General features: G+C 45.6%; 63 protein-coding genes and 2 non-coding genes across 65 annotated transcripts; 37 read left to right on the top strand and 28 right to left on the bottom strand.

Annotated features, from left to right (window-relative positions):
• Positions 1–50,105: 50,105 nt before the first annotated feature.
• On the top strand, positions 50,106–51,700 carry QC764_611865 (uncharacterized protein). The gene is made up of 5 exons (XM_062949663.1): positions 50,106–50,322; positions 50,380–50,484; positions 50,553–50,750; positions 50,807–51,176; positions 51,244–51,700. Exons 4-5 carry the CDS (start codon positions 50,814–50,816, stop codon positions 51,592–51,594), a joined length of 714 nt encoding a protein of 237 aa, XP_062797083.1. The 5' UTR covers positions 50,106–50,322; positions 50,380–50,484; positions 50,553–50,750; positions 50,807–50,813; the 3' UTR covers positions 51,595–51,700.
• A 67-nt stretch (positions 51,701–51,767) lies between these two features.
• QC764_611860 (uncharacterized protein) lies at positions 51,768–55,939 on the bottom strand. Its single transcript, XM_062949662.1, has 5 exons — positions 54,701–55,939; positions 53,431–54,617; positions 53,249–53,364; positions 52,951–53,182; positions 51,768–52,865 (listed from the first exon to the last, which is right to left on the bottom strand). The coding sequence occupies exons 1-5, from the start codon at positions 54,758–54,760 to the stop codon at positions 51,878–51,880; spliced, it is 2,583 nt and encodes an 860-aa protein (XP_062797082.1). The 5' UTR covers positions 54,761–55,939; the 3' UTR covers positions 51,768–51,877.
• On the top strand, positions 55,886–56,812 carry RSM19 (mitochondrial ribosomal small subunit component). Its single transcript, XM_062949661.1, has 4 exons — positions 55,886–56,128; positions 56,186–56,201; positions 56,301–56,480; positions 56,549–56,812. Exons 1-4 carry the CDS (start codon positions 56,086–56,088, stop codon positions 56,583–56,585), a joined length of 276 nt encoding a protein of 91 aa, XP_062797081.1. The 5' UTR covers positions 55,886–56,085; the 3' UTR covers positions 56,586–56,812.
• A 27-nt stretch (positions 56,813–56,839) lies between these two features.
• Positions 56,840–57,726, bottom strand: QC764_611840 (uncharacterized protein; the record flags this gene model as incomplete). Its single annotated transcript, XM_062949660.1, has 2 exons — positions 56,840–57,432; positions 57,496–57,726. 2 exons carry the CDS (start codon positions 57,724–57,726, stop codon positions 57,025–57,027), a joined length of 639 nt encoding a protein of 212 aa, XP_062797080.1. The 3' UTR covers positions 56,840–57,024.
• Positions 57,727–58,229: 503 nt separating this feature from the next.
• MRE11 (meiotic recombination) lies at positions 58,230–60,737 on the bottom strand (the record flags this gene model as incomplete). Its single annotated transcript, XM_062949659.1, has 3 exons — positions 60,537–60,737; positions 59,232–60,458; positions 58,230–59,179 (listed from the first exon to the last, which is right to left on the bottom strand). Exons 1-3 carry the CDS (start codon positions 60,550–60,552, stop codon positions 58,230–58,232), a joined length of 2,193 nt encoding a protein of 730 aa, XP_062797079.1. The 5' UTR covers positions 60,553–60,737.
• A 107-nt stretch (positions 60,738–60,844) lies between these two features.
• On the top strand, positions 60,845–63,168 carry QC764_611820 (uncharacterized protein). Its single transcript, XM_062949658.1, has 2 exons — positions 60,845–62,243; positions 62,306–63,168. The coding sequence occupies exons 1-2, from the start codon at positions 61,528–61,530 to the stop codon at positions 62,856–62,858; spliced, it is 1,269 nt and encodes a 422-aa protein (XP_062797078.1). The 5' UTR covers positions 60,845–61,527; the 3' UTR covers positions 62,859–63,168.
• An 832-nt stretch (positions 63,169–64,000) lies between these two features.
• QC764_611810 (uncharacterized protein) lies at positions 64,001–65,122 on the top strand (the record flags this gene model as incomplete). The annotated part of the gene is made up of 1 exon (XM_062949657.1): positions 64,001–65,122. The coding sequence occupies one exon, from the start codon at positions 64,001–64,003 to the stop codon at positions 65,120–65,122; it is 1,122 nt and encodes a 373-aa protein (XP_062797077.1).
• Positions 65,123–66,874: 1,752 nt separating this feature from the next.
• On the top strand, positions 66,875–67,941 carry PHO88 (phosphate transporter (Pho88); the record flags this gene model as incomplete). The annotated part of the gene is made up of 3 exons (XM_062949656.1): positions 66,875–67,213; positions 67,286–67,446; positions 67,547–67,941. The coding sequence occupies exons 1-3, from the start codon at positions 66,999–67,001 to the stop codon at positions 67,939–67,941; spliced, it is 771 nt and encodes a 256-aa protein (XP_062797076.1). The 5' UTR covers positions 66,875–66,998.
• A 596-nt stretch (positions 67,942–68,537) lies between these two features.
• On the top strand, positions 68,538–69,843 carry RAD14 (DNA repair protein rad14; the record flags this gene model as incomplete). Its single annotated transcript, XM_062949655.1, has 3 exons — positions 68,538–68,636; positions 68,715–69,339; positions 69,404–69,843. 3 exons carry the CDS (start codon positions 68,538–68,540, stop codon positions 69,841–69,843), a joined length of 1,164 nt encoding a protein of 387 aa, XP_062797075.1.
• Positions 69,844–70,276: 433 nt separating this feature from the next.
• On the top strand, positions 70,277–73,722 carry ADI1_1 (1,2-dihydroxy-3-keto-5-methylthiopentene dioxygenase; the record flags this gene model as incomplete). The annotated part of the gene is made up of 4 exons (XM_062949654.1): positions 70,277–70,370; positions 70,435–70,701; positions 70,769–72,664; positions 72,726–73,722. The coding sequence occupies 4 exons, from the start codon at positions 70,277–70,279 to the stop codon at positions 72,983–72,985; spliced, it is 2,517 nt and encodes an 838-aa protein (XP_062797074.1). The 3' UTR covers positions 72,986–73,722.
• An 805-nt stretch (positions 73,723–74,527) lies between these two features.
• On the bottom strand, positions 74,528–76,648 carry QC764_611760 (uncharacterized protein). The gene is made up of 3 exons (XM_062949653.1): positions 75,482–76,648; positions 74,833–75,424; positions 74,528–74,763 (listed from the first exon to the last, which is right to left on the bottom strand). The coding sequence occupies exons 1-3, from the start codon at positions 75,893–75,895 to the stop codon at positions 74,720–74,722; spliced, it is 1,050 nt and encodes a 349-aa protein (XP_062797073.1). The 5' UTR covers positions 75,896–76,648; the 3' UTR covers positions 74,528–74,719.
• Positions 76,649–77,522: 874 nt separating this feature from the next.
• QC764_611750 (uncharacterized protein) lies at positions 77,523–78,807 on the bottom strand (the record flags this gene model as incomplete). The annotated part of the gene is made up of 1 exon (XM_062949652.1): positions 77,523–78,807. Exon 1 carries the CDS (start codon positions 78,798–78,800, stop codon positions 77,523–77,525), a length of 1,278 nt encoding a protein of 425 aa, XP_062797072.1. The 5' UTR covers positions 78,801–78,807.
• Positions 78,808–79,009: 202 nt separating this feature from the next.
• PIN4 (Peptidyl-prolyl cis-trans isomerase pin4) lies at positions 79,010–84,416 on the bottom strand. Its single transcript, XM_062949651.1, has 4 exons — positions 82,534–84,416; positions 81,854–82,448; positions 80,963–81,790; positions 79,010–80,903 (listed from the first exon to the last, which is right to left on the bottom strand). Exons 1-4 carry the CDS (start codon positions 82,909–82,911, stop codon positions 80,848–80,850), a joined length of 1,857 nt encoding a protein of 618 aa, XP_062797071.1. The 5' UTR covers positions 82,912–84,416; the 3' UTR covers positions 79,010–80,847.
• A 527-nt stretch (positions 84,417–84,943) lies between these two features.
• On the top strand, positions 84,944–85,410 carry QC764_0088360 (uncharacterized protein; the record flags this gene model as incomplete). The annotated part of the gene is made up of 2 exons (XM_062940900.1): positions 84,944–85,008; positions 85,236–85,410. The coding sequence occupies 2 exons, from the start codon at positions 84,944–84,946 to the stop codon at positions 85,408–85,410; spliced, it is 240 nt and encodes a 79-aa protein (XP_062797070.1).
• A 225-nt stretch (positions 85,411–85,635) lies between these two features.
• QC764_0088350 (uncharacterized protein) lies at positions 85,636–86,193 on the bottom strand (the record flags this gene model as incomplete). Its single annotated transcript, XM_062940899.1, has 2 exons — positions 85,636–85,995; positions 86,171–86,193. The coding sequence occupies 2 exons, from the start codon at positions 86,191–86,193 to the stop codon at positions 85,722–85,724; spliced, it is 297 nt and encodes a 98-aa protein (XP_062797069.1). The 3' UTR covers positions 85,636–85,721.
• A 545-nt stretch (positions 86,194–86,738) lies between these two features.
• On the bottom strand, positions 86,739–88,992 carry HTZ1 (histone H2A.Z; the record flags this gene model as incomplete). Its single annotated transcript, XM_062949650.1, has 3 exons — positions 87,505–88,992; positions 87,005–87,136; positions 86,739–86,927 (listed from the first exon to the last, which is right to left on the bottom strand). The coding sequence occupies exons 1-3, from the start codon at positions 87,613–87,615 to the stop codon at positions 86,739–86,741; spliced, it is 432 nt and encodes a 143-aa protein (XP_062797068.1). The 5' UTR covers positions 87,616–88,992.
• QC764_611710 (uncharacterized protein) lies at positions 87,594–92,392 on the top strand. Its single transcript, XM_062949649.1, has 2 exons — positions 87,594–91,188; positions 91,245–92,392. The coding sequence occupies exons 1-2, from the start codon at positions 89,547–89,549 to the stop codon at positions 92,291–92,293; spliced, it is 2,691 nt and encodes an 896-aa protein (XP_062797067.1). The 5' UTR covers positions 87,594–89,546; the 3' UTR covers positions 92,294–92,392.
• Positions 92,393–92,493: 101 nt separating this feature from the next.
• QC764_611700 (uncharacterized protein) lies at positions 92,494–94,129 on the top strand. The gene is made up of 2 exons (XM_062949648.1): positions 92,494–93,769; positions 93,833–94,129. Exons 1-2 carry the CDS (start codon positions 92,724–92,726, stop codon positions 94,008–94,010), a joined length of 1,224 nt encoding a protein of 407 aa, XP_062797066.1. The 5' UTR covers positions 92,494–92,723; the 3' UTR covers positions 94,011–94,129.
• QC764_611690 (uncharacterized protein) lies at positions 94,066–98,758 on the bottom strand. The gene is made up of 4 exons (XM_062949647.1): positions 97,018–98,758; positions 95,067–96,956; positions 94,663–94,998; positions 94,066–94,612 (listed from the first exon to the last, which is right to left on the bottom strand). Exons 1-4 carry the CDS (start codon positions 98,103–98,105, stop codon positions 94,234–94,236), a joined length of 3,693 nt encoding a protein of 1,230 aa, XP_062797065.1. The 5' UTR covers positions 98,106–98,758; the 3' UTR covers positions 94,066–94,233.
• On the top strand, positions 98,429–101,003 carry QC764_611680 (uncharacterized protein). Its single transcript, XM_062949646.1, has 3 exons — positions 98,429–99,784; positions 99,847–100,007; positions 100,069–101,003. The coding sequence occupies exons 1-3, from the start codon at positions 99,309–99,311 to the stop codon at positions 100,635–100,637; spliced, it is 1,206 nt and encodes a 401-aa protein (XP_062797064.1). The 5' UTR covers positions 98,429–99,308; the 3' UTR covers positions 100,638–101,003.
• A 341-nt stretch (positions 101,004–101,344) lies between these two features.
• Positions 101,345–102,958, top strand: QC764_611670 (uncharacterized protein; the record flags this gene model as incomplete). Its single annotated transcript, XM_062949645.1, has 1 exon — positions 101,345–102,958. One exon carries the CDS (start codon positions 101,345–101,347, stop codon positions 102,956–102,958), a length of 1,614 nt encoding a protein of 537 aa, XP_062797063.1.
• Positions 102,959–103,251: 293 nt separating this feature from the next.
• QC764_611660 (uncharacterized protein) lies at positions 103,252–104,556 on the top strand. Its single transcript, XM_062949644.1, has 2 exons — positions 103,252–103,490; positions 103,549–104,556. Exons 1-2 carry the CDS (start codon positions 103,413–103,415, stop codon positions 104,416–104,418), a joined length of 948 nt encoding a protein of 315 aa, XP_062797062.1. The 5' UTR covers positions 103,252–103,412; the 3' UTR covers positions 104,419–104,556.
• On the bottom strand, positions 104,418–109,942 carry QC764_611650 (uncharacterized protein). The gene is made up of 3 exons (XM_062949643.1): positions 108,208–109,942; positions 107,244–108,141; positions 104,418–107,184 (listed from the first exon to the last, which is right to left on the bottom strand). The coding sequence occupies exons 1-3, from the start codon at positions 109,131–109,133 to the stop codon at positions 104,605–104,607; spliced, it is 4,404 nt and encodes a 1,467-aa protein (XP_062797061.1). The 5' UTR covers positions 109,134–109,942; the 3' UTR covers positions 104,418–104,604.
• QC764_611640 (uncharacterized protein) lies at positions 109,819–112,415 on the top strand. Its single transcript, XM_062949642.1, has 3 exons — positions 109,819–110,211; positions 110,296–111,147; positions 111,209–112,415. The coding sequence occupies exons 1-3, from the start codon at positions 110,170–110,172 to the stop codon at positions 112,250–112,252; spliced, it is 1,938 nt and encodes a 645-aa protein (XP_062797060.1). The 5' UTR covers positions 109,819–110,169; the 3' UTR covers positions 112,253–112,415.
• QC764_611630 (uncharacterized protein) lies at positions 112,406–114,261 on the bottom strand (the record flags this gene model as incomplete). Its single annotated transcript, XM_062949641.1, has 1 exon — positions 112,406–114,261. One exon carries the CDS (start codon positions 114,259–114,261, stop codon positions 112,489–112,491), a length of 1,773 nt encoding a protein of 590 aa, XP_062797059.1. The 3' UTR covers positions 112,406–112,488.
• Positions 114,262–115,510: 1,249 nt separating this feature from the next.
• On the top strand, positions 115,511–119,142 carry MUP1 (methionine permease). The gene is made up of 4 exons (XM_062949640.1): positions 115,511–115,872; positions 115,929–117,356; positions 117,426–117,771; positions 117,843–119,142. The coding sequence occupies exons 2-4, from the start codon at positions 117,263–117,265 to the stop codon at positions 118,996–118,998; spliced, it is 1,596 nt and encodes a 531-aa protein (XP_062797058.1). The 5' UTR covers positions 115,511–115,872; positions 115,929–117,262; the 3' UTR covers positions 118,999–119,142.
• Positions 119,143–119,286: 144 nt separating this feature from the next.
• On the bottom strand, positions 119,287–120,366 carry QC764_611610 (uncharacterized protein; the record flags this gene model as incomplete). The annotated part of the gene is made up of 1 exon (XM_062949639.1): positions 119,287–120,366. The coding sequence occupies one exon, from the start codon at positions 120,364–120,366 to the stop codon at positions 119,287–119,289; it is 1,080 nt and encodes a 359-aa protein (XP_062797057.1).
• A 414-nt stretch (positions 120,367–120,780) lies between these two features.
• On the top strand, positions 120,781–123,373 carry QC764_611600 (uncharacterized protein). Its single transcript, XM_062949638.1, has 3 exons — positions 120,781–121,684; positions 121,750–122,898; positions 122,974–123,373. Exons 1-3 carry the CDS (start codon positions 121,315–121,317, stop codon positions 123,255–123,257), a joined length of 1,803 nt encoding a protein of 600 aa, XP_062797056.1. The 5' UTR covers positions 120,781–121,314; the 3' UTR covers positions 123,258–123,373.
• QC764_611590 (uncharacterized protein) lies at positions 123,348–124,302 on the bottom strand (the record flags this gene model as incomplete). The annotated part of the gene is made up of 2 exons (XM_062949637.1): positions 123,348–123,688; positions 123,784–124,302. The coding sequence occupies 2 exons, from the start codon at positions 124,300–124,302 to the stop codon at positions 123,398–123,400; spliced, it is 810 nt and encodes a 269-aa protein (XP_062797055.1). The 3' UTR covers positions 123,348–123,397.
• Positions 124,303–124,944: 642 nt separating this feature from the next.
• QC764_611580 (uncharacterized protein) lies at positions 124,945–127,692 on the bottom strand. The gene is made up of 3 exons (XM_062949636.1): positions 126,761–127,692; positions 126,178–126,695; positions 124,945–126,114 (listed from the first exon to the last, which is right to left on the bottom strand). The coding sequence occupies exons 1-3, from the start codon at positions 127,365–127,367 to the stop codon at positions 125,161–125,163; spliced, it is 2,079 nt and encodes a 692-aa protein (XP_062797054.1). The 5' UTR covers positions 127,368–127,692; the 3' UTR covers positions 124,945–125,160.
• A 147-nt stretch (positions 127,693–127,839) lies between these two features.
• QC764_0088190 lies at positions 127,840–127,910 on the bottom strand. Its single transcript has one exon. It is a non-coding gene; the product is annotated as a tRNA-Gly (tRNA).
• A 76-nt stretch (positions 127,911–127,986) lies between these two features.
• QC764_611570 (uncharacterized protein) lies at positions 127,987–130,588 on the top strand. Its single transcript, XM_062949635.1, has 3 exons — positions 127,987–128,355; positions 128,427–128,573; positions 128,625–130,588. Exons 1-3 carry the CDS (start codon positions 128,276–128,278, stop codon positions 130,453–130,455), a joined length of 2,058 nt encoding a protein of 685 aa, XP_062797053.1. The 5' UTR covers positions 127,987–128,275; the 3' UTR covers positions 130,456–130,588.
• Positions 130,589–133,003: 2,415 nt separating this feature from the next.
• On the top strand, positions 133,004–134,662 carry QC764_611560 (uncharacterized protein; the record flags this gene model as incomplete). The annotated part of the gene is made up of 1 exon (XM_062949634.1): positions 133,004–134,662. One exon carries the CDS (start codon positions 133,004–133,006, stop codon positions 134,660–134,662), a length of 1,659 nt encoding a protein of 552 aa, XP_062797052.1.
• A 2,965-nt stretch (positions 134,663–137,627) lies between these two features.
• QC764_0088150 (uncharacterized protein) lies at positions 137,628–139,563 on the top strand. Its single transcript, XM_062940897.1, has 3 exons — positions 137,628–138,162; positions 138,226–138,628; positions 138,703–139,563. Exons 1-3 carry the CDS (start codon positions 137,715–137,717, stop codon positions 139,409–139,411), a joined length of 1,560 nt encoding a protein of 519 aa, XP_062797050.1. The 5' UTR covers positions 137,628–137,714; the 3' UTR covers positions 139,412–139,563.
• QC764_0088160 (uncharacterized protein) lies at positions 138,881–139,550 on the bottom strand (the record flags this gene model as incomplete). The annotated part of the gene is made up of 2 exons (XM_062940898.1): positions 138,881–139,457; positions 139,528–139,550. 2 exons carry the CDS (start codon positions 139,548–139,550, stop codon positions 139,280–139,282), a joined length of 201 nt encoding a protein of 66 aa, XP_062797051.1. The 3' UTR covers positions 138,881–139,279.
• Positions 139,564–139,665: 102 nt separating the features above from the next.
• On the bottom strand, positions 139,666–140,554 carry QC764_611520 (uncharacterized protein; the record flags this gene model as incomplete). The annotated part of the gene is made up of 2 exons (XM_062949633.1): positions 139,902–140,554; positions 139,666–139,841 (listed from the first exon to the last, which is right to left on the bottom strand). Exons 1-2 carry the CDS (start codon positions 140,029–140,031, stop codon positions 139,666–139,668), a joined length of 306 nt encoding a protein of 101 aa, XP_062797049.1. The 5' UTR covers positions 140,032–140,554.
• Positions 140,555–140,758: 204 nt separating this feature from the next.
• Positions 140,759–142,624, top strand: QC764_611510 (uncharacterized protein). The gene is made up of 2 exons (XM_062949632.1): positions 140,759–141,174; positions 141,264–142,624. Exons 1-2 carry the CDS (start codon positions 140,847–140,849, stop codon positions 142,595–142,597), a joined length of 1,662 nt encoding a protein of 553 aa, XP_062797048.1. The 5' UTR covers positions 140,759–140,846; the 3' UTR covers positions 142,598–142,624.
• Positions 142,625–143,248: 624 nt separating this feature from the next.
• Positions 143,249–144,530, top strand: QC764_611500 (uncharacterized protein). Its single transcript, XM_062949631.1, has 3 exons — positions 143,249–143,447; positions 143,531–143,703; positions 143,771–144,530. The coding sequence occupies exons 1-3, from the start codon at positions 143,278–143,280 to the stop codon at positions 144,439–144,441; spliced, it is 1,014 nt and encodes a 337-aa protein (XP_062797047.1). The 5' UTR covers positions 143,249–143,277; the 3' UTR covers positions 144,442–144,530.
• A 297-nt stretch (positions 144,531–144,827) lies between these two features.
• On the top strand, positions 144,828–147,401 carry QC764_611490 (uncharacterized protein; the record flags this gene model as incomplete). The annotated part of the gene is made up of 2 exons (XM_062949630.1): positions 144,828–145,846; positions 145,922–147,401. Exons 1-2 carry the CDS (start codon positions 145,314–145,316, stop codon positions 147,399–147,401), a joined length of 2,013 nt encoding a protein of 670 aa, XP_062797046.1. The 5' UTR covers positions 144,828–145,313.
• Positions 147,402–149,375: 1,974 nt separating this feature from the next.
• On the top strand, positions 149,376–151,195 carry QC764_0088100 (uncharacterized protein; the record flags this gene model as incomplete). Its single annotated transcript, XM_062940896.1, has 4 exons — positions 149,376–149,954; positions 150,018–150,154; positions 150,217–150,804; positions 150,867–151,195. 4 exons carry the CDS (start codon positions 149,376–149,378, stop codon positions 150,922–150,924), a joined length of 1,362 nt encoding a protein of 453 aa, XP_062797045.1. The 3' UTR covers positions 150,925–151,195.
• A 4,538-nt stretch (positions 151,196–155,733) lies between these two features.
• QC764_611470 (uncharacterized protein) lies at positions 155,734–157,042 on the bottom strand. The gene is made up of 4 exons (XM_062949629.1): positions 156,886–157,042; positions 156,465–156,821; positions 156,210–156,408; positions 155,734–156,134 (listed from the first exon to the last, which is right to left on the bottom strand). The coding sequence occupies exons 1-4, from the start codon at positions 156,935–156,937 to the stop codon at positions 156,047–156,049; spliced, it is 696 nt and encodes a 231-aa protein (XP_062797044.1). The 5' UTR covers positions 156,938–157,042; the 3' UTR covers positions 155,734–156,046.
• A 1,863-nt stretch (positions 157,043–158,905) lies between these two features.
• Positions 158,906–160,014, top strand: QC764_611465 (uncharacterized protein). Its single transcript, XM_062949628.1, has 2 exons — positions 158,906–159,703; positions 159,760–160,014. The coding sequence occupies exons 1-2, from the start codon at positions 159,177–159,179 to the stop codon at positions 159,911–159,913; spliced, it is 681 nt and encodes a 226-aa protein (XP_062797043.1). The 5' UTR covers positions 158,906–159,176; the 3' UTR covers positions 159,914–160,014.
• A 204-nt stretch (positions 160,015–160,218) lies between these two features.
• Positions 160,219–161,930, bottom strand: QC764_611460 (uncharacterized protein). The gene is made up of 2 exons (XM_062949627.1): positions 161,025–161,930; positions 160,219–160,953 (listed from the first exon to the last, which is right to left on the bottom strand). Exons 1-2 carry the CDS (start codon positions 161,791–161,793, stop codon positions 160,445–160,447), a joined length of 1,278 nt encoding a protein of 425 aa, XP_062797042.1. The 5' UTR covers positions 161,794–161,930; the 3' UTR covers positions 160,219–160,444.
• Positions 161,931–162,573: 643 nt separating this feature from the next.
• On the bottom strand, positions 162,574–168,048 carry QC764_611450 (uncharacterized protein). The gene is made up of 2 exons (XM_062949626.1): positions 166,903–168,048; positions 162,574–166,723 (listed from the first exon to the last, which is right to left on the bottom strand). The coding sequence occupies exons 1-2, from the start codon at positions 167,054–167,056 to the stop codon at positions 163,530–163,532; spliced, it is 3,348 nt and encodes a 1,115-aa protein (XP_062797041.1). The 5' UTR covers positions 167,057–168,048; the 3' UTR covers positions 162,574–163,529.
• On the top strand, positions 167,839–169,998 carry LET1 (26S protease regulatory subunit 8). The gene is made up of 2 exons (XM_062949625.1): positions 167,839–168,761; positions 168,821–169,998. The coding sequence occupies exons 1-2, from the start codon at positions 168,527–168,529 to the stop codon at positions 169,753–169,755; spliced, it is 1,170 nt and encodes a 389-aa protein (XP_062797040.1). The 5' UTR covers positions 167,839–168,526; the 3' UTR covers positions 169,756–169,998.
• Positions 169,936–173,297, bottom strand: Ptp2 (phosphotyrosine-specific ptp2-like protein; the record flags this gene model as incomplete). The annotated part of the gene is made up of 2 exons (XM_062949624.1): positions 169,936–171,380; positions 171,438–173,297. The coding sequence occupies 2 exons, from the start codon at positions 173,295–173,297 to the stop codon at positions 170,124–170,126; spliced, it is 3,117 nt and encodes a 1,038-aa protein (XP_062797039.1). The 3' UTR covers positions 169,936–170,123.
• A 986-nt stretch (positions 173,298–174,283) lies between these two features.
• QC764_0088030 (uncharacterized protein) lies at positions 174,284–174,671 on the bottom strand (the record flags this gene model as incomplete). The annotated part of the gene is made up of 2 exons (XM_062940895.1): positions 174,586–174,671; positions 174,284–174,457 (listed from the first exon to the last, which is right to left on the bottom strand). Exon 2 carries the CDS (start codon positions 174,392–174,394, stop codon positions 174,284–174,286), a length of 111 nt encoding a protein of 36 aa, XP_062797038.1. The 5' UTR covers positions 174,395–174,457; positions 174,586–174,671.
• Positions 174,452–182,725, top strand: QC764_611410 (uncharacterized protein; the record flags this gene model as incomplete). The annotated part of the gene is made up of 2 exons (XM_062949622.1): positions 174,452–182,430; positions 182,498–182,725. The coding sequence occupies exons 1-2, from the start codon at positions 177,532–177,534 to the stop codon at positions 182,723–182,725; spliced, it is 5,127 nt and encodes a 1,708-aa protein (XP_062797036.1). The 5' UTR covers positions 174,452–177,531.
• On the bottom strand, positions 175,752–176,850 carry QC764_611420 (uncharacterized protein). The gene is made up of 2 exons (XM_062949623.1): positions 176,423–176,850; positions 175,752–176,338 (listed from the first exon to the last, which is right to left on the bottom strand). The coding sequence occupies exons 1-2, from the start codon at positions 176,437–176,439 to the stop codon at positions 175,891–175,893; spliced, it is 465 nt and encodes a 154-aa protein (XP_062797037.1). The 5' UTR covers positions 176,440–176,850; the 3' UTR covers positions 175,752–175,890.
• A 714-nt stretch (positions 182,726–183,439) lies between the features above and the next one.
• On the top strand, positions 183,440–185,290 carry QC764_611400 (uncharacterized protein; the record flags this gene model as incomplete). Its single annotated transcript, XM_062949621.1, has 3 exons — positions 183,440–183,690; positions 183,750–184,727; positions 184,792–185,290. 3 exons carry the CDS (start codon positions 183,440–183,442, stop codon positions 185,288–185,290), a joined length of 1,728 nt encoding a protein of 575 aa, XP_062797035.1.
• Positions 185,291–185,751: 461 nt separating this feature from the next.
• Positions 185,752–185,993, top strand: QC764_0087990 (uncharacterized protein; the record flags this gene model as incomplete). The annotated part of the gene is made up of 2 exons (XM_062940894.1): positions 185,752–185,824; positions 185,884–185,993. The coding sequence occupies 2 exons, from the start codon at positions 185,752–185,754 to the stop codon at positions 185,991–185,993; spliced, it is 183 nt and encodes a 60-aa protein (XP_062797034.1).
• A 410-nt stretch (positions 185,994–186,403) lies between these two features.
• On the top strand, positions 186,404–188,712 carry PTR2_5 (peptide transporter ptr2; the record flags this gene model as incomplete). Its single annotated transcript, XM_062949620.1, has 5 exons — positions 186,404–186,407; positions 186,475–187,056; positions 187,111–187,236; positions 187,297–187,373; positions 187,432–188,712. 5 exons carry the CDS (start codon positions 186,404–186,406, stop codon positions 188,446–188,448), a joined length of 1,806 nt encoding a protein of 601 aa, XP_062797033.1. The 3' UTR covers positions 188,449–188,712.
• Positions 188,713–188,919: 207 nt separating this feature from the next.
• QC764_611385 (uncharacterized protein) lies at positions 188,920–189,928 on the top strand (the record flags this gene model as incomplete). The annotated part of the gene is made up of 4 exons (XM_062949619.1): positions 188,920–189,238; positions 189,307–189,562; positions 189,586–189,710; positions 189,767–189,928. Exons 1-4 carry the CDS (start codon positions 189,065–189,067, stop codon positions 189,926–189,928), a joined length of 717 nt encoding a protein of 238 aa, XP_062797032.1. The 5' UTR covers positions 188,920–189,064.
• A 191-nt stretch (positions 189,929–190,119) lies between these two features.
• Positions 190,120–191,337, top strand: QC764_611380 (uncharacterized protein; the record flags this gene model as incomplete). The annotated part of the gene is made up of 3 exons (XM_062949618.1): positions 190,120–190,499; positions 190,573–190,938; positions 191,001–191,337. 3 exons carry the CDS (start codon positions 190,120–190,122, stop codon positions 191,335–191,337), a joined length of 1,083 nt encoding a protein of 360 aa, XP_062797031.1.
• Positions 191,338–193,226: 1,889 nt separating this feature from the next.
• On the top strand, positions 193,227–194,495 carry QC764_611370 (uncharacterized protein). The gene is made up of 4 exons (XM_062949617.1): positions 193,227–193,538; positions 193,597–193,744; positions 193,809–193,942; positions 194,007–194,495. Exons 1-4 carry the CDS (start codon positions 193,427–193,429, stop codon positions 194,288–194,290), a joined length of 678 nt encoding a protein of 225 aa, XP_062797030.1. The 5' UTR covers positions 193,227–193,426; the 3' UTR covers positions 194,291–194,495.
• A 62-nt stretch (positions 194,496–194,557) lies between these two features.
• Positions 194,558–196,770, bottom strand: QC764_611360 (uncharacterized protein; the record flags this gene model as incomplete). The annotated part of the gene is made up of 7 exons (XM_062949616.1): positions 194,558–194,938; positions 194,997–195,229; positions 195,282–195,360; positions 195,425–195,690; positions 195,751–196,342; positions 196,412–196,659; positions 196,722–196,770. The coding sequence occupies 7 exons, from the start codon at positions 196,768–196,770 to the stop codon at positions 194,693–194,695; spliced, it is 1,713 nt and encodes a 570-aa protein (XP_062797029.1). The 3' UTR covers positions 194,558–194,692.
• Positions 196,771–197,906: 1,136 nt separating this feature from the next.
• Positions 197,907–201,451, bottom strand: QC764_611350 (uncharacterized protein; the record flags this gene model as incomplete). The annotated part of the gene is made up of 2 exons (XM_062949615.1): positions 197,907–200,566; positions 200,623–201,451. The coding sequence occupies 2 exons, from the start codon at positions 201,449–201,451 to the stop codon at positions 197,907–197,909; spliced, it is 3,489 nt and encodes a 1,162-aa protein (XP_062797028.1).
• A 271-nt stretch (positions 201,452–201,722) lies between these two features.
• On the bottom strand, positions 201,723–204,089 carry QC764_611340 (uncharacterized protein; the record flags this gene model as incomplete). Its single annotated transcript, XM_062949614.1, has 2 exons — positions 203,082–204,089; positions 201,723–202,921 (listed from the first exon to the last, which is right to left on the bottom strand). Exons 1-2 carry the CDS (start codon positions 203,644–203,646, stop codon positions 201,723–201,725), a joined length of 1,764 nt encoding a protein of 587 aa, XP_062797027.1. The 5' UTR covers positions 203,647–204,089.
• QC764_611330 (uncharacterized protein) lies at positions 203,945–206,185 on the top strand. Its single transcript, XM_062949613.1, has 3 exons — positions 203,945–204,552; positions 204,608–205,431; positions 205,492–206,185. The coding sequence occupies exons 1-3, from the start codon at positions 204,394–204,396 to the stop codon at positions 206,078–206,080; spliced, it is 1,572 nt and encodes a 523-aa protein (XP_062797026.1). The 5' UTR covers positions 203,945–204,393; the 3' UTR covers positions 206,081–206,185.
• On the bottom strand, positions 206,144–207,206 carry QC764_611320 (uncharacterized protein). The gene is made up of 2 exons (XM_062949612.1): positions 206,530–207,206; positions 206,144–206,474 (listed from the first exon to the last, which is right to left on the bottom strand). Exons 1-2 carry the CDS (start codon positions 207,155–207,157, stop codon positions 206,191–206,193), a joined length of 912 nt encoding a protein of 303 aa, XP_062797025.1. The 5' UTR covers positions 207,158–207,206; the 3' UTR covers positions 206,144–206,190.
• Positions 207,207–210,923: 3,717 nt separating this feature from the next.
• Positions 210,924–211,928, top strand: QC764_611310 (uncharacterized protein; the record flags this gene model as incomplete). Its single annotated transcript, XM_062949611.1, has 1 exon — positions 210,924–211,928. One exon carries the CDS (start codon positions 210,924–210,926, stop codon positions 211,926–211,928), a length of 1,005 nt encoding a protein of 334 aa, XP_062797024.1.
• Positions 211,929–212,468: 540 nt separating this feature from the next.
• Positions 212,469–214,056, top strand: QC764_611300 (uncharacterized protein). The gene is made up of 2 exons (XM_062949610.1): positions 212,469–213,151; positions 213,205–214,056. Exons 1-2 carry the CDS (start codon positions 212,872–212,874, stop codon positions 213,924–213,926), a joined length of 1,002 nt encoding a protein of 333 aa, XP_062797023.1. The 5' UTR covers positions 212,469–212,871; the 3' UTR covers positions 213,927–214,056.
• Positions 214,057–214,361: 305 nt separating this feature from the next.
• Positions 214,362–215,567, top strand: QC764_0087870 (uncharacterized protein; the record flags this gene model as incomplete). The annotated part of the gene is made up of 2 exons (XM_062940893.1): positions 214,362–214,911; positions 214,983–215,567. The coding sequence occupies exons 1-2, from the start codon at positions 214,675–214,677 to the stop codon at positions 215,565–215,567; spliced, it is 822 nt and encodes a 273-aa protein (XP_062797022.1). The 5' UTR covers positions 214,362–214,674.
• Positions 215,568–215,607: 40 nt separating this feature from the next.
• QC764_0087860 (uncharacterized protein) lies at positions 215,608–217,477 on the top strand (the record flags this gene model as incomplete). The annotated part of the gene is made up of 4 exons (XM_062940892.1): positions 215,608–215,718; positions 215,788–215,987; positions 216,035–216,547; positions 216,621–217,477. The coding sequence occupies 4 exons, from the start codon at positions 215,608–215,610 to the stop codon at positions 217,330–217,332; spliced, it is 1,536 nt and encodes a 511-aa protein (XP_062797021.1). The 3' UTR covers positions 217,333–217,477.
• A 22,462-nt stretch (positions 217,478–239,939) lies between these two features.
• On the bottom strand, positions 239,940–240,010 carry QC764_0087850. The gene has a single exon. It is a non-coding gene; the product is annotated as a tRNA-OTHER (tRNA).
• Between the last annotated feature and the right edge of the window lie 2,629 nt (positions 240,011–242,639).

Raw genomic sequence — 242,639 nt, 5'->3', positions numbered from 1 at the left:
ACTGGTAAGTAAGATTAATACATAGGAAATAGCGGAAAATAAAAAGAAAAGTACGTTAAAATCACTAAATTTATAGTTTAATAAAAGTTAATTAAAACATTTAATTAATTAATTAAAATATCCGACTGTAAATAATTCGTAAGAACTAAAAGTAAATCTTAACTACTTAAATGAAATAAGTAGAGTTTCATTAGTAATACTTAAACTAACTAAAACCTACATCGGTAAAAATAATACCTAAATTTCTAGATATATATATAAATCTCAATACCGAAAAACTTCGATAAGAATCAAACCTATATCTCTAGTATAGTATTCGACGTATTACGTATTATACTATAAGAGTAGTAAGTACAAGGGAATTTAGGCCTAATCAATATTATACGCTTTATTACTATAAAAAAAGTTCGAAAATATATTACTTACGGGGAACTAAAAGTATATTTAGACTTAAAAAACCTCGACGGGAATGGAATCTATATTTTCGACGTAATAACTAGCGTATTTTATACTATACTGGAAAATTAAAAAATATTAAGGGACCTAAATATCAATAATATTATACGTTTTAATTACTTTAGGGAATAAAAGGTGTATTACCGGCAAAACCCTACGTAATCAAAAAAGGAAGGACCGGCTATATTAAAGTTCAAAGGAAGGGCGGAAAGATAATTAAAGCCTAAGGAGGGATCTAGGAAGGAAAAATTAAACGGGACGGTAATAAAGGATTCCGCTACGGAACGGTCCCGCGGAAAAAAGGAACGAATAAATTATTCTTCGCACTCAATTCTTTGTAGTTCTTCTACGCTATTAAAACTACCAAAAAAATATTAACTAGTGTATTAAATTAAAATTTCTTATATTTATATAAATAAGTAACTTTCGTCATTAAAGTAAATAATTAAATCTTTATTGTCTTTATATCGAAATTAAAAATAGTAATTTATTGTTACTATTTTATAAAGGCTAAAGGCGGATAAATTACCGACATCGTAAAAGGGCTAATTAGAGGAGATATAGGGAAAATAGTAAAAAAATTAAAGAAAAAAAGTTTATAAGGAAATAAACGGTATTAATAATACGTATAAAAATAATTATACTAATAACTTTATATAACGTAATATGAAGTAAAGTATCGCGATAAATAGCTTTAAAACAAGTAATATTTAAACGTTTAAAAACCCGGTCTAAAAATATATCAAAAAATAAAAAGGAAATTAACACTTTACCGTAATGAATAACGGAAAAAGAGATTGGGCCGTAGGGATTTCGGCTTAGAAACGGAATATTATATTATAATTCTAAAGAGCGGGATTACTAAAACTAGTGGAATTAAAACGATAAGTAGGCTTATAGAATAAGGAATATTACGGGCCGGGGGATTTTTAGGAGATAGATCCGTGGATTTAGAGGTTTAGAGCTCGATCTAAGGATCTGGAGACTAGAAAATAGATTCAGGAGATCTAGGGATTGAAAGATAAATCTAGGTACAGAAGTACCTAAAGGATTAAGGTCTAAATATACGGAGAAACTGGCTAGTGTAGATAGATAGTTCCGTAGTATATAATATAAGTCATAATCGTTGGTGTCTAGACTATTGTGATTGAGATAAGCTATTGGTATACACTATTTAGCTGTACCGAACTAGGATTGTTCAGAAGTGCCGTTAACTAGTATCTCTTTTAGAGGTTTTGGATATAGGTTCGTCACAGTATTCCTTTAACTAGTCCTCTCTTTTCGCCTCTCCCTTTAACTCTTTTAAATCCTCGCCTCTCCCAAAATAATTAATTATATACCTTTCCCGAGGTATTTATTAACCTTATGGTATAGTATATACTATAGCGGCTACTATATCAAAGACACGGGTTTGATTTCCGTTAAAATTTTAATACATTAGGATTTTTAACTTCTTAAGAATCCTAACGGAATTTTCTTTTCTTATATTAACTTTAGCCGGTTTAAATATTACAAATGAAATTTTTTTATTCAAGTAATTAAGGTTCCCTATTAATTATCAATAACTAAGTATTCTAATTAACTAAATAAATACTTTATTTTATCTTTATTAAACCATGAATTTAATATATTTTCTATACCGTACTCTTTCCCTTATCACTAGCTACTTCATATATATTAAACTTTATTCAGTATCAATATGTGTTTTAAAAATAAAATATAAAAAGTATATTAACGTAAATATATTACATTAATTGGTTTTAATTCAAATGCTATCTTTAGCATTTTCTTTTTAACCATAAATATGCCCACTCTTTTATAGCCCAGTTTCTTACCAAATTTCTTAATTCGTAAATTATATCTTAAAAAAATTCATACCCCTCCCTTTAAAGCGAGCTCATTCGAGATTTTTAACCTTATATTATTTCTATATTCTTTTCTCTATGAAGTTTTAATTTTTTCGAACTTATTATAAAGTATCAATCATTTATATACTTTACTTCTAGGCCTAAATACCTCTTCATTCAGTTCCTGGATAGGTCTAGTTGATGTCGAAATTTTATGAAAAAGAGTATAGCTTTAATCGTCTTTATTAATGATATATTATACTATAAATAATAGTTTCACGTAGTCATTTTACTTGAAATTAATATAATTTATAAGCATTGTTTTACGATTTAATTGGACCGTTCCGTTTAACAATATATTCAAAGGTAGTAGACCAAAAATACTTTACTTATTACCCTTAACTATATTAATAACGGGTTTTAAAACTTTAATATAAATTTACTATTATGGTCCGTAATAAACCGCTTAAGCTATATATATATATGTTACTATAAAATACTATAGTAGTTTATCCGCTAGTTACTTTACCGACTAACTTTCTATGTAGGGTAAAAAGTAAATTCATTTAGTAAACTTATCGATTACCTTTAACATACTAGTATACGTTAACTAATCATAATACTGCTTAATCTTTTCTATAGTTTATATAATACTTATATATCCTCCGACCTTTAACCTATAAACTTCTATTATTAGAGTATTTTAATTTTCTAACTTCATATATATTCGACTTTTATACTATAGTCTTCCCTAACTATTCTTTTAAATGCCTTACGGTTCTAATTTCTTTTAATAATATTACTTTATAATATTATTATTTAACTTCTTTAAAAACTTTTTAAAGTAACTTATTTATAATATACTACATAATATTCTATTTCTGGTTAAAATAAATATCTAAAAATACCTTTAGCGTTTCTTTAAATAATAATAGTAATTTTTTAAATATATTTTTCTAATAATCGGTTGGCCAGTTGGAGATATTTACCTAACGTTTTCCGAACCTCTTTCAAAGTTAATCTAAAAATTAAACTCCGAAAGAAACTTTAAGTATCATATTAATCGTACGTGAAGGATTTCGATAGTAATAAAGTATCGTGAGTTTTGACAATTTATGTAGACTTATATTTCACAATTACTATTATTGAAGTATAGTTTTTTTAATGTAGTAATAATAAAGAGTTTTTGATCGCAAATTAAGTAATTCAAACGTACTCCCTTTACTTTCTTCGAAAAGAAAGTTACCGAATATAGCTTTCCATCGTTATTTCGTTAATATAACTATTTACCGATCGTGTAATTTAAGATATTAGCTTCGACTTCGAAGGGTTAATTAAAGTTCAATAGTTTAAATACCGAGTCCTTTGAAATAGTGTCCTTTAACTCCTAAAAGCCTTACTTTTCTTTTTACTCCCACTGGAACTCAATATTTTTTTTAATTAAATACTTAGGTAATTAGAATTCTCATTACCCCCAAATAAAATCTCCGATAAAGATTTATGAACATTACAAATTCCTTGATATGCTTTTATAATTATGGTATCGATTAGTTTCTAATAACCGTAATTTTCTTGAATTCTATCCGACCCTTACTTAATAATATTAAATATCTTAATTATATTCATTTTATATATATCGCTTATATTTTTCCGGAATATATAAATAAACAGAAACGTTATTGAAATAGTATATTACTATTCATTAAGATACTTCCGGATTGTCCAGTTAGCGAAATAATAAAACATCGCGGGTATATTAATTAACCCGAATAGTATTACGAAATAGTTGAATGAATTTTAGGGTATACGAAATACTATTTTCTATTTATCCCGTGCTTTAATCTATAGATAAGCGTACTTAATATATATGCTTACATATACAAAATATTAGGCCATAATTAATTACCTCTATAAATTAAACATCAATTATAATGGGTAATTATATTCTACCATTTTGTGATTTAAATAACTGTGACGAACCCCTGTACCGAACCCCTGAAAGGGATACGGGTTGAAGCTAACTTCTGACAATTGGTTCGGTGCAGCTAAACAGTGCACAGCAAGATGTCTCAATGTCGACACTAATACTGTGAGTACAAGCTGTGATTGCATACTGCGGAACTGTCTATCTACACCAGCCAGTTCCTCCGTATATATAGACCTCAACTTCTAGGTACCTCCGTACCTAGATCTATCTTCTAATCCCTAGATCCTCTTATCCGTGTTATCTTCTGTCCCACAGGCCCCACTTATCTGTCGCTCCTGTTCTATTGGCCCGGGCGACCCCCCGCTTTTTTGAACCGTGACATTAACGCTAATTATATATAGTTATAAATTACTGTCCTTGTTCGGTGTAAAAAGATAGGGTATTTTATAAGCGATATAAACTCCATAAATTATTTTTTTTTTCAATTCTCGTTTACATACTTCCGTAGTTCTTTACCTTACTTATTGTTAGTATAATAAACTTTAAATAACCGTAATTTGACTCTTTCTTTTACCTTAAAGTTTTAGTTTAATGGCCCCCGATTCAAAAGTCCCTCTAATCAATTAACCGTAAAGGTTAAATACCTTTAATATTCTACCGGTATCGCTTTTCTCTCGCCTTTTTGTCACAGTTAAGCCAACAGGCAGGACGGACCGTGTGCGGGGCACAAGACGCACAGACAATCGCTAGTAGGACCAATCAGGGCAAGGCTACGCGATCATGGGCAACAGACTGGGAAGACACAGTAATCGCGGTAATACAACTAATAGGGAGTCATGGAGGATTATAGCGATCATTACGATCATTAAAAATAAGCGGAATAATCACTATAATCAGGGCTTAGCACGAGGTCTATATATATAGAGGAACTGGCTATATAGATAGATAGTTCCGTAGTATATAATTTAAGCTTATATTCACGGTATTTAGTATTTACATTAAGACATCTTATTATATATTGTTTAGCTATATCGAGCCACGATTATTTAGAAGTGCCTTCGACTAGTATCCCTTTTAGAGGTTCTAGATAGGGGTTCGTCACACGTTATATACTTACTTTAACTCTATTACGGATAAGTTAAAGGCATCTTTTTACTACCATAGCCGGACCTAAGAATATTTAGATAGGAGGCGTCCCGCCTAGCCTAGGCAGCGAGGGACCTTCCACCAGCACCAAACCTATACTTACTACTGCAAAACAGGTCGTTAAGCGCCTTAGGGAGCTTAAGGAAGAGGCTTAGCAGACCCGGGAGTAGATTATCGCTATCACGACCGTACCTAAATTAACCGTTAAGTTCCCGGCACCGGAGCGCTATAAAGGAGGAAAAGCAAAACTTAAAGGATTCTTAATCTAGTTTAAAACCTATTTTCGTTACTATCCAGATTAGTTTACTAACGAAGAGTTAAAGGTAATCTTCGCGGCTATTAAACTTAAAGATAGGGCTCTCGCGTAGTTTAAACCTATCCTCGATAACTATTACGAGTAAAAGCCGGAGGACTAAAAAAAAATTACCGTAGAATACTTCGAGAGCTATCGTATTTTTAAGATTAAGCTTAAGGAGGTATTTAGGGAGTATAATAAGGTAAGGTACGCGTAGGAGAGGCTCGCAAACCTATACTAGACGTACTTAATAATTAACTACGCGGCTCTATTTAAAATCGATAGCTTACGTAATACTATTAACGATAAAGGGTTAATATAGCTCTTTTATAATAGCCTTAAAGAAAAGGTAAAGGATAAGTTATATAAAGAGTTAAAGCCTAATACTATCGATAAGTATATCGCTATAGCTATTCGGATCGACGATCGGTAATTTTAACGGCGTACGGAGAAGAAAAGTAGTAGGGGTTACTACGGTAATAATAATAATAAAGGACACTTCGGTAATAACCGTCCTAACGATAAATAAAAGAGAAAATACTTTAGTATTAACTACTCCGGCACTATATACGTAGGACCGATAAAGGTCGACGCTATATAGTAATAAAGACTATAAGGCCGGGGCTAAGGTAGAAATAACCTTAAGTATTTTAATTACGGTAAAGTAAAATACTTTAAGAAGGACTGTAAGGTACCTAAACGGCTCGAATAAAAAAAAAAGGTCGTATTAACTACTATATTAAAAAGACCGAGGGTTATAAAGGTAGTAGCTATCGGGTACTAGTAAGGCGGAGCGGTAAGCTCCGAGGAAAACTCTAACTAACACGCTAGATAAAAAGATATAGAGTTCTAGGAAGTAAAAGAAGCCCTAGAAAGGCTAAAGGCGAAGTACGAGGAAGGAAATCTTTAGATATAAATATTATAGGATTAGCTAGTATAAATCGTTACGGAAATTACTACGGAGGTCGCTAAAGACGAGGGTCTTACGTAAGGACCTACTAAATAAATAATATTAAAAAAGTAATATAGTAAATACGGAATTACTATTTTATAGGATATATTATAGTCTATAAAGCTTTTATATAAAAGCTAGGAAGAGTACTAGAAAGGCAGGAAGGTCGCTAATATTAAAATCGCAAAGTTACTAAAGGATATATTAATACCTATATAGTATATACTCTATAAAGGAGATACGGTATAGCTTTATCTTAGGTATCCGGAGTATTAAAAAGTACCTTAGTTTTAGTATATTATATACGGATATATAAAGTACTACTAGAGTAAGTCGCTATACGGCTACTAGCTAGTACGTAAAGTAGGTAAGGAAGGTAAACTATAGTTAGTTAGGAGGACTATAGCCCGATAAGAAAAGGTTTAATAGGAGGACCTAAACGATTATGTTTTATAAAAGGTTTAGGACCTAATTAAATTAAAAGATAGTTTTTAAGTTATATAGATCGCACTAAGGTATGCAAGGTATTACGTTAAGTATGTAAACGGTTAGAATATAAACGATAACGTACGCTTATAGGAGAAAGTAATATTAAGATAGTGCCTAAGCCTAGACTGCGCTATATACTTACGAAAGAAGGTTAAGCGATATTATTAAATTAAGACGCCTAAAACTAAGTAGAAGAACTACTATCGAGTATAGATGCGAGAGAATATTAGAGATAGAAGATAGGAGGAAGTTAGGCGGGTATAGTTAAAAGACTTTATATTACTAAATAATCCGGGGCAGGAGGACGCTTTTAAACGATATAACTACTTGGGAAACGACTCGCGGCTTTTCGCGGAGGCCGTTAACCTTTAACGGACTACGAATAATATTTTCGAAGGTATTAGCGTAAAGCGAAGGTATAGGATAATGACCCGGCGCTCGTTAGCGAGGTCGTTACTGTATAGGGAAAAGGTAAGAAAAACAAATGCCTTTAAGTTACTATACGATAGAGGGATCTCCAGGCAATAGTATTAATAAACGGTAATACGGAAACGAATTTAATTTTACTATAGTTCGTATATTAAACCTGTATACTATAAAAGAAAAAAAAGGAATAGATAGTTATATAAAGTCTATTTTCTACGTAAAAGGTCTATAAAGAGATACTATCCCTAGATATTATAGTCGAAAGAAAAACGATATTAATTATATTCGATATTATAAATATAGGACCTTCGAAGGATATAATCTTAGGGCAATTATAGTATAAAGACTATAACCTAAATATCGATTAGAGGGATAGTAGCTACTTACGACTAAAAGAACCTTAGAAGTATCTAACTAACGATAAAAGATTAGGAGTACGTACGGAGCAGAGTATAGGATAAGCACCCTCCACGGCACTACCGTAAGGAGTATAGGAAGTAATAGTATATTCTATCGATATAGGCGGTAAAATCGAAGAAGTAGGGTTAACGACGTTAGTGAAGATATCGGAGGTTAATAAATACGCTTACTATAATAACGTAGAGAAAAGTAAGAAAAAAGCGGTACCGGTAAAATACCGAGGACACCTAGCCTTTACGGTTAAGTATTTAAAGGGGCTTTTAGAGCGAGGACCGTAGGACTATAAGATTAAATTAAAAGAAGGAACTAAGCTACGGCTATTTAAGGTCTACTATACTAACGATAAATAAAGTAAGGAGCTACGGAAGTACTTAAATAAAAACTTAAAGAAAGGATATATTAGGGAGTCTATATCGCTAGTAGGATACCCCGTATTTTTCGTACCGAAGAAAAACAGTAGCTTACGACTATATATAGATTACCGGTAACTAAATAACGAAACGGTAAAAAATAGTTATCCGCTACTATTAATATTTAAATTACGGAATTATTTAGTAAAGGCGCGATACTTTATACGCTTAAATATATTTATCGGATATACCTATATACGGATTAAAGAAAGAGACGAATAAAAAATAACGTTTCGTATACCCTATAATTATTTTAAGTATCTTGTAATACTATTTAGGTTAACTAATACGCTTATAACGTTTTAATCTCTCGTTAATTATACTATACGGAAATACCTCGATAAAATAGTAATATACTATCTTAATAATATTTTTATCTACTTACGTACTTTAAAGGAGTATAAGCGATATATACGAGAGATACTCGACGCGCTATATAGAGCCGGACTTTCCGTTAATAAAGAGAAAAGCGAGTTCTACGTATAGAAGATAATATATCTAGGATATCTAATATCGTTAGGTAAGGTTCGTATAAAACCGGGAAAAATTACGGTAGTAAAAGACTGGCTTACGCTATAATTATAAATATACGTTAGGGAATTTTTAAGGTTTATAAACTTTTATCGGATATTTATCCGGGGCTATATAGGTATTACGAGGCTACTTAACTATTTAATTAAGAAGGACGTGGAGTTCCGGTGAAGGTAAGAAGAGAAGTAGGCCTTCTAGGAGCTAAAAGAGGCTATTTTAAAGGACCCGGTGCTTAAACTATTAGACCCTAGTCGACTATTCGAGGTCGAGGTAGATATATTAGACTATACTATTGGTAGATAGCTAGGGTAACGAGACGATAACGGTAAGCTATACCCGGTAGCCTTCTTTTTAAAGAAACTTAATAAAGTACGTTAAAACTACCTAATTTACGATAAGGAACTATTCGTTATTATTAAAGCGTTCGAGGAATAAAGGCTATATTTTAACGGTATTAAGTATAAAATATAGGTCTATACGGACTATAAGAATCTACGGTACTTTATTACTACGAAGGTCCTTAACGCGCGGTAGATACGATAATTAGAATTTCTCTCGGAATTTAATTTCTAAATTAACTATAAAAAGGGTTCGAAGAACGCTAAGGTAGACATACTTAGCCGGCGAGCCGACTACTATAAAGATATACCTAAGAAGTTACTACTATTACTTAAGGAGGCGCTAAATAGTACCCTTAAGTATCTATTATAGCCGTAAATAAAGTATTATATAATATATCGCGAGAAAGCTACTTCCAGTAAATATTAAAGGAAGTTAGGTAACGATATTATAGAGTAATACTAGTAAAAAGAGCTAGAGCTATAGGGTATCTAGAAGGATAATTAGGGAAGACTATAATATAAAAACCGAGCGTACGTAAGGCCAGGTAATAGGACGGTACTAGTAATAAAGATTTACGTATTAAAGCTCGGAGGATATATAAATATCGCTAAAACTATAAAAAAGATTAAGTAGTACTTTAACTAACTAAAGATTAAAGACGACGTTAAAGAAACTATTTAGTTATACTATACGTATAAGAAAACGAAGGTTACGAGATATAAGCCCTATAGATTTCTAGAGCTACTACCGGTAGTAAAACGGCTATAGAGTTTAGTTATAATAAACTTTATTACTAAATTACTAAAGTCTAAAAATACGGTAACCGGCGTTAAATATAATAATATATTAACGGTAATCGATAAGCTTATTAAGTAAATATACTTCTTACTTTATAAAGAGACCTAGTCGGTAAAATAATTAGCGAATATAATACTACGGTATATTATATTAATATATATATAGCTAAAGGAGTTTATTATAGACTATAATACTAAGTTTATATTAAAGTTCTAAAAAACGTTAATAACGAGGTTAGGGGTAGTAAGTAAAGCGTCTTCGGCCTATTACCCTTAGACGGATAGTTAAACGGAACGGCTTAACCAAATCGTAAAATAGTACCTACGGAATTACATTAATTTCGAACAAAACGATTAGGTTAAACTATTATTTACGGCATAGCTAGTATATAATATATTACTAACTAAAATAATTAAAGCTATACCGTTCTTCGCGAACTTTGGCTATAAGGTAAACCTACGGTAGAGACTTACGGTTAAGGTACCTAGGGCTAGGGTTAAGGCAAATAAAATATATATACTCCACGGTAAGCTTAAATAAGAACTAAAGTTTATAAGGGAAAGAATACGGAAATACTATAATACTAAAAAGCTCGAGGGACCTCGCCTTAAAGGGAGGGATATAGTATTCCTTTCCATACGTAATTTACGTACTAAAAGACCTAGTAAGAAGCTAAACCATAAGAGAGTAGGCCCGTTTAAAGTTAAAAGGAAGATATCGGAGACGGTATTTAAACTAGAGCTACCCCGTACGATACGTCTACGGTTACACACTTTCCATATCTTACTTTTGGAGCCCGTACTATAGGTAAGTAAGGCCAATACATAGGTAATAGCGGAGGACGAAAAAGAAAAGTACGATATAAAAGAGATACTAAATTTACGGTTTAACAAAGGTAAATTAAAGTATTTAATTAATTAATTAAAATATCCGGCTATAAATAACTTGTAGGAACTACAGGTATACCTTAACTATCTAAATAAATAAAAGGAATTCCATTAATAATATCCGGACCGGCCAAAACTTAAGTAAGTAAAAAAACCCGGCCCTAGCCTATAACCAGATAACTATAAAATAGAACTAGGAGAATCTCGATAGGAATCGAACCTGCGCCTCCGATATAATAATTAACGTACTATATACTACACTATAAGGTTAGAAGGTATAAAGGGGACCAAATATAAATAGCATTACGCGCCTTAACTACCTTAGGAAGGGAAAGGCGCACTACTAACGGCATCCTACGCAGACAGGAAGGAAGGACTGGCCGTACCAAGATCGGCATTAAGGTCAGGAAATAACTAGTTAAGTAAAACGGAAGGCCAAGAGGAGGGGTCGGTACTAGGAGTAGTAATAATAGGAAGATCGAGCGTAAGTATTACCTCGCTAATAATAGCGGCACTCCGCTCCGAGAGATATCGTTTCTGCTAGCGAAGGCGGGATAAGCACGTAACGGCTTCTTACGCCTTACGCGTAGCCTCTTTAGCTTTACGGTAGGCGTTTAGGAGTCGTTTCTCGGTAACCAGCTCCTCTAAAAATAAACGACGATACTCGGTAACTAGGTACTCGACTAAATAAGGTTAAACGGAGTATCGAGAGAGAGACGGACTAACCGACTTATAGTAGTAGGAGTACCCGATACGTCGTAAGTACGGCCTCGACGCATACACTCGCCGTAACGGGAAGAACGCTCGTGAAGGCGATAAGTTAAGTTATAAATAGTACAGAACGAATAAAGTATAATAATAAAACCTTTAAGGTTAATAAAAGCGGCTAGGGCTAAGCGACGACGGTACTACGGACTAACGCGCGGGGAAGGGAGTTATAAAGACCTAGAAACTTTATAAGAGTTAAATATCGTAGCGATAGGGAAAAGAGGAGGACTTATAAGTAAATAAAAGTAAACGATAGGCGGTTATTTCAGGCCTCGGGTCGACGGAACGTCGACCTAAGAGGAGGGGTATTATATTATAGTTAAACTAATAGGTAGGACGGACCGTATACGGGGTATAAAACGCATAAACAATCGCTAGTAAGACTAATTAGGGTAAGGCTACGCGATTATAGGTAATAAACTGGGAAAATATAGTAATCGCGGTAATATAACTAATAGGGAGTTATAGAGGATTATAGCGATCATTACGATCATTAAAAATAAGCGGAATAATCACCATGATCAGGGCTTGGTACGAGGTCTATATATATGGAGGAACTGGCTATGTAGATAGATAGTTCCGCAGTATATAATTTAAGCTTATATTTACGGTATCTAGTGTTTACATTAAGACATTTTGTTGTGTACTGTTTAGCTGCACCGAGCTACGATTATTCAGAAGTACCTTCGACTAGTATCCCTTTCAGAGGTTCTGGATAGGGGTTCGTCACACTTTTTTAATATTATTATAATAACTATACTTATTAATCTCCCATATTCTTACTAATGTCGTTAATCTCATTTCTTTAATTTTACCGCCTATATTAATAAAGTATACTATTACTTTTTGGAATTTTACGGTAATATTGTAGAGGGTACTTATTCTACACTTTACTTTATACGTATTTCTAACCTTCTATCGTTAATTAAATACTTTCAAGGTTTCTTTAATCGTAGGTAATTACTACCTTTCTAATCGAAAATTAAACAAAAATTTCTATACTATAATTACTTTAGAATTATATTCTTTACAGGTTCTATATCTATAATAGTAAAAACCATTAACTAATTAAATAATGCTTTTAAATTAAGTAGTATTTTAAATTTTTGTTTTAAATACGTACATTAACTATGTTGTACCGCTAGCTTTTACCTTTATTATTTTAATATATAATACAGCCATATTTCTCCAAGTATGGTATTTATTTATTAAAACTTGTCACGGGTCGGGCCTGAAGCTGACGGACTGATGGATACTGGGTACGTGCGGGCCTCGTGGGGCATGCGGGACTCTGGGAGCGACAACAAGTAGTTAAAGCTTTGCCCCTGTTTAAAAGCCTTGCTTTGCAAGCACTGTTGGAATTTCCTCTTTTTCCTTCTTTAGCTTACAATTGAATCAATTAGTATGGTATAACTGCTGTTTTGCCCCAGAACTTACCTAAGCCGTAAAAAAAGTCCGTTAATTCTCTTATCCTTTTTTTTTTCTTTATATGAACTTTGAGCATTAATTATAATATAATTTTTATTTGATCTATCAAAAACCATTACATCCACACTTGTCACAGTTGAGCCAGCGGGCAAGTCAAACAGTACGAGCAGCCTGGGACGTGCTCAGCTAATCAATAGATTAGACAAGGGACAACTAATTAGAAGGTGATTAGGTTGTTAGATATAACTACTATAGTTACAGACAGAACTAATTAGGGCGCAGTCACAGCAATTGAGGTATAATTACATAATTACTAGTAGAGCCTGTTAGGATATATTTAGGGCAGTTTAAATACAATTAATCTTTAGGCGTAGAGTCTACATATACGGAGGAATTAAATAAAGATTAAATAATTATATAATATATCAGACAAATTATATTCGTTAATATTTAATCTATTATGCATAGAATAAAGTGTTATTACATACTATTTGGCCATACCAAATTTAGATTATTTCAAAGTACTTTCGATGAGTATTTCTTTTAAGGTTTTAAATAAAGGTTTGTGATAAGTTATATATTTACTTTCACTTTATTATGAAGAAGTTAAAAGTGATTTTGTTATCATTATAATTAAGAATACTAAAATAAAAGGCGTTTCAGCATTACAGTTTCTTACGGAAGACTCTGTTACGCTAGGTTTTACCTTCGAATACTTTATCGTATATATTAAAAAGCTGGAGGGCCGGACCTAACAAATCGAGCAATATATTATTACGATTTACCCGGGCTTTAAGCAGGTAATTGATTTCCTAATACCGGAACATTATAGCAACAATAAAGGAACGTTTCAATGATTGTTAATTCAACTTAAACCTTATTTATATTATTACTTAAAGATATTTAATATCAAAGAGGTTAAAGTATTATCTGTAATTCTTTAACTTAGCAGAAGAAGTGTTTATATCGTTCGAACTTATCCTAAATAATTACTCCGAGTTTTTAGTTTCAAATCCTAAAAATATTATTGCTAGATATTTCCGGAGTTACGGTAAGTTTAAAATTAAGTTTAAACAAAGATTCAAAAATTATGATAAAATAAAATATACGTAAAAGAAATTCGTAGGTTTACGTTAAATACGATTAGTAGCCGAAGACGCGGCTATAATTAAAGCCCACAATTTACGTAACGAAATTATTAATAAAAAGTTATAATACCTTTTTTATAACGTCCTTGAAAAGAAAAGTAATGAATCATTATATGAATAAATAAAACCTCATATTTTGGAGAAACATATCGCTATAGTTATATATATCGACGATAAATAATTTTAACGTTATATTAAAAAAAAGTACTGATTAGGATTATACGGTATAACCGTTTAACAATAAATGCAAAAGGTAATATCTAAATATTCATGATTTCAGTATTATTCCGTAGAACTTATAGGTCGATACTATATGATATTAAAAACTATAGAGCCGAAATTCAGGTAAAGATAACTCGAAATATTTTGAATATAGGAAAATAAAATACTTGAAAAGGACTATGAAGTCTTTGAGTAATTGAAATAAAAAGGTTACTATAATAATTATAATAAAAGTCATAAGGATTATAAAAATCGTACTTATTAATTACGGGGGAGGAAAAGTAACAGGTTTTGAAAAAAAAGTTTATTAGTCCGTATATAAGAAGAGTATTGGTTTTAAGAATTAAAGGAAGGTTTAAAACGGTTGAAGGCGAGACATTAAAAAGCAAATATATAATTCCGGAAATTATAAGAATAATTACTTTTCAACGGTTATACAAATTACAAACTGTATTAATCTTTATTACACGAAAAATCTATAAAGTCAATTAAATTCAAGGCGAGGTTATATAAATATAAAAATATAGTATTATAACGGACTTATAAAATGAAGAAGTTTATATTTAAAAATTTAGAAGAGAGTTTCTTAAAAAAATTATTATTATACAGCTTGTATATAAGCCTAATTAAATGCCTTTATATATATAGTATATACCTTTTTGAAAATGATACGGTATAGTTTTGCCTTAAATATCTACAATATTAAAAGCATTCTTTAGTTTAAATATGCTATATGTACGTATATAGAGTATTATTAACGTAAAATCTTTTATGGTTTTTAATTGGTACAATACACGGGTAGGAATGAAAACGTTGAACTATTTATTAAAACCATAATCAAATAGTATGAATAACAGCAGGAGTTTAACGATTATTTCTAATAGAAAATATAGGACCTAGTTGAGTTAATGGTAATTTTTAAACTATATGAATTATGTTTAAATATATAAACTATATTAAAATATCTGAATGATTATTTAAAATGTATAATGTTTTGAAAACACCGTGTAATCGAAAAAATTAAATATACACCAATGTATTGTAAGAATCTTATCTATATATTGTACTTACGGATAAAATCATATAGAATTATAATATATATATTAAACCGAGGCTAGAATAACAGTTAAAAAAAAGACCCAAAAAATAATCGGAAAAAATCACTATACTATATACAAAGGAAAGTAGAGAAACGTTTAACGGTAATACTTAGACGAATTTATATTATTAGCTAGTTTAAACTTTAATAATACTTAAAAAATAAGGTACGGTATTTTGGGGAAGCTGTTAACCTTTGCAATATTGTAGATAATACCAAAGTAAAAGTACAAAATAATAATTTTATATTGATTAGTAAAGTGTTTATTATATGAGGAAAAATAAGAAAGATAAATACGTTTAAATTCTAACCTGTTAAAATATTTCTTAGGCAGTAATACTAGTAAGTAATAATATAAAACCAACTTGATTTTGCTAGAATTCGTATATCAAAATAGAATATTGTACAGGAAAGAGAAAAATAAGTTATTATAAAAAGAGTATTTTAATGTAAATCTTCTCTGAGAAAATGTTACCTTTAAATAATACGCTCGAAGTGAAAATTATTTTCACTATATTCCATATTATAAATATAGAATTTTTAAAAAAGAAGTTAATTTTGAAATAATTATAATAAAAGAATTATAATTCAGATATTGATTGAAAGGATAGTAATTACCTACGATGAAAAGAATCTTAAAGTTCATAATTAATAATAAAGGTTTAAACATATATAAAATAAAGTATAGGATGAATACCCTTCGTAAAACTACAATAAAAAGTTGAAAGAAAGAAAGAAAACAGAAGCGGTACTGATAAAATACCGGAGATACTGAGCCTTTAAAATTAAGTATCTAGAAGAACTACTAAAATGAGAACTAGCGAATCATAAATTAAGTTAAAAGAAGGAGTTAAAGTATAGGTATTTGAAGGTTGTTGCTTTAACGATAAATAAAATAATGAATTATAGAAATATTTTAATAAATGCTTTTTTAAAAGAATATTCAAATAATTTATATTATTAACAAAGTATCCCGTTTTTTGCACTGAAAAAAAACAGTGATTTCCGATGATATATAATTTACCATTAGTTAAATAACGAAATAATAAAAAGTAGTTATTTACTACTTTTCACATTTAAACTACGGAATTAACTAACAAAATTATACTACTTTATATCTTTAAATATAGTATTCAGATATATCTATATATAGATTCAAGAAAAAAGTAAAGAAGAAATAGTGTTCGCATACTTTCCAGTTATTATAAATAGTTCGGAATATTATTTATTCTTATTAATATACTTACGATATTCAAATCTTTCTTCAACTATACTATTTGAAAGTACTTCAACAAAATAGTAATATATTATTTCGACGATGTTTTCATGTACTTGTATACCTCAGAAAAGCATAAGCGTTAAGTACGAAAAATATATAATATATTGTATATGACCAGACTTTTGGTAACTAAACATAAAAACGGGTTTTGTATCCAAAGATTTATATAGTTAGCATATTTAATATAATTAAATAAAGTTTATACAAAGTTGAAAAAGATTACAGCTATTAATAGTTAATTTATATAATAATTATGAATATATATATATATTAGAGAGCTTTTAAAGTTTATTAATTTCCTGTATCGGAGATACGTAGTACTATATACTTATATAATTGTTTGATTTTAAAAAGCTATCAAGTTTCAGTAGAGGTAAGAAAAAAATTAGGTATTCCAGGACCTAAAAGAAGCTATTGTAGAAGGACGTAATATTTGGATCATTAAACCCTAATCGACCGTTCAATGTCGAAATAAATATATTAAACAGTATAATTAAAAAATAGCTCAGTCAGAAAACGAGGACTTAAAGTTATATCCAGGAATTTCTTTTGTGGATGAAATTTAAAGGAGCTTGTTAATAAGTATACTAACTATAATAATATAGAGAAAAATAAAAAAAAGCAGTACCGGTAAAATATCGAGGATACCTAGTTTTTACGGCTAAATATTTAAAGGGATTTTTAGAGTAAGGACTGTAAGACTATAAAATTAAATTAAAAAAGAAGCTAAAATATAGTAATTTAAGGTTTACTATATTAATAATAAATACAAGAAAAAACTATAAAAATACTTAGAGAAGAACTTTTTAAACAAATGTATTAAAAAGTTTATATTACGAGTAAGGTACCCTATATTCTTTATACCTAAAATAATAGTAATTTATAATGATATATAAATTACTGCTAATTAAATAACGAAATGATAGAAAGTACTTACCCGCTACTATTAATATTTAAATTATAACGTTAATTAATTAGGGCGTAATATTTTATACCTTTAAATATCTTTATTCAATGTACTTTTATATTAATTAAAGAAAGGAATAAATAAAAAAATAGTATATTGTATACCATATAATTATTTTAAATATTTCGTAATACTATTTAGGTTAAATATTATACCTATAATATCTTAATTTTTTGTTAACTATAAGATCCGGAAGTAGTTTAATAAAATAGTAATATACCATCTCGATAATATTTTTATTTACTTGTATATTTTAAAGGATTATAAACGATACGTACGAAAGATATTTAACACGCTATATAGAGCTACACTTTTAATTAATACAAAGAAGAGCGAATTTTACGTATAGAAAAAACTATATTTAGGATATTTAATATTATTAAGAATGGTTTATATGGAATTTAAAAAAAATATAGTAATGAAAGACTAGCCTCTTCTATAATAATAATATATATTAGGGAATTTTTAAGATTTATAAATTTCTATTAAATATTTATCTGGGGTTACGTAAGTATCACGTAATCACTTATTTATGGAAATAGAAAAAATAGAAAGTCACGGTAGGGATAGGAAAAAGAGGAGGCCTTTTAGGAGCTAAAAAGGTATTTTCAAGGACCCGGTATTTAAATTATTAAATCTTAATCGATTATTCGATGTCGCAGTTACTATATTAAATTATACGATCGGTAAATAATTGAAATAGCGAAATTACGACGGAAAACTATATTTAATAGCCTTTTTTTTGGAATTAAGAAAGATATATTAAAGTTATTTAATTTATAATAAAATGCTATTTACTATTATCGAGGTATTTAAAAGAAAAAGGTTATATTTTAATAATATTAATAATAAAGTATAAATTTATACGGATTATATTGACCGATAATACTTAATTAATATAAAAGTCATTAATATACGATAAATATAATAATTCAAGTTTCTTTCGAAATCTAATTTCAAATCAACTATAAAAAATTTCGGATAACGTTAGGGTAAACGTATTTAATTAGCCATCGGACTACTATACGGATATACTTACAGAGTAATAATTACTATTTAAAGAGACGTTATATAGTACATTTAAGTACTTACTATAACTATAAATAAAGTATTATATAGTATATCGTAAATAAACTACTTTTAATAAATACTTAAGCAAATTGAATAACGATAGTATCAATTATTATTAATAAAAAAAGTTAAAGTTATTAAGTATCGAAAAAAATATTTAGGAAAGACTATAATATAAAAATCGAACGTACGTAAAACCAAGTAATAGGATAGTACTAGTAATAAAAACTTATAGATCGAAGGTCAAAAGGTATATAGGTATTATGAAAACTAGGGAAAATATTAAGTAATATCTTAATCAATTAATGATTAAGGAAGACGTGAAGAAGACTATTCAATTTTATTATCCGTACGAAAAAATAAAGCTTACAAAATATAAGTTTTACGGACTTTTAAAGTCATTACTAATAGCGGAATGATTATCGAATTTAATTATAATAAACTTTATTATTGAATTAGTAAAGTGTAAAATGTAATAACCGGCGTTAAGTACAGTAATATACTAACGGTAAAGGATAGATTTACGAAGTAAGTATACTTTTATTCTATAAAGCAGTTTGATCGGTAAAGTAATTAGCGAATATAGTATTACGGTATGTTATAATAATATATATATAGTTAAAGGAATTTACTACGGACCGCGATTTTAAACTTATATTAAAATTTAAATGAGCGTTAATAACGAAGCTAAAGGTAATAAATAAAGTATTTTCGGCCTATTTCCCATAAACGGATAGTTAAACGGGAATAGTTTAATTAAATTATAAAATAGTATTTACGAAATTATATTAATTTAGACTAACGTAATCAAATGAAACTATTATTTACGGTATAACTAATATATAATATATCGTTAATAAAGATAATGAACATTATATCGTTCTATATTAATTTTCAATATAAAGTAGACCTACGGTAAGGATTAAACGTAAAAGTACTTAAGGCTAAAGTTAAGGAAAAAAAATACATATACTTCATAATACACTTAAGGAAATATTAAAATTTGTAAGGGAAAGGATATACAAATATTATAATATTAAAAAGCTTAAGGGGCCTTGCTTTAAAAAGAGGAATATGATATTCTTTTCTATATATAATTTACGTACTAAAAAATCTAGTAAAAAGATAGATTATAAGAGAGTAAGCCTATTTAAGGTTAAAAGGAAAAAATCGAAAACGGTATTCGAATTAAAGTTACTTACTATAATATATTTATAATTATATAACTTGTGTATTTTACTTTTGGAACCTATATTATATAATGTATAAGTAAAGCTAATATATAGGAAGTAGCCGAAAACAAAAAAAGAAATACAATATAAACACAATATTAAGTTTACGGTATAATAAAAGTTAATTAAAATATTTAATCAATTTAATTAAGGTATTTAAATACAAATGATTTATAGGAGCTAAAAGTAGATCCTAATTACTTAAATAAGTAAATTTTTTTTTTAATAATAATGCCTAGACCGGGTAAAACTTAGGTAAGTAAAAAAGTTGAAATCTAAAAAAACCTATCGGGTTTTTCTAAATTTAAATAAGCTTAGCAAAAGTCGAACCTATACCTTCGATAGTAATTGATATACTATATATTATACTATAAAATAAATAGGTACGGATGAATTTGGACCTAACCAATATTATACGCCTCTACTACCGTGAAAAAAATTCAACAATATATTACTTACAAGGAAGTAAAAAAAACTATTTAAATTTACAAACGGTATTTATAAATTTAATATAAAACCTCGACGGGCATCGAACTTAGACTCTCGATATAGTAACCGACGTACCATATACTATACTATAAGGTTAAAAATATAAAGGGACTTAAATATAATTAGTATTATACGTTTTAATTACTTTAAAAAGTAAAAAGTATATTACTAACGGTATTTAACGCGGTTAAGAAGGAAGGAACGGCGGTATTAAAGTCTAAATGAAAGTCCGAAGGCTAATTAAGGCCCAAGGAGGGATTTAGGAAAGAGAAGTCGGATAGGACCATAGAGAAAGACTTTACTATAGGACGGTCCTGCAGGAAAATCAAACGAGTAAATTATTGGTTTTATTTAATTTTGTTTAATTCTTTTAAACTATTAAGACTACAAAAAACGGTATAAGCTATTTTATTAAGTTAAACCTTTTTTACTTACGAAGGTAAACGACCTTCGCTAGTAAAGTAAGTAACTTAACCTATTGTTTCTTTTATATTAAAGTTAAAACGGTTATACTAAATTATAATTTTATAAATGTTAATTAAAACAATATCAAAAAAATGATGAAGAAAATTAGGAAACAAAGTTTATAAAGTAATCAACGGCGTTCGTAATAAATATAAAAATTAATTATAGTAGTAAAGTTACGTAAAATAGCATTACGTAAAGTATTATAATAAATAGTTTTAGGATGAGTGACGTTTAAGCGTTTAGAAACCTAGTTAAAAATATAATAATAAATAAAGAGGAAGAGAAATACTTACTATAATTAATAACGGAAAAATAAATTAAGTCGTAGGGGTTTCGGCCTTGAGAAGGAGTATTATATTATAGTTTAGAAAAGTGGGGGGTCTCCCCGGCTAATAAAATAAAAGCGATAGATAAGTAGGGCATATAGAGTAGGAGCTAATACAGATAAAAGGATCTAGGGTTTAAAAGATAGATTTATAGATCTAGAGATTTAGAGCTAGAGTTAGGGATTTAGAGTCTGGAAGTTAGATCTAGGGGGATCTAGAGATTAGAAGATAGATCTAAGTACGGAGGTACATAAAGGTTAAGGCTTATATATACAGAGGAACTAGCTAGTCTAGATAGATGGTTCTATAGTATATAAGTATAGCTTATCTTTATAGTATTAGTATTTATATCAATATATCTTTCCATATACTATTTAGCTATACCCAATTAATTATGAGAAACTACCTTTAACCCGTATCCCTTTTAAAGGTTTTATATAAAGGTTCGTTATACACGTATACAGTCTAACTTACCCGTTAGCTTAACAGTAATAATAACTTATAAAAACCTATTATAAATTTTAATTACTTTAAAAGTAAAAAAAAAGCTTTACCGGCTATACTTTAATTAGCTAAGGAAGAAAAATTAATTACGTTAAACCCAAAAAAAAGGTTAAAAGGTTAATTATAGCCTAGGGTAAGGTCCGTAAAGGAGAAGTTGAAAGGAACTATACTGGAGGATTTCGCTACGAGAGGGGCTTATAGGGGCGTTAGCCGAACGGTAAATTCTCGCTCCATTTTTTTAAAGAGTTGACGTTAATATATAGTAAGTAATAGTAATAGAAAAAAACGCAATATATTAAAGGTTATTGGTTTTAATTCCAAAGTATTATAAAACTAAACTTTTCGAGAAAACAGGTTTAATCGTAGTAGTGTTTGACGCTTATATAAATATATTTTTAAATATAGTTAGGTATAGAAGCAAAAATTCAAAAAAGAGAAGTTATAGTAGAATATTAATTAGAAAAAAGTACATTTATTATTTTTAGAACTTAATTGGCGAGGCGTTAACTTAGAGAAGGGTATTATATTTTGTTTAAACTAACGGGTAGGTTAAATAGTATAAGCTGCGCGGGGTATATTTTTTTAATTGTTAAGTTAAATAAAAATAAATGAAATAGAAAAATAAAACTAATTATAATAAAAATAAAACTATTATAACTATAGGGAGAGTAGTTAGGGAATAATTGAAGTAGCTAGGGTATCATTATAATAATTATTAGTAGGGTTAGTTAACAAGTAATTATTATAGTTAAGCTAATAGGTAAGTTGAACGAATACGGGGAATAGGAGGTACTGGCCAATCGCTACGGGAACTAATAGGAGGTGGAGCGCCGGGGAGTGCTAGGAGCGCGGTGATGCAAGTAATCTTAAAGTAATAGGAGTAATCCAGGATCACTTTTAGTATCGTGATCCACGGTGATCTACTAATCTATATATACCGAGGAACTGGCTAGTATAGATAAATAGTTCTATAACATATAATTTAAGTTATAATCGTTAATATCTAAACTATTATAATTAAAATATATTATTTATTATATGCTATTTAACTATACCGATTTAAGGTTATTTAAAAGCATCTTTAACTAGTATCCTTCTTAGAAATTCTGAATATAGGTTCGATATACGTTATATACTTACTTTAACTCTATTATAAAAAAGTTAAAGGCGTTTTTTATTACTATAGTTAGAATTAAAAAAGGATTAAATAAAAGGTATCCCGCTTAGCTTAAGTAACGGAGGACTTTTTACTATAATTACTAAGTTTAGTATTATAACTATAAAATTATTTATTAAAACTATTAAAGTATTCGAGAATAAAGTTTAATAGACCCGGGGTTAAAATATTATTATAACGATTATACTTAAATCGATATTTAGGTTTTTAGTATCGGAGTACTATAGAGGAGCAAAAGTAAAGTTTACAGAGGTTTTACTTTAATTTGAAATACATTTTCGTTATTCTTTAAATTAATTCATAAACGAAGCTTTAAAAGTAGTTTTCGCGGTTATTAAGTTTAAAATAAGGCTTTTATATAGTTTAAATCTATCGTTAACTGTTTCTATAAAGGAAAAAAAGAAAATTAGGAGAAAGATTACGGTTTAATATTTTACAAACTATTATATTTTCGACACTAAATTTAAAAAATATTTAAAAAGTATAATAAAGTAAAGTACGTATAAAAGAGATTTATAAACTTATATTAAACGTATTTCATAACGGATTAAGCGGTTCTATTTAAAATTAATAGTCTATATAATATTAATAATAATACGGGGTTAATATAGGTTTTATATAACGGCTCCAAAAAAAAAACCGAGTTATATAAAGAAATAAAGTTTAATATTATTAATGAGTATACCGCTATAGTTATATATATCGATAATCGGTACTTTTAATATTAATTACTCTGGTACTATATACGTAAATCTAATAAAAGTCGATACTATATAGTAATAGAGGCCGTGAAGCCGGGGCTAAAGTAAAGGTAATTTTAAGTATTTTAATTATAGTAAAGATACTTTGAAAAGGATTCCTAAAAATATAAATAATTTAACTAAAAGAAAGAGATTACAGGAATTATTATATTAAAAAAACCGAAGGTTATAGAGATTGTAATTACCAAGTATTGAGAAAGCGAGTTTTAAGCTTTAAAGAAAACTATAATTAATATACCGAGATAAAAAAAAAAGTAAACTTTTAAAAACCACTAAAAATAATATAAAAGTTATAAGTAAATCATAGAAAGAGAGATCTTTAAATATAGAAGCTATAGAATAAATTAATATATATTACTATAGGAATAATTACACAAATTTTGAAAAAACAAGAACCCTATATAGTAAAAAAGACCAATTTAAGAAATAATATTAAAAGAGTAATATAAGTAATATAAAAAGATTGAAGTAAAATAAATATTATTATAGTTTTAAAAGTTTAAACATAAAAATTAAAAAGAATATTAAGAAAATAAAAAGATCGTTACTATTAGTATGACGAAGTAGTGGAAATACATAATTTTATTTATATAATATATGTTTTAGAAAGGAAATATAATATAATTCTATTAAAATGTCTGGAATATTAAATGGTACTTTTGTTTAAATTTATTATATATTAATATATTATATATTATGAAAGTAGATTACTATGTAATTTTTAGTCTATTTATAGAGTAAGTAAGCAAGAAAGTTATATTTAATTAAGAAAATAATAATGAAATAAAAAAGTTTTATAAAAATATAAACGATTATTTCTGGTAAAGAACTTAGGCCCTGATTAAACTCAAGGATAGTTTTAATATAATATAATTTATAGTTAAATAAATAAGGTATTATTTCAACTAATAATGGAAACAGGTAATAAAGATAGTATAATTTTATAAAGAGAAGTAATATTTACGAAATATTTAAGCCCGGACTACGTACTATATATATAAAGGCAAGTTGAATTATATTTTTAAATAAAAAAAGTAAGGAAAACGATTAAGTAGCGGAACCGCTATTAGGAATAGGTGTAATAAAACTTTAGAAAAGTTGGAGATGGGAAGTAGAGAGAAGTTAAACAGAAGTAATTAAAAAGAATCTATATAATTAAGAAATATAGATTAAAAAGAGACTTTTAAAGGATATAATCGCAATAACAGTATTTCACGGCCCTTCGCGGAGGCCAGTAGCCTCTAACGGATTATAAAAAGTATCGTTAAAAGTATTGACGTACGGCAAAGGTAAAAAATAATAACCCGATACTCTTTAGCGAGGTTACTATTATATAAAGAGAAGGTCAAAGAAAAATATTTGCTTTTAAAGTATACTATATTAAAAATATATTTAAATAGTAATATTAATAAACAAAAGTACCGAAAATAACTCAATTTCGTTATAATTTATATATTAAGTTAGAATATTATAAAAGAGATAAAACGAATAGATTATAATGTAAATACTATTTCCGACGTTAAAAGTCTATAAAAATATTACTTTTAAATATTTTATTTTAAGGAAAAATAAGTTTAATTATATTTAAGTAACCTTTGATAGTGGCCTTTAACAATTTCAATATGATACTTTACAATAACTGAATATGCCAGAGTTTAATATAAAAGCTAACAATTGAATTATGTTTAATTATCCATATATATAGTGATGACGGGGGTCTAAAGTAGCCGGGAATAGTGATATTATAAGCCTCTACGAAGATTATGAAAAATATATATTGTCCTATTTTATAAAATAATAATTAATATAATGAATTATCTAGATAGAATTAAAAACATGTCTACCTATAGAGATCTAGTTAATGAAGTCTCTATAAATAAAAGGCTCATTATAGTAGTTACCGTAAAAAATTCAAAATTGTAAAATTATTTTATATCAATTCTTTTTTATTATCTTTATTATCTTTTAGAATGGACTAGGTATGCTTTCCTCTATGATTCACATATTTTTATCATATTCCACCTTTCTTTTTAACTTTAAGTAAAACTACAAATTTTACATTTAATATGATTGTATTATTTACTTAAAGTTATGAAATTATATAATATAATTAATAAGTTTTTCAGTAGCTGTGAAATCTCTACAATTTTCTTTAGATTATTTTTTTATATTGCTAAATGAAAACCTAAATATATTGAAACTTTTAGGAGGCTAGTTAGCTTGTAGAGATTTAGTAAGCTAGGTTCCTATAAAAAGCGCCTTTTTATAAGGTAGGGTTTTGGAGTTATAAGTATTTTTATATTAATTTTTTTGCTTTTTGTAATAATTTCAATGAGCAGGTAATAACACTTTTTATTAATATTTTTTATATTATGTTAGTACTTATCTTTACTATGACCTCTTATTCGTAACACTTCTACAATTAATTAAAGTGCCCTATAAATATCTCATACCTTAATGTAATAACTCAAAACTTAACGTGATTGTTATGGATATTAATTCAAGATATAACTATCAAGTCTTTATTTTTTTGAAAATTCGTTTTTAGTTTTAAGTTTTCATTTATTTTAGCTGAGATAGTAAAGTTAAATTTTACAGAGATAATTATACTAAATTGAGTGATAGTTATTTATATTTTACTACAAAATTTAAAAGAGTATAGAGTAGGGAGTTAAGATATAAATATCAAATTTATTATTTTTAAAAACAAAGTTAGTTTTATTTTCAAGAAACACGCTTAATATTCAGTGTGTCTTTTAATATCGATTTAAAAGTATATTATGTGCCAATAATTTTTATCAAGGAAAAATATACTTTCCGTACCTTTGTAAAAGTGTTAGAAATGCTATTCTTACTGAAAGCTTTATTAACCATTTATCCCGAAATTTGGGTTTGAATTCTAATATAGTAAATAAAGTTGTAATCAAAGTACTTTTTTTATATCCGAAGATTTTTATATTTTTTTTCTTTTATCCTCAAATTGTTAAGATTTAAAATTATTTTACTCTATTACGAGAATTAAACCCTATTATTTTAACAATAGATGAAAATATTGGTTTCATTTTGTATATTATGGTTATAAATGAGTCTGTGTAAGCCCTCTTTTACAGTAGACTACTACTTCAATACTACAAGGTGTCACAGACTAACTATATAGCAAGACTGAGTGGGAACTGTAGCAGGCCGTGGTAGCCAATCAAGGAAAATGTAACGGCGGGGCTGCAGGGTGATGGGGCGCTTCACTTTTGGCGAAGGTAAGCCGGATCACCACCACTCACCAGTGAGCCGCGGTATGCCAAGTACGGAGGTACCTAGAGGATGGAGGTCTATATATACTAAGGAACTAGCTAGTATAGATAGATAGTTCCGTACTATATAATATTAAATATAATCGTTAGTATTTAGACTTTTATAATTAAGACGAGCTATTTATTATATACTATTTAGCCATACCGCACCAGGATTGTTTAAAAGTACCTTTAATTATCATCCCTTTAAAAGTTCTGGATAGGAGTTCGTTACATATTATATATTTACTTTAACTCTAATATAAATAAGTTAAAGCGTTTTTTTACGATTATAGTCGTACCTAAAAACATTTAGATAGGAAGCGTCCTACCTAGCCTCAATAGCAGAGGACCTTTTATTATAACCGTAAAATAGTTTGTTTAACGTATTAAGGAATTTGGGAGCGAGGTTTAATAGATCCGGGACTAAAGTATCGTTATAGCGACTATATTTATGTCGGTATTTAGGTTCCCGGTACCGGAGTATTATAAAAGAGGAAAGATAAGGCTTGAAACTTATTTTCGTCACCATTTAAATTAATTTATCAACAAAAAATCGAAGGTAATTTTTACAGTAAGTAGACTTAATGATAGGGCTTTTTGTAGTTCGAACCTATACTTAACGATTTCTATAAGGAAGAGGAGGAGGACTAAGACAAGAATACGGTTTAATACTTTAAAAGCTTTTATATTTTCGAAACTAAACTTATAGAAATATGTAAAAAGAAGTATAATAAAGTAAAGTATACGTAAGAGAGGCTCCTGGATCTTTATTAAACATATTTAATAGTAATCTGCGTAGTTTTATTTAAAATTAATAACTTATATAGTGTTATTAATAATAAAGATTAAAATAGGCTTTCATGAAAACTGTAAAAAAAAAAAAAAGTGAATTTTATAAAGCGTCGATGCTTAATACTATTAATAAGTATATCAGTGTAACTATACGGATCGATGATCGGAAATTTAGCGTTATAGGGAAAAAAGAGGTATGTTACGTAGAGATAAAGTAGAAAAGATTAATACTTTTAGATTATAGCGTACGAAAAAGGTATTTAGGTAGTAATATTAATAAATAAAGGTATGGAAACGAACCTGATTTTGAAATTAGTGTATATATTAAGCTATCATATTATAGAATAAAAAACAGAATAGATTATAATACAAGGGCTATTTCCGATATAAACAGTCTATAGAGAAATACTGTCTTTAGATATTATAGTCCAAGGGAAAATAACTCTACTTATATTCGGTATAAATATAGGACCCTCAAAAGATATAACCCTAAGGTAATTGTAGAATACGGATTATGATTTTATTATTAAATAGAAAGATAGTAGTTACTGATGATTTAAAACCCTTAAAAGTATTTATTTAACAATAGAAGATTGAAAGTATATACAAAGTGAAGTATAGGGGGTGAAATCGAAGAAAAAAGGTTAATAAGGCTAATAATAATATTAGAACTTAATAAGTATATTTTTTATAATAATATAGGAAAAGGTTTAAAAAATAGTACCGGTAAAATATAGAGGATATTTATCTTCTAAGTTAAGTATTTAAAGAGCCTTTTAAAGCGGAAACCGTAAAATCATAAAAGTTACACTATAGCTATCTAAAGTTTATTATACTAACGAGAAATAAAGTACGAAATTACTGAAGTATTTTTATAAGAATTTAAGACAATGATATATTAAAGACTTTAAATCGCTAGTAAAATACCCCGTATTCTTTATACCGAAGGAAAGACGGTAGTTTACGATTATGGATAGCTTATTATTAATTGAATAACGAAACGATGAAAGTTAATTACCCGTTACTATTAATATCTAGGTTATAGAGGTAGTTAATTAAAGCGAAATGCTTTATATATTGAAATACACCTATTAAATATACTTATTTAACGACTACGGAAGAAGATAAATACAAAATAGCGTTTTATATACCCTATGGCTATTTCGACTATTTTGTTATATTATTCAGATTAATCAGTACATTTATAGTATTCTGATTTTTTCTTGATTATATGATACGCAAGTACCCTAATAACATAATAATATTTTTCTTCACTTATATATTTCAAATGAATATAATCGATATAGATATAAGATAGTCGACGCGTTATACGAAACCGGACTCTTAATTAATAAAGAAAAAAGCGAGATTTAAATACCAAAAATAATATATCTAGTGTTATTAATATTATTAAGTAAAGTTCGGATAGAATCTAAAAAAACTACAGTAGGTAAAGACTGGCCCACGCTATAATTATAAATACACATTAGAGAATTTTTAAGGATTATAAACTTTTATGGTATACATATCCGAAGGTATATAGGAGTTATATAGTAATTTAATTATTCAATCAGAAAGATATAGAGTTTAAATAAAGGTAGCAAACAAAGTAGGCCTTTTAGATATTAGAGGAAGTTATTTGAAAAAACCCGGTATTTAAACTACTAGACCATAATTAACTATTAAAGGTCGAGGTTAATATATTAAATTATACGATCGGTAAATAATGAAATTAGCAAAATAACGATAGAAAATTATACCCTTTAAGTTTCTTTTCGAAAAACCTAGAGGAGGTACGTAAAGATTACTTAATATATAATAAAAGGTTATTCGCTATTATTCAAATATTTAAAAAATAAAGGCTATACTTTAATAATATAAATTATAAAAGCATATAATACTTCATAATCCGAAGGTCTTTAATATATAGTAAATATAATAATCAGATTTCTTTCAAAGTTTAATTTCTAAATTAATTGTAAAAAAGTTTGGAGAAAGTTAGGGTAAACGTATTTATTTCACGAGTTAACTACTATAAAAATATGTTTATAGAACTATTATTATTGATGAAAGAAAGTTTAAAAAGTATTTTTAAATATTCATTTTCTTGATAAATAAAGTATTACATAATATATTTTAATTAACTTACTTTTAATATATACTAAAAAAATCTAGGTAAGTATATTACAAAATAGTATGAATAGGAACAATTAAAGTTATAAGGTATTTAAAAAAGTAATGAGGAAAAACTATAATATAAGATTTAAATATATATAAAGCTAGGAAATAGGACGGTATTAATAATAGAAATCTTTAAGTCGAAGTACGGAAGATATATAGGTATTATAAAGATTATAAAAAAGATCAAATAGTACTTTAACAAACCGAAAATCAAAAAACGATATTCAAAAGGTTATTGAATAATATTATATATATAAAAAATTAAGATTTACAAAGTATATACTTATCGATTTAAACAATTATAAAGTTGAATTACAATTGATTTTATGGTTAAATTATGCAAACTAAAAAAATTAATAACTAGCGTTAAGTACGATAAGATATTAATAAAAATTAACAGGTTTACCAAATAAATAATTATTTTATTTCAAAAAGAGACCTGGTTAGTAAAGTCATGAGGGAATATAGTACTATAGTATATTATCGTAATATATGTATGTAACGAACCCCTATGCAGGACCTCTGGAAGGGATACTGGTTAAAGGCACTTCTGGACAATCCTGGTTCAGTACAGCTAAACAGTATAAAATAATGGCTTGTCCTAATCACAATAGCTCAGATACTAACGATTGTAACTAATAACTAATTACATACTATGGAACTATCTACTAACTATCTAGTTCCTTCGTATATATAACCCTAGTGGTTTCCTAGATTATTAACCTTTAATCATAATTTTATCCTGGATTATTAGTCCTAATTAATAATCCTATACTAAAATTATTGTCCCTTAATAATAATCCCAGCAAGCGAGGCTACTCTTATCCTAATTAATTCTATTAACGATTAACTATACGTACCGGACTTTGTATACGGTCCGGCTTACTTATTAACTTAACCGTAATATAATACCTCTCCTTTTAGATTAAAGTCTCGTCGACCTAAATTCTTAAATAACCGGTTATTTTCTATCCTTTCTATCCGTAAATATTCCCCCTTCTTTCCTCTTTTATTTCACAATGTTTCACCGTATAAATAAGTAAAGATATTTAAAAGCATTTAGCCGATAAAGCCTTATAAACATAATTTTCCGTAATTTAAATACAATACCTTTATTTTATTCCGCGTATATTTCCCGTAACCTTTCTTACGTCCTTTCCCCCTTTAATTTCTTACGCTACTGTAAATATATTTAACGCGCTTTTCCTTACTATAACGCCCTAGGCATTACTCCCCGTTAGTTATTCTACATTATTTTATAATATAATACCGTAAAGGCCGAACTGGGACGAACCGAGGAACTAGCGGAGGCTATTAACGCTAAAGTACGTTATCGTTACTAAAAAAAGGTTTAGCTAGAGAAGATATCGCGGGCCGTATTTTATAGTTTTGATAGCGTGGAAAAACTAAAGCGGGTTAAGCGTAAAGATTAGTTTACCTATTCCACTTCTTCTCGGGATCCTCCCGTAGCGGAATCGCCCGTTGTTATTCCTTCCGACTTCTCTTTCCTAGACCCCTCCTTAGGTTTCGACTAGCTTTCCGGCCTTCCTTTAGACCTTAATATGGCCGGTCCTTCCTTTCTAACCCTGCAGGGTATCACCGGTAGCGCGTCTTCTATTTCTTAAGGTAATTAAAACGCATATCACTAGTAATACTTAGATCCCCTTATACTTTCTAACCTTTCTAACCTTATAGTATAGTATATGGTACGTCGGTTACTATATCGAAGGTATGGGTTCGATTTCCGTCGAGGTTCTTCTATATTTAAGAAGACCTGATAGGTCTTTTTAAATTTAAATATAATTTCAGCTCGCCGCTACTAATATATTTTCGACCCTTTTTTTACAGTAGGAAAAACGTATAATATTAGTTAGGCCTAAATTCCTTCGTACTTACTAACTACGTAGTGTAGTATATAGTACGTCGATTATCATGTCGGAGGTATAGGTTCGACTCGTATTAAAGTTCTTTAGTATTTAGGTTTATAATATAGCTTTAAATCTAAGTACTGTTTTACTTATATTTTAGCTAGGTTAGGTATTACCGGTGGAACTCTTTTTACTAATTTAAGTAATTAAGATTTACCTTAAATTTCTACAAATTATTTATAGCCGAAAACTTTAATTAATTAAATGTTTTAATCAACTTTTATTAAACCGTAAATTTAGTATTGTTTTCTATCGTACTGCTCTTCTTTATCTTTTGCCACTTCCTATATATTAACTTGACTTACTAATAGTACGCGTTTTAAAATAAAATATTGAGAATACATAACCCTAAATATATTATACTAAGTAACTTTAATTTAAATACCTTTTCCGGTATCTTCCTTCTAACTTTAAATAGGCCTACTCTTCTATAGTCCAGCTTCTTACTAGGTCATTAAGGACGTAAATTATATTACAAAAGGAATATTATATCCTTCCTTTTAAAGTGTAATTCATCGGGCCTTTTAATATTATAATATTTTAATATTCTCTCGCTTATTGATTTTAGTTTTTTCTTAAACTTGCTATAATATATATATAATTTATCTACCTTAACCCTAGCCTTTAGTACCTCTACGTTTGGTCCCTACGTAGGTTTAATTTGTATTTAAAATTTATAAAAAAACGTTATAGCTTTAATCAGTTTTGTTAATAATATATTATATATGAAATATACTGTAAATAAGGATTCAATTTATTTATTTTATTCGACCTTAATATAATTCCGTAAATGCTCTTCTATAAATTAGTTAAGCCGTTCCGTTTAACTATTAATTTTAGGATAGTAAGGTAAAACACTTTACTTATTACCTCGAACCTCGTTATTAACACTTTCTAAAATTTCGATATAATTCAATATCGCGGTCCGTAAAAAATTCTTTTAGCTATATATATACTATTATAAGATATTACAATACTGTAGCCGTTAATCATTTTACCGACTGGGTCTTTTTATAAGGTAAAGAGTATAGTTATTTTATAAGTATATCGATTACTATTAATTTATTATTATACTTAACGCCGGTTATTATATTTTTTAATTTAAGTAGTTTATTTATAAAGTGTATTATAATTGAATTTTATAGTCGTCTCGCTACTAGTAATAACTGTAGAAGTCCGTAAGACTTATACTTTATAATTTTATCATTCCGTACGTATAATATAACTAAATAGTTTTTTCAACGTTATCCTTAATCTTTAGTTAATCCAAGTGCTGTTCTATTACCTAGCTTTACATACGTGTAATTTTACATTATAGTTTCCCTAACTACTTGTTTAGATATTTTATATCTTTAACTGTTTATATTAGTATTGCTGACTAATATTATTATTGACCCTTTCTAATACTTTTTTCAAAAGTAAATTAGTTATAATATATTTCATAATACTTTATTTACGGCTCAAATAAGTATTTAAAAGTACTATTTAGTATCTCCTTAAATAGTAGTAGTGACTCGTTAGGTGTATCCTTATATTAGTCGGCTCGCTAGTTAAATACGTTTGCACTAGCGTTTTCCGAACCCTTTTTATAGTTAATTTAGAATTAAATTCCGAGAGAAACTTTAACTATTACGTTTATTATATATTAAAGACCTTCGTAATAATAAAGTATTATAGATTTCAATAATCCGTATAAACCTATATTTCATAGTTAATACTACTAAAGTAAAACTTTTATTCCTCGACCGCTTCGATAATAAAAAATAACCTGTTATTATAAATTAAGTAATCTTAACGTATCCCTTTTCGTTTTTTCGAAAGGAAAGTTATTATGTATAACTTTTTATTATTATTTACTAACTTAATTATTTACAGATTGTATAATTTAATATATTAACTTCAATCTTAAATCATCGATTAACGTTTAATAATTCAAATACTAAATTTTTAAGGTCTTTACGGTAATACCGTGAAGGGTATTTATCCTATACCCTACTCTATACGTACTTCTAATCTCCTATCGTTAGTCAAATACTTTTAAAGTGCTTCTAGTTGTAGGTAGGCAGTTACTATCCCTTTAATCGATATTTAAATTATAAGTTTTATACTATAGTTATTATAAAATCAAATTTTTCGAAGGACCTATATTTATACCTATATTTATAATATCTAATATAATTGAAATTATTTTTCTTTTCATTATAATACTGAAAAATAGTATTTCTCCATCAACCTTCTACGTTAGAAATAGTCTTTATACAACGATTGTTTTTTTCTATAGTATTTTAGTTTGGTATACAAACTATAGCGAAATTAGGTTTTTTTTATACTTCCGTTTATTAATAGTACCGTTTAAATATCTTTTTAATACGCTATACGATATAAGATATTCGGAGTGATCGAAGGTATAGCACGACGAGCACTTCGTAGGCTATAATATACTAGCGGCAATCGGGGCTGTAGCGGGTTAAGTACTTTAGGGTCCCGAGGTTTATACATATGCAGCAATTAATTAAACTCGTCAATTGTTCCGTAGTATATAATTACAAGGTATTTTCATCAGTATTAGGACTTCTTTAATTAAGATAAGCTATTATTATATATTTTTAGCCTTACTAAATCAAGATTATGTTAAAGTGCCTTTGACTAATATTTCTTTCAAAGGGTCCGGATTGAAGTTCTTTATTCCTACTAATTACAAACTAAACTTTCATAAATATGAATTTACTTATTCAATTATAATTAGACAAACAATAACTTTTTAATCAAATAGAAGCAAACGGGTTTTTAGTAATATAGTTGATTTAACTTTTATGATCATCACGATATTAATTTTAAAAAATGTGACAAGAACCATCCATAATAGGAACTTTAGTTATTATAATATCAGAAAAAGAACTCATCATGAACTGTAGTTGTATTTAAACAAGGAAAAAGAAGAAAACAGAAAACGGAATGAATACCGTTATATCATAGTAAAAGAATAGAATTCATTATTTATCATACAAAACTGAAATAACCCTAGATGATGATGTTGTAAATGTTTAGAAAAGTAATATAAAATATTTTGCTGACATATAGAAAGCTTTTTGGAAGACTAAATTATATATTTTGAATGGGAGGAGTACAAATTTCATACAGTACTACTTTGATTTTAATATTCATGATTTATGTAAGACTTATTAGAAAGTTAAGTTATAATATACATACGATATAAAAAAAATATAATAAGATATATTTTAATATTAGCTCTATCTACTATACTAAAGAAAAAAGCTAAAGTGGAGAGAAAGAGCCTATGGCATTTCTTAAGCTTTTTTAAAAGAAATTTAAAATATCTATTCTTAATTTATTAAAAAGAAAAGATGTAATAAGAATTATGTAATCAATTTTACGAACATCAAGTAAGCTACCAAAGTGAAATTAAAAAGTTTTAAATAAAAACCTCTATTTTCCTTTATTTAAGAACATTAAATATGATGTTATTCATTGAAGCTTATAGTTTAATACTTTAATGCATGCTTTTTAAATGATATCAAAAAGATATAATTAATAATATATAAATAAAAATCAACTATTCCTATAATATTTGATTTTATTCTATAAGCTGGATTACTATTTACACAAAACAAAATCAAAGTAAAAACTAATAAATAATCAATAATGAATAATCTTTTGTTTTTTGAAAAGGAAAAATACCCAGGCATATGAAAAACAAAGGGAATAATAACCTTAAGTATGATTAAAGTAATAAAATTATGACTAATAAGGAAGGACTCAAACGAGCTTAAATTATCATATTATAAAGCTTTGCAAAAACCACATAAAAAACTACCAAAAGAAATATTATTAAATTAACATTGAACAAGTACGACATTAGCATAATACTATTGCTCACCAAATATTGAAAAACCCAGTACATATTCAAAAAGTAAATTAAGTGTGTTAATACTACACTATATTAAAAGTAGATTTCTTTCTATTATACTATAAAAACTTAATAGCTTAGAGAGTGTAAAAGTTATATTACTTCGGCTTTTGAAAGCTGAATTATTAGTAATTGTTAGGGAAGTTTCTATATTGAAAGTGGAATAGTAAAACATTTTGTCATCATAAATACTTATATACTACTTATTAGTGAGGAATCTGTTAAAATTTTAAATGATAAAATTTTTAGATTCCCTAGGATTTGTGGTTTTATATAACAAAAAATGAAGAATAATTTTAACATAATGTAGTAATTGGTACGCTGGAATTTTATTGTGTAAGATTAAATAAGAATAATTAATGAGTATTATACTCTTTCAATATTAATTTAAAGTTCATTATATTAGTTGGTCCTTGTATATAAGAAGAAATGGGCTTGTATATATCTTTTTAGGACTTATAATACTATTCAACATTATTTAGCCTTTTGTTTTTACGGTTGGTGTTGCTAGTTTAATAAGAGGTAAGGCTTTTAATTCCATCTCTTACATTATACTCCACTAATCTTTAAGAGAAGTATTTACTAAACATAATGGTTTTTATGGTAAAGATATTAACGATAACTTTTTTAATAAATAGATTAAAGTTAAATCATGAAGTAAAACTTTGGAGCTGTCAATATAGTTCTAGATCTTCTACAATAAGCATATGTTGCTATATATTTTTCTAACAGCTTTATTAAGAACTTCACTATAGTAAAATGACATTCATAAAAAGTAGTTACAACAGTATAATATTTTACTATATAAGAGACTAATATACTTTTCAATTTTTTTAAATGATGAATATGGTTTACAAAAGCAAATATATTATTGCAAAAGAATTTTCCTCTTGAGTATTAGCTCTACATTATTTAAATCTTTATAATTAAATCAAAATAAACCAGTACTTTCTTTGATTATACCTAGTAAGTAAACAAAGAAAAAAAATTTAATTATTTAAAATAATCAACATGTTAAATTCATCAAATTATTAAATGATTAAAATTATTAAAATTACTAATAATACATCGCTATGAACTAAATGAAGGCGGAATAAACTTCATTAGGAATTGTTTGAATCTAAATATTATTATTAACTGGTTTAATTTTTCAAAACATTTAACTTATGTGTATTATTTTTGGTTTGAAGGTTGCTTTGTTAGTACATATATAAACTTAGTCTTCAAGCATTTTAAAGAAAAATGCTAAAGAAATCTGATAGTCATAATATTTTACGATACTAACACCTATTATCACTTATTTCAACATTTCACAAATTATATATTAAAATATAATTAGATAATTATTTAAATAAGAATATGATAGTATAGGTAGATTCACCATACTTTGATATGTTACTATATCAATAGTATCAGAATATATCTCCCTATTCATCGGTATCCAGCTAACTGGGTCCCTTTAAATAGGAGGCCCTCTATAAAGCAGGCACTTTTTGAATTGATTCAGTTTTTTATTTTAATAGTGAGTGAAACTACAATTCGGTTTTGTTATGCTGGACTCCCGCGATTTTTGAAGAATAGTTTGTTATACAAGTCTTATAAAATACTGACAGTTATTTTCTATTTGTAATATTAATTCTTTTTGGAATATACAGATTTATAAGATCTTTCAAAAATAGAAAGGTTAATTTTGACTTTTTAATATTTACTAATAAATCTCAAAGAGTTAATCGTGATTCTAATCTTAACTATAAATTAGGCTTTCAAAACGTAACATTTTACATCCTTCCAAATTTTTAATAAAACTATAAGAGGCCTTACTAAAAATATATTTAAAGATATAAAGTTTTACAAGTTTGTAGAAACGCTTAATAGTTAAATCAGTTGTGTTCTTTTTTCTAAAAAACAAAAAAGTTAATTTGATTAGGGTATATTGTTTTTAAAAGAAACCGGAAGTCATAAATAGATAAAAACTTTGAAAATGTGAATTACATTTAGTTTTGTGAAATAAACAAAACTATAAGGCATCATATACTTTAGATATAATTTTGAATATCGTTAGGATTATTATGAATTTCTACTTGAAGGAATTTTGATTTTTTTTCAGGCAGGAGGTTGCATGATAAATATTAAAGTAGAGAAATTTAAAGGGAACAATTTTCCTACTTTAATTCTTAACTATTTTCTTACTTTCGATCAATTCTATTTTTTTGTATTAAATTTTTATTATTTCGGTATTATACTTTCCCGTTTTCTTTGAATAGAAGTATAAATTGTATAATTGTTTTAATTGCAAAGGTTATTCAGTTTGTAAGTATAACAGAAATAAGGATAGACTTCAACACAGTATGGTAGTTAAGATTTAAAACCTAACTTTATGGCAAATAAGAAGTTCTATTTAAAAATAGATAATGTTTTCTTGTTTTCCCCAAAAAAAACCGGGGTAGAACATAAGAGAAAGGAATAGTAGCCTTGCTCACTACTAGAATAATGAGACTACTATTTATAATGAAAAGCTAAAATAGCCGCCGAGAAGAATATTATAAGCCTTTAAGAGAACGAATCTAAAAAATTAGTTGTAGTACAAAGAAAGAATCAATGCAATAAATTGCTAAATCATTATTAAAACAAATAATTTTTATACACCATCATGTTCGATTGAATATTGGATAAAGTTTAATACCTACTATAGGATCAAATATAAAATTTCAAAGTCTCCAGATCCTAATCTTTCTCACATTATGTACTCATAATCAAACAATAAGTATTAAAATTGAAAATATATTTTATCCTTTTATTTTTAGTAAATCTAAATGAATAGTTTCCATATATTTTTCATTTTATATTATTAATAAAAAAGGGTTTTTTAAAGAAATTTATGCAAATGCAAAACTATTAAAGAACTTACAAATACTATTATATGATTTAAAATTTCCGAATACAATGAATGAATAACTTAGAAATAAAGTTTGTACTTTTAATTAAAGTGAAAAGAAACTATATAATATTAGAAATATATAAAGTCAGTAGGATGAGATATAGTTTGTTAATTAATCAAGGTAATTAGAATATTGGAGAGAATTTATTCAACAGTATTTTGTAACTTTGCATATCTATGCCTCAACCTTTATATAAAGGTTTACCACTTATAAGAAAGTTTGTACACCGAATTTAAATAATACTTTATTAAGTTTAAATTTAGTATATAGAAAGAACTCAAAGTGAATTTAGGTTTTTTTTTGTAACACAAGAATTAATTTTAGAAGCTTTAACATTTATATGTATAGAAAGAAATCCTTAGACAAACTTTTCTTTGGAGTATTTATAGAGTATTTAAATGCTATAATAACAATAGTATCTTTTTTCTAATATTTATAATACTATTTAATAATTTCAACATTCATAGTTATAAGCCTTAATATAATTTAAAATATTATATTTTGTTTTTCGTTGAAGTCTTTTAATTACTTATAGCTCATGGTGATTTAGATTTCTAATATGATACATTATAAAATCATGAATTTATCAGTTCTAATGTTAATTTCAAAAACCCATTTTGTTGAAGTTTATTAGCTGATCTGATATTGAAAAATAACGGTTTTACTAACTAGAACATAATTTTTCTTTTGAAAAGTTATGATGAAAGTCTTAAAATTATACACTTTAATCTATTTAATATTATATAGGTCACTAAATATCTCTATTGATAAATTTTATTTGTTTTTGTGACGGCATAGGACAGAGAGCACAGGACGGGTTCGAGGTGCAGGGAGGCGAGAGAGCAGGGAGGCTGCGGTCAAGGGTAGAGCAGGAGGAAGGTACAGGCTAAGCAGGGCAGGGCAAGGATATATTAGAGAACAAGACGGGCCACCCACAAACGTTCCTTTCTTTTATTCATCTTTATCTCACGATTACATTAGCTACAGGAATACAGTATTGGCCTTAACCTATTGCCACCTCAGCTTCGTGACGATTTTCATATCAAAGGCTATTTATGATAATTTAATAAATCTTATATAATATTCAATTGATCTTACTAGATGTAACTTAAAGTTTACAATATTTTACATAAAAAAAGGCATATTCAGTGTTCATGTTCTAATCATTTAAATTACATTAGTTGTATTTTGAAATTAAGGTCTTATCAGGAAGGAAATTATCACGGTTAAGCTAACAGGCAGGTCAGACCGTATGCGGGGCGCAATGCGCACGGCCAATCGCTAGTAGAACCAATCAGGACGGGAGTAGCTTTACCTGTGGAATCATTGACAAAAATCAATGATCCAGGAGACCACTAGGTCTATATATACGGAGGAACTGGCTGGTGTGGATAGATAGTTCCGCAGGATATAATTTATAATTGTATTTATAGTATTTTGTATTATTCAAGATATTTTATTATGTACTGTTTAGCTATACCGAACTATTATAGGAGAGGCCTTTAATTAATATTCCTTTTAGAGGTTCTATATAGGGGTTTGTTATAAGTTGTATACTCACTTTAACTCCATTACGGATAAATTAAAGGTATTAAGTTGATACTATAGCCGGGAACGTTAGTACTTAGGGGATTTCGACCTAACTTACTATCGACTAGCTTCTCGTTCGTGATTAAGAGCTTAAAGATAAGTTATACTTTTCTTACGATACCTTTACGTAAAAAAATGTTATACTCTATTAAGAAATTAGTACTTTACGTAAAGAAGGACAGTGTATTAAGCTCGAGGTATTTAACTGGTATGGAGGTATAAAGTGAGAGCTGGGGGTTTTTTATTTTAGCTTAAAGTATACTTTCGGTACTATTTTTTTTATTTCCCGGATAAGGAATTGAAAGTTATATGCTATACGTTATGCTTAGGCTTAACGATAAAGTATTTATTTAGTTCGAGCCGATTTTAGGAGATTATTTCGGTAATAAGTACGACGAGAAGAAGGATATTATTAAAAGTATTTATATTATATAAAGGTTTTAAAGAGAAGATTAAAGAGGTATTTAGAGAGTACGACGAAGGTAAGCGTGCCTAAGAGCGACTAGCTAACTTTAGGTAAATTAGATCTATTATTAACTACACTACGGTATTTAGGACAGATATATTCCGTACCGAGATTAATAATAAAGAATTAATATAATTGTTCTATAACGGGTTTAAAAGGGAAATTAAATATAAGTAATATTAATAGGAGCGACCGGAAATTATTAATAAATATATTATAATATATGGTCTGTATCGATAATTAATAATATTCATACAGTAAGGAACGTAAAGGTATACGCGTATAAAGACTTTATTATTTTAACGATAAGAGGAAGAGACGGCTTTATAGGACTTACGTTTTAGGGATTATTTATATAGGACCTATAAAAATAGATATTTATCAGCGATAAAGACCGTGAAGTTAGGGCTAGAGTAAAATATTTTTAAAACAATTATAAAGTACTTGAATAATCTAGGTAAAGGAAAAAATGATAATAGTTATTATATTAAAGGGACCGAGGGTTATAAAGGTTATAGTTATTAGGTATTAATAAAATAAAGTGCTAAATTTGGAGGAGATTCTTTATTAATACGCTAAAAAAAGGAAGTAGAGTTCTAAGAATTACTGGAAGTAGTGGAAAGGCTAAAGGCGAAGTACGAAAAAAAAGATCTTTACATATATATATTATAGAATTAAATAGTAAAAGTTACTATAGAAACTACAACGGAGGTCGCTAAAAATAAGAATTTTATATAATAGGAAGGACCTACTTAATAAATAATATTAAAAAAATATTATAATCGGTATAGAATCGTTATTATATATAGTTTAAGAGACCTAGGTATAAAAGATAGAAAGAATTTTAGAAGGATAAAAAGGTTATCAATATTAGAATCGTAGAATTACTAAAAGATATATCTATACTTATATAATATATACCCTATAAAAGAAATACGGTATAATTTTATCCTAAGTATTCAGTATATTAAAAAGTACTTTAGTTCTAATATATTATATATAAGTCCATAAAATACTATTAAAGTAAATCGCTATATAGCTATTAGCCGGTCCGTAAGGTAAGTAAGGAAAGTAAGTTATAATTAATTAGGAAAATAATAGTAGAGTAGAAAAAGTAAATAAGAGTTGAACAATTATTTATTATAGAAAGTAAGACATATAGTTTAATTAGGGAATCAATTTTAAGTAATTTAGTTTACGCCGAAAGAAGTAGGATATTACTTCGGGTATATAAACGAAAGGTATATAGTTGATAGCGAGGTTTTGGGGTAAAGAATAGTACTATAGTAGCACTTAGGCCTAGACTATATATTATATTTATAATAGAAAATTAGGTAATACTATTAAACTATTAATTTTAAAGCGTCGGCTAAATAACTAAAGTTGTATTAAAAATGTATTTAATAAAATCTTAGAAAAGTAAGAGACGAAAGTAAGAGACGAAAGATAGGAGGAAACTAGGCGGAGATAGTTAAAAGACTTTATATTACGAAATAATCTGGAATAGGAGAACGCTTTTAAATAATATAACCGCTTAAAAAATAACTTACGGGTTTTCGCGGGGGCCGGTAACGTTTAATAAATTACGAACGGTATTTTAAGAATATTAACGTAAAGTAAAGGTATAGAAGAACGACCCGATATTCGTGAACGAAAATACTGTTATATAGGGAAGAGATCAAAAAAGAATTTAATTTATAATATATTAAAAAGATTTTAAGGGGTAATATTAGAAGACGGAAGTAAGAAAATATATTTAATTTCGCTATAGTTTATATATTAAACTAAAAAACTATAGAAAAAAAAGAAGGAATATACTATTACACAAAGACTACTTCCGAGATAAAGAATTTATAGAAAAAAATATTATTTTTAAATACTATAGTTAAAAGAAAAATAATTTTAATTATATTTAATTTTAGAAATATAGGACCCTTAGAAGATGAAATTTTAAGGTAACTATAGTACAAAGGTTATAATTTGAGTATTAATTACAGGGATAGTAGCTACTTATAATTAAAAGAGTTTTAAAAGTATTTAATTAACGATAGGAGATTAGAAGTATACATAGAGTAAAGTGTAGAATAAGTATCTTTTACGGTATTACCGTAAGGAGCTTAAGAAGTAATAATACATTTTATTAATATAAGTAGTAAAATCGAAAGAGTAAGGTTAATAACGTTAGTAGAGATATTGGAGGTTAACAAATATAATTATTATAATAGTATAGAGAAAAGCGAAAAAAAGGCGGTACCAGTAGAATATCGAAGATACTTAATTCTTACGGTTAAATATTTAGAATGACTTTTAAAATAAGGACCATAGGACTATAAAATCAAGTTAAAAGAAGGAGCTAAACTCTTACTATTTAAGGTTTCCTATACTAATAAAAAGTAAAGTAAAGAGTAACGGAAATATTTAAATAAGAATTTAAAAACAAGATATATTAAAAAGTTTACATTGCTAATAAGATATTCTATATTCTTTATACCGAAAAAGGGCGGTAGTTTACGAGTATATATATAGATTCCTATTAATTAAATAACAAAACGGTAAAAAGTAATTACCCGTTACCATTAATATCTAAATTGCGGAATTCATTAGCTAAAGCGCGATATTTTACGTACTTAAATATATTTATCGAATATACCTATATACGGATTGAGGAGAGGAATAAATAAAGAAATAGCGTTTTCTATATTTTATCATTATATCAGATATTTCATAATACTATTTAAATTAAGTAATATACCCGCAACGTTTTAATCTCTTCTTAACTATATAATCCGAAAGTACCTCCATAAAATGTTAATATATTATTTTAATAATACTTTTATTTACTTATATATTTTAAAGAAATATAAGTAATATATGAAGAAAATACTCAACGCGCTATACGGAACTAAACTTTGAATTAATAAAGAGAAAAGCGAGTTCTATTCATAAAAGATAGTATATTGAAGAGATTTGATACTGCGAAGCGAAGTTCGTATAAAACTTAGGAAAATTACGGGAATTCAGGATTAGCTTACGCAATAATTATAAATATATATTAAAAGATTTCAAGGTTAATAAATTTCTGTCAAATATTTACTAAAAGGTATATAAATATCGCGTAGCTATTTGATTATTTAATTTAAAAAAAATATAAAGTTCTAATAGAGGTGGGAAAAAGAATAGGTCAGACTGTGTGCGGGGCGCAACACGCACAGCAAATCGCTAGTAGAACTAATCAGGACGGGAGTAGCCTCGCTTGTAGGATTATTGCTAAGGGGCAATGATCTAGCGCGGGATTATTGACGAGAATCAATGAACTAGGAGACTACCAGGTCTATATATACGGAGGAACTAGCTAGTGTGGATAGACAGTTCCGCAGTATGTAATCACAGCTTGCATTTACGGTATCTTGTGTTTACATTTGAGATATCTTATTGTGCACTGTTTAGCTGCACCGAACCAATTGTCAGAAGTTGCCCTCAACCCGTATCCCTTTCAGAAGTTCTGTACAGGGGTTCGTCACACCTACAAGTTAATATCGATAAATACGAATTTAATATTATTAAAATAAAGTATTTAGGATTAACTATTATGCCCGAAGGGATAAAGATAAATTTAAAGGAAGTCGAAGCTATTAAAATATAGTTACCTTTCAAAATAAAAAAGTAATTACAATACTTTCTCGAGTTCGTTAATTTCTACCGGCGGTTTACTTATAATTTCTCCGAAATAGCCAAAGGACTTTATAACCTTATTCAGAAGGATAGCACGTTTGATTAATAAAGCGTTTATAAAAAGTAGGTTCAAAGTATTGAAAAGGACGTTTTTTACTACCCCAGTTTTAAAAGTTCATACATAAAATAAACCAACGGTAATAGAAGTAAACGCTTCGGACTAAATAATAATGATATACTTTTATAAATAGATAATAGTAAGTAATTATATTCGGTCGTTTACCTTTCTTTAAAATATATTATAGAAGAATATAATTATAAGATTTATAGTAAGGAATTCTTCACGATTATTGAAGTATGCAAAAAGTAACGTTTTGAACTTGAAAAAATAAAAAAATAAATTAAAATAATATTACAGATTATCAAAAATCTATAAACGTTCATTATTATAAATTAATTATTATTAAGATAAAGAAAATAGTCGGAGTTACGTTTAAGGTTTCACTTTAGGATTATATATAGGCTAAGCGTAGCGAATATAAAGCTTAACGCTTTCAATAAAAAATTAAAGAATATATTAAACGGAGTTAATAATATCAAATCAAGGAATTATAACCGTTTGATAGTTAACCAGGCAGCTTTCCATTCAATTACTTTCTTATTATTAAAGGGGGAGAAAAAATATTTATAGGACTTTCGGATTTACGAGTTTAACTTAATCATTTATATTGATAACTTAATTAATACGAGTTACTAATCGTTATTATTTTTCTAAAACGTAACTATAGTATTAAGCGACATAAGGATAAAGGAATAACCTATAAAGTAGCTCCTCAAAAGGAGAAAAAGGTTAAAGATCTCGTTTATAGCCTATAAAGTAATTACCGATAAGATATATTACGGCGATAGGCTTCTTATTAACCCCGACAATAGTAAGCTATACCTATAACTTATTTCCTACGCCTATACCTCGGTCCCGGGTAAATACCGTGGTAAAATTAAAATAATAGATATAATAAATAGAAAATCCTATTAAAATGGTGTAATAATAATAATTAAGGCTTACTATAAAATCTACATGTTATATAATAAAACGAAGCTAATAGAAAAAGTATTAACTGGTTTTTGAAGCCCATCCCGCTATTATTAAGACCGTAAAGAAATCCTTCGGTATATTACGTAACGCTACTACCGCCGTACGTGGTGAAGGAGAAGGAGCTTAAATATATTATTATAGCTATATACCGTTTTATAGAAATAACGCACTTTATTTTAATAGAGAGCCTAAAAACTTTGGAGTTAATAAAAGGCTTAATTTTATAAAAAGGACTATCGCAACGCTTAGAAATTCCTTTACGACCCTTATTAACTTACTACTCAGTTATTAACAATTAAACTCAAAATTTAACAAGATTTATCATATCAATATATATGAAAAGAAATATAGATAGAGTCAACAGACTTTTAATATTTTGACTGTTACTAATTTTTAAAGTATAGTAATTAGTAAATAATATATAATTAATCTGATAATATCAAACAATAATAAAATATGAAAATTTTAATTGTATAGGCTAGTAATATAGAGAGTTAAGATGGTTTCTTCTTTTTATATATAAGGGAGTATATATGAAAGAAGATAATATTAGGTTAATATTTTAAAAAGTATAGTTAGGGATTAATAGGTTTTAATAGTGTTTCAGCAACGGGTAGTATATCGAATGATAAGCTGGATTACTTGCCTTTTATACAATGCAGACTTTTCTTTTGGGATTTCGCTCTCCTAATTGAATTCACGTATTTTACTTATACTATATATCACTGGCTTCTATTACTTACATATATATTGCCTATTAATAAATTTGAAACAACTATAAGAAACTATAAATATATCAAATGTAATACTTTATTATTAGCTCTATTTATTGTAGTAAAATAAAACCCAAAATTTAGAAATAGAACGTTTATCAGATTCTCATTAAATGTAATACTTTTTAGTACCTTTAAGAAAACAGTAAAAAATCCATTTTTTTCTCTATTAAAAACGAAATATAATAAATTATCACACTAATTATGAAAAGATATAATAATCTATTAAATGAAGATTAAAAGAAAACTAATTAATAGGGATTTATCTCTTATATTTTAAAATAATAGTAATAAAAGTAATAAATTAGTCTCTATTATTTAACTCTTTACTTTATAATCTCTTCATATTATCACCCAAGCATAGACATTAAAAAACACAATAAATATAAATTACCTTTATAATAGTTAGCTTTACCTTATAGACTAAATTTATATCTTTTTAAATAAAAAACCAAAATAGTTGAGAGTTTAAATTAAAATTATCATTCATGGCTTTACTTATAGAAATTTAACTAACTAGGCCCCTAAGAGTAGAGGACCTTTTTATAGAGGTCAAAGTAAAAAAGTCTAGGGTTATAGAATACTTATTTAGTAATTCTTTTAAATGTTTTGTTTACATCTAACCATTAATTATCAATACTGTTTCCTGCTAATCCTATATTTTTTGGTCTTACACATTTCCTTTTTACTCTAATTAGAAGTATAAATTCTATACTTCACTAACTAGTCCATTTTCTTACAAATTTTGAGTTATATCACAGTATCAACAAACCTTTTACTAATTTTAAAGTCCTTATAAGCTTTTTAAAGGTATACCTTCTATTTTATTATTAAATTTAAATTTTTTTAAAGACAAAAGACCAAAGTCTATTTGAACTATAAATACTTACTTAGTAACTATTAATAAATAACCTTTTATAAGATTAGGGTAATACAGCTTTTCAGTTTTATAGTATGATAGAAACAAAATTAGTTTTAAACGTAGTTTTACAGTCAAGGATGAACTTTTTTTAGTATTTAATAGAGAGTAATATTATATCAATGTAATTGAATAGTTTAATCTATTATTTAGTGTAGTATTGCATAGGAAAAACTTGTTTTATATATAAATTTATTGAAGGCCTACAATACTGCTATTTAAAGTTATTTAAGCTCATTCGTATTAGTGTCTATTTGTTGCTTTAATAGTTAGTAAGTTACTATTTCCTTCTTTAATATTATACCCTGGTACCTTCCTATTTCTTTTCCTAAATCATTATTTATTACAGATAATAGAAAAAAATTATGTATTAACTAGAATATAAAAAGTTTATGAAGTAGTTTAATTGCATATAAAAGAAAGAAAAATACTAAGGTGATATAAAAATAGTAAGTAGAGATATTGTTAATTTACCACTAAAAGTTACTAACAAAATACTTACAGGGCTAATATATGGATATATCTATAAATCTAAAAAAACCCTTGCCTTATATAAAAACCCCTTACCTATAAAAACCTAATTAATTAGGTCTTTATAAATAGAGAGGCCGAATTTTCATAAAATATTTATTAGAAGGTACTTAGTCGATACTACCAAATCTTATTACAGATTAAATGAAAAATTTGTATCTATACCATAGTAAAAAAATATAGGATATTTTAAACATTAAAATCATAATATCAGTAATATATTATTTACAAGGGAATACAAAAATAAAACATAAAGAGTGAATAGTAATATCTTCTCTTTTAAAATATTTGAAAGTATCTTATAGAAATTTTGATAATAAATTATAATAAAAGCCTAGTGATTTTCTTCTAACTCTACTAATATCTTATTATATAATGCAGTTCATAATCCACACTATTCAATGTATTAATTGTTTTTATAAAAGAATGCGTATTTTTACTTTGTTAAGTTTGACATCAATCATAAAGTAGATTATGAATTTTATTATAAATATTACTCATTAGAACGCATTTATTATAACTACAAATAGTAATAATTAAATTTTAATTTTATTAACGAAATTAGTCAATTAACCTAAAAATTAGATTCATTCTTTGATAGAAAAACCTATCTAGTCACTCTAATCATTTATTTATTTTCCTACATTCAAAAGAAAAATCTCAATTCAATAAATGTCTCCATAATTTGATTTAATGAGAAAAGCTTAATTTAGTAAATGTAAAAGCAGAAAAAGCAGATTTCAATATAAAATTCCCAAAAAATTTCTTCATAAATATAAGTTTAATATATTACTTAAACATTGAATTAACGAAAACAAAAGTATTTATATTAGTAGATACAAATAGAATAGAAATTTTAAATTTATTTTAAACTCCATGTAAAAATATTAAAATTACTAAGTATATATAATAATAACTAAATGTAGTTAAACTCACATTTCTAAAAGAGGATCCACTTATTATGTAATTGATAATTAAAAGTATAAATTTAGAAGTTTAAACTAGTTTAATTTGATAAAGGATGCTCATTCTATATTATCATAATTATTTTTATAAATTGTTATTAATAAAAAAGAATGAAAAATATAAAAGAAAATGTTAAAATACAGCTTTTGTTTGTGGATTTTACAGTGTATCTGAGCCCTGTATATTACAGGGCCTCAGAGGCAATACAATAGCTTGGATCAGCAGTGTTTAGGGACTACGGTTACCGGAACGGAAGCTCGGCCCCCGGAAGCAATCCGAGGTCCCGGAAAGCCGAGCGCTAAGGCCGCTGCCCTGCAGTGGTCAAACGGTAGCGGCAACGTGGCCTGTAACGTGGCCCCTAACCTTATATTTGGTTAGCGCATTTAGCGGGCGTTCGGGCCCGGGAAACGCGCGTTCAGACCCGGGAACGGAGTCACCCTCGGGGAGCAAGTAAAGGGCCGATGGCCTATAAGACCTCTGCCTCACACCCTATCCACTGTGGTATTTTTTAGTCTACAAGGTTCAATCAATATACTGGTTCACCACACTCATCAGTGCCTCACAAGCCTATGTTACAGTGATTCTCTTTTTATATATTACAGGGCGCCGCCCTGTAATCCTCCTTCCTTCAGTGCCACGGCAACTGTCGAATGCTGCAGTCAAAGTCTTCTTCGCTCTCAGTGTACTGCGCCGATAGCTATTTGAGCCTATATTTGCAGGCCTCAATAGCACCTATTTCAACAGAAAATAAAAAGCCTTTTTATTTTATTATTTTTTTTTTGGCTTTCATTATTACTTCATGTATTAAATATTGACTTTATGTACTTTATAGAATTAATATAAAGTTAAGGTTAATATAATAAAGTTATAGAAAGGATTTAAAAAAAGAAAAAAAAACCTATTAGTTATAAAAAAATTATTATTTATATAGCTAGTTTACTTAATAAGTTACTAAATTACATATAAGAGGACATATATAACACTGGGCTATATATCGCGCTATATATCTGTGTTGAAAATATAATATATAGCTCGAATGTCCTCTATATTAATTAAATGTCATTACTTCAATCGTTTAATTTGTCCGGTTATTCTGCTCCCTGTGTTAAACCGGCTAAATCCTAGTTACTGCAGTGCCTTCGCGGTAACCTGTCCTTTTTGTTTCGATGCTCTCTTCGACCTTTATATAGGGATAATGTATTCGGTAGATTATCTGTGGAATTGTATCCTGGTGAACACCGGCGCATGCCTCGGACAAGATGAAGAGCCTATATTGTTCATTCGCAGTATCATTGATCCTCGGAAGATCTTCTGCAGCATGGAGACATATTGAAGAGAGGCGATTGAGAGAAGTATTGGACTCCAGTGCATATACACTGGCCGCATGTGAGTCACTATTGCAGCCCCAGTGTGTATGTTCGATGTGCTGATTTTCTCTCTCAGTTATTCTCGTAAGTGCATCGCCTTTCTCTTTCCCCCGCCAAAACACCTGAATGCAAGTCCACCTATGCAAGCCCACTGACACTTCGTCCCCATGTAGCCTTCGCAGTAAGTTAGCTAACTAGTACTCTGGATCTGTTCAAATTGCTGTGCTGATGTCCAGTGGACTACGATAGGAAGGCTAGTCAAGATCTCGAAGAACAATGGCTTACCCTCCAGGAAACTGAAAAGGATGACGATAACATTGTTAGCTTCGATTGTGCCATACACAGAGAATTCTGTCAGCAACTCAACATACTTTCGTACCCAACCATCAGAATATATCACCGGGATGGCAGAATAGATCAGTACAGAGGTGAACACAAAGCTAGAGAGTACAGTTTAGACCCTTCCCCGTTCATGTTCATTTCTAATTCTGTTCATCCACCAGACTAGCCATGTTTCGGAATCGTGTCATCCGCCCTTTCTTCCTCGAGGCCGACGCTCAACTGCTAGAGCATTTTATCCTGTTGGATGACGTTGTCATAGTCATGCACCCTCTTGCCCAGTCTGACACCTGGAATATTTATGACCGCTTCACTGCCCTGGCAGCCAGGTATAGGGATCGGTTCACCTTTCTGGTAGGTCCATCTGTTACAGAGAGTCGTTCCACCGCCGTCATCTGCTACAACAATCTCGACGATGTGAAGCATGTGGCTACCGATACCCAGACCACTCAGGCCCTGGAGGACTTTGTCGTTTTGTGTGCGGAGCCCCTCATCCCCGAACTGACCATAATCAACAAGGCCGAATACATCTCGGTAAGCATCCTTGCCAGAATTCAAGTCACAGAACGACTAGACTCACCAGAAGGCCACATGCCCACAGACAGGGCAAAGCGTTCTCCACTATTTTGCCAGCACAGAGGCAGAAAAGGAGGCGTACAGGGCGGAAATACGGCCCTTGGCGAAGAAATACTCTGGCAAATTGAAGTTTATTATCAGGGACTTGAATGAATATTCTGATTTATTGGGTGGGAGCGGAGGAGCAACAGACTCGACAACGGCATTGGTACTCGAAAATTCCGCAGATGGTGCTTTGTATCCTCTTCCAGGGAGTGTCAAACTCATGGCAGATGATGTCGAGAGACATCTGATCGACATCAGCAGCGGCAAATTGCAACCCGAAAACAGAAGCCCTGGCAAGGAGCAACATGAATCAGGACATGACGAGCTTTGATACACACACATCAGCAAATTTGTTCATTTCCAGCAATCACCGCGAGCGGCGGGAAAAGAGACACGCATAATCAGCGCAGCTCTTGATATCTATTATAAAGATTCTGGTAACGTGGTGGTGTCATGCTGGTCAAATATAGGAACATGTAGCAAGCAGGGGAAACAACAAAAAGACTCCGCCAAAATGAAAGACTTGATTGAAAATAGGGGCCAGCCCTCTACATGCTATGTTGACGCCATCCATACTTGTTACCGGTCACCACTGCGCATGGCATATCCCCAGATCATGGCCCAGGTGCCTGTTGCAGAGATGTAGGTAGTTGGGCTGAAGACAGGTCACCGGTGGGTGATTTAGTAGACTCGACTTTTGGGACCGACATAGGACTCAACCCTCCACAAAATGTCGAAGCGCCCGGGACCACGCTGGCAACCGGGACCTTCTGAAGTCCAAGGCCGGTAAGTAGGATAGAAGTTCCGAATTCAACAGCTGGAAATGGCAGTGAAGCGGTGAGTGCAGCTAGGTTGAGCCTGACTTCGGCGACATCTCGAATGTTCCCCAACCCCCGGAGTAGGCGGGAAACCTCAGCGGCACCAAGATGGCGGGCGCTCATGGATGCTAACTGCAGTGAGCCGACGGTAACAAGATCCGAAGGCTGCGACGAAAACACGGGGAATAGGTCTGACTCTGTATCCGATGTCGATATCTCGTCCTGGTCAGGTGGCGTGCCAGAAAGAAAACTACAGCCACTCGGTCGCCTGCTCTGTTCGCTACTTGAAAATCCGGTGGAGATAGTCGAGACACCGGACGCCCGGCGGTGGGTAGTTTGGTTGGCCTGTCTGGTAGACGCTGGGGATACGGGCTCAGAGTCGGACGAACAAAATCCTGGACGCGGAGCTGATGCCTGAGGCAGTTGAGACCAACGGGTCCCTGGCTTGGAGGCGGCCTGTTTGGGTGACTGATATCCAGTAAGCGGAGACAAACTTGACGGAGAATCGGTGAGGCCTTGCTGACACAAAACCGGGCTGGCCGTCAACGTGAGTTCAAACAGGACGGCAGTGAAGACCATATACGGTAACAAGGGTGGCAGATATGCAATGAAGTTCCGGGCTTGGTAAGTGCCAGTGAGTGAAATGATGGCTTCTGAAGCTCGGTGACATAGGACACTGGGCCTGGCACCACCAGACAGTTTCGGGGTGGTGCCATCCACGAGGTTATTCGAGTTCGAGACAAAGGGCCGCATCAAATTCAGCATGCAGAAATGGTACCAAATCCTAGAAGCCATGACCAGCAGAGATTAGTATATACTTCAAGCCGACAACGGCAACGAAAGCCCGGGGGTGGAGAGTAAGGGCATACTGTGCGAGCAGTGTGTCCTGTGAGGGACTGGAGGCTGGCGCTAACGATTCTAGAAACTGGCGATATGAGCACACACATCTGTCGTATGCACTCTCGAGATCACTGGCGGTCATGGCTCGAGAGTAATTATAAGACAGAAAGGTGTGTGCTGTCTCCATGACCTCAAAGATAAACCTCGATGATGGCGGACAAAACCGCAACTCGGCAAAGAACTGCGTCTGGAGCGCGATGCCTACAGCAGCAACACATTAGCCAGCAAAACCTGGAAGCCGCGAAGAATGGATTGGGCACAACAAACCTCGCTCCACTCGTGTTTGGGGCGTATCCTCGTCAAGACTCGGGGAATTAGGCTGAAGTCGGATGAACAACGGCCCAACTTTTGGCTCGAGATCTCCCGTCAAGAGGCGAAGGAACCTGGCATATTAAGTTTCTTCAGGTTAGAGGGGATCCAAATGACAGCCGACCCAAAGGGTAACAGACCTCATGAGAGAAAATACACCACAGTATGCCAGTGCTCGCACTACTCTGAAATCCTCGTTTTCCTTCCCGTCCAGATCACGAGCTTCCAAGACAAGATGAACTGAGGCCCTTACCGACTCCCGGAGGAGGGTTTCGGCCTCTTCATCGTTCCCTTGGCTCATCTCCCCCAGAGCAAGGATGGCGAGAGCCTGTATGCTTGGGAGATTCACGTGGTTATCCTCAGCCGTTAGCAGCCTCTTTGCCTCACCCACAAAGGCGTCGCCGAAGCTGATCCTCGAAATGAGCTGAGATGTTGCGTTGAAGAGCCTACATGCTGTGCCGAGGATGGCATTCACAAGCGCTTCTGAGCAGTACCGCGCAGTGCCCTCTTCAAAATCATGAATGAAGTGCGCGTAAGATATCAATGACAAGCACGGAAAGAGTCCCGAGAAGAATCTCGAAAGGAGTCGCTGGACAAGATGCTTGTCGGATGTAACAGTAGTCCAGGTCCGAACAGGAGGCCCATAGGGGGTTAGATTCGGAACAAGACGACAAGCCGCGGGTCCAGCCATGTCCAGTGGGTGGTTCATGGTATGGGAGGAGTTGTCTGTGGGCGACAGGGACGGGCAAACAAAGGTCCCGTGTTTTTGCAATGATATACGATCTCCAGGAGCGACCAAGTCAGCGGAAAAACTTGGACGAGAAGCTCCCTCCATGGTGCTGGTGACGTGACATATGTTGGTACCGCCGTTTCCGACGTTGCCTGGCCCATTATTCGTAGTGAATGCATCAAGGACATCCGATCCTGCTTCTGGGAAGCCGCCGGTAGGCACACTCCCTATTCCAGGCATCGTTGGGTTGAATTGTGACTGGAAGGGTGTGGGTATAAAGTTGTTTAGCCCACTAGCAGGCGTACTCCCAAATAGACCCCGGTGAGTCTGTGAAGAATCCGGCAAACCTCTCAGTGAGCGAATCCATTCTGCAATGGCATCGGGGGATTCATCGGCGCGCATGCGGTCCTGAATTACTTCCCACTGGTCCGGCTTGTTGTCAACAAGTGCTTGGATAACAGCCTCGCCTTGCCGCTGCTCTGCCCTCAGCCTTTCAATTTCGGATCGCAGGTGGTCTTTGGTCCTCCATTTCTTATCCTCGTAGGAGCACTCCTCGCCCCTTGACCTGCATCGGCGACATGGTATCTGTCCATCACACTGATGGAAGTTTGTCAGTGATATTGTCGGCAGAGAGAGGTGTGGTTGGGACCTCGAAAATGGGGAAGGGGATGCTCTGTTACTTTGGTTCTCTTTTTGCGGCATACCAAACAAGCGTTTGGGGTGAGATGTTGCCTAGGCATCTTGTGACATGGGAACACAGAAAGCCGTAGATGATTGCTCGTTGTGGTGCCCCATGCTTTGTTGGCACAGAGATGCGCAATGATCGCCTCGGCGCTGGCAATCGGGCGAGGGGAGCACAAGATGAAATATATCGTTCAAGTTACGATCAACTGTACTCATTGAAGGACAACCCGCTGAGTCGGACCACAGGCCCATCGCAGCCCTGCTGCGCCGAAAGTGATAAGGCCGGGGTTGGAATTAGGAGGAGCCGAGCTGGGAACTGTTGTCAAAGGAAATCGCCAGCGGACTCTCGAAGACTGTTCGGCAGGAGATGTTATCAATATGGGACCAACTGGGGTTATCGAGCCCGGGCATGGACGACATGCGGGTACTGCAAGCCCAGTGACCTGCTTTGTTGTCGCGTACGGAGGTGAGCCTCCAAGAGACATGTCGAAACAGTCTCCCAACTGCCCCGCGGAAACCCTGCCGGTGGACATGATAGTTTGGTCACGGACATGGAGCTGATGACTGGCGTGCTTCGTCTCAGTTACGGTTGAGATGTTTGACCAGGAGTTCCCTACTGCAGCTCTGCTTGGGAGGTGAGGGGCTCGCTACCTCCTGGGATAGGTGACATGGAGTTTATTACCTCAATTGGCGAGATGCCCTTGAGTTGTCAGAAGCCAGAGCGAAGAGGTGGGAACCATGATGACTGATGACGACAGACAGCCGTACTGTGTACCACATATTGCTGCAACTTGGGCGTATATCCATGTCGTACCATTGGTTTGTTGGCCGAGTCTTCCTGGCAGGTTCATGCAATGAAGACCTCGACTCCTTCTCGGGAGATCAGCAAACTCGAGAGCTGAGTTGACTGATAGCTGGATGTGAAATCATCACGTGGCCGAAAGAGCCTTATTATAGCAGCCACAGATGAGCCTGGTTTGCCAAGGACGGATGAGTATGATAGTACTACCTACCTACCCAAGGTCTGTGGGTACCTTTATGATGGTGTGGTGACTGTTGCCGACGCTCACCAGAGAGTGCACAGATGATGGATCGTAGTTTGTGGGGATGAGGAGAAGAACCATGCTGTCAGTGCACCGGCTGTGCGAATTATTCCATCGCATCGAATGGCCAGGGACGAGGAACGTCAGCGTGAGCAGAGGAGACGAAAGGTGGTTGTGCTCAGGGAGGGCACGTGACCTGACAGACTGAGGCCCCACATTAACTTTTCGCGGCCAGGATTTCTGTCAACGGCGAGCACCTTGGTGGACAGCCAAACAGCCAACACGCAGGAGTGCTTGCTTCTTGTTGTCCCACCACACACTCCCACTGCCTGCCCAACATGCAGCCCACGAGGTGCCTGCTCAAGCGCTCGGTCTGGAAAGGTCAGTTGCAGCACTTGTTCTTGACGATGGACTGACTTGGCTTACTGACTGGTCTAGGCCCGCACATTGTCCCGTAAGGCCATCAAGTCCCCGTCCTCCCGCGGCCGTCCTCCCCCGGCCTAGTCGCTCACGAGAGGGCTGCTTCTCCCGACCGACAACTGACAAGCTCAAGACTCCCTATTGTACGGCCCGAGCCAGGACAAAAGATTGCCCCGATCCGGACCCAGGCCCGGTCGGCCACCATTCTCCCCAACTTCGTGGGGCTCAAGTTCCAGGTGCACAACGGCAAGGTCTACCATGACGTGACCATTACCGAGGAGATGGTGGGACATAAGCTCGGCGAGTTTTCAACGTACACAACATTCCGTCAAGAAAGCATGGGCACGGGAATGTGGGAGCTGACTATGTATTGGGCCATAGGACCCGAAAACCATTCATCTGGGGCAAGAAGAAATAGAAGATTGCGCTCCCGTTTGGGACGTGATGATACCCTGTACAACTGCTGTATCAATAGCACGGAGCGGCACCGTTTATGTCGCGGGCCAAGCAGAAGAACTGGCGAGCCAACATCCTGCTGGCATCATCGCCAAGGATTAACTTCGGCCTGGCCAAGTATATGAGGAAGAAGAAGGGTCAAGAGAACCGCAGAACCAAATAATAAACCTTTCGCTTGTAAGCAATCAACTACCAAGAAATAAGATGGCCGATCCCGTGGTCCTTTCCCATGGTAGATACAGGACTCCCTACCGAAAAAAAAAAAAAAACGCCTGGCCCTCCATTCTTGTTCCCAAACGCCTGTGTTGTGTGACCCGCTTATTGACTCGGTAAAAATTACTCCGTGTGCCCATGCCAACCGATGTGTCGCTTGCCCATTTCATGACTACACACCCCAGAGTCTAGCGGTAAAACTCACTTCTCTTGACATTCACCCCGAACTCGCCAACGGCCATGCCCAAGTCCTCCATGGTGAGCACCGTCCTGTTCTGCTGACTACCCTGTCCACCACCACCGTAGCCTGGCCTCTGGATGCCCAAAGGCCCGCCCCTACCCTGATCCTTGGCCCCAGGCTGATTTGCCGGCTGTCCTGGGATGGGGAAACCAGCTGCGGCGCCCAGGTTGCCCATGGGGTTGTTGGCACTGGTGTTGCTTGCGCGAATGCGGCTGTATTGATAAGCATCGGCAGCAATGTCGGCGATGAATTTCTGCGTGGCAAGCGCTAAGAGGCGGGCGAGCCTTTGGTCGGTCTGCGGTGGAGGCGGGAGGCCGGCTCGGGTCATGTAGTAGTTGGTCACTGCATCGGGAATCTGTGGTGAAGCAAAGTCAGACACAGGGAATGAATTGGACTCCGAAGGGGGTGGTATACGTACAATGGGAGCGTAGTCTTCCATTTTGTTCAAGAATTCCTTGAGCGAAGCATCTTTCCTCAATGGAGTCTTCGCCTCGAGGAGGGGCGGGACGACGGGCCCTCCCTCCACGGCTCCCACGGCAGCCTCGCCAGTCGCTGTCGCATTCGTAGGTGGTGGTTGCGTGCCGTTGGGCTGTGTGGATGCGGACGCACTCTGGTCGGGATTCTCGGTTGGTTGAGTGCCGGTCGCCATCTTCAATTGCTCTAGGTTATGATTGCGGGTTGTTCAGACGCCGCGACAGCAATGAATTGTCGAAAGTCTAAATGGATCTCCCGATTCGAAGCCCGCAGTGAAAGCGCGTGCGCCGGGCAAAAGCGCGATGGAGTGATTTGGGTACCGTGTATGCCGGTTGTACCGTACGTTACGTATGGGAAGAAAGAAAATGCTGGACAGCCCGATCGTCGTTGGGATGGGAGAGAGAGAGAGAGAGAGCTTGGGACTTGAGAAGGTGCATGGTTGCAAAGTACAGTGTTCAGCGGCAACCTCTCACAGTGCACCCGCACCGTGCCAGCCTCTTTGCTCCCCTCCAGCAGCACACTACACCCGCTAGGAGACAGGAGAGATGATATGGATATGTTGGCTACTCAGATAGCTGCCCAGACTATTGAATGCATTTGCCCTTTTTCTGTCTTTTCTTTACACTTGGTCATTTATTCATACAAAATCGGCATATCCTGCCCTAATTGCACCAGCCATCAGCGACGCTTGCCCCTCTTGCTCGTGGCGGGCATGGTCTCAAAGGCATCATCATCCTCTGAAATCTCATCGTCACTGATCTCGATCGCCTTTTGCGTCGCCCTGGCCGGTTTTTGGGACTGCGAGGCAAAGTTGAGTGTGGTTTGCCGAGTGCTTTTGGTAGCACCCCGTATAGCACGTGTCGAGGGTGGAGGTGGCTCAAAATCATCGTCCTCCATGATCACGTCTTCTTCTTCTTCGTCGCTGTCCTCGAAGGGGTTGCCCCTTTTTCGACCTCGTGCAGTTGCTTTGGCAGTCCTCGTCGTGGCTTTCTTCGCAGGCGCTGCCGCCTTCTTGGCCACTGCTGCTTTCTTGGCTGGTGTGGCAGCAGTCTTTCGGGCTCCTCTCGCTGCTCGCTTTGGCTCCGCCGCGACCGGTTCCTCCTCCAACATGTCCTCGTTCTCATCACTGAAGACAACGCCAGAGGTTGGGCGAGCACCGCCTCGGCTCTTGGAAGTTGCCTGTGGTGGAGATGCCACCAACTCTTCAAGCGCTTCCGGCTGGGCATGCCAGTGGCCATCCACATCGGAATCCCAGCCATTGGGCTTGGGCTTGAACCTCCTCTTGCGTTGTGCTTGCTTGTGCTGGCCGATGACAAAATTTTTCTCCATGACTTTCCTGTATTCCTCGATTTGTGCCTCCAAGTCGTCCGTCACCTTTTCGTCATCGAGCTGCAGCAGCCCCTTGACCTGCGTGGAGAGTGACTCGAGCAGAAACATCTCCACAGCATGCTTGTCATCTTTGTTGACGAACTGGTTGACAGCATCTCCAAAAGGAGCCTGTGGCAGAATCTTCAAAGACTGCTGGGCAAAGTATTCCTGCACAAGAGTGTCGACCTTGATGGTATCGACCGATTCCAGGGCTTCTGCAACGCCTTCTCGCAGCTCCTTTGAGTCGTTGGGAATTTTCCCTGCGCTTGGTTAGCTTCTTGCACGGCCGCTCTTCTTGTATCCTCCACTCACTTGTGACTGCTGTCTTTTTTCGGTAAAAGTACACGACGTCGTTCTGATTGGCCACCCTGCTGGCAAACCTGTTGGAGAAGCGCTGGGGGTTTTCCACGTCAAACTTGGAGCCTTCCGGAGCGGTATATTCCACTTTGAGTCGTATCAGGGGAAGAGGCGTCTCCTCATCCTCGGCAGCATCACCGCCGTGGGTGGACTCCCACAGGGCATTAGCTTGCTCAATCATCTCTTCAACAATTGTCATCAGGCGTTTGGTGACTTCTTGGCGGTTGTCCTGTTTCTTCTCGAGTCCCTTGAATCGTTTGTCTTCCGCCAGCACAACCTCCCTGGTGACGAATGGCCGGACCGTTTTCAGGGGAATTTTGTCTACCGTGAAACGCCTGTCGGTTATGTTGAGAATTGCAACCTGCTTTGTTACCGCCTCGCCCTCCACAAGAGAGGTGGCTATGGAGGAACCGGGTTGGATGACATGGAAATTGGTGATATCGTTCTTTATGGGATCCACCAAGCATTCGTGTTCGTGGCCCCAGATGACAAGGTCCAGAAACTCGGGCAGCATGTTCTCTGATACGTAGCTGGTTGGTGTGTGGGCGTAGTGGTTTTGATGAAGGGTCAGTAGGTTGAAGAAGTCGTTCCTCTGCTGGCCTGGCCGATAAAAGTGAACCTTGTTGTCTCGGAATGTCCTGTGCATCCGCTCATCACGAACATTGCTTAGCCCATAGAGGGCCAGTTTAGTCTCTCCCTTTCGCAGGAGAACCGGCTTGACGTGGATGTTGTCCGCCTCAGGCACACGGCCAAAGTAGTTGACGAGCCCGGCAGCCTGTAGAAGATCGAGCGAACAGTAGTGACCATCGCCACTGGGGTCGTCATGATTTCCATGGATAGAGAAGACTGGAATGGAGATGTTGATGTCGGGGTCCTGGTAGTTGACGCAGTCGGTTGATGCACCGAAAACCTCTTGCGGATCACTCAGAAACTCCAGCTCACAGGGCTTCATGCCCAGACAGTTTCTCCGCAGAGATTGTATGACTTGATACATGGATTTTCGAGATGGCTTGTTGTCATGGAAGAGGTCGCCGCCAAGAAGAACCATGTCAACGTCCTGGGCTTTCGCTATCTGCATGATCTCATCGAAGGTCCGCCAGCTATCATCTTTCCGGATTGGATCCCGCTCTGCATAGCCCACATGATTGTCGGTCGACACCAGTATGCGGATAATGTCCTCTTCTGTTGGAGGTGCGGTGGACTACTATTAGCACCGACTGGGCCTTGGGACAGGAGCAGAAAGAGACCATGGCGACCCACCTGGAGCTTGTGGCATTTCGAGAAACAGGCACTGCCAGCCAGACAAGGGGGCTTTAGAGATTGCAGGATAGAAAACACCGGGGAGAATTGGAGAGGATACTGGAAAAGTAGTGTGGTCCTGTTATTATCGTTGCTGCCGTTGTCGACGCGATAAAGATTTTGGGGTTCAGTGTCAAAGTCCAATGGAGCTTGAGGTTAGAGTCGCGCAAAGGAAAGCGGGAAACACGACCACCGCACGCGCAGTCACGAGCTCTGCTGCCCCACTATTGATGAGGTGGGGCTTGAAAGGTACAACGCACCTCTCCATCTTTCCAAACTGTGTGTTTGTATTGTCGACAGGGATGCAGACCAACTCTCTCCAAGCCATGATAGTATGCTCTTGGTTGAAGCCGAGTTTCTCAAAGGGATGATGGCAGATGCGCCAACTCGGAACTCTAGCACCCGTCATACCCGTCTATTTCAGCGCGTGGTCGAACAACCTTCTCTGACAGCTGTTCCCATCGTTGGTAGAGCCGCGAGAACTGTCTTCGCATCGGAATAACATCAAAGGGGCCCCCCTATTTCCCAGTGTAAGTAAACTCATCCTATGAAAAAGCACCACAACCGCCGACTTTCCCAACGATTACCCTCATTTTTTATACTCAGAATTTGGCCCCGTCTCGGCGCTCGCAGCTTTCATCCACTGCTCTCCTCCAACATGCCCCTCGCCATCACCTTCCCACTTCCTTTCCTGGATCTTTTGCTCACTGCGTCCCCTCGCCCCCCGCCCCTCGCTTCTTGCCCCTCCTTCCCTTCTTTTCTTCTTTTCATCCTCCACTGCTGTTTTTTCTTGGTGCCCTAATCCGCAGCGAAGGGCCTCTTCTCTTCTGCCATCTTTTTATTTCTCTCGTTCATCATCCACCGCCTTTCATCCAATCCACGCCTCCTCAAACCTCCTTTCCCTCCAGCTTCCTGGCGACGAGAGTAATACAACCCCCATCAGGCCGTCGCCATGATTCAAAATCGACCTCGTCGGGTTGTAGTTCAGCAGAAGCGACGTGTGCTGGGAGAGCTGGACTCAAACCATGACCTCTGTCTCTCTCGTCACGGTCCCATGAAGCGCCGCCCCATCGTCCTAGAGCAAGAGAACAAGCTTGCTGTTTTGACCGGAGTGCAACGTGGAATTCACGGCATGAATGAGGTGGTGGTATTGACTAACTATCAGGGCAGCTTACCCGCAGCCTCGGCCGAAGTTACCCAGGCCCCAGGTTACACTCACCAACAGCCCCAGTTTCTGTCTCCTGTCACCCCGTCTCGCCAGGAGCCACTTGCGGAAGCTGAGGAAGTCGGTATGGAGCACTACCGAACTCAAGACCACGAGGTGGCAGTTCAAGAGGCTCGGGGCCAGTTTGAAGAGGAGCTAGAGGATGGGCCAGAGGGAGATTTGGACCAAGATGAGCCGGCGCCGGAGGACGACGACCCCGACGCCTATGGCTATAGAGAGCCTCGCGATGACGACACCTACTACAGCGAGGAATACATGGATGAAGACGACTTTGACGACGGGCAGGAGCAGGACGGTTCCGACCAGCCTCAGGAACCCCCATTTGACCCCACTGCTCTCGGATTGAAGGAGATCAACAACCTTGCGCATTTTGGAGTCAGCAGCCACAAGCCCGGAAATGGAGTTACCGAGCTCTTGAGCGACGATACAGACAAGTACTGGCAGTAAGTGAAACGCCCTTCATCGAAGACTCTGTGTCGCCGGCGGTTGCTGACTGGTCTTGTAGATCGGACGGCCAACAGCCTCACCTTCTCACGATGCATTTTGTGCGCCGTGTTGAGATCCGTGCCATCCGGTTCTACGTGGATTATAGCCAAGACGAGTCTTATACGCCTACCAATATTGTCTTCTATGCCGGGACAAGCCCTCATGATCTGATTCAGTTTGCCGAGATGCCTCTGGTGAACCCCGTAGGTTGGCAAGACGTTCCCATCAGCGATGCTGGCGGCGGCTATGATGGACACTCGTTGTGTTGCTGGGTGGTGCAGATGCACGTCAAAGAAAACCACCAAAATGGCAAAGACACCCACATCCGTGGCATCAAGATTTACGGCCTGGATGAGAACTTGGTGGGGGGAGCGGCGCTAGAAGACCTGCCCCGGGAACCCACCATCAATCTTGCCTCACGCCCTTCCAACCGAGCCACACTGCAAAGCTTGACCGTGGACGAGGAAAAGACTCTCCAGGAGCTTCTTGATTCTTTTGACCAACATCCGCCTTCTGGGGATGGGAGCTTCTCAAACTTCCCCGACTTTATGCGGGAGCCCGAGATTCGCTGAAGGATTTGTTTGTTACCAACACCACCTGCTGCCTCTATTGCATTTAAGGAGGTACGTTGTATGAGTATTGGCGGCTGGAGGAGTTTTGCATGTATATGGCGTTTGGTGGTCGACAAAATTTAGGGTCATTGGGTTGTGCAAGCATGGATGCTAGATAAGGTACCCGGCTGGCGTGTGGCATGTCAGGTTTTTCTTGTGATGGATGAACGCAATGGCCCTGTCGGCGGTACTAATAGCCAATAACTGGAAATGGTATATATTCTTGAAGTCACTCTTGATAAGTATAGAAAGGACTCTGCATTTACCTGTCTCCGCTTCCGTTTGCACCGATGTGAAATAAACAGCAGGAGGACCGCCACACATTTCACTCGACTTTTGGACGACCATGCATCAACGACGGCCTGCAAAGCCTGAATGACTTCTGATCCATCTTTCGAGGCCTATTCTACATCCGGTCCCTAAGAATGGAACAGTTTCTTAGCAGCCATGGGGTTGTACTTCTGCGTCCCTGAGCCACCGCGCTGATAAGAACATCAATGTGGCCATAAATGGACACAGCCTGGGAGGCGTCGAATTGGGTCTCAGACAAGGAGGCGGTCGCGTCGAGGTCCAACAGCGCGACATTCTCAGACTGGCGATGCCCAATGCGTGAGATGGTGTTATGGCCCGTGGCGATGGCTTTGTCTTCTCTCGCGGCGATCTCTTGCACAAGAGCTCAACTGATGCCAGCAGTGCTGCCTGTAACAAGCCAAACCTGGGGGGTCATGTTGATGGTAATTAGGGACAGACTGAACAGTCTTTCCCTAATTGTGCTTGACACGCTGCCCAGCCTTGCATTGTGACCCTGCTCATCGTGGCCTAGTAATCAGCAAGCAAACGCCGAAAACATCACAAGCACAAGAAGAGGCGGACTTGGAGGAAACGACAACAGATATCTGGGGTTGAGGTTCTCACGATCCGGGTTTCTCGCACATAAGAAAAGCAAGCGGCCCATAAACCCTGTCCCCCCACTACCCCACCCCCGCTGCACAAGCAGGAAGTACACTTGCATTGGCTGTGTCATCATCCGTACCTCGATAGCAACCGCATGAGAGCTCTGTGAGCATCAGAGAGCCGTTACTCAAGGTAGAGCGTGCCAGGCTATGTCCTCTTCACCTGGCGAGCCCCCAGAGGCTGGTTACCAACCCATGCGTCCGCGAGTATCGGCTTCGGCCCGCGTCCTGACAGCTTTCTTCTCCCAAGCACTCACCTCGTTCAAAGCCACCTCCTCGAAGCTCGAAGTTATCTGCACAGCATCACGGCAACCTGTCGGTACAAGCCAGAAGGATGACCAACCTGCAATCCCAAGCCCTCTCCCCCCTCGGGCTAGACCACGCACCCTGATTATCCTCGATTCGTCCTTCAACCCTCCAACACGGGCTCACCTGCGGATGGCCACATCCGCTATTCTCTCCGAGGGCCGGCCACCAACAACCACGAACCACAACGTGGAAAATGCCGTGGATGTAGGCGGCAGAGCCGAGACAACTAGGCTGCTATTGTTGCTCTCAATCAACAACGCTGACAAAGCGCCCAAACCTGCCCCTTTTCATCAACGCCTTGGATTGATGTGGGCCTTTGCACAAGATGTCCAGGCTTGGCTACAGCAGCAAGCCAACACAGCAATCGATGTCGACATTGGGCTATCAACCTTGCCATTCTTCCACGAGAAGAGCGAGGCGATTGACCAGGTCGGGTTTTACCAACGGGGTGCACCAGAGGTCAAGATGGGGCAGGTCATGTTGGTGGGCTATGACACGTTGATACGGGTGTTCAATCCAAAGTATTACGGCCCGGTGGCGGCCCCTCCGCCTGGTACGCCGCTGGACACGAGTGTGCCGACAGCAGCGGAGAACAAGCAAGAGAAGCCCAGGACGCCTATGCAAAAGGCTCTTGGGCCATTGTTTCAAAGGGCGAGGCTGAGGGTGACGATGCGGACAGATGATGAGTGGGGTGGGAAGGACGAGCAGCTGAAGTATCTGCAAGACCTGGTACAGGATGATGACGGGGAAGAGGGGGGAGGTCATGGACTGGGAAGGATAAGCGGGAGCAAGGAATGGGCGGAGAGGATCGAGATGGTCGAGGGAAGAGAGGCGGGGACTGAGGTGGTCAGTAGTACCTATGCACGGGATGCTGCCAGGGAGGGCAACAGGGAGAGGTTGGATAAGATGGTTAGTGACGGAGTAAAGTGGTGGATTGAAGAGGAGGGCTTGTATCGGGAATAGATTGCTGAGATGCCTTGTCCAACAAAATTCAATGGTGCCATATTGAGCGTTGTCACGTACAAAAATTGGAAAACTCTTCTCCAGCGCGAGAAATTTTGGCGGTCTGAGTCGGCAAAACGATTTGCGGTCCATTCTGTCCCACTTGATGCCCGAATTTTTGCAGGGTGGAGAGAATGGTCTGTGCGAGCGAGTGCAAATTTGCATGCGTGCACTGGCCACCGGTAATGGGTATAAATTGAGTGCTCTCCTCCCTCCATTTCGATTTAGCTTTTTCTTTTTTTCTTCATGTCGACAATACTTCAGAGAATCATTTCTATAGTAGTCGTCCTCTTTTGTGTTCCCTAAAGGAGCCACAGATCCCACCCGGGTTGATGAACGATATCCTCGGCGCCCAACAGTGAGGAGCCTTTTTTTATACTCTCGACCTGCCTGCAAAGGTGGCGGTCGCTGGCCTTTGTGCTGCGGCTGTATAGAGAGTGGCGATGATCTGTACCCCGATTTCTCAAGGTCTTGCCTTCGGGCGCTTGGACGGGGTGGGTGTCGATGGAAGTCTGACCGGCCATATTTCTCTTTTTTCATTGTGCCCCTGGGCTTGCTCAGGACGCGAGGAAGAAAGTCGTGCTATTTATATGCATGTATTGATTGAATGTTGACGAGACAAATCATGCTTGGTGAGCGAGAATTATTGTCTACAGTGTTTACCACACATGCCAACCCCCTAACTTTTGTGGATCACTGAAAGGTATTGGAGCTGCGTAATCTTTCGGGAAAGATAGTTCATACCAGGAGAGGTTAAAGTTGTAGGTATGGTAGGTCGTCATGTCGTCGCGATTGGGTGGATAGGCAAAGGACTTTAAATATGTCGATTGATGCTGCCAAATAATCCGCGTGATACGGAGATTGAGCATTGAACGTTGCTGCTGGTTGAACGGAAGAATTGTATGTCTGAGGATGATTGGCATGGTGTATTCGGAAGGAATTCCACCGGCTGAGTTATGTATTCTCACGGCCCAGTTGGAATCTTAGGAATGGCAAAACTGACTTGCACACTACCTCTGGCTATCACGGGAAAGATCTGGCAGGTAGGCTATGTCGAACGTGCTGGAGGTGCTGTTAAGTGAAAATGGGAGGCAAACGAAGAGGTGGGATCACTGTGAAGGAGTGCTGTGGTAGAGGTAAGTGATATGGTCGACATTCTTGTAAGTAAACAAATACTCTCAAACGCCCATGCTATCCATCAGTAAAGCTAGTTGAGGTATCTGCCCGTCTGAGAAGGCGAGAGAGGCCTTTCAGAACCATCTCTGTGTTCCATAGCATATCCAAAGACGTGTTGAAGAGTTGCAGGTCGCCACATGCAGCTGTCATCAAACAGCTACCCCCATTGGCAAGGTGACATCGAGACTGCGCAGAAAAGAGGATTAACCATAACATGGTTGTGAACGACGACGTGGGTGTACACCGGTATGCAGAAAAGCTTAAGTGTTGTTGAGGTTGGCTCGTGGCGGAAGAATGGAGCGAGACAACGGTTGCTCTGCCGAAACCCAGAGCGTTGCAAGCGACATGTCCCCAGGGTCTGAGAGACACTGGAGTGGGTCTGGAGGTCACCACAGTGTGAAAGGCGGGAGGTTCTACTTGAAACTTGGCGAACTACGGAGGGTGTATTCTCAAGCTATCTATATACTGAATTTTCTATTCCGAGATGATTCGGGGGCCTTCCCCTGTCATGATTCCGTAGTTCGAGCTCGAGAGGGCAAAGAGAGGTAGCCATAAATGATCTGAAATACAAGAGAGATTTCCCCGAAGACTCTTGGTCGATGAAATGAATAATTAGGTATCTAGTTGGTTATCATTGCAAACACGCTCCTGGTCTTGTTGGATGCCAAGCTATGGGCTTTGGCAGTGGATCCGTGCGAGTGGCCACGGAGCTGAGACGGGTTTCTGGATTGGAGACATCAGAGAAATAAAATCTGGCCGGATCGCCTGTCCACGCTCACTTCCAAGCATCCATAACCGCTCGCTGGAACCGACAAACTTGCACCGCGCATCTCCATACGCAGTCACATCTGTCACAATGGGTCTCAGTCCACAAATGTAGGCACCGTCGCACCGGCGCCGGCCCTGCGCCCATTGTTTCGTTCTGCCAGCTAACCTGTTGCTTTCCAGCACCAACCTGATCATCATCCTCGGGATGATGCAGGTCGCCAAGAAGATTCCCTTCGAAGACGAGTCTGTTCTCAACCTCTGCCGCGCCGGCTACATTGCCAGCAACCTGATCATTCTGAGCATCTACCTCTACATCCAGAACACCATCAATAAGAAGAAGGGTGCGTCGCCCCGTCTTTCCCGTTCCTCCCCGTCCTCCCCGTTCTCTCCGTGTTGCGCCTCCGCGAGACCCAGACTAACATGCGTCCTTGTTTTCTACAGATCTTACCACGCTCAAGTATGTCGAACCCGCGCCAATGGGCTCCAGCGAGGAGGGCAAGCTCGTCACCACTACGGTCCAGGCCTACGACCTCGCCCAGCTCAAGAACTTGATGCGCTCCCAGATGATGGGTGTCCTGATGATGGGTGTGATGCACCTGTACTTCAAATACACCAATCCCCTCCTCATCCAGAGCATCATCCCTCTCAAGGGCGCCCTCGAGGCCAACCTCACCAAGATCCACGTCTGGGGCCAGCCCGCATCTGGTGATCTCAAGCGCCCATTCAAGCAGGCTGCCGGCTTCATGAGCGGTCTCCAGAACGGCTCCGCCCAGAGCGACAAGAAGGCTGTCGAGTCGGCCGAACGTGCCGGCCGTGGTGGCGCCAAGGAGGAGTAGAGTACTTTACAAAATGTATGGTCCTGGATGGATGGGTCCCGTTGGCTGCGCGCGCTTTGGCGGGGTTTTCTTGATAAGAAAGTTCCCTTGCGGGGGGCGCCTCGTTGTGATAGATTTTTTTGGGGGGAAATGGATGGCGGGTCGGCTGGATCAGCAATTATTAGCGGAGGGGGGCGTGGTGTTCTTGGTTTTGCTTTTCAATAATCAAGTGCGTTCGTCAATCGACTTTGCTCATGGTTGTTTCTACGGCTTTCTATGGATATTCTTTGTTCAGTGCATGGAGTGTCCCGTCTTCCTGTGTGTAAAAATTGTCGAGTAATTAATGGACCTGAAAGTATTTGGGGGTGGTGGCCAGTCCCCGTCCCGCGCAGCAACCTACGCGTCATAGCCATCCCGCCGATGGGAGTGGTCGGTGGCGGTCCTTGCGTCGCTTTGAGCATCCCCCAGCTTCCAGCTCAGGCAGGTTGCTCTCACCTCAACACGATGCTTCCATGATCAAGAGCAGACACCATTTCTCTACCTGCTATCAGATAACGACATGATCAATCGAAACAGCAACGGCTCCCGAAGAACACCAAACCACATTTTTGTTCGCCATGGATAAGCCAGCAACCCCACCAAGAGAGGCTGCGACAACCACAACCATCCCCAGACGGCCACAATCTCCACCAACACCTGAAATCACCCGTCGCATCGTAGGTTACTTCCATCTCCGCAATTCCGAGTGATATTAAGGTACCGCCATGGATGCTCACCTCGCGCGCTGATTGCAGGAAGAAAACCGCTTGCGCGCCAAAGCCATTCGTGAGCAGCGCGACGCCGAGCTCCGTGCCTCCGATGTACAACAGACAGATGGATCAACGACAACCGCCGCCCCGGCTGGGAAGAAACGGCCATACGGGTCGATATCGCGAGCCGAAGTGCCGGCCACAAACCGGGATGCGCGTACGAGTCCGGCCAAGGAAGGAGAGGGCCTGCAGCCAGTCTCGCGCAAATTTACGAAATATGTCGACTACAACTTTAGCGCCATGACAGATACAAAGGGCGGCTTCCTGAGCATCGAAGATGACCCTTGGAACAAGAGCATGTCTGCCGGCGTACCAGGCAAGCCCGAGGCGGAGCAGAAGCCGGCGAATATGACTGCTGCCGAGTGGGAAAGGCTGCAGCTGATCAAGAAACTGCAGAGAAACAAGTCGGGACCTTTCGAGCCCGGGCTGAGTGTGCTGGCAGATGAAAATACGAGAAAACGATGCAGGGAATGCAAGACTGTCGAGATCGACTTTGTCTGGGAAGAAGTGTTCGGGTGTGCTGTCTGCAACGGGTGCAAGCAAAAGTTTCCCGAAAGGTACAGCTTGTTAACCAAGACGGAGTGCAAAGAGGATTACTTGTTGACGGATCGTGAGTCCATCACAGGGGTGTCCTGATCATGGTGCTGTGCTGCTAACATGATGTTCCTGCGAAGCCGAGTTGAGAGATCCCGAGCTGCTACCGCACCTGTCCAAGCCAAATCCCCACAAGTCACACTGGCATGACATGATGCTGTTTCTACGATACCAGGTCGAGGAGTATGCCATCAACCAGAAATGGGGCTCAGCAGAGGCACTCGACGCCGAATTCGAGAAGCGAGAGCAAGATAAAAAAAGGAGGAAGGAGGCCAAGTTTAAAGAAAAGCTGTTGGACCTGAAGCGCAAGACCAGGACCGAGGCTTTCAGGAGGAACAATGCCAAAGGGGACAGCAACGGCTCGGGCTCGGGCCCTGGAAAAGCAGCCAGGTTTGGAGATGCGATTGGGGATCGAGGGAAACATGCCCATGAGTGGGGGAGGACCGTGGAGAATGCGGAGGGGATGACGGTCAAGACATGTTTGACTTGCGGCTCACAGGTGGAGGTAATGGAGTTTTGATGCCTGTACTCTCTCTCTCTATGTATGATAAGACATAAAGAACATGGGAGACATTGTCGAAATCAATAGTCCCACAAATGGAAGTTATACACATACAGCAGTTGCATAGCACAAAATAGCAGCCTCTGATTGGCCCAATCCCACGGCACCCTCGTGGAGCCATTCGAGCTCCCTCAGCGGGAGAGGCAAGTGGCCCGTGTGTCGTTGACTTCTGGCCAACCAACCAGCCAGCGACCATCGCACCGACTTGAAGCCAGCCAGGCACAGGCGACAAACAGTATCAGCAAGACAGAACCGATTCTTTGTACCGACTAGTGCTTTTGTTATATGGACAGCTAGCTAATTAATACCTCCATCTCTCTTCAACTCTCACCTCCACCGCTTCTTCGCCCGCAGTCACGGCATCTCGTGGTTCGCTCGCTCTGCTGCCACCATGGGCACCAATGGAGGGAGTGGCATGGGCGCGCACGAAGTCGGAGGCATGATGGGCTCTAACCACCCCCCTGCCACTGAGTACACACTGCAAGGTCCGCATGTCTTTCTCACCAACTCCCTCCTGATGTGGTGGTTGCTTGCTAACCGCTGCCGCAGGTGTTATGCGCTTTCTGCAGACCGAATGGCACCGACACGAACGCGATCGCAATGCCTGGGAAATCGAGAGGCAGGAGATGAAGAGCAGGATAGCTGGTCTCGAGGGCCAGGCCAGGAGAGCCGACGCGACCCAGAACACCTTGAAGAAATATGTTTCCATTTTGGAAAAGAAGGTCAAGCAGCAGTTGGCACAGTCAAAGGAGGGTGTCGACCCCTCACAGCCCAAACCTCTAGATCGGGCTGCTTTACTGAAGGAGAAGCTTGCTCGTAAGTCTATGGCACGTCTGCTGGCATCTTATTCTTGCGGAATGGCTGACACAGGCTGGCGATGCAGCTTCAGGTGACCCCACGGTGCCCAGCACGCTCGCAGCCGACCTCGCCGATGAAGAGAACCAGCGCAACGAGCTGAGGACCTTCCTTGACCAGTGTCAGGCTGAATTTACCTACCTCATGGTTACACCTGCTAATCCCATGCCGCCGAGAGACTCGCCCCCCCTTCCTGTGATGGAAGACTTGCGGGAAACCGATGCGTTTGGTCAGCAAGTTATGGACCCGGTTTACCAACAGCAGGGACTTTCACAACAGCAGCAACAGGCTCACGTTCGTGAGCTTCTGACCCACCAAGCTAGAAACGCGGCGCCTCTAGCCCACCGTGGTCAGGGCGCACCTGGTCCAAGCAACTATCCCGTCAAGCAATTTGATTTACAGTCTGCCCCCATGATGCGTACATCAAATGCCGAGCAGTCATCGGCCATGTATGGGAATGCTGGCGAATGGATTGGCCAGATACCTATCCACGCAAAGCCTCCGGCGGAATCGGGCCAGGAGCCGGCCTTGCAGCCCAAGCACCCCAATCGAGCGGAGGACAGAGGAGAGCCTTCCGAGAAGCGCGGCGGGCTCAAGTCAGACAGTTGGGATTTTAATGATAGCAACTTTCCCGATCCCACTGCCCCCAACGCGCCACCACCACCACTACAACAACAACAACAACAACAACAACAACAGCAGCAGCAGCCTCATCAGGCGTCTCCCAATCGACCGGATACCGATGTGTTTCCCGCCGCTGAAAACATCCCGAAATCCCCCAACCGCGGTGCTCTGTCTCATAGAAGAAAGAGTTCGAGCTCCATGGGCCGGAGGAGAAGTGCGGACCACGAGCTTTCGCTGAACTCTATGAGCCAGAAAACAGAAAACACCAACTTCAAGCTCAAGTTTGGACTGAGAGGCCACCTGGACACCGTTCGTACTGTGATCTTTTCTGGAGGCGGGAGTCCTGGCGAGCCCGAGATCTGCACCGCCGGAGACGACGGGACGATCAAGCGATTCCACATCCCGGATCGTCATCCGGGGCATCCCGGCGCTGGTGTCGGCGACCTCGACGTGACTGCCGATTTCACACACCGCGGTCACAGTAATGCTGTTCTCTCTCTGACATCGTGGTCACCATCGCCCAACTTCTCTACGGGCGGGCGTGCGCAAGGCGATGGATGGATCTTTTCGGGAGGTCAGGATGCCACCATCCGAGTGTGGGAAAGAGGACGTGTCGACCCCAAAGCCACTATGGATGCGCACGCGGATGCTGTCTGGGCCCTCTGCGTACTTCCCGCCAACCTTGGCTCCGTCTTTGGCCAAAACACTACCCATGGCTCACCGGACCGCATCCTCCTCGTCTCAGGCTCAGCTGATGGTACGGTCAAGCTGTGGGCAGTCAGTGCACCACCTCAGCTCACCTCACCGCAGCCCAGCACGGGACGGAGGGGTCCTGGCGGTCGCACACGAGGCAACTCGATGAGTTCCGGCTCCAGCTTCCCGAACTCGCCCCAGCCGACAACCGCCTCCAACTCCCCCTTCCACTACTCGCTGATACACTCCATCCCCCGTCCCGATGGCAAGGCCAGTCCAACCAAGATCACACCCCTGAGCTCCAACGGAGAGACATTTGTGGTGAGTTACTCGGATGCTGCCATCATCGTTTACGACACCCGGACTGGAGAGCCCACTGGGACCATGGCCAGTCTAGAAACCTATGATGGAACCATCGCTACCAGTGTCAACGCGGTGGTGGCCACGGTCGTTGGGCTTGATCAGCCCCAAGGCCTGGGCGAGGAGGAGAGCGGCGGCGGCGGCGGACCAACAGGAGGTGGGCGCGCTATGGCCGGATCGGGTGTGGAAGGTGTCATTATTTCAGGACACGAAGATTGCTATGTGAGATTCTTCGACGCCAATAGCGGTAAGTTTCACAACGGCCACCAGCGCCTTGGCCATTTTCCCTTGCTAACCCAGTCACCCAGGTCAATGCACCTACAATATGGTTGCCCATCCCGCTTCCATCTCCGGTCTCTCCCTCAGCCCCGACGGTCGGGAGTTAGTGAGCACCGGTCATGACGGCTCCCTGCGGTTCTGGTCCTTGGAAACACGTTCCTGCACACAAGAAATTACGAGCCATAGGGTGATGCGCGGTGAGGGTGTTTGTTCTGTTGTGTGGAGTCAGGACGGCCGCTGGGTTGTGAGTGGCGGCGGCGACGGTGTGGTCAAGGTGTTTGCGCGGTAGAACCAGCAGATGTACCGTCGCGGCCACGACCAGAGACTTTCGAGGTCAGAGGGTCGACACAATGCCACCGTCCACGCCCAATATAATGCGCTGGGAGTGACGGTGCCTCGCCACTCCCGTGATCTGCCTCCGCCATCCCCCAGACCACCAAGCTCAAGCCTCTTTGGCACGCCAGCCACCTCGTCATTTCGCCGCTTCTTGGATGGATCAGGCCCTTGATGTGAGGGATCAGTCGCTCTTTTGCTGTTACCATTGAGTGTTTTTGCTGGGGTTCACAGAAGATACCAGGAGTTTGGTTTAGTTCACGGCGAAAAAGGGCGTTGTTGTCTCGACAATGTGGCGGGTGTTCTCTCTTTTTTTCTTGTTTTCCTTTTCTTTTGCAAAGCATGAATAATTACTCAACCAAGCATTGAGAATAATTGGCTTGGAATATCTCTTAAGTTGGTAGAGAAGAAAGAAGAACAGCGAGGGTCACCCCCTAACAGTTAGCGGCAGCGGAGGCGCGTTGTAAACATTTACCACGATCATTGTACTCTGTTCTTCATGGAGATGCGATTGTACGATAAGCGACAGAAAAGGTGCATCGGCTGGTTTGTCTCTGGTCATGAAACGATGGGGTTAGTACAGAAGGAGAGAAATGCATTCCCCATTTCCCTCTAACCTATTGTTTACCCCTGCTGTAGATTTGAAGACACCATGGACGTTGCTGGGAGGTTTGGCGGCAAGCGTTGACAATGTGTGGGTCAAAGATATACCAAGTGAACATCCAGCTGGGCTACTGTGCTGCTATAGAAGGGAAACCTGTTTCTTTCTTATACATACATGCTTGAGCAGCACGTGGTTGCCACGTTTCATGACAGTGGATGGCATCACACCTGCACGCGTGCAACGTTGATTGAGGTAGGATCAAAACTTCACATTCCATTGCAAACCCCGGTATCTACCAATGTTTCCATTTCGGAGAGCAGAGTCAAGTCGGGTCAACATGAACTGGGGCGATCCTCGTTCATGGTTGGGGACTTTTACCGTTCTGGCTTGCGGGCAAAACTAATCGAGCAAATTTAGGCAAAAGACCTTGATGCCTGGCGTCTTGGGCCAGTGTCTGAAGAAAGGAGACAAGGAGCATCTCCTGACTGAAGCATGTGAAGACCTGACAAAGTCAAAGGAAATATAAGGGAGCTCAATGTCCATCGCTCGCAGAAATAGGTACCGAACCTCCCAGTTCAGCCTTTCCAGCTTAGGAAGGAAGACATCAGCACCGTGTTTATATAGATTAAACTGGTTGCTTGGCGCTTTTCGACCACGGCATCATGCTCGCCGCATGAACACAATGTGGGCAAAGCGAAGATTTGGGCTGTCCCCTGGTCCTGTCGACATTACTGGTGGGTCAAGCCACGACCAGCTACTGACTTGAAAAATTTAAATCGATGAACACACAGATATTCTGGAATGAGCCAGGCTCAAATTCCGGCGGTACATGTAATCAAACTACACACAATGGGGCACACCAGGGCAAGGAATGATTCACCACAAATTACAAGACGAGTGAGGAGGGGGAATAAAAGTAATACTATGTTTGTGTAAACTGATGCCGACTCCGCTCTGCTGGCGTGCTTAACCACCCAACCAGACCACTCTTTTCAAAACAATGATGAACATGTAGAGTTTTCAAACAAGTCCATGGTCTTGGTCCTGTTCTCTTGAACACTAGGAAATCGCTGTCATTGCGTGAGATTAAGCCTTGATGGCGACATCGCCCATCGGCATGGCCTTGAGCCCTGGTTGATGATATCATTAGCATTCATCTCTCTCAGACGTTTGTAAAGGGGTTGGGGATGAAAACTTACAGCCGTCGACGGGCTCGGGAGCCTGCTGCTTGATGTTGCAAGCGTTGTAAACCTCGGGAGGCTGGTAAGTAAGACCAGCAGCAGGGCAAGCACGGTTGAGGTTGCAGCCCTTGTCCATGGCACGCTGAAGAGTGTCGCCTTCCCAGCCGAAGACGTAGTCACCGTGAGCGGCAGATCCGCCGAGGTTCATGCTGTAGACAAAGGCAGGGCCCGAGGTGGGCCACATGTTCTTATCACTGAAGTTGGTCACGTTCCACATCAGCTCGTACATGAGCTGAGGAAGCTTGACGGGATGGCTGGATGGGCAGGCGCCGCCGCCAGTGGCACCAGAGCCCTGGCCGTAGGCGACGTGGGATTTGTGGTCGGGGGTGTCAAGGTTCTTGCCGTCCCAGCAGTGGGGGAAGATGATGGTCTGGCGGATCATCTTGCAGCGCGGCTCCTGAGGGATGCCGACGGTATCAGAGCCAGTGCAGGGAGCACCGCCGATGAAGTTGCCCTCGTTGGTCGATGTCCAGCAGCGATGGCAGATGTTGGCCTTGGAAACCTTGCTGTCCTCGGTGTTGGCCGCGTTACCGGCAAGCATGCGGAAGCCCTAGATGCCAGTCTTGTCAGTGATACAAATCCCTGGGCCCACGAGCACAGAACGTACAGGTCTGAAGGCGGTGGTCTTGCCGCTGGGAATATAGTAGATGTCGAGACCACCCTTGTTGATGAGCTGACCCTGGGGACCGCCGTTGCCGACTTGGGGAACGCGGTGATACGATCCGTTCTTGTGCTTGAAAAACATGACGGCCGTCCAGTAGTTGGACAGATCCTGGGGGAACGAGCAGGATGTGCAGGTCGATCTCTTGACCAAGTCATACTCGACTGGCTCCATGGTCAGGTTGAAGGAGTTACCACCAACGATCTGGTGAAGATGGGGAGTGTAGCGGACGCCGGGGTTGACGAGAGGATCGACACGGTCGACAACGAGCTGGGAGCAGGCGAACCGCAACATGTTCTGAGCGGCAACTCCGTTGGCCAGCAGCGCAAAGGCCGCGGTGAGGGTAGACCACGAATGCATATTGTCCCTTTGTTGATCCTTTGATCTGTCCCCCTTGTGTGCTGGTGTCTTGTCGTTGGGTGCAGGTGGCGGCTTGATCTCTTGCGAGGCTTCACCAGAGGAAGGTCTTACGCTCCTGGAGGAGAAAAAATGGAAAGTAGTATTCGTCGGTGACGAGAAAAGGAGAGGAGAGGCTCTCCAGCCAAAGCAGGGCCGGCTGGGACTCTTTTATTTCTGATTTCCAGCCATGTCTGTTTGCTTGCTTTGGGCACGATGGCGTCGATGGCCCCGTCTCGACCGGGTAGAGTCTCTTCGAACTCTTTCAGGCTCCCGGCAAGTACTAACTGCCGATACTACAGAACTTGTTCTATGTTCTCTGATCATTTGGGTATAATATGAGTGATTGGTGGAGAAAGATTCGAGCTGTTATTGGACCCCTTGCCGTATTCGTCCACAATTGCCGGAGCTCCGGAATTGATGTCTTGTTGTTTGTGAAGGCTCTGTATACAGCCGGGTAAAATCAGGTGCAGCCGCCCCCTTCTCCCACGTTGATTATCCAAGGTCACGCTGCTCACACGCAGCCGCCCTCGCTTGGTGTTGGGTACATTAAGAACCAGACAAGTGACGTATGGGAGGGCAGAACCAAACATTTCTAAATGGGGTTTGGGAATATAACGTGAAATACATCTGGGGTAAACATGGAGATGATAGGGAAAAGTGGGTGGGCACCATTTTCTGGGGTGCGGGGAAACTTGTCCATTCGTTCATTCTCTCGTCTGTTCTGGGCCGCTTCGGGCCTTCCTGGCGTCAAGTAATCAAACACATGGTATGTATATATGCCATGTGCTGCGGCGGGCGAGGCGGCAAGTCGCTGTCAACCGACAACCGAGCAGTCACACCCTTCCATGTTCTGCCCCACAAGCCACGTTCTCTTCCTTCCCTTAGTTTTATCCTTTGGGGGGTTTGTCTGGATGCCTGTGCTACTCAATCTTCGGTTTCTTCCGACCAGGCCATCCGGGAAAACCGAGGTGCAGGAGGATGGCAGGCCATCCGCGCATCGAAATTCTGGGCATTTAGCTGGTTCAACAGGAAAGAAAAGAAACTGCCGCTTTGTTCTCTGTGTTTTGTCTGTTGCCAATGGGGGGATATTAGTTACCCAGGCACTGCCACGGTACCAAGTTGTCAATTCTCGAGGGCAAACTCCACAGCCATCTAGACTTCTATGGAACCCCAGTGATATATGCAAATGAGCCCAAGCTGGGCATGACATTCATCCTCGAAGAAATGGATAGACCGCCACTGTTACTGCGGACCCAACGGCTGGTCGCTGGGTTCTGGGTCCCGAGTCGCTCTTTGCACAATGAGCTCGGTGCCCAAGTCTTTGAATTCCCCACGTGGCTTTTGATTTAATGTCTCACAGCTTGTCAGACTCACGTCCTAGTCTCGCCGGAAGACTGCCCGTGTAAGCGAGCAGTCAACACTTTCTCCCACGTGGCAAAGTTGCTACTGGAAGATTCGGGGACCAGTTCTAGTTCCATTTACTCTTGCTCATAAACTACTGAGTTATGATGACTGCCGATCAGATGACGAAATGTATGCAGATAGAATCATGAAGAAACGTTTGCCTGGAAACCAGCAGAAGCCAGCATCAGGTAGATCCGCTCACCGTGTTAAGATTTTCTCTTTCCCTCATGGCCTCTTTCACTGCTTCCAACACCAATTCATGAACCCTTTGTGGTGCCGCCAGGAAGCCGAAATTTTGGCCCAACAGCCTCCCCTGGGTCAAATCGATATCTTTCCCATCAACATCCGTAATTTTGCCACCAACCTCCTTAAAAAGAAGCATGGCACCCGCATGATCCCATATTTTTGCCTTTCTCTCTCTCTTTTTGTATACCCATATCGTGGTGTTTGCTAGGCCAAGCGCAAGGCACACCCATCGATTTACCCACCCGAGAAGGTCGTTCCCCGGAAAGTCCATGCCCAGTCTTTCAGCTACCCTTTCATGCATCGTGTCAACTCCCGAGTCTAGACTCTGCCAGCAGGTCACACTCTTCAGTTCCTCGATTGCCGTGACTTGGCCTGCATGTTGAGGGACCCGTCTCGGCTTTTCGTCGTCTGTCTTGTTGAACAATGGTTCGACGAAAACCCCATGGCCTTTGACACAGTATATCACTGCCCCTTTCCCTGTTTTGTCCACAGACGCGTCATTTATCACCGTTGCTTCCCCCATGGCTCCCAGCGTCCAGTCCAAGAGCGGACAAGCAACCACACTCATGACTTCCTCCCTGCCCCGCCAACCTTCCCCTTCTGCCAACAAGGCAATATTGATGGCATATTGCTGCCCCTTGAGGAATGTCTTGGTGCCATCAATGGGATCAAATACCCACGTCCTTCCTTTCCCCTCGCCTTTGCAGAGGTCAATGACATCACACACATGATTCTCGTCTCTTGCCTCCCAGCCTTTTGCGACTTTTAACACGGCCGCAACCTTTTGCAGCAGTCGAGGGTCTTTCCTTAGCTCGTCTGCCGATTCCTCACCCACTAGCCCATCGTCGGGGAATGCCTTACTGAGGGTGCCAGCCAGAAGGGCCTGAATGGCAAAGTCGGCCACAGTAACGGGGCTGAAGTCGCTTTTTGTTACCGAATCAACCTCGCTTTTCTGGTGAGTGAGAAGGAACCCAGATAAGACGGTCCGGCTGATCAAGGCAGCTTGGCGAGCTAGCCCAAGTGCGAGATTGAGTTCGTGGCGGAGTGGCGAATCCATTTTTTGAGCGAGCATGTGTGTGAGTGAGGATATGTCGTGACTCGAAAGAGGGGAATGTTTGCAAGACACCCCCTTATATGTGGGACCGACCCACTTTCCCAGACATAACACGAGGAACTGCATCAAAAAATAAGAAGGGCCTTGACCATGTCGAGACATATTGGTCTTTACCTTATGGTATATATTTGAAGTCAATCAACGAGTATTCTGCCTCCAAGGCCTCCTCCTACTAATGATTAAAAGCTCATTGCCAAGCTTTCAAGGCTACCGAATTTCAAGGCTTGTTAACCGTGACATGAGTGGCCCAACCTTCTTTGAACATCCCCTTGCTGAGTAGCTGGCAGTCCCTATATTTTGTTGAAAACCCCTTCACGTGATACCAATGTAGAGAGAAAAAGGAACAGCCAACCTCATATTAGGTGACTAGCCCGGTAATTGCCCGACGCCTGAATAATTGGAGAACTCACAACGGTCTATCTACACAAGGACTCCAACACCAAGAGTCAAGGTATCCGCATATTTGATGAGAATGATGGAAATAAGCCAAGCCGCCAATATCTCGCTCCCAGCAAATAGAAGTACTCATACTTCATAACCATGAACAGCATTCTTGCTTGTGATCCCGATCCTATTTTTTTTTGCCCCCATTTTCATGTCTCTTGGCTTGAACTGCGACAGCCAAATTCATTCGCGCCCCGGTCCCATCATCAACCGTTATCACCACCCATCATATCATGCCCAGAAAAGTTTGTCGCTGGTGGAAGGATGGTGTGATCATACAGCCCTTGAAGTGCGTTCTTGAATCGTCTTTCTCGCAGCAGCCCACCCAAACCAAAGACAAACACAAACCACAAGAAAAGAAACATCGAGGCAAAAGACATATATTAAAGTAGACCGAATAAGTCAAACCAACAGTAACAGGAACCCAAATGCAGCTTTGCTGAAATAACATGGACCAAGTCAAACTTTTGTTATTTTCAACGACAACCTGTAGAAGATTTGTGCGCCACCATCCCCCCACCGGCGCTCATCACCATCTGGTCACCACATCATGCTGACATATGCAATGTGGTGTCCATTGTCAGGGACACACCTATATGCATCAAGAAAGGGTAGAAAAAGGGGCGTGGATAGTCACACCTGAGTGTGCCGTCTATTAGATGAGTTCCTTTTGCTTTTTCGTATGCCATAGCACCGGTTTTGTGCTCTTCTTGGCGGGCCGCACATTGAGTCGAAACAAGTAGTCAAGTGCCCTGCCCACCAAGCAAAGGGGTGGTGTAGCTTTGCCGTAGCCATCTAGGACGTGACGTCGTAACAACCATAACATTCATAAAACAAGTGGTTGGTGGGGCAAACCCAGGACGCTTTGCGTCAGGGGAAAAGCCTTGGTGGGCGTCCAAGGAACCAAGGCAGCTCAAAGAAAAAGTGATCCTGGAATGCTGCCTTGCGGAGGTTTGCCTAATGCCAATCAAAAGATTGGCACAAAATTGGTCGCCCAGATGAGGTGTATAAAGTCTTCTCTGTATACCCAATTCGTTCATTTTCCCGTCTCTTTTCGTATTTCCATCGTCGTTCATTATCGGGAGAGCATAGCACAAAGGCTCGAAGGAGCGGCAACGTCGCCAATCATCATGGAGCTTGGGTACGAACCATGAACAGTTGAGGGAGGTCGAGGGAAAAAAAAAGAGGAAAACCAGAGTCTTGGAAGGGCGGAAGACGTGCTTCTGAAACAATATTACAAGGCGTATGCTCGGCGGAGGCAGCAAGGGCGAAGAAATGACTCTGTGCGGTTGTTGCGAGTGTATGTGTAGATGCGGATAGTTGTCTTTTTTTTTTTGTTTTGCTGTTTTGCTGTTTTGCTTTGGTGTGTTGCAGGTCGCAATGATGGCGCCCATCCGTCCGTATTCCAACAAATTATTTTAATCCAACAGCCGTGGCAGCTATTCAACCCACACGAACTTTGCTCAATCGATTTTTTCCAATGCCATCAGTAAAGGGGAGGCGAGGGTGGAAACACGAGAACTCTCTGACCAGCCTGAAGCGGCGGCCCAGGAAGAAAATGGGAAGGATAGCGAATGTGAGGTAATTGTTGGGCCTGCGGTCGGCTCTGCTGTGCGGGCAAGCCGGAGGGATACGACGCCCGGTTGGCTCGTTCCAGATCAGCACGCCGAACATACACACAACTGGCAGGTGCACGATTCCGCTCCTATTGGAACCTGGCCGCGGAAGTGGTTGCTGAACGCACCGCGGTATCTGAAGACTCTGCAATAAAAAGTTAGTCAATGTGGTGTTCAAAGAGCTGGCCAGCAAAGATCACGTACCGCTTCCCCGTTGCATGTGGCCATTGGCCCGGCCGCGGGCAGCAAAACCGGCCATGCCTTCACCCCAATCTCCATTTGGGCCCAGTGGCTGACGTTCGGGAATGCTGCGGGTGCTGGACCCGTTCATCACGGGCCGCTGGCTCCCGATGGCGCCAGGTGCGTCCCGAGGGCGCAGTCTGTTGCTGCCAAAGTTCTCGCTCAATGTCATGCCACTGAGGTCCGGGATCAACATGGAGGGATCATTGTTGGAGTTGGTACCCGGAGTCGTGGGTGTGGTCAATGAGCTGTTCTGACCGGCAAGATTGGCGCTGTACTCTCCGTACTGAGCTACACTGCCAGCTTGAGGAAACCCTGTCGAGGACAGGGAAGGGCTGGGCGTGTACGAACGCAGGTCGGCAAACGACTTGACACCGCGGAGCGCATTTAGTCCACCATCTGGGCTGTCCGGAAGCTCCAATGTCGGGCCATGACGGCTAGAGCGGCCCATGGTGGCATAGTGGCCTGGTCCACTGTTCCGAGTCTCAGCAAAGTCGATGGTAGCAGCACGGCTTAGACCACGGCGGTGGGCATCGGCCGACACACCCGGCAGGTTGTGCACGAGGGACGCAGGTGGCGCAGACTCTTTGAGAACGTGCAGCTGTCTCTGCGGCCCCTCGCCAACCGAGCGATGCTCCAACCCCATATTGTGCGCGAGAATGTGGACGGTTCGGCGCTGATGCGGTGTAATGGTAGAGGGGAAAACCAGGATTTCACGGTTGGGATCGTTGCGGAACAGGGTAAGCTCCGTGTAGAACTGCAGAGTGTCTGGATTGTTGAGGTCCACATCCCCTGCAATGGATGCTGGGTTAGCTGATGCCGAGAGCTTCATTGTTGATTTTGTCGTGGACTTACGCAGCGGCGAAGTGCGGGATCGGGTGCTGTGGGCGGCATTTAGAGAGTGCATCGAGGACTGGTGTTGCAGTGTTAGGGGCTGGTGCTGCTCCTCTAACTGGCCTCTCTTCTCCCGCTTCTCGCGTTCGATCCTCTCCCTTTCGTGCTCTGGCAGCATCTTCTTGTACTCCACTCTCAGCTTGCGGCCCTGAACCTCGTATCCGTTCAGCTGCTCAATGACAGTCTGTGTGTCGAGAGGGCTCTGGAAGTTGGCAAAGGCCAGTCCCCGGAAAATGCCGTTGTCAAAGTGGTAGTTGAAGGCATATGGCTGGGGTAGTCCCAGGTCCGACATGATGGATGTGAGCATTTCCTTGCGAACATTGAACGGGATGTTCTTGATGACAATGGCGGTCGGAATCAGGTCGCTAGACATGGACTTGGCATCGTGACGAGGGTCGTACATGCCATTCGCGAAGCCATGCCGCTCGGAGCCATAGCCATCACCACTAATCATCCCCATGCTCTGGTTGTTAAAGTTGGCCATGGCCGAATACTGTGTTGAAGGGGTGTTGAGGGCTTGACTCCCCAGACCTTGCTCGCCGCTCATGGTCCATTCCTGTGGAAACAAAAAAGCAAAGTCAGTAAAAAAGATCACAATATCTAGCTGCGCGTGCGGGATGTGGCTGATGAGTTGGACGAACCGTGGGCAGAGCTGCTCTGCGAGAGGCACTCGGCCGAAGCCTGCTGTCGCCCATTGCTCCGTTCACCGTGTTGGCACCGTTGTACGCCCATGCCTGGGCATTGCCAATATAGTTGTCGGTCGGGAAGCCTGGTGTTGGTGGTGCTCTGTGTTGTTGTTGCTGTTGTCTGAAAGAGTTGCTTTCGTAGGGGTTGAAGCGGTCCTCGGCAGGAAATAGAGAGGCAGACCCCTGGGTGAAGGAGTCTATCTGGTGGCGCTGCTGAGGTCGCATGGCGCTTGGGAGTCCGGAGACGGTGTTGAAGCCCGTCCTGGACGAGATGGGGGAGGACCGTGTTGGCTGCTGCGCATAGCCGCTGTAGTAGCCCGACTGTTCGCTCATTTTTGCCCGAAGACTAGCAATCGCGACAGTTAGCGCGAAGATCCAGCAAGACAGAAGCCAAGCTTGGGAAAAGGTGACGTTTGCGAGACAGCGGGATCGAGGCTCGGCCTCATGCGGCACACGATGGGAATGGGACGGCGTCGGGCTCTGACACTGCGAGTCGAGAGACCCAGCGTGGCTCGGGGCGGTCGATCGGATCGGTTCGCTCGACGGACGGTGCGAAGGGTGAAGAAGGGGATAGCCGAAGACCGAAAAGCCAAAAAGGCTGCAGAGTTTTGCAGGTGGAGTTTTTGGTGTGGTTTTGGGCGGTGATTTTGTGGTTCGCAATGACACGGGCGAGGTGATGGTAAAGACTCGATCGTCCGTCGGGACGATGGGAGGGGGGGGGGAAAAACTCGTGAAAAGCAAATCGCTCTCTCTCACCCACTTTCGTCTGGTCTCCCTCCCTCTCTCTCAAAAATCCCCACAGTGCGGCGGGCAGCAGCGGAATAGCGGACAGACAGCCAGACAGCAGCGAGCAGGGCTAGTTCAGAGACAGAGGCACCTAGAGAGGCAAAAGTGGAACAGAGACAGACGACAATAGACAGGGCAAGAAGACGGCGACAGCAGTGGAAGCGTAACTCGAAGAAAAAAGGGAACGGGAAAGGTCTATGTCATCACGTCGTCTGCTGGCGGTGGTAGTCGTAGGTTTCGCTGGGTTGACCAAACCGAAAAAAGATTGGAGAACGGCGGATTGGGTTGGAGGAGGAGATGGAGAGGCGACCCGAGATGGTGGCAGCTGCGCTTGTCAGAAAAGTCAACTCGGACGCTGTTGCTGGGGACCTCTTTTTCTGTGGCGGTTAATGCAGAAAACAGGCGATCCAGAGGGTGGGGAGGCAGTCGGCCACAAAATAGTCCCAAGAGGCTAAAAAGGGTGAAGAGACCAGGCCAGCGGGAGGGAGCGAGAATGGATACAATCGTCCCGCCTTTTTATGGCCCCACCACATCCAGCGTGCCAAGCGCAAGCTCGTCCCCATGGCTTGCACCTTCTTCATTTTCCCCCCTTCCAGGTTGGATTCATTCAGATTGTCTTCTCTTTCCCCCCCATGCCAGATGCCCATCTCTATCCACTCCCGTCGCCATTTTTTGTTGCTTCTTTCTCTCGTATAAGATGTGCGTTGCCGCCCTCCCCGCCGTCAAGTTCCAGGTTCTGCCGCCCGGCTCCTGAATGGATGGATGCTTCTGTCAGAGCGTCTTGTGGCCCTGCCATTGGCTCCCCAGTGCTCGTCATTGGATGCAAGGCAACAAAGCCCTTCCACTGGTCGAGAGCCTGTATGGGCGTGCCTCCTATCCTCGATGTTTTATGCCCGGGGCATCCATGGCCGTCACATGATGCCTCCCACGCCGACCGACTCCCTCCCGTCCTCTTTCTCCCCTGTGTGCCTGTCAACACTCAACAAGGGGGCTGATCTCGGAGCTGAACCCGGCAGAATAAAAGAACCCCTTTTCTCCTGATTCTAGCGCTGGCCGTTACTTGCGGGGCCGCTGGAGTCGTCATCTCGGAAGGGTCCCGCAGTGTTTGCTTGTGGGTATCGTCTACAGTGTATCCCGACGCTTGGATCTACTGTGCAAGCCGACGCCAGCTCTCCTAATCTCGCCAACACGACCCTGATGCCGACCACCGCCGACTGACACCTCTGGCCGTTGTGACCTCATCTCATCTCACCGTGACGTGGGTTCACTTTGCAAGCTGCCACCCTGTCAGGGACTGAGCCAGATGGCGGCCGAGAGGCCATCGTCACACACATGGTTGCAAGTAACCTTGTGTCTGCGACTGGCCATCCGAAAATAGCATTGTATTAGTGCCTGCCGCCGCTGTCAAAGACAAGTCCTAAGTGTTTTCTTGAAAGAAGTCTTTGACTCTTTGTTCTTTCAGCGCCGGGCATCTAGATTCTAACGTGGTGTAGGTAGTGGTGTCGATGCTCTGATACAGCTGGGCCAAGTGTCGACACAAAGAGGCCATGCAGTATTTTTGGAATCAGCCAAAACTAGAATGTTGTTGTCTCTGTTGTTCAAAGTCATGGCCATTTCTTTGATCCACGGCGTGTCAAGTAGCGGGTGCGGCTCCCGTTTTCAAACCAGAGCTGGAAACCAACCTAAGCCAGAACCTCACTTGTTACTTCCATTTTGTCTTGACACTGAAAAACTAATAGGCCTAGCATCTCTCCTGTCAAGCCCACGCCCACCGATTTCACGAACTAGTGCTTGTCTCAAATCAAAGACGATGATTGAAATGCTCCCAGCAATCCTCCCGCCCACCTCTCCTCGAATACCCTCACCACCAGTCACCAACTTCATCACTTCCCTTCCTCCCCCTCCAAGCCCCCAAAGATGGAAATGGCACTGTCACAACTGCGGCGCCAAGTACTGTATTGCCACCACTCGCCGCTGCCTGGCTTGCTCGCATTACTTCTGCACCACTCTCACCTCTCCCGTCGTCAAGCCCAACCCCAATTCTAAGCGCCCGAAGCAGCTTCAAAAGCGACGGGGCAACCGAACCTGTGCCTCCACGTTTGACTATTCTGGCTGGGCGCGTTACAGCTCCTGGCGTCGCCTGGCCTTGTCTTCTCCCTCGTCTTCAACTTCCTGCACACCGGCAAAGCTGGCGGCGGAATCTTATGTTACCTTTCAGCCCACCCCGCTGTCTTTTTTCTCCCCTGCCTCGGATGACGATGATGAAGACGGCGCTGAAATGGAAAAGGTACAGTGGTTCCCCATCAAGACATCTAGTCACAGGCAAAGGGTCGTCCTGGCCAAAGAACGCCTGTACGTCAACAAAAAGCACGACTGCTTCTTGCACTGCGACTACCCTTCCGAGTGCCGGCATATGATCTTTGAGGCTTATGAACAGGGAAGGGTAACGTTGACGAGACAACGAAAATGGTTACAGGTGGGAAGCTGTTGATCCGGGTCCCGAGCCCGAGAAGAAAGACACCGATACGGTAATGACATTGTTCTGAAAGCATCCAGCTCAAGACAGGCGAAGTAAGTGGCGATCTAGACCAGCCGAGACGGCTAACGGGAGCAGGGTACAATGCCATGATGCTGCTGTCGGAGTCAGCATAGCACAGCAACTAAAAGAGGATGGAATCACCTAAATGGTACAAATTACCTATATATTACCCTCCAGACGTCGTCAACCCTAGCATAAAGACACATGAGCAAAGAAATTTTGACCAATAACAGACATTCACATAGCAGTGACAAATGAAATACTGACAGGGGCGTAGTAAAAGCATCCATCTGGCACCACGTGGACCCCAGGGTCCTGGTTTCGCTACCTAAGATAACCTCTCCTCACCATTATCCTGCTCTGTATTGTTGTAGCATATCGAGGTGTTGCTCAAGCGCGCGCGCGCGCATGTGTGTATGCAGGACCAAAGGATCAGCACCGTTTCCCACTGGCATTTCCCTCTCCCTTCCCACCCGTCCTGTCATGGGTCAGGGCTCATCACTGTTCCCAGATAATGATGACAAACGAGGTTGGCTTGTGTGTCGTGGAAAGACCACTGGGAGACCTGCCTGTATTGCACAGTCTGCTGGCAGCCAGCCCTCTACCTCGGTCGCTAGTGTCCGCAGGCTTCCGACATTAAAGGAAAATAAAAATCCACCAGATATCAGTATCCCGGTGCAGCAAACAAATTAAACCCGCATCCCTCAAAATTGACACCACCCTATCATCGCACGTGCTGCTACAACGGCCGGTTCATCAGTTAAACGTATGTTGCACTTGTTTTGCAAATAGAGTGCCCAAAAGAAAATTTGCCGGATCCGAGAGGGACTTGTTTTTATGCCTCGGCGGCCTTGGCCTTCTTCTTCTGCTCCACCTTGAGCAGAAGGGCGCGGTTGATGTGTGGGAGAACACCACCGAAGGCGATGGTGGCACGAATCAGGGTATCGAGCTCTTCGTCACCACGGATCGCGAGCTGGAGATGGCGGGGAGTGATACGCTTGACCTTGAGATCCTTGGCAGCGTTCTAAATTCAAAGAGATAACAGTTAGCCCAGGCTCGAGGCGGACAGACGAGGAGGTGGGTTGAGATGGGACAACGTACTCCAGCAAGCTCGAGAACTTCGGCAGTCAAGTATTCCAGTACGGCAGTAACGTAGACAGCAGCCTTGGCGCCGACGCGCATCTTATTTTGGGTGTTTTGCTTCAAGAAGCGCTTCACACGGCCGCAGGGAAACTAAAGAATAGGGAGTTAGCATGCTGGCGTCAACTGCGAGGCGGGGGAACCCCCAAGAACAACAAAGAAATTGCCATAAGCATCAATGCAATGCGACAATGTCTGGCACCGGTTTTGATGGTAGACCTTGTGCCTGACCTGACAGCAGCGGGCAGGTAGGCGCAATGCATGCGCAGAGCACCACCGAGGTGGACAAGGTGGGCGCGACATTGGGCGATGGGGGAGGGCAAAAACAACAGCTAGGTCCGGAATGCGCGGCAGACGCGTGCTCATGATAGCTCACGGAGCAGGTCCCAATGCGGGCAGCGGGAGGGGGTCGACGACGAAATGGAAGAAAAAGAGGCCAGCTTCAGCGGGACGCGACATACCTGCAGACCGGCGCGTTGAGAATGGCTCTGCTGCTTCTTGGAACCCTCAATACCGGATGTCTTGCCACCAGAGCTCTTGCCGCCCGAGGACTTTCCTTTTCCGCCAGCCATGGTGATGATGAAGTGTTGTGATGTGCTGCGAGGCGCGGGGTGTGTGGTGTGCGGTGCAGATGGGTGGGCAAAAAAATAGGCGGTAGCGCTTTGATTGATGGGAGCTGTGTAATCGAAGAACAGGACAGGAATGGGAACAACAAGATCGTGGAGTTGGTGGATGGATTTGTTGTCGGGTGTTTTTCTCGCGACGGGTGTTGTTGACGAGTCGAAAAATCAAAAGCTCCCCCGGCCGTCGCTGATGATGCTTCTGATGTGTTGCTGGTTTGTTTGCTACCCCAGGTGCTGTAGCTGGCAGTGTTCAGCAGAAGCTCCCGCAAACTACAGCTACCAAGGTACCTAAGGTAATAAGCGAGCCTTGTGCACCTGACCCGCCCCTCCAGCCTTCTGTTTTGTGCACACCAGCTCTTTGTGCAAAGTTTGTTCCAGTGACTACCACCAGCTGCCAGCTGTCCGGCAGCTGACCGATCATTGAACGGCAAGTTCCGGGCATCTACCTCTTGGGAGGGGAAAAGGGGAAGCCTGTCTGCCTGTGCTGGACTGGCGAGAGAACAGCAGGGACTGCTCAAGACATTCCAGAGACACCACGGCATGAAATCTCCCGCGGTGTCCTACAGGTCGAGTCTGCAGAGAAGCGTTGGGTCGGGCTGGGTTGTGTGTCGCTCAGAGAACCTGGAGTATGTGTGCCTGGCTGTTTGCTAGCACTGGGCAGACACTCGCAAGGTTGACCGTTGAACCAACCATGCTGGTCAGTCAGGAGGGGTTAAAAAGACAAAGAGTCTCCAAGAAACATGTCAGGAGCACCATCTCGAGGTGTCTGCAACCTCTGCGAGGGTTGCGGCGGTGGTCGGAATGGCGGCTCAAACTTGGTCTGACTGTCGATTTGAGACGGGCATTGAAGACGTTGTGATGTGATGTCGTTGTTGATGGACCCACCATCCTACTTGCGCTCCAGCCACCTCCACGCCAAGAAAGCTGTGCACAGTCCCCGCCAGGCCGTGGCTGATCTCTGTGGTTGCCTCTTCCTTCTTGCCCCCTCACAGGTCCCTTCTGTTTGGTTTCATGATCGCTTCCTACTTCTGGACAGCTTGGTTATGCGACATTACGGGATGGGCCACATGGTACCTGACCATCGAGTTTGATGTTCCCCAAGTCAGCGCAACATGATGCTGGATTACCCGACCCGAGAAGGCTCACGTTGCGCCTACTTTTACACAGCAACAACGAATGCGGCCAAGGAGGTTTGTAAAGATCAGGACTAGTGTTCTTATCGGAAAATCAACAGCACTTGAGCAGCACCCTGAGAAAGGGCAATCACAACCAATCGACTGGGAGCAGACGACAACATGGCTGGAAACTTCAAGTCTGAGGTTGAAGTTCGGCAGACCCAATGCACCAGAGCCAATGATGCACCCCCCCGGCGGAGTTAAAAGGCACTGCCACGCTGCCATACATTCTGCCTTGATGGGTTGCACTCCCCCCTGTAGTTTGGGTCGAGGCTGGGCCGCAGAAACCCCCGGTCCCTTCCAAGCGGCTTCCCATACCCGCCAGCCAGTGCCTCTTCAGTTATTCCCATCTGTGGCGCATCAGCGGCAGCCCATGGAGGCCCGCCCCTGACCTCACCACGCTGGGTGCGAGCGGCATCCCACCACCGCCTTGCGCTTGCTGGATAGACAAGTTAAAATAGGAATAATGTCTGGGTTGTCGTTACGGGTTCCCCCCGTCGATGCCCGGGCAGACTGTGTGGTTGTGTTGCCAGATGCATATTAGCTGCAGCCGTGTCCTACCAGTTCCCAGTTCACACACAAACAACACAATCTGATATAGCACGACGACGTTGATTCCGACGAGGAAGCCCACATTCTACACCTGACCTATCGTTAACCAGACTCTACACTCCATAGGGCCCCGGCCCTTCACCTTTGCGTATAATGGAATCTTTCACCTCACCAGCAACACGAGCTGCAATCGCCACCCACGACGCATCTTCCGTCACAGCAGCAGCAATACCAGCACCAGCAAAGAATATCAGATCCGGTACAGATTCTTCAGTCAAGGAAACCCTCCCAGACCGGCCGCTTCGGGTAGGCTTTCAAGAGAATCAACCTATTCCCATTCGTACCATCAAGGACACCATCGCCGAGCGCCGTCAGCCGGAGAGGCGAGACTCATGTGAGAGGTTTCAGTTGAACTTCCAACAACGAAGGTCAAACACCGGCTGGTCTGTGGCCTCTGGATTAACTGCCGCTTCAACTGTCACCGACATCACCGAGCCCGAAAGTCCTGATGCCATTGACGAAGAAACGTTTGATGTTGAATCGGTGCTGGCATCATCACCTCCCTACCCTCACGGCTCTCCATCTCGCTCTATCGCTTGCTCTTCGTTACCGACAAAGCCTCTGGCTCCTATCGATACTGACAGATCCTCTTCATTTCGCCAACGCCAGCCAGTCAGTGACATTCCGCCATCACCTCGGAAAGTGCATTCAGATCGGCCACACCGGAGGAGTTCAGACTATATCACACATCCTCCACCTATCGAGAAACAAGCTGGATCGATTACGGATGACGCGACGAATCCAGACCTCAGGGCCGCTTGCGACATAGTTGGCAAGGAGGACGGCGATAACAACGAGCCGGCACAGCAACGGGATGAGTTATCTTCTGAAGCAGATGGAGGCAGTCCGTCCACATTGGACGGATTCCATTCCTCGGCAGATGAAAATACGCCAAATTCTCTGAGCGACGTAGAAGTGGACGACAACTCGGTGCAGAATTTCCTCGACAGAGCCCTCAAGCATGTATTTGGTGTCGAGCTCTGTGAACTGAGCCAAGGCACCGCGTCAGCGGCCTACCAATCGGTAAGTTACTGTCTCGACGAACTATCATATATTGTCCGGTCCGGTAGCCGGCATTTCGCCGACTCTGCCGTCCCGCCAGTGAACGAGGCAGCTCGCAGTCATGCAGGTTTCAACAGCACTCCTATCCAAGGCACGGCCGACACAACTGGCTATGGCGGCACATCAAGTGGCCAGAGCAGTCGTAAAAACCACAACAGGACGAAAAAAAGACTCAGTGGGGGCCTCGAAGGCGGAGAGGAAGAAAAAGACGGGGATGGCGACGAGGGAGATGATCGCCAGGGCGGTGGCGGTAAGCGACAAAGAATAACGGACCATGGTCACGGCCAAAACTTTAGCTGTCCGTTCCGCAAGAGAAACCCCATCAGATTCAACGTTCGAGACTTTCAGAGCTGCGCGGTACAGTCCTTCCCCGACATCCCTCAGCTCAAACGGCACATCAAGAACTTCCACCGACAAAACTCAATACCGCCGTTTATGTGTCCGCGATGCAAGGAGGACCTAGGAAGCCACCTGGACTTGGTCGCCCATTCGGCCGTAGAGATACATCTCATGTGTGAAGTACGGGATGTGCCATCAAGTCTGGAGCCCGAAGACGGCATCACGCCACAGGTGGAGGAGGTTCTCAATGGGAGAAAAGCAAACTCAAAGGTGGACTGTTGGGATACGCTCTGGGACGTGTTGTTTGGCACGGAGGAAGGGATCCCTGACCATAGTAAGCACCCACAACTACTCAATTTTGGTGTGATATAGTTACTAACGCCTGGTAAGATTTTGTGCCCCCTACAGAATTGGATGAGGTGCATGCCGAATTCAGGAAGCCGTCCTCCCGCGATGAACTCAGGCAGCGGCTTGCGACAGAGTTTCCTCTCCACGACCCAGACCTCCTGCTCAGCCTCTTCAACGAACACATCGACTCTGTTGTGGACACCTGCCGCTTACAGACAAGCCAACTCTCTGGGCGGCCAAGACGGACCCGCAACCAGGGCCCTCGACAGCCAACAGCAAGCCCTCAGCGGGCGAGAAGAGCTAGCCACACAGCACCTCTCCATTCGATTCAGAGCAGAGACACACTGGGGAGTAACGGCCAAAGCGGCGGGGCGTCCTCGACGCATGGCACCCCCATCAACAACGATTCGTCTTGGCCGAGTCCCAGCCAGCCGCCGTTGATGTCGTATGCGCCGTCACCGGGAGGCTATGGACAGGCCGTCAGTCCGGGAGGATTGAGTGACACCAATGTGGCATCCCTTCTCCCGGCACAAGTATCAAGGCGTCAGCTTGGTATCGCTGTGCCGGCTCCGACAGCGCGGCAGGTACAGCGGCCAACATTTGGCGCGCCGCTTCTGGGGACCTCCGGAGGAACAGATGGGAGTGCCTCCCACCATATGCGGGTGCCTTCGGGGGACTCGGGGATCAGCTTCGACACGGCTGCGGCAGCCGGCTATCTCTTGCGGCAGCAGCCGGGTGTCAATCTTGTCCCGAACCACTTTTTTGGCAGCACGAATCTTCCAGTGCGGCAGCAATTCCAACATGGCATCAGACGCGCAGGTGGTTTCCAGGGAGGCAGCGCAAACACACTTAGCCTTGATATGAACCAGGTGTATCAGCAGCAGCAGGGGCCATACCAGCATCACATGCAGCATGCGCATGCGCAACAGCTACAGCTACAGCCCCAGCAGCTGCAGATGCCGGGACAGGGGAAGTCGCCCATCAGCCCGCACTCGGCCATGACGGTGACAGCTTCATCGCCAGGAGGGTTCTTTGGAAGTTATGAGCTGGGGCCAGGTCAGACAAACCTGGGACAACAGTATCCGCATTAACAGTGATAGGAGTTTGGGAATAAGGTATTTGGATGTCATGTAGAAAATGTAGGAAATGCGGAGTAGAAAGGCCAATCCAAGAAGATCTCTGTACTTTTGCCACTTGCTTCTGTGTAACGTACGGGTGTCGGGGTGTTTGGTGTTTTGGTGTCAACCTGGGCTGGCAGGCTGTCTCAGTGGGCGGATATGCCAAGTGTTCAGCCCAAAGCCCCACCTGCCCCGTGGTCCCACTTTTCTGGCTTTCATTGATGTCCTGCCTCAGTGCCGCCCGCCTGCCTGCTTGCCTGATTTAACACCCCTCACTCATAAACAAAACATTCCATTTGTAGCGCCCTTTGGGGCCACCCATGAATCTTGATTCATTTTGGATTCTTTTGTTTTTGGGGGCATCTGGGAACGTCGAAGCACTCTCACACTTGCCCGAGACGGGATGGCCACAACAGCTACGTCTGATGTGGGGCCTGGAGCTGGAGCTCCCTTCTCATCCATCATCACGACGGTCCGACGCTCGCTGACGTCTCTCGCCAACAAGGGAAAACAGCACGCCAGAAAGCCCGAGGATGGACATGCTCAAATCACTCGTCTCATCGCCATCCAACCCAAACCAAACTCTCCCCCTCACCCTCCAGATAGTCAAGCATCGGCCGGCAAAGACAGTCATGAGAAACCTCCGCTCCACCTGCTGGCCCTGCCCACTGAGCTGCTGAACAACATTCTGCGCCATCTGAACTTTGTGTCTATCCTGGAGCTCCGAAAGACATGTCGCTTTTTCCACACCCTCGCTTCACCTCCCCAGCTGCGCATCCTCTTTGGCCGCGAGCAACTGACGACCCTCCTCCTTCAGCATTGCAAGACGTGCCTGGTGCATGACCCCTTCCGCTCTAACCTGCTCTCTTGTAGTCACGAGGATGAGGGGTGGCCTTTGGCATCCCAGTGCGTCGACTGCGCCTTGGTGGCCAACGATGAGAGATTAAAGATTGGGAAGAGGGTGAAATTGGGCACCGAGGACGTGGTTCAGATATGCCGTTGGTGTGGAAGACCGATACGGAATCACGAAGGCGTGGCCGGGCCTCCCGATCCAAACAGTCCAGGAACCAGGAGAGATGGCCGTCCTTTTCACAAGGGCAACTGTTATCGTAGCTACAACAACAGCCTCTTGTTTTTCTTCATACTGGGCTGGGTTCAACTAACCCTCGGCATCACGGGAGCCGGGCTGAGCTGGCGGTACTGGAGAGGGGCAGTCATGGTTTTTGCACCGTCCGTCGCGTCGTTTATGCTGCTGTGGATCGTCATGGGCTTCCTGTTTTTCCGAGGCAGCAGGAAGCGGGCATACCGATACACCCTCTTGTTGGAGCTTGCCATCTTGGGGTGCTGGATCCCGCCCGTTTACTACATCAGCATGCAGATCGTGAACCACCCAGAGAGGGACGTTGATGCGGCAATGCAGGCGGCGCTGGCCTTGTTTGGGTTGAACTTGTAAGTTTTGATCCCACCAACCCTGAAAACAGCTTGGTTTGCTAATGGTGAGTGACACTCCAGAGTGTTTCGATTATTCAACGTCATGGGCAATGTCGTGATTGTGTTTTCGACCCCAGATCTGACACCAAGAAAAAAGCCAAACGCTGGATTGTTCAAAAGAGCCATTTATAAGCTCATGCTGTGGTCGGTTGCGTGGACATACCCTCCAAGTGTGGAGCATAGGCTTTCATCTGAGTGATATGAAGCCAACGGATCGAAATGTTTTCATGACGAGCATGAATATGAAACCCCCATGGATGGGACAGCTATTTCTATAAGAATATAATTATGCTTCCGGCCTTTGAACCTATCACCCCATGAATTCTGTCCGACTTTAGATGATAATATCACGGTGCTGCTGAGTTGTTTTCCAAACTTGTATTTGAAAAGAACAGACTACCTACTTTAACTCGCGGAATATATCAAACTAAACAATCATTGCTCTCAAGGGCGTTGAGCTCTTGTAGCAACGCCGACACCGCCACAATCCGAAAGCTCACGATATCATCAGATGAGCCTCGGTGCCAGGCTTGCCTACCTCGAGGTTCCTTTACCACCAGTCCAGCGTGCACACACGCCAGACACAGCTCCAGGGCACCAGGCCCTTTGTGCATGGTCGTCATAACCAACTTGGACACACGCTCAAACTCGTCCTTCATCTTGATGGACCTGTCGCGTTGGCGGCGGCTTGCAGGCCCGGTCTTGCTGACAATAAATCCCGAAAACACTTCCGTCTCACGAAGGGGCTTGAATGGATAGTCGGAATAATTCACCATGATGTCGTACATGGCATCCTCATACCTGTAGAAATCAGTTAGCATATCATGTACGCAGGGAAGAAAAATACTGACGTATGGCGAACTCCATGCGCCTCGTCCAAGCGGTTCCGCCACATGCAGTTGACCTTTGAAGCCGCTGCCACGCGCTGTTCCAGGACCACCAGCATCTGGCGCCAGAATGCATTGTCATTGGGGCTCAAACGTGGCAGTTGTATGTCTTGGTGCCATATCTTTTCCTCGTCGACGGCATCGTATAATTGCCCTAGGATCTTGTCACTGCGGTAATAGCTATGACGCGGCCCATCCTGATCGGCCTCGTCGTCGTCATCATCCTCATCACCTCCCTGTTCATCAAGCAACTCAACATCTACTTTTTCTTGGACGAGCACTTGGGACCCTGCGGCAAGACTGAGATACACGTCAGCACAACCTGTTCATGTAGGCAGACATCGAGACAGTTTTGGTGATGCACGCACAAATGAGGTCGTCCTTGTTTGGGGGTTTTGGGAAGCTCGCGAAGATTGACCGCCCTCCCCGTCTTGGAAAAGTCCACGGCCTGGGAATGGAGTTCGGCCAGTTTAACGCAGTCGCTATCACGCGTGCCTTGCGGTGCGAGGTCTGCAAGTATCATGTGCCGTGTTGCGATCACCCCCAAGCAATCCTGGCTGATAAAGTCGACAAAGAAATCAATCATATCAGCTGCTTCCACCTTTCTGCTAAGCTCCACGATCGGTAGGCGTGGGTAGTCGGCTGGTGAAAATGACCTGACTTGGCTCACAATTGCCTCATCCCAGATTATGTTGTAGATATCCCCGTCGAGGTCTCCCCCCGAGAGCATGCTGGGCAGATCTCTGCCCCCCCGCTGGCTGAACACGACACAGTTGCGTAGCTCCAGGAGAGGATGGCCTTCGGGAGGGATGACGTGGTGGGCGAGCTGGATGTCGCCGGGGTGCAGTGCCGGGGATCTGGTTATTACAACCTTTTGACACTCTGGAGGCTCGTGGTACCGACCTTGCATGGTGTCAAAGCTCACATACACCTGGCCTTCCTGCAAAAAACCCGTCTCATCCATGACACCAAACAGAGTGATACCTTTGGGGACAGGGATGCGTGCCTTGTGTTTGATCAACTTGATCTCCTTCAGCAGGGCCATCTCCACCACACTGCGAAGAAACGGATCTTGGCGGTAGTCAACCCCCATGGCCTCGGTCTGCCGGAGGAGGTGTGGGAGACGAATGCTCTCCCCGATGTCCTTCATGGTCAGGAAGCTGGCCGTACTGGAAACGGTCCTCGTGATGGCACGTAGATGGTTGACTTCCTTTCTCTGCAGCTCCAAAAACCACCAGGGTGGTGCGTCCATATCTTCCAGTATCTTGATCATTTGGCAGTTCAGCATCATTGGTATTGGCTTGGAAGCCATGTCGCAGATGTCCAGGTTTGCTTCGTCGGGTGACTCGAACTTTTTCATGGACGGCCGGATACAGATCTGACTGCCCTCGAGCTCCGTGTCCAGAGAAAGCATTCCTTTGGCCCCGGCCCATCGGATCTGGAAACAGGTCGGCTTGCCCTTGGATTCAGGGATAGCATCATGGATTGCCTCTGCTGCCTGGGGTGAAAGCACCCCCACCCCGTCGGAAAACACCCTGCCATTTCTTTCCACATCCTGGATTTCGCTTGTTTGGACCCCATTGTCTACAAGGGACACGGAGTATGGCGTTTCAGTAAACGCTTGACCAATCCTAGCAGCACAGCGAGCCGGTGATCTAATGGGCGCAAAGTCGCCCAGCTGCTCGATGATGTGTTCGGGGATTTGCAATTTACCCTCGTGGTAGAACGGGGCTGAGAACCACAGTGAATGGGCTCTCAACGAAGAGTGGGAAAAGCCCAGAAACTTGTATTGCCTGCCGGCGACTGTAATTCCTTTGCATAGTATTGACTTGAACCGACTGTAAACAGTGTCAAGTGAGATGGTGGGGTTGAAGAGCAAATCCTCGCCGTTCTCATCGCAGAGTTGGACTCGGAAAAAGAAGTCGGCCTTGCCGTCAAATTTTCTGAGGATCCTATTTTTAGTCTCCAGCTCTGGCCCGTGGAGGGTTATACGCATGGGAGAGATTGAAACCCGACAGATGCGTGTCGAATTTTCATTGTCGTTGAACAGCTCCGCCCTCATGAGCTGGGCTTCGTGGACTTGTCTTTCTGCGACATCGAGGCTTTCCATGATCCCATCTACTTCGAACTGTCTTGGATTGCTCTCAGGTGCCGGGTAGTCGATCCAGTCGAAAAGCTTCCTGAAGGCGTCAATCGAGATGTTGGAACGGCCGAGAAGTTCTCTAGCCAGGGCCTGCACCGTTGTTGGATGAAGATAACTACAAGATGTCAGTCACTGCCTATGTGCACAACCGTATAGCCGGCGCCAGTTCCACACACCAGTTATAGACAAGAGCTTGGAGCAAAAATAAAATACCGAATGGCAAGTCATTACTTGTCGTGTACGAGTCAAGCTGGTTGTTGAGACGAGTCAGAGCTTCACTAAAGCGGCCCAGCCTCGGGAGGTCAGATGCATGATAGAATTTGATACCAGCTCGCGTGACCTGATAGGGCTCCTTCTCTGTAATGTTCCACATCTCTTTGTGAAAGTGTTCGCCGGCGCCATGTGTGCCAATGGATGCTGCGGTGATTTGGAAGTGATAGACGAGACAAAATGCGGAAATATTGCTGTGGCCATCGTCAATAGCAGTAAGTCGCTGTCGTGACTCGGGCTTTGCCTGTTGACGAGAAAATATATCTGCGAATATGCTAAAATCAAGATGAATAGAACCAAGGCCATCGAGCTCTATTACGTCTGACTTCTCAGGCGACCGTTTGGCTAGGATAATAGGTGGTCGTGACAGGGTAACAGACGCTCTGCCGCTCTCCGACCAGACCAGTTGAACGATGGCATTGCGTGGGATGCGGACATCGATGCCTCTATCTGTCAGTTTGAAGATGAGATGCCGCTTGGTAAAGCGAACCAAGCAGCCCTCCTGAGCATCCCACTCCGAAACAAACGAGAACCTTCCATCGACGAATGTGTGCAAGCCACAGCTTAGACATGAAGCCTGGAGCGGTTCTGACTTTGGCCGGGGCTGGACATGGGGCTTTGACTTGCGTCTCTGACGTTCGTCTATCGCATTCCTGATCACCTTCAATGTCGTTTGATCGGGTCCCTTGTTGCTCAACCGACAGCGAACAGCATGGCCCAGCATCGACAAGGGCTTTCCGTGAGGGCCATAGATTGATAGGAAGCGGTTCCCATCACTCGGCTCGAGAAATGTGATGTTGGCGTACCTTTTGTTACGTGTCTTTTCACAAAGGTAATCGACAATACCAAGGCTGTTGAGGATTGGTTCAATGAGGCGCTGAAATGACTTGAAAGTCAAATCCACGGGAATGTTTGGTATATGGATCTCCATTGCAATTGCTGGTTCACTGAGCAGATGAAAGATGAGAAGAAAGGGAGAAAATGAGAAATGCATTGAGCAGCAATGGCTTGCGACCTCGAACTTTTACACGGATAGCTGCTGCCCATGGCCCAATGACCTCGAGTTGTTTGCTTTCACTGGATGTCCAAGTGTGCAGCTCCTCCTCCCAGGCAACTGCATATGCACTGAGGCCGACAGCAGATGGTTTTGCTATCCCTTCGCCACGCCACAAACAAAAGAATGAAGACCAATATGATGGATAACGGCCCTGAAAGATAGTTAATGGGGCCAAATACACACAACATTATGCCTTTTAAAGTTGGATAAGAGAAATCCAAAGATACTTAATTGAGAGGGATCTAAAGATATCTAATCCAGAAAAGTTTCAAGGCGAGAGAAATTTGAAAATAGTCGAGAGGCATCTTCTTTACAGCAAGTATTTGGGGCTGTGCTTCCACGTAGACAAGAGATCGTGGAGTTCGGTTGTCTGTTTGAAGCAGTGGGCCAAAAGTGGTATTGTGCTGCTCTCATTGGCTCATGCAAGTCGGCGCTTTTTTTTGACATCCGCAGTGGAATTTTCTGTTGGTGTTGATAGTGACCTGGTCGTTCATCAGATGTTGACTGGTGATGGCATGCTTCTGACTGAGGTTATTCCCATTCCCACTGACGACTGCTGCCAAAGCATTGGCACATCCCAGCATGGCACAAAACACGCTATAAAACTGATCAACGAACCAGCAACTCGACCTCTCGATTACCACACCCTTCTGCTTTCCCTCTCCCTCGGCTCTTCCATTCAATCCCGATTCAGCATGAAGTCGTAATGGTTGCAATCATGGCCCGCAATAGTTGGGGCAAAGAGCCCACCCCTGATCTCCACCCCGCCTTTCCACCTACTCCAAACCCCGCCCTCGGTTTCTTCCACCCAGCCGGGCTGCCCTTCTCGCATGGGAAAGATGGGGGCTGTGGAAAGGCCAGCCAGTTAAACAAGCGCCACGGCCTGGCTGAATTGGATATGCCGGAAGCCATGCACGCGTTGTTGTATCATCCGCCTCCCCTACCCATCAACCCCAGTGGAGGTCACAGTCTGACCATATGAACCCCGCTCCCATCCACACTCATCTACCTTTCCCGCCCCTCCTTCACAGCCTCCTGGTTTCCCCTCCCTCTTCTCCTTCCCTCTCCTTTTGTGTTTTTTAGTGAACCCCGAAGCGTCCCAGGAACTACTTCTCAGCCAGCCCTCACAGACACAGTAACATGGCGCCTTTCCGTGCAGAACATATGGGCTCGCTCCTGCGGCCTCAGGAGCTCCTCGACGTGCGAGAGGCCATCCGCGAGAAGGGGCTCAGTGAGGAGCAGGCTGGCCTTCCTGCCGTCGAGGAGAAGGCGGTCGGGCATGTGGTCAAGCTTCAGCAAGACCTTGGCTTCAAGGCTGTCACGAGTGGTGAATACAACCGCACTAGGTTTTGGGGTCTCATGTGGGACGAGTTTGAGGGCACTATCCGTCTGCAGGACGCCGAGGCATCCATGTTCCGTCTCTATCACCCAGACGTCGTCAGCTTGATCGAGCGAGACCGCAAGGTCATGCCGGGAGACTCGGTCATTGCCGGCTCAAAGCTGTCTTACAACCCAGCAAAGTCGGTCTCTAACCTCCATGAGCTCCGCCTGGTCCAAAAGTTTGTGCCCGAGAGCGAGTGGGGCAACATCAAGCTCACAATGATCACTCCTGCCTGGTAAGTTTCTTTTGGGGTGCGTTGGTGTTACTAGGAAATGGACGACTGACAGACGTGTTCAGGTTCCACATGAGATATAAGCAAGGCCGAGCCTACACCAAAGAGGCGTACGCTAACGATGCCGAGTACTTTGATGACGTTGCAAAGGTGTACCAGGCCGAGCTTGGTGTTCTGTACAAGGCTGGCCTCAGAAATGTCCAGTTTGACGACCCTGGCCTTGCTTGTGAGTTTCCCTCCAGTCTTCGACACATGCCCAAAGACTAACAATGCTGGGATGTATGTAGACTTTTGCTCCGACAAGTTCCGTCAAGGATGGGAGGAGGACAAGGACAACATTGGCACGGTGGATGATCTTTTGGACGCTTACATCAAGCTCTACAACGACTCCATCAGCAAGCTCCCCGCTGACTTTCACACCGGTGTGCATCTCTGCCGAGGCAACTTTATTGGCGGCCGCCACTTTGCCGAGGGCGCCTATGATATCATTGCCCAGAAGTTGTTCACCGATCTCAAGGTCAACACTTTTTACCTCGAGTACGACACCGAACGTGCTGGCGGGTTTGAGCCTCTGAAGTACCTCCCCAAGGATCGACATGTGGTCATTGGTGCCATCAGCACCAAGCTGCGTGATCTGGAAGATAAGGAGGAAATCAAAAAGCGCATCTACAAGGCCGCCGACTTCGTGGCTGCAGGCAGTGGACAGACACGTGAGGAGGCTCTTAAGCGCATTGCCCTGAGCCCTCAGTGCGGCTTCAGTACCCATGAGACAGGCTACCCCCTCAGCGAGGAGGACGAGAAGAAGAAGTTGGCACTTGTTCGCCAGATTGCTGATGAGATTTGGGGAGAAGCGTAAGATGGTGCACGGCGTGTGCTTTTTTAACAGTGTACACAATGCAAGGGAAGGTGGGATCGAGCAGGCGTACTGACGGGGCCATTTTTGGTTTTTGAACTCACGGTTGAGCCAACTAGGTGCCTGGGTTGGTTCGAGGGCTTTGCATCTTCAACATTGGGGCAGCCGGGAATGGAAGCATAGGGCTGCGAGCATCGGGTTTGGCAAACAAAACACAATGGGGCAGACAAAAGCCCCGGTCGGTTGGTCAGTCGTGGATATCAACATCCATTGGGTCATATGATTGTAGTCTAGTGTATTCTGAGGTCATACAGAAGTAAGCGTAAAACAAAATGGCCATTTCTTATCATCAACCCCCTTTTCAAACCCTTTTCTTTTTTCCTCAAGGCACTTGGCCGTCAGTCATCCTGGAAGCTGCAGCCCCACCCACCCAAGTGCAAAAACAGCTGCAGCGGAAAAACGCTTTGCCTCAGTATTTTTTGGAACCCCGGGAACAAGAGCCGAGAGCAGCAAACTCCACTTTCTCTGTTCGCGTTCCGTTTTGACTGCCGAAACTGTGAGTGAGCGAGGATGTGATTGAGTCGGGTCAACGTCACGCTTGGCACATACTTTAAGCATTTGGTGACTGACATATATCGATCGTCCTTTTCAATTCAACTTTGCACCGTCAGCATCACCTCACTTGTTGTTCTGCATTTTCAACAGACAAAATGTCCAATCCCGGCCTCTTGTACGTCACCATGGAGCCTCGTCGCCACGACGAGGAGTTCCTCAACCAGTTCCATGAGTGGTACCAAAACGAGCACGGCCCGACCCGGCTCCGGCTGCCGCATATTTTCCCGAATGGTTTCCGCTACCGGGCCACCGACTCTCTGAAGCCCGAGTTCCTGGCCATTTACGACGTCACCGAAATGCGCCATTTGGAAACACCCGTCTACACGCAGCTGAGGGGGAACAGAACCAAGCGGGAAGGCGAGACCATTGGCCAAGTGGACGTCGACAGGAGATTTTTCGACCTGCTGGGAGAACAGGCCAAGGAGGGCTTCACCAAGATTGAGGACTTGAGCGATCGGGAGGCCGAGGGACAGGTCTTGATCGCCGTCGAGGTTGAAGTCAAGGGCGGGGAGCAAGGGGAGAAGGAGATCACCAAGTGGTACCAGGAGGAGCACATTCCCATGTTGAGCAAGATTCCGGGCTGGCTGAGGAGCAGGGTTTGCCGGACTCCCTCCTTGATCGAGGGAGGTGACAAGGTCAGAATTGTGACGCTGCATGAATATGAAAAGGTGAATGGGCTGGGAGGGGAGGAGCACAAGGCGTCCATGGACACCAAGTGGCGGACTGAGGTGTTTGACAAGTGGATCACGGCCAAGCACAGGCGGACGTATGAGCTGTTCTACGTGTTTGGACCGGGCCCAAGAGAACTGGAGACACTGAGCAAGCTCCCCGAGAGCAAGGGTTTCAAGTGGGAAGACGGCAAGATTGAGACGGTTCCTGGGAAGGATACGGCGGCTGTGAATGCCTATGTGTATGCCAAGGATGGGCTCACGATCCGCTACCGGTTGGAGGGCAACGTCTCGCCCAAGGCCCCCACCGTGGCATTCAGCAACTCTCTGTTGACGGACTACCACATGTGGGATGAGTTGGTGGCCATTCTGAAGGCTGCGCGTCCCGACTTGCGCATCCTGAGATATGACACCCGCGGCAGACATGAGATTCCCTTGCCTCCTGTTCCGGCGACGTTGGACATGCTTGCCGACGACCTTCAGACTCTTCTCAAGGGCCTCAGGATTGAAAAGCTGCATGCTTTGGTCGGCGTCTCTATGGGCGGTGCCACCACGCTCAAGTTTGCGCTCAAGTACCCCGAGCTGGTGGACAGGATCGTGGCCTGCGACTTCAACGTTGCCAGCTCTGATGCCAACACAGCTGCCTGGAAGGACCGCATTGTGGTGGCTGAGAAGAACATCCGGGACCTAGCCGGTGTGACGGTGGAGAGATGGTTCCATCCTCACACCATGACTGAGAAGCCCGAGATTGCCAAGTGGATGACTGACATGGTGGCGGGAAACAACGTCGAGGGCTTCAAGTACAGCTGCCAGGCACTCTGGGGCTACAACATGAGAGAGGAAATGAAGGGATGCAAGGTCAACACTCTCTTCGTTGTGGGCGATGGCGATGGCAAGGGCGCTCTGGTTAAGGCTATGGAGGGTTTCAAGGCCAATCTCGGCGAGATGGGGGCGGAGCTCAAGATTGTTCCCAACGCCGGGCATTTGCCCATGTCCGAGGCGGCGAGCGACTTCTGGGAGGCCATCAACGAATTTCTTTGAAACCGTCCGTGTCTACAAAAATAAGTAGCGATATAAAATAGATTTGTCGTCGGCGGCTCACAATGCTCACAATGCTCGCAATGCTCACAATGGGACTGATTGTTATCAATTCTTTTATCTGCGTCATCCTATATATAGATTGGAGCCTTCCTATTGGCTTGCCAGCTATAACCGCCTCCTTTGTCAAGCAGGCCTTTTCTGCAACAATGCGCAAAGGGGCGCACTACTTGATTGGCATCTACATTTACACCAGTCGGCCGCCGATCTGTTTCACCCAGCACGCATATAATAACCTTATTCTTGTTTTCACCTCCGCTCTTTTTCGCAAATTGCCACTCTTCGCAACTCTTGTGTATCCATCCTCTTTTTCTTTTTCCTTTTCCTTTTCTCCTCACCAACCCACAGAACGAAAAAGATAAAAAAAACAAACCGAAAAAAACCGCCGAAAAGCAAAATGGCGGCTTTTGCAGGCAGAAGTTGCAATGTCATTCCAGAAAGCATTGCAAGCGATGCCGGTGTAGCGGGAGCTGGTGTAAGTCGAGTCCAACTACCTGGCTGAATCAAATTAGCTAACAAAACGTGGGCCCCAGGTCTTGCTATCATCCACAATTACCGCCTTCCTTGTCATAGGCATGGCTGCAAGTCTCATTCTCCACGATGTTCGGTGGCCAAGAAAGTGTATCCGGAACCCCTCCATCGTCCGAAGAAAGCTGCTCTCGGGCTACTCTGATCAGCAGATTCTCGTGGGTATCGGCCTGCAGTCTGTCGGGTTGGTCAAGTCGTGGCAGCTTTCCCCGTATCACTTCTTCATCATCTGTATGCTCTCTCTTTTGTCTATGGCCACCCACAACGCCGCGCTGTTGTCTCTGGTAAACGACTTCAAGAGAGACTGGGTGCTCAGATGGATGAGACAGCTTTTGATGTTCCTCAACCTGCTCCTCTCCATCGTGTACGGCGTCTTTTTGCTGCAGGCCAAGATCAAAGATCTGCCGGATACCCTGCCCATCGCATGTGCTTGGACTCGCCCTTCTGATACGACTAGACTCGGCGGCCTGGACGTGGTGGCTACCGTGGTCGTGGTAGCCTTGAACTGCCTGATCTTTGGGCTTGCCACCTGGTATCTTCAGAGCAGGAGGCAAAAGTCACGCGCTTTTCGCGTGGTACAAGCCATGGGCATTGTTGCCATGGCAGGCATTGCTTTCGGGGCCACCACGCGGGCCTACCTCCTCTCCCAAGCGTTTGGCACACCAGATGTCCTGTTGTCTGATGAGGGGGAAAAGACGTGGAGCTTCGGCCAGCTGTTGGGCATGTTGATGTTGCTGCTGCCCGTCATTTCGATTATTGAAATCAAGAGGGGCGACGCTTCCATTGCGCCCCCCATGCCAGATGATGTCTACAGCTCGGGTGAGGATAGCCCAGAGAGGCTTGTGGGGAGGGAGCTTGCACCTATGAAGGCATAGTGATCAACAGGAACAGTATTGAAATTAATTATGTGAATGTCTGTCTATGCAAAATGTCTATCAAGGTATCAAAGTGGGTAAAGAAAAGAAAAGAAAAGAAAAGAAGAGTATGCAAAAAATGTACACGTTTTACCAAAAGCCCGTGAACAAGGCCAAAATAGGATAAAAGAAAACCAGTAGTGCTCTTCACTCAGCCTTCTTGCTGGTCTTTGTTCTCAGCTTCATCAAGCCATAGACCATAGCATACGAGCTGATAACAAAGATGACGACAATGCCGGCATCTCTCCAGCCGTAGCTGTACTCCATCAGGTTGATGGTGCGAAGGTAGTCGCTTCCAGACTTGAACTGGCAGACCTGGCACTCGGAAAGAGCATCGGGGTTTAACAAGTTCGCAGCCATGCCGTACCCCTTCTCAAGATAGGTGCTCAGGTAGTCGCCACAAGTGGTGCCGTTGGGAGGATCGAACCTGGCCAGCTCGTGAGGGTTGCAGTTGATGGGCCAGTCCCAGGCAGCAAAGACCAGCATGGACCCCATGAGGTAGTTGAAGGGGTTGAGGTAGTAGATCCAATACCTCCAAAAGACCTGGATCTGTGCGTAGGGGACCAAGACACCGCAGAAGGCGACTAAGATTCCAATGACGAAGGGGTTGGCGAGCGAGGCAAAGACGGCATTGGGGGCGTAGGCTGCGATGAACTGGCCCATGCCCGTGTAGACAAATTCGTACATGAGCATGACAAACAGCGTCGCGCCGGCACGCTTGGACGAGGTAGGGAAGCCGACTGTGTAGTACCAGCAGCAGTAATACAAGACGCCGCAAATCATGAGGTAAGGAATCTCAGACGTGATCAGACCCGTGACGAAGGCAATCCAAGAGTACATCTTGCTCTTCTTCTCGCGGGCCTCAAAGATGTTGCGGCGGTCGATGAAGAGCGGCTGCAGCTGGGCAATGACACCGGGAGCGACGAAGATGAACTGGAAGATGGTGAAAAGAATCATCTGCAAATCCGAAATGTCGTCGCCAATCATCCAGAAACTGAAGCCGTTGATAAGCGCGGCCGAGACGTGCAGCATGATCTTGTTGTTGACATAGTCTCGGTTGCGGTACAGGGAAATGTTCATGCGCTTCGTGACAACCTTGGTTTGCTCCAAAAGGGGCGTGGCAAACTCGCGGCCGTCGTCCACATAGCCAGCAGGCTTGGAAGCGGCCTCGGATATGATCTCATCAAGCTCCTTGACGACTGCGCTGTGTTCGGGAGACGAGAGCCAAACCTCATTCCAGTCACGGCCCTGGGAGAGATGGCCAGACACCACATCGATCATGTGCTCGGCAGGGTTGGCGTCCTTGGGGCAGGGGGCACCGTAGCGGGCGAAATAGTTCTTGACAGTAGCAGCGTTGTCGCCAATGTCACCAAAGTAGACCGTCTTTCCGCCGCGTTGCAACAGAAGCAATGTGTCGAACTGGGCAAAGAGCTGGGCCGAGGGCTGGTGAATCGTGACCAAGACGGCTTGACCAACGTCGGCGAGCTTGCGGAGGAAGCGGACCGTGTTGTAGGCAGACTGGCCATCGAGGCCCGAGGTGGGCTCATCCAAGAAGATCAAGATCGAGGGCTTGGCGACAAGTTCGACTCCGATAGTGACACGCTTGCGCTGTTCCACAGACAGACCCATGCCGACGCGGCCAATCAGGGTGTCAGCCAGGTCGTGCAGCTCGAGGAGGTCAATGATGGTGTCGACATAGCGCAACTTTTCCTCACGGGGGACCTCGCGAGGCTGCCGCAGAAGGGCGCTGAACTCGAGCGCCTCCCGGACGGTAGCATACGGCTCATGCACGTCAAGCTGCTCACAGTAGCCCGCATTTCTCTGGAAAGAGACAGGCAGCTCACGACCATCGACCATGATGCTTCCCTTGATAACACCTTCAGTCTTTCTCTGCGCAAGGACATCCAAGAGAGTGGTCTTGCCAGCACCAGAAGAGCCCATCAAGGCACCCAGCATGCCAGGCTTGACCCATCCTTGCACGTTGTCCAAGAGCTGGCGATCGCCGTCAAGGGTAGAAACAGTGTAACAGAGATCCTTCCATGTGAAGACCGAAGTGTTGCGAACAAGATCTACCTCCTGCTTTTGCATCTGCGCATCTGCGCCCTTGACGGCAAGTGTCTCGTCCGTCTCGCTGCCGCTGCCCGAGGAGAAGCCGCCCTTTTCGTCAACGGCCGCTTCTTCGTCGCCAGCCTTGTTCCTGCGAGCGCCATGAAGCCCAACCTTTGACTTTTCCCTGGGAATCAACAAGGAGGGCCCACCCTCAGACGCAGACTTCCAGTTGGTGGTGGCCAGAATCGTGATGGTGACGAACAAGGCCCAGAAAGCCCAGACAATTCCAAAGTTCCTCCAGATGTGGCCGCTTCCGTACTCCAAGGAGCTCAAGTAGTCATCGCCGAGAACGTAGCTGCGACCTGGCACGGCGCCGCCCACGCCAGCACATGCCTGCTGGCCAACCTCGAGGCCCATGTATCCAGGTCCAGTGGGAACGAGGTTTGGTCCGACGCAAGGAATGATTTGGCCCTTGAACTCGTTGGAGAGGAGAGCGTCAAAGGCGTAAGCCAGGGGGTTGATCCAGAAGATCCAGCCGAACCAGGGGTGCATCTTGGGCCGGATAATCATGTAGCCCGTGTACATGATGAGCAGCTTGACGGCCAAGCCCGAGATCTTGGAGGCGGCATCAAAGTTGGAAAACGCAGCACCAATCATGCGGAAGCAGGCGGTCATGCACTAGAAGAAATACCCCGTTAGCGAGGCAAAGGGAGAGACAGAAGCGGGAATAAACTCACCATGGTGGTAGCAAAGACAACAATCCAGTATGTGAACCAACCGCCGGCTGTCATGGTGAGCCCGACCATGAAGTACTGAACGATGGCAAAAATGAAAACCTGGAACAGCAGAACGGGAATGTCGGCAGTGACTTGAGCGATACAGAAGGCGGCGGGGTGGAAGTAGGCAAAGGCCTTGTGCTTCGCGAGCACGGGGCGGCCGTGGAAGGAATCGGTAACCTCAGACATGGAGAGCAAACAGTTGTGGAGAAGGGCGAAGAACAAGGCACCTCCCTTGAGGAAGATACCGGACGAGTTGTTGGGGGCGTTGTAGAAGAGAGAACCGGAGATCAGGGCTTGTGCCAGTGTCGAGCCCTGCTTGATGGCAATGGTGGCCTTGTCGCCCCAGAGGATCTGGTATTGCCGGATGATGCAGGCAAGGACTTGCTGAGGGAAGGAAACGGTCAAGGGGCTGTTGTTGGGGAGGTGGCTGTCCCTTTCAGCTGCGACGCCGCCCTGAAACAGCTTGGTCTTCTCCTTGGCCTCCTCTGTCTCTGGGTAGCTGTACTCGGCGATCATCTTCTGGTAGATGTTGGACTTTTCGTACTCGCTTCTCAGCTGGTCGGGGTTGCGGGGGAAGGTCTTTTCGTAGCCGGGGGCAATCAAGCGTTCAGTAGGGACCGTGACACCGGTGAGGTAGTCAGCAACATTGGCTCCGTCGCGGCACACGAAACCAAGCTGCTCCATGAACGGGCGAGCATCCTTCATGGGGCCGTAGTAGATCTCTTTTCCGGCGTCGAGGACCAGGACTTTGTCGAAGAGGTCGTAGATGCCGTTGCCTGCTTGGTACAATGTGACAATCGAGGCCAACCCGAGAACGTCAGTCAGGGCACGGATGGCCTTGGTGTAGTCCAGAGCTCTGTTGGTTGAACCTTGTGTCAGCTGATGACCCCAGGGCATATAAAATGCATCAGAGAAAACTCACGTGCTCGCGTCGAGACCCCTTGTGCTGTTGTCCCAGCAAAAGACACTGCCTCTTGTAGCCAACGTTTCAATGATGGACACTCTCTTTCGCTCCCCTCCGGAAACACCTCTGACGAACTCATTGCCGACCTTGGTGCCTCTGGTGTGGGTGATGCTCATGCTCTCCAGGAGAAACTCCATCATTTCCTGGCGGTACTCCTCCTTGGACTGCACGCCATCGGGCAGCTGGAAGGGGATCTTGAGACGAGTAGCAAAGTCCATGGTCTGCCCCACGGTGAGGGAGGGGAAGAAGAGCTCCTCCTCGGTGTTCATGACGATCTGGCCACGGTACTTTTCCGCTTCCGATGCGTCCATACTGCCATACTTGACATCTCCCTCCACGTTCTGATAGCCCTTCCTGTGGTTGGCAATCATTTTGAGCAAGGTCGTACACCCCGAGCCCGGACGGCCCAAAACCAGGAGCATCTCTCCTGGCTTGACGCAGCCATGAGTCTTATCTAGGATGGTCTTGAGGGGCGGCTTGTGGCGGGATTCCTGGATCTTCTTGGGGATGTTGAACTGGGAGATAACGTTCTCGTGGATGGCGGCGTCGGAGGAAATGGCGCTGACGGTGAGATCTTTCCAAGTGACACCAAGCTCTCTCAGGGGAAGGCCAGAGCGGCTGTCGCGTTCACGGATGGCCTCGACCTTGTGCTTGAGTTTCCATTCGTGGACGACTCCCGTGGGGTCGGGGTTGGAAGCTGGTGCCGTCTCCATGATGGCTTGCCGGCGAAGGGGTTGAGAGGGACCGGTACGATGGGATGGAGGACCAAGAGAGAATCGGAGCCAAGAAACGAGGCCCCCATGGCTATTTAATTGACTTTTTCTTTTCACCCATTTCCTCTCAGTCAGCTTCGGCCATCGGCATCGGCAGGGCGGCCAACCCATCACCGCGATGGTGGAGGAGTGTGGATGCTCACATCTCCACTCTGTTCCTGAATCACGAAGTTGGTGACGGCCTGATCCCGGTGTTGGTTTTGATGCCTTGACACGAGTGGACACTGCAACGCAAGCTCTCCAAGGATGGAACCACTTAGTCACAATGCGTAGAGTTGTCTGGGAAGTGTGCGCTGGAGCTGTGCCAATCTCAAAAATGGGGCACCTGAGCGGGTATACGAAAAGGTCATCGTCTTCCTTGGTCAACAAACGTTAGAGTCATCGAGAAGAGTGTCGATGTTACGTACATGGTGACTGTTCTGGAAACATGAAGATCGATCTCAACGAACGGGATGTGGATTGCCAATGGGCAGTAACAAATGCTCGGCATCGCGAGACGGGGGCAACGGTGCCATCGGGGGCCAAGGCGCCCACATCGAACGGGGTTCGGACGGTGAGTGCATTGCCTGCCGATGGTCTCGGGGGGTTATAAGACGGAGATAAGGCAATGATCAAGGCGCAGGCCGCGCAGAGGTCGAATCCCGGCCCCGGTGCTTTGAAATCTCGGGTGGTTCGGCAGAAAGTGAAGAAAGCTTCCACCAATGTTCCAGCAGGGCGGGGTTTGCCCTTGGCTGCTTGGCACGGCACATGCCGCTTCCGCGGGCACGGACGGTGTTTCTTTTTCTTGGGACGAGTTCGAGTTCGAAAGCAAGAGACAGCGGTGAGCGGTGAGTAGTGACATCGTTGAACCCAGCTCGCTGAGCTCGGTGCAAAAAGTCATCAGGAAACCAGAATGTTGGGCCCAGCTGAGGACTGACGAGTCTGAAACTCGGTTTCGATGGCAACTTTTTGACAGCTGCCATGTCGCGCGTCGCTTCCACTGATTGATTGACACACCCTGCGTCATCCTTCCCGCTGCCCGCTGCCCGCTGCCATTTCCTCCAGTTGCCACACCCGCATCAAACCCGACCGGGCGCTTTGTCAGCGGCCTCAAATCCCCGCGTCATCGCTCTCTGTCAAGGCCACTCTCCCGCTCCCGCTGCCGACTATGGGGCGCAAGCGGGCTTGCGATGCGTGTCACAAGAGAAAGGTGTGCAACCCAGAATCGGATTACATCCACGTTATCGTCCAGTTGCTGACTGTGTCCCGCTGGTCTCTTTTCCTGTTGCTGTAGATTCAGTGTGAACCCGCCCATCCCTCCTGTGACTGGTGTAAACACCATGACCTCGAATGCACCTTTGATCGTGAGATACGCCCGAGGAAGAGGGGCGTGTCCAAGAAGCCATCGAGCACAAGATTAAATAACAGGCCGACTCCTCACGCACCTGAAGAGACCCTGACCCACAAGCTGCAGCCGCTCGAGGCTCTGTTGATGGACCCTCTGACCGCTCCAGCGCCGCTGTCCTCTTCCACAAACACCTTCTCCCCGTGCCGAGATCCCGAGGGTCTGCCTCCACCGTCCCCCGTATCTGGCTCCCGGCCCTGTTTCGGCAAGCTGCACTTTGCCGGGTACCACCTTGGCGAGATCAGCTCGTACAACGGAGTTCCGCATTTCTCGACCACGGGCCGGGAGTGGATTCGCTCCCGTGCCGGCCAGGCCCCCGTATTTCCTGCCGTATGGGATGACGATGAAGTTGACCGCGGTGCGCCGCAGCTGGGCAAGGAGGATGTGCTGCCGCCCATCAAGGAGCCGCCGTCCCTGCCGGACAGGGCCGTGACCGATCGATACCTCGCCTTCTTTGGCACCTCTCACTTCAGGTTGGTGTTCCCTGTGTTGGACACTGTTCTGTTTGAGGAGACCATAGACACCGCCTACGGCCTGGGAAGCCCCGGTCCCCATGAGCTTCTTGTTGCCAAAACCTGTGTCTTTGCCTTTCTATGCATGGTGACCTTATTTGTGGGCTCCGAATCGCCGGTAGTGCCGCCAATAGAAGGAGACGTGATGGCTGCAAAGGCTCAGCATTTGCTCCCAGCCGCGCTGCGTCGCGATTTTACTCTGACTAGTTTGCAGACCATGATCATGTTGGTCAGTGTGTTCAAGCTCCCAATTCTGCTACGTGATTTCTCACCTGCTGACCGCTTACTAGACCATGTACCAGCTCTTTGCCGGCCGGGTTCAGTCCTCTCTCATATGTCTCTCCCTCGCCTGTCGCATCATGTTTATGCTGGGCGCACACACCATCGCCAACCCTTGGTCATCCTCTTCGCCGGCGTCGCGGGCACCAAAGCTTCTCCGCAAGCTCTTTTGGTTGACCTACAACTTTGACAAGGAGCTCTCTCTGCGTACTGGCCAGCCGCCTTGCATCCCAGACGAACATTGCGACCTGTCGCTGCCGCCCAACTATGCCCTGACTCAATACCTCGACCGGTATATGCAAGTCGACCACGATGATGAGACCATGATCCCAAGCTTGCCTGGCGACTTGAGGTTGACGCTCATCAAGTCAAAAACATGTCAGCTGCTCTACTCGGCCGAAGCCCTTCGCAAGACAGACGCCGAGCTGTTGCGGAATATACGAGAACTCGACGATGAGCTGGAAAAGTGGCGGCTCTCTGTCCCGCTCAAACACAGGCCCGCCCTTTCGATTTCCCGCCATGTGGGAGTCAACAAAGCGCTGAGTGAAGCCCACGACAGTGTTCGAACCATTGTCATCAATTTTGAGTATCATTACCTGGTAGCCACCATCCACCGCGCCACGGGAAGATGTCGGGCTTGGGGCGCTCATGGCGAGGTGGTGCCTGGTGAGGAGATGAAGGGTGTCAGCTCTAGTCTGGCTCTGAGTGTAGAAGCTAGCCGTTCTACGTTGCTCTACCTGAGGAGTGTGCTTCCCGTGCTGATGGCGCCAGAGGTATTCTGTATGATGCTGTTCTACCCCATGTCAGCAGTTCTCAACATCTTCTGCAGCGTCTTATTAAACCCCCTGGAGCCACAAGCGGAAGCTGATGTCGCATTGTTAGACTCGGCGCCTGAAATGATCAGGAATATGAGGATCAAGCAGGTTGCCAAAAATGAGATGCTGCAGCTCAAACTAGTTGAAGAGTTCATCACTGAACTGTCCAGGCTCAGCCGGTGTGCTATTGTCGAGGCGGCCAGAAGACATGGAGTTATGGATATCGACGGGGGAGGGTAAGAATCTTGAAGGATTGTCTAGGATGAAATACTCTTGCCTGCTTACTTCGTTCGGGGTTGTCATGACTTAGGTACCTAGCGACGGTGGAAGATCGGATAAAACGATATCCAATGAATTTTGACAACGCTGTCTCTATAGCTCTTTGCTGTGTATTTTGTTTTGCCTTTTGTTTCTTCTTTTGTACTGTTTTCAAGATCCATGAATCTTCCGGTTGGAGACAAATACCGTGACGCTTATCAATAATGCCTTTCAGTACTGGGACTCAACCAGTCAGGTATCGCGCAAGGATGCTCCTTGGCCCAGCTCTTGATGCGAGGTTTTATCCAGCCACTGGTGTAAACGAATCGCTCTTCTCCGCCCTCTTTCTTCACCACTGTCTCGGGATCCTTTGCTCGCCCCAGTGTGAGAAAGGGCATCAATACACACTTTCTGGCTTGTTTGCCATTCCAATGATACTGAAGACAGCTGGTCTTCTTTTCGCAGGCCTCGCGGCACTCCTCCACACTGTCAACGTATACATCACTGCCACGCGCCAGCCGATCCCAGTTTGTATTGTCCCAGTTGTTTCTCGAATCAGCCTCTTCAATCTCCGGCAGGAAGAAGCTCTCGAACAAGTCGGCGTACATCAACGGCCGACCCAGCTTCCTGTTTCCGTACTCCCATCTCCAAAGCCGGACCATCTCTTTTGGGCTTAGCTTGTGCATAGTCAAAAAGCTTTGACACCACAACCTCTGTGTGTATGGTAGTGAGTGTAGTGCATACGTGTTAAACGACGGAAAGAAGCCGCTGAGCCGTATCCCTACGAGCCAAAGCACCCAACCCAGAATGGCATCACCACACGGGTCTGTCCTCACAACGTTTATGTATTTCAGGAGAAACGGCTCTTCCGTCCACACCCCCGTTTCCCGCGACGAAGGTCTCTTCTCAAACAGGACCCTCATCGCGCCCCGCGAAAGCACATAACCCGGACCTCCGTTGGCAAACCAAGTCTCCTCATCTGTCTTGGGATCGCGACGGCCTGGAGAAGGGCTCCCCATGTACAGCGCCTTGTTGGGATCGAGCGTTGACAGGAACCGGAACACATTGTCCCACGAGACAAACGTGTCGCTCTCGTAAAAGAAATACCAGTCCTTGTTCTTTCTCTCGGTCCAGGCACGCTCTACCTGCGCCAGGAACTTGTACTTGTCCAACCTCCACCCGGTCCTTTTATTCTTCATCGTCGGATTGTTTTCGGCAGTCAGGTTCCCGGCTCGGAAGAGGTCGTGCATGGCTTCGTAGGCAGCAAAGTCGGGCTCTGGTTGGGCTTCGGGGGTGTCGTTGATCATCCTGTACCTCTGCGGAAGGTTGTGGAGGATGTCGACTGCCTGGTGCCCATTTGGCAGTGTCTCTGGGAGGTCTGAGAAAATGAGGAGCTCATCCGGGTGGAAGCAGGCGGATACGCTGTTGAGCTGGGCATTGATCATGTCGCGGTTTTCGCCATGGCCCATCTTCAAGACTGGTTGGATGTGTTCTCGGATGAGGTAGTGGGGGAAGGAAGCACACATGTCTTTGGTGGACAAGTTCTCGATTTGATCCGCAGGGAAAGACACGGGTGAAAAGCTGGTTGTTGTGTCGTGAGGGTAAAAGGGGGTCTCCCGTTCTCCACCATACTTTGCTCTGTGCAACAGCCCTGAGAGCCAGGATCGCTGGGCGTGCCGGTCATGCTGTTTGGTCCAAGCAAACAGAGCCACAGATAGGGTGAAGCTAAGAATAAGGATAGAAATGCGGGCAAGGCGTTTGTTGAGCTTGAGGCTGGAAGGGTGTGCAGCCACCGCCGCAGCACGCTTCAGTGAAAGCGTCTGCATGATCCGTATCTGCAGAGCACCATAGACAGGCAGCCAGAGCCTTTGTGCAAATTTTTGAGAGAATTCCTGGAAGACGACCTGATACTTTGTGCGTCCTGTCGCCAAGACCAAGGGGTTGATTTGAAGGATCACATCGAGAACACGATGACGCGGTTTGGGATGCATCAGGTTAGACCATACATGCAGTTTTGCGGCTCGGTCATACAATTAGTCCTGTTTAAGCAAATGCTATTGTGATTAGTTCAAGGCATGTTACATTGAACTCGGTCTGCTTGACTCGGCGTGCATGGCCGGCTCGCATTTGCCGGAGGGATGAGTCCTAGTGGACTTAAGCAGGATTAAATTTTGTCTAGACATTATGATACTTCCCAGGAAATAGCAGCAAGCTGGCTAAAGCCATTTGAGGAGTATCTGTTGTAACATTCTCATGAGTCACTCTGCGAGCAATGAATATGTTTTGGGGTGGTAATATTTTCGGCCGTTCGGAGTCCGAGGTTAGACAGTATCCTCTGGTGTTTGTTTGTTCCCGTTGGTCCACGGATCATTGCTCGCTTTCTACGGGGTTGATCCTCAATTTTGATACTAGTGGTACTTGTGTCCTGAGCCTGGTTTCAGGTTCCCATTGGGCCAAGAACATGGCTGTTCAACACCATACAGAGGTACCTTACCTTACCCACAGTTATTGCAGATAGGGTTTGAATCAAACATGAAATTGTTATGTGTACATAGAGCACCCCTGGACCAGGGATCTACATGTTCAAAATGTACTGGAGGTCTGTCATATGTCACATCTAACTCAGGTAGTAAATCTACCCTTGGGCCATACAGAGCAGGTAGGTATTGTTCTAGACCAACACACTGTTGAAAGCTCACACATGATACAATATACAGGCTCTGGCTGATTTTATCAGGGAAAAGACTCTAATAGAAGGAGCCGAGGTATCCTGCCCTCGGTCTTGCAGAAGTTCGACGAAGTCCTATCTGCTGCGCATGAAGTAATAGCTTGCGTGGTTTTCAGAGTTTGTTTTGTTCCACTAAATAATATACCTATAGAACAATTTCATGTCACATCCACTTGACAAGGCTTGATGTTGTAAACATTCAAACTCTCAGGGATTCAGGGTTAACGGACCCACAGCCTAATATCACCAGAGCTGCATAAACCATCCATGGTTCAAGCACCCAGGATGTGCCAGGACCCTTATCGAGAGTATGGAAGGTGCACATGATAACTGGGCCTACTTGGTGTAGTAGACGCCGTGCTGCAATGATACGGTACCTGGTTGCATCAACGGGAAAGCGCCATGATCTGCCCCCGCAACGGCAACTAAGTTACCTTAGTTTGAGTGTCTAATCCCCAAAGAGCAGCAAGTTATCCACACGAGGCCTTGGAGATGGGCGCGTAGTGGAGAGATTGCGTGATCACTCTCCGGCTGTCATCGATGTGTTCCTAAACTGACCCAATCTCAGGATGTCGTTCGCCAACCTGATGGAGTCAATTGGCGGCTCTGGGGATTTTGGACTGTCACAAACTGGCCCATTCCGCAATTGCGTCATCCGCTAGCATGCCGTCACTGCGAATGTCGGACATTGAGCTTCTTTCATGTCTGTCTATTAATGGAAGCCATCCCCTCCGAGGCCCGGCAGCAGTGACCTCGCACGAACCTGAGGTTGAAAACTGCACGCCACTGTGAAACCCTCATGGCGGCCTTTCGACACCTGGCCGATCAGGTGGTATCAGACTGCCTGGTCAGCCCTTGATCCAGCCCAGCTATGGTAAGCTGTGTTGCACCCTCAGACTTATAGATGTCTGCTGACTTTTCCACTACCAGCATGCTAAGATATCCGTTTTCAATTGAACATTCCATGACCGACCTCGACAGTCTACCACATTCAACCTGCCGACCAGTCCAGTTCCCACGATGCCGAGTGCCCTTTTATTGTCAGCTAAACGATAGCACGTCGTCCAAAGGCTATGGCTGCGGTTTGACAACTGCCGTCTGTTAGACATATCACATCAGCCTACTCGATCCGCAATCGCAGGCTCCTTACAACACCTGAGGATGAAGTGGAGTCTGAAGCGCGGCACTGGCATCCGAGATCGGGGACAAAACAACAATGGGGATTGATCATGGTACTCCCTTGTCAGCCGAGTCTGGAGTTGTCCACGGCGACGCCTCCGGGCCGTATACGGAGGGGAGGGTCTTCCCCAGAGTGGGCGGCGATTAGAGATGAAGACTAGCAGAGGATGCCGTCGCCTAACTGGAGATAGGGGATGTCAGGTTTCATGTTTGTCGATGAGGAGGTGTGAACTATCTCCACCGAGACCAGCGAACCTGACAGGCCACGGCCTGCATGAGTGGCATCTGACATTTATCGACATCGAAGGACTGATGGCACGACAAGGAGCAGGGACGATGGGCCGCGGCAAAGCGAGGACGTGTGGTCAGCAGAGGGCAAGCTGTCGACCTGCCTGTTTGGAGGGGGGCTAAAATGTCGCCATCGCCATTGTTCAATGGTCCAACAGACAGCCTCACCGAGCAGATGGCACAAAGTGGAGCTTGGATTGACGTGATGCGCGGCATGGCCAAAGAGACGGTGCAGAGACAAATTAAACTTCCCGTGGCCGGTGGCACGGTAGCACCCTCGGCCCGGCCAGACTTGCAGAAACCGGCCATCGAAAACATGGGTTTGAGCTCTTGGGCTGACCGTGCTTGTGTCCCGGGGGCGGCCGTTGGGAAGGAGGATAAAAATTTTTCGTGGTTGGTGCCATGACGCCAAATCACGACATCGCCGCCGCGGATACTATGACGTACAAGCAGGGTTGGAGCCAGTGAGAGCGGCATTGCACAGCAAAATGTGCCCACTCTGTGCGTTCCATATAGTCAGGGATCCGTCGACGTGGGATGCAGAACTGACTTGATCTCCTGCCTCTTTGGCTCTAGGTCTGTGGTGACGAGCGAGGCCCAGCATCGGTGGCGACAGGTCCATCCCTGTGAAGCCTTGCCGAGACACGGATCAGCCGCTGCCATCTGAAGTTCTGGGACATGGCCAGCAGAAATAGATAAAACCGATAGCTTCAACCAGACGAACTGCTGTTTTCTGGAACAACCACCCGCTCCGTCCAGCCTCCAAGCCCACCCGCCAATCACACAGGGCCAGCAGCATGTCCAAGTTCACGGGATCCGCCCCCGAGGGTGATAGCCATGACTTCAAGGAGCCGGGCACCCTCGCCAACTCCGAAGGGGGCAGTGAAGTGGGTATGTACATGATATTTGTCTCTTCTCTTTGATCCTGTTCGACGCAGCTAACATACATATGTGGTCCAGGTCAACTGCAGCGCGCCAGCGAAGCCAAACGCCAGATTGGCATCGTCTCTGCAGTCTTTCTGATCGTCAACCGGGTTATCGGCACTGGCATCTTTGCCACGCCCGGCTCCATCTTGAAGCTTTCCGGCAGTGTCGGTCTGTCGTTGTTCATCTGGGTTGCCGGCATGCTGATTGCCCTTGCCGGCACGGCTGTCTATCTCGAGTTCGGCACTGCCATCCCCAAGAACGGAGGCGAAAAGAACTACCTCGAATACGTTTTCCGCAAGCCAAAGTTCCTCACCACTGGCCTCTACACTGGCTACGTTGTTCTCCTTGGTTGGGCCAGCGGTAACTCGGTCGTCTTTGGGTATGTCCACCTCTCCCGCCTGGCAAGATGTGATGTGAGCACTTGAAACTGACTAACCTTCTCCTTCTCAGCGAGTACATTCTCCATGCTGCCGGCGTCGAAGTCGATCGGTGGAACCAGCGCGGCATCGGGTTGGCTTGCATCACCACCGCCTTCCTGATCCACGCCACCAGCGTCAAGTGGGGGATCCGCCTGCAAAACCTCCTCGGCACCATCAAGGTCATCATCATCCTCATCATCGTCGTTGCCGGCTGGGTCGCTCTCGCCGGCCATGTCAAGCTTCCTGAAGACGAGAAGCCCCACAACTTCAGGGATGCGTTTGAGGGCACCACTGGATCTGCCTATGGTGTTGTGACGGCCCTCTACAACGTCATCTGGAGTTACATCGGCTACAGCAACGCCAACTACGCCCTCTCCGAGACCAAGAACCCAGTCCGCACCCTCAAGATCGCCGCTCCTCTGGCCATCGGCGTCATCTCAGTCCTCTACATGTTTGTCAACATTGCCTACTTCGCCGCCGTCCCCAAGGACGAGATTCTCGCTGCCCAGCGCCTGGTGGCTGCTTCGCTCTTCAGAAATGTTTTTGGCGGTACTGCCGAGCGCGCCCTTTCCGTCTTTGTTGCCTTGTCTGCCTTTGGCAATGTTCTGTCTGTCATCTTTTCTCAGGGGCGTCTGGTTCAGGAGCTCGGCCGTGAGGGTATCCTTCCCTACTCCCGCTTCTGGGCCAGCAACAGACCTTTCAACGCCCCCACCGCGGGTCTGTTTGAGCACTGGGCCGTCTCGGTCATCATCATGCTTGCCCCTCCTCCCGGCGATGCCTACAACTTCATTCTCAACCTCATCTCGTACCCCTTGGCCATCATCAACACTTTTGTCGCTCTTGGCCTGATCTACCTCTACCTCAACCGGAAGGCGTGGAACTGGAACCCTCCTATCTCGGCCACCCTGCCCGTTGTCATCTTCTTTTTCCTCAGCAACATTTACCTTGTCATTGCGCCATTTGTACCCCCCGAGGATGGTCAGAACATCTACGACGAGTTGCCATACTGGCTTCACTGTGTTGTCGGCTTTGGCATCATTATTGCTGGTGGGGTGTACTGGGTCATCTGGGCCAAGATTTTGCCCAAAATTGGCGGCTATGAGCTCGACAGAGTGACGCTGTATGATGAAATCGACGGGTGGGAGCGCAGCGTGTTTGTCAAGAGACCCATAGACAAAACGCAATGATGAGAGGGGAAGCCGGCGGAAGAAACGGGTTTGAGTAATGACTGGTTTGGGTTTTCTGGTTTTGATTGTGATTAGTTTTAAAATTTTATACCCCTAGCGTTTTGGAGTGCCTAATGAAGAGCAGTCATACTGCTGTTGAGTCCTAATCTGGTTCATTTTATGCTTGGTGATAAGTTCTTGCAAGCTGGTAGGCAGTCTACCTATTCAGGCAGTGGCCTCTTTGACGTCTCCAACAATGGCAGATGCATCAACCCACAAAGCCGCTGAGCAGTGGTGGTGCTGGTTACTCTACCCGATCATAATGGATGGACAAAAGGTCCTCAAGTCTACCGCCGCGACCTTTCCCCCTTCTGTCAGACTTCCATTCAATGGCTTCGCCACCCCTCCCGATGTGACTACATACAGGATGTCTCTATCACGTTTCCCTCTCCCGAACGAGGCTGCTGTCGAGCCCGCCAATGTCAACTTGTCCAGTTCGCCGGCAACAACCACCGGACTCTTCCCCTGCACAAATGCCCACAGCCGATTGTCAGAAGAGGTTGTCCCAAATACAGTTGCCCCTTTTCCACCATGACTGGTAACTGCAAAATCATCCAGGAACGACACGTTCTCCGGTAAGCGGCCAACTAGCTGCGCATGGGCGCTGGGGTCTCGTGTGCCGTCTTTCCTGATCTTGACCCTGTAGACGGATCTTGAGTTGCTGTTGCTGAAATAGAGAAATCCACCATGCACTTTGATGCCGTTGATGCCAACTCTCTTGCGGGGGTCCGTCTCGTTTGAGGGAGCCCCCATCTCAAGAGTCTGTGCAGCGACGATGGACTTTCCTGTCAGAATGTCCAGGCGCCAGGCCAGACCGGCCAAAGAATCTGCAATCAACACGGAAGACGGGGAGCCGGGAAGGGTGGCAACGCCGTTAGGAAGCTTGACATCTTTGAGCTCGGCAATCTTCTTGATAATAGGATCGGTAGTTGTTGAGGGATTGTGGGCTGCGGAAGTGAAGTTGACGCTCCAAGCATGGAATGAAAGATTTGTCGTGCTGCCACCGACAAAGACGAACACGTCATGCAATGTTTCGGCGATGCCTGTCAAGCCTTCTACAGGGGGTTCTTTGGCAGAAAAGTCACGGAGTAGGCGGACCTGTGGAGCTGAGCTGGCAGGATTTACGATGGTGTAGAGAATGGGTTTCGGAAGGAGCTCGGTAATGAGGAGGTCACCATTCGACCAGACAGCGATGTTTTCTATCCATGTCGGATTGGGAAACTGGGTAACAATCCGCGTGGCGAGTGGTAGAGGTGCTGGTTTCTCGAGGCGGTGGCCAGAGATAAGGCGGACGCAAGCGCAAACAAGACCGAGATGGCGTAGCTTCATTGTGAATGACGGAAACTGAGACCACCTAGGTACTAAAAAAATTCATGGCCAGGGACTTTGGACTTGCGGTTGGACATTGATTCCATGATATCAAAACACAGACAGACTTCCTCAGAGGCTGTCGAGATTGATCCAGAGGCACAAGTCCTTCGGCGATGACTTAGTCTGACCGACAGCATCACCAACAACGGTTCAACGGCGGGAAGAGTGCAGCAACACAGGTGTGAAAGCGGCGCAGGTGCGGAAAGTGCGAGCCAGCCCCCGAACACGAGTCAGTTTGGGATTTTAGTCAAGGAGACAGAGGCAGAGTAGAAGTCTTTAGGAACTTTGCATGGAACGTGGTCTAGCCCCTCGGCCCCTGCCCTGCCTTGGCGCTAAGAATGCTTGACCTAAACAAGCCTTAGCCAAGGTCCCGAGCGAATGGAAGGGTTCCGGCTGGGCATGCGTCTTCCTTTTCCACCACCATTCGAGTGGCACGCCTCTTGAGAGGCGTCATGACCTGCGTTATTTCTTTCCTCAACCCTCAGTTTCTTCCGGTCATCCATCGGAGACCGGCGCCGATCTTCAGCCCCTAGCTGGCTCCCCTCGTTTCATTGGCCACATACCAGAGACCCTGCATCTTTCTTCTGCTACCTCGCATGTAACACAACCTCTGAAGTGGGTTTAGCCAGCATTTTGCGGGCCACTCCTAGCATTTCCCGTCTTCACGTGGGCATATGGAATACGCTGACTGGACGAGCAAGATGCATAGAAGAACGACAGAACTGAGAATGCCCTCGTTCTGTCACCACCTCATGGCGTTCAGTTTCGGTAAACAGATGAGGACAAGCCAGCCGAATGGACACTGATCACCTCAAAATGGAAGAGACAAAAGGCAGAGTTGCCGACCATGAACTCCGACAGACCTTCGCCAGGTAGTTCAAGCACTCTCAACAACCAACAGCCAACATGGCACTCGACCAGTTTACCTATGTTTTTGTCATTGGCACCTTCTTTGCCCTGTTGGATGCCTTCAACAACGGCGCCAACGACGTGGCAAATGCCTGGGCCACGTCCGTTAGTTCCCGTTCGATTTCCTATCGACAGGCCATGATCTTTGGCACCATTTTCGAGATGTTGGGCGCCATCACCGTCGGCGCCCGCACGGCCGAGACCATCAAGAACGGCATTATCCCCCACGCTGCCTTCCAAGACAATGCCGGCGTGCAGATGCTCGCCTTTACCTGCGCCCTGGCTGGCGCGTCGACCTGGGTCATGTGGTGCACCCGACACTCGGCTCATGTCTCCTCGACATACTCTTTGGTCTCCGCGGTTGCCGGTTAGTTTGCAGACTTTTCCCACAGAGTGAGCACGAACCGGTCATGCTAACAGGCTTGTCAACAGGTGTGGGCGTTGCGACAGTCGGCGCAAAACAGGTGCAATGGGGCTGGAACGACGGCAAGGGCCTGGGTGCCATCTTCTCTGGGCTCGTCATGGCACCCGCCATCTCAGCCGCCTTTGGGGCCACCATTTTCATGCTCATCAAGCTGGTAGTGCACCTGAGAAAGAACCCCGTTCCATGGGCTGTGTACTCGTCTCCCTTTTTCTTCCTGATTGCCGGCACCGTTTGCACGCTGTCCATTGTCTACAAGGGATCCCCGAATCTGGGCTTGAACAAGAAACCCGGCTGGTACGTCGCGGCCGTTACCATGGGTACAGGTGCCGGCGTTGGGATACTGGCGGCCATTTTCTTTGTGCCGTTTGTTGATGCCAAGGTGATCAAGAAGGATCATGGAGTCAAGTGGTGGATGTTCATCTACGGGCCTTTGCTGTTCAAGAGACCAGAAGTTGCCGTCATGGACAGAGCCAACGTTCCAAATTACGCCGTTGTCCAGGAGGACTCGGGCGATGAGGAACAGCCCCAGGCCCTTCCCTCCAAGTCCTCACCTACCCCAACGGAGAGCGGAAGCAACCCGGAGAAGAAGCTGGATCAGGACCCGGAGCTCGGGGAAGCCCCAGTTCAGTTGACGTACAAAGAGATCCAAGCCCAAGGGGAGCGGAAGCTACACGCCAAGTTGCTCAAGAAGAGGGGTCCCATGGGCTGGGCCATGCGCACCCTCCGCGACAACCCGATGGGACCAGGCCGGATATACGAGATTCACAACATCCGCATGTTCCTGAAACGCTTGCCGGCCATGGTTGTCTGTGGTCTATTGTATGGTCTTCACTACGACATCCATGCCGCTCAGTCGGGCATCGCAGGCACGCCCGAGGGTGAACGGATGGCCAGGGTGTACGCCGAGGCCAAGAAGTATCCAAACGAGGTTGAGCACACATATAGCTTTGTCCAGATTCTGACGGCTTGCACGGCTTCATTTGCTCATGGCGCCAACGACATTGGAAACTCGGTTGGCCCTTGGGCTGTTATCTACTCTGCCTGGTCGACTGGGAGTGCCGCTGCCAGCAAAGCCGAGGTGCCAATTTGGCAGCTGGCTGTCTTGTCAGCAACCATCTCTGTGGGCTTGTTGACATATGGCTACAATATCATGAAGGGTAAGTGCTCAGTCTTTTTCTTTTCTTCTCCCGGTCAGGGGTGAGGTTTCTGGTTGCTGACATGTGCTGTCATAGTCATGGGCAACAAGATCACATATCACTCCCCAAGCAGGGGCTGCTCCATGGAGATGGGAGCCGCCATCACAGTACTCGTGTTCAGCCAGTACTCGCTTCCTGTATCAACGTCAATGTGCATCACTGGTGCCACCGTCGGAGTCGGGCTCTGCAATGGTACCCTCAAGGCCGTGAACTTTCAGCGGGTCGGCTTGCTGATGCTCTCCTGGATTGCGACAATTCCTATCGCCGGCACTATCGGTGGTGTCCTGATGGGCTTGTTCTTGAATGCCCCTCACTTTTAAGAGGGTATGTGACAGCTTCCATGGTCAAGGTTAAGATATATGGCTGTTGTAATGTAGTACATGGGTAGATAAATAGACACTTGACAAATCTACCACCAGTTCGTTTATTTCTTCCCATTACGTGTACTTAAAACAGATATCTAACACTGCACTGGCAACGCTGGTCCACTCCCTGCCGTCTGTGCAAGCGCGACTTCTGCATTTCGCCTTCTCACGAGCCCAGGAAGCACCACTCCGCCCCCATACACCCATCTTGGCAACTCTTGTGCCAGGACAGTGTTGACATTTTCGCCCCTGTTGAGCCTTGCCACCAGAGTCGATGTTTGGGCAGCGCCACAGCCCATGTTGAAGGACCAGCTAATGAGGGCGCCGTACTGGTTCAGGTTGAGTGTGGCTCCTGTAATCATGGCTGTGATGCATTGCTCGAAACGCTGCAATTGTTTGAGTTAGGGGCTCTGTGACAAGCGATGGCCGGGATATCAAGGAAAAAAACATACCGCCATGTCGCTCGCCAAGAGCCTCTTACCATCAGCCTGGGAGAGCGGGATTGGATACGGCACCTCAGCGCAGCCAGCTTGCTGACAGAGGTGGCCATAGCCGACGGTTGGATTTCCAGTAGGATCGATGTCTGTCCTCTCATGTCAGAATGCTTGAAGATAACAGCCAAGGCAAACCAAGAAGACATACAAACATTGGGCTCAAAGCCTTCAAATTCGGCAATAAGATCCACCGTTGCCTGGTTAGACTTTGGAGCTGTGCAAGCCCCGCTGCATCTCCCTGTCACATAACCATTGACCCCCGTTTGCACATAGTAATCTGACACATAGCAGTTGCCATCTGCTGTTTTGTCCCAGATGGTGACGCCGTTGACGTTGGTACCTTCGGTCTGGCAGGTAATCGTGACATCTTGGCCCTGCGTGTATTGTTTCACGACCGAGTAGCTGGTGCCCGGCCCGGAACGACAGTTGACAACGTCGCCGGTGATGGGATACGCTGCTGTCAACGTCACTCCGGCAAAAAGCAAGGGGATGGTTGAGCCTTTCATTTTGACCCGACGAGTTGATGCTGGAAACCAAAACGAGGGTTTTGCTTTGGTGAAGAGGGAAGACGGGAAGTGCTCGGTGCTGGGTGCTGCCGGCGTGCCAGCAGGAGAGTTGTGTTGAGCGATGATGGGATATCTGCTACCTTTTATCGTCCTCGATCTATCTCCTACTATCGGGGCGACAATCAGCGGCCCCGCGGTTCCGGCCGTTGAACTGCCTACCCTAGATACAATACAGGCAGGTCATTTAGAGATTGATCATCGCCCTGCTCGTGTAACCCGTCCACACCTCAAGGCCAGTAAGACGGGGCAATAGCCGACCATGCTCCCGCGTCTATCTGGTCCTGCCGTTTGTAGGTAGGATATAATCGCCACCTTCCCGGCCTGTCTTTTACAGCCGTCCGATCGGCGTCTTGGCCTCAGCCCCGATTCTGAGCAAAGATTCCAGGTCTGGTGGGAGGGCTGCTTTGCAACAGCCGCATACTGATGCGACACTAGGCCATCACATTTTCTCACTTGCTTATCGTTGGGAAGGATGCCGTTCTGTGCCTATCTTTGTAGCACTGTAGTGTAATGAGAAGCTTTGTTGACGGGTGAGAGAATATGCCAAGGTGTTAGGCCAGTCTCTTGGCATGATCGACATCAAAAAGGCCAAATTTAGCAATGCAACAACGCAGCTTCCCCCGATAGATGATGCACTCCTAGGCACGCTGGGGTCCAAAGTTCAAATTGAACGCTGTACCTCTCATTATCATTATCCTGTCTGGGTATCATGTACGAATTCTGCATGCGCAACCTCATCCTTGCCATGTTCCAAGTAACTATCCAACGCCCCCCGATGAGAAACCAAGATAGCCGACTTTAGTCTTCTTCAAATGCCCCTGGCATCTTGAGTCTTTCAGTATCCTGTGCGCCTTTGCTCCCTCCACCCTGGGTGCTTTCGACTTCGGAGCTAAATCTCCCCACTTCTTCTTTTTCTTTCTTCCTCTTGGTTCGAGGAACCGACAGAGACCTAGCTCGTTTTTCTTTCTCGTGGCCCGTCTGCGTTCCCTCGTCCCCGGAAGTGTCTTTCCATGGCAATGCTAAACTCAGACTTTTCCTGGGTTTTTCTCCTGTCTCTTGTTCATGCTTCAGCTCCTCTTCCTGTTTTCTCTCCTTTTCCTTTTTCTTCTCGATCTTCTTGATCACCTCGCCCGTCATCTCCTGCCTCATTAACCTCTCCAAGACATCCTTCTTCCTCGTCCTGCGGTCACCAATGGTAATCAAGAGCCCGGCCGTGATATTTGTGACGATGGAACAGCATAGAATGGTCGTCGTGGCCGCCACAGGTCTCCGGTGGGAAGGAATGCCAAAAGTTACGGCGCCTAGAGAAATCTGTAACAAAGAATGCAAATCCAGCAACAGGACGATGGCAATAAGCAGTCGCAAAGGAAATGCGTGGTGGGTTTCCGTCTCGTGAGGTTTGAAAAACGTGTGTGACTTGGCGAGCTTTGACTGGTGATGAATCAGGCGTGCTTGCTGCTTTTCTGACAAGACTGGGACGAACTCGTCCTTGTCTTGTGTAATCTTTTCTGTCGAGCTTGATCGCTGTTGCGTTTGTTGTGCTTCGAGATCATCGTCTGCAATGCGGTGTTCTTCCGCAATGGGCAAATCGTTGTGATCCTTGAGCTCGGGCAACGCTAATCTTTCGCGGCGCCTCCATGTTTTTCGGTGATATCTGGCAACGAAAAACATGTGGTACGTGTCCTTGGCTCGGAAGGGTGCCATACCATCTCCAACGATTGCGAAAAGGGCCACGAGGACATAGTCGATAATCTAAGGTGTCTGTTAGAGAAACGCTCCAATCAGCCAGATGTGCAAGGCGGCATCGCAACTCACATCAATCGCATACAACTGCTTTTCCGAGTCCCCGACGTACACCCATCCGATCAAAAAGAGAACCCAGGCAAGCCCAAACAGTGTGATGAGAGTGGCGTAGAGTGTGATCAGGAACCCCAACGGTCGTCTAACATACTTTCCAAACGCCTTGAACCTCTGTTTGATCTTTGATCGTCGAGAATGCAGCATGTGCCTGACATAGTCGTTCAGCAACTTGACGTCCTCCTCCCTCCATCCCTGAAGCGAAGCATCGTTGGGCAGAATTGCGTATTGGGGTTCCGAGGTCAGGACAGATGAGAGGCTTGGTGAGCGAGGCCCTGCGTGTTCTCCTTGTTGTTCTCCCTGGACAGCGGCAGCAGCAGAGGCTATACTTTCCTTGGAAGGCGGGAAGGCACCAGGCATTGGTGGTAGTTGGGAGAGGTCATATGTCGGCCGTCGGTTCACCCACTTTCCCAGTGAAGGCAAGAAGAGCGAGTTTTGAATGTTGGTTATGGATGATAGAGTCGCCACCTCGGGGTCTTTGTGTTTGAACTATCAGATTATGTTTCTTAGAGAGGTCAGCCAGAGAGGAGGAAAAGCTCACCAATGACATCGAGAAAGTCGACAACCCTCGACTCATACACATCGTCGCCTGAGCCGCCAGATACTTGGTGCGGATTCAGCACAGTCTGTCTTCGTCTACCGAGGGCCCGGTGGAACCGCCCTGTATGTGGTGGCCCATCCTGCTGCGCATTGCTCTGGGAGGGGCTCTCGGGTACCGATGATAACGGGGGAACTGTTTCGATGGCCCTCGGCATGGATGGTCTCTGCGGTTCGGAGCTTGACCGTCGTCGACCACCACTCCTGCCCACATCCGTTGCATGGTCCTCTTCCCAATCGTGTGCTTGCGTCTGGGGCTCGTGGGTCATGGTCGGTGTAAGTCTGGATCCCAGGGCGGCCGGTCGCAGACGACGGAGTTGGATGGCTGATTGCTGACGGTCGAGAGGTCGGAAGGCAACGCTTCGTGCCGGTGCCGATGGGGGCCTGGCCGGGGCGACATGTTGAGGGGGTTGCTCTGTAATTGGGGTCAGAGGGGTAGCACCAGAGTCCTTTGTCGACTGTTGGGCTTCTGGAGCCGGGCTGGCGCCGTTGAAGTAACTGTTGACATGGGCGACGTTGGTGGTGGAGGGGGAGGGCCTGTCAGGTTGCATCTCGAGGGTTCGTTCGAGGTTCGCAAGGCGAAAACAATCCTACCTTGGGGGGAGGGTAGAGATGGTGTTGTTCATTATTAGAGTTGCATGTTCCTGAATCCTGTCGGTGTCACCCTCATATGTCCTGCAGTTCCAGTTCGTCCCATTTGGGAAGGGACAAAAACATGGAAACCCATGGGCGGCTCAGGGCTGGCATGTTTGACCATGACGTCACAAGTTGACGTGTGCCCTGAAAGCCATGTTTCGTACCGATCCGGGCCGTGCTCGGTAAGGCAGTGGTGCATAGGTAAATAGTGATGCCCAATCTATGGGTACTCGGTTATACCTAAACAAAGAGTGGAAACCCTCGTTGTAGAGGATGGATGAGCAACAAGCACGTACAGAGGAACCAGACACGAAATCCACATCCATGACGGTGGGATAATAGTAGAATGAGGGTTGTATTTTGAAACTCTGAGCGTCTTACATAAGAGCATCAGTGGTTTAGTGGTAAAATCCATCGTTGCCATCGATGGGCCCCGTGTTCGATTCACGGCTGATGCAATCAATTTTGCTTTTTTTTCTTCTTTCAGCCCACCTCTTGCCACAGCTTTTCGCAGCTGCTGTTAGCAAAATGCTTCAACCAAGCAACCAAGCAACCAAGTTATTCTTTGGACAGTAGACCAGGTGTTCAATATGCTGCCTAGCTGTGTAGGTAAGTAACATTATCAGCATGAACTAGACCATGCAACCAATCGGCCCTCGGCGGTTTCCAACCATGTGAGTCGGCGGTGAACAGAAGTGGGTGCAGTGCTTACCTGTACCTTGCCTTCACTTTCCCCCACCGTTTGTTCGTCCATCCCGCCCGACTCCGTTGCCCGATAGCTCCACCGGTCCCGCCACGGCGGTTTTCATCGTCTGGATGAACAATGAGGCTTCTGAGGACAGATACCTTGGAGCTTGTCGAGTTTGTGGGCCGCGTCCCGCCTTATGTTATCTTGTCGCACACGTAGGAATGAGCCTTTTTTCTTTAATACCGTAATGAGATGGCCGTGAGCTGATACAACTCAACTGTCCTAGCTGGGGTCCGGATGAGGTGACTTTCCAAGACCTCTCACAGCTGTCCAAGACAGCACTCCGCAAGAAGGCCGGATATGCCAAGATTGCAGGATGCTGTGCCCGCGCCATTCAGGACCAGTATGAATATGTATGGGTAGACACCTGCTGGTATGTCACTCTCCATTCATGCCTCAAACCCACTGTCTGATGAGCAACCAGCATCGACAAGACGAGCAGTGCCGAGCTGTCTGAAGCCATCAACTCCATGTACAGGTGGTATGCAGAGAGCGACATCTGTTACGCCTACATGGCTGACGTTGCGGCCGATGAGACCTCCCACCAGCTCTTCTCAGACACATCGTCAGCGTCGAGCTTGAGGAGGGATGTTGGGTCTCCGCCGCCCAAAGCCGCCTTCCGCACCATACCATCCATTCTGAGAGAGTACGACAAGCTGCCTAGGACTTTTGAGCACTCGAGATGGTTCACCCGGGGCTGGACGCTTCAAGAACTTATCGCTCCGCCATTGGTCGAATTCTACGATCATGATTGGCACGAGATTGGCACAAAATTCTCGTTGCGTAACATTATCGCCAAAGTCACGGGCATTCCCATCTTGGTCCTCGAGGGTGCTGATCCCTCAACGTGTCATGTTGCAGAGCGCATGTCGTGGGCTGCCAACAGACAAACTACGCGGATTGAAGATGCAGCATATTGCTTGCTAGGTATCTTTAAGGTTCATATGCCGCTGATCTACGGAGAGGGCCACCGTGCCTTCTATCGGCTCCAAAAAGAAATCATGAAGACGACCGAAGACTATACGATGCTTGCCTGGGGGCTGTCCAAGTATCTGAGCAACAAACACCACTGGAAGGGGGTCAAAGGGGATCCCCGTCGCCCCCTCGCCGATGGGCCGATTGATTTCGAGGAACACAATCGGAACCTGTGGACCTATGTCCGGTTGATTCCTGACAGTAATGTCAACTACGGAACGTCAAACCCAAGCTCGGCTGCCTTGATGGACGACACCCCGCCGCTGATTACGAGTCGTGGCCTTCGTGTCACACTTCTCCTTCGACCTGCAAGAAAAGCCTCTCACCAGCCTCAGGGCGGTCGCAATAGCACCACACCCGCCAACGCTGGCGAGTACCACGCTTACATCAACTGCAAAACCTCGCGCACCTCCAGTATCAACGACCCTTTGCTTCCTGTTTGTCTCGTGATCCGCCCAGAGCTCAAGCACTCCTGCTCCTCTTCCTCCAACGTCTACACAGGCTCCGATGACCCAGACAGCGCTTTTGTTCTCTTGGACAATCCGGCCGATCTGGCGCAGTTTTCCCGACAAACCATCTATCTTTCTACCGCTTCTCTGGACGACGCCCTCGGCAACCTCAACCACCGCATTTCCTCCTTGTCCAAGAATCTGTATATACTGGACAAGCCACCTGCCTTGCGACCTGGTGACAGCACGAAAGCAACCTGGAAGATCACATCTTGTCACTCCCACGCCGTCGGGTCTGGCCCTGGTCATGGACACTACGAAGTCCCCCGCAAATTTACTTCTGCCAGCCTGTTTCAACCCTTTGAGCTCCCTCCCTACAGCGTCAGGTTGTTTGCTTTTGAGCTACCCGCCTCCCAAACGTCAGATCAGACCGACAACGCCTTTGGCATCGTGATAGGCAACGGCTGGTGCGATGTGATTTCACTGAATGATGTGGAATTTCAGGCAAAGTGGGGTGTTCTGGTCAGAAATGGGAAGTGGAACGAGGTTAATGCCCTCAGATACATACAGTTTGCTTGCGGGGCTTGCCATCATCCCGGGCAAGGTGCCAATGCAACAGCCATTCCGCACTCTAACCATGCCACCGGTGCCAATGGACAAGGGCTGGAGGACGATCATCTCAACCTGAGCAGCAGGCGGCCCAAAGATAGGGTGGTCAAGAAGGTTGGCTTTGGCGGGCTGGAGGTGGCCGTGAAGTTGAAGAAAGTGAGAAGGGTGGATATCAACTCTGAGAGTGCCATCAGGATACAATGGAGTGCAGTTACGATCTGAGGACAGATATGCTGGGTTAAGAGGCTTGGAGGAACTACTGAATCTGTATTTGGCCATCAGAGAAATAGACTTTTCTCAATGTTTGTTACGTTGATTGCTCTTCGATGCCAACTCTACATGAACTTTAAAAGTGACTTGGACATGCATATACACCAGAGGCCAATTTGATTCCTGTAATGATGATTGCGCCTAAGATGCCTAGCCAGAGACCTTCGATTCTTGAGGATAACTGGTGGCACTTTGAGATTGTGCCAGGAAGTCCCCATTAAAGCAGCCACGGACTGATGTAATTGGAACGGATAGTATGTACGTGACAACCATCTGAAGTACAGATGACGAAGCAAGAAACCGTGAAGATGGTAGGAGCGTGCAGCTGCATAAGTACGTTTAAAGCTGAACGTTGCCCTGCCTTGCACCTGCCCAGAAAAACAGACGACAGTTTCATGCTAAGTCATGGGTGTTTTATGCTTGCTCTTGGGGGACAGGGAGCTGAGACAACCAAACTCGCACTGACGCTGGATTCTCAGGGGCTCTGGAAGAACTCGGCATGCAACGTCCCACTCCTGCCAAGACTGGCACCCCTGTTCATGCGAGCCTCCCCAACGGGGTGTCTTCGACTTGGCTTTCTGAAGATACGAAGCCACGGTGTTCTGTTGAATATTCACATGCTGGAGCTCACAGTGAGTTCGTCGACCTAAGCATCAAAGGCACCTAGGTGCGCGGAATAGTATCACATAACTTCACTCTGTTAAGATGTGTATTCATAGGTAGGTACCTAACAAGCTTGGTACTTAGTTAATCGAGTTGAGTTCGCTTCGGGTTTGGCACGCAAGTTGAAGTTCAAGGTGGGGTCAGCCTCCCGGTTCACAACAGCTCCGAGTCTCAAACAGCTCCATCAGAACAGTCAACCCCGGCTCTTACACACTGACCTCAAAAAGACTCTCATCGCATCTGTGTACACGATAGGACTTTGGGATGACAGATTACCTCATCGATCGGGTGTGTGTCTGAATGCGTGCTTCGTCCCAGGGGTTTGTGACCTCTCATTTGGAGACAGGACATGGAGCGGACTGGAGAGAGCGGAACTTAGGGAAGGGTACCTCATAGATATTTTGCAAGTGGTGCGTACCTAGCTGACAGGCCAAAAAGCAAGATGCACATAAACGAATACTACCACCGTCATCTTATCAAGGTCTGTTCATGATCTGAGGATCGCAGAAAGATCCCTACGGGTGCGTGATCACCACAACAACGCCGGGGACAGTGAGGGCTGAGCCCGGAAGAGAAAAGAAGCTGCTCTCCCAGTTCCAGGTCCGTCTTGTCGTCCCAAGCCGTCCAAGCCTTTTTTTGCAACAAAAGTGCGCAAAGCGAGTACTTGGCTGCAATGGGCAGCGGAGTCGTAAAAGAGAAGGAAACAAATTCTTGAAACAAGAAGCCGGAGTGTCGAGGTTCCAGGCTCCTCCAATGTCGCGTCCCCTGCGTCCGCTGCGACGTCAGACCTCTTGTGGGCACAGACAAGGCAAAAAGGGGTTTAGTGCGGGGGAGTCAACAGCCCCCGCTTGGCCAAGCGAGGGACCACGGCCGCTCTTCTTTGAACCTCCGTCTAAAAAATCCGAATTCTTGACAGCCGTTGACATCACGGCAAGTCCCGCACCCACCAAAGACGGGAGTGCAAGCATGGGCCGACCCAGAGGCCTCGATGATGTCGCTCCGGCAAACTATGGTTCGAGTTTTACATCTCTCGATCCCCAATATCATGATCAATGCTGGTGTCCCGTCGCCATCAGGACTCAAGAAGCAGCCCCCTTCCTTTTCATTGTAAATACAAGCCAGCAGTTATCAACAGCTGACTCTGGGCTACAAAAGCAAAAGTTTGTGTTGGACTAGTCTACCTTAGTGTACAAACTACAACATCTTGGCATGGATCTTGAGGAGCCTCAGGGGTCGTATCTCGATGCTGGGTGCTTCACACCCCTTGCAGACACCTCCTGGCTTCTTCCTGGCTTGGTCGTGGCATCGCTGCCTCCCAAGCCCCCGGGCACCGGGGGTCTGATGCCAAGTCGGGGCGAGGAAACATCACCACACCGGATTAAAACTACTTGGATCTCCTGGCTCACTGCTGCACGGATCGACCAGGTGTTTCCTTTCCTTCCCGTCCGTCCTCTTCCCTCTTCCCACCCTCCTCTCCTTCACCTCGACCTTTCCCTTTCTTTATTCCTTTCCTCTTCAACCATCGCCAAGCCCGTCCCCCTCATCCACAGTGCAAGCGTTGTTGCATGTGGTGAAGCGGTGTTGTTGTCATTCTTTTTTACTATTTTTCGATTCACCAACGGAGCAGGATACTCATCGACCATTTTACTATTACTTGATATTCTTTTACATACTCAACTGCTTCATTTTGTCAGAGCGCAAGCCGTTCACTTTATTTCTAACGACCGTCATCATTTTCATCGCATCATCACGATCCGAATCATCGGGAGCATAACACCAACCATTTGTGTATATTTTTAAGTTTTTTTTGACATCAGATATTGGAAGGAGGACAAAGATGGGCTTCTTCAACCCTCTGCGAGTGGCTCTGGCCCTTCTGGTCCCCCTCGCTGCCGCCGGGGCTCCCGCAGCAGTCCCCGAAGTGGTCACCGAGACCGTCGTTCACACACAAACAGTAAAAGAGACTGTTCATGTCACGGTACCAGTCGTTCACACAAGCACCGTCGTCTCTGTAACCCACGTCACCGTCCCGACGACAGTACATGTATCGGTGCCAGTACATGTCACAATCCCGACAACAGTTCACGTCACGGTACCCGTCACCCACACGACGACTTACACCTCAACACTCGTATCGCACGTCACTGTTCCCACCACGATAAGAGAGACGTCGACCGTTCATGTCACCCAGTCGGTTTCAGTCCACGTAACTCAGACCGTCCCCGTCCATGTCACCCAGACAGTTGCCGTCACCCACACCGCCACGAGCACTCTGGTTCACACCCGCACCGAAACGAAGGAGAAGGTTGTCACGGCGACGCAGGATAGGCCAGTCACGGTTCCGGTCACACGCACCGAGGTCAGCGAGAGGTTGGTTACCGTCACCAGCGTTCATGTCAGCGAGAGGCTGGTCACCCATACCTCGGTTGTCAGTGTTCCTGTCACCAAGGAGAAGCTTGTCAGCGTTCCCGTCACCCATGTTGTCAGTGTGCCGGTCACCAGAACCGAGACGAGAGCGGTGACAAGCACCCACACAGTGAGCGTGACTGTTCCGGTAACAAGGACCGAGACTCGGGCCGTTACCCAGGTTCTTAGCGTGCCAGTTACGCACACCAAGGTCAGCGAGAGGCTGGTGACGACAGTGCAGGTGAGCCAGAGGCTGGTCACATCTGTTATCACCCAGGTGGCCACCCACACCGTCAGTGTGCCTGTCACCCAGCTGGTAACCCGGACAGAGGTCAAGGAGAAGGTTGTCAGCGTGCCTGTCACCCAGGTCAGCGAGAGACTGGTCACTTCAGTGCAGGTCAGCGAGAGAGTCGTGACCAGCACCGCTGTCCAGAGCCATGTTGTCACCCAAACTGTCCCGGTTCATGTCACCCAGACCGTTCCGGTTCATGTCACCCAGACTGTGCCAGTTCATGTCACGGTCCCTGTCACCCGGGTCGAGACCCAAGTCAGAACAGAAGTCAGGGATAGAGTGGTTACTCAGACGTCTGTCCACCACCAGACCGTCATGCACACCGTCACCAGTACTCAAGTTCAGCATGTCACCGTCGTTCAACCTGTGGCGGCTCATCCCGTCACCACCACCAGGACGGTTCATGTCACGGTGAACCAACCCGTGGCGGCTCATCCAGTCACCACAACTCAGACCGTCCACGTGACAGTGACGCCTTCGGAGTGCGCAGGTCAGGAAACCGTGGCGCCCATCGCCCCACCGGCTCCTCACCCTCCTCCGGCCCAGGAGGCTCATCCCATGCCAGCACCGGCACCCGCGCACCCCGGTGTAGTCCCCGTGGTCATCATGCCTCCGGTGCACTCACCGATCCCGGTGGTGCACCCACCTGTTGTTGTCCACCCGCCACCAGCAACTACCTCGGCAGCGGCACCGGCACACACCATGACCCCAGTCATGGAGCATGAGCCAGCACACACCACGCCCACGGTGTACACAAGACCACAGAGAAAGGCGATGAGATTCAGGAGAGCAATGTAATTCGTCAGCAAGAGTAGCGGTTGGGCGACGGATGGCAATACCGTGGTGGAGTTTCGCTGGAAAGAATTGTTAGCGGCCGGGGCAATATTGAGGATGGACGAGGGCATCTGGCGAAACAAAATTGACTTATCTTCTTTGGCGTTTTCTTGTTTCCCTGCAAATGTCCTTGATAGCTCTCAAAGACCAAGGAAAAATGACATGAAGCGTCTTTGTTTTTTTCTGTTTAGTTTTTTATACATCCTTTTTGTTAGATTCTCTCTCATCACTTTCTTTGCCCGGCGACGGGCTCACTGGGCAGAGCAGGATACAGGACTGGGCACATACACTTTATTATTGCATTGCTGTTCTTGGGAATACCTACCTACCTGCCTATCTACCTGTCTATCTAGTCTCTATACCAATACCCTACAATGAAGAGGAACTGCCTATTTACACAGTTGACGCGTGTACTTGTTCCATATGTATTTATCTAGGTACTTTGTGATTCATTAACGTACGTTATCAGTGAGTGAGGCATATCAGTGAGTGGGGCACTTTCGACGCGACGCGACATCTTTGTACTCAACAACCACTTTTCTCTACCATCAAAGATGCCCTCTACTTCAAAAGAAAGCCAAATAATCTTGGCTCTCCAGGCTCTTCAAAATGACGAAAAGCTAAGTATACGGGCTGCGGCTAAGGCCTATAGAGTCTCCCAGGCAACGCTAGGGCGCCGACGCGCTGGCAAGCCTGCACGATGCGACACTACACCCAAGTCGAAAAAGCTCACTCAATTAGAAGAGGAGGCTATTGTCTAATACATTATTGAGCTATGTGCGCGAGCTTTTCCACTCAGATTGCGTGGTGTGGAAGATATGGCCAACCAACTGCTACGCGTACGCGATGCGCCCCCTGTCGGCAAGCTCTGGGTACATCGATTTGTTAAACGCCAGCCAGAGCTCCGTACGCGTTTTACGCGTAGATACGACTACCAGAGGGCCAAGTGCGAGGATCCAAAGGTTATTAGCGAGTGGTTCGCGCTTGTGCGGAACACTAAGGCCAAGTACGGTATTATAGATGACGATATCTATAACTTCGACGAGACTGGGTTTATGATGGGTATTATTTTCGCGGGTATGGTAGTTACGACCTCGGACGGCCTTAGTAAGGCGAAACTGGCCTAGCCTGGTAACCGCGAATGGGCAACGGTAATCCAGGGAGTCAATGCCCTCGGTTGGGCCATCCCTCCTTTTATTATCTTAGCCGCGCAGTACTACCTTGCCAACTGGTATACCGAGTGCAACCTACCGTCCACCTGGCGCATCGCAACCACCGATAATGGCTGGACTACCAATCCAGTAGGCCTAGATTGGATCAAGCACTTCGACTATTATACGGCGCCCCGGATAAAGGGCAAATACCGGTTGTTAATCCTCGACGGCCACGAGAGCCACCACTCGACCGAATTCGAGCGCTACTGCTAGCAGAACAACATCATTACGCTCTACATGCCTCCACATTCTTCACACTACCTCCAACCACTCAATGTCGGCTGCTTTGGGCCATTAAAGCAGGCGTACGGCCGCCAGATCGAGGACTTGATGCGTATGCATATCAACCACGTAAGCAAGCTCGAGTTCCTCTGTGCCTTCCGCGAGGCCTTCTTCGCCTCTATAACGGAGAAGAATATACAGGGTAGCTTTGCGGATGCTGGCCTTGTACCATACGATCCAGAGAGGGTACTTTCTAAGCTAGATATAAAGCTTCGTACGCCAACACCCCTATCCTCAAGGCCGGGCACGGCACTCCCTTGGCTCTCCCAAACACCACACAACCCTCGAGAAGCTACCTCACAGTCAGAGCTTATTAAAACTCGGATATCAAACTACCAGGGTAGCTCTCCAACATCTATGTTGGCTGCTGTGGATCGATTAGCTAAAGGTACGATGACTGTAATGCACGAGGTGGCTCTTCTACGTATGGAGCTCTCGGCACTGCGAAAGGCCAATGAGGCACTTAGTAAGAGACGGAGAGCCAAAAAAAAACACGTGTGAGGCTTGGAGGGTCACTTACCGTACAAGAGGCACAGGATCTACTGGATCAGAAGGCTGTGGGCGAGCAGGTAATCCAGGAAAATCGACAAAGTGGTGGTGGTACAGGGGGGTCTCGTACGAAGACTCAGTGCTGTGGTATATGCGGCAAGCCTGGCCATAATGCGCGCACTTGCCAGGAGGCTGAAGAAGCCTCAGATTCAGCTGTTTCTGATGTAATTATAGTCGGTTCCTAGTGTTGTGGTCTGGCAATTGAGGATAGTTGTAATAGAGTAGTAGAAGGTGCCTCACTTACTGATATGCCTCACTCACTGATAATGTACGTTACCTATACCACGGTACTAAGGACACTCATCATTGCTTCAACCGTGACAGTGATGCTGGCATTCAATGTTCTCAGAAAGAGATTCAATGACCATGAAGTGCACTTTACGGTCATTTTGTGGCTTCATTACGAATCTAGATTCTGAAAAAAATCCGTAGCCGAGAGAACTCCATGCTTTTAGCATGTCGCCACCTCGATTTATGCAGAGCAAGTTATGCAAGTTGTGCACGGGTTATCCAAGCTCCCGCTGTTTACGGCAGATGTTCATCCCGTGGTGGAGGCTAGAATCCTGGCTTGTGCGGCAGATGCGACTTTGGCGATCCAGTAACCCTCTTAGGCCAATGATTGCCGTTCTTTTGGACGGGAATCCCGGAGTAACCCACAGATTACGACGATACCATGAGATTTGTCGAGGAAGGGATGCAGGCGAACAGATCAATGTAGCAATGATTGTTCGCATGCAATATGCTCGTTCCAAAATAAGTAGGAAGCTGCCTTGTTCCATTCGGGTGCCGGATCACGATGTGAGTTGTGCAAAGACTTGCCATGTCTCCACCAGAATCATAAGTATTTGTGCTTTTTCTCAACAAGACTATATATATTTCATACAGAGCTCGACTGCTTTTCCCCGAGTTCTAGGTCTTTATCCTTTCCATCTGCCAAAACACCATCGGCTGCTGTTCTGGCAGCTTGAATTATGGCCATGATGGTTTCGCCAACTGACTTTCTCGACGCTCATTACTACCTTTACTTGTTTGTCCTCTTCACTGGTGCTTTCCTCCTTCGAGACACACTTCGAAATCGCCATCTATCCCGATTTCCTCACCTCAACCCCAAGCCTGTGACGGAGCTGACCAAAACTCGCATCCGCAAGGAGTTCTTCACCACATCCTACACCATCATTCGTCAGTGGTTCCGCACCAACCCCGACAAGGCAGTCCGGGTCACGGCAGATGTGGGCGATGTCATCATCTTGCCCGTCCGACTGGCCAATGAAATCAAAAACGACCCCCGGTTGAGCTTTGGAGGGTTTATTTACAACTCGTTCCACGCGAGCCTACCGGGGTTTGAAGGCTTCAGAGAGGGTGCCAGGGATTCGAGGATTGTGCAGGCAGTCATAGCGCGCGATCTGACAAAGCACCTGAGTAAGTGTATCGGATTTTTTTTTGGTATTGGGGTGGCAAGGACTGACTTGTGGTTACCTTCAGACAAGGTGACCGAGCCTCTGGCAGAAGAAACGAGACTCGCGCTTGATGAGCTACTACCCCATAAGATGGCGAGTGCAACATGGCAGCCCGTCGAGATTCGCGATACAATCCTACACCTCATTGCACGCATCTCCTCTCGCGTGTTTCTAGGCAGCGAGCTCTGCCGAAATGAAGACTGGCTCAAGGTCACACGCGACTACACAACCGATGCTATGCGCGCGGCTATTGAGTTACGTTTCGTCCCCAAGCCTGTGCGATTTCTGGCACACTGGTTTATGCCGTCTTGCCAAAAAGCAAGAGTGCATGTCCAGGAGGCAAGACGGATCATTGGGCCTGTTCTGGAAAAGAGAAGAGCACAAAAAATGGCCGGCAACGGCAATTTTGACGACGATGCTATTGAATGGTACGTTCTGCGATTGTCTTTGCTCTGTGAGAAGTCTTATGCTTATTAGAGTTAACTGGTGTGTACAACAATAGGTTCGAGCACGAGGCACAAGGCAAACCGTATGATCCTGTCATTGCGCAGCTTGTCATGAGCATGGCAGCCATCCATACCACGACCGATCTGACAATGCAGGTTTTGGCCGATTTGGTCCAGCATCCTGACATGATTGACCCTCTGCGCGAAGAGATCGAGTCGGCTCTTCGGGAGGGTGGCTGGACCAAGAACTCGCTTTACAACATGAAGCTTTTGGACAGCGTGATCAAAGAGAGCCAACGGATCAAGCCAATCGGCCTTGTCTCGATGCGTCGTGTGGCTACAGCGCCCCTCACCTTGTCAGACGGCACCTACATTCCCAAGGGTGCCACGATTGCCGTGTCAGCAGAGCGCATGTGGGATCCAGCTGCTTATCCTGGAGCTGACTCGTGGGATGGCAACCGGTTTCTGAAGATGCGATCTGTTCCAGGCAGCGAGCATGTTGCGCAGTTGGTTAGCACCAGCCCTGAGCACATGGGCTTTGGACACGGGCAGCATGCCTGTCCTGGGCGCTTTTTCGCGGGAAATGAAGTCAAGATTGCGCTTGTTCACTTGTTGCTGAGATATGACTGGCGACTACCCGAGGGAGCTGCAGCCCCAAAGCCAAGAACACTGGGCTTTGGTCTTGGGGTTGATCCGAGCCTGCGCTTGGAGTATCGGCCGAGAACCAGAAATCTGGGTGATCTGGGTGGCATTGAGGTTTGGTGAGATTGGCAGGAATCTGGAGAGACGGGGCGAGGTATCTTGGCTGGGCCTGGTGCGGCAGAGATTAGAGTCACTGAAAGGGAGTGTACGGATATGCATGTGTTGGTGTTGTACAGTACCTAGTCATAGGTAGAAAATTCATATTATTTGAGCCACCTTCCCTTTGCACAAAACCCAAAATGCCACAGGCTACCTATGCCTACTAAATTCAACCAGCGCCACTTCCAGTCCCTAAAAGCAAAACAATCTCGCATCCTCTATTTCCAGTTCAGAATGTTGTAGGGCGTTCTCCTCGGGTCGCCTTCCGTATCCACCAAGAGACTTCTCCGTCTCGATTCTTCCACAGCGGGGGTGTTCTTTTGGGCAAACATCTTGTCGATGGTGGATGACTCATGCTGCAGTTGGTTTTTGATGTAGCTGATTACGCCGTATACTATAAAACCAACCGGGTCAGCGAGCGTTCGGAAGGGAAATGATGCGAGATGGGAGCTACCTGATGCTGCCACCACGATGCCTGGAACAACAACATTGGCTGCTACTCCCTTGGGAACTGCTCTGGGGAGGGAAGAAGGATTGGGGAGGGCAGCGGCCGACAGGCGGGGAGTTGGACGAAAGGCGGGCATGTTTTAGTTGCTTGATGTAGGTAACTCGTCTTTGATTGTCTTTGAGCTTTGGTGATGCTGTGATGCTGTGATGCTGTGAGACCTAGGTACTGAATTGAGAGCGGGAGACAGAGGCTCTTAATTTATTTTCTGTTTGGCTCCCACTCCCACGAAATGTTGTCAGCTACATCGCCAAGATGGACTGAGAACAGCATCTCGTTCCAGGCATAAGTCCATGTTGGCACCAGACAAGTCCAAAGTGTGCTGATGATTCCAGCCTGTATGGTGTGGCACAAGACCAGATGGCACGATGGTGGTGCGACGACCCACTTTTTGTTGCACATGGGAGGAATCCAGCTGAAGGCCTCAAGAATGGAAGAAGGAAGGTCTGCCGTAAACACCCGAACAGTGGCTGTTATGGCGGCAGGGCCCGGGCGATGATCATGACTAGATCAAAAAGCCTTGCTTCTCTTATTAATTATGACCTCTGGGCCTTGACTACCTATCTACCTGATGTCTGGTTTGTTCCAAACGGTCGCCAGACAAAAGCCACCTGGGGCTTGGCGTTTGCCAGTGCGAGACACTTCTGGCAAGCAGCCAAGTCTGCCAAGATTGGCAATGGATAGGTTTTCGACGGCTGGACAGAGCTGGGCTGCCAAGATTGGTGTGGCAGGGCCGTGCACGGTGCACCGAGTAACTTGGCGTGTCGGGAAAACAGCGGGAAACGCTGCAGACGCATAGTAGCAAACTCAACTTGCCTCGTAATTTCATCATTTCATCGTGACTCCAAGCGTGACGCCGATTCTGCCACTGTACAGCAGCATTGTTAGTTAGCCATGGCACCCCAGGGCGGCGAGGAGGCCATGAACCCTAGGGCCATTCAGGCTCTGGAGACTCTGTGCCAACGCTACAGGCTCTCGCGCGCCGCGCTTCTCGCCGACTTCAACAACACGTCGTCGCAGGCCGTTTGGGGACAAATCAACTATTGGTCCCGGGAACGCCAGATTCTGGATTATGATGAAGCTAAGCGACTTCTCTATCTCGGCCACGCCCAGAACCCTTCGCGTGGCCTGCCTCGTGTTCCTTCCGACCCAAACCGCTGGATCCCCACCGACATTGAGGAGGCTGATGAGATTTACTGCCGAGAGGTCTTCAGCCGAGAAGGTAACACGACCCCTTGGCGTTTTGTTTTGTTTTTTTCCTTCTGAATCGCTTTTGAATCGACGCAGTTTCTAATAGATGAATACCTGAAGGGGTCAGGCCACGCTTACTTCCTGGCTTGGGTCGAGTTCGAAGCGCGCGCAACCGCCGCAAGAGCCCTAGCACAAGTCCCGTCATTCCTGGGCCTGGACCCGCTCAAGCCCAAGAGAGCGCCCAAGAGCATCGGCAGCTCCAGCAGTTTCAAAACATCCAACAGGAAGAAGACCCGTGGCAGGGGCAGCATCCCGACCAACAGCAAGATCAGGGCGATACCATCATTGCCGCTGCCGTCCCGCAACCGCCCAACCTGGACATTGACCCCGGCTTGCAGCACGTCACTTCAACCTTTCAGCTAACCCCTGAGACTGATGACGGCGTGCCCATGATGCCGAGTCGTCGCTCAACCCGCACCTCTGTCAGGAAAAGGCGCCATCATGATTCACCCCCACCCTCGGCCCCTAGCCATGTGCCGGCAGCCAATGACGAGATTTCTCCAGTCAATGATGATACACCGGCCACCCCGGCGGCAACAGTCGATGGTCAAACTAACGGACATACCAATGGCCAAAAGCCTGCTGTCTTCACCGACATGTCCGCTGCCCAACAGCTGTTGGCATTCCAGAACGGGGCCGAAGACTCAGACCTTGCTGCCGAGACTGATAGCGACCAAGCAGCCAGTCGAAAGCGCCGCCGTACTGATCAGGAAACACCCAACGCCAGCAGTGACGCCTACCAGCCCGTCAACACTGCCGCTCCCGTTGCCTACAAAGAAGACGAAGCCATCTCGTTCCTTGTTGATGCCACCAAATCCAGCTTTGTGCAGAAGCTCCATCAGTACCAGGATCTGATGGTTGCAATGGCTGGTCACCAGCAGCGCCTTGCCAAGATTGATCAGGCTCTGGGGAAAGTTACAAGTCAGCTTGAAGATGCCACCAAGTTCCTTGCCGAGCGCCGCGAGATGTTGGTCAACATTGAATCAAAGAGGCAAATGACGCAGGCAGGCCTGGAAGCTGCCGAGTTCAAGGTCTGGCAGGAAAACCACCCCGCCCTGGCCGCTCAGGTAATGGGACCTATGAAGCTCACCTTGGCTCAGCTAGCCGAGGATAAGAAGGAGATTGAGTACCAAATCAAAGATAAGACCATGGAGATGGAGCCCCTCCTCGAAGACAAAGAGGAAGGAGAGCAGGAAAGAAAGGTTGTGATTGTTGAGGCTGGATTTCCCCTCGCCTACCAGGACGGCGATATTGAAAATAGCCTAGATTGGCTGAAAAGAAAGATTGAGGATCTGAAAGCATACCTGTTTATTCTTGGCCTGGGTCCTTCCCGTGTAGGTGAACAGGTTCGGGAACATGGCGGGGTTGGTGTTGATGCGAGCGTCTACCTATAAAGACACCTTACTATGTGAAGTACTGGCCATGACGAACATGGCAAGAAGGATAGAAATTGCTGGATTGATATGGTCTTGTTGCTACCTGGTGCTTTGTTTATAACATAGCAAATAATCTTTGAAATATACTATAATATCAGACCACGTGGAAGGCACATGCTGGGCTGCAACAACGGGAGACGATGTTTGGGGGTAGTTTGTCCACTCTCAGCCCTTCCGTCGAGCCTGTCCCCGGATATAGGCCTGATTTCAACTCTAACACCTAGATAGGTACGCAAACTCCTGGCTTACTTTCACTTGGAAACGGGCTTTAAAGAAACACCGCTGCGGAACGTCAAAATCAAAATGTAGATCTCTTGGCGCAGCCCTTCAAGCCGGACCATTTACCGGGCTTGGTGTCGCATGAAGTCAAATTACCCGTTTAAGCCTCGAAGAATGTTCTAGTCGTTAATATATTCCACTGAAAGCAACATTCTCCAAGACAAACGTCACACATGGTAAATGAAGCGGGGGAAACAGACTATCAGACGTGTTGATGAGATGCAGATACCCCATGAACTTTGAGCGCTTGCCCCCGCACCCACCAACTCCCTTTAAGAAGGGGTGACTTTTCCCACATTGATCAAACAAGATTACAAGGATCCGTGACGTCTGAAGTCATAAGAAAGCGTCACACAGAGATGCGTACTGCACACTCCCTTGTATGGTTGGCCACAGCTGCCACAGTTGCCACCGCCGTCAGGATCAACAAGCCCCGTCTTCTGTCGAAAAGACAGATGAATTGGGAAGAGCAGGAAGAGGCAACATACGACGATGCCTGCAATATTGGTTATTGTTCTGTGTTCGGAGCGTGAGTATTAACCCCCACCATCAATCATCATCTGGACCTACCCACGGCCAAAGACGAGTCTGACAAGAATGGCACATGGACAGAACTATTGGCGGCTGGGGGGCTGAGCACAACTTTGTGAAGACAGTGGATGAGTTTACCGCTGCCATGGCAGGAACAGAAGTAGGCGTGGTTATTGTCGGTGCGGCTATTGAGGCAGAAGGCATCCAAGTTGCAGTAGGGTCCAGTAAGACCATTATCGGTGCTCCTGGAAGCTGTATGTTGTTTCACACACCAAGTTTTTTTGTCGCTCAGCACTGACACACCACACTTGCTGTTAACAGCTCTGAGCGGTATCAGCCTGCTGCTAAAGGACAGCCGCAACGTTATCATCCGTAACCTAGTCATCTCCAACACCAAGACCGATGCTATCACTATCCAGAACGGCCGCTCCATCTGGCTCGACCATCTAGACATCTCGGCTTCGGGTGGAAAGCTTCTAGGAATCACTAGCGGCAGTGACTACATCTCGGTGAGCCACAACAAATTCCACGGCTTCTCACACGCCTTCGATTCAGCCGTGGCAATCGGGCACCCAGACAGCAGCGCTCTTGAGGACAACGACAAATTCCACATAACATTTGCGAGAAACCACTTTGTGAACGTCACCAATGCCCTGTCGTTCCGATCCGGCACTGGGCATATCTTCAATTCGTTCTACGAGAAGCCACAGAGAGGTCTTGACATTGGAAGTGGTGGGAAGGTGCTGGTAGAGAAGAGTGTGTTTGACGGAATTGGGACTGGAAATGCAGTGTTTTCCTCTGACGGGAGAGGCTATGCTACCATTAAAGACGTCGTGGTTGTTGGCGCCTATGGGAGCTTCCCTCCCGAAGCCGACCTGAGCGAGGAAAATGTGGCATATCCGTATGACTGGTTCATCTACGAAACAGCCAAGGTCAAAGATGTAGCTAGTCGATGGGCAGGGCAGACGCTCAAGTTCATGTCTTGGGATTAGTAATGAGGTATCTAGGTACATCACTAGACACTGTTATGTGCGTGGCAAGGAATCAATAGTCCGTCTGTGAGGCGGCTTTTTAGCTACCAGCTTCCTGGATCCTTTCCGAGTCGCCGGATCCCACTGCCACGAGCGGGGAAACAGTCACACTATTGCCTTGATGGCTCCCCTTCTAGGTGTTAGATGGACCGTTGAAACCAACATCAAGGGACCACTGCAGACAACAGCACATGGTAGAGGCCTTGGCAAGGGCAAAAAGCAACCCAACTCGGAATGGACAGGGGCTGGCAGCCGTTTTCCTGCAGATGCCAAGACTCATCATGGTAAGATTAGTCTTTCCATCTCTTGTTTTTTTAATTTTATTTTTTATTTTTTACATCCTCATACTTAACGCGCCATGCCACAAGCCGACTCTGCTCTGACGTCGAGGAGGCATGTTGGGTTCTCTTGAGATCTTCTCTACACCAACGACACCCCCCTTCGGTAGCCAGAACACCCAATCGCGGGTCTGTTCCGACAAGTTGGCCGGAGCGGGGAAGTGCTGACATGCAGTGGTGTGCCTGGAATGTCCGGGGAAGGAAAGGCGTCCCCGCTCAACCACAGAAACCCCTGGTCCAGCGCAACATCGCGGCTTTGTTAGTGGGACGCAACAGCTAAAGGTGATCCAGGAGGCTGGAAATCGACCAGAGACAGGAAGGCGAGTCCCTTACCTTGGGATCATCTTGCGAAGAAGCCCCGACTAGTACCTGGTGGCTACAGAATCTATAAAGCATGAGAGAACCTCCTCTGTTGTTTCTTTTCACCGAATCATCAAGTCCAAAGAGCCACCAAAGTTTGGCCAGGTCTGACTAGACCTATCTTGACCTCCAACCATGTTACGCCTCACAACAACCATCCTCACCGGCTTGACCATCTTCGCCATCCCGGCCTTTGGTGGCGGCGGGGGTGGGCATGGTGGTTACACCAAACCAGAAGACAACGTCTACGATTATGTGATCGTTGGTTCTGGACCTGGAGGTGGTCCTCTGGCAACCAACCTCGCCAAGGCCGGCCACTCTGTGCTCTTGGTCGAAGCCGGCGATGACCAAAGCAACAACCCCACGTCCGAGATTGGGGCGCTATTCTTTTTGCCCTACCAGGATGCCTCTATGCGATGGGACTTCTTTGTACGCAATTACGCAAATGAGAGTCGCCTACTGCAGCACAACCATCGCGTGTACCGCAAAACCGATGGCACCTTTTATGTCGGCACGAGCCCCCCTGCGGGAGCGACTCTTTTGGGTATTCATTACCCCCGCGGTGGAACTCTTGGGGGAAGTTCTGCTGTCAACGCCATGTCATCCGTCTTGCCCAGTGACAGCGATTGGCAAATTATAGCCGATCTGACCGGTGATACAAGTTGGAAGTGAGTTCTCACCCCCTTATTTTTCTTCCCGCGGCAATCGGCAGAGAACTAATGTCACAACCCGTCTCTTCTCAGCCCTACCGCCATGCGATCCATCTTTGCTCGTATAGAGAACAACCACTATCTACCATCTGGCACTCCGGGTCATGGCTTCAACGGTTATTTTGACACAAGCATGAGCGATGAATCTGTTTGGGTGGGGCAAGACGACATGACCACGGTGATGGCTGAGGCTGCCGACGACCTCGGTCAAGATCCTCTGAATATTGTCGACCACCTGACAGCCGACGTCAACGCCCTTGACCCGGCCCGCGACCAGAGTGTGGGTGTATTTGGTTCTGCCGTTCACTGGGACGAGAATGCTCGTCGCTTCTCCTCTCGAGATCTTGTTCTGGAGACCGCCAGTGCCCTCACCGCTGCCGGCAAGAAGAAGTATCCGCTCTGGATTCAGCTCAACACTCTGGCGACCAAGGTGACCTTCAAAGATATCAATCACCCCCACCGCAAGCCCAAGGCAACAGGTATTGAGTACCTCCAAGGGCAGTCCGTCTATCGAGCAGATCCCAGGAACACAGCTTCCAACAATGGGACATGGGGCTGCGCTTTTGCCCGCAAGGAAGTCATTGTGTCCGGTGGCACCTTCAACTCACCCCAGCTCTTGAAGCTCTCGGGCATTGGTCCAGCAGAAGAGTTAGCTTCCTTTGGTATTCCTCTGGTGAAGAACCTCCCAGGTGTGGGCACCAACCTGCAAGACAACTACGAGGTTCCCATCGTCGGCCACGCGGCCAGCAATCTCACCACTCCGCCCCCCGACCCGGCCGACCCTGCTTGCTGGTTTGGAGCACCCGGGGACCCTTGTGTCACGCTCTGGCAAAGCCAGCAGGGACCGTACATGAAGGGGGCCACTCTCAACGCGGTCTTTAGGAAAAGCATTTCGCCGGCTTACAACGAGCGTGACATGTTTCTCGTCGGCGGGCTCTTCGCACTCAGAGGCTTTTGGCCACCCACTGATAGCATTGTGCCCGACCCGCCAAACATGTTTGGCTTCTCGACCGTCAAGATCGGACCCCAGTCGCGCGGCGGTAAAGTCCTCCTCACCAGCGCCGACCCCAGAGATGTGCCGAGCATCAACTTTCACTTGTTCGAAGAAGGTGACGCTGGCACGGCCATGGATCTGGCCGCTGAGTTGGACACTGTCAAGTTTGTGAGGAGATTATTTGCCTCTGTGCCAGCTCCTCTCGGGCCAATTTCTCCTGTTGAGCCGCCATGCTCCGGCGGAATGTCGGCCGACGGCACATGCGATGACGCCGCCGACATTGAGTGGCTCAAGAACCAGATTTTCGGACACCACCCGACAAGCACATGTGCTATCGGAGCTGACTCTGACCCCAACGCAGTGTTGGATAGCAAGTTCAGAGTGAGGGGCGTTCGCGGCTTGAGGGTGGTCGATGCCAGTGCTTTCCCCAGAGTACCAGGCCCGTTCCCGGTGCTGCCCACATTCATGCTCAGCGAGAAGGCTTCTGAGAGTGTGTTGGCTGATGCTCATACTTGGTGATGATAGCTATTGGGAATAATAACTCATACATGTTGTTTGATATATCATTGCAATGTATTCTGGTGCACTTGGCCAGGCCAGTGCTGACCTTGTCCGGGTTGAAAGATTGTACCTTCATGTTGGCCCATCTGCATCTGAAAATGTTGTAATTGTTCAAGGGAGTGGCAACACTGCACCCTGTTCTTCATTACAATATCTCCGGGTGATTTTGGTCATTCGTCAGACAACACTCCAAGCGTCACTTGAGCCTTTGGATCACCACAAACCCATTCCTTTTCCAATCAACCAAGCCCATCTGCATTCCGGATAACAGTCCGTCATTCCGAACTCTCTCAAGTCTTGTGTGTACTACCGGGAAATTGACTTCCCTTCCACTGTCGCTACCCATTTCTCAGAAGAAGCTTTCATTTGGAGAGATCGGGATGTGGTCACTGGTGGCTAAGCGACACCACATGACTGCCCTACGTGGAACACAATAGCGCAATATAGAGTTCTTTCGGAGCAGAGCTTGTTTTCTATTCATTTACGGCTTCATTAGGAACCCGCTTTGAAGAGCTCAGTTCGCCTTCAGGAGTCAAGACTTAGGTAGGAACGAGGACCCCACTAGCAGGTTAACCCAGAGCATATCTTGTTGAGGAGAAACAGGAACTGATACCGGCACGAAATAACCGCCCTCGCACAGTTCATTGCCTACCTACTGCAGGAACAAGATAAAATAATATGGGAGACTGTAGTCTGGCCGAACACGGCCGACCCACGAATCGGAGCGGGGGGCTCCGCTTTGCTCATTCTCCGGGCTAAATTCACGGGGCAAACACGGCCGCCAACCTCTATCGCCTATCTTTTCTTCTCACCTGGCAGCAGACGCCCGGTGATTGGCAACAAATGAGGCGAGAGTGTACAAGAAGTGTGCAGGGGTTCGTGGGCAAATAAGGCACTCCGGTACAGGCATCCGAAAGCTGATAATTAAGATCATACCAGCCGTATATAAAGCCAAGGTCTGGTGTTGTTGCAGTGGGCGGCCAGGCTTGCATCAACTGCCGCCCCCGCAACGGTCTCGGCGCCGGTTGAGACGGTGTCATGGAGTGGGCGAGGGCTACCAACGACGTCAAAAACACCAATGGGGTGTCCGATCGAAGTTGGCTCGGCACTTCAGTGAGGGGCCGATTTTAATTGCCGTTTATATTGGCTTTAGAGCAAAAGATGGCCGGCTCGGAACATGGCTGTGGGAAGGGACCTCTGGTTGGAGACGACGTTGCACTGCGGGGCCAAGTCTCCGTGTTCAGTTGCGATGCCTCCAAATGCTGGCCCAAACCGACCCGGGAAAAAGACTAGAGATCATCAGTGGGCGTGACGCCTGACGCCTGACGCCTACTACTACTACGTGCTGCACCAAGGAGGATCGCCCCCTTTTCTTTTCTTTCTTACTTTTGCCTGTAGTGGAGGTGCAATGATATTCGGGGGGCAGAGGGGCAGGGGGGCAGGGGGTTAGCAAGAACCCTGGCGGCAAGTAAACAACAATACATTACGCTCGCCACACCACACCACATCGTGTGCCTTCTCCATCTGCCTACCCCAGATCTCCACGGCAGTTAATCTATCTCGCTACCACCGCCAAGGCACCTCGCGGATTCTTCCTCTCGCAATGGACGATTAACCGTTGGCTGATCAATTAGATGGCATGGCACCGCAGAGGTTTGGATATGGGAATTCGGCTCACTCTTCCACGCAGCGACTCTTTGGATGGTTCACGTGGTGCCTGGAACCAAGTTTCCGAATCGGGAGGCTCCAGCACGGGAGTCGAGGTCGGGATCGTCACAGCCTGAGAACCCTCTCAGTCCGAATTCAGTCTCTCTTGACTGGACCCAGGAAAACATATAAACGACCTTTCGCGCTGTGCTACCGACGTCCTTCTTTCTTCTCGATCACGCAACACCAGCCCTTCTTCCATCTTTTCACCAAGAGTTGCCCACCATGATGATGAAGCAGTATCTTCAGTACCTGGCCGCAGGTTCCCTCATGACCGGCCTCGTCGCCGGTCAGGGCGTCGGCACCCAGCAGACCGAGACTCACCCCCGAATCACCTGGAAGAGGTGCACGGGCAAGGCCAATTGCACGACCGTCCAGGCTGAGGTCGTCATCGACTCCAACTGGCGCTGGATCCACACCTCAGGCGGCACCAACTGCTACGATGGCAACGCCTGGAACACAGCTGCCTGCAGCACCGCCACCGATTGCGCGTCAAAGTGCTTGATGGAGGGTGCCGGCAACTACCAGCAGACCTACGGTGCTTCCACCAGCGGTGACTCCCTCACTCTCAAGTTCGTCACCAAGCACGAGTATGGCACCAACGTCGGCTCTCGTTTCTACCTCATGAACGGTGCCTCCAAGTACCAGATGTTCACCCTCATGAACAACGAGTTCACCTTTGACGTCGACCTCTCCACGGTCGAGTGCGGTCTCAACTCGGCCCTGTACTTCGTCGCCATGGAGGAGGATGGTGGCATGCGCAGCTATCCCACCAACAAGGCTGGTGCCAAGTACGGTACTGGTGTAAGTTCTCCCACCCGCTGCCCTGCCTCCCAGCCACTGACATGATGGGGGGGGGGGAAACAGTACTGCGACGCCCAGTGCGCTCGTGATCTCAAGTTCGTCGGTGGCAAGGCCAACATTGAGGGCTGGCGCGAGTCGTCCAACGATGAGAACGCTGGTGTCGGTCCCTATGGCGGTTGCTGCGCCGAGATCGATGTCTGGTATGTCTAACCGACCCGGTCCATCTTGTTTTCAAGTCGACAAAAGCTAACACGCAGAATAGGGAGTCCAATGCCCACGCCTACGCCTTCACCCCCCACGCCTGCGAGAACAACAACTACCACGTTTGCGAGCGTGACACCTGCGGTGGTACCTACTCCGAGGACCGCTTCGCTGGTGGCTGCGACGCCAACGGCTGCGACTACAACCCCTACCGCATGGGCAACCCCGACTTCTACGGCAAGGGCAAGACCGTCGACACCACCAAGAAGTTCACCGTCGTCACCCGCTTCCAGGATGACAACCTTGAGCAATTCTTCGTCCAGAACGGCCAAAAGATCCTCGCTCCCGCTCCCACCTTTGACGGCATCCCAGCCAGCCCCAACCTCACCCCTGAGTTCTGCTCGACTCAGTTTGATGTCTTCACGGACCGCAACCGCTTCCGTGAGGTCGGTGACTTCCCCCAGCTCAACGCTGCCCTCCGCATCCCCATGGTCCTCGTCATGTCCATCTGGGCTGATCACTACGCCAACATGCTCTGGCTCGACTCCGTCTACCCCCCTGAGAAGGAGGGCGAGCCCGGTGCTGCCCGTGGCCCTTGCGCCCAAGACTCCGGTGTTCCCTCCGAGGTCAAGGCCAACTACCCCAACGCGTACGTCCCTCGCCTGCCTCTTGTGCTTCTCTGTGCAGTTCAGATGCTAACAAACACTACAGCAAGGTTGTCTGGTCCAACATCCGCTTCGGCCCCATCGGCTCCACCGTCAATGTGTAAGAAAACAGACTTTTGTCGCCAGGAAATAAAGCCCCCAATAAAAGGATGGCGGCGGCAGTGGTGGTCAAGGCAGTTGTCAAAAATACTCTTTTTGTTTGGCTGGTGCTTCTGCTGGATGTGCCGGAATTCCTTTCACTTTCAACGCACATAGTTACTTTTTTTCACCACCGACATAGCCCAAGAATGTATCTAGTTCCCCCCCATGCCCCGACTCCCTTAGCTTCACCATCATTGTCATGTAGAAGGTGAATGAATGATTATTACACCCGGAAAAGGCCTCCCAGATTGTTTGTGACGGCGACTGCCGATTTATCTGCTCCAGACGAACATACCTAGGGGCGCTTCTCGCCGCCCACTCGTTTGGTCATCTGAAGACAGGTAGGATCATCGGTTTTTAGAGGAGCAAAAATCTCGAATGAGTTGTGTCACCTCTGTCATTGTGGACTCGGACGGCTAGAGGTACTCCGGCATGTTTAGATAGTCAGTTTCGTTGAGGGTACAGGAAACATCAAGGATGTAGGGCGGCTCAATCGCATAGTTGAACTCGCCGCACACTACCCGTTAGACCCAGGGCACTCCTCCACATTATAGAACAGATATTCCTTGCTTGGCCACTCAAAACGAGGATACTTAGTAATTGACATCGTAAAAGTTCCCACAAACTTGCTCAGGCGTTCAGCTTCTTCGAAGTTGTCTGTCCGTGTAGTTGCCAGTCGTTGTCGCCATGCCGGTTGTGGCGGCTGTTGTCGTAACCGCAAAGGGATTGTAGAGCCTTGTTATTTTCTGTTTTCGCAGAAAAGTGTAATCTACAATGGTTTCGAGGGCATAAGCGAGTGTCATGTACGTGGGCTGGCCCGAGATAGCGCCTGTCGTGGTGATGGTGGCCATGCTTGGGGAGTCGTCGTCAGGCCGATGGATGGGCCTGCATAGGTGCACACTGATAATCTTCTCGATACAGGCTAGCAGTAGTCCTAGTATGTGACAGTCATTCACCTACCTAAGATTAAGATACTCATCTCACATAACGTACTTTATAAGCGAGTCGGTCATATAAGTGGGCCGGTCACTTTTAATCACCCTTCGAATACCATCCTCCATTATAATACAACGAAACTATCAACCAACTATAATAACATCAGAAACAGCTGAGTCTGAGGCATCTGCAGCCTCCTGGCAAGTGCGCGCGTTATGGCCAGGCTTGCCGCATACACTACAGCACTAAGTCTTCGTACGAGACCCCCCTGTACCACCACTACTTTGTCGATTTTCCTGGATTATCTGCTCGCCCACGGCCTTCTGATCCAATAGATCCTGTGCCTCTTGTATAGTAAGTGACCCTCCAAGCCTCACACGTATTCTTTTGGCTCTCCGGCGCTTGCTTAGTGCCTTATTGGCTTTACGGAGCGAAGAGACCTCTGTACGAAGAAGAGCTACCTGGTATATTATAGCCGTTATACCTTTAGTAAGCTGGTCCACTATAGCTAATATCGAAGTCGGGGAGCTATTTTAATAGTTAATAATACGAGTCTTAATAAACGTTAATTATAAGTTAGCTTCTCGAGGGTTATATAGTATTTAGGAGACCCAAATTTATATAGTACCGGGCCGTAAGTTTAAAGGTATTAGCGTATAAAACTTTATATTTAGCTTAAAAAGTACTTTCTTTAGATCGTACGGTATAAGGCTAGTACCTATAAAGCTACTTTATATATTCTTTTTTATTATAAAGGTAAAGAAGGCCTTGCGGAAGGTATATAGGAATTCGAGCTTATTTATATAGTTAATATATATATATATTAAGTCTTCGATCTAATAACCGTACGCTTATTTTAGCAGCCTAAAATAACTAATATTGAGTAACTCGAGGAGGTGGAAGGAATATAGAGGTATATAGAGTATAATAATATTATTTTATTAGTAATAATGCTTAAATTTGGTTAAGTAATAGTGTGACGAACCCCTATCCAGAACCTCTGAAAGGGATACTGGTCGAAGGCACTTCTGAATAATCGTGGCTCGGTGCAGCTAAACAGTGTACAATAAGATGTCTCAATGTAAACACTAGATACCGTGAATACAAGCTTGAATTGCATACTGCGGAACTGTCTATCTATACCGGCCAGTTCCTCCGTATATATAGACCTCAGGACCGTGAGGTGCTCGCCCTGCTACGGCCCCGATCACTCCTAGCATATTGCATCCTGCAAAGTGCTCGTCGTGCTATCCCCCTGATCACTCCTAGCACATTGCATCCTGCGAAGTGCTCGTCGTGCTATCCCTCTGATCACTCCTAGCACATTGCATCCTGCAGAGTGCTCATGAGCCTTGGCGCCATAGCACTTCTGCTTACCCCTGATTGGTCATCCCCTGACCTCCTTAACGATAGGTTAGGGGCGTCCTGCGCCCCACATGTGGCGCGGCCTGCTGTTGGGTTAACTGTGACAAATAGCTTTTGTAGCCATTAAGGATTAATAACCGGTATTTACCTTTTATACGAAATACTATATAATAATTAAAGTACTTAATTTAATTCAGGCCTATTAGATTAGTAGTTTAATTATTATCGGTAATTATAATACGCTAAGTAGACGGTAGATTATACTCGGTATATTAATTAATGTTGAAATAGGTGCTATTGAGGCCTGTAAATATAGGCTCAAATAGCTATCGGCGCAGTACACTGAGAGCGAAGAAGACTTTGACTGCAGCATTCGACAGTTGCCGTGGCACTGAAGGAAGGAGGATTACAGGGCGGCGCCCTGTAATATATAGAAGAGAATCACTGTAACATAGGCTTGTGAGGCACTGATGAGTGTAGTGAACCAGTATATTGATTGAACCTTATAGACTAAAAAATACCACAGTGGATAGGGTGTGAGGCAGAGGTCTTATAGGCCATCGGCCTCTTACTTGCTCCCCGAGGGTGATTCCGTTCCCGGGCCTGAACGCGCGTTTCCCGGGCCCGAACGCCCGCTAAGTGCGCTATCCAAATATAAGGTTACAGGCCACGTTGCCGCTACCGTTTGGCCACTGCAGGCCACGTTGCCGCTACCGTTTGGCCACTGCAGGCCACGTTGCCGCTACCGTTTGACCACTGCAGGGCACCGGCCTTAGCGCTCGGCTTCCCGGGACCTCGGATTGCTTCCGGAGGCCGAGCCTCCGCTCCGGTAACCGCAGTCCCTAAACACTGCTGATTCAAGCCATCGTTTTGCCTCTGAGGCCCTGTAATATACAGGGCTCAGATACACTGTAAAATCCACAAACAAAAGCTGTATTTTAACAAGATCTAAAGCATTTATCCATAAAGCTAATGCGGTAAGGTACTAACAGAACGCCCAAAAGGCCCAGGAAGCAAGAAAAAGGCGCAAGTTGAATAGAGAAGACTCGAATTCCAAGTTTGTGAGGCTCTGTGATCTGGAAGAGGCCCGTATTGAAGGGAGGGTGGTGGAGGAAGAAGTGGTAGCTAAGGAGGATGTGGAGCAGCCAGAGCCAGCCCAGCCTGTGCGGCGCAGCGCACGTCATCGGGTTCAAACCAGGCGCAAGAGAGAAGCAGATGCAATGTCTGACTCTGACAGTGATTAAGCTACATTTTGGTATAACTCCCATAGAAATTGACCCAATATTAGTCTTGTTGTGGCCAGTGTGAGCATTCAGGGGTAATCTCAACAAGGTTGTGTGGCTGGTGTGGTGGTGGTGGACCAGATCCACATGTGGTCCATTTCCTGGTCATCCAACCTACAACGTCTTGATTGGCGGCTTGAATCAACGTAAGACAAGGCTGCGTCTCCATGCTGGGAGTGCGAGTGGCGGTTGACGGAAGGACGGACAAGGCCGATGCTGAGTTCTCCGGCGAGGAAACAGCAATGGCTGCGGCGATTGTTGACCCATGAGCCAGGATTAGCAAAAGGACGCTCCTGAAGGGGATTGTAGCAGTTGACGAGTTTTTGGTGAGTTGCGTAGGTTCATTGACAGAAAAAGCCGCGGTGGACGTGCAACAACATGTCAACATCTGAAGAAGAGGGCGGTGGAATATATAGGAAAGTGCCTTGGGGCTTTCACACTGGCTGCTTAATTACTAGGCCCTTCGAAAGATGGAGTGTCCACATCATCTGACACGGTTGACAATGATGGAAATCAGGATATCAGGATATCGCGCCTTTGCTCCAACCCATATATCAAACTCCAGCGTTGAAAGTGGTCCACTGCTCCCCAACTCCAGAACTTTCACACTACCAAGGGGCCTTTGTCAAACTCCCAGTCTACACTTCAAGTTTTCTTTGAATTTGCAATGATTTTGTTCGTTTAGCTCAGCTGATTTGCTTTGAGCCGCTCAATCACCACCTTCGTTCCTTCCATCCTGAGCTACATAAGATAGGTACCTAATATAAACTGAAATACAGGCCCTGTCCTCCTACCTATCTATGGTTTAACGAGGGGCAACCACGAAAAAGTGCATGGATGTTGTCCACTTTCTCAACTTCAGCATTGACTTCTTTCATTTAAAACCATTTCTACTACCTGGCATACAAAGCAGTACTGCTGACTTATAGCCTTCACGCTTTTCCGTAATTTTCTCTCTACTTTTCAAGCCGTCAAACAGCTCAAGCAGCAACAGATCAACTCAGGCAAGCATAAACAACAACCTCTCTGCCTTTTGAATGAGGATTGACAACAATGAATGGTTTTCTCCCCGCTCGACCGCATGCATGATGCATGAGTTCTTTCACGTTTTGCCATGGGCCTTTACTGGGCCTTTATTGATACCCAAGGTGCAGTTTTCAACGGGCAGGCTAATGGATGGGCTCATACGATAGCAGCAACAACATAACAAGCAGTGTCCGACGCTTAGCCGTATGGTAGGTAGCCAAATGAGTCACTTGAAGAAGTTGAGAAAGTGCAACCACAAGTCTCTTGTCCCATCTCTTGTCTAGCCTGCCAGGTAAGCTTCACTTCATCCCATGCCTGTATGTCCTGCATGAATGGATACAGGTAAAAGGGAATGATCTTTCATCTTGAAAATCCAACCAGCCTAGCGAGCGACTTGGTATCGGATGTGGACTTGTCCCTCCCATTCATAGCCTCCATCGCCAACACAGATGTGCCCCAGAGCTGTCGACTCGACCTAACCCTGCCAGGGCGCAGGACCTGGAGCGCGATAGGCATCTGGCTGGAGGTTGTAGATATTCACCTGAATTCCAGGGTCGTTGGACCTGGGTGGAATGTTACAAGTTAGTCACTAGGTACATGGGCTCATGAGCTAGAGTTATGCAGGGTGGGTATCCCACCTATAGGCCCCAGGGAGGGAGACGGTTGGTCCTGGAGTTCCGTTTCCTCCGTTGGTAATGTTGATTTGTGAGCAGGAGATATAAAACTGTGCCTTGTTTGCTTGGCTAGCCATGTGCAAGGCAATCTGCTCTACTCGTAGGAGATATTCGCCGCTCGGGGTGTTGGCCGGAATGGCCGCGGGGTGAGTAGCATAGGTGTCTGGTTGCTGTCAACTCAAGTCCAAAATATGGCAGGATAGCGACATAGGTATGTACTCTGAGCAGGCCAGACAAGCTGTTTGTTGGCGTCATAGTAGGGCATGGTTGATGCAAACTTCCACCAAACGCTTCCGGAACCGTCCCAGGTCTTTGCTGATGAGCCTGCAGGGACGCGAGCGAGATAGTATTGGGTGGGGCCCGGGTGGTTGATTTGTTGAGTAGAAATGTAGTTCACCGAAGCGCCTGCGGGGACTGTGGCGATTTGGGGGGCTGTTGTGGAAGAGTAACACCTGATATCTCCGCTGGTGGGATTTTCAATGCCTGACTTGGACTGCGCGTTCTTAGTTTGACGGGTAAAGAGCCAGTCTCTGTCTTCCACGGTCTTGCCGTTGACGACGAGTCTAGGAAATGTGTCTTTGTAGGGAGCTGTGTCAGTCTTGCAGGCTAGTAGGCTGTATATCAGTGAACACAAACGTACAATGACCCTCAACAGCGACAATTGCGAGTAAGAATACGCTGAGAATCTTCATGTTGCCTTCCGTAAGAGAGTAGAATAATTCCAGATTGATGAAGGTGGTCTTCTTTGAAAAAATGGAAATCTTGCCAGTTTACTGGGAATCACGGGTGATAAATACCTGAATGTCTCATTCTCTGTCATGTGTGCTAGAAATCCACAAATCGGCAGCTTACCTCCGTGGAACTGCCTGTTACGGATCACCAAGCTTCTTGGGCTTCCAAGTTGGCCAGGTTTAGCCAGATTTAACTGGGTTGTAGGTGAACCCGGTAGTTGTATAAATTGAGAAAGACCACGAATATATTACATCCGGCTTTGGAGTTCGGCATTCCATTCGTCTGTTTCAGGTGTCGTGTAATCCGTTCACCCTGGCATAACACAACTTTGAAGCTGCAGGTTTGTCACTCGCGCTGCTATTTTCGATGAGAGGGCACCCGCCGCAACCAAAAATCACGTAGGTGAAAGCTTGTACTCTTTATCCGAACGGTTGAGTTGGTTCGCTTGGTGCTGCTTTTTCGCTCTATAAAAATAGACTGAACCACCTTTCCTTGTATATGTATTGACCTAACTATTCGATCATTCAAGGAGACTGACGCTTGACACTGCTCTACGGGATAACGATGACTGACGACAGGAATGTGAACTCTAGAGGAATACAGCGCATAAAGACGAGGAGCAGTGATTCCTTGTACTGCCACCTCTGGCTAATAAGATAGGTCGCTTCCAATAGCACAGGAAGGTTGTACTAGTCATTATGTTTCATAATGGTACATGATGATTTATACTTGACACTAAATTATACTTCATACTAAACAAAGCCTTCTTCTGTAAGTCGTAGAAGGTAGTTTACATCTGGCGGGTAGCCTGCTTATATTGCCCCAGGATGATAACGAGTCCATACCAACAGGGTGGGGAAACTCCAACTCTGAATTTCCATCTAAGCGCATCGCTTTCAATACGTAATCATGGGAGCCAATAGACTATTTACTGAACAGTACTGGGCACATATGAGTGGCTGATGCCTCCTCGCACCCTCCTTACCTTACCCTGAGATCTAGGAACCAGAACATCCCTGATATCTATGGGCTTCAGGTTGTCTCAGAAGTGATATTTGTATTTCTCCAACTATTAGTTAGGTGCACCTGGGCTCACCACGATCTCATGCCCGGTTCACACACACACTGGGATGCTACCTTACTCAGCAAGATGTTAACCATGGATGGAAAGCTATCTGGCAAGCTGTGCAACAATATATGAGGGAGGGTATTTGGAAAGATCAATGGATACATACTACAGATATGGTTTCAACTGAGGGCTGTGCACTAGCCATCCCGCCCTCGAAGCTGCCCTCTTTCAAGGGTTGCCTATCGCAGGTGCTCACTCCTTTTAACTTGAACTTTCCATGTTCTCAGTGAGGTGTGGACTACACCAGGTATCCACATCCATCAAGAGATAAGTGCAAGAAATACTTTTTTTATCATGCACGTGGACCTGGATTCAATTTATCCAGTCCATGGTTATAACGAGAGACTAAGCCCTCAATGGTCACAATATGTCGGGTGGAGGCTTAGTTTTAATATATTCTCACCTGAATGCGGGGACCCTTTGCTATTTGTGGCCATGATGTTTCCTTCACTGATGAATAAAGCTCTTCTTACCTGGTTGCGAGTGTTAGGTCCTGCATCCAAGGTTGCAGCAACCGGAACAAGGTGCTCCGGAAGCATGATGCCGCCACGGTAACACCCCAGCACAGACGAGCCTATTAACACTGAATCGGACAATTCTGTTGATGGTGCGGTCCCTGGTCCTCGGTACCAGTGTGCCCTTGCCCAGCAGTTGTATCTGCGCAGCCTCTTGGCCAGACCAGTGCACAACAGTGACAATATCGCAACGGTGATCGGCTCTGCCGCCTCCTCTCCTTACACTTAAGAACCACTGGGAACCATGTTTTGGACGATGGCTGGGGAGACCTCTTCACTTCAAACGGGGTTTAGTTTGTCTGTATGGCGGCAGCAAGTGACAGGGCCCGTGGGTGAATGAGGCCGAGCAAGACGCGGGAGACATGATGCCGAAAATAGCCAGAGCCAAACAAACATCGGCTCCCAAAACCTGAACATTTCAGGTGTTAGCCAAAATGTTTATTTATTGCCAGACTTGCGCCCTCTTTCCGATGTTCTTGCTTACACCTGCTCACCTTCTTTGACCGTGTAACTCGACATCCTCGGCATCTTCCCAGCATCTACGTATACGACAAGATGTTGACCAAAGCTCTGCTTCCTGCCCTTATCTTGGCAGCCACGGCTGCTGCTGGACCGGCCCATGTTGTTCATCGCCGTGCCCTCGAGATCATCTCGGCCCGTGAAGTACTTGCTGGAGAGGAGGACCCTGCGGTGGAGGACAGCACCGCAGAACCAGCTCCAACTCCCACCCCAAAGCCGATTCTCTCTAGAGATGGAGTGTGTTGGAATTCCATCCTTGACCTTGAATGGTCCATCTCGCAGCTTGAATACGAATCGTCTGTCGTCACAGTTTCCGGCAAAGAACCCGATGCATGGGCTTATCTCTCCTTCACCTTGAGCAACACCGCCACCACATACACCGCCGACTGCACCGCGGCCAGCAATACTAATTCTGATATCGGTTTCTTTGACGGCGAGCAAGAGTATCTGTGTTCTGTGGGTGAAGGCGCCCCAGAAGGATCTCAAGTTGCCTTCAGGTTCAATAAAGAAGCCGGTTCGCTGGCGATCCAGGAGGTTATCCCTTGCAGCGAAGGAGATATTTCGTACGTATTCCACCCCCCCCGGTAATTTTAGCCACATGTGAACTGATGATGCCTAGTGGGACGTTTATCACCCGGGGAACGACTCAAGTAACCCTCTCCTGCTCGGAGGCTGTCAGCGAGAATGAGGACTTCACCAACACCGAAGTCAACTGCGAGCCTGTAGATGCATCACTGTGGCCTTACCAGGTCGTAGGGTTAAACGAGGATTGAGCAGGGACTAGCATGGCGGGCGAGCCTTTTCATTCAGATAGAACATTCACGGGTCAAGTTTATATCTATGCTAAACATGACAAATGGAAAGTTTACCTGTCCCTTTTCAGTGACAACATGAAAACTGTAGACTTTAGTTCGTGACTTGAGTGTACGCGGTTGTGGTCTTATCCTGGGGCGCCTCTGGGTACTGAAACCAAAAGACCTCACTTTGAAAATACCTTGGCCAGAAAACCGCAGCCTTTCCCTTAGCATATGTGGACGTAACTGTATGCTTCCCCATACAGATCAAGATACACAAGTAATGGGCCATGAAAATCGACAAAGGTGATGCTTTAGTAACCACCCGTTATATCGAGATTAAAATTCAGAGTTGTGAAGCTATGAGTAGTTCGATGAGAAATGTCAACAGAAGAGACCGAGCTGTCCAGCGCTGAAACACCCACGTAAAAAAATATCTCTAGCTCATTACAGACTTACCCCCCCTGTCCATTCTGATCTCATTCTTATCAGGTTTCCATAATACGGCGGTCAAGATGCCAATGGCTTGATAGCAAATCCAATTCGGGGCGGGTTCGTCCCACTGAACACCACAAACGCAGCTTTCAGCGCGACATCGCCAAAGATATTGATCCCCAAACCCGAGCTGCTCTGTAAGCCGCCATAGCACGTCGTGGAAGTCGGGGAAATGCGTGTGTAGTTGATGTATGAAGCAGGAATGGTGAACCTGGCACCTTCAATGCCAAAAGTGAATGTGGGGAGCGTGCTGGAACAAGGGAAGACGTAGCCGCCGTAGTATTGGGAGTTTTGTGCTCCTTGGACTTGGCGGTAGTATGCCGTAACGATAGCTGTAGGGAGGTACAGCAATGTAGTACCGGTGTCACTGATTCCGCTGATTTGCGATGCCTGAAACGCCCCGGATCCAACAGAATACCCAGACAGCGAGTGAGTCCAGTACCCGGGCGACTGTTGAACAGCCGTGTAGGTGATGTTTCCGGCGTATTTCTTGCTGTCAATGAAACCAAAGTCGTAACTGCCGGCTGTGACACGTCATTTGTTACCAGGGGCTCTGGAGATATTGGCAAGAAGAGTGGAAGAAGAAAAACCTTACTGGCGTGATACTTGAGATCGGCTGTGAAAACCTCCTCATCAAGATTTGGTCGCGCGTTGTCGAAAAAGGTCAACTGGCTACTTGGCCGTACAGTGTTGAGGGCCGAAAAGCCCAGACCGACAAGCCCGTCGAGACTTTGCTCCTGGGTGAAACTGGAGGAGACCTCCAGGGCTGCTTGGACAGCTTGGCTCTTCACTTCAAGCCCGCCAATGGTGAAGTTGTCCGTGTATACAGTGCCACGAGAACCGGACCCATCTCCATATCTAATACTCCATGTGTGGCCGCTGAGGAGCTTGGATGTGCTCGACTTGGTGGGACTGTAAATCTCTTGGCCCCTGACCTGGTTGCTTGGTGTCAAGCTACTGAAAACCCACAGATCCGAGGATCCAGTGTCCAAGTCGAGCATGAGCGTCTGTGGGGGCGTTCCGATGGTGACGGGAGTGACATACGCAATGTCTACCTCGTTGATGGGTATGGCAGCCGCCGAGCCCGTGTCGCGTTTTATCCTTGCAAAAGCCTCCTCTTGTTCCTCGTCGATATGGGCGACTGCCTTCTTGATGTAATCAGGAGCTGGGACACCGTATTTGAGAAAGGTTCTGTATGTTGCCCTGGCCGGGTTGAAAGCTTTGTGGCCACGCGGATTGCGCACTTGCTTCAAGGTGACCCGTCCACCCCTTTGGTCAATCGTATCGATCCGAGGTGGCAGGGCAGAGCCAAGGCTGGTTGGCACCAAAAGGGAAGCGAGAAAGAGATCAGTAAGAGACACCATTTTGAAGGCGAGCTGAGGAAAACAGTTGATGAACAACAGGAAGGTTGGTTTCGGGGGAGGGACAGAGGGCTGTTCTTATCCCTCAGCTCAACTCTTCCCCGCTCTTGGTCTGATGAATACCAACACCCCTCTCCTGTAGGTAGCACGGAAGTTGCATTTATGGGAGTATGGAGTATGCAGTTGCAGCTTCTGTGTACGGGTAGCCGGGATTATTCTCTACCAAGCTGTATCACCAAGGAAGACATGATCGGAGTTGGCTACTGGCTTCATCTGTATTATCTTGTTCTATGTACCTACCAAGGCCTGCCTGGAAAGGACCACCGTGATGATTGTCTGACGGTTTCCCAATGATCAACAAACTCTCCACCAAGTGCCAGCGGTTTGAGAGGCAAAACAGTTTACCTGCGACGAGGTTTGTGCCGATCTTGGTCTATGTCCTTCTCTTTTGGTCGACTGGCATTGAGGACCAACTTCCGCATCAACTTCGCTGCCTTTGGGATGGGAATCTAAGTACCGAATACCCTCATATGATAACACCTCGACGAATAAGACGTCACCAGAGGTGATATCTCCAGGATATCAAGTCCCGCAATAGATCATCGGCATTTGTGGTTTAGCCAAATTTTGATCCGTTCTTTCCTCAGCCTATCGGAATGCAGCACTGGCCTTGCAGTCATATCGCCGGCTTTTGCAAGGAATTGCAGATCTCGTCCTTGCTATCGACGGCCACCACTGATAGAGTGTGCCCTGAGCCCTTCATTTACCTACAAGGTATTGAACGGGAGGAAGCCATAGATTTGTCCGCTAATGGCCCGCGGAGTGACTGACGGGACCAGATGATAGTTCTAGTGTTGAGAAGCGGTGATAGAGCAGCTATAAAGGAAAACCAAGAATAAAATCGATTAAATTATATCTCACCCTGTCGTTAACATTTTTGTGCCTCTGATTGAGCGCCCCTGTGGCACTTGGTTGTCAAAGTTGCCATTTCGCTTCGACTGGACACTCACCCTCCCCATCAATTATGAGGGCATAGCCAAACGGTATGCGGAGTGATATGGCCATTAATGTGATACCTATACCAAGCAGCATTGCAGCCAATCGTAGCTCTCGATTTTGACCCCAGATTGAATGAAACCATGGCACTTGATCAAAAGCCGTAGCTTGGCAAAAACGATCGAATGCTACAACGGATGTGGCTGAGCTTCCCAGTCCCCAACTGCCGGCCGACGGCAATGACTAGGAGAACACTGCATCGCAACGTTCCCACCAATGAAAAGCCATCCATCTCCGCGATGGTTATCATGCACCGGACACGAGTCTCTCGTGAATGTTATATTCGTAGGTAGTCACATTATTCTCTCCTCACTAGGTTAACTGCCGTACCTCCTCACTGATAAACCAGCCTGCCTCCTCCCCTTCCTGCATACACCATTTTGTTGTTGGACATGTCTTGTAATTCTCATGCCCGCCCGTCATTCTAAGTACAATCTTGCCGAACAATACACAACGCCCCAACTCCCCGCCCGGACGTCCTCATACCAGTGATAATGAGCATCAAGAAAAAGGAAATAAAAAAGAAACAAAAGGTAGACGCGGAACTGTATTTCAGAGGGAGGGTATTGTGAATAATCAAGGCTGTTGTGCTGTGATGCCCTCTGTTGTGAGGCCATGCTAGCATATGCAGTGTCAAAGATGAAATCCGATGCTGCGCGTCGAGAGCGGAGGGATACAGAACATCAAAAAGCCACACCAGACGTACTCCTTCCGACCGTCTTGTACTTGTAGCTCATCCACTGACCGTCACTACCCATTGTGTCGAACCGGCTGACAGTGCTCTGCGGGCTCTCAAAACTAGTTCCGTAGCCGCTAAAGTAGAAGCCGATGATCACCACCAGATAGCTGAGCAACAGGATGCTGCCCTTGAAGTAATTGCTCTTTCCTTCGCCGTACATGTAACTGAGCAAGAAGACGCACAGGATCACCGTCACCATGTCCCACTGCGGGAAAAGCAGACTGAAGGTGAACTTGGCGACATCCTCCATGGGAACGCCGACGGGAGGATAGAGGGCTGAAAACAAGACGAGTGCCGGAATCTGCAGGAGGCAGACCTGGAGGGCGTAGGCGGAACCAATCTCCATGGACAGGGCAATGTTGCCGTTCATGGCAAACGAAATGGCGTTCAGGAACTCAGTGGTGTTGGGCACAAGCGCAAAGAGCGTGATCCCGAGGAACTTTTCGTCAATCTCAAAATTTTCCAGAACAACATCCACTGTGTCGACCAAGATCTCGGCAACAATGGCGTAGAGAACCGTGGCAACCATCAAAATGACGGAACTCTTCAGACGGCTCCAGTTGGGCGCGTCATGACCGCCGTGGCCACCCGATCCCGCGCCAGACTCCCCGAGATCCTCGCCGATCGAGACTGTAGTGGGACGAGAGGCGCCCGAACGGCTTCCAGAAGCAGATCCATGACCAGCGGCCGAAACGGTAGAGGCATGATGAGACATCTGTCGGGGCCTCTGCACATTTCTTGCCGCCACTGTTGCCGCGGTGGCGGCAATCTCTGCCACCTGATGGACGAGGTTGTTATTCTCGGCATCACTGAATCCCGGGATATTCATGTTGGTACCCAGCGTTTCCGTTCCGTAGCTGGTGGATTTGGGAGGGACGACATGCGGAGTTCCATTGGCCTTACCTGCCGACAAGGTTGAGCTGTTGCGAGACTGCTCATCCAGCTTGGGGATATGCCCGACCTGACGCAGGGATTGACCGAGAATGCGCTTGTACAAATGGGAGTCGCGAATGTCGGCACCGCTGGCGTCGCCGACAGACATGGTGTGTGATGGCCGGGTTGTGCTATGGGCAGTGGGCTGATCCTCGTGCTTCTTCTCGTCCACGTCAGTGTTCCAGATGACGGCGGCGTGCGTGCGGAGCGTAAACCATAGGCCAATAGCGTATGACAAGAATAACATGCCCGCGGCAAGGTAGCAGTAGGGACGCACCGCCTGGAGATAGAAACGATCATTAATAGCAGGCGTCTGCGAAAAGTAACAACGGCGGCAGTCCCGAAGAGCACCGCCGCCCCGGTTAGGGTGGTCAAAGTTGGTGCAGTCCTGGCAGGTCAGTTCGTGGGTTCCGTAGATTTGGTAAAACAGAGTCGGGCCAAACGCGGCGATGACGGCAAAGAGGAGCATGGTCGATGTCACGCCGGCCGATCTCGAGTTGAAGCGCTGGGTTTTGCGCTTGATGGCTCCGCAACACATGGAAAGACCGGGGAGGAATAGGATGCCGGCAAAGATGCTGCCAACAATGCTGCCTTCTACGAGCTGAGCCTTGCCCTGGCGCAGAGCCACGCAGTAGAGAAAGACCTCGACAATGGTGGAGAAGAAGGCGTTGATGGCAGCACCAAGACCCATGGAGGACTGGGCCGAGATGGATGCGACAGCCTGGCCAATAAAGTAGGCAAGGGGAATGATGGACAGCAGGCCGGCAATGAACAAGAAGGCCGACGAGGTGAAGAAGTTGTGGACGCCCAGGGCCTGATGCAACACAAGCCAGTCCACAACGACAAAACCGACCACGGCCAAGAGGTTGATCAGAAAGATGTTCGTTCCGTCAATCGTGTATTTCCAATATTTGAGGCCGACAGCTCGATAGGTGCAGACCAGAATCGAAGACTGGAGACCAGCCGGTGCTCTGGCAGAGGCCATATCGGACTCGAAGGACAGTGCTAGTGGATGGCGGCGGAGATGCGAAAACAAGAGCATTGTGACCTTGCCCATGGGAATCCAAAACACCAAAAACCAGCAGATGGCCGACACGATGAACAGAGAGGGCGTGATCAGGAAGTAAAAGAAAAGGAAGAAGACGACACGACCGATGTTCCACTGACCACGGCCAAACAAGCGTCGCTTCATCCGTGGCAGATCAGAATCTGAACCTCGCCCACGGCCCCTCGACAAAAGGCTCTCCGTCTCGTCCGGTTCCGAATCAAGACTCCTGCGGGATCGGCCAATGATGGAGCGGTTACTGTCTGGGCCAAAGAAGAGCCGGCCATACTCGAGGTCGCCGCTTTGCCATTGCTCATACTCGCTGATGCTCCTGCCTTCGCCCAAGTCTTCCTCCAGGTAAGCCTCCTGCTGCTCCAGACGCACAAACTTGCCAAAGGGGTAAAACAAATACCCTGCCAGACCCCACAAGACACGGCCGTACTCCCGGCCGCTGGGGGCAGCAGCAAAGCAGAAGCAGATGACGGCGCCGACAAAGGCGAACAGAGCCATCCACCAACCAAAGGCGAGGGTCCATATGATGTTGAAGAACAGTAGCCAGCTGCTAACGTGCCCACCCGGCGACGAATGCACGTCTGCCTCGGCGTTCTTTTGCACCGAACGATCCTTCTTGTACAGAGCTGGTTTCCATAGCCTGATGCCAAACGGATGGGTTTGGTTAATCGCTTGTTGGCGGTCCTTGAGGGTGAAGCTTTCGGCGTCGCTGATTTCGCCGTCATCCTCGGCCGGAGTCTCGTCCGAAACCTGCTCGTCCAAACGCTGCTCACCGTTGTCGACCCCCGGCACCGTGCTGCCTTGTTCGTGCTGTTCTTCGGGCCAGTCGCTGGGGCCATCCTCGTCCCTGGAATGGACTCGCGAGAGCGACGGTGGAGCATGGGTGCGTCTCCGAACAGAGGCGGCATAGCTGTGCTGGCGCTCGACAGCATCCGCCTCGACCTCGGCGATACCGTCGTCAACCGAGTACACACCTCCTCGGTGCGGTGCCTGGGCTGTCGTCGATGTACGACGCGGCATGGCGGGTTTTCGTGGGCGTGTTCGCGGGCCTAGCAATGGCGAGCGTACGGTGACTGATGTGGTTCGACTGGACTGGCCCGGGTCTGTAAATGCGCCGCTGGCCAGGTTCGGGCTTTGCATGGTTGAGTCTGTGTATCGAGAGAAGAAAATACAAAAAGAGTCAGCAACATGTTCAAATCCCCAAAGCCAGCAATGGCGTGAGGGGATCCCAAGACGTCAACAAAGGTGGTCGGTCACCCGGGAATGCCAAGAACGTGGCCAGGCTGGTGGAGTTCTCAAGGGTTTCTTGACATCTGATTCTACCCACCTTCTGGCTTTCTCCGCACAGTATCCGTCGACTGGAAGCTCTCATCCATGCGATCGTCTTGACCAGTGATGGACTCGTACCGTGATGGGCGGCGGGTGTCTGTTGGGGATTGGTCGGTCGCCGAGGCGTCATCTTTCTGTGGGCTAGAATCCATGGTTATGTCTAGGTACTGCGTATCCGAGTGGTGACAAGCGAGAAAGCAAATTGTTGGAGGACGCCGCGGTCCTTGCTGATGCTGTGGTGCTGATCAATCTCGGCTCGAGGTGGCCGCTGAGAGACGGCGGACTTGAAGAGGTTGGGAAAAGGATGAGTCGACCAACGACAAGCGATTTCAGGCTTTGGTTTGCATGGCAGTTGCACAGAGCCGTCGCGGCAAGGACCTGGGACAGTATCTGGTGAAAAGGAGCAGGCGCGACAAAATTGAAGGAAGGATGGCGGCAGAGAGGCGCAGGTCGGCACGAGACGAAACACCGGCTGCGATAGCAGACAGCAGACGGGAGATAAGGAACCTGAGGGAAGCGACCAAAACACAAGGCAGCGTGGGAGAGTGCCCTGTCGCCCAACGCGCGGTTTTATTCCGTCACCTGCTTCCTGTCTATCATTATACACCACCCACCAGAGTGTAGTGAAACAGTGAAACATCACGGGAGTGCCCGCCAAACGCAGCAGCACGACGGGTGGAACTTGACCGAAGCTGCAATCCACTGCAGCGCGCGATGTGGGCGATGTGGGCGATGTAACCTCCAGCGCTGGCCAGCGACACAGCGTGCGGCGATGCCGAGTTTGGCGCCGTTTAGCGATTGGCAGCAAGCACCTCCAAATGGCAGACAACTGCCCGTCAAACCCGGGATGTGCCGCAGGCTCAGCCCTGGGACCATCACCGTGCCCGTGCCGCCGTAAACCGTTGCCAAAGTCTATATTTACATAGCTGTCTGTCGAACTCACTGACTTTCCTCCTCTGGTTCTCCGCCTCTCGTTCGGCAATGATCCGAGAAACGGCTTCAAAATAGGCACGAATATAGATTGGGGATCACTGCTAATGAGAACAACTCACACTGCTAACAATACTTCGCCATCCATGCTAGATAAGGTAAATTGTGTGAGCTCCAAATAGCCATCAATTATCTTATTTTGATTTCATAAGACCTACCCACAACACGATATCATGGACAATCCCTTGGCGGTGACATCACAGCCCCATCTCACAGTTAGGCTTACCTAATTGAAGCTCTGGCGGGATAGCCTAGCACCGATCCCCGACAAGCAAAGAAAGCCGCAGGTCACGTGCCATGGCCTCATCTGCTGGCAGCTGTGACAAGGCTTGGCACCAGGCGGTGGCAGCTCGGTGCCCAGGTGCGCATTGCGTTGACCTGAGCTGCCTTCGATGGCTGATTTCGCCAGTAGAGGCGGCCTGGGGCAACAGCTTCAACATTGAATTCCAACCGACGGCACACGAGCCACGACGAGCTATCTTATTTCTCACGCTCTACCCAAATTGTTCCAGTCCATCTTACAGGTCCATCTCTTCTTTCAACAATCTACCAATACCCGACCTTTGCATACCCGCCACAACAACCCATCGAGTCCCGCCTCCCCGCCAACGGTATCATAAACCGCTGTCACCATGGCGCTCGACAACTATTACCACAACAAGATTGAGTCGATGCAACTCGAGATCCTCAAGGGTCAAGCCGTTCTCCGTCGTCTCGAAGCCCAGCGCAATGACTACAATTCCCGGGTACGCCTGCTCAGAGAAGAGCTTGGTCTGCTACAACAACCGGGCTCGTATGTGGGCGAGGTCGTCAAGGTGATGGGCACCAAGAAGGTTCTGGTCAAGGTGCATCCCGAGGGAAAATACGGTAGGTCTCGGTCTTGCTGCTTTTCGCCGGGACCTACAACTGACACTTGTCGTGTGCAGTTGTTGACATTGCCGACTCGGTCGACATCACCAAACTCACACCTGGCAAGCGCGTAACCTTGCTGTCCGACTCCTACAAGCTCGAGAAGATGCTTCCTTCCTCGGTCGATCCCCTCGTATCTCTAATGATGGTCGAAAAGGTTCCCGATAGCACCTACGACATGATCGGCGGTCTCGACCAACAAATCAAGGAAATCAAGGAGGTCATCGAGCTCGGGCTCAAACATCCAGAGCTCTTTGAGTCTCTCGGCATTGCCCAACCAAAGGGTGTCCTCCTCTACGGCCCCCCTGGAACGGGAAAGACTCTTTTGGCTCGCGCGGTGGCCCATCACACAGACTGCAAGTTTATCCGTGTCTCCGGCTCTGAACTGGTTCAAAAGTACATTGGTGAGGGTTCGCGCATGGTCCGAGAGCTTTTCATCATGGCCCGTGAGCACGCTCCCTCCATCATCTTTATGGACGAAATCGACTCCATCGGCTCTTCCCGTGTCGAAGGGTCCTCGGGTGGCGACTCGGAAGTCCAGCGCACCATGTTGGAGCTCCTCAACCAGCTCGACGGTTTCGAGCCAACCAAGAACATCAAGGTGATTATGGCAACGAACCGTCTCGATATCCTAGACCCAGCCCTCCTGCGCCCGGGGCGCATCGACCGAAAGATCGAGTTCCCGCCCCCGAGCGTGGAAGCCAGAGCCGATATTCTGCGAATCCACAGCCGCAAAATGAACCTGACACGCGGGATCAACCTGACCAAGATTGCCGAGAAGATGAATGGCTGTTCAGGGGCCGAGTTGAAGGGCGTGTGTACCGAGGCGGGCATGTATGCCCTTCGCGAGAGGCGTGTGCATGTCACGCAGGAGGACTTTGAGCTGGCGACGGCCAAGATTCTGAACAAACACGACGACAAGGAGGTGTCTTTGGCCAAGCTGTGGCGTTAATTTTCAGTCTGGCGTTGGGGGAAACTGGAAAGAGCAGGCGCGGCTTTGCAAGATTGCATCCTGGGTTGTTTAGTGCTGCTACATGTACAATTAGACCAATTCAAGTATCCAGGTGTCACATCCACAAGGGCACGAATTCATTACTCGTCACAGTCTGTGATCCAACCATAGTCGAAGTCTTTTTCGTCTTATATTGTTCTAGTAAGCCGTAGTCTTCCGCCCAGTATGTAGGTATTCCACGCCGCCGAAGCTAAACTGCAGAACGCCACTGCCGGGGAAGAACATCAGCCTTCTCTAGCCTACGCTTCCAAGCAGAGCCTTGGACGGCTGTATATATATATTAACCACTTGGTGTCGACACCATTGAATCAAAAAGCCAAACTGCCACTCCTTCCTCTCGCTCGACCAAGCAGACCCCCCCCTGCGCCACCACCATCCTCCACCCTCCAGATCCACTCCAGCACTGTCTCGTAGCACAGCACAAACTGCCTCAAGCTCTGCACCATGCTCAATCTCTGCCCTCTGAAGTCCTCTACTGTCCGGGCAATAAGATCAACGCTGTCATCCTCCAGCCAGGCCGTGTCTATGCTCTCCTTGCCACTACTGAACCCAGGGAACCCGTTTGCTTGGGATGTGAAAGGCGACGGTGCTGCCGTTTGGCGTGGGAGAACGACAAAGCCTTCATCCATGGCCATTGTCACATCTCCGTCTGGATCCACCCTTGTGTCTCGGTCTTGCTGGAGCGCGAGACGCTTACCTCTGCCGTCGTCGTCATCATCGTCCCAGCCGTCTTGGGATGTCCGTTTGTTAGAACTGCACCGGTGAACGGTCGAGGATGACGCCTGCGCGGCCACAGAGTGCTGTTGTTGCTGCTGCCGCTGCCGCTTGAGCATGTCAATTACGCTGTCCACCGTACAAAAGGCTCCTGTTCGGCCACACCCGGCCGAGCAGTGAACTAGCATGGGACGACTTTTCTCGACAGGCTCAGGCGCGTCATAAGAGGTACGCTGAACAGTGGTGCTCAGGCTGTCTGGTCGGAGTGGGGGGGACGGGTCAAAGTAGCTGCCGCTGTCATGACGAGGTTGCGCCTGTGACGTCGTCACTGTAGGGTCGTTGGGGAGGGCGGCGCGTTGCATGACATTAGCTAATTCCACCAGCGCGAGCAAATGGCTTGGTTGGGCTGGTGCACCAAAGTCAGGCCATGAAGTGTAGTGAAGATGGGTAATCTCTCGAATGGGGGCGAAGGGTTCCATTGCATGGCTTAGAGCGAACTTTCGGATCGTGACGAAAGGAGTTTCGGCCGCCTGGGTGGTGCCATATTGGGATCCCGGTGTCTTGGAGTTCAGCGTGGTTGTGGTATTGGCACGTCGACGGCCTCCTTCAGGAATGGTGGAGGCGTGGTCGTTCGACTGGGTTGGAGCAGATTCATCGTTCGCGGCGGTCGATCCGGTCCGATGCTTGTCAATATCCAACGATATCTTTTTTTCGGACAGCAGACGAAGCCGGACAGGACCGAAGTCCCTGCCTTTCCAATAGGGGTGGCACTTGAGTTGACCCCCTTCCGATTCGGCAGTCAACATGACGATGACGCGTACATCATTGTCCCAGACCACCGACCAAAAGTCCTGTGGGAAGAGTTAGACCTGGCGGGACAAAGTAAATCAAAGGATTACTGGACATACCTCAAATGTCGCCGGCAGGGGTCCTTGGCTGGCGATATAACGCTTGTAACTCCGCTTGGCCTGGATGTGGCTGGCATTTACATAATCGCATGCTCCCTCTGGGCGGCCCTGAAGCTTCACACGTGCGTGTTCAAACGGCAAGATATCCTTGTACCGGTTCTTTCCACCCTGTTCAACCCCAGACAACCGCACCTGGGTCTCGGTCTGGGGACCGTGATTTTTCGAGCTCGCAAAGGCAGCATAGGCAAGCTTCATGCGGGACTGCTCTGTAAGCTCGATCCGCAGAAACTTGTCCGATACCCGCTTACCATGGTCGCTGATCTCGATGGCCTCCTGGAGCCAGCGCGGTAGCCTATTCTTATCAAGCCCTGTCGGAACCCCAACATCCATCTGGCCAACGCCATCAACAAGGTCTTGGTTTTGGCGGATGTTGCTGAAAAATGGATCTATCTTGTCGTTTGTGGTCGGCAGCATGACTCCGCCAATGACAGGCGGGACATTTGTCCGTGTACCATTCGTAGCAGAACCTGCGCCACCTAGTGACAGGCTGGGTGACATCATGTTTGATGAGCGATCGACCAAGTTTGGATACGCCAGGACAAAGGCGTTAAAGCCACCGCGTAGAATGCTCGTGGTTCCCGAATAGCCCTCGTTGGTGAACTTTTTGATCATGTTCAGAGCCGAGGTCGCGTCACGCTTGTCGGCGGACGCGGCATCGTACACAACCAGATGACTCGATGTCTGCCACTTGGCGAACTTGTCCTGGTCCCGGTCTGCCTGGAAAGTCTGTTGAAGCTTCTCGAGGTTGAAGGTTGCCCTCTTCAACAGCGTGGTTGGAATACACAGGTTCAGGGCGCCCTGGATCCTCGCTTGAGCATACTGGGGAGAAACTCTGATGTCTAGCAGCAGAAGGTCTTCCCCTTTGCTCTTATCCAGGAGTTGTTTGAGCGCCGCTGGTGGGATCATGTCAGGCTCGCCACATCCTTGTGTTGCCTGCTGACCGTCATGTGTCTGTTGGCTGAAAGTAGGCGAGGGCGTCTCAGTTTTGCGGCCGGGTCGACCGCTTGCTTCGGAGATGGATGAGTTGAGTTTCTCCCACTCCTGGCTCGGCGGCTTTGCAAGACCCAGAAAAAAAGGAGGATTTTTGAATCCCTTGATCCCAAGCCTCGACTCTGTCGAGAGGTGGGGCGCACCTTGATAACTGTCCTTTTCCACGGCTGGCTGGCAGGGGTTGTCCCCCGGCCCCCAGCTGCCGGACTCTGTTGGTAGTGATGGCCGCGGCAGCGGGTTTTCTGGCAAATTACTTCCATGGGTTTGTGATCGTGGTGGGCGAGGCCGTTGTTGAGCAGAAGGGGTTGATACTGTCGGAGCGAACGGGCCTCCACTTGTGATGTTGAAGTGTGTGGCGGAGAGGCTAAACCCGGAGCGCCCCCTGTTTGCGTCGATCTGTCGCCTGAAGGCCTCAAACTCTGGGTTGGCATCTAGCGGCAAGTGTTTTGGTATGGCAGCGGCAAAGGACTTGACCGAGGACGTTGGGGTGCTCCAGTTCTCGTGCGGCAGAAGCGCCGATTCTCGTGGGTCGGCACCAGAGTCCACGGCGAGACCAAAGTAATTTGGGCTCGGAGTACGAGCGTCCATAGCACCCCCTCGACCTGTACCGGGTGATGACTTGGGGGGATACTGTTGACCAACAGAATGGGGCGGGCGAGGCGAAGATAATGGGGTGCCGGTGCCCTTGTTGGAAAAGAAAGACTGGGAGTTGGTGCGGGAATGACCTGGTGCTTGTGTCGTCGACAAACTAGTCGTCGTCTTCATCGTGTAATACGCGGCCCGGTCGCTGGCTCTTGGTTCTGGAGGCATTGTATGATTTGTTCTCTGTGGCAGAACGTCGTGCGAGGATGTTGAGTGGTGGATGGTGATGATGTGTTGGTCCTCCAGGGAATTGCCAGTGACGCATTCCTGCTAGATGTACCAAAAAAAGAATCCTCAGCCTTGAAGCTTCATAACACGGCCGCCATCATGTCCAGTGACTTATTTTATGATCCGAACTTTAAAACCGTAGCACGTCCCGAAGGTCTGGCCGGGCCTTAGGCGATAGCCTCCACAACCTAACTGAGGCTGCTGGGCTGGGGTACGTTAGGCTCACGATGTTCGCGAAGGACGGACGACAAGCACCTGCTGGAGAGGTGGGGTTGGCGATGAAACGCCTGTATTGTTCCTGGATCCAGGTACGTGAAACGGACTGAGGTGGCTTATCCAGGATAGTTAAGAAGCAGCCGTGGTTGTTTTGGTGGTTGCAAGTGTGGGGTTCTGCCGAGTCGGGATGGCCTCTGGGCTGTCAATCTGTCAATCCTGGGCCGATTGAGAACAGTGCAACAGAAAGAAGAAGGGAAAGGAAACGAGAATTGGTTCGACGGATTTCTGTCCCGGGCTGGGCAAGGTGAAGGGGTCCTCGGCCAGCGGGCAACCTAGTGTGGACTAAAGGGGCGCATACGAGGGGGTGAGAGAAATGCGGTGAAATGGGCTGCGGTGTCTGAAATGCAGACGAATGCACGCTTGATGTCAGGATGGGCAGGGATGTGGCTTTTTCAACGACGGGATGGGGACTGATCAGCGGGCCCGAATTGGCAACTGGCAGTTCCTGACGTAGAGGAAGCCTTGAACAGCGATCTGAACCGTGGAGCTGAAGCATGTAGTGTACACTTTGTACAGTTGCGCTGGGCAACCCAAACATTCAGACTTTAAACTTACCCACAGGTTATGTTCGATGACGATGGGATACCAGAGGTGGCTGAAGGCGTCTTCGGGACGAAGGTCGTTGTTGGGTGGTGGGCAAGAAGGTGCTTCTAGAACGCGACGGGGGGGCTGGCGTGGTGTCTTGTGGATGGATGTTGAGGGGATGTTGATGCGTGTGGACGACTGTGGCGGTTTGTGTTGCTGTTCAACTTGTTGGCCATGAGCGTGGGCACTGGGGGTTCCTGGCGCGGCGGCGTGCAGGCTAAGAACGGTGTGGAGCCCTTCTTTGCGTCACTTTCAGCGCTGTCGTCATAGCCTGGTGGTGGTGGGTCCAAACGTTGTCCCGGGACTTGGGGGTTCCGTTTGGTGAGGAGACCCGGGGACGGGTCAAGAACAATGCCGAATACCTTACCTGACAAGGCAGAAAAAAAAAGAAAAAAAAGAGAGATGATTGAAAACAATCGAGGGTGAGGCAGACGCGACTGAGACCTAGCGAACATACACACAGCGAGCGCACTCAGTTCCCAACTTGCAAAATGAAATTCAGTTCATAGGGTTCGGGCTTTGGTGACGGTTTGGGATGAAACTGGGAAGCTGAAGTCGGATATGTGGACTTCCACGTTGCACGCTACGTACATGAATCGCAACCAGACCCAACGTCATAGGTAAAACCCACCAGTTGGCTAAGTATCTCATCTTGAGCGGTGGGGCTTTTTTCTTTCTCTTGCCTTCTGTTTTTCTTCCACCCCTTTTCGGTATGTTGTACAGTACCATGAGTATCAACTGTATCTGTCTTGCGGTGTCTGTACCGCCTGATTTGCTGTCTTACGACGGCCGACGGATATGGCAAGCAACAAAGACATCTTCAAAAGTCGACTATCGCAAGGGCGGAGGGGTTGATGACAGGGTGAACGGTGACGGAAGAGCAGTGAATGCACAAATGGCGCCATGTTTCCTCTTGGACGGGACCCTTTTTGCGGCTTCTGCAGCAGGACAGGCCCACCAAAGGCAGCTTGGCTGCCAATATCTGCCATGCTGTGTCCATGATCTGACATGCAAGCCCGGGTTCTAGACCCGAGAAGACCGTCTGATGCCGCCTGCATTCCTGCCTTGTGCCAGTCCGTCCCGGGCACATCACTCCGCCGTCACCAGGCGTGCCAGGAAATCCAGCTCATCGGTTAGCCCCGCCGTTTTGTCACCAGGCGCACCAGGCTTTCTTCATCGGTTTCAGGGTCCCACACCTCCCGGGAATGCCTCGTGTAAGTACATACATACACACCCAAGCCCGTCAAGTTCATTTCTTTCGGTATTGCTGTGTAAGATTTCCGGTTGCACCAGCAGTTCCCACGTTGGGAGGTTGAGCCCGGCTCCCCGGGTCCCTGGAGAAAAGCCACATCGGTTCGGAATGTTAGATCCGACATCTGATCTTCCATACAAGTCTCCGATCTGTCTGCCGGCACCTGAACCGAATTGCATGTGTAGCTGTACAGAATAATGTGACGATAAATGCCGTTGGGAGGGGGTCGTCTGTTATGTTTGTCGGTGCAGAGCCGCACCAAGAACACAAAATGCCATTAAACTCTATGTTTGTCCCACACAACGCCATGCCATGCATCATGGTACAGAGGTATACGCGCCAATACCGCAGCTTAATACAAAACCCAACCAATGTACAGATTCCCTCTAGATCACAACACTACAGGCCTCTCGGAAGGCCTCACAGTCGTATATGGAGATCCAAACAATCAATCTCCCATTCTCTCCTCCCTAGCAAACTCCTTAGCCACTCAAGCCCCAATCCCGTCCATTCCACCTTCGTCTGAGCGATCTTGTCCGCTGCCGCCGTGGCAAGAGCACCGGCAGTCGTATTCATCACGTCGGTAACGACATGTGTCGTCGAGCTTGGGCTCGCGGTAGCATCTGTCGTCGCGTTCCAGCCCGTGATGGTGGGCAGGTAAATGTAGCTTGCAGCCAGCCTTGGCTGGAACCAGTTGCTCGCAAAGTCAAAGAAGCAATGGTCAGACCAGTTGCACGATGTCAGGAAGAGTATGAAGAGCAGAATCGAGCAATAGACGCATGGGCGGTTGAGAAAGTAGGTGCAGAGGAAGAAGAGAAAGATGAAGACGGGCGATGCGCTGGTTGGTATAAAAAGGAGGGGCAGCCAACTGTTGATCGAGGCATTGTCAGCGCGCGGTTCTGTCGCTCTCCAGGAATTGGAGGCACGGTTGCAGAAAAGAGTCATCGCTTACCTGCGCAGACAAAACATGGTGATCGATTACCGAAGCGATGGGCACCTGTTGCTGCTGGCGTCGGGTCTGGGGAGAAGCAGGCAGAGGTTCCCGTCGTTGCGACAAAGTTTGGCGATGAAAAATACGATGATGGAAAATGTTGTCGTTGAGGAATTCGGCCGACACTGTTAATCCCAAGTCACCGAGTTGAACTACCGCGTTACTTATCGCGAGGAGGATTTGCGGCGAACAATGACATGATGGAGCTTTCGGTCCCGGGCGACGCAACGTCGAGGCAATCAGCGTCTTTGCCTCCCGCATTTTTGGAGATGCCGGGCTTGGCAAGGCTGCTTAAGTAATCACCGCCATCACGATTCAAGAGGCGCGGCTTGGCACTCCCAAGGTACTGTTGCAAAGACTGCATCCAATGTCAGAAAAAGCCTACCATAGTTGGACGACTACCCGGAACTCACACTACATTTGAGGGCACTGCTGTGATGACAGATATTGGGTATTTCAAACTTCAAGTTGGATATCAAACACCAGTGGTGATTAGGCCATAGGACGCCCTGCTTTTTTCTCTTGCAGCACAGTCGGGGCTGCTCATTGGACAGGCTCGGTGACACCACCTCCTACACGGTCCAGGTGCCCCGCGTGCGACACGTGTAGCTACAGCACGGGCCACGCACCTGCTCCCCAGCCTCTGCGACCCAGCAATATTTTTCGATACATTTTGGGCAACCTACGACGTCTCCCCAATCCCGTCAAGAATATCTCCTTCGCACCAATTCTGCAGCACTGCACCTGCTGCTGCTTGTCTCCTCTTTTTACCCTACCACCCCTCCCCCTCCTCATCCCCTTTGTCCCTCCGCGACCGCTGCCCCGTCGCGACCTGTCGGACCTCGCTCGGGCGCTTGGACGCTTTCGTCCGTCCTTCGATTTCGCTTTGGCGTTTGTGTTCTGTTCGTTCACCATCTGCCGTCGTCAGGGGGCCGTCATCGCAGCAACAGCAGTTGTTGACGACTACTATCTGTAGTCCAGCTATCTGAGCGACACCACTCTTCCGCATCCTGACGTAACTTGAGCCCGGCTTCGATAACCAAGGCCCCCCACCGCCGCGCCTTCTCGCCATGTCCAATTACGGGTTGCCTGGCGGCGGCAACGGTGCGCCCGATACCGATGCATCAAACAACTTCGAGTCGCTTCTCGCCCAGCTCCGACGGCAGTCCTCTCCTAGTCCCGGCCCATCACCCGGCCCTGGACCCGAACAATTCTCCCAGTTTGGTACCTACAGTCAGGGCGCAGCTAATCAGTCGTTTTACGGCCATCATTCCAATACCGACTCCCCCAACCTGCCGGGAGGCCATGCTCCCATTGATTCGCCTGCCTTCCTGCCCGAAGCTCCCACACCACCCGTCGGCTTTGGCGGCTCTCAGTTCCCCCCCGGCCTTATGAATCCCATCGGAGCAGGCCGTCATATTGGCGGTGGTGGTGCTGGCGGGGGCGGGGACGAGCGGACAGCACATTTGTTGAACCTCCTGAAGTTCAACAGCAGCGGTGGTCAAGGTGGTCCGCAAAGCATGCAGCAACCGGCTGCGGCTCGGGAGCCACCCATCAACTATGCTCCTGCGCATGTAGCGCCTCAGGTTATCCATGCCCCGGCCCCAGCTGCTGCCGACCCTACTGGCCTCCTTGCGGCCCTGATGAAGGGTCGTCTCGACGCCGAGTCCACCAAGCCCGAAGCCGCTTCGACATCTTCGTCGTGGAATCAGTCGGCCCCGCCCGCTGCGGGCACGCAGCAGTATCTTCTCAATCTGCTGAATCGGCCCAAGCCCAGCCAACATGATGCCGACACTCAAGAACCAAGCCTTTTGACCCCTCCCCCCGCCGAGGATGAGAGCTCCCATGGGGGTCGGTCTGCCGAGCCGACACTCGTTGGCACACTGGCATCGCGTTCCGAGTTCGAGTTCGATCATAAAAACGTCGAGTCTCCACACTCGCTTCATTCCCACCAGTCACACCAGTCGCATCCGTCGCATCAGACAGGTCATCAATCCGGTACCGCTGGGAATTATTCCAACCCTTTCGATGACCTTTCCAGCTCCTCTCCGGTACATCGCACCCCCAAGTCTTCCACCACTCCGGGAGCTTCGAGCACCGCCGGGACTAGTCATCCAGTGCCTACTAGTTCGGCCCCCGCTCCTGCTTCAGCTGCCGGACCCATCCCCGGGACTATTCAAATTCTGAAGAAACCTGACCAAGGGCTCCCTCGTCATCAGCAAAGACCCTTCAACGACCGCGGCTTGGCCAACAGCCCCGAGAGCGCCAGGCGTCAGCTGGAATATGCTCCGTCGCCTCTCTCCCATACCAGCGCCGCTGAGAAGTCAGACCATGTAGACGTCGCGTCTGTTGCCAACAGCGCCTCTGCCGCTCGGCCATCGGAGGTCAAGGAAAGTGTGTCGGATGCCGTCAACGGTCTGGCCGAGCAAGTTGACCGGGAAGCTCGGGAGGCTGTCGCTCGTGCTCAGCAAGAACAAGCCCAGGCTGGAACCGCCCAGGACTTTGACCATTTGCTGAATGATACCACCGAGGAGGAGTTTGCTCACTCTACCCAGAGCGGACCCCGGTCTCAGAACCAAGAGTTTGCCCATGATGATGGTCGAGGAGCTATCGAGTCGACCCTCACGAGCGAGCTCGCTAAGGACCTGTCTGACAACGTTGAGGATGGTTCTCATGCTGCCCAACAGCCTGTAGCCGACAGCTGGGAGAGCGCCGAGGCGGACGAGATTGTTGTGATTGAAGAGACCGCAGCTCCGGTCAAGGTGTACAACTTTCCCATGAAACCCTGGATCACCATCAATCTTCAAGAGACTGATGAGCCCCGGCCAGTGTTCCGTGAGGAAGCCATCCTTGACATTGCGCGGCTTAAGAAGGACTTTGATCAGATTGATCGCAACCTCGTGTCCGCCTCCGAGACCTACATGGCCTACGGCATGTCCAAAGCTGGCGGCCTTCGCGTGATCCGGCAAGAAGACGGCAAAGACGCCAAACTCTTCACCGACACAAAGGATCGCATCTTCAACGTTGCCATCTCCACCTCGCCCTCGACTGAGCATCCCAAGGAAGCCATCATTGGTACAGGCGTCAGTGGGACCGTTTACTGGGTCCAGCTCAAGAATGGAGAGCGTGATCATTTGGAAGATGCTCATCCTGAACAGTACGGCTTTGCTTTGCCCCCCATCTCGTCGCAAGAGGGCGGCGATATACCTGGTGGCGTCCTCAAGACCCGCGCCCGCACCTCGTCCATGCATCCGGACTTTTTTGCCGTCGGCCGTGGAAAATCCATCAACATCATCTGGCCCTCGTTCATCTTCGAAAACAACTTGTTCAAGAATGCCCACGACCGCGTGGTCGACACTGAAAAGCTTCTGAAGCAGTGCTCGCTCAAGATCAACACAGGCAAGGCTGGAAAGGACTTTACGTTCAGCCAGGATGACACTGTAGTTGTCTCGCTGGATAAGAGCGGGCGGGTCAAGTTCTGGGACGTCCGGGACCTCACGGCTGTTAAGGAAGGCTCAGAGCGTTCGAATCCCATTCCGGCACAAACCACGCTCGAGATCAAGGAGCCGCTCCTCACCCTGACGACCACTCCAGAGGGTGAAAAGGCCTGGCCTACCTCTGTGTTGCTGTTGGATAAGTACCGACCGTACCAGAAGCGTGTTGCCCTGCGCTACATGGTTGTGGGCATGAAGCAGAACCACACCCTCCAGCTGTGGGACCTCGCTCTCGGCAAGCCGGTGCAGGAGTTCAACTTCCCGCACAACAAGGAGTCAGACGCCGTCTGTAGCGTCATGTACCACGCCCCGTCCAGCATGATTGTGGTCGGCCACCCAACACGAAACTCCATCTACTTTCTTCATCTTTCGGCGCCTAAGTACACGCTCAAAAACCTGTCGCAAGTAGACTACATTCAGCGCCTCGTGGCCCAAGACTCGTCGATTCCTCAGCCAGAGTCTACTGCCGTCATTAGTGGTATCCGGGAGTATTCTTTTGCCAACAAGGGCGTGCTTCGCAGCCTGACCATGCTGGAGAACCCTGCTGCTACTGCCGACGGCGATGAGCCCACACTGTTTGAGCTCTATGCCATGCATTCCAAGGGCGTGACCTGCTTGTTTGTCAAGCAGGCCGAACTCGGCTGGACCAAGGACAATAAGGTTATTCTCTTGGCCGATGCCGTCGAGACAGGCCTGGTCACCATCTCCAAGCTTGTTGCGCCTCCTCCTCTCCAGCCCGCGGAAGCCTCTGCTCAAAGCAGCAACATCTTGAACGACGCCGCCACCGCTTCCCAGATTCGCATCGTCTCGCGTAATGCCAAGGAAGCACTGCAGAAGATGCCGTCTTCTCAGGGTGAGGAGAAGAAGGGGGCCGGCGTGTCGACGCCGCCCAAGTTTGAGCGAAAGGAGGAGAACGACACGCCAGCGCCGCAGCCTGAAAGGAACGAAAAGAAGGGAAGAAAGAAGAAGGCAGCTCAGCAGGCTCAAGCGCAGGCTGCTGCTGCTGCTGCTGCGTCTGCTACAGGTGCGACGGATCGCGACTACCCTGCTCCCAACGGCGCTGCCGAGCTCAACAGAGCTACCTTGCAAAAACTGGGAAAAGCTTCCCGTGGCAACAACGGCGACCAATCCTCCCTGCCCCCTTCGATCCCTCCTGCCGAGCCATCCTCAACGGCAGCCGCCATTTCCTCCGAGCACCTCGAATCCGTCGTCAACAAGATGGAATCCCGCATCGTCGCCAACATTTCTAGCCGCTTCGACACCGTCTTCAGCGACATTCTCAAGCAGATGCAGGAGATTCAGAAGAGGCGTGACGCCGAGTTTGCCAACAGCCAGTCTCATCTGTTGCAGATGGTGTCTGATGTTCTCAACGATAATACCGAGTCTGTGCTCCGTGCTTTGATCATTGAACAGATTGACAAGAACGTCATACCCTCCATTTGCGGCTCTGTCGACCGTTCCGTTGCCGAACAGTTGAGCAGCCAGACCAGCTCCCAGGTCAACGCCGTCCAACAGGAGTTGAAGAGAGCTCTGCCCATCTCGGTCAACCAGGCGCTGCAGCAGACCGACTTGATTAACACCATCTCCGACAAGGTCTCGTACAACGTCAATGCTCGGATCGATCAGCAAGTTGAGATCCAAATCACCAAAGCCTTCAACACGCTTGCACCCCAGCTGGCCAAAAACACAGCGCAGAGTCTTCATCAGCGCATCGTCGAGGATGTTCACAGGCACATTCACGAGGCCTTCGAGAGGCTCGAGAAACGCCGCCGCGACGAAGATGCCAAGCTTGATCGCCTGATTGCCCAGACCAAGGAGCTCTCCACCGCCGTTGCATCACTAGCAGCAGTTCAGTCTCAGGTATCCAAGGATTTCGGGACTTTGAGAGAACAGGTCCATCAGTCAAGTCAACAAAGCACCCCCATCAAGCAGGAATTAAACAGCCGTGGTCACCGTGATAGCTCGGACTTCTTCAGTCAAACTGCTTCGGATTACGGGTCACAGCATTTCCAGCACACGCAGCATCAACACCAGCTGCCTGTGTCACATGCCCGCACCCATCCGCAGGCACCTCAACCCGTAACACAGCGTCCACAGCAGCCTCATCAGCAGGCGCTCCAGCACCAGTTCAACAGTCCCAGCCAACAGTTGTACTCCCCCTCGGGCCGTGACGAGGAGCGTGAGGCCGCCGAGCTTAACAAGCTTCTCGAGACCATCCACAATCTGCTGCAGAACGATAATATCGATGCTGCCATGCTCAAGTGGCTCCACAGCGGTGACAAGGCCGAGGTGGTCTTCCAGCACATTATTTCTCGGCAGTCTCCGGGCATGCTGCGAAATCTAGCCCCTCTTCTGCTGCTTTCGATCGGCGCCAACCTTGTCAACGAATTCCACAGCAACACTCCCAAGCTCACGCAAAAGATTGACTTGCTCGAGTTTTTGCTGGCCGCTTTCGAGTCCAAGCTCGGCTCAATGGTATGTACTTCGTCTTTGATCGCGTCTGCTCTTGAGCATAGAGCCACGGCTAACCAGGTTGTTGTAGGATGAGCAAACCCGCGAGGTGACACCTCGAATCATGTCGCTTATGCGGAGCAAGTTCCAGTCGCTGCAGTCAGAGCTCATGGCCGTCAGTCCCCAAAGCCCCCAGCTGAACACGCTCGCGTCTATGGTCAAAATTGCCTCCCAAATTGTGGAACTGATGAAGCATGGCGCTGTTGCCGGGCCTGTGCCGAGCCACATCCAAGGGCATTACAATAACTCTGCTTACTGAATGCTGGTCTCGGGTGCCTCGTAGAGGGCCAATTTGGTGCAGGATCTTCTCAACAGTTTTGTGTCAGCGTTGCCTGGTCAAGGGTCGTTGACTGATACTTTTGCTCTTCTGCCGTTGTTTTTTCGTTGTTTGAGGTTTCTCATGTTGCGCATATCTTGGCCTGCTTGACCTGATCCACCCGGGCACGGTGTCTTTTTATTCCCTACCACATTGAAACTTTGTGGTTTTTTTCATAGCTTCATGTTTTGACTTGGGTCGGGTATGGGAAGCGGATTGATATGGATGGTCCCATAAGGTTTAGGTATTCGTGGGTAGCATTATCACGCAGCGGAATGTCTATTTTTGTAACTCGTGGCGAAGGAGCCGGTCACTTGAGAACCACATCTGCTTTCGGATGGTGTGTGAAATATGATCAACTAACGGTTGGTGTGGAGATGAAGCTATCGAGAAGCTGCATCGTTTGGGTAGTACGAACCCAGCCGCGGCAGGCAATTACAGGGGAAGACCAGTGAATCAATGGAGCCAAGATGTCGCCATGGGCCCTTGTGCTGCGGGGGTGATGTGTTGTTGGTGATTAGTGTGTGAGTTGATACAGAACAAGATGATGGACGGAGTGGCGGCTTCTGATAAAATGCGGGTCCTCCTCTTTTTCTTTTTTTTTCCTTGTGTTCCGGAAGTATTACCGTCATTTTTGGTTGTTTCGACAGTGTAGAGATGGGTGGTGGCAGTCTCACCTACTTCAAAAGCCTCGCAGGCTTGGCAGCAGCAGCAACGACCACTGCGACGATGGCCCCAACCGGAGCAGCAGCGGATTTCTTCAAGATGCCTCTCTGCGGCCGCAGTTTCCGGCTCGAGGAAGCGAGCATTGATGACATGCAAAAGGCGATGGGCAACGGAACCGTGACAGCCGTGCAGCTCGTCGAGTGTTATGCGCAAAGAGTACTGCAGACTGACGACTACATCAAGTGAGTATTACTGCCTGCCTCTTCCGGGTGATGGAGAAGTTGACGACTGCCGTATCTAGCTCGTTACTCGAATTCAACCCGGATGCTCTGGACATTGCAGCCAATCTTGACCGGGAGAGGAGGGCGGGAAAAGTCCGTGGGCCGATGCACGGCATTCCGTTTACCGTCAAGGAGAACATCGGAACCAAGGATAAGATGGAGACCACGGCCGGATCCTGGGCGCTTCTGGGCTCCCGAGTGCCGAGAGACGCGTTTGTGGTCAAGAAGCTGAGGGAAGCAGGAGGCGTGCTGCTGGGCAAGGCGACGCTCAGCGAGTGGGCGGATATGAGATCGAACAATTACAGCGAAGGCTACAGCGCACGGGGTGGACAGGCCCGGTCTCCTTACAACTTCACCGTCAACCCCGGCGGAAGCAGCAGTGGGAGCGCGATTGGGGTGGCAGCTAACGCGGTGGCAGTGTCTCTGGGAACGGAAACCGATGGCTCTGTCATCAATCCTGCCATGAGGAATTCGGTTGTCGGCTTCAAGCCCACCGTGGGACTGACTTCGAGAGCTGGAGTTGTTCCCGAGACGGAGCATCAAGACACGGTGGGCACATTTGGGCGCTCCGTGCGAGACGCCGTTTACACGCTTGACGCCATCTACGGGAAGGACCAACGAGACAACTACACACTTGCGCAGCAAAGTCCCAGGGGCGGTTACACGCAGTTTCTGACCAACAAGAGAGCTTTGAGGGGCGCGGCATTCGGACTGCCCTGGCAGTGTTTCTGGCGGCACGCTGACCCAGAGCAGCTGAGGCAGTTGACTGCGCTGCTCGATTTGATTACGGAGGCGGGTGCCACCATCATCAACGGGACCGAGATCACAGACTACGAGACCATTGTCAGTCCGGATTGGTGGGACTGGGACTGGGGCACGAGAAGAGGCTATCCGAACGAAAGCGAGTACACTGTTGTTGCTGTTGACTTTTATAACAACATCAATACATACCTCTCCGAATTGGATAACACTGACATCAGGTCGCTCGAGGATATTGTGTGAGTAATTTCCTTTTATTGCCAGCGGTGACCATGGTTCACAAGGGCTGACATGGATGCTCAGACAATACAATTACGACAACGATGGCACTGAAGGAGGAAACCCGTGGCCATTGGGAAATCCCGCCTTCTACTCTGGCCAAGATGGTTTCCTGGCTTCATTGGCGACCAAGGGCATCCAAGATGAGACATACTGGCAGGCTCTCGAATTCACACAGACAAAGACTCGCAAAGGCATAGACGATGCTCTGAACTACAAAGGCAAGAAGCTCAATGGTTTGTTGGTCCCACCCGCTGTTGGCCAGAGCTATCAGATTTCTGCTCAAGCTGGATATCCCATCATCACTCTGCCTGCCGGGATTCATTCGGCCACGGGAATGCCGTTCGGACTGGCCATTCTGCAGACGGCATGGGCTGAATCAGAGTTGGTCAAGTTTGGATCGGCCATTGAGGATTTGCAAAAGACCACGGCCGGGAACCAGTATAAACGGTCTCTTCCTACTTGGGAGGGCTACAAGAAGAAGCCGATTCCATTGTTAAATATCTACGAGGGATCGGATTGAGTTGAATTTATATACTTGCTTGTCTACCTACCCTGAGATGGTGACCGAATTGCTGGAAACATCGCCAAGCCGCTTGAGAACTTGGCTTCAACTGCCCAAGAGCTCGCTGACTTGGCAGTCAAACAAGCTTTGGGCTTGGCAGCCAGACGAACATTGCGCTTGGCGGCCACCTACAACGACATCTCATGAGCTTTGCGAGACTTCGAGCTGCTGACTTGCGACGAGAAAGACAGAAAAGTTGCCGCATGGAAAATAGCAGAATCTGGACCAGTCCAGCATGAGATGGAGAATCTCGGAAGGCTCGGAGTGACAAGGATCGTTCTCCAAACCCTTCGCAGCAGTTGAAAGGTTGAAAGTGGAGTAGGTATGTTCTTCATCCACTCCCATTCAGATCGGCCGAGGGAAACACTAGAAGCACAGGGGGGTGCTGCCGTTGACGGTAAGGTATACAGAAGTACAACATGATCAAAGTTCCGACCACATCTCCACGCGCGGCTGAAGTGCTGTTCCCCAGGTCCTGGCCGTACCTTACATGTATGTGCCTTATGCATGTTTCCCTCCTGTGTGACTGCGGGCTCATTCCACTCGCACAGATCTGGGGAAGGACCGATGGGGGAGAAGAAAAATGGACTCCACCTGCTTGCTCGGTCAGAGTTCCCATCATGGCAGGCAGGTAGGAACAACATTCCTTGCACAGAGATAAGGAAGCCATGGATGAGCAAGGAAGCATTGCTTTTCGCCGCTCTTGCCCTTGCATGCCCCAGCCTTCGCACAAATTCAGACGAGCATAAATCCGGGGCCAGCTGCTGTTTTCTCTGCCCACCGACTGCCCCCGTTACTGACAGTCAGTCACGTTTCGTCCGAACTTTAGTCGAACGCCCGTCCCGTCGGGAACCAAGGCACTCTCGCAGGCCTTAATCTTTGCTGCTTCCCTGAGTCGGGTCGCCCTAAGCACGCTCTACCCGCCATTAGCCTTGAGCGACGGTTCTGTTCCCATCTGTCAAGCTCACAGGACCCCCCCTCTCCCCCCTTCCCAAGCTTGCCTCTGCTCTGCTCTCTTTTCTCTTTGCACTCCTTCTCTTCGGTAGCTGGCAGAGACAGGCGACTGAAAGTATGGGTATGTGTAACAGATGTCATCGACGACCCTTCTCTGATGCGACCCACTAACCAGCCATACTCCCCAGCAACAAACGAGAAGCCTGAAAAGGCTGTCGCCATGACGGGTGAGACGAGCGACGTTGAGTCGGCTTCGCTGCCTTCGGTCGACCCCCGCACCATCACCGAAGACAACTACCTCGGCAGGCCCACTGAGGAAGACCTCGCCACCCTCCGCCGTGTCCCCGGTAACATCCCAGTCATCGCCTATCTGATCTGTGTTGTCGAGTTCTGCGAAAGAGCCTCTTACTACGGCGTCCAACCCCTCATCAGCAACTATGTCAACAGACCTATGCCACGAGGAGGCAATGGTTGGGGCGCCCCTCCCCGCGACAAGAATGACCAGCAGACGGCTGGTGCTCTGGGAATGGGCACCGTCGCCGCCAACGCTGTGACGCAGAGCTTCAGCATGTTGGCCTACGCCCTGCCAGTGGTGTTTGGTTGGATGGCCGATGCCAAGTTTGGCCGCTTCAAGCTGATCTGCTGGGGCGTGGCTGTGTTTGGTGTTGCCCATGCCCTCATGGTGGCTGCCGGCAGCAAAGACTTACTGTTGGCGGGGACATCCAAGGCTCCTTATTTTTTGTCTGTCTATATACTTGCCGTGGGTGCAGGTGAGTTGTTGCGGAATGGTCCCTGTTGGGCCACATGCTAACAGCACGGGATAGCCATGTTCAAGCCCAATGTTTCCCCACTCCTTCTCGATCAAGTAACAACTACCGTGCCCACCGTTATCACGCTGAGTAGTGGGGAGAGGGTGATCCAGGATCCCGAGTCGACGACGGAGCGCGTTAGTGAGTTTCTGCCCCTGCTCTGGCCGGCCTACTGATCCCACCTGACCCATGACTGAACAGTGCTCTGGTTTTACTTGATGATCAACATTGGCGGGTTTATGGGCGTTGCCACGTCGTATTCAGAAAAATATGTTGGTGTAAGTGTCTCGTCACTGTTCCAAATGTCTCACATCTAAGCTCACAATTTCAAACCAGTGGTGGCTTGCCTTTCTGATCCCGCTCATCCTCTACCTTCCCCTGCCATTCCTTCTCTGGTTCCTTTACAAGCGTTTGATCCTCCACCCCCCTGGTGGAAGCGACCTTCCCAATGTGTTCAGGATCCTCAGCATCTGCTTCCGCCGTGGTGGCTTTGCCAAATTCGGTCGGCATGGGTTCTGGGACCTCGCCAAACCATCCAACATTGCAGCTGCAGGCCTCGCCGAGAGCTACCCAACCCGCTGGAACGATGACTTCGTCGAAGACGTGCGCCGTACCTTTCAGGCCACAGGCATCTTTTGCTTCTTCCCCATCCAGTACATCAATGACAATGGCATTGGCGCGGCGGCCAGCTTCTTGTCAACTATGCTGGAGACAAACGGCGTCCCCAACGATGTTATTTCCAACTTCAACGCCTTGAGCATCATTTGCTTCGCGCCCATTCTCAACTACGGATTGTATCCGCTTCTGCGTAAGATGGGCATTCACTACGGCCCCATCGCCCGCATCACAACTGGCCTCTTGATGTCGAGTGTTGGTGGAGCTGGATACACCATCATCACCCACTACGCCTACAAGCAGTCACCATGCGGGGAATATGGGAGCAGCGACTGCACCATCGGGACTGGCGTGGCCCCCATCAGCATCTGGTGGATGGCCATTCCTTTTGCCATTGGAGGCATCTCAGAGCTGTTCGTCAACGTCCCCGCCTACGGCCTCGCGTACTCCCGTGCGCCTCCCAATATGCGCGGGCTTGTCTCTGCCCTCAACCTCTTCACCTCCGCGGTTGCGTACGCCATCGGTTTGGCATGCAGCAGCGTCATTCAAGATCCTCATCTGGTGTGGGACTTTGGCGGTCCAGCCATTACAGGTGGAATTTTGAGCGTGGTGTTTTACTTTTTGTTCAGGCATATCGATAGGGAGGAGTATGTGCTTAGCAAGAATAATGGGCCCACGAATGTGGAAGTGGAGGGGGTTGTCGCTGGTGCTGCACTCAAAGAAACCACTGAGAAGTAATGGAAGAGAGAGAGAGAGAGATAAGGAGTGAGAGGGGTGCTGGTTTCACTTTTAATGGGTGCAGTCGACATTATTTTTGACACCAGACTGGTGAATCATCATCGGTCACGCTGGCCAAAATCTTCGTTATCAGCATGGATTATGAGTCAAACGATATGAAGATAGGATATGAGAAAAGATGTTTTAATTGACAAGATTATGAATACCTACACCACTTCTGCTTGATCAGTGTGCCCAGAAATACCATGAAGCCGCGTATTGGATATCCCAATGTCGAGGCTGATACCGGTGGCTCCTGTTGTGAATTTGTAATTGCTGGTCGACGCTACCACAGAGGACTGTTGGGGATTGGGGGTGGGTAGCTCTTGCAAGAGAGATGAGCAGTGAGAGAAAACAAAGACAGGACATGTCTAGAGTCTGGATGATGGGGGCCCGAGGAAAGAGGCCTCGTGAGGGGAGCAACATTCAACAGTCGTAAGCAGGCTGTTATCTCACACCATCTGAAGTGAAAGAGCATGCTTGCGCTCGTAGATCTTGACGACACTGGACTAGGCTGTGGGGACGGCTCCTTTCGTCCGCAAGAGCTGTTTTGTTGAGGGCCTCGGGGAGCCCGTCGATGCCGGCTATAAGTAGCCCTTCCCTGGCCGCCATCAAAGTTGGATTGCCTCCTCATCACACAGCAACCAGAAACCTGACCTCACTATCAAGAACCATCGTAGCCACGACACCCGACACCACGATGTTGCCAAGCGTCGCCTTGGCTCTCTGCAGCTTGCTGGTATTCATCGGAGTAGGCTTTCAGATCCCCTGCGTACTATCGGTCTCATGCTAATCTGGAGATCTGGGGTCCCATAACAGATCGCCAGCGCCAGCCTTCCTGACACGTACACTGTTGTCGACGTCCAGTGGGACCTCCTTACCGACCTCAACAACCCCAACAGCGCCGCCGTCTCGGTCTTTGGCACGATTCAAGAAGCTGTGGCCCAGATGGAGGCCCAGTTCCCCGGTTGGAATGCCACTTTCCAGGCCCAGCAGCCGTCCTATAGCACCGTGTCCGATGGAACCGTCTCCGCAGCCGCTCTTTACGATCGGGACTACTATCTTTGCGGTGGCCGTGGGTGAAGACTGATTGGCTAGCGGTGAAGGACGGGATCGCGTGCCTGAGAAAGGTGACTACCGCTGCCCCCAAGAACGGCCCAGGACCCAACAACTGCGGTCGTGTCTCATGTGGATATAATGCAGCAATTTACTGGTGCAACGATGTAAGTTCTCAAGCTGCTCAACTTGTACGTTACCACTTGATTTAACTTATTTGCAGAATGACAAGGAGAAGGAGCTCGAGTCGTGGGGTTCCATTGCAGATGGCGCAGAGTATATTTACGGCGAATGCACCGTCGGTGCTGATATCAACAGGCTGGTTGCTTGGCAAATTTTCTACAAGAATAAGTGGAATGTCATTCTCACCAAGGAGTGGTGCTAGAAGATGAGGATGAGGCGAGAAGTGTAGCTCTGCTCATGGTACTGGGGACCTAAAACGGGCAAAATACCTAAGAACGACTACTGGTGTGGACGCTGATATTGTTTCTCATTTGAAGGCTGTGGTTTGTGGTATCACGCAGTTCTCGACTTAATGTTTAGTGATGTTTTGTTGCTGACTTGCACCGGTCTTTGATGTGCGAGGCGGTGTCGATGACGTTGTTACTCCTAATTGACGTCACAGCTACGCGAATCTGCTCCCCACTTCTCATCATCTGTAAAAGCGACAAGCATCATTCCCTTTTCATGCCAATTTCCATAATCTCCAACTCTCCAACAGTTCATCCAAAGGTAATATTTACATCTCTGCTAACACATCAATCTCTGGCAAACATGTCGGCCAAAGGCGGTGAATTTCAGCCCGTGAAGGAGGCACAGGCCCAGAACCTTCCAGGCCTCGACAAGAACATGAAGCCAGAAAGCGAATCCACCAAACTTGAGGGCAAGGACCAACTGCACGAATACAAGGGCTCGGGAAAGCTCAAAGGGAACAAGGCTTTCATTACGGGGGGAGAGTAGGTTCAGTTGTTCTGATGGTTTATTTCCAAGTATGCTCGCTGGATGGAAACTAACACAGACCACAAACAGCTCTGGAATCGGACGTTCAGTAGCGGTGCTGTTTGCCCGCGAAGGCTCAGATGTCACGATAGTCTATCTCCCCGAAGAGCAGGAGGACGCTGAAAAGACGAAAAAGCTCGTGGAAGCCGAGGGACAGCAGTGCTTGCTATTTCCGGGGGATCTGATGGACGCTGAGACGTGCCGCAAGGCTGTTCAGGTCCATGTTGACAAATTCGGCAAGATCCACGTGCTCGTCAACAATGCCTCGAAGCAAATCATGTGCCAGGATATCACCGACATTGACCTCGAGAATGTGGAGAGCACATTCCGGAGCAACATTCTGCAAATGTTTGCCATCACAAAGTATGCTGTGAAGCATATGGAGAAGGGCGGCTCGTAAGTCATTTTCGTGTCTATCTGGAATAGTTCAAGAGTGTGGCACTAATGTCGACACACAGAATCATCAACACCACATCGACCGTTGCCTTCCGTGGAACAGGTGCCATGGTCGATTACGCGGCAACAAAGGGGGCTATCGTGTCTTTTACTCGGTCACTCGCCAAACAGCTCATACCCAAGGGCATCAGGGTCAACTGCATCGCCCCGGGACCCGTTCACACCCCCTTGCAGCCAGCTTCACGACCAGCTGAGGACATGGAGGGTTTTGGAGAGAAGTATGCCTTGGGACGACCCGGTCAGCCCAGTGAGGTTGCACCCAGCTTTGTGTTTTTGGCTAGCAAGGATGCGGAGCTGTATTACGGCCAAGTGCTTCATCCGTACCCATTGGGGGATTAGTTGGGTTCGTCGCACTTGGTCTAGATAACCACCCAGTTCATATTTACATCACTGTCACCTCCACCTTTGCGCCGTGCAGTCCCGGACTATCATCCTTCACAGTCACTGTTCCTCGTCTTGGTGTTTCTGTGGCCTTAATGATTGCGAGTGCCGATCTAATGCTTTGCGCGCTTTGGAGGGAAAGGGGACAAAGCTATAAGGTTCCCCATGGCAACGACCTCTGCCCCTGTTCTTTCCAGGCGAACACAATGCATGCTGCTCTCACCTGTTGGAAGTACCCAACTGCGGGCATCGACCACGTTTGCAGTTATCAAAGCCAGATCCGCGCCGTATTCCATTATCGTAGCTCTGTCAACCTCCAAGCTCAACCCATATTTCTCGCCAACTCTCACCACCGTATTGTCAGCCGATTCCTTCTCGTCTTTCCGTGTCCAAACCCGGAGTTTTCCTGGCTGCTAGATCACGTCATCGTGTTGAACCCTGGAACCGATACTCGCCACAATCGTCGAACCCACTCCATACGAACTCTCCTGAGACATACGTGAGGGAAGGCCTCGTCTTGTTTGGCAAACACCTTGTCAGGGCACGTACAAAAGGGGGTTGTGTAGAGAGAGTACTCTGAGTTGCCTTTAAAGTCGCGCTACCGCCACCGTCTGGCTTGTTATCCTCATATGCTGGAGTGACCCGAATACCTTCGCCCTCACTGATAGTTGAAGGCCACACCAAGTGCTCCAGGGTCATGATGTTCATTCACATCCTGGATTCTGATACGCTCACCGTTTGCAAAGAAGCCGCGAAAGCAGACGCAACCCACAAGGAGGATCTTGGCTGCATCCGGTCTGATGTAGCCCATGTCATCCCGTATAAGACCTGCAGCCGCAATGCCTTGATTGAGCCGCTCCTTGATGTGATTCACGCACTCTAGAAGAACAGCACTGGCCGCGGCACGGCCTTGGGGGTATCCAGGCGTGTCGAAGAAGTCGCAGTGGGCTTCATGGCCCTAAGGCTCGTTCCCCAAGCTGAGGGGCATCTGGGTTGCCATAGCTCCAATCTTGCCCTGGAATGCCACCTGCAAACTGATCTAGAGCTGGAGTCTTCTGAAAAATACCTGGTAAGTTCCAGACACCACATCATCCCGACCAGCCAATGCGGCCCTGATAATTCTTTATGTTCACGATTACTGTTGAAAGCGCCGGTCGATGTACCAAACCTGAGAGAGGGTGTCGGGAGGGTTGAGAGAAAGACAGCAGCGTTAGGTTTGAGGTTACGGCTCAGTTCTAGTCTAGAGCGTCAGCAGCTAGAAATTATTTGCGAATCCCTTCCATTTGTACCTTTTGCAGTTGATTAGCTATAACGCTCAATCCCATCAACTGGGCCTTGCGTAGTTGACTTCGATGAGACCAAGGGCACGCATGGGCTTGGTTTCAAGGCTTAATTGGTCTCGTCAGTAACCAGCCGGTCCCGGATACCAGGGCCGTTTCCACCAGGAATAGACCGATCAGCAGTGATGTCATCTTCATTGCAGATGTAGCGAGCGCATCGAGGCCGTGGCCCGTTGGGCAGGAATGCGCACGATATGTTGGGAACCCATTGCCAGGCGGCCCAGGGTTGGATTCGGATTCTAGATGCGAGACTTCCGCTTCGGTTGCACTATGCATGCACCCCACAACCGCCTTTCAAGCCCCGTGATTGCAGTTGCAGGAAATTCGTGGAGCTCCAGGTAAGTGCCGTCGTCTTAAAGTAGATTGAGTCAATACTAAACCGCCTTGTCAGTGGTGCGGTTAGGGTGTAACGTTGATTTAGCCGGCCGGGACAAGACGGTACGCGGCTGCTTGAAGCCTTTCAACGGTCCAGCACGGGAGAGAATCCGGGAATGGACAGAAGAAAAAGCCTCCGCCAAGACGATTAGGTCTTGTCCCCGGACCACGGAAGCAAACCCAATCTGGGGTAGACAAGGCATATCGACACGACCCTGGCCTATAGCAGCAGCGTATAAAGGTATCTGAGGTCTCAGTCGAAGTTTGAAGATGGATTGAGACAGCCACACCTTTCGACCGTCACATCGATTCAGTTGTCATCATCATTCACAATGCTGGCTTCTCTCGCCCTCATTCTCAGCGCTGCGCTCAGCGCCACCGCCCACTACACTCTGCCTCGTGTTGGCAATGGCGCTGATTGGCAGCACGTCCGTCGCGCTGACAGTATGTTGTTTCATCCCTACTAGCCCGCATCTGGTTTTGCTGACTTTCTATTCAACAGACTGGCAGAATAACGGTTTCGTCGGCAGTGTGACCTCTCCACAAATCCGATGCTTCCAGAACTCGGTAGCTGGAGCTTCGCAAACCTACAACGTCAGCGCCGGCTCACAATTGACTTACTATGTCAACCCCAACGCCTACCACCCTGGGTGAGTTTGCGGCTGACGTGCCCCAAGCAACTCTATACGAGTAGCTGACTGACTTGCGTGATAGACCCATGCAATTCTACTTGGCCCGCGTGCCTGATGGACAGGACGTCACCAGGTGGGATGGATCCGGCGCTGTCTGGTTCAAGATCTACCATGAACAGCCCACATTTGGCCAACAGCTCGGCTGGCCCAGTTTGAGTAAGTCGAATTTTTGCTCTGCTGAGTTGCAATACTCAAGCCCAGCGCTAACCTTGCCTCCCAGACAAGGGATCATTCCCCGTCACCATCCCGCGTTGCATCCGCTCTGGTTACTACTTGCTCCGTGCTGAGCACATCGCCTTGCACTCTGCTTCCAGCCCCGGAGGCGCCCAGTTCTACATCTCCTGCGCCCAGATCGGAGTCACCGGTGGTGGTAATACTGAGCCCAGCAACAAGGTTTCCTTCCCCGGTGCCTACTCCGCCAGCGACCCCGGCATTCAGATCAACATCAACTGGCCTATCCCTACTTCCTACCGGAACCCTGGCCCTCCCGTCTTCCAGTGCTAAAGGATGAGCATTCTTGCTCAGGTTTCTGGCCCCTCATTACCCCTGACGCACGGACCAAGTGACGATTGCCATGCCGACCGCAACAGATCTCAACAGGGCTGGCTCCCGTCGTTTGTCTTTGGAAGAGAGAGATATGTGGAACTTCATTGTATATATCGATATTATTGTCACGTACATATCAATTTCTTCTTGTCCCGCACACAGCCTGTCAGTGCATGTGTGCTATACTGCTCCGTGGATGCGGCTGATCAAGAACTCAACAAAACATGACGTGCTCCAAATCAATGCTCTGTCAAATCAATTCTTTTAATTTACATAGCTACAAATCAGCCTTCCTGTAACCCTATACATTTGCCAACTAACTTTGGGGCTTACGGAGACGAATAGTCCCCCATACCTAACTTAGGCAGAAGAAAGCGCAAGAATCTTGGTGGCAGCGTGCTCCGAAACAATAACAATGGCAGCGGACGGGTTGGCGGTGATCATTCCGGGGAAGATGGAAGCATCAACGACAAAGATGTTGTCAGTCCCGTATACCTTGGTGTTCAAGTCCACCACGGACGTTCCGCCAGACCTCCCATCATCAGTGCCCATCTTGGCAGTCCCTATCCAATGGTTGGAACCTCGGCGTCCTGGAATTGCAGGGATCTTTGCCCTCATGTCAGCAAGCCAGAGCTCTGGACCGCGATCTGGAGGTGAGACGTACCGAGTTCACAAATTGCTCTGCCGAAACTCCTGGTCTCGGGGTAATCCACGTCAAATTAGCGACGTTGGCCAGAGACTTTTGGAGACTGATTAGACCCTCAACGACTGCCTGCTTGTCATGCTCTGTTCTGAGATATGGAGGAGTCGAGACAACCGTATTGAGTTGCCTAGTGATTGTCATTCTTCCTCGAGACGTTGACCCGGTTCCAAGATACTGGGTAACAGTCATGGAGGCTGTTTTGTTAGCACAGCTTTCCTCTTCTCACGGGCATTGGTTGCATCTTACTGTTGGTAAGCCCCTCTACTCGAGCCTGCCAGTGTAGGTGTCTATCAGTCCCGTCACCACCCTTGATGATTTCCCAAAACTACGTAGTGGCGCCATTTGTTAGCACTGGAATCAATTTAACTTGAGAATTCCACTTGACGTACGATGGGGCCAATATTTGGAGCTGCCTGAGCAAAGGGGCCAGTCCGGTTGGCCAAATATGTCTCGGCATCGCTGGCAATAGGCGATCGCCAAGCAGCGTAGTAATCGTAAAAAACAACATCAGGATGGGCGATCTCAATATCTGTCCCAACGTGGTCATTCAAGTTGTAACCCACCGGTAGGTTAATCCACTGCGCTGAATCAATCATCGTCGGTCCATCTGTTGAGTTCTTGACGATGTTCAGCTGGTCTGTTGGGCCAATGCCGCCTTCATAAAGCCAGGTTAGTACAGACATCTTCAACACGGCGGCAACAAACGGGGGCTTACTCCTAAACAACAACTTTGCAGAGCCAAAGGCTCCGGCCGCTGAGATGACACGTCCAGTGTTTGGTGTCAGGTTCACAACACCAGCATGTCCACCACGGTTGCACTCCACCTCGACTCCAGTGGCATGGCCGCCAGTGCGGATGATTCGCTTAGCAATCGTATTTGTCCACAGGGTAAACGTGTTCCTCCCGCTCGCGGTGACGAGATAGGTGGCCAAAGGCCCGCCCCTTTCACCACCGGAAAACATAAACGTGCTGTGTCCAATCGTGCGGTTCTTCTTCTCCGGGGTCTCATTGGGTACCACGTACTCCCACCCGGCCGCTCGAAGACTGCCCCCCAACACATCAAATCCCTGCGACAAGTATCGTTTACCATCCACTGAAGGGGTGATGGTTCCGGGTATTCTCGAGAACACGCGGTCGGTGGCGGCCGCGAGATCCTTGGTTTGCCATCCAGCAGGGAAGTTGGTGTCCCAGTCCTCCGGGTGCGGCTTCCACCACAACCCTGCGTTTACCGCCGTCCCACCCCCGAGAACGCAGCCCGCCATTTGATCTATGTCAGTACAGGAGACGCCCGTGGGGTCGGCCCAAATCTACAAAGTCATACACGTCAGCCTCGGAAGCCGAATAAGACTTCTCAGCGGAGTGAAGAGGTCTCTTACCTGATTGCAAAGCCCCGGAACGTCGAACCGTGTCAGGTTTGTGCCTTGGAGCCATGCGGGCTTCATTGTGCCACCCCATCGACCTGAAGACGGTGGCCCTTTCTCGATTAACAGCACCTTGTGTCCCGCTTCGCTAAGTCGGTCAGCCATGGGGATTCCACCGGCCCCGGATCCTACAATCACATAGTCGTAGGTGGTATCCGACGGTACGGTCGAACATGTTGTTTGCGCAGACCCTGACTGAAGCCCTATGATCCAGGTTAATACTGAACTAAGCTTCCGATACCAGCGTCTGGTGGCTTTTACTCACATAGTGAGGTCAGCGTTGCGGCAACTGCCAACCTGGAGTTGACAGGCATGATGATGGTGTATTCGACGGGTCCGTCGAATAGGCCACGAATGGATATGGGAGAGAGCGAATACTTCAGAACCTGATGGGAACCACATGGGGATCATGTCCTTAAATAGCTTGAAGCCTTACAGCCCTTGAGCGCCCCTGAAGTCTTTTTGGTCCCTAGGTACCTTTTAACTCATCCGTAAGGCCCGGGTCCACCCACCTATCAGAGAAATCAGTTATATTGGCAGTGAAACTAGGCCGCTATGTCCTGCAATGGACACGCCGTTCCCCACATTTGACCGTAAATCCAGATCTACAATCCGGAGAATTTCCATGTCGAGCATGAAGCTCATAGGAGTTTGTATTAGCCGGTACACCGACTAACACCTGGATCTCAGGACGGACTTGGTCCAAGAGCTTAACTGGTCCCCTCGGACCAATCTAACGGGGCGGGGAAGAAGGGACCCAGAGAATTGGGGATTATAGTATCATGACACCCTCGAATCTAACCTCGTGACGAGCATTGCTCTACTTCGGACATTCCGCTTGGTCAGGATACAGTGTTCGGGCATGCAGAAACCCCCCGTATCGGCTTTGTAACATCTGACTTGCTCCAGGAACGCAGCTTCCAAGCATATTATTCACCCTGCTTAGGTTCCATTCGCCCATGCTGTGTTTATCCTGAAGTTCCTCGGCTGAATCCTGAGACTAGGACGATCGGCAGACGGCGCTCTAGTTACGGATCAGCAAAGAAGGCGCAGCATTGGCACATGCTCTGTTTGTCTGATCACTCTTCAACGTGACGCGTGTGCTTGTTTTGTTGCTGTCCCGAAGGGTGGGGTAAAACGACTGCCGGGATATGGGGACTTCCCCAGCTTTCCCCAGACTTTGACGGTGCATCCGCCGCCAACCAGCTTGCATTCTCGGCTAATTATGTCGCAGCAGCTCGCTCGCCTTTGACACATGGCTTCTGGCGGCAGGTCCTCATCGCTGGGACCGGCAGTGAGCGAGGCAACTTGACGGGAGCGGGGCAAGGGATGAGGTAGGTAAATGTTGGTTGAGAAACAACGAACCCAGTTAGAAACTAGTCCACAACAGAAACACCATATAGGTCTTGATGTATTTTGCGTGCTTTACAGATTAAAATGTTCCCCGTTATCATAGGTTACGAGTCAGTGTTTTCTCGTAATGGAATGAAGGCCACAAACTGCTTCCCAATTCGACGTCGAACAGTCCCGTGCTGGACCCTGTCTTCACGCCTGCCTGACTAGGGGCAATCATTTCCAGATACCGCTGGACCTGTGTGTGGTTTCCATGTTGAGCCAGTTCGTGCAGACTCCAGTAGCCATGTTTCTTGGCCAGACTGACGTCCAAAAAGCCAATATTGGGATGGCTTCTCACAATCAAACGATGACCGGCCATTACGTCCAACTGTGCTCCGGTTTCACAAAGAAACCTAACACAGCCCAGAAATCCATTCGAAGTTGCAATATGAAGAGGGGACAGTCTTGCGGACTCTGAGAAGATGTCTAGTCTTTCTGTGTGTTTGTTAAGCAATCGAAGAATTTCCTCTTTGCCACTCAATGCAGCAAAGTGAGCAGGCGTCATGTGGGACTCTGTTGTCGCAGCTGTTGGATTCGCTCCGGCCCTGAGAAGTATGTCAACCACCTCGACATGGCCGCCGCGACAGGCTGCGTGTAATGGTGTTCTTCCAAGCGTATCAGGTTCATCGATGGGGACTCCGTCTTTGTGTTGAAGAAATTCCTCGACTGCCTTCAAAGCCCCGGCGGCGGCAGCGTGCCACAACGGAGTTCTGCCAACACAATCTTGGTAAGCCGATGGTCGGGGAAAATATTCAGAGTTGTCCAAGAAGGCCTTCACTGCGTGAATATTGTCCATTGCGGCAGCGCGGTGGAGTGCGGTCTCATGAAACGTATTGATTGGCAGTGTAAGCTGGTTTGGCATAACACGATGAAGCTCCTCGGCATCCATCTCCTCAAGGCTGGCAGCTATTGGGGACAGGCTGAGTATCTCCAACTCGGGTAGACCCATGTCTCCTAGACGGTCGTTTTTGGGCTTTCCCGATAGCTTTAGATCGGGTAAAAGCCGATTCAGGATCCTCGCGGTTTCAGATCCTCTGATGTAGGCAGCGATCAAACGGGCCGGCGACTCTGCTTGCCCAAACTGTTCATTCTCGAACCACTGGGGTCGTTTGTCTTCGAGAACGTCGAGAAGGTGCTCCACGATTAGGGAATGGGAAGTAAGTGCTGCTAAATGAACGGCTGACAGTCCAAGCCCTGTAGTACTGCTAGGATCTGCCCCATGTGCAGTGAGCAACTTGACAATAGCGAGATGTCCAAGTGCTGAGGCCCAGTGGATGACTCTAAAGTCCCGGAAGATTTCATGCCATGGTTCCAGCTCACTTTGATCTCGTTTTTGTATGGAGGTCTTGATGTCGACTAGCACACTGCTCAGCGGACTGGTAAGCAGCTGCCTCGCCGCTTGGTCTTCATTTTTAATGCAAGCCTGGATCAACAATGTGGTGAAATAGCTTTCAAACGGGTTGATCACAGTAGAGGCTTCAATCATGACACCCGTTCTGATTGCTGTAGCAAGGACTTCAGAAAATGTTTCGTAGACGGGGCCTTGCTCAAGAGGTTCTGGGTTGGCTTTGGATTGCGGACAAGAACGTGTTCGAATTGGCGGAGGGTGTGATAAAGCGGTTGATGTTCCCGTGTTGAACCCAGGGCTATTAATTCCAAGACTCCATTGCCACGTGTCTTGCACCGTGCTTCTTGAGGCTACATCGAGTAATAATGCTGCCGATACTGAATTTGTGGTTCCAGTGGCGCCGATTTCGGTCCCCTGGACTTCAAGAATAGAACGGAAACTCGTAACGCTGTCCATTTCATAGACATTGGAGACAGTCAAGGAGAAGTAGGAGCGGTTTCGTGTGTGGACAGTCTCAACTACCGCCTGCACGCCGTCTTGGATGTATTGAGCGAACCCACGGGTCAGCTGCCGGTCAACCGCCTCAATAGGGGGGTCGGATTCGTGAGTGTTTAGTTTGTTGGATAAGTTCCGGAAATGACACCAACAGTCCCACGAAATAGACGAACCCAGCTGCAGCTTTGAGCGAATACCCACCCTCACCTCTATCACCAAGGGCTCATTGTCTTGTTCAGCAGTGGTGGTCTTGACCCGATACTTGAACTTGGCCAGGGCAGTATCTCGAATCGTGGTGTCGTTCCGGCTTGAAGTCGCGAGGCCCAGAGTCCGGGTGGCTGCGATCCAGCGCGATGGGGGCCAGACATCAATTAGTCGGCAGCGGTCGGACGGGTCCTCAGAAACGACAATGTCGGGAACTCTAATGACCGGAGACTGGTTTACGTAGATGTATTGATTCTCCCCTCCATCCGTCTGCCAGTGGTCTGCAGATACCCAGACAACTTTTGAAGGGAACAGCCGTGCAAATTGGTCACCACCGAGAGCTATCAGGCGTATGGCTGGGTTCCGAGAGGAAGTTGTTCCATCTTGCTCAATGTGTTTGCGAGGATAACAATCCAGGATGGCGTTGAATTCGTGATGTGAATTGTGGCGTGTCGATTCTGTAGCTCGTTCGAGATAGAACTCCACGTGGAGGCCCGCGTTTGTCATTGTCGAGGGGGAACTTGGGCGAGAAACATCAAAGGGCAGAGGCCTAATGTCCCCAAAACTGGCAAAGTGAACCGGCTTAGATGCCAACAGGCCTGAGAGATGATTTTGAAGGACATCGGCCTCATCACATTGCCAACAGAAAATTGACTGGTCATTGGTTACTGGATGAGGCATTAGCATCATGCCAAAATACCCGAGGAGGAGAGCGCGGCAGTACCTTTGATGATCTCCTCTTGTAACCGCATGAAAGCACGGCCACCCTCACCATAAAGCAAGGGCATATTGACATTGAACAGACCCATCAGACAATATGCCATGTCTTCTGTTCGAGTCGTGCGTCGTTTTGCTGCCCACTTCATCTTGCCGGCAACGCTGATGCTGTCCAAATCCAGATGGCCTGAGAGAACATCAAGGTCAACCCCCGTAATCTGGCTGACAATTGTTGCAAAATCTAGAGGCTCATTATAGGCCGAAGGCTTGTTTAATGGGACATCCCTGAGTTTGGTGCCGAGGACATTCCAGTTTCGGGAATAAAAGGTGACGTTTGCAGGTGCAATCAGCTCTTGCAATGTCCACCCTCTCGTGAACCATCGACTATGTCGAACTGATCGTATCGTGTTTCGAATTCTGGCAGCCGTGCGCTGTTCTCCAGTAGCTTCCAAGAACAGTTCAGGATCCTCGTCATAGCTGTCATCGACATCGTTGAGGAATGCATAGCATATTGTTGCATTTTGGTACCATCTATACATGGAGTTGATGGCTTCCGAGAGCTCGGCACTCGATGTCTTGTCGATGCAGCAGGTATCGATCCAAATGTAGTCGATACCAGATGACTTCGCGATTCTAGCTGCATCACGTATCTTGGCGAAGCCTGGCTTTTTGATTACAGGATGGTTGTCCGGCTGACTGGCGGAGTGGAGGTCATGGATATCGTGGAAGCTCACTTCGTTGCCTTCGGCACCCCATGTATGAGACAAGATGGCATAGCGTGGTATTGTGCCTTGTTTGTTAACGAGACGTAGCGAGTGTGTCTCAAGCAATCTCATCTTTTGATGAAGGTTTTAGGTACACATCAAACCACGTTCAAGAGAAATGTGTGATGACACTTTGAGGGGCGGGGCGCTTCTCATTTGCGTGCTATTTGGTCCAATCCCATCCTGTTGTACCGGCACACATCCACGTGACGTGGTTGATCATTTGTATAACATTGCTGATCTAAGCTGTGTAAACAGCTACGGCAGTAGCCCCGTGACTACCTACCTGGCTGGCTTGGGTACCTATGAGACGCCGAAAACAATTGAATTGCAAGTCAGGTGTTCAGACAATCAAACACTGCTCTCGCCTACTCTTCATGGCAGCCAACCAATTCCACCCGCTGAGATCCTCCAGGCCGGCCATCTCCATGGCATCTCTGGCTTCCCAGATTTCCCTCATCATTTCGATGGCGGTACGTATGTAACCCCAAGGACAAATCCAAGGGTTCTTTGCCCAAACCGATTCGAGCCTTTCAACATACCAGACCCGCTGAGAGGCCTCGGTGGTTTGCGCGCCCGCCAGGAACACAGGCCAGACGATACCCTTGAGAAGTACGTGATCGAGTGGCACCTCGGCTATATACCCACGCAGCTCCAGGACCAGGGGCTCTAGGGACACCAAACCCAGTGGTTTGAGAGCGTCTGGCACACAAAGTAAAATGTACAGACATGCCGCCGCGCGATGTGCCCTTGCCAAACTCACTCGCACAGATAAATCATCTTGCTCCAACGACAGCCCCTGGATCGCATAGACCCAGTCCACGACGTCGAACTTTTTGGCGCGGCCCAAGAGCTCCAGCGCTCGCTTCACCTTTTCCTCTGGTGCGCTCAGATGATCATGAAACAGTCTGCTGGTGGCCAGGATGGTCTCCAGCATGACTGGTGGGCAACAGTGATAGCTATGGGCCTCGGCCCGGCTGAGCACGGAAAAGAGATCCGAGTGTTCCATCGAGTCAGCCCACGTTGTGTCAACGCCGCTTATGGTCGTCCCAAGAATCCGATATGTCAAGCAATCCGCCGCGATGGCGTCGACCAGCCTCATCAGGCTGTCGTCTATTATCACCCTGTTCTCGGCCCCGCCAGTGGCGACCTGCTTCTGAATCGACGTCATGAGCGTGCTAGCTGCCTCGATGTGAGCCTGCCAGCTCCCCTTGCCGTTGTCGATCAAGTCCAGGTTGACGAAGAAGACTATCGCTGCCAAGATCATGGCCTGGCTTGTGGGTGTAACTTCATTACCGGCACTTGCTACGGCTCTCGTGAGTGCCGATACGGCTTTTCCCTTAGCCACGAGGGCGTCAACCAGTTCTGGCCCTCCTGGGCGGCGGTTGTGGTAATTTTGCAGTGTGGCCAGGTGCATAGCCCCCGTGGCCACGATAATGGACTGCAGGTAATCAAACCGGCCAGCAAGAGGAATCATGGCGCGGAAGGGGTTGCGGGATTGCTGGTCGATCGAGACCAGATCACGGCAGACGGCATTGGAGACTGACACAGTACGTTAGCATCGGTGATGAAAATAACTATGGGATGAGGGGGCGTTGTATTGGTTGGCTACCGCCTTGGCTTGCAGAGAGATTGTGGGGGTGAAGCATGGTGATAAGGCAAGTGGCTCAAGAGGGGAAAGGGCATGAAGATAAATACCTACAGTGGTGGATATAATGTTTTGATTTCCGGTCCAGGGAGCTGTGAAAAGGATCCAGTAGGGAGGGGTGAACCAGAGTGTACCTATATGTTCCTTCCTCCTCATCCTTCATAGCCTGAACCTCGCGGTTGATGGCCATGAGCTCAGCACGGCTGAGGGGTTTGGTTTGATAGTCACACTCCGATGTAGATGACGCCGGTGACACCGATGATACCAGGGGCGATACCAAGGGCGACAGCAACGGGGATACTGAAGAAGATATCAATGGGGAATCTGAAGGCGGTACTGTTGAGATGGACGAGCATAATGTTGGTGATGGCAAACTTGGTGTTCGACTCTTCAAGGGCTCTTTCTTTGGCTTTGGCAACGCGAGGCGGCCCCGGACAGCTGGAGCATTCGCCCATCGGAAGAAGGTTCCATAGCCAAGACACTCTTCGCCGTTGATTGAGCACTTGTGACAGGAGGGGACAGATTTGTCACACCGAAGTCGGCGGCGGCGACAGTTATGGCAGGCCTTTTGTGGTGCTGCTGCTCCTGTCGAAGGGGGTGTCTTCTTGGGTTCAGGCATCGAGGGACCTCCAGTCCTGTCCCAGTCGGGATGATGTGTCAACGATGTTCCTCGTGCCTTGTTGGTCTGCCCTGTGCGGTCGTATCGTCGACTTGGAACAGTCTTCAAGAGAGACGAGAAGTGACGTTGAAGACAGGATCGCCACCCAATCGGCCGTCAGGGGTTCGGCAGCTTCCGCGGGAGCGCAAAGAAGGGCGCTAGGCTGAAAGAGGTAGCAAAATGGCAAGCGGTGCTCCACTTTTAAGGCGTTATGGCTCCGTGACATGCACTTGACCGCGCGCGAACAAAGAAGCTTAAATGTGAAATGGACAGAAGCCAGACGAAGAAAACCAAGAAAACTCACTTCCAAGATGGGAACCACAGAAGCACATCTCACATTCACAACCGCAACCCGTCTTCCCTCCGATTTCGTTGTCGTCCCGCGGCCAGGTTGCCCCCCCGCCCCACAGCGCCCCCGTGGATAGTGGAGACAGAGCATGGGTGCGCTAAGCCCGGAAAGGGACCAATTCGACAACCTGTGCAGTCTTTTGCACTGCAGTCCCTGTGACTAGTCTACTTAAAGTCACGTCGATGATGTTGAACTTTTAGCTACTGTTTTGGTCTGCTAGCGTCAAAAATGCCTATCGTTTACTGTCGTCAACAAGCCTGGAAAGGCTGAGGTTTATTATATCGTGAAGGGTTTCCTTGCTCATCGTGCTTGCTCGCCAACCTCATCGCCTCATTCCTTCTTCGACCTGTCTGACATCCATGTCACCGTCAACGAAGAAGGGCGACATCGAGTCGCCCTCGGGTGCCGAGTCTGAGACTGATCTCGAACTGCTCGGCCGTCAAAGACCAGATGTCTTCTCCAGCACTTTTACCGAGGTTATGTTTTGTACTTCACTTCTGATATCCATGTTCATGGCGGTTTGTCTTTTCAAGCTCTTCCTCGTCTTAGATACCCAACTAATGTCATCAGCAGGAGTTCTTCATCTCAGGCTTCAACATCATCCTTCCCTCGGTTTCCATCTCGCTCGAAATTCCAAAAACCTCACAGGTGTGGCCCGCCAGCGTCTTCTCCCTCGTCACTGGCGCCTTTCTACTGCCCTTTGGCAGGATAGCCGACATTTATGGCGCCTACTGGGTTTTCAGCATCGGAATGGTCTGGTTCTCAGCTTGGTCTCTCATCTCTGGCTTCAGCACGAATTACATTATGCTTATTGTCACCAGAGCTCTGGGTGGGTTTGGACCAGCGGCCTTCTTACCGACGGGGATCATGTTGCTGGGGAAGCTATACCGTCCGGGTCCGAGAAAGAACTTGGTGTTTGCGCTTTACAGCGCCTTTGCGCCCATTGGCTTCTTTTTGGGCATCATCACGGGCGGCTTGACGATCGAGTACCTCAGTTGGAGGTGGTACTTTTACATCGGCTCCATTATCCTGTTCATCTCTTCAGCTGTTGCGTTTGTGACCATTCCAAAAGACATGGAGCAAACGAGAAGGGAAAATGCCCATATCAAAATGGACTGGTGGGGCATTGTTACGATTGCGCCGGGCTTGGTCTTGACTACATTCGCCCTGACAGACGGAGCTCACGCACCTAACGGATGGAAGAGTCCGTACATCATCGTGACTTTCATTCTTGGCGTATTGCTTCTGGGCGCCGCGGTCTATATTGAAGGTTGGGTAGCAGAACAGCCGCTGCTCCCGTTCGATCTCTTTCAACCAAAGTACATGGTCCGGCTCACTGTCGCGCTGTTCTTTGCCTATGGCATTTTCGGGGTTTTCCTATTTTACGCCAGTTTCCAGTAAGTTGCTCAACCCTCATCTTGTACTATGAAAAACGGCGGGACTAATCCTTTCAACAGAATCAGCGAGTGGATGGGACAAACAGCACTCATCACAGCCATTTGGTTCGCCCCAATGGCTGGTGGTGGTATCGTATTGGCCACAATCGGTGGGTTTACCCTTCATCTGTTGCCTGGTAAGCTACTCTTGATCATTTCTGCGCTTGGAAGCCTGGCCTGCGTGCTTCTGTTCGCGCTTATGCCACAAGATGCCAACTTTTGGGCATGGGTCTTTCCTGCCATGCTCGGCTCGACCATTGGCATAGACATCACCTTCATCGTCAGCAACGTCTTCATCACCACCAATGTTGCAAGGCATAGGCAGGGTTTGGCAGGGGCTCTCATCAACAGCCTCTTGTTTTTGGGCATCAGCTTCTTCCTCGGTATTTCGGATCTTGCTGTTTCCGAAGAGACCAAGAGGGGTGGCACAACCGGACATCAAGTCGCCTTTTGGTTTGCTACTGCTTGTGCTGTGGTTGTTCTGCTCTTGTTTGCCACCATCAAGGTCGGCAAGGCTGAGTCCGATTTGACGTTAGAAGAAAGGGCGGAGTTAGAAAGGCAGGCCAAAAACCAAGCCAGCCGGTCCGCAGTGACCGAGGAGAAGGCCTAGTGGTGACACGATATGACACCTAGTTGCTTAGAATTGCGAGCTAGAATGGCTTACTAATTTAGACTGGATAGACACCGCATAGAATAACTTCAACTATAACCTTCTAATATTTACAATTCATCTCTCACTATCCCTTCTTCAAGCTCTTTCTTCTTCTTTTGTCTCTCCTCTCTTTGCTGCTTTCTGTCATTCCTCTTGATAGTTCGGTGTAGTCTCTCCCACATTAGACGCGAGCGTTTTCCGTCTTCGCTCTCAGTCACCGCCATGGCTTCAATGGTAAACTCCATATCCCGCTTGCCATTCTCACGATGCGGTTTGGTGTGGTCAGTTACCCAAGCAATGACGCAGTGGTCTATGGCCTGGTGCTTATATTTGGGTAGATTGTTGAGCTCGCCTGCGGGTTTGTTAGCTTTTGAACTCTCCCAACTCATCAAGGAAGAGTAACTTACGCTCACAAGCCCCACTCCCCCCTGCCACCCACAGTGGTAAAATTTCATAGATTGCACCCCCTGGAAAGACCAAAATCTTATCCTCCAATTTGATGTCTTTCACATCAGGGGCATGGCCACCTTGTGGAACAGGTGTAGGAGTGGGTTTTACTGTGCCAATGATCCTCTGCCCATGCTCTTGCGGCTTCTCGAACACGCCAAACCACCACTTCTTCTTGTTGGGTTTCTCAGTCTCTTCGTCCCTCTGCTGCTGCTCGATCCACTCCCGAACTTCAAGTGGGACATCTTTGTATTCCATCACCACAATCTCCCGGTTTTCTCCTTTGTGATCGACACCATCCCAGCTTCCCATGAACTCTTTTGTGTGATCCATAAAGTCCTCGATTGCGTGGCGCCATGGGGATAGCCCTGTGGGAGGGTCTTCAGGTAAATCGGAAAGCTTGTACATCTTGGCGCGGAAAGTCTTTTTGGCCTTGCAATGTACCTCGAACCCTCCTGGATCGGTGCCATCGTCGGGAAAGGGGCGGGACCATTTGAATGAAGGAACTACGCCATGCTCGTAGATGTCCCAGTTGATGCCGGCTAGAGCTGGGACAAAGAAGGAAAGATAAAGTGGCAAAGACCTCATTCTGCGAGTTTGCAGGCAAGCGCTTGGTGAGAGTCGAGGAGAGCACAGCAGAACTTGGGGACTCCAAAGTTGCCATTGGTATGTGAGGAGACAAGGTTTCCTTTTAATTCTGAACGCTTCATCAAGACCCCCCATCGAGATCCTCGGCAGGTCTCGTTGTTGGTGTTCTGGCATTTTGATACAGGCTAATTACCGGGGGTTAGCAGCACCACCCAAACCCTCCAAATTCCCAAGTTTCAGCGGACTTTTTAATTTACATCAATACTGTCTAACAGAACAATTAACACGTGTCCTGTTAACGGGCTCGGGACATGGACTCGGAAAGACACGATGCGGAATGATGCAGTAACGTTGGGAAATGGAAGTCGCAAGACCATCTGCCGATTGCTTGGCGAATATTTGTAACCTTCTCGAACATTCCCTGTTCTGGATTACAAGCCTGAACATTTGTGGGGATTCGTTCATTATTTGTTGAAGTTATATTTTTGAATCTTTTCTTGCACTCTGTGTAGAGAACGTAAGATTGCCAGGTCAACTGTGATGTTGCTCCTTGCCCCTTATCACCTTGTACGACATAAGGCTCTCTGTTACTGGCCGCCGCCAACTTCAAGCTTAACAAGCTTAACGGACCGGCATGTTTGGGACGGTGTAAGCACTCAAAAAGTAATCCAGCTGATCAACTTTGCCCGACAATTGGCATAAATAAATGCATTGAGCATAACAGTACTGCTATTCAAAGTGCCGAGCAATCTTTTACTCGCCCTTGAAGGCTTCCATACAGGAATATCACGTATTATATACCTCAAGACCATGCTCCAATGACTACCTACTATGGGGGTGGGTTTGCTCCAACGCCGCGTTGACATTTCCAGCATACATTAAATTATACCTTGGAGCCTTGAAGTCTGAGTGATGTCAGCTACAGGTGGTCAAGAACTTTTGAGGGGGGTATTGGGGCTATAAAGTTGCCCAGCAACATTCTGTTGGCGACAGATGTTATCCCAGATTGAGTCAATCCCACGTATTTATTTACGATAATTTTGCTATCTCGCCAGTTGAGAGATAATTTTGTCAGTAGGAGACAGACACGGATTATCAACCGATCAGAGAGTACATGCATGATTCGAACGATCACTTGTCGGTTCATAAGTGATCATGCTGACCACACATGCACTATTCACTGGACCCAGGGCATTTCACAAAACCCATATAATCCTATTTAAACCTATATGTTGTTCCATGAGATCTCACCGCTCTTGCTACCAATAATACAGGGCTTGGAAGGCATGCGATCAACATCCAAAACTGTGTAAACAATTCCTGGCCATCACACAAGCCAAGGCGCAATCGCCTTATCTCTGCCATCGGTCAATGAATTCAAGCAAGGTTCCTACGGGCTAGTAGTTACCAAGACTGCTGTGCAGCTATAGCGCGACCGGATTGAGAAGAGAATAAGGTAATTCTGTTAGTATCATGAAATCCAGATCCGTTTTTCCTTGCCATCTTGACCATGACCAACTGGCTCCCAGGCACACCATAGACAAAATAGCTGGGACTGTAAAAGTAAACCAACGCATAGGTACCCATTATATTCTGGACCACGCCTTGGAAAATAGCTACCAGGCCTCAAAATATAGGTAGTCACTTGGCCTTAAAGAATAGTTGATTAGTCGATAAACATACCCGTAGACAGAACGCTGATTCTTTACATGGAACGGTAGATATTGTAACACCAGTCATTCTGTCTAGAGCGTGCCGGGATACGTGTAGTGCCAGCATTGGAGATTTGCATCAACAAGAGAGTTCGCAGGCCAGCTAGCACTGTGTGTACTGCAACCCTTTCCCATTGCGTTTTCCTCCTTGTATGCATATGCAACAGGCATGTATGAATGGGTTAAATGGGCACACTGTGCAGAATGTAGACTAGTTCATGGAGCATTATGCATTATCATGTCCTCACGCTCCTGATGAGGAAACCCGAGGAGCCATCAAGAGTCATGGACTGCAGTAGCAGCCGTTGTTCCATGGCACCTTTTGCAAAGATGATGCTGCAAGGAACTCGACATTGGGCCAAGAAAAGAAAAAAAGGACCAGTGGCTGGGGTAGCATTCAACCAAGGACCGCGCGGCTTTCCACGTTTTTATCCGCGTGAGGTTCTAGGTTGTCTTCATGTACTCTGTACGGAGGATAATGTACCTACGTCAAGGTACCCAAGTATGTATGCACTTAGCGGCAATGAGCACTGGACTCAGACTTCACGAACGAGGGTTCTGGATACGACAGCAGGGGGCGGGCCGTCCGATGGTGTGATGTTCTCGTTCTGGACACCATGGAGAGGAGGAAGATTGACGATCGCCCCCAGTTCGACTTTGCTGTGGTACTCCGCTGGTGGAGGGAACCTTGGGTTCGAGAGTGGGGGTTTGGTTTAGATTGCCCTGAATTTGGGGGGTCAGGGGAAGCCGGAAGCCTTCCGTAGGGCCGAGCCGCATCTACGAACTCTACCTACCTACAGAGTACCTTAGTAATTTGAATATATTCATTCTCTTATTAGGGTGGAATTCTACCCATTTCCAACAAAGGGTCCGTTGACTAGGGAAGAGGAATTTTTACCTACACAAGGGCATCGAGCAACGTGTGGTTGTCGAGATTGGACCCCTGCTTCGCTTCGAAACGCGGATGGTTCTTCAGGGGCCCGTCTCCACAGATATGGGGCAACAACGGTTAAGACATGCAAGTGATGCCCAGAGGGGCTAGGAAACGTGGAGCGGTGTACAAGGAAGAGATCATCATGCTGGTTGGTGTTAAGCTATTGCCTTCGAGTCAACGAAATAAAACACCATCTGCGGCATCATCAGCATGTGCTACAGTGTCAATACTCCGTAAGTAAACTTAGATGGCGCCATCTGATGGAGCCCGACAACAGGCCGGAAAATTGAACACTTCACGAATGGACAACTATCCCCATTCGGGGAATCCTCGGCGCGTACCCGAACTCTCGGGTCCAGAAAGCAACAAGAAGAATGTGGCCAAAACGAGGGGTTCGCTTGCAGGCTGCATACCATACGCCGCATCTTGATGATACCTCGTGGTGCTTTACCTTACTCTTTGGGTATGAATTGCTTGGAAGTCCTCAGGCAGAGGAATGTGTGATTTATGAGCCTTGCAGATCTGGCCAGCGAGCTCCGGATGGTGCTCACATGGTGATAACAACCTATTGAGTGTCGATTACATACGATTTCGTCAGCGCATTGTGGATATGGGTCTGCTTTGGAAAAGTTCGTATCCCACTATGTCTGTCTGCGGGCTTTGCCATGTTTCCCGAAGTGGAGAACAGCCGCTGTTGACCTGGGGTCCTTGGAACAGGATGGGTCCGGCAAGGAGGAAACACTTCATCCGACAGACGAACAGTTGCGCCATTATTACTTTCCTACCCTTGTCCCGTTCCCTGGATCCTGCCTCTATCTTCCAGTGCCGCCAGTGTGACAGTGGGGCCGATTTGAAGTGCCTATTCCTTTTCAGTGAGACGATCCTCAGGACCTATTCTTGTCAGTGTGCTGGCTCCTGCTACACGCGGGGGTCGCGAGTCGGGAAATAGGACGATCAAGATAAATACGATGGCCGCTCCGTCCCATATAGCTCCTCTCGAGGGATACCTTGACTACCTATCCGACCGTCTGTTGCGTGCTCGTTACCAGATAGCATCTTCTCTCTTCACGTCACCTCATTTTACCTCTCAGCTGTCTTTCTTATCACTTGCTCCGGCGTAATGAAACCAGTAGACAAGTCAAGTCAGGATGTGGAGAGCCAAGCGACTGGCGTATCTCCCAGCTCACCTCTCCTTCCCAAATCTCAGCAACCACAAAACTCGCCCGTCCTCAACAGCACCCCCCTCTCTTGGATAAAAGGTGTACCCTTCCTCATCTGGCAGTTTACCGAGAACGACTTTCCAACATTTATTCTTCCCAACTCTGCGTTTGGTATCTTTGGTGCCCTCGCTGGGCCTCGTTTGTTCTCGGACGAAACAGGGCCCACCGTCTCTGAGGTCCTCTGGCGAGTACCTATCGTGATAATCTACAACTGGTATATGACCTTCATATTTGACCTCGCCAACCAGCGTGGCGCCGATTCGGTCGAGGAAGACAGGATCAACAAGCCCTGGCGGCCCATACCTAGTGGATATGCCACCATGGAACACGCAAGATTATTGTTGCTCAGCTCCATACCGTTGGCGATGGCAATGAACTGGTACCTTGGGGTGTTCTCCGAGGGATTGTGGATTCTCGTGTTGGTCTGGATGTACAATGACTTGAGAGGTGGCGACCACATGCTCAGAGACCCACTGATTGCGGCCGGCTCTTTGGGCTTCAACGGTGGAAGTTTGAGACTTGCTGGTGGTGTAGGAAGGACGGTAAACGACGAGGGCCATTTGTGGACAGCCATGATTGCAGCGGTCATCTTGACCACTGGATACATCCAGGACCTCAAGGATCAAGTCGGGGATAGACTGCGGGAGAGGAAGAGCGTGCCCATTCTGATCGGTGATGGGCTGTGCAGGGCTGTCATCGGTGCCTTCATCTTGTCCTGGTCATTCGCCTGTGCTTATTTCTGGAGGCTCAAGTTATGGGCATTTGTTGTTCCAGTCCTTCTTGGAGCCGGTATCGGGATGAACGGGCTGTTGAGGAGGAACAGGGAAGCGGACTACGCCACGTGGAGGACCTGGTGTTTCTGGCTCATTGTCTTGTTTATGCTACCAACACTGTCATGGTTTTGATTTGTTTTTGCCCCATTGAGGCACTCCTGGCCGAACAGGGCTCATGAGTTGATGAAGTTGAGTTTGTTGCAAAGCTAGGTGGATACTGGAAAGATATAGTTTCTTAGTTACACAAAGGTAAATAGGTACCTAACCCATCACGCTATGTCTCAGACTCACTGTCGCAAGGTTCTGACTCCAGTATTCTTCCAGCTGTGATTCCCGCTTCAAGCATCGGTCATGTCCCGTGAGCTTTTGATCTTCTCGGTCGCGGAGACTTTTGGGATGACGTGATATGGCGTTTGCAAGCTTCAGGCCGTGCTGTTCCCAGGAACCTGGAATGATTTGAAGGTCGGCTCACCCGCTCCCAGTTCCTGGGCGCATCTGAAAATGACGGTGAACGGCTGCCAAGCCACGGGTGCGGCCCGAGGGGCAATAGCGGGCGAGACGCCGATCACGACAGACCATCCAGAACGGTGGAGCATATAGCAAATGGCTGAAATCCGAGTGACACAATGAACATGGACCATGGAAAGCCCTGTCCTTGCGATAGATATGATCCAAGCTGTGGCCCCTTGAGAAACGGTAGCGACATCACCTGCTGACACTGAGCTCTGCACGTGCGAGAGAGGTGGTATTATACCGAGGTCATAACCCAGATTGTAACAATTTCCAGGCTCGGCCCCAAAGGCTGCATTTCAAGGGACCAGCGATTGAGGAGGCACAATGAAAAAACGTGGGTGGTCTCACCTGCCCAAACTCTCATGGTTTTTCCCAGCAGTCCAATTGGGGGCGAGACACGTGCAACGTTGATGGCCGAATCAAAAGACAAACACACACCAAACCGTGCTCTTCGGGTTTCATGCGCTAGTGGCAAGCAGGAGTCAGCGAATTGTAATTGGCTGTAGCCAACTCGAAGCATTGAGACGGGCAATTTCATTTTCATCAGGTTGACGGTTTCCTCATGAAAGGGGCCGACCACAAAACAAGAATAAAAAGGATGGCTCGAAGCCAATGGTATAGTCTGTCAGTCCCAGCCAACTTACCCGGTGTCGAGACGTTCAAGATGCGCTCCCAGATCCTCCTTGCTCTCCTGCCAGCGCTCGGCACAGAGGCCATTCGCATCATCCATGCCAACGATGACGGCTGGGCAGAACTCTATACACGGTCCTTCCACGACGCTCTTGTTGCTGCCGGTCATGACACGGTGCTAGCGGCACCGGCAGAAAACAAATCTGGAACGGGTAAGTCTGTTTGTCAGCTCCTTGTCATGGGATGATGTTGACTAACATCACAGCATCGTCCGACGCGGAACCCAGTCCCCGCACCATAGCTTGCCAATACGACTCCTGCCCGGCAAACACCAACCAGCCCATTGGCCGCAATGAATCCTCGCCCCGTCTCAACTGGGTGAACTCGTTTCCTGTCACCTCGATGCGCTACGGCATCGACACCATCGCGCCTCCTTTCTGGAACGGCCAGGCTCCCGAGCTTGCTGTTTCAGGACCCAATGTCGGCAGCAACGTCTATGTCCAGGTGCATTTCTCCGGCACCGTTGGAGCAGCCGTCTTTGCTGCCAAGGAGAGAAGACTGCCTGCCATTGCTTTTTCTGGTCTGTCGAGTGGCACGCTTGCCTGGAACACGATCCCCGTTCCGACTCGCAGTCTGGTGTACGCGCAGGTGGCCAGCAAGCTCGTCGATGCCGTGGTCAGCAGTGGCAAGCCTTATTTGCCCGAGGATGTTTTCCTCAATGTCAACTTGCCCAAGGTCGAAGGAAAGTGCACTGATCCCCACAACTTCAAGTTTGTGCTCAGCCGGATCAATGTTGGCTTGTTCAGCGCCAAAGACGTGTATCATTGCGGGACGGATCGGTTGCCTTTGGAGGCCAGTGTGGCTCTTTCTGATGATTGCTTGGTGTCGGTGAGCGTGGGGGATGCCAATGACAAGACAACCGCGCCGAAGGAAAAGCAAGATATTGTGCTGAACAAGCTGAGGGGGCTTTTAACTTGCTTGCCATGAATTTAAACCAGCCAGGAAGTGAAGGTCTATAGTGTTTTTATGCCTTTTGTATTACATCCCCTGATAGAAAAGCCGAGCGAGATGTAGCCTCCGCTTTAAATCCAGAAATTCAAAACTTACCATTCAGGTCGCTATATGTGATTAACTTTCAAGGCCTTAGTTTTGTGGTCCAGTCTTCAATCTAGCTTACTGTTCACGATGTGGTGTCAAGGGCTAATCCAACCCTAACCCCCGTTCTGAAACGCCACTTCATGATATGTAGTTCCCTATTCCCAACAAATCTTTCATGGCCTGTAAGTTCCGAGGTTGATTGACGCTCCAGAGTGCAGCGCAATGAGCCGGAGACAAGTCCGAAAATGGTCCGAAAATGGCATTGGCTGGATACAACAAAGACAGCACATCATGGGGCCGCATCGGTTAGCTCGGGAACATAGGGTTGGGCTTTGTGCATGTCGGAAACCTTGAATGCTATTCTCTCTGCTGCATTAGGCAAAGGTGCCCATTCCGCGTGTGGTGACCGCCGCGCAACCCCTCTTTTTTTCACAGCGCGTCTCAGACAGCACCCACGACATCGCATTGGCTATGGCTTCAGCAGTGCTCCCAAAATAATTAATGTTGGGACGCGCCGACATACCTATCCAAATCGCTTGTGAGTGGTTTGCAACAAATACCAGCCATAGCAGCATGACTTGGGCACCTTCGAAGCACTGGTCGACAGCACATTCTCACCATCCACGATCACTGCAGCATGGTTCATAGGCCTGCTGCAACAGAAAAGATGAGCCCATCCAACTCGCCGGGCAATCCTCCGGCTGCTACGAGTGGCTCCAAATCGAGGGCTGGAGCCAACGCGGAGCCACCACTTCGCCGGCTTCTCCCCACATCCCGCCCGCCAGCGCGCGCAGGGTCCGAGATTGAGATACCGCGTCGCAGGAGGACATACACCACGGCTGCTTGTGAAGCCTGCAGAAAGCGAAAAGCAAAGGTCTGTTTGGTCCTCTACCCATGTCACCCACCAAGAACTCCATCCCGTCTAACTAGGTGCCTTTGCGACAGTGCAATGCCGAACGTCCGTCTTGTGCCTATTGCGTGAATGCAGATATCCCGTGTGTGTACGACACATCGGCAAGAAATGAGACGCATTCTCAAGCTCTCAAGCGCAAGTTTGGCGAGCTTGAGGCGCGAGCCGCCGTCTATGTTGAGCTGTACGAGCTTCTTCAAGACAGATCCGACATTGAGTCTGCTGAAATTTTCAAGCGCATCCGGATGGGAGGTCCCCCGGAAAGTATTCTACGCCGCATCAAAGAAGGGGATTTACTTCTACAGCTGTCACTGAAACCCGAGATGCGCTTCCGATATGTTTTCCCATACGTTAGCGAGTTGCCGGCTCACTTGTACCGCCCCGACAATCCCTACATCGAGTCTTGTATCTATGAGTGGTCTGCATTGCAACACAGTGGCTTTGAGATGTCACATGCACCAACAAACGCACAACCGACTCACCGAGAAGCTCGTCCTCACCTGAACCCAGACCAGAGAGCATATATCTTATGCCTTTCAATGCCGCCGAAATTATTGAGCCACTGCTTAACGACATTTTCCCCTCGAAGTGGACAGTGGTTTGCACAGATGACGTATTGATGCGAAGGCTTATCGCGGCCTGGCTGTCAGCAGAGTACCAATGGATATTGTCTTGCAGAAGGACTGTTTTCTCCAAGACATGGCGCATGGCCCCAGCCGCCGGGGCTGCTGCTCCTCTTTTCTGGTCAACGCGGTCCTGGCCAATGCTAGCGTAAGTGCTTTAATCCGAGTCATATACTTGCAACGAAATTAGCTCTGGTTGGACTTATGAATATCCCAGATGGCTTACCCTTCATTTCATAATCGATATCAGTATTGGAGTCCTCACAACCTTGCCTACCAGTTCATGGCTGAGGCCAAGAGACTGTGGGAACTAGAGAGCGACACTCCAAGATTAACCACGATTCAGGCTGCGATGTTGATGAACGTGAATACGAACATGAACGCCATGGACGAAATCGGGTTCAACTATACAAAGAGGTATGAAGATACAGCCTGGGGGCATACTGCATACTAATTTATAAAAGGGCAGTAGAGATGGCGACCCAAATTGGGTTGTTATTACCACCAAGAGGCTCCTCCCTGGACGGCCCCGTGAACGGAAAGCAGAGAAGAAAGACATTGTCGAGGAACTTCACTGCTTGGGCATTGTTCAATTTCCAGGCGCTTCATGTTTATATTCTGTTTGAACCACCTCTCATCAACAAGCCCCCCGATGTTCCGCTCCCTGATCCTGCAACCAATCCGGAATGGTATGGCCAGATTTGTTTGAAGTATCCAGGAGACACCAAACTACACACAACACATTTTCCTTACCAGTTCCAGGCTCAGTGCCAAGTTCGTGTCATCATGAACGACATGTGGATAGAGCGGTTTGGCTCGTCCCGACAGAGTTCGCCTGAGGGAGGTACCACCATGCTTCCGTCAACCCAGCTGGAGCAAACCAACGAGTTCTACGCTCGACTTAAGGCGTGGTTTGATTCCTTGCCTGACCCTCTAACCCCCCCGAGGATTGTTTTTCCAAGCCAGATTCTCCCGCAGTATGTATTTGAGTCTTTTCACATCTTGCCGCAAGCCGGTGTCTGCTTTTATCTGACAATGGGTTTCATCCAGCTCAAACTACCAAAATATCCTTGCCAATCTTTACGAGTCTATCACACCGACGTCCTCTAATGTAGAGATGATAAACACCATCAAGCAAGCCGCTTCCTGCAACTTTGAAACTTTACTCCGCTTCTATTACCTACGCCACGGCTTTAGCTACGGAGACCAATTTCTTGTCCAGCCATTAAACACTCTTAGCTTTTGGTCCCTGAGCAAGGTCCATGCCATTGTCTCCCAGAATCATGAGATACACGAAGAGAACAATAGCGAGCTGAAAGCAACCCAATCCACGCTCCTGCTGGCAGCCAAAGGCCTCTATGAGCAATCGGCTTCATTTTATCTCGATCGCCTCACCCTTCAACTACTCCGCTCCAAGATGCGACCACAGGAAAGAAATTTGCTTGAGAGCGAGGTACTCTTTTACGACCGTGATTACGCAGGCCATCATCTTCCAGGCAATCAGCACGACAAAAGTATCAAAAGCGAAGAAAACAACAAAAAGAAAGACGGGCAGACCGGTTCTCAAACTGTTAGCGATCGGGCTGGCGATAACAAGGATCAAGGATCGGCAGAGAAAGAACCAATTCGGGAAGTAAGGAGCAAGTGGGTGGTCACGGTCAGGAGCGTGGACGATGATCCTGAGATCCACAGGCTGCAGAAACTGGTCATGAATAATTTGAAATTAGATGAGACTTTCGAGTGGTCTGGTGAGGATGAGTGAGCGTTTTGTTGATCAGTGAATGGGCAACACCACACAGCTTTAAAGACAGGAAATTAGGGAAATAAACCATGGCTTTTCATACATATACTTACTTGACATTCTCCAAGACCTATTAGCCCCCTTTTCACATTTAACAATGATCTTTTAAGGTATATTAAGTATCTTGAAAGGCGTACCTCTTATCTTCTAAGGTCGTTACCATTGCTGCATATTTGACACGAAGGAACGATGAAGCTTTCCTCCAATCAACTTGTCATCCTGTCGAGGACTTTAGACTTAAGACTAACCTCAAATCCGTGGACCATAGCCCCAAATCATACGACATGGGAAAAGGAGAACAGTTGGGAGACCAAAGTCAAGAGCCAATTGCGCATGATAGCTCTTCTGGGTATGTAAAACACAACCAATACTTCCTCGACTGTTTTAAAATGGGTATCATTATCTAATAATCCACTTGATGAAGAGCCGTTATGTCTCCTGGTGGCAGTCTTATAGTTTAATTCATGGTATTCGGGACCACCAACCTTTTATTCCCCGTGTCCATTTCCCTCGACGAACAAATGTTTCTTGAAACAGGGTTTGTTTTTATATTGGTGGCAAAGATGATGATTCGAAGTTTGGAAATGCAGTAGTGCTGGACTAGTGGTATCCTTGGCCTGTATCATTCACGCTCCTTTCCAAGACTTTTCCAACAAAGCTCAATGTAACTGTGCCGCTGTGTAGGTTCGTGCGGTAGGAGGTAGGGCCGCTGGAACGTCCTTCCGTCAGTGTAGCATTCTGGTTACCGATTGACACCCGACCATCATGGGCTTTGGTGAAACTTCCAGCGCCAGATAGGTATATCACGCCGATGCAAGAGACTCAAAACGGTGATGCCATACACTATTTTGGCACATTCCATAGCAATCAATGCCTTTCTGAGATAGAACTCGCTAGTCCCTGTGGCTGGATTCATGCACTTGCCTTTTAACAAAAAGTGCCACAGTTCGGAGAATAATCAACCTTGCATGGATTAGAAACGAAACGGTCGTGCGGCCATTGGAACGGAGGAGGTCGGCCACTTGCTCAACAATCGCCAAATCATTACCTCGGCTGTGTGCGATGTTTGGACTTTGTCTTTTGACGGGATATGCATGGATGATGCGCTGTCAATCACAGGCAATGATGCGCGGAATGCCTTGATAAGATCAGATGATTAGATTAGATGACAACTATATCCACGTCCGGCCCCACCATTGCGTACTTGACGCGCACAGGCCACAATCTGCACCTCCTGAGACTTGGCATTCGAAACCCTAACCCTAGATCTTCATATCAAAGTGACGACTCCATTCCTGAGCGCTACCATCATAGAACTTCACATTGTTACCGAAGCCCAGTACCCTCATTAACGTCTAAAGTCCTTTAAAAAATACAGTCGTCCCTTAATTTAAACTCCAGGCTCTACAATAAGAAAAAATAGATATCTAACTATACTGGATAATATTTAATATATTAACTATTCTATCCGCTAATAATCCGCCATCGCCTGTTAGCAAATACTGGAGTATCTAAAGAAGAGTTGGAGAGATTTAAACTAGTAATATAGAAATATTAAAAAGGAATTCTTTATTAATGGTACTATATACTAATATCGTTATTAAAATAGTATAAAAATAAAAATAATTTATATATATTAAATATTTTCTATTTTAATATTTTTTATATTTTGCTATTTTATAATAATTAGTCCTTTCTTCGTATTATTCTTTAACTTAAATATATTACTTAAATATTTAAAATTATTTTCAAAGAGCTACTATATTTTCTTTACGGAATTTACTTTATAATTAATAATCGGGATTATTTGTGACGAACCCCTATCTAGAATCTCTGAAAGGGATACTAGTTAAAGGTACTTCTAAATAATCCTAGTTCGGTATAGCTAAATAGTATATAATAATGGCTTATCTCTATTATAATAGTTTAAATACTAACGATTATAATTTATATTATATACTACGGAACTATTTATCTATACTAGCCAGTTCCTTCGTATATATAAACCTCTATCCTCCAGGTACTTCCGTACTTAGCTTACTACGCTTACTAGTGAGCCTGGTGATCCGTCCTAGCTTACTACGCTTACTAGTGAGCCAGGTAAGCCGGCTCACTTCTGCTAAGAGTAAGCGCCCTACTGTCCTGCAGGTCCGTTGTTTCCTCCTACCTAATTGGCCACTACGGCCGGCTGCAGTCTCTATCCTGGCTTACTATATAGTTAGTCTGTAATATAATGCCTCCCTTCCTTATCTTTCGTCCCGAAAGATACGCTACTACTATTCTTTATACCCTGGCGCTTCTTTCTTTTCTTCTACCACATATATATCTCCTCCTTCTTTTCTACTTTAGCGTTACTAACTATATCGGGGCGCGTAGAGAAACGCTACCGTAATATTATCCGTAAACGAATAGTTCTTTTTAATTCTATTAACTAGGACGGTGTCGAAATTATATTTTACTCCCGCTATTAACGCGCGAAGCCTTAAGGGCGCTATATTATAAAAGAGGGGTTAAACCGTTGCTCGAACTACGTTCGAGTAGGTAAGCTATATAATAGTCCGAACGTAGCTGACTCCCGTATATACCCGGGTACTATAGTCGTACGTCCTTTACTAATAACCGTAATAATTAAAAACTTATTAAAATAAAAGAAGATTAATAACGAGATAACTATAAAAGAGAACTTACTAGCCGAAACGTTAAGTACTTTAACTCGCTTACGTAAGTAGCGTACGTCGATACGTAACTAAGGTTCCGAGCTCTTCCGTCGAAGTATAAAGTCTTTAGATAAGGCTAATAGTATATTATTTCTTATAGACCCTTCCTAAAAGTAGTATCTTATTAGCCAGGCTTAGTTAATAAATACTTTTAGAGTAGTAGATTAGGAAGCGGTTAAAGTCGCTTCCTTAGATCCTAGTATAGCCTTTAATTCCCCCGCTAGTGTCACAGTTAAGCTAATAGGCAGGACGGACCGTGTGCGGGGCATAAGACGCACAGACAATCGCTAGTAGGACCAATTAGGGCAAGGCTACGCGATTATAGGCAATAGACTAGGAAAACATAGTGATCGCGGCAATATAACCAATAAAGAGTTATGGAGGATCATAGCGATTATTACGATTATTAAAAATAAGCGGAATAATTACTATAATTAGGGCTTAGCACGAGGTCTATATATATAGAGGAACTAGCTATATAGATAGATAGTTCCGCAGTATGTAATTTAAGCTTATATTTACGGTATTTAATATTTATATTAAGATATTTTATTATATATTATTTAGCTATACCGAGCTACGATTATTTAGAAATACCTTCGATTAGTATTCCTTTTAGAGGTTCTAGATAGAGGTTCGTTATACGTTATATACTTACTTTAACTTTATTACGAATAAATTAAAAGTATTTTTTTATTACTATAGCCGGACCTAAGAATATTTAGATAGGAGGCGTCCCGCTTAGCCTAGGTAGCGAAGGACCTTCTATTAGTACCAGACCTGTACTTACTACTATAAAATAGGTCGTTAAGCGCCTTAGGGAGCTTAAGGAAGAGGTTTAGTAAACCCGGAAATAGATTATTACTATTACGACCGTACCTAAATTAACCGTTAAGTTCCCGGTACCGGAGCGCTATAGAGGAGGAAAGGTAGAGCTTAAAGGATTCTTAATCTAGCTTAAAACCTATTTTTATTATTACTTAGACTAGTTTATTAATAAAGAGTTAAAAGTAATTTTCGCGGCTATTAGACTTAAGGATAGGGCTTTCGTATAGTTTAAGCCTATCCTCGATAATTATTATAAATAAAAGCCGGAAAACTAAAAAAAGATTACCGTAGAATATTTCGAAAGTTATTGTATCTTTAAGATTAAGCTTAAGGAAGTATTTAGGGAGTACGATAAGGTAAGGCGCGCGTAGGAAAGGCTTATAAACCTACGTTAAACGCGCTTAACGGCTAATTACATAGCTTTATTTAAGATCGATAGCCTACGTAATACCATTAACGATAAGGGGTTAATATAACTCTTTTATAATAGCCTTAAGGAAAAGGTAAAAGATAAGTTATATAAAGAGTTAAGGCCTAATACTATTAATAAGTATATCGCTATAATTATTTGGATCGACGATTAGTAGTTCTAGCGGTATATAGAGAAAAAAGGTAATAAGGATTACTATAGTAATAATAATAATAAAGGATACTTCGGTAATAACCGTTCTAACGATAAATAAAAGAAAAGATATTTTAATATTAGCTACTCCGGTACTATATACGTAAGACTAATAGAGGTCGACGCTATATAGTAATAGAGACTATAAGGCCGGGGCTAAGGCAGAAATAACCTTAAGTATTTTAATTATAGTAAGGTAGGATACTTTAAAAAGAACTATAAAATACTTAAACGGCTTAAATAAAAAAAGGAAGTCGCATTAATTACTATATCGAAAGGACCGAGGGTTATAAAGGTAGTAGCTATCGAGTATTAGTAAAGCGGAACGGTAAGCTCCGAGGAAAACTCTAACTAATACGCTAAATAAAAAGATATAGAGTTCTAGGAAGTAAAGGAAGCTTTAAAAAGGTTAAAGGTAAAGTATAAAAAAGGAGATTTTTAAATATAGATATTATAAAATTAATTAATATAGATCGCTACGGAAATTACTACGGAAGTCGCTAAAGATAAAGGTTTTACGTAAGGACCTATTAAGTAAACGATATTAAAAAAGTAATATAGTAAATATAGAATTACTATTTTATAAAATATATTATAGCCTATAAAGCTTTTATATAAAAGCTAAGAAAAGTATTAGAAAGGTAGGAAAGTCGTTAGTATTAGGATCGCGAAGTTACTAAAGGATATATTAATACCTATATAATATATATCCTATAAGGGAAATACGGTATAGCTTTATTTTAAATATCCGGAGTATTAGAAAGTACTTTAATTCCAGTATATTATATATAAATATATAGAGTATTACTAAAGTAAGTTACTATATAGCTATTAGCCGGTACGTAAGGTAAGTAAGAAGGGTAAACTATAGTTAGTTAGAAGGACTATAGCTTAATAGGAAAAGGCCTAATAGAAGGACCTAAACGATTACGTTTTATAGAAGGTTTAGGACCCGATTAAACTAAAGAATAGCCTTTAGGTTATATAGATCGTACTAAGGTATATAAGGTATTACGTCGAGTACGTAAACGGTTAAAATATAAATAATAATGTATATTTATAGAAAAAAATAATACTAGGATAGTGCCTAAGCCTAGATTACGTTATATACTTACGGGAGAAGGTTAAGTAATATTATTAAGCTAAGACGCTTAAGACTAAGTAAAAGAATTACTATCGAGTATAAATATAAGAGAATACTAGAGACGGAAGATAAAAGGAAATTAGGCGGGTATAGTTAAAAGACTTTATATTATTAAATAACCCGGGGTAAAAAGATACTTTTAAACGATATAACCGTTTAAGAAATAACTTACGGCCCTTCGCGGGAGCTGTTAACCTCTAACGGACTACAAACGATATTTTTAAAAGTATTAACGTAAGGCAAAGGTATAGGATAACGACCCGGTGCTCGTTAATAAAGTCGTTACTATATAAGGAAAAAGTAAAAAAGATAAACGCTTTTAAGTTACTATACGATAAAGGGATCTCTAGGCAGTAGTACTAGTAAACGGTAGTACGGAAACGAACTTAATTTCGCTATAGTTCGTATATTAAGCCTATATACTATAAAAGAAAAAGAAAAAATAGATAGTTATATAAGGTTTATTTCCTACGTAAAAGGTCTATAGGGAGATATTACCTCTAGATATTATAATCGAAGGAAAAATAATATTAATTATATTTAATATTATAAATATAGGACCCTCGAAAGATATAATCCTAAAGTAATTATAATATAAAGACTATAATCTAGATATCGATTAAAGGGATAGTAATTACTTACGATTAAAAGAGCTTTAAAAGTATCTAACTAACGATAAAAGATTAGGAGTATATACGGAGTAAAGTATAAGATAAATACCCTTTACGGTACTACCGTGAGGAATATAGGAAATAATAATATATTTTATCGATATAGGCGGTAAAATCGAAGAAGTAGGGTTAACGACGTTAGTAAAGATATTGGAGGTTAATAAATACGCTTACTATAATAACGTGGAGAAAGGTAAGAAAAAGGCGGTATTAATAGAATATCGAGGATACCTAGCCTTTACGGGCAAGTATTTAAAGGAGTTTCTAAAGCGAAGACCGTAGGACTACGAAATTAAGTTAAAAGAAAGAGCTAAGTTACGGTTATTTAAAGTCTATTATATTAATGATAAGTAAAGTAAGGAGCTACGGAAGTACTTAAACGAAAACTTAAAGAAAGGATATATTAGGGAGTCTATATCGCTAATAGGATACCTCGTATTCTTCGTACCGAAAAAGGACGGTAGCTTACGACTATATATAAACTACCGGTAACTAAATAACGAAACGGTAAAAAATAATTACCCGCTACCGTTAATATTTAGGTTACGGAATTAACTAATAAGGGCGCGATACTTTATATATTTAAATATGCCTATCGAATATACCTATATACGGATTAAAAAAGGAAACGAATAAAAAATAGCGTTTTATATACTTTATAATTATTTTAAGTATTTTATAATACTATTTAGGTTAACTAATACGCCTATAACATTCTAATCTCTCGTTAACTATATTATACGGAAGTACCTCGATAAAATAATAGTATACTATCTCGATAACGTTTTTATTTACTTACGTATTTTAAAAAAATATAAGCGATATATACGAGAGATACTTAATGCGTTATACGGAGCCGGACTTTCCGTTAATAAAGAAAAGAGCGAGTTTTACGTATAGAAAATAGTATATTTAAGATATTTAATATCGCTAAGTAAGGTTCGTATAGAACCGGGAAAAATTATAATAGTAAAGGATTAGCCTATACTATAATTATAAATATACGTTAAGGAATTCTTAAGGTTTATAAACTTTTATTAAATATTTATCCGGGGCTACGTAAGTATTACGAAGCTACTTAACTATTTAATTAAAAAGGATATAGAGTTCCGGTAAGGGTAGGAAAAGGAGTAGGCCTTTTAGAAGTTAAAAAAAACTATTCTGAAGGACCTAATACTTAAATTATTAAACCCTAGTTAACTATTTAAGGTTAAAGTAAATATATTAGACTATACTATCGGTAAATAATTAAAGTAGTAAGACAATAACGGTAAACTATACCCGGTAACTTTCTTTTCGAAAAAGCTTAATAAAGTACGTTAAAACTACTTAATCTATAATAAAAAATTATTCGCTATTATTAAAACGTTCGAGGAATAGAGGCTATACCTTAACGGTATTAAGTATAAAATATAGGTTTATACGGACTATAAAAATCTATAGTATTTTACTATTATAAAAGTCTTTAACGCGCGGTAAATACGATAGTTAGAGTTTCTCTCGGAATTTAATTTCTAAATTAATTATAAAAAAGGTTCGGAGAACGCTAAGGTAAACGTACTTAACCGGCGAGCCAACTACTATAAAGATATACCTAGAGAGTTACTATTATTATTTAAGGAGGCGCTAATAGTACTCTTAAGTATCTACTATAACCGTAAATAAAGTATTATATAATATATTATAAAAAAATTATTTTTAATAAATATTAAAAGAAGTTAAGTAACGATATTATAAAGTAATACTAATAGGAAAAGCTAAAGCTATAGGGTATCTAGAAAAATAGTTAAGGAAAATTATAATATAAGAACCGAACGTACGTAAGGCTAGGTAATAAAACGGTATTAATAATAAAGATTTACGTATTAAAGTTCGGAGGATATATAGGTATCGCTAAAACTATAGAAAAGATTAAGCAGTACTTTAATTAGCTAAGGATTAAGTACGACGTTAAAGAAACTATTTAATTATACTATACGTGCGAGAGAATAAAAGTTACGAAGTATAAGCCTTATAGATTTCTAAAGCTATTACCGGTAATAGAATAGCTATAGAGTTTAATTACGATAAACTTTATTATTAAATTATTAAAGTCTAAAGATACGGTAACCGGTATTAAGTACGATAGTATATTAACGATAGTTAATAGGTTTACTAAATAAATATATTTCTTACCTTATAAGGAAACCTAATCGGTAAAATAACTAACGAATATAGTACTATAGTATATTACATTAATATATATATAGCTAAAGGAGTTTATTATAAACCGCGATATTAAGTTCGTATCGAAATTTTAAAAAGCGTTAATAACGAAGCTAAAGATAATAAATAAAGTATCTTCGGCCTATTACCCTTAGACGGACGGTTAGATAAAATAATTTAATTAAATCGTAAAATAATATTTACGGAATTATATTAATTTCGAATAGGACGATTAGGTTAAACTATTATCTATAGTATAGTTAATATATAATATATCGCTAACTAAAACGATTAAAGCTATACTGTTTTTCGCGAACTTCGGCTATAAGGTAGACCTACGGTAAGGACCTGCGGTTAAGGTACTTAAGGCTAGGGTTAAAGTAAATAAAATATATATATTTTACGGTAAGCTTAAGTAAGAACTAGAATTTATAAAGGAAAGGATACGGAAATACTATAATATTAAAAAGCTCGAGGGACCTTACTTTAAAGGAGGGGATATAATATTCCTTTTTATATATAATTTATATACTAAAAGACCTAGTAAAAAGCTAGACTATAAAAAAGTAGGCCCGTTTAAGGTTAAAAGAAAAATATCGGAGACGGTATTTAAACTAAAGCTACCCTATACGATACGTCTACGGTTATATACTTTCTATATTTTACTTCTAAAGCCCGTACTATAAGTAAGTAAGGCTAATATATAAGCAATAGCGGAAAATAAAGAAAAAAAGTACGATATAAAAAAGATATTAGATTTATAGTTTAATAAAGGTAAATTAAAGTATTTAATTAATTAATTAAGATATTTAACTATAAATAATTTATAGAAACTATAAATATATTTTAATTACTTAAATAAGTAAAAGGAATTCCATTAACGATATCCGGACCGGCCAAAACCTAAGTAAATAAAAAGACTTAGCCCTAGCCTATAGCTAAATAACTATAAAATAGAGCTAAGAAAACCTTAATAGGAATCGAACCTACGCCTCCAACGTAATAATCGACGTATTATATACTATACTATAAGGTTAAAAGGTATAAAGGGGACTAAATATAAATAATACTATACGCTTTAACTACCTTAGGAAAGGAAAGGTATACTATTAATAGTATTTTACGCGGATAGGAAGGAAGGACCGGCCATATTAAAATCGGTATTAAAGTTAGAAAATAGTTAGTTAAATAAAATGGGAAGCTAGGAGAAGGGGTCGGTATTAGGAGTAGTAATAATAAGAGAATCGAGCGTAGGTATTACCTCGCTAATAATAGCGGCACTCCGCTCCGAAAAATATCGTTTCTACTAGCGAAAGTAAAATAAATACGTAACGGCTTCTTACGCTTTACGCGTAGCCTTTTTGGCTTTACGGTAAACGTTTAAAAATCGTTTCTCGGTAACTAGTTCCTTTAAAGATAAACGATAATACTCGGTAATTAAGTACTCGATTAAATAAGGTTAAACGGAGTATCGAAAGAGAGACGGACTAACCGACTTATAATAGTAAGAGTACCCGATACGTCGTAAGTACAGCCTTAACGTATATACTTACCGTAATAAGAAAAACGCTTATAAAGGTAATAAGTTAAGTTATAAGCGGTATAAAACGAATAAAATATAACAATAAAACCTTTAAGGTTAATAAAAGTAGCTAGGGCTAAGCGACGACGATATTACGGATTAACGCGTAGGGAAAAGGGTTATAAGGACCTAAAAAATCTATAAGAGTTAAATATCGTAGCGATAAGGAAAAGAGAAGGACTTATAAGTAAATAAAAGTAGGCGATAAGCGATTATTTTAGGCTTTAGGTCGACGGGACGTCGACCTAAAAGGAGGGGTATTATATTATAGTTAAGCTAATAAGTAGGACGGACCGTATATAGGGTATAAGATATATAAATAATCGCTAGTAGGATTAATTAAGGTAAGGCTATACGATTATAGGTAATAGACTAAGAAAATATAGTAATCGCGGTAATATAACCAATAGGGAATTATAGAGGATTATAATGATTATTACGATTATTAAAAATAAGCGGAATAATCATTATAATCAGGGCTTAGCACGAGGTCTATATATATAAAGGAACTAGCTATATAAATAGATAGTTCCGTAGTATATAATTTAAACTTATATTTATAGTATTTAGTATTTATATTAAGATATCTTATTGTGTACTATTTAGCTGCACCGAGCCACGATTATTTAGAAGTACCTTCGACTAGTATCCCTTTTAGAGGTTCTGGATAGGGGTTCGTCACAGCTAGCTTTAACTAGCCGCCTAATCTTTCCCTAGATCCGGGTACGGCCGGTCCTTCCTTCCTCGCCGCGCTAAATACTACCGATAACGCGCTTTTTATTTCCCAAAATACCTAAGGCGCGTAGCATTACTTATATTTTACTTTCCTTATATCTTTTAACCTTATAGTATAATATATAGTACGTTAATTACTACGTCGAAAGCGTAGGTTCGATTCCTACTAAGGTTTTATATTTAGAAAAACCCGATAGGGCTTTTCTAAATGTATTTTAGGTTTTAACCGGTTTAAATATTATCGGTAGAATTCTTTTTACTTATTTAGGTAATCAAGGTATACTGTAACGAACCCCTATCTAGAACCTTTAAAAGGGATATTAGTTAAAAGTACTTCTAAATAATCCTAATTCGGTATAGCTAAATAATATATAATAATAGCTTATCTTTATTATAATAGTTTAAATACTAACGATTATAATTTATATTATATATTGCGAAACTATCTATCTATACCGGCTAGTTCCTCCGTATATATTATCCCGTGGACCGTAGACCGTTAACTTATAGACGGTCCTCGGTCCGCTCCTAATTAGCCGATGCCGGACCGTAGACCGTGAGCCCCACCGCGGTCCCCAGTCCCTATTTTATTAGTCCGTTGCCTATCTGGACCGTAAGCCCCGCTCGACGGCACGGTTTAGTCTTAATTAATCCTTTATAGCCCTATTATCTTCCAGAACCGTAATATAATACTCCTTCTCTAGGCTAAAGCCCTTACGGCCTAGTCTTTTTCCACTATTAACTATATCGTAGGTTTTTCCTTCCTTTTTCTCCTTACCTTTATTATATTTAACCGTATATAAAAACGTTATTATAAGATTAAATAGGCCTCTGCCCTTTCCTCCCGAATCCGCCGCCGTAGTTTTACCGTAATACCGTATTTTACTTATTTTACTACCGGATCCCCTTATATTATAGCCCTTAAGTCCTTACGGTACGTTAAGTATATACGCCGTAAAATCCTATATAATAGATTTAATATTAGCTCTGTCCGTAGGTAGATCTTTCTTTTCTTTCTATACTATAATTAACTATTTTATAGTAACCCGAACGATAAAAGAGTAGGATAGACTTAAGCGCTAGGAGTAAAAGCTTAAAAATTAACTTTCGTAATTAACTATTAAGCTTATCCGGGTAAAACGAATACGTCGCTCTCTTCGTATACGTAAAGAGCGTCTTTTCGCGCGGGGTAATTAGGAGGAAGATACCCGGGTGGCGTAATCTATAGTTATGGCGCCGCCCGATTCTTTACCGGGGACTTTTACGTAGCCGACCGCCGCCTAGGATACCGTTCCGTGGTTTCCTTACGCCCTAGATCCTTCTTTAGGCCTGGACTGGCCCTCCGATATTTCCTTCGATCTTAATATAGCCGGTCTTTCCTTCCTAACCGCACTAAATACCGCTAGTAGCGCGCCTTTTACTTCCTAAAGTACCTAAAGCGCGTAATACTATTTATATTTCGCTTTCCTTATACTTTTTAACCTTATAGTATAATATATAGTACGTTAACTATTACGTCGAAGGCATAAGTTCGATTTTTACTAAGGTTTTAGATTTAGAAAAACCCGATAGGGCTTTTCTAAATCTATTTTAGGTTTTAGCCGGTCTAAATATCGTTAAAAGAATTCTTTTTACTTATTTAGGTAATTAAGGTATATCTATAATTCCTACAAATTATTTATAGCCGGATATTCTAATTAATTAATTAAATATTTTAATTAACCTTTATTAAACCGTAAATCTAGTATTTTTTTTATATTATATTCTTTTTTTTCGTCCTCTGCTATTACCTATATATTAGCCTTACTTATATATAGTACGGGTTCTAGAAGTAAGATGTAAAAGGTATATAACCGTAGATATATTATATTAGGTAGCTTTAATTCGAATACTGTTTACGATACTTTCTTCTTAACTTTAAATAATCTTATTTTTTTATAGTCTAGCTTCTTACTAATTCTTTTAGTACATAAATTATATATAGAAAGGAATACTATATTTCTTTCCTTAAGGTAAGGTCCCTCGAGCCTTTTAATTCTATAATATTTCTATATTCTTTCCTTTATAAACTTTAGTTTTTACTTAAGCTTACTATAAAATATATATATTTTATTTACTTTAACCTTAGCCCTAAGTACCTTAACCTTAGGTCCCTACCGTAAGTCTACTTTATAATTAAAATTCGCGAAGAATAGTATAACTTTAATTATTTTAATTAATAATATATTATATACTAGTTATACCGTAAATAATAGTTTAACCTAATCGTTTTACTCGAAATTAATATAATTTTATAAATATTATTTTACGATTTAATTAAATCGTTCCGTTTACCTATCCGTTTAAAGGTAGTAGGCCGAAGATACCTTACTTATTATCCCTAACTTCGTTATTAACGCTTTTTAAAACTTCGATATAAATTTAATATCGCGGTCCGTGATAAACTCCTTTAACTATATATATATTAATATAATATACTATAGTACTATATCCGTTAACTATTTTATTAACTAGGTCTCTTTATAAAGTAGAAAATATACCTATTTAATAAGCTTATCGATTACCGTTAATATACTATTATATTTAACGCCGGTTACCGTATCTTTAGACTTTAGTAATTTAATAATAAAGTCTATCGTTACTAAACTCTATAACCGTTTTACTAGCGGTAATAACTCTAGAAATCTATAGGGTTTATACCTCGTAACCCTCGTTTTCTTATATATATAATATAATTAAATAGCTTCCTTAACGTTATCCTTAATCTTTAATTAATTAAAATACTATTTAATCTTTTTTATAGTTTTAGCGATACTTATATATCTTTTAAACTTTAATATATAAATTTTCCTTACTAATACTATTCTATTACCTAGCCTTATATACGCTCGATTTCTATACTATAATCTTTTTTAACTATCTTTTTAAATACCCTATAGCTCTAACTTTTTCTATTAATATTACTTTATAATATCGTTATTTAACTTCCTTTAATATTTACTAGAAGTAGCCTTCTTATAATATATTATATAATATTTTATTTACGGCTATAGTAAATATTTAAGAGTACCGTTTAGCGTTTCCTTAAATAGTAATAATAACTCTTTAAGTATATGTTTATAGTAATCGGTTCGCCGGTTAAATACGTTTACCTTAATATTCTCCGATCCCTTTTTATAATTAATTTAAAAATTAAATTCCGAAAGGAACTCTAATTATTATATTTACCGCGCGTTAAAGACTTTTATAGTAATAAAGTATTATAGATTTTTATAATCTATATAAACTTATATTTTATATTTAATACCGTTAAGGTATAATCTTTATTCCTTGAACGCTTCGATAATAGCGAATAGTTCCTTATCGTAGATTAAGTAATTTTAACGTATTTTTTTAAGCTTCTTTAAAAAAAAAACTACCGGGTATAGCTTACCGTTATTATTTTACTACCCTAATTATCTACTAATCGTATAGTTTAATATATTTATTTTAACTTTAAATAATCGATTAGAGTTTAGTAGTTTAAGTACCGGGTCCTTTAAAATAACTTCTTTTAGCTTCTAAAAGGCCTATTTCTTTTCTTATCCCCACCGAAACTTTACGTCCTTTTTAATTAATTAATTAAGTAGCCTCGTAATACCTACGTAGATCCGGATAAATATTTAATAGAAATTTATAAATCTTAAAAATTCCTTAACGTATATCTATAATTACGGTATAGGCTAGTCCTTAATTACTATAATTTTCCCCGGTTCTATACGAACTTTACTTAACGATATTAAATATTTTAGGTATATTATTTTCTATACGTAAAACTCGTTCTTTTCTATATTAATTAAAAGTCCGGTTCTATATAACGCGTCGAATATCTTTCGTATATACCGCTTATATTTCTTTAAAGTACGTAAATAAATAAAAATATAATTAAAATAATATATTATTATTTTATCGAAGTACTTCTATATTATATAATTAACGAAAGATTAAAACGTCGTAAGTATATTAGTTAGCTTAAATAGTATTACGAAATACTCGAAATAATTATAGGGTATACGAAACGTAATTTTCTATTCGTCTCCTTCTTTAATCCGTATATAGGCGTACCTAATAGATATATTTAAATATATAAAGTATCGCGCCCTTATTAATTAACTCCGTAACTTAAATATTAACGGTAGTAAGTAATTTTTTTTTACCGTTTTATTATTTAGTTAGCGGTAATCTATATATAATTATAAACTACCGTCTTTTTTCGGTATAAAGAATATAGAGTATCCTATTAACGATATAAACTCTTTAATATATCCTCTTTTTAAATTTTCGTCTAAGTATTTCCGTAACTCCTTACTTTACTTATCGTTAATATAGTAAACTTTAAATACCTATAGCTTAGTTCCTTTTTTTAACTTAATTTCGTAGTCCTATAGTCCTTGTTTTAAAAGCCCCTCTAAATATTTAGCCGTAAAGGCTAAGTATCTTTAATATTCTATTAGTATCGCTTTTTTCTTACTTTTATTTACGTTATTATAATAAGCGTACTTATTAACTTTTAATATCTCTATTAATATCGTTAACCCTACTTCTTCGATCTTACCGCCTATATCGATAGAGTATACTATTATTTCCTATATTCCTTACGGTAGTACCGTAAAGGGTACTTATCCTGCACTTTACTCCGTACGTGTTCCTAATCTTCTATCGTTAATTAGATATTTCTAAGGCTCTTTTAATCATAGGTAGCTACTATTCTTTTAATCGATATTTAAGTTATAGTCTTTATACTATAGTTACTTTAGGATTATATCCTTCGAGGGTTCTATATTTATAATATCGAATATAATTAATATTATTTTTCTTTCGACTATAATATTTAGGGATAGTATTTCCTTATAAACCTTTTACGTAGGAAATAATCTTTATATAACGATTTATTCCTTCTTTTTCCTTTATAGTATACGGGCCTAATATATAAATTATAGCGAAATTAAGTTTATTTCTATATTATTATCTACTAATACTATTACCTAAAGATTTTCTTAATATATAATAACTTAAAAATATTTATTTTTCTTACTTTTCCCTATATAGTAGCGACTTTATTAATAAGCGCCGGGTCGTTATCTTATACCTTTACCTTACGCTAATACCTTTAAAAATACTATTTATAATTTATTAAAGGTTAACGGCTCCTACTAAAAGCCGTAAATTATTTCTTAAACGATTATATTATTTAAAAGCGTTTTCTTACTTTAGGTTATTTAGTAATATAAAGTCTTTTAACTATACTCGCCTAACTTCCTCCTATCTTCCGTCTCTAGTATTCTCTCGTATCTACGCTCGATAACGGTTTTTCTACTTAGTCTTAAGCGTTTTAACTTAATAATATTATTTAACTTTCTTTTATAAATATATAATATAATTTAGGCTTAAATACTATCCTAATATTACTTCTTTCTATAAGTATATATTATCGTCTATATTCTAACCGTTTATATATTTAACGTAATACCTTATATACTTTAATATAATCTTTATAACCTAAAAGCTATCTTTTAATTTAATCGGGTTTTAAACCTTTTATAAAATATAATCGTTTAGGTCCTCCTATTAAGTCTTTTCTTATCGGGCTATAATCTTTTTAATTAATTATAACTTACCCTCCTTACCTACTTTACGTACCGGCTAATAACCGTATAGCGATTTACTTTAATAATACTCTATATATCTATATATAATATATTAAAATTAAAGTACTCTCGATACTCCAGATACCTAGGATAAAGTTATACTATATTTTCCTTATAGGATATATACTATATAAATATTAATATATTTTTTAGTACTTTCGCGATCCTAATATTAACGACTTTCTGTCACAGTTAACCCAACAGCAGGCCGCGCCACATGTGGGGCGCAGGACGCCCCTAACCTATCGTTAAGGAGGTCAGGGGATGACCAATCAGGGGTAAGTAGAAGTGCTATAGCGCCAAGGCTCATGAGCACTCTGCAGGATGCAATGTGCTAGGAGTGATCAGAGGGATAGCACGACGAGCACTTCGCAGGATGCAATATACTAGGAGTAATCGGGGCCGTAGCAGGGCGAGCACCTCACGGTCCTAAGGTCTATATATACGGAGGAACTGGCCGGTGTAGATAGATAGTTCCGTAGTATATAATATAAGTTACAATCGTTGGTATTTAGACTATTATGATAGAGACAAGCCGTTATTATATATTATTTAGTTGTACCGGATTAAGATTATTTAGAAGTGCCTTTAACCAATGTCCCTTTCAAAGGTTCTGGATAGGGGTTCGTTATACGTTATATACTTACTTTAACTCTATTATAAATAAGTTAAAGGCGTCTTTTTATTACTATAGCCGGACCTAAGAATATTTAGATAGGAGGCGTCCCGCTTAGCCTAGGCAGCGAAGGACCTTCTACTAGTACTAGACCTACACTTATTACTGTAGAATAAGTCGTTAAGCACTTTAAGGAGCTTAAAGAAAAAGCTTAGTAAACCCGGGAGTAGATTATCGCCATTACGACCGTACCTAAATTAACCGTTAAGTTTCCGGCACCGGAGTACTATAAAGGAGGAAAGGTAAAGCTTAAAGGATTCTTAATCTAATTTAAAACTTATTTTCGTTATTACCTAAATTAGTTTATTAACGAAAAGTTAAAAGTAATTTTCGCGGTTATTAGACTTAAAGATAGGGCTTTCGCGTAGTTTAAGCCTATCCTCGATAACTATTACGAGTAGGAGCCGGAGGACTAAAAGAAGATTACCGTAAAATACTTCGAAAGTTATTATATTTTTAAAGCTAAGCTTAAAAAGGTATTTAGGGAGTACAATAAAGTAAGGCGCGCGTAAAAAAGGCTTATAAACCTACGCTAAACGCGCTTAACGGTTAACTATACGGCTTTATTTAAAATCGATAGCTTATATAGTACTATTAACGATAAGGGGTTAATATAGTTTTTTTATAACGGCTTTAAGGAAAAGGTAAAGGATAAGTTATATAAGGAGTTAAGGCTTAATATTATCGATAAGTATATTATTATAGCTATTCGGATTAACGATCGGTAATTTTAGCGGCGTACGGAGAAAAAAAATAGTAAAGGTTATTACGGTAATAATAATAATAAAGGATACTTTAATAATAATTATTTTAACGATAAGTAAAAGAAAAGATATTTTAATATTAATTACTTCGGCACTATATACGTAAGACCGATAAAGGTCGACGCTATATAGTAATAAAAACTATAAGGCCGGGGTTAGGGTAAAAATAACTTTAAGTATTTTAATTACAGTAAAGCAAAATACTTTAAGAAGGACTATAAGGTACTTAAACGGCTCGGATAGAAAAAGGAAATCGTATTAATTACTATATCGAAAGGACCGAGGGTTATAGAGGTAATAGTTATCGGGTATTAGTAAAGTAAAGCGGTAAGCTCTAAAGAAAATTCTAATTAGTATACCGGATAAAAAGATATAGAGTTCTAGGAAGTAAAGGAAGCCCTAGAAAGGTTAAAGGCGAAGTATAAGGAAAGAGATCTTTAAATATAGGTATTATAGGATTAATTAGTATAGATCGCTACGGAAGTTACTACGGAGGTCGCTAAAGATAAAGGTCTTACGTAAGGACCTATTAAGTAAACGATACTAAAAAGGTAATATAATAAATACAGAATTACTATTTTATAGGATATATTATAGTTTATAAAGCTCTTATATAAGAGCTAAGAAAAGTATTAGAAAGGTAAGAAAGTCATTAATATTAGGATCGCGAAATTATTAAGGGACGTACTAACACTTATATAGTATATACCCTATAAAAGAGATACGGTATAGCTTTATCCTAAATATCCGGAGTATTAGAAAGTACTTTAGTTCCAGTATATTATATACAGATATATAGAGTACTACTAAAGCAAATCGCTATATAGCTACTAGCCGGTATATAAAGTAAGTAAGGAAAGCAAACTATAGTTAATTAGAAGGACTATAGCCCGATAGGAAAAAGCCTAATAAAAGGATTTAAACGATTATATCTTATAAAAGGTTTAAGACCCGGTTAAACTAAAGGATGGCCTTTAAATTATATAGATCGTATTAAGGTATACGAGGTGTTACGTCGAATATATAAACGGTTAAAACATAGACGATAGCGTACGCTCGTAAAAGGAAATAATATTAGGATAATACTTAAGCCTAAACTACGCTATATACTTACAGGAGAAAGTTAAGCGATATTATTAAGCTAAGACGCTTAAGATTAAGTAGAAGAATTATTATCGAGTATAAATACGAAAGAATATTAAAGACGGAAAATAAAAGGAAATTAAGTAGGTATAGTTAAAAAACTTTATGTTATTAGATAACCCGGGGTAAGAGGATACTTTTAAACGATATAACCGTTTAGGAAATAACTCGCGGCCCTTCGCAGGGGCCGTTAACCTTTAACGGACTACGAACGATATTTTCGAAGGTATTAATATAAAGCGAAGGTATAGAATAATAATCCGGCGTTTATTAACGAAGTCGTTACCGTATAGGGAGGAAGTAAGAAAAATAAATACCTTTAGGTTACTATACGATAGAGGGATCTTTAGGCAATAGTATTAATAAATAGTAATGCGGAAACGAACTTAATTTCGTTATAATTTATATATTAGGCCCGTATACTATAGAAAAAAAAGAAGGAATAAATAGTTATATAAGGTTTATTTCCTACGTAAAAGGTTTATAAGGAGATATTACCCTTAAATATTATAGTCGAAGGAAAAACGATATTAATTATATTTAATATTATAGATATAGGACCCTCGAAGGATATAATCTTAAGGTAATTATAGTATAAAGACTATAACTTAGATATCGATTAGAGGGATAATAGCTACCTACGACTAAGAGAGCCTTAAAAGTATTTAATTAACGATAAAAGATTAGGAACACGTACGGAGTAAAATGCAGGACGAGTATCCTCTACGGTACTACCGTAAGGAATATAGAAAGTAATAGTATATTCTATCGATATAAGTAGTAAGATCGAAAAAGTAGGGTTAACGACGTTAGTAAAAATATCGGAGGTTAATAAATACGCTTACTATAATAACGTAAAGAAAGGTAAGAAAAAGGCGGTACCGGTAGAATATCGAGGATATTTAGCCTTTACGGCTAAGTATTTAAAGGGGCTTTTAGAGTAAGGACCGTGGGACTACGAAATTAAATTAAAAGAAAGAGTTAAACTACGGTTATTTAAAGTTTATTATATTAACGATAAGTAAAGTAAGGAATTACGGAAGTATTTAGATAAAAACTTAAAGAAAGGATATATTAGGGAGTTTATATCGTTAGTAAGATACCCCGTATTCTTTATACCGAAGAAGGACAGTAGTTTACGATTATATATAGATTACCGGTAGTTAAATAACGAGACGGTAAAAAATAATTACCCGCTACCGTTAATATCTAAATTACAGAGTTAATTAGTAAGGGCACGATACTTTATACGTTTAAATATACCTATCGGGTACGTTTATATACGGATTAAAGAAGGAGACGAATAGAAAATAGCGTTTCGCATACCTTATAATTATTTCGAGTATCTTATAATACTATTCGGGTTAATTAATACGCCCGTAACGTTCTAATCTTTCGTTAACTATATTATACGGAAGTACCTCGATAAAACAGTAATATACTATTTTAATAACGTTCTTATCTACTTACGTATTTTAAAGGAGTATAAGCGATACGTATAAAAGATATTTAACGCATTATACGGAGCCGGACTCTCTATTAATAAGGAGAAGAGTAAGTTCTACGTATAAAAAACAGTATATTTAGGATATTTAATATTGCTAAGTAAGGTTCGTATAGAACCTAAGAAAATTACGGTAGTTAAGGACTAGCCTACGCCATAATTATAAATATACGTTAGGGAATTCTTAAGGTTTACGAACTTCTATCGGATATTTATCTGTAGGTACGTAAGTATCGCGCGGCTATTTAACTATTTAACTAAGAAAGACGTGGAGTTCCGGTAGGGGTAAGAAGAAAAGTAGGCCTTCTAGGAGCTAAAAGAAGCTATTTTAAAGGACCCGGTACTTAAATTACTAAACCCTAGTCGACTATTTAAAGTCGAGGTAGACGTATTAGACTATACGATCGGTAGATAGTTAGGATAGTAAGACGATAACGGTAAACTATATTTAATAGCTTTTTTTTCGAAGAAGCTCGAGGGGGTACGTTAGAACTACTTAATTTACGATAAAAAGTTACTCGCTATTATCGAAGCGTTCGAGAAATAAAGGTTATACTTTAGCGGTATTAAGTATAAAATATAGGTTTATACGGATTATAAAAATCTATAATACTTTATTATTACGAAGGTCCTTAACGCGTGGTAAATACGATAATTAAAGTTTCTCTCGGAATTTAATTTCTAAATTAACTATAAAAAGGGTTCGGAAAACGCTAGAGTAAACGTACTTAGCCGGCGAGCCGACTACTATAAAGATATATCTAAGAAGTTACTATTATTATTTAAAGAGGCGCTAAATAGTATCCTTAAGTATTTACTATAGCCGTAGATAGAGTATTACGTAGTGTATCGCGAGAAAGTTACTTTTAGTAAATACTAAAGGAAATTAAGTAACGATATTATAGAGTAATACTAGTAGAAAGAGCTGGAGCTATAAGGTATCTAGAAAAATAATTAGAGAAGATTATAGTATAAAAACCGAGCGTACGTAAAGCTAGGTAATAGGACGGTATTAGTAATAGAGATTTATATATTAAAACTCGGAGGATATATAGGTATCGCTAAGACTATAAAAAAAATTAAATAATACTTTAACTAGCTAAGGATTAAAGACGACGTTAAGAAAGCTATTTAATTATATTATACGTGCGAAAGAATAAGGGTTACGAAGTATAAACTTTATAGATTTTTAAAGTTACTACCGGTAATAGAACGGCTATTGAGTTTAATTATAATAAACTTTATTACTAAATTACTAAAGTCTAAGGATACGGTAATCGGCGTTAAGTACGATAGTATATTAACGGTGGTCGATAGGCTTACTAAGTAGGTATACTTCCTACTTTATAAGGAGACCTGGTCGGCAAAATAATTAACGGATATAGTATTACGGTATATTATATTAATATATATATAGTTAAAAAAGTTTATTATAAACCGCGATACTAAGTTCGTATCGAAATTTTAAAGAGCGTTAATAACGAGGCTAGGGGTAGTAAGTAAAGCGTTTTCGGCTTACTATCCTTAAACGGACGGTTAAACGGAACGGCTTAACTAAATCGTAAAATAGTATTTACGGAATTATATTAATTTCGAGTAGGACGATTAGGTTAAACTATTACTTACGGTATAGCTAGTATATAATATATTACTAACTAAGACGATTAAAGCTATACCGTTCTTCGCGAACTTCGGCTACGAGGCAGACCTACGGCAGGGACCTGCGGTTAAGGTACCTAGGGCTAAAGTTAAGGTAAATAAGATATATATATTCTACGGTAAGCTTAAGTAAGAACTGGAGTTTATAAGGGAAAGGATACGGAAATACTATAATACTAAAAGGCTCGAGGGACCTTACTTTAAAGGGGGGGATATAGTATTCCTTTCCACACGTAATTTACACACTAAAAGACCTAGTAAGAAGCTAGACCATAGAAAAATAGGCCCGTTTAAAGTTAAAAAAAAGATATCGGAGACGGCATTTAAATTAAAGCTACCCCGTACGATACATCTACGATCATACACTTTCTACATTTTACTTCTAGAACCCGCACTATATATAAGTAAGGCCAATATATAGATAGTAGCAGAGGACGAAGAAGAAAAGTACGATATAGAAGAAATACTAAATTTACGGTTTAATAAAAGCCAATTAAAGTATTTGGTTAGTTAGTTAGGATATCCGGCTATAGATAACTCGTGGGAACTATAGGTATACCTTAACTGCCTAAATAAGTAAAAAAAATTCCATTAGCGATATCCGGACCGACTAAAGCCTAAGCAACCAGGAAAACCTCGACAGGAATCGAACCTGCGCCTTCGACGTAATAGCCGACGTGCAATACATTACACTACGAGGTTAGAAAGTATAAAAGGGACCCAGGTGTAAAGACTGCTACGCATCTTAACTACCTTAGGAAGTGGAAGGTACGCTCTCGGCAGTATCCTAAGGGGTCAGGAAGGAAGGACCGGCCGTGCCCGGGTCCAAAGAAAGGTTAGGCGGCTAGTTAAAAACTAAAGAAGGGTCCAGGAAAGAAAGATTAAGGGGAGTAGCAGAAGCGTTCGCCGCCGGCGGGTTATGCGGGGTAGCAGGCCGCGCGGGAAACTCTTTCTCTTCCTCGTTAAGGAGCCGAGACTCGCGACGAAAAGCAGCAAGGGCCCGAGCCTTAAGGGCACGCGATTGTGCTTCAAGACGAAGAAGCTTACTTAAGGTAGCCTGTTTTTCGGTATCCAGGCGTTCCTTTTCCCTAATTAGAGGACGAACTACGGGACTAGTTAACGAGGGAAGGGAACGGCCGAAGAGGAGACTTACGATCTATACTATAGACGTTATAATAGGAACGACTCGACTTAATATACGGGAGACACCGCTTATATCGAGGAGAAGCTATATACTCGAGGTTATTCTCTTTACAGTAGGTACATTCGGGTATAATAAAGCCGAATTTCTTAAGGAAATATACTTAATCGCGGCGACGGTCGGTACTCGTATAAATTAATTTCTTTATACGATTAAATATAATAGTTAGGATAAGAAGGGAAAGAAAGGTTTACTATAGAAATGCGGAAGAAATAGGGATCGGTAACTATTTTAGGAATACGGTCGCCGGGGCGTCGACCTAGGAAGAAGGGCATTATATCACAGTTAACCTAATAGCAGGCCGCGCTATATATAGGGCGTAGGACGCCCCTAACCTATCGTTAAAAAAGTTAAGGGATAACTAATTAGGGGTAAGCAGAAGTGCTATAGCGCTAAGGCTTATAAGCACTCTGCAAAATACAATGTGCTAGAAGTAATTAGAGGGATAGCACGACGAGCACTTCGCAGGATGCAATATGCTAGGAGTAATCGGGGCCGTAGCAGGGCGAGCACCTTACGGTCCTAAGGTCTATATATACGGAGGAACTAGCCGGTATAGATAGACAGTTCTGCAATATACAATACAAGTTACAATCGTTAGTATTTAAACTATTATAATAGAAATAAGCCGTTGTTGTACACTATTTAGCTATACCGGACCAGGATTATTCAGAAGTGCCTTCAACCAATGTCCCTTTCAGAGGTTCTGGATAGAGGTTCGTCACACTTTCCTGCCTTTTTAATACTTTTTTTAGCTTTTATATAAAAGCTTTATAGGCTATAATATATTTTATAAAATAGTAATTTGTCACAGTTAACCCAACAGCAGGCCGCGCCACATGTGGGGCGCAGGACGCCCCTAACCTATCGTTAAGGAAGTCAGGGGATAACCAATCAGGGGTAAGCAGAAGTGCTATGGCGCCAAGGCTCATAAGCACTCTGCAGGATACAATGTGCTAGGAGTGATCAGAGGGATAGCACGACGAGCACTTCGCAGGATACAATGTGCTAGGAGTGATCAGGGGGATAGCACGACGAGCACTTCGCAGGATATAATATGCTAGGAGTAATCGGGGCCGTAGCAGGGCAAGCACCTCACGGTCCTAAGGTCTATATATACGGAGGAACTGGCCGGTGTAGATAGACAGTTCCGCAATATGCAATTTAAGCTTGTATTCACGGTATCTAGTGTTTACATTGAGACATCTTGTTGTGCACTATTTAGCTGCACCGAGCCACGATTATTCAGAAGTGCCTTCGACCAGTATCCCTTTCAGAGGTTCTGGATAGGGGTTCGTCACATAATTCTATATTTATTATATTACTTTTTTAATATCGTTTATTTAGTAGGTCCTTACGTAAAACCCTTATCTTTAATAACCTCCGTAATAACTTCTATAACGATTTATATTAATTAATTTTATAATACTTATATTTAAAGATCTTCTTCTTCGTACTCTGCTTTTAGCCTTTTTAAAACTTTTTTTACTTTCTAGAACTCTATATCTTTTTATCCAACGTATTAATTAAAGTCTTTTTCTAAACTTACCGCTTCGCTTTATTAATACCTAATAACTATTACCTCTATAACCCTCGGTCCCTTTAATATAGTAATTAATATAATCTCTTTTTTCCATCCGAGCCGTTTAAATATTCTATAATTCTTTTTAAAATATCTTACTTTACTATAGTTAAAACACTTAAGGTTATCCCTACCTTAATCCCGGCCTTATAACCTTTATTACTATATAGCGTCGACGTTTATCGGTCCTAAATATATAATACTAAAGTAATTAGTATTAAAATATTTTTATTTACGTTTATCGTTAAAACAATTATTATTAAAATATCCTTTATAGTTATTACCGTAAATACTTTTACCGTAATTTTTTTATTTCCGTACGACGCTCGAATTACCGATCGTCGATCTATATAGCTATAATAATATACTTATCGATAGTATTAGGCTTTAACTTTTTATATAATTTATCCTTTATTATTTCTTTAAGGTTATAATAAAAAATTATATTAATCTCTTATCGTTAATAGTATTACGTAAGCTATTAATTTTAAATTAAGCCGTATAATTAACCGTTAAACGCGTTTAACGTAAGCTTAAGAGCTTTCCCT

This window comes from Podospora pseudoanserina, chromosome 6 (assembly GCF_035222485.1).
Source record: "Podospora pseudoanserina strain CBS 124.78 chromosome 6, whole genome shotgun sequence".
Taxonomy (NCBI): domain Eukaryota; kingdom Fungi; phylum Ascomycota; class Sordariomycetes; order Sordariales; family Podosporaceae; genus Podospora; species Podospora pseudoanserina.
The sequence above is the reverse complement of the archived record's forward strand: the minus strand, read 5'-3'. Positions and strand labels throughout refer to the sequence as shown.

Bases quoted from the DNA above. Each gene is read 5' to 3' on its own strand.
- QC764_611865 (XM_062949663.1), top strand. From the start codon at position 50,814: ATGTTTCGGAATCGTGTCATCCGCCCTTTCTTCCTCGAGGCCGACGCT. The intron at 51,177-51,243 runs GTAAGCATCCTT...ACATGCCCACAG, and splicing joins ACAAGGCCGAATACATCTCG to ACAGGGCAAAGCGTTCTCCA.
- QC764_611860 (XM_062949662.1), bottom strand. From the start codon at position 54,760: ATGCCTAGGCAACATCTCACCCCAAACGCTTGTTTGGTATGCCGCAAA. The intron at 53,365-53,430 runs GTCTGTTACCCT...TTAATATGCCAG, and splicing joins GGTGTATTTTCTCTCATGAG to GTTCCTTCGCCTCTTGACGG. The intron at 52,866-52,950 runs GTATGCCCTTAC...CATGGCTTCTAG, and splicing joins CAGGACACACTGCTCGCACA to GATTTGGTACCATTTCTGCA.
- RSM19 (XM_062949661.1), top strand. From the start codon at position 56,086: ATGCAGCCCACGAGGTGCCTGCTCAAGCGCTCGGTCTGGAAAG. The intron at 56,481-56,548 runs GTACACAACATT...ATTGGGCCATAG, and splicing joins AAGCTCGGCGAGTTTTCAAC to GACCCGAAAACCATTCATCT.
- QC764_611820 (XM_062949658.1), top strand. From the start codon at position 61,528: ATGATTCAAAATCGACCTCGTCGGGTTGTAGTTCAGCAGAAGCGACGT. The intron at 62,244-62,305 runs GTAAGTGAAACG...CTGGTCTTGTAG, and splicing joins GATACAGACAAGTACTGGCA to ATCGGACGGCCAACAGCCTC.
- QC764_611760 (XM_062949653.1), bottom strand. From the start codon at position 75,895: ATGCATTCGTGGTCTACCCTCACCGCGGCCTTTGCGCTGCTGGCCAAC. The intron at 75,425-75,481 runs GTACGTTCTGTG...ACTGGCATCTAG, and splicing joins AGACCACCGCCTTCAGACCT to GGCTTCCGCATGCTTGCCGG. The intron at 74,764-74,832 runs GTAAGTTTTCAT...ATCATCAACCAG, and splicing joins TCCCGAGCCCGTCGACGGCT to GGCTCAAGGCCATGCCGATG.
- PIN4 (XM_062949651.1), bottom strand. From the start codon at position 82,911: ATGAGCGAACAGTCGGGCTACTACAGCGGCTATGCGCAGCAGCCAACA. The intron at 81,791-81,853 runs GTAAGTCCACGA...CATCCATTGCAG, and splicing joins ATCCCGCACTTCGCCGCTGC to GGGATGTGGACCTCAACAAT. The intron at 80,904-80,962 runs GTACGTGATCTT...TTTTTATTGCAG, and splicing joins CCACATGCAACGGGGAAGCG to AGTCTTCAGATACCGCGGTG.
- QC764_611710 (XM_062949649.1), top strand. From the start codon at position 89,547: ATGGAATCTTTCACCTCACCAGCAACACGAGCTGCAATCGCCACCCAC. The intron at 91,189-91,244 runs GTAAGCACCCAC...ACGCCTGGTAAG, and splicing joins GGAAGGGATCCCTGACCATA to ATTTTGTGCCCCCTACAGAA.
- QC764_611700 (XM_062949648.1), top strand. From the start codon at position 92,724: ATGGCCACAACAGCTACGTCTGATGTGGGGCCTGGAGCTGGAGCTCCC. The intron at 93,770-93,832 runs GTAAGTTTTGAT...GTGACACTCCAG, and splicing joins GCCTTGTTTGGGTTGAACTT to AGTGTTTCGATTATTCAACG.
- QC764_611690 (XM_062949647.1), bottom strand. From the start codon at position 98,105: ATGCATTTCTCATTTTCTCCCTTTCTTCTCATCTTTCATCTGCTCAGT. The intron at 96,957-97,017 runs GTGTGTGGAACT...GACATCTTGTAG, and splicing joins CAAGCTCTTGTCTATAACTG to TTATCTTCATCCAACAACGG. The intron at 94,613-94,662 runs GTCAGTATTTTT...TGATTTCTACAG, and splicing joins GCGCATGGAGTTCGCCATAC to GTATGAGGATGCCATGTACG.
- QC764_611680 (XM_062949646.1), top strand. From the start codon at position 99,309: ATGGCGCCTTTCCGTGCAGAACATATGGGCTCGCTCCTGCGGCCTCAG. The intron at 99,785-99,846 runs GTAAGTTTCTTT...AGACGTGTTCAG, and splicing joins ACAATGATCACTCCTGCCTG to GTTCCACATGAGATATAAGC. The intron at 100,008-100,068 runs GTGAGTTTCCCT...GGATGTATGTAG, and splicing joins TGACGACCCTGGCCTTGCTT to ACTTTTGCTCCGACAAGTTC.
- QC764_611660 (XM_062949644.1), top strand. From the start codon at position 103,413: ATGGCGGCTTTTGCAGGCAGAAGTTGCAATGTCATTCCAGAAAGCATT. The intron at 103,491-103,548 runs GTAAGTCGAGTC...CGTGGGCCCCAG, and splicing joins CCGGTGTAGCGGGAGCTGGT to GTCTTGCTATCATCCACAAT.
- QC764_611650 (XM_062949643.1), bottom strand. From the start codon at position 109,133: ATGGGTTGGCCGCCCTGCCGATGCCGATGGCCGAAGCTGACTGAGAGG. The intron at 108,142-108,207 runs GTGAGTTTTCTC...TTCAACCAACAG, and splicing joins AGGGGTCTCGACGCGAGCAC to AGCTCTGGACTACACCAAGG. The intron at 107,185-107,243 runs GTGAGTTTATTC...TATTTCTTCTAG, and splicing joins TTGTCTTTGCTACCACCATG to TGCATGACCGCCTGCTTCCG.
- QC764_611640 (XM_062949642.1), top strand. From the start codon at position 110,170: ATGGGGCGCAAGCGGGCTTGCGATGCGTGTCACAAGAGAAAG. The intron at 110,212-110,295 runs GTGTGCAACCCA...CTGTTGCTGTAG, and splicing joins ATGCGTGTCACAAGAGAAAG to ATTCAGTGTGAACCCGCCCA. The intron at 111,148-111,208 runs GTCAGTGTGTTC...ACCGCTTACTAG, and splicing joins TGCAGACCATGATCATGTTG to ACCATGTACCAGCTCTTTGC.
- MUP1 (XM_062949640.1), top strand. From the start codon at position 117,263: ATGTCCAAGTTCACGGGATCCGCCCCCGAGGGTGATAGCCATGACTTC. The intron at 117,357-117,425 runs GTATGTACATGA...TATGTGGTCCAG, and splicing joins CGAAGGGGGCAGTGAAGTGG to GTCAACTGCAGCGCGCCAGC. The intron at 117,772-117,842 runs GTATGTCCACCT...TCTCCTTCTCAG, and splicing joins GGTAACTCGGTCGTCTTTGG to CGAGTACATTCTCCATGCTG.
- QC764_611600 (XM_062949638.1), top strand. From the start codon at position 121,315: ATGGCACTCGACCAGTTTACCTATGTTTTTGTCATTGGCACCTTCTTT. The intron at 121,685-121,749 runs GTTAGTTTGCAG...GCTTGTCAACAG, and splicing joins TTTGGTCTCCGCGGTTGCCG to GTGTGGGCGTTGCGACAGTC. The intron at 122,899-122,973 runs GTAAGTGCTCAG...GTGCTGTCATAG, and splicing joins TGGCTACAATATCATGAAGG to TCATGGGCAACAAGATCACA.
- QC764_611580 (XM_062949636.1), bottom strand. From the start codon at position 127,367: ATGCAACCTGACAGGCCCTCCCCCTCCACCACCAACGTCGCCCATGTC. The intron at 126,696-126,760 runs GTGAGCTTTTCC...TCAAACACAAAG, and splicing joins CGACTTTCTCGATGTCATTG to ACCCCGAGGTGGCGACTCTA. The intron at 126,115-126,177 runs GTGAGTTGCGAT...CAGACACCTTAG, and splicing joins AGCAGTTGTATGCGATTGAT to ATTATCGACTATGTCCTCGT.
- QC764_611570 (XM_062949635.1), top strand. From the start codon at position 128,276: ATGAGGCTTCTGAGGACAGATACCTTGGAGCTTGTCGAGTTTGTGGGC. The intron at 128,356-128,426 runs GTAGGAATGAGC...CAACTGTCCTAG, and splicing joins TATGTTATCTTGTCGCACAC to CTGGGGTCCGGATGAGGTGA. The intron at 128,574-128,624 runs GTATGTCACTCT...ATGAGCAACCAG, and splicing joins GTATGGGTAGACACCTGCTG to CATCGACAAGACGAGCAGTG.
- QC764_0088150 (XM_062940897.1), top strand. From the start codon at position 137,715: ATGGCCATGATGGTTTCGCCAACTGACTTTCTCGACGCTCATTACTAC. The intron at 138,163-138,225 runs GTAAGTGTATCG...GGTTACCTTCAG, and splicing joins CGATCTGACAAAGCACCTGA to ACAAGGTGACCGAGCCTCTG. The intron at 138,629-138,702 runs GTACGTTCTGCG...GTACAACAATAG, and splicing joins GACGACGATGCTATTGAATG to GTTCGAGCACGAGGCACAAG.
- QC764_611510 (XM_062949632.1), top strand. From the start codon at position 140,847: ATGGCACCCCAGGGCGGCGAGGAGGCCATGAACCCTAGGGCCATTCAG. The intron at 141,175-141,263 runs GTAACACGACCC...GAATACCTGAAG, and splicing joins AGAGGTCTTCAGCCGAGAAG to GGGTCAGGCCACGCTTACTT.
- QC764_611500 (XM_062949631.1), top strand. From the start codon at position 143,278: ATGCGTACTGCACACTCCCTTGTATGGTTGGCCACAGCTGCCACAGTT. The intron at 143,448-143,530 runs GTGAGTATTAAC...GCACATGGACAG, and splicing joins TATTGTTCTGTGTTCGGAGC to AACTATTGGCGGCTGGGGGG. The intron at 143,704-143,770 runs GTATGTTGTTTC...TGCTGTTAACAG, and splicing joins TATCGGTGCTCCTGGAAGCT to CTCTGAGCGGTATCAGCCTG.
- QC764_611470 (XM_062949629.1), bottom strand. From the start codon at position 156,937: ATGAAGATTCTCAGCGTATTCTTACTCGCAATTGTCGCTGTTGAGGGT. The intron at 156,822-156,885 runs GTACGTTTGTGT...CTCCCTACAAAG, and splicing joins TGTCGCTGTTGAGGGTCATT to ACACATTTCCTAGACTCGTC. The intron at 156,135-156,209 runs GTGGGATACCCA...CATTCCACCCAG, and splicing joins TCCCTCCCTGGGGCCTATAG to GTCCAACGACCCTGGAATTC.
- QC764_611465 (XM_062949628.1), top strand. From the start codon at position 159,177: ATGTTGACCAAAGCTCTGCTTCCTGCCCTTATCTTGGCAGCCACGGCT. The intron at 159,704-159,759 runs GTACGTATTCCA...GATGATGCCTAG, and splicing joins TGCAGCGAAGGAGATATTTC to TGGGACGTTTATCACCCGGG.
- QC764_611460 (XM_062949627.1), bottom strand. From the start codon at position 161,793: ATGGTGTCTCTTACTGATCTCTTTCTCGCTTCCCTTTTGGTGCCAACC. The intron at 160,954-161,024 runs GTAAGGTTTTTC...GACGTGTCACAG, and splicing joins CGATCTCAAGTATCACGCCA to CCGGCAGTTACGACTTTGGT.
- QC764_611450 (XM_062949626.1), bottom strand. From the start codon at position 167,056: ATGGATTCTAGCCCACAGAAAGATGACGCCTCGGCGACCGACCAATCC. The intron at 166,724-166,902 runs GTGGGTAGAATC...CTCGATACACAG, and splicing joins TGTGCGGAGAAAGCCAGAAG to ACTCAACCATGCAAAGCCCG.
- LET1 (XM_062949625.1), top strand. From the start codon at position 168,527: ATGGCGCTCGACAACTATTACCACAACAAGATTGAGTCGATGCAACTC. The intron at 168,762-168,820 runs GTAGGTCTCGGT...TGTCGTGTGCAG, and splicing joins GCATCCCGAGGGAAAATACG to TTGTTGACATTGCCGACTCG.
- QC764_611370 (XM_062949617.1), top strand. From the start codon at position 193,427: ATGCTGGCTTCTCTCGCCCTCATTCTCAGCGCTGCGCTCAGCGCCACC. The intron at 193,539-193,596 runs GTATGTTGTTTC...TCTATTCAACAG, and splicing joins GCACGTCCGTCGCGCTGACA to ACTGGCAGAATAACGGTTTC. The intron at 193,943-194,006 runs GTAAGTCGAATT...CTTGCCTCCCAG, and splicing joins GCTCGGCTGGCCCAGTTTGA to ACAAGGGATCATTCCCCGTC.
- QC764_611330 (XM_062949613.1), top strand. From the start codon at position 204,394: ATGTCACCGTCAACGAAGAAGGGCGACATCGAGTCGCCCTCGGGTGCC. The intron at 204,553-204,607 runs GTTTGTCTTTTC...TGTCATCAGCAG, and splicing joins TGATATCCATGTTCATGGCG to GAGTTCTTCATCTCAGGCTT. The intron at 205,432-205,491 runs GTAAGTTGCTCA...TCCTTTCAACAG, and splicing joins CTATTTTACGCCAGTTTCCA to AATCAGCGAGTGGATGGGAC.
- QC764_611320 (XM_062949612.1), bottom strand. From the start codon at position 207,157: ATGAGGTCTTTGCCACTTTATCTTTCCTTCTTTGTCCCAGCTCTAGCC. The intron at 206,475-206,529 runs GTAAGTTACTCT...ACAAACCCGCAG, and splicing joins GGGGAGTGGGGCTTGTGAGC to GCGAGCTCAACAATCTACCC.
- QC764_611300 (XM_062949610.1), top strand. From the start codon at position 212,872: ATGAAAGGGGCCGACCACAAAACAAGAATAAAAAGGATGGCTCGAAGC. The intron at 213,152-213,204 runs GTAAGTCTGTTT...CTAACATCACAG, and splicing joins AGAAAACAAATCTGGAACGG to CATCGTCCGACGCGGAACCC.